This window comes from Ambystoma mexicanum, chromosome 3p, assembly GCF_040938575.1.
Source record: "Ambystoma mexicanum isolate Mex_15411 chromosome 3p, UKY_AmexF1_1, whole genome shotgun sequence".
NCBI classification, from domain to species: domain Eukaryota; kingdom Metazoa; phylum Chordata; class Amphibia; order Caudata; family Ambystomatidae; genus Ambystoma; species Ambystoma mexicanum.
The window spans coordinates 637,397,533-637,677,827 of NC_090925.1; the positions used below are offsets into that span (position 1 = coordinate 637,397,533).

General features: G+C 46.0%; 1 protein-coding gene and 1 long non-coding RNA gene across 3 annotated transcripts; one reads left to right on the forward strand and one right to left on the reverse strand.

Moving 5' to 3' along the window:
* Positions 1-1,118: 1,118 nt before the first annotated feature.
* Positions 1,119-242,821, forward strand: PCYOX1L (prenylcysteine oxidase 1 like). Of its 2 annotated transcripts, none has more exons than XM_069651394.1 (6): positions 1,119-1,536; positions 62,138-62,344; positions 63,768-63,942; positions 91,495-91,706; positions 93,937-94,077; positions 239,900-242,821. In XM_069651394.1, exons 1-6 carry the CDS (start codon positions 1,422-1,424, stop codon positions 240,553-240,555), a joined length of 1,506 nt encoding a protein of 501 aa, XP_069507495.1. In that variant the 5' UTR covers positions 1,119-1,421; the 3' UTR covers positions 240,556-242,821. The 2 variants fall into 2 exon arrangements, with proteins under 2 accessions (XP_069507495.1, XP_069507494.1); XM_069651393.1 differs by having other exon boundaries at positions 1,124-1,536; positions 239,897-242,821.
* On the reverse strand, positions 91,872-116,276 carry LOC138580677 (uncharacterized). The gene is made up of 3 exons (XR_011304320.1): positions 116,224-116,276; positions 93,910-94,101; positions 91,872-92,813 (listed from the first exon to the last, which is right to left on the reverse strand). It is a non-coding gene; the product is annotated as an uncharacterized lncRNA (long non-coding RNA).
* Positions 242,822-280,295: the final 37,474 nt, after the last annotated feature.

The following is a 280,295-nucleotide window of genomic DNA, read 5'->3' on the forward strand; positions in this document are numbered from 1 at the left end:
ATGTGCTGCGTGGATTTGCTTCAGCTGATTTATGAGCACGTGAGAGGAAAAGAGAAAATTATTATTCTTTTTTTTTTCAGGTGGGTGCCCCCACCGTGGTTTCCAAAAATGACACCCTTGCTAGGGGCTTTGTGTGCTGGGTGGCGGGGTCGGGCGTGCCGTTCTACTCGCTTCCTCGTCGCCAGTGTTATGTCCCTGATTCCCGTCCGATGCGTCGGCGGGGAATCAGGAAGGTGGGCACAGGCTGCAGGGACGCGCTGTGCAGCTCCAACAGGAGCAATAAGGACACGGACGCTCGTGCGTTGATGTCCTGCCCCGAAACTGCTCCCGCTGAGCGGGGTCGGGGCTTTTATTGTAAACGCCTTGCGTCACGGCGTAGCGGGACACAAGGCGGATGTAACAGCGATGTGTGTAAGGGAAGGGTTGTATACGAATTGTTCGTTTTACAACTGCTCGAATGACAATTGACCTTTTCACAATTGACCGAATTGTGAAGGTCAATTGTATCATATATGTGGGGGGAAACCCCCCACCCAACGCCAAACCCCCCAAAACCCATATATATATACATATATATATTTCCAAACCGATATATATATATATTCGGTCAATTGTGAAAAGGTCAATTGTGACCCTGTGACCCTTTAAATTCGGTCAATTGTTCATTCGAACAATTGTAAACGAACAATATGGGTAATACCTAAGGGAAGCACCACAACGGGTGAGTGAGTTGATTATAGGGCGGGTGACACATGCCAAAATACCTATGAGATGGGAGGTATGCACAAGCAAAGGGTGCTCAAGTGGCCCAGGACTCTGCCATTTATGCTGGTTTTTCTTTGCATAATGGAACTTGTAGCCTCGTGGTTTCCCCATTATAAATCGAGGAATAAAAGTGGCATAATGTAAAGAGAAGACAAAAAGATGGACTTCCATCTCAAGGATGTCAAATTGTTGCCATGCATGCAGCGTGGTGGGAAAGCAGAGCACAAGGTTTGGAAATAAGTGAGGTGGGAGTACAGCAGACCGGCGCTGCACTGCTACTGTGTGCGTCCAGTTTGACGCCACACACCATCCACAGATTCCACACAAAATGATATTATAGTAATTTCCTTCCGCATTTTCGTTGGAAGGAAGAATAACCTTATTCGCGTCCTCTAAATACAGAGCATTTACGTGAAATGCAAAAGTAAAGGTAAACCGCTGCAGAAAATGTACGATGCGGCAGCCTGCATGAGAAGGGGAGGAGTAATCTGGAAGCAACAGAGGTGTGGCTTCGGAGCAGTTGCTGCACTGAGGGAGGAGGCTGGGGAGTCGAATTACGCGAGACCGTGGATGCGACGCCTGCTGGGCCTCAGCCTGACACCCAGTTCTGAGGCATTTTACTGCTGCTCCGCGAACCCCCTGTAGTGCCCCTCCTCATGGCTGTACCCGTGCCGATCAGATGCCGGACTTCTCTATCCCTCGTGGTTGTCTTGGCTGCCCTGCAAATCCAAAGCCTGGCGCAGGAGACACCTGCTCCGCCCCGGAAGATCGGTAATATTGATGACCTTGAAAACGTGCCATGGAGGATGGAGAGGCAATGTTTAGGCATGAGTGGGCTGGGAGATAGCAAGACGGGGATTTGAAACAATCCGGGATGGAGTTAAGTGTTTTATTATATTCTGGAGGGGGAGGTGAAATGATCGCCCACTGGTGGACGTGTGCCAGAGCTGCCAAGTAACCCTATCATGTGTCAGTAGTTGATCCACTCCTGGATATATGTATGCATTTTGGTACTTGTAGTTTGGCCCAGGACATAAACATGCAGAATTGCAAGTGTCAGAACGCAAAGTAAAACAGAACTACCTATGACATAGGGCTATGTCTGATTCTAGGGTCAGGAAGGCTCACTCCTCCCACCCCCCCCTTCCCAATTTCTATTGACTTTGCAGGGAGTTGCAATAGCAGAAAGTGACTTAGCATGCAGTGACACCCGTCCTTAGTTTATGGTTGGTTCTCTGGGAACTTACATTTGAAGGATTTAATAATAACAGGCAAATAACTTTGAATTACCACTTGCTGATTGCTTCCTGATAACCCTCAATACTGCTAGCCCCACTTGTGCCCATATCAACAATTGAAGGTTCTCCGCCTTCTACTACAGAGATGACCAAAGCCCTTTCTTGATTTTTCCGCCCTCCCATAATGGAGGGCACTTACCTACCTTTTTTCTGATATGCCACTCTGTCGAAGCTACCCGTACCATGGAGGAAGGAGGACATAAATTCTGTGAGGAGCAAGAGGAAGACCAGGAGTAATAACGTTTATCGAAAGTAATAGTGGAATCGAATCACCCCCGTTATCAGTCTTTCTCATCCCACTCCTTACAGCTAACGAATACCCGAAGTTCATGTGATTTGACTACCACAGTAACAGGGTCACACAGCCTGCACGCATGGTGATCTTTAATAAAACCAGGGAACATCATAGAGAAGAGGCCGCCAGAAATGCATGGGCAAATTCCCCTCCCCTAGATGCAACCACTAGTGGTGAATTAAGGTCAATATAGATGGCCAAATGGCTGCCTGACGATTCTCCAAGATGGACACGCCCCTTCCCTTTTCCACAATGCAGCCATTCCTCTGGTGGAAAGACCCGGAACCCTCAGTAATATATGCTAGGCTGATCAAATCCTTCAACCAGTGGCTATGGGTTAAGAAATAATCCTTTCTACCCAGCCCTACAGATAAGGGGTCTATCGGCCACTTTTACACGCTAAAAATATGCAAATAAATACTCCCAATATAAAAAAAGGGAAAAGGACACATATGAGAGCGTGCCCCTGCTTTCGCCAAAACAGGATGTGTTTGGATCATTAGCTCATGTTGTACCACCGGAAGAAACAACAATAATTATAGAAGAGGTCACTTGTATCTTTCACTATGCATGAATAACTTGGTGCATTTCTGTTTTACAGTTTAACATGTACTACTCCCATTGTGAACAGGACTCATGTTTTTACTCCCTAAAATTCATTTTACTCCCACAAACAAACAGTGGTTCCAGCCAGATATTCCAGCAGAATCGCCCTGTTCAAGTGATCTGAGGTGAGGGAGACTGTTGCAAAGAGACCTTTGGATGGGCTAATGAGAAGCATTTAAGAAGCTGAGCCATGACAGCTTGTAAGTCCCCCGACTCCACCCCCTTGCACCTGCCCCAGAGCTCCCTGTAAGCCTTGATAGCACCCCATTTGATGTAGAGAGAAGAGGTGGCCAGGCCCAAGTTGAATCCATCCTGTAATAACAGAGAAATGTCCTTGCTCTCGCATTTCAGGGGTAGAACGCGTTGACCACTCCACAGGACACAAACCACCTACAGTGGTGCTCCAAGGAGCAAAAAGTCCAGCTCTTATGGGAGGCTTGTAATGACATGTAGACTTCACCATTCAAGCCATGTCCCCTAAGCCCCACCCTTTTCGAAAGTCAGGCCACCCCTTGCCAATTTCTGCTCATCGGGCAGAGCTCAGGTGAGAGAACCGGGCGATGAGCCATCTGGAGAAACTGGGGAAGAGCAGTCGCGAATTACTTCAGATGGGGAAACACCTGGGCCCTTCTGCATCTGGCCCTTTAAATCGCTTTTGGAATCAAAGGGACTGGAGGAAAGGCATAGAGTAAATCCCTTAGCCATGGAAGAGAGAACATCTGTCCCAGAATCTCCTTCCATTCCGGTTTAAGACCAGGAGGGGCCAGGAGGGAGTCCTCCTAATGGGCACATGTGTTTATTCTGGGCAAACCTGAAGGTCGGGTGATGAGGTTGAAGGTCTCCGAAGACCACCTGCACTTCTTTGACGATAAAAGATGACTCAGCCTGTCCACTACTCTCAGGTGAACGGCCCTGAATAAGAGAAGATTGGTCTCTCCTCTCCTCCCCCATAATCCCATCTTCCAAGTGATACCAAGTCCCTGGACCTTGGGCTCCCCTTTGCCGGTTTACATTGACCACATCTGTCCTATTGTGTGCCTGAACCAAGACTACCTGGCACAGAAATGTCTGTTGAAAAATAACCTGCACCTCTCTGCAGTGGAATGACATACTAATCTTCTTTGAGATTAACAACCTTGGCAAGTCCCCCAACCTGAAGTGCTGGCATCTGTGGTCAGAATATGAGGCAGTGGGGGCTTGAAGGCACGGCCCTGTACGCTCACGCCAGAAAAAATACAACCGATTAAGGAAAAAAGGCCAATAGATTTCTTGCACGGATAACACGTTTTAACTGTACAAAAATATGAATGCAAGCAAAGAACTCTGCTGCTCAAGAACATTCTGGACGAATTATTACACACAGAGGCTTATAAGACATCACAGCGTCATCACTGTATAATACAAATCTGATTGGCTGGTTGGTGAGACCCTATACATGGGCCTGTTCCATAGTGGATGCCAGGTTGCGAATGGCTCCAGTCTCGTCCGTCTGTCTTCCACCATGTGGGGTCAGCTAGGCTCATCTCTTCAGGAACTAAAGGTCAGACTCTTCACATTTTGCTATCACAGAGTTACTATTGTAGAATAATAATACTACTACATCATTATGGCCTGCACCTGGGAAACTTGGGGACTGGCACAGGGGAGGAACACGATCATGCTAACCCACATATTCTTTGCTCAGTTCATATCGAACTCTCCGCACCCAAGGCTTCCACACTCGTTTTGAGCTATAATTTATTCCTCCCTGTACCTCGTATTACAAAGGGTGTATTTATGGGATAAGGTGAAATGGTTGTGTTTGCTTGGATCTTTTATGACCACTGGTTTCGTGGTTGGTGGTCTGAGGTCACCTACTATCGCAGAACTCATGGGTCTTGGACTGGGTCAGTTGTGGGTGCCATTACTCCTGGTGGGCTGGGTGGGGGTTGGAGGTCTGCTGGTGGGCTGGATGTGATGAATGTGCGCTACAAGGAGCCTGGTGCTGTCTCATGGCCTTGCCGGGCACATTCCTCTCTGGGATAATGAGTAATTTGAACAGTGTAGGAACAAAGGGAAGTTTCTATGGGAATTAGCAGTTTAGGTTTGTCTGCCCTCAGCGTTTGTTCCTGTTCAGGTTTCTCCGCCGGACCAACGTTTACTGCGTGTCCATGCAGGGCTGAATGTGTCTACCATAATTACAGATGGCTTCTCTTTACGTGCACTCACTAAGTCTATATATCTATAATTCATGCAATATTGTGTTTGTGCCGGGTTTCCTAGCACGGCCCTCTCCCCCCTGATACATTGCACGTCTCTCTATGGGACTCGCCTCATTCTAAAGCACCTACGGGGGTGGGAAAGGCTAATTTCCTTACCAACATTCCCACCTTTCGTTTCTTCTACAGTAACAAATTCCTCTGCATACTTGCATTCGTTTCCCCTCTCACTGCAGCTTCATATGGCAAGAGTTCCTTTATTGGCATCCATGCCCTACATACATCCCGCAGGCTTTCTCCCGCTTGTGCATACTCTTCGGGAGTTGACGTCATGTAGATGCATCGCCCATCCCCTGCTAAATCTACCCATACTTCCTTATAATTTTCAGTGTCTGGGGAGGAACAATGATTGTGTTGTATAGTCTATCTGCTTCATCACCGTAGGGTCTGGGGACCATGCAGGGGATACAGTGGTCAGTTTGTATTTGTATCTCCTTTGTACTATGAGGTACTTTTGAAATGCCAATTGAAACCATCATCATTGTGCTATCAGGCACTGCTTTGGCACAACATCGGAGTCCCAGTTGGCAGGTGAAGAAAAGAAGCAGGATGAACACGATGACAGGTACAAGCATCTTCACAGTGCTCCCAGCCTGTATGAGGCCCAGCTGAATGCCATTGTAAACCAGTCTTCTTCTTGGATGCCAGCTTCTTTTTTCATTTGGACCCCCAGGCCGTGTACTGCATCTATGACGTGTGACAATGACCCATTTCCTGCATCTTCAGAAGGCACGAACATGCAACATGAACTCCCGGTTTTCTTTTTGCACATGTCTCCTTCCATTGGCGTCAGAATATCCAGGATGTAATGGTTCCACCTTTATAACGTTGAACCCCTGCTCGGTGTCATTTAACAACTGGATCAGTTCCCAGCACGCGATCTGCAACCATTTGGCATCGGCTCATGCTTGTACGCCGGGTAGCAAGTGCGATGCAAGGAAACTTTCAGCTGAGCTAAACAACTTCTATTCTACGGGTATCTCTACAAGCAATGATGGTTAGACTTTTGATAGATATTACAATGTTCTCTTGTTTTCTGCGCAGTTTTTCGTATTGGTTCTTCACAGGGAGGATGCAAAATTCTGTTGGTGGCAGTGGGTTTTGTTCTTCGACTGCTGGGGACACTGCTGGTGTTCTGTCAGGCATTGAGCCCCCTTTCAGGTGTTCTTCTGGGACTACTAGTAGCGCTGAATGTAGTGTGACCAGTGAACAATAGCCCCTCTATGAAGGTGGGTGGTGCAAGTATGCATGTTGGCCACGCACCAAGTAGTAGTCCGTCAGTGCTGCGTGCCTCTCTTCAGGTCTGGAATTGGCAATGTTCTGTTGCTTCGCTCGTTGGAGTCGACAAAGAAAGTTTCTTTGCTGTGGAAGCAAAGTTCATAGTTCTCCTCTCGGTGCACTTTCACTGGCTTCTCCATTGCTGCAATCCATGTCAGTTTTGTGGCGTGCACTGTCCATATTGTGCACATGGTCTTCCCACGAATGCCACTGTTTTTTCTTCGATTCCCAGGAGGCCTTCAGCTCAGCAACTGAGTGTCATTTCCTGCCACTTGTTGTTTACACATTTTGCTCTGTCAAACACTAAATATGGCTGTTGTAAGCAATTGATGTTCGTCGGGTTGTTCTTGCATTTCAGGGCATCTGGATCGACCAGTTCTAGACGCACGATGTGTGCCTGGAAGGTGCCTTTTAGTCTACATAGCGCAAGATGAACCAGGCATTGTGCCTTTTATAATTGGGACTTCCTGTGGTACTAAAACCTTGGGTGCCTCTGATGCGTGCGGTATGAACGGGCATACATAGCAACTACTGTTGGTCGTTCGTCTTCCCACCGCACCCATATCTGAATACCAGCTGTTGAGTGTTTGAGATGACCAATATCTTTAACAGCATCCAGGCCTAGGCCATGGTATGCATCGTATTTGGGCCTAGGCGCTTGCCTTTTCATTCTATCATGGGGCAATATATACCTCATTGGTGGTATACTACTGCTAGCATTGGTACTACTGCTACTATTCGTGCTACAAAGGAGGTTTTTAATTGTGGGAAATAGTATTTTTAACATTTTGCTAATGCACACACTCATTCAGGCACTGGTGTTATTTGTATGGGACATATTGTACATATATTCAGTAGGTTTTATTGAGAGGTGTACTTTCATTTAGCCCCCCCCCTTTTAGATGGCTTGCCCAGATAAAGGATGAGCCCAATAACTTGCAATATAAACATAAGTATGGTGAACAGAATAGCAATAAAATGCAAGCCGCAATCATAGGAATATAATCTGGTAGAACTAATAACATTTCTATCACTATGCAATGAATCATTTGATGTTGAGCGTTACATTTTCTTTCTCCTATAATTGGGAACAGAAACAGGTGGGTGTGTGGGGGGGGGGGGTTAAAGCATAACGGAGCAGGAGGGTAGGGAGATAAAGATTGTTTTAATTTACAGAGCTCATGATTTTAGCAGCAATGCATGTTTGGTAGCTTGTACATGCACTAATATTGGCAGCATTAAGCTAAGTATAGTGAGGTAGATTGGTTGTTTGTTTTAGGATACTGGTGAGGAATTTGGCTGTACCTTGCGATTATCTGAGAGGTGTTTCCAATATTGAATCCCTTTCACCTTTACTGCGAGAGGGGTGGAAAACACCACTTCATAAGGCCTGTGGAACCTAGGGTTGTTCCACTTGCGCACAAAGCTCCTGACAAATATTGACTCCCCTCGCAACAATGGTCGGGTGGGCGTGGTTTCTTAGGCAGGTTGATCTGCAGTGTTGTGTGGACTGTCTGGGCGATGTGGTGCGATTATTGTTGCAAGGTGTTTCTGGAGGTTTGGTATGAACCAATCCTCCTGGATGTCAGCTGCAATGTGTTGTTTTGAACTGTGGGAGGGGTAGTGTAATTGCTCAAATGCTGTGTGTAATAGTTCATTTGGCATTACTGCTTTGTTGGGGCATTGCTGCCTCCATAGGAGATCAGTGGGCATCTGTATGCACCCTTGCTTGAGCCATCTGTCATTTTCTTCCTGTGGCGCTACATTGGAGTTCTATTATTTGGGCTATAGGCAGTGTTGTGTATGGGTCATTTTCTGGTCATGCTGGTGTGGGCACTGGGAGATATTCTACCACATTGGCCGCTGCATCCGCGGCTGCGCTTTCCAAAGAAAATTCGTCAAAATATTATTGGCATGGGCGGCGCATTTGACGTCAGGGCAGAAATCAAGGCATTTAGTAGCACTGCATGTTGCAAGGGACCATCTGCCTGTCGAATGCCCCTCCTTTTCCAGCATGAGAAACCAGTGTGTACTGTTGTGATGACGTATGCTGAGCCTGAGTAGATGGTCACATGACAGTCCTTTGATGCTCGAAGTGCTTCTATGAGTGCTATGAGCTCGGCTGCTTATGCTGAGTTGTGCATAGGTTGACTTTTCATTACTAATGTTTCATAGTCTTCTGCTTCTAAGCGCACCACTGCTGCCCCAGTATGTCTCTGTCCGGTATTCTGGTCAATTGACCCGTCAATGAAGAGCACCTCACCCTCCTCTAGTGGACTGTCTTTTGCTTTGGGGATTTCATCCTCTTGCCTCTGTCGTGTTGCTTCAAGTCATTGGGGGTCATTCCGAGTTTGGAGGCAGCCATGGTGCTGTTAGCACCATGGCTGCCTCCAAACTCTGGTCCGGGTCCGGGTCCGTGGTGTCGGAATGGGGACTTACCGGGACATTCCGACCTATGCGGACCCGGTAAGTCCCCATTTCAAAAACCATTCCTCAATAGGGCTCAATGGGAATAGGGAAGGAGCTAATAACGGGCCCGCAAATAATTAGCTCCATGGTCCCTTAACCGGCCCCGCTAAGGCCGGCTGGTAAAACCAGCCGGCCCTAGTGGGACCCACTAAGGGACGTCGTAATAGGGTGGTAGGGGGTTAACGGCACCGGCATCCTTACCGGTGCCGTTAACCCCCTACCGCCAGGGTTGGAATGCCCCCCATTGTCTGTGCACGCTTCCGTTAGGGACGTGGCTGGATTTACTGTTTTGTATCGCACTACGTGGATTTTCACACTCAAGGTGATTAATCTTGTATGCCGATGCTCTCTGGGTAGTCAGGGTGGACTTCCATCTTTCTAAGATCGCTCCACGTACAGTGTTACTGAGCACCCCATCACAATTGTGGTACTTTTCTCGATGGCAAAGGCAGCTGCATCGAGAGCTTGTTCGCATGCAAGCTGTCCTTGCATCACTGAATCTAGTGTACCACTGTAGTAGGCCAGTGGATTATGGCCCATTGTGCTCTTCTGTGTCAGCACCGCAGTCATAATTGTGCCATTTGAGTGTGAAAATATGTAAAATTCCTACGTGCAGTCTGGATTGGCTAGAATTGGGGCTGGGAAAATCACTTCTTTTAAGTCATTGAAATTTTGTACCATGTCTGCTGTCTATTCTAGATTATGGCTGCCTTTCTGTGCTTCCTTGAGGCCTCGAAGGAGCGGCTTCGTGTACGCTGGATAGCCCAGAATCCATGCCCTGCAGTAGTTGCACAACCCCAGTAACTTCTGCATGTCTTTTACTGTAACTGGCTTGGCCTTGTCAACTTTGTACTCCTTGCGTGCTAACAGTTGCAGCAGGGTGATGTAATCCTTGAGACACTACTGCTCACTGTCAATGCATACTAGCAAGTCGACCACGTATTGGATGACCGTGCTGGGCACATGGATGTTACCTAAGTCTTTGTGCAATACCCTGTTGAATAAGCTAGGGCTTTCGCAATACCCCTGAGGCAAATGAGTGTGCTCATGTGCTTTCCGCCATGTGCAAGTGCTGTGAGGTACTGTGAGTTTGGGTGCAACGGTATTGAGAAGAAGTGTGTCGCTTCTTTGGGGAGGCTGCACAAAATGGAGGAAGGGTTCAGAACTAGAGGAAATTCTTTTTGTACTACGTCATTAATGGGCGGAGATCCTGGATCATTCCCCAATTGCCCCTGTTGCCTTTTTGACAGGGTATGACTGTGTTGCAGGGCGGAGCAAAGGGCACTATTATCCTCTGGTGCAGTAAGACCTGTATTGATTGATTGATTGATTTATTTATAGAGCACTTTACACCAAAGCGCTGAATGTGCCCTTTATCCCTTCTTCTGCCTACCTTGATAGTGGGTATTGTTTTTCTATTGTTAGTACTGCATCTTTAGTTTAGTGTTATCTGTACTGGGTCACTTCTTTTAGTAGTCCCACATCGTGCGGGTTGGTTGTCCATAATTGTGTCGGCACATGCTCTAAGTCACCCTGGAAGAAGGGAGGCGGTGCGACAATGGCCATTAGGGGGCTTTGCCCTTTCCTATACTGCACCATGATATTGCAGGGGATGCAGATCTCAAGTATTATTTCCCCGTCATTATCCTTGTCTTCAAAAAGTTCTGCATCTGTTAATTCCTTGAGGGGTACAGTGGGATTAATCACAATACAGTGCGCCTTTGGCACCCTGGGTGTCTGTACCAAGGACACCAATTCTTTTGGCAGATATCAACAACCCCTGCAGATCTAGAGACAGTATGGTGCCTGCTACTATGGGGACACTACAGGGTGGAAAATGAAATTGGTTGGCCCTCTCCAACAGGCTTTAGTAATTTGCGGCACTGCTTGCATGAGCACTGTTATGCCATAAATGAACATGTCTGGGATAAAGGGAATGCCTCGCACCACTATGTCACATGCCATGGCGTGTATTACGAGCATCACCCTCACTGAACACATGATTGGCGTGGCGCATACAATGCTGTTGTCAACTTGCCAAGCAGATGCCTTCCGAGGAAGTTGACAGGAGAGCTCTCGGAATACAGTGCGTACTACCTTCCCTCCCACCTTTACATCTACATGTTATGTATATGGAACCGTTTAAATAGCCCCAGAGAATCCCTGCGTGTCAAGAGTTTTGCCAGATGGCAGGAAGTCGCCTTCACTAATGCATGATTTCTCAGCGCCTGAATCTGCCATAAAGATTAATGGTTTGCTTCCTATCGCTGCCCCACCAAGGGTTCCTCTTCTGGGCCGAGGGCCATTGGCAGGACTGGACATGCAAATGCTCTCTGTGGGCTGTCCAAGTCAGGATATGTGCCTGTCCCCGGGAATGAGAAATGGTTTACCCCCACTACTGTAGCGCCTTGGAACGGGGCCACGGTACTGCTGGGCGCGCCGCCAAAGGTTTTTGCATTCCCTGCCTGCTGGATGTTATTGTGAGGTGGATAGTGTTGCATCGTCTGTTGGGGGTGTCAGTGGGGTAGGGGTGGGCCTGGGATCTGCAGAGGCAACTGAGTGTAAGCTTGGTGTATCTCATATTGAATTGAGGTAATTCAGAGAGTTGGCCCCTGGGGGCCTCCTTGGGGTGGAGTGCCATATTTCTGTTGGCTGTAACTATATCCCATTCTTTGCCTGCTCTTGCACTCTCTTGAGAAATTCCCCCACTTCCCACATTTCCAGAATTGCCCCATTCCTCCTTCTCTGGGTCCCATTCCTCCAAGCCCTCCTCCCCTAGATCCTCTCAACCCACCTCATCCTCGCTGTTGTCCTCCTTGCCACTGCGGGCCAGAGAATTGCAGGTTTCCGACACACTGTCTTTGTCCTCCTTTGGTCCTCACTGCTGCTATTCTGACATTTGGAAGATAGGTGTGTAACCCACCTCTTCTATCTGTGTGGGCGTCGGTCCCAGGACCACTACAGCTACTTTAGCTCATTTGTTTTTCACCAGTTTTGCTTCCTCTGACTGTCACCTCTGAAGCGTTTCCTTCTCGCACTCTTTTATCTTTCTACAATGGTGCACTTCTTTGGGCAGGCCTTGTTTTAGTATAAAATAGAAAAAGGGTATTGACTGGTCCCAGGCGTTACCCGTTTCTGCCCTCCATATCCCTTGGACCTTAAGAATCAATTGCGCAGTGTCCTCATCATCACACATGGCGCACTGGATAATGGACTGTAAACTGCTGTGTCCGGGAAAGCTTGCTGCATCGCCTCCCACACTTTTGCTCTAATCTTATTGAAGGATGCTCCATCATAAGCATTGTTGCTCAGGGTTATTCCTGGGTACCCTGCCTTCACCCACACTTCAGCAGCCTGATCACCGACAGCGGCCACCAGTAAAGTTTTCATATCTCCTAAGTGTATATCCATTTTCCTGTGTCCGCCGTAATATTAGGTTGTCCTTGTCCAAATGTGCCCACAGTACTTAGTTCCGGCCTCCCTGTGCCCTTGTCTATCAGGGGCATTTGCATTTTCAGTCTGCTCCTTCCGCCCTTTGTCACACTTACCTTTTTCCTTGCTACTGCCATCCGGCAAAACCTCTCTTTCCGCCTGCCGTCCCATAAGCTCTCCACTCTGGGGGTGTGCTGAGGCGCTTGCTCTGCCTCCCCATCCACATCGTCCTCAACCTCATCGAACGTACTCCACTCATCTTCATCTCCCCTCCGGGAATCTACATTTTCGTAACCCAGACTATCCGTGTGACTGTCATGCTCTACGTGTTCGGTTCTTATGCGCGCATTGTCTATCCTGAATAAAACATCTCCTGATTTCAACTCATCCACCCCCTGCTGCACTGGTGTGTCTGCAAGAACTGTTTTGGTTACGTCACATGCCACCGGTAGTCTGGCTAGATCTGTGCACCTCGATGCTAGTGCCATTTCTAGGTCCTTTGGATTGACGTCTGCGTGCGCTGCGACATTTGGAGGGGAGGCAAATGGGGGGGTGGGGCTGTCGCTAGTGTCGATGGAACTGGTTGATACATATGTTGCGTTGGTGTACGCCTCTGCGGGATAGGGTGCTAAAGGATATATTCCCTTGTGTGCTGTTCATCCCTTCCCATCTTCGATTGGGCCTGCGCCTTTGCTATTGTTGCGCGCCCCCCCGCGCTCCTCTATATCATCGAACATTTCCAGAGGTTCAATATTTCCCTTCTGTTTTATAACTGTTTCCCTTTGTACTTTGCTGTCAGAAAAATGGACATATGTTCTAGCATACTCTTGTCAAAGGCGCCCTACTCTGGCCATGAGCGGGGTATTCCCGCTCCCCTAGTCTCGGTCACCCCACTGGTTTTGATACTTCTTGATCCTGTCGCAGTACAACGGCAAAGCCTTACACATGTACTCTGTGGGCCCTTCTCCCCCCATGGTCGCGTCTTCCATGTGTTTGCTATTACGCCTGTGCTAACGCACCACACAGTTATACAGATATTGACAAAAACACAATTCAATGATTTCCCCCCTCTTGTCAACATAAAAAGAAATGTCTCCCCCCCCCACCTGCTTCTCCCTTCGGTCTCCTCACTCAGGCGAACCACACTCTGTGCACACAAACGCAACCCACACAAAGGAGCCTCCTGGGCCCCCTCCCCACACAATGAAATACACAAATAAAACAAATTATAATAAGCTAAAATAACAATCACTACTATGCCCGAGCTCTCTACTTATATGGAGCACCTATGTATTTCCTCTTTTTTCTTCGTTAAACAGTGGTTGTGTTGCCACTCCCCGCCCATCCCCTCTCACTCGGGGAGGCTCCCTATCGTTCTGTTTTCTCTTCCTTATTCTTCTCCTTAAAAATGTACTTAAAACCAAAAAACAACACAAACCTCAGACATGCCACACTCTGAAGTTCAACCTCTGCGTGTTCACAATGTTCACACTTCCCCATACATCCTTACCCTACTTGTTACCCCCTGCAAGGCTATACTCACATGCGTGTGTTCACCCAAACTCCTCCGTTCACGGGGTTCCCACAACACCACCCTGCACCTCTCCTTGGGCTGCACCCCACTCCAAGAGCAGACAGGATTCTGCAAATACGGCTCCTGTCTGGGAAGTACGTGTTTTTTGGGGCTGGCCGCTGTAGGTGGCTGCCGCCCTTCCTGAGAGGCTGCCTGGTCACCTTCGCAGGTATGGGGGTGCTGGGATCACATCAGGGTCACCAATTAAAGGCATGCCCCTGTACGCTTGCGCCAGAAAAAATACAACCCACTAGGGGAAAATGGCCTAGAGATTTCTTGCAAGGATAACAAGTTTTAATCATACAAAAATAAGAATGCAAGCAAATAACTCTGCTGCTCGAGAATGTTCTGGCCGAATAAGTACAAGCAGAGGCTTATAAGGCATCACGTCGTCATCACTGTATAGTAAAAGGCCACGTAGCTGGTTTGGTGAGATCCTATAGATGGGCCTGCTCCATAGCGGTTGCCAGGCTTCGATTGGCTCCTATGTCGTCCGTCTGTCTTCCACCACGTGGGGTCAGCTGGACTCATCTCTCCAGGGACTGAAGGTCAGGCTCTTCACATGTTGCTATCACAGAGTTACTATTGTAGAATAATACTACTACATTATTATGGCCTGCACCTGGAAAACCTGGGGACTGGCACAGGGGGAGGAACACCATCACGCTGACTCACACATTCTTTGCTCCGTTCATAACGCACTCTCCGCACCCAAGTCTTCCACCCTCGTTTTGTGCTATAATTTATTCCTACCTGTACCTCGTATTACAAAGGGTGTATTTATGGGACAAGGAGAAATTGTCTTGTTTTCTTGGATCTTTTATGACCACTGGTTTTAAGGTTGGTGGTCTGAGGTCACCTACTATCGCGGAATTCAGGGGTCTTAGACTGGGTCAGTTGTGGGTACATTACTCCTGGTGGGCTGCGTGGGGTTTGGAGGTCTGCTGGTGGCCTGTCTGTGATGAATGCACGCCGCAAGGATCCTGGTGCTATATCATGGCCTTGCAGCGTGTATTCCTCTCTGGGATAGTGAGTAATTGCAACAGTTGAGGAACAAAGTGAAGTTTCTATGGGAATTAGCAGCGCAGGTTCGTCTTCCCTCAGCGTTTGGGCCTGTTCAGGTTTCTCTGCCGGGCCTACCTTTACCGCGCGGCCATCTAGGACTGAATATGTCTACCGTAACTACAAAATGACATCTCTTTATATGCGTGCACTAAGTCTATATATCTATAATTCATGCAATACTGTGTTTCTGCCGGGTTTCTTAACATGGCACTCCCCGCCCCCCACTGTACATCGCACGTCTCTCTATGGGACTCTCCTCATTCCAAATCGCCTGGGGGTGGGGGGGAAGCACTAATTTACTTCCCAACAGGCTCCACTGTGAAACCTCATAGCATGCTCTCTGGAACCAGCCACTGTTGTAATAGGGTCTTGAACTCAACCAAGATTCTTTTCTCGCAGTCCTGGGAACAGGGACGCCACTTCGATGCACGTTCACCATCAATGGTGAGAGGTGGAGGTGGACCCATGAAGTGATGAACACTGTAGCCACCATAATGCACAGGAACCATAGACACGTTTTGGCTGAGGTGTTGGGGACTGACACAGGTTGAGTAAAGCCCTCTGCAGTGTGGCTGCACTTTCATCTGTCAGCTGAGCATCACATCTGTCTGTAGAAGACAGCGCCTATGAACTGTAACCTCTAGTCGGCAATAGATGGGACTTTGCTAGATTCAACAGAAGACAGTAGTCAAGAAGAAGACTGCAAGTCTCAGTGACATATTCTGCCACCTGATCCCAGGATGATCCATGAATCAATCAATCATTCCAGTATGTCTAGAGCCATGGCCCCACCTTGTGCAATAGACCCACTAAAGGAGTTAAGGTCTTGGTGAATACTTGAGGCGCCAAACTCAGGCCCAAGGGACAGACCACAAATTGGAAGTGCTCTCTGCCAACTGCAGATCGCAGGAACAGATGATGTGAGGGGTGGATTGGAATGTGGAGATAAGCGTCCTTTGTGTTTAGGTATGCTAGCCAGTCCACTTTCGGGATGAGTGGGATTGCTCTCCTCCACAAAGGTATTGACCTCCTTCAGGGTGATGAACAGCCTGGAACCCCATGAGCTCTTGGGGATGAGAAGCAGGACTCAGTAGCACCCACCCCACCTATCCAGTGGTTGTGCATCTGGAAAAGGGCATCCTTTTGACAGTCTTCTGTTCGTCCTGCAGTCCTCTTCTTTTCACGTCATCTAGGGGAATAGGATTGATTTGAGTGTCCGTACTTAGATGAGTTTTTGCAAACTCTATGCGATAAACTTTCTTGATCATTAAATGTACCCCTGGGTCTGACAAATCCCACTGATGGCACAACTGAGACAACCTTGCCTCTCCAACAAGGTAGTCTTCCAGTCAGGACTTCTTACTCCTTGTGTGGGTGGAACCGGTCTTGCTCTTGGACGGGGTGGTCTGCGTCTACCCTTAGATGGGGCAGCCTTGTTACGATGTGGACCAGTAGCGAGGTTTGCTGCTGTTTTCTGGATGAGACTTTTGGGGATCAGAGCAAGATTTTCATCTAAGAATGTCCATGTGCTTGTCTTTTTTGTGTGCTTTTTCCACCTTTCCTCAAAATAGTCCCCAAACAGCTTGACCCCAAGGAATGGTAGATTTAAAGCCTCTGACATTTGGGCATTGCCCATCTTCCAATCATAAACATGAATCTGTCACCTGCAGTCCCTCAAAGGTTAGATCTGAAAGGAAATCTTCTTGCAAATGCATTGACTTAATCAGCCTGGAGCAATCTTCCCCAGTATCCATCAAATGATATAATTGTTGCAAATCTTCAAGAAGGTGTTGGGCAGAGGCTGGACCCGCACCAGGGCAGTGGGGGGCCAGCAGCCATACCCTCACCAGCTATGGGAGACCCCAACATCTCCCATATAGCCCACAGAAATGCAACAGAGACCCCAGCAGGCAGCCACATGTTCCAAACTGCGTTTATTTCTGGGCAGCAAAAAAAGAAAAAAAAACACGCAGAGCATCGTGCACATCGAGAGTTCAGGCGCCGTCTCCCCCCGGGGCTGGCTTGCAAGCCAGCTTTGTAATCACACTGCAGGCTGACCTCACAGAACTGGATCAGCTCCCAGAAACCTATCTCCACCTGCTATTGGCTGCTAAGTGATAGGTTACCTATGTAGCCCTTATAGAGAGCCTGACAATTGGATGTTAGCCTTTTGCATCAGTGGGTTGGTTTAGCTGTGCCAGCCCCCCATTACCTAATTCTAACTTGTTGCATTATGACTTTGTTCCCATAACTTTTTAGCTGAAGCAAGCAGTTCGCACATGAGCTCTGAGTGCTGATTGGCTGGGCTGAGCCATTCTTGTTACAATTATGTTTCAAATGTTGTGCGAGTCTTTGCGAAAATGTCTTTCTTTCCCAGAAAGAAAAGAAATAAACACACTGGGTTGCTGTGGCTTACTTGCATTTGTGGAGAATTAAAAATGTTTGTCTGCAGAAAGCAATCTTATCTTGAATGCGCGACCTTGGCTACTCGTGGGTTTTGCGAGGAGCATTGCTGAAGGCTTCTGCAGCCAGTGTTCAGTGAGAGAAATTAACTTGGCTGTAATTTTCCTGAAACATGGCTTTACACTGTGCAATTAGACCATGTTAATTCATATAGGCATTTGCAAGCCTTTAAACAGGGATTTTTGTGTTTGTAGATTCTGATATTGCAGCATTGATTCTAATGTAGCATGGAAGTTGCACTGTTGGTGAAGTGGGTGTGTTTCAGCATATTTGTCACCCATGGGTGCGCTGGGGCCTGGTTCAAATGATAAGTGCGCTCCTTGTTCTTCCTGCTGTTCTTCTGTATATGCGCCTGGGGTGAAGGGGCATGGGTTTGATCTCGATTTTCCCTCTTCAGTCCCCCCTCTGGTCGACTTTGTCGACCACACCACCAAGCAACATTCACCTCCTTCCGGTCTTCATATCTTTGTCAATTCCTTGAAGTGTCCATAATTTTTTTGCATTGTTGTTGATGAACAGTACATATAGGAGTGTTCTCCTTCTGTGTTACACCACACTCACTTCCCTTCGTACTTCCTCTGATCACAGGGAGTGGCCACCTTTATTACTGCTGGAACCATGTCGCACACCGCTATCTTCTCCCTTAGTCCAGCTCTTCCTTTCACCATGTCTCTTATTTGCATTCCGATGTCTTCTTCTGTTGTTCTCTTACATCTTGCAATGTATCTCTATCTTGCACAATGATGCTGTGCTCGGTACTAGTCCTTCCGTTATCACCTTCAATCAACCAGGCAGTCATGATGTCATCCATTACCATGCAAGCACTAGCTAGTTCTTTGCTTTCTCTTTTCAGATGCATTTTTTGCTGATCATTCTTTAGTATGCTGGTACTTCACCCAATCATTCTTCTGTCTCGCTCGAGAAGTAATTCCCCCCTCTTTTTACTGCTCTGTCTGTTTCTCTTCTTCCGTTGTTTTCCATCTTGGTGAATGTGTCATTCTTCACCTCTTCCTTGGTCATCACCAACAAGGGCATGCTGATGTGCACCAATGAACAGTCTCCTCCCCAATTCAGTGGTAGTTTCTCTTGATCTTTGGATGCATGTGCTCAATAGTAGTCCATAAGCAGTGATGTTCCTGCTCTCATCACGCAACTTCTCTCAGCCTTCTTGCATCCAGCATGATTGTCCACTTCTTGTCACTGTTGTGCTGGTAACATAAGGCTGGTACCTTAACAGTATACGTCCTTCTTCATTCTCCACCCAAGTGACCATCTTCGCTCTTTTGTCTCACTCCGTTAGGCACTTATCATATTTTTGTCTCTTTTATTTTATTTTTTCTTCTCTCCTTTTGTTTTTCTTTCTTCTTTTATTATTTATTTATTTATTTTTTCTTTTGTGTTTTTTTCTCTTGCAGCTTGCTCACTGGTGCATTTGCTCGTTGTTTCTTCTCTCTCTGGTCACTTTCCACATACAGTTGTTCTCCAATTAGCTGCTTTATGTAATCATCTTCCACAGGGGATTACCCCCCTTTTTCTTTTTTAAATGTATTATTTAATTTTTTTTTTTATCAATCTCAATGTTGCTGTCTTCCCTTGCAATCTTCTTCGCACCTTGGGATACATGGGCGTCGTGCTCTGCTGTAGTAATTTCTGTTGTAATCAATTCTCTTCCGGCATATGTTAAAGAACAGTCAGGACAGCTCTCTCCAGTGGTGTCCCTACCAATTTTGTACATGTGTGCATGTTGTTGGTCACTTCTGCTATGTGTGTTATGTGTATGTTTTACTCCCTTTGTGTCTGCCCTTAACTCTCCTTACTTTAGCAGCAGCCTTTCCTCACCCACTGACACCGTAACTCTTCCTGCTTAGGTTAGGGAATGTTAGCAGGGGATACTGCGGTAATGCTCACTATTACAAATAATTTTCAAATTACCACCCCCATTATTTCGTTCATCATTAATAGTCCCATTGTGAAGGTAAAAGTCCTTATTTGCTTGCCCATAACCACTTATGTTGCTGGGTCCTTGCAGCTGATGAGATGATAAAGTTGCCCGCCTGAAAATCGCAAGAAAGGCGTTAATACGTTAGTACTTGTTAGTAACCTCAAGCTCCGTGAACTAAACAATCACTAAGGGCAAAAATCAAACCTCCCCCTGGACATTTTGTTTTTTCAAAATTTCTTAATATGGGTAGGGAAAATCTTGGGCTGTTTGTTCAATGGAAGCAAGGAAATATACTTCAGGGAAACATGCTCTAATGGGTCTGAGGTTCCTGATATGGTGGGCAATTGAGTGGGGAATGCTTCACGATGTTTTAATCAGTAGGCCTCACAGTTTCTAATGGAAGATAACATTAAGGAAATTTCCGACACATTTCTAACAGCATACATACGCAACAACCTGCATGTGCGGGGAAAAGAGAAGGAACAAAACAGTGTTACAGCTGTAGGTGCACAAAATGTAATATGAAACTCAATTAAACTTTGGACATGCGTGTGTCAGTCCCTATTCTAGTTGCTAGTGTGCATTGGACCATAGGATGGTCATGTTTCCCTAACTCGGGAGTGTTCGTGCTATTTTGCAGTTCATGAAAATCTCTTGCGTTGGCCCTGTTGATCGTTGCTCCCTCGTTGCCAGGGTGGCCACCGCTTTGTAGGGCTTGACTCCTCACACATCTAACAAAGTCTGTCAGGAGGGGAAAATGCCCCACTGTAGTCCGTAGCCATTGGGTGTTAGTTGTCAGTTGTCTTCAGGCCTGCCCTGGGTTCTTTATGTCTGGCGAGAAATGAAATGGAAGCGCTTGAGACCTGAGAATTTACATATTCTTCAATTTCTTGACCTAACCTCTCTGCACTACTCTCACACTATTCAGTGTCCTAGTGGGAGGAGCCAATGGTACACCTATGCACCATCCTGTCACCACCTGGTGGCGTTCAATGGCGGTCTGACTGTAAATTGTTACACAATTCGAAATGTACCCAGAAAATGGGTAGGCACTTAATTTATGTGAAGATACTCATTACACACTTGGATCATATATACGCAATTTAGGTGCTAGTGTACAAATGGGCCTTTGGAGCTTTATATTTACTGTGCTTTTGTTGTAAGCTATTTATAGTGCGAGCCTTTGTCCCGTGGGGCATCAGGCACTGACAAGCTAAACAGGGAAACATCAGGGTGGTAAATTTGTCATATAGGGTGGCTGTGTTTCTAAATTAAGTGGACCATGTTACTTAGTTAAGATAATCGCAGGGTTTTTAAATCTTTTTTTCTATGGCTCCTCTCTCAACTTCTCAGGGCGTGTCTCACAGTGAACTGCAGGCACTTTAAGCTGGTACTAATGAAATTCGCTACCTGTCCCTCCCCCCTCTTTCTATTTATTTATTTATTTATTTATTTATTTCCTCTTTTCTTTCAAACCCAACCCTCACAATTTACTCCCATTCTCTCTATCCCACCCCATGTCCACTTTTTAAACCCTACCTACTCTGTTAATTACTCATTTAGTCTAGTATTTTATTACTCCACTACTGTAATTACTGTTACATTTAAACAATATATTTCTCCCCCCAATATCTGCTCTCAAATTTTAATACAACCATTATTCTCCAGTTCGTGCAGCAATGACCTCTTTCCCTATGTGTGTTGGCTAATGCATTTGTGACAGTGCTGTGTTCAAAAGCGCTAGTGGCATTACTACTTGCACTGTGTCATTTAGTCACCAAATTGAGTCTGTTGGGAACATTGATCATCCACCCTTTACCTCTATTTCTCTCCTCCCGTGGTGAACTGTCAATGAAATGTACACCCCCCTCAAGTGCACCTTCCTCCACCTTGTGTGTCTCATTTAATTGTTCTGTGTTATTCGTGTATTCATGAGCCCAGTCTCCTCGCTGAAAGATGTGTGCTCAAAATGTAGCTAAATGTACTCTCTTGTGATGCGCTATCATTATGCACCCCTCTCTGTACCGTGCACCCCCATTATTCTTAAACAATCTTCCTTACTTTCAACATGTGTATGCCTGGTGTTTAACAAGTTATGGATTTCTCTGTTAATAAGGTGGTCATATCCACATCGCTCATGATGTCACAAATGTCTCTTCCCTAATGCATGGCCTGGTCGCCCCACTGTCACCCAGAAAAGAAAATGTTTTGATACCTATCACCATCCCTATGCAATTGTCCTCTGCATTATTGAGTGTGCGTGAGTGTGTGTGTCGGCGTGCGTCTCGCCCGCTCTGTCGGGGAGGTGGAGCATGAGTGTGTGTGGCAGAGTGAGTCAAATCAAGTTTGTCTTGGGCTGTCCTATTAGCGGTATAATGTCAATCTATGTCCTTTGAAAGGTTTGTTTTCCATCAGGAAGACCCCTCCCAGTCATGTAACCGGTACCATTGCTATTGTGTCAGTGTTCTGTATGGGTGCTGGCTGCTGTGCAGTGCCCCTGTGTTGTGATTCTTGTCAGTCCTGGGGTAGTGGTGCTGTCATTTGTTGTGTCTGTACATGTAGTGGTGACAGTGCCTGCGTTGGTGCTTGTGGTGTCTGCTGAAATTATCCCGTCCTGCCCCATGTATCCTCCCCACATGGGCGGTGCATATTGTGGTGGTTGTTGACACTGCTATTGTGATTCTTGTGCGTGTGTATTGAGGCTGTTTTTAACTGCCCCTCCCATTGCATACATTAATAATTTATTTTGTGCCTATTTGTCCTCATCTGCCTTTCTCTGCCCCTGCCGTTTTATTTATTTATTAACCGTCTTCTCTTGCCACAATCTACAATGCACACAGTCAATGTCTAACGCGCTATCCTTCCTTCCTCCCTTCCATAACCCCATGCATGCTGTACCACCCCTTACTGATCCTCTATCATGTTTGGCTGTGCTGTCTCGTTCAGTCCTTCTCTCCTCCTCCAATCCCTTTCTTCCCTTTCCAGTTCCCCCTCTCTGTTGCTATTGTTACTCCTTGCACCTCCCCCGTTATCTTCCCTTTAAATTTAATTCCTCTGTACCTGTGCCTTCAAGCTGCTTCCATGCACTGCAGCCCTCCCTTGCTCACTCCTGTGCTGCTAGTGGGTTGTTCTGCACCTTCCTGTTTGTTCGCTTTAGTGTATTGTGATTGTGTGTGTGTGGTGTTTAAATATCCTTCTGCTGTTTTCAGTTCTCTCATGCAATGCATTCCTTGCTTACCATCTGTGTCATCAAATATTACACTCCCGGAGGTTCAGATGGGTGAGTCCCCTCTTCCCTCTGAGCATCAGCTGACCCCTCGCATCTTCCCTTTCCTTCGTGCACACAGTTCAACTGTAGCCATGTGCTTTTAAAGCTATTCCCGTGTAAGTGCTGTGTATGTGTGTCCTTAGCGATTGCTGCACGCTTCTGGAGAAGCCGCCTATGAGCAGCCATGGTCTTTTTTAATTTACCTTCAGTACTTTTGAATCTTTGCACACTATGTTTTATTGACTTATTTCGGCATGGAAGCTGTGTGTTACACAACAGGTGAAGGGGAGTCATTTCTGTATGGTGTGATACATTTTACCTCTATTCAATTTGAAAATTTCGATAGTCCGCTGTTCAGGGAGCAAAAGTTAAAAGATAATTGAACATTTTTCAACTTCTGTGAGCCTTCTTGGCTCCGCACCTTAGCCAGTGCACTCCACGTGCAGCCCATCTTCACCAACCCATTGCCTTCTACGGCACACCCCCACAATCTTGCGCATGTGTCTTCCACACACCGCCTCTGGGTCACCTATTCTCCAAATCCAAAACCACACCACTATCTCCTCACCATCAAAACTCTGTGTCCTATGCATCAATCTGAAGGTGACGTCACCAAACTAAAAACACAGTGCAAATGAACAGACAAATGTGCATACACAGAACAATAACCCATTTCTCCCAACCCCACAAAAATCCCAAAATAAAACCCCACAATCCTCACAGCTGTCTTCCTGTCTCAACTGGAACAAGGTAAACCACAATAAAAACTCTTATAATTGGACTGCACACTCTGCGTCGCCTCACGTGTGATACGCTCCTCACCAGGGGACCTTAACCAGCCAACTGTCTTCCGCACTCGGGAACAATCTAGCTACCTCCTGCGGGGAAACATCATCCACTCACTGAACTAAAACGCTCATTTAGCAGGGAACCTCATCTACTCATTGATCTACAACGTCAATTCATAGGAAATCCACACCCCTGTACATGAAATCGCCATCCGGACCAACGAGAGCGGCACTCCTTTCTATATGTGGGGAGTCACTACCCCACCCAATATCCTCATAAACACAAGAAGGGACCACTGCCACCGCTCCAGTCCCAACTACAATTCACGTGCCGATCACCACCAATGCGCCGAATTTTGCGACAATGTACAATCACCCACCACCCAATTTACAATGCCTCCCCCTGTTTCTACCCAAACAAAAGAACTTAAAATATCTGCAACATACTGATCAACAATACATCATGATACTTGAAACATTTGCCACAATCACACCCTCCCCTCAAAGCCCATGTTGCTGGTTAACTTACATTTCCTATGCTGCACTGGCACTTGCGCTGCTGCTGGACACCCCCTCAAGGCGCTTCACCGGACCCCTTCTCCTGCAGGGCTCTCACCTGCCCTCAAGCGGGGTATTTCCAAGTGGCCCCCGATGCCTTTAGCCGGTTACGCGTTTTCCGGTGGTCTTCAGGTGCAGGCGAGGGTCCCACAGCTTCCTTTAGTCGGGGGCAGGGAGTGCAGTTCAACGCAGGGCTTGCGCAGGCAGTGCTCATTCACCCATGTTACAATGAGCAATGAGCCTCACAGAGGGCACCAACTTGTTGGGGAGAAGCTGGACCCCCACCAGGGCAGTGGGGGGCCAGCAGCCATACCCTCACCAGCTATGGGAGACCCCAACACCTCCCATATGGCCCACAGAAATGCAACAGAGACCCCAGCAGGCAGCCAAATGTTCCAAACTGCGTTTATTTCTGGGCAGCAAAAAAAGAAAAAAAAACACGCAGAGCATCGTGCACATCGAGGGTTCAGGCGCCGTCTCCCCCGGGGCTGGCTTCAAAGCCAGCTTTGTAATCACACTGCAGGCTGACCTCACAGAATTGGATCAGCTCCCAGAAACCTATCTCCTCCTGCTATTGGCTGCTAAGTGATAGGTTACCTATGTAGCCCTTATGGAGAGCCTGACAATTGGATGTTAGCCTTTTGCGTCAGTGGGTTGGTTTAGCTGTGCCAGCCCCCCATTACCTAATTCTAACTTGTTGCATTATGACTTTGTTCCCATAACTTTTTAGCTGAAGCAAGCAGTTCGCACCTGAGCTCTGAGTGCTGATTGGCTGGGCTGAGCCATTCTTGTTACAATTATGTTTCAAATGTTGTGCAAGTCTTTGCGAAAATGTCTTTCTTTCCCAGAAAGAAAAGAAAAAAACACACTGGGTTGCTGTGGCTTACTCGCATTTGTGGAGAATTAAAAATGTTTGTTTGCAGAAAGCAATCTTATCTTGAATGCGCGACCTTGGCTACTCGTGGGTTTTGCGAGGAGCATTGCTGAAGGCTTCTGCAGCCAGTGTTCAGTGAGAGAAATTAACTTGGCTGTAATTTTCCTGAAACATGGCTTTACACTGCAATTAGACCATGTTAATTCATATAGGCATTTGCAAGCCTTTAAACAGGGATTTTTGTGTTTGTAGATTCTGATATTGCAGCATTGATTCTAATGTAGCATGGAAGTTGCACTGTTGGTGAAGTGGGTGTGTTTCAGCATATTTGTCACCCATGGGTGCGCTGGGGCCTGGTTCAAATGATAAGTGCACTCCTTGTTCTTCCTGCTGTTCTTCTGTATATGCGCCTGGGGTGAGGGGGCATGGGTTTGATCTCGATTTTCCCTCTTCAAAGGGATGTTGTTGTTTAAGATACATAGGTGCAGTATCCCATGGGCAGATGGGCACCCTGAAAATTATTTTTAAGGACAGCACCCACTGTTCGATCAATTGGTTCTCTCACAACCTCTTGCTTAGCGGCCATCAAGGGTGCTCATGTGAGGCTGCACAAAAGGAATCTACTTCTGTGGTAACAGGAAAATGTAATCTGGTTCCAGAGGATAAACTATATGTGAATCGAGGAACTGCCGTTTTTTCAGTTAACAGGTCAGATGAATTTGGATTTTTGTTCTTCACATTTCATGTAAGCGGCCCAATGGGCCAGGGCCATCACTACTGCATTGCGATGCTGAGTTTCTTCATGGTTTTGGGGGATTTTTCTGACTCTGAAGAGGAGGAAGATGAAGAAGACAAAGATGGGTGTCTCTTATGTTTTTCTGTCCCTTCTTCTGGCTGCTCTTTACTCTCTGGGGATTCCTTTGACGAAATATTTAGCTGATTTGCTGTTATCTCCTCCCTCTATCTCCTCTTTACAGGTGGGGACTGAAGAGAAGGGGGAATAAAGAAGATTTAGCCTTTGCCTTGTCCATTACCTCCTTGCTAGCAGGCACAGACTACATGAATGATATGTATGGAACTCATGGTGGCAACACTAAGGACAGACACAAGTGATCAAAGTTAAAGGGTGTTTATTGAAATCTATAATGGGTTACATAAACACCTAATCTAAACCTAAATCTAAGATGGGAGCAAGCTACGACCATCAAATAATAATAAGGCAGTCCCAGTGGTGTCTTTTCAAATAAAAAGGGCCTATACTAAAAATAAAACGATTGCCAATCCTTGCTGCTAAATACAAAAAGAGTGTCAGATAATGTTCACCAGAGAAGAAAGAAGTGTTCACAAAATGAAAAGGCAGGATGGTATGGCTGGGTCTCCCTTCCCCACGTTTTAAGCATGGAAAAAGGCGGGACTTCTGTGCACAGCACACACCTGGGTCTTGTCAGCGCAAGGTTCACAATTCCAGTTCAACGATATCAAAACCTTCAGAGGCTAAGTCTCTTTCCTGATAGTCTCTTGCCTTAAAAGGCCTCCTGATTCACGACAACAAACAAACAAAAGTTCTCTCAGTGATCTTGCACCTTGGACGATTGCTCTTCGCTCCAGGATCTCCCACCGTCTGGCTCTAATCCTCCTTGCAGTTTGGGCCTCCCTCCGTTGGTTTCACTACGGCCTTTCTTCAACACAGTTCATGTATTGCTCATTTTCATCAGAAAGCAGGGTTTTCCTTCTCCTAGCTTTGTTTCGGCATCCTTCTGTCGGTTTCACACTTGTCTTATTCCACAGTTCACAATCTTCTAGGAAAACGGGGTCCCCTTGCCCTAGCTTTCCTCCAGCAACCTCAGAGACTTTCGATTGTACAAGGGATTTGATGTAACCCTTGTAGAACCACTCTGACTCCTCTCCCCAACTCTTCCTAGGGCCTTCTGGTTTCAAAACTGGTCCCGGTCAGAGTCTTTTGAATGAGCGCCCAGGTGGCGCTGGACCCCTCTGTACCTGGTCCTCAACTGGGCTTTATTTAAAGTTCAAAATACACATACAAGTTCTTTCTATTTCAAATTCCTTGCATTCAAAATGTTGCTACTTGCAACCTTGGGCTCAACATAGTTCGGTTTGCAATCAGCTTTCTCCAACTCACCGGCTGTGCTGAACCCATTGGCTTGTCTGATCTCTGGAGTCAAGGATAGTACCACGGTAGCCAGCTTGCCTCTCCTCCTGCGTTATCAATGCAGGAGTCCCCCGTGTACCGTTGACATCTGCTGCCCTGCATGGCAGCTGTAACTCCCGGTTTTATGATGTCTTTTTCGGAGGCTTTGTGGATCTTGAGTTGAAAAGGGCAAGGGTAATCCCACCCTTCATCGTCCTTCCAGGTCTCGCGCCTTTCTCCTCAGTTTGAACTGCCGGTTTGATGTTGCTGTCTCCTCGTGCGTTCGGCCATGCTCGAAGTGTGCTTTCATGCTCCACCTTTTATCCCTGTGTGGGAGGTAAAGGGCTGTCAGGTGTGTGTGATTATTGTCAATTGCCTGTTTGTTGGGACATGCCAGGTAAACGGCTCTGGTGTTAGTCTATTGTCTGTTAACATGTAAGAAAGTGTTCATGTGGGAAAAGGGGGCCGGGGATGAAGGCAAGTCCCTTTTAACGCACACTCCAGAATAAAGACAATCCGCTAGGGAAATAGGCCAGGAGATAGCGTTGCAAGAATAACAAGGTTTAATTGGACAGAATACAAATATCAGCGAAGGATTCTGCTGCTCGAAAGCACTCTGACTTGTCCTGCAACAAACAAGGGCTTAAAAACCCCACGATCGTCATTACATACAGAACTAAGGGTGCCACTGATTGGCGGCACCTTGCAAATGAGCCTGCTCTATAGGGGATGCCAGGCTGCAATTGGCTAGTTCTTTCCCATCGGTCTGAATCCATGTGGGTCAGCTGTGCTTATCCTCGCGTTGAAGGTCGGGACACACATTATTACATCGTTGCATTCCTTTGGAAGATACTGCACATTCACAAACACTGGAGGAACGAGGGGGAAGTGGACTTCCTTTGGAATGGTCTCTGTGGATTCATTCTGTCGTACGGTAATTGGGTGTAGTGAGCAGAGACCATGAACATCGCAAGCCTGCAACTGATTCCTTTTAGTTCTAATACAAAATAGTCATGTGCTATGGGTTTTCTAGTGCAGCGCATCTACTTCTAGGCACTGTAGTGCCTCTACATGTTGCCTCATAGTGCGGATTGCTCCCCCCCTTATATGCTACATCATCTCAAATGGTGTTAGCCTTACCTGAAAGTTCATAGGGGGTTGGGATAGGCTCATTTCCATCCCAAAATTCTCCCGCACCATATTTACGCTCATTTACTCGCCTTCTGCTTCGTCCCATGCTGATGTTCCCTTTATTGGCATCCACGCCCTGCACACATGTCTTCAACTTTCCCCTCGCTGCACATACTGTTCAGGTGTGCAGGTCATGTATATGCACCCCCCATCACCTGCCACATCCACCCATACCTCTTTGTAATTTTCGGGATCAGGGGGAGGTACAGTGGTTGTGTGGTACCATTTATCATCTACATCGCCAATAGGGATTGGGACCATGTGGTGAACAGGGCGGTCATTTTGCTCAGTTTGGATCTTCACTTCTTTTGTATCACAAGGTACTTTTATTATTTCCAATAATCACCATCATCATTGCACTATTAGGCACAGCTTTGGTACAACACCAGAGACCCAATTTGCACGTGCAAAGGACCACCAGGATAACCATGAAGATAGGGACCAACATCTTCACCAATGTCCCAAGCCACGATGGGACCCAGCTGAAGGCCAGGGTAAACCAGTCCTCTTCTTGGACCCCAGCTTCTTTCTTCATTTTCACCCCTAGTTTGTGTACAGCAGCAATGACGTGTGACAATGTCCCGTTTTCAGCGTCTTCAGAAGGTACGAATGTGCAACATGAACTCCTGAGCTTTTTGCAAACACTGCCCTCCATGGCCACCAGGAGGTCCAACATGTACCTATTCTGCATCGTCATGTGTCTTAGGTCCCTCGGTTGCACCTTGATGATGTTGAACCCTTCTTCAGTATCATTTAACAGCTGGTTTGCTCCCATCAAACTGTCTGGAGCCATTTGTCATTGGCCCGTGTCTGGATGCTGAGTACTAAGGATGCAAAAAAAACTCTACTGAATTGTAGAGCTTATATTATTCAGGAATTTGTACAAGCAGCTCAGACGAGTTGTTGGAAATGTAATTCGATGTTCTTTTTCTTCTGCGTAGTTGGTCATAGGGCTCCTTTTCAGGAAGCATGCAAAGGTTTGGTGGTGGCTCTGTGCGTCCAGCTTCTAAGGTGGGGGGGACGGTGGGAGCTTTGAGCAAGAGTTCCCGCTTTAGGTGCTCTTCTGGTACGATCAGCATGGCGGAGTGCAGCGTTGCTAGCAAACAGTAGCCCCTCCATGAAGGCGGGAGGTGCAAGTATGCTTGCTGGCCGCAGATCCAGTAATAGTCCATCAGTGCAGCTGTGCCTTTTTTGTGGTTGTGGCACTATGATGGATCGGTTGCATTGGCATTAGTAGTTGGAACATTCTACTATTGCATATTGTGGTTTGAGAGTTGCTACCATTCAAATGCTATCATTATACACTGTTTCATTAGTTGGCATTGTGTGGAATTCAAATACTGTTAATGGTGTATTCTCATTCATCCTTTCATTTGTGTCAGGGAAGCGGGTGGGGCTGGGCAGTTTCAGCCATTGTGGAATGCATAAGGGTAGAACTGGGGACATGGCATGGCATTTCAGTTATATTTGAAAGAAATACAGTAACATTTGTGGGTATTTCCGTTCCATTAAAGGCATCCTGTAACGTTCAAGGGTGTACTCCTGTTCCAGTCCCTTTAGACCCCTCTGTCCCTTCTTTTTAGATGACCAGCCAAGATAAAAGATGTCCCCCAATAAATCCCTAATGCAAACATGTGTATTGTGAACACAATTACTGTAAAATGTAGGCCACAGTCATAGCCGTAGGCCCTAGTAATACTATATCGACTACTATCTACATTTGAAGGCTCCCTCAGTGGTGCCATCTCCATCATCATCATCGCACCTGTGGAATTTGGAGAAAAACAGGGAGTGTAGGAGAGAGAGAGTGAGAGAGAGAGAGAGAGAAGTTTTAGTTTACGTAGCTTGTGCTCAAACAGCAATGAATGTACCGCAACTATTTTCACATGCACAAATATGGTCAGTGTAGAGCTACGGTTTTGAGGTAGTGTTGTTTTCTGTCTGGGCCGTTGGTGTGGTGCCCTACGAACATCACAGAGGTGTATCCAATATCTCAGCCACTTCACCTTTACTGCAAGGGGGTGGAAAATACCACTTCATAGGGCTCATAGAACATAGGGGCGTTCCATTTTTGGACAAAACCTCTGACATAGACCCACTCCCCAGGCAACAATGGCTGGGCAGGAGTGGAGTCTGTCAGTGGGGTAGTCATAGTCTCCTTGTCCTCCGTGTGGGGCGGCGCCATTTGTTTTGCGATGCATCTGATCGCACGTGTGAGTTGGGTTAGGTACTGTTTGAATTCTTATCCCAGAATTGTAGTTGTGCTATGGGCACCTGATGCTCTTCGTACTGGTGACAGGGGTGTTTGCATGCTTCGGCCAGTCACTGTTTCATGGAGGGGACAAGTGGTGGTCCTTACTGGGCTGTGTGTTATGTTATGTTACTTGGCATTTATATAGCGCTCTATATATCATTGGTATGATCTCAAAGCGCTGGTAGATTTAACTCCCTCGGGAGCCGCAGTTCTGGTTAGTAGAGCGAGATAGTGTTGTAGAGTGCGTGGGTGCACCAGTTATGTGTGCAGCTGATGTAATTGCCGGATGGTAGCTGCATCCTAGCGTTAAGTGTGGTGTTGAAGATATCAGTTTGATGTGTGCAGTCTGGTGAGTGGACACCCAGGCTGGGCTTGGCTGCGTTAGGCCTGAAGGACGCTTATGTGAGCAACTAAGCCAGAATGTTATGGGATAGCTGCGTTTTATTAGGGTGATGAGGTGTTCATGGGGCAGTGTTCGTATGTGAACAGCTAGGCCGAATTTATCAGGGGTATAGCTGTGTTCTAGTTGTGTGATGGTGTATAGTAGAGAATAGGTGTAGTGATGTGATATGATATTATGGTTCATCTTTAAAGCGCCCAAGACCAGGCACTTGAAAAGGAGGTCAAGTAACACAGCGACACACGGACACACAGTGACAGGGGGCTGGGCTTGCAGCGACAGGAGGGGGGCATACGGATATATAGCAATAACATGGGGAACAAGAAAGCAGGGTTCACAGTGACACAAATGTGTGAGCAAATGAAACAGGGCCCGGGGCAGGCAGTACACACAATTCTTTTTCAGGGTGTTGTATAATTTGGAAAGTCTGCTCTTAAGGAGACCGTTGGTTCTTGCCACCATCCTATTTGCTTGTGGATGGTAAATGGAGCACATAAGATGTTTAATTGCCAACAGGGTAGTTATCTCTTTGAAGAGTTCATTGAAAAAATGTGTCTTGTCTCTTAGGACGTCACACACTCCCCATCGGGGGAAAAGTTCTCTGACAAGGAATTTTGCAGCACACTTGGATCTGGGTGGGCACATGGACCGGCCTCAACCCACCTCGAGAATGTACACACCACCACAATCAAGTATTTCCCCCCCTTTACACCGCTCCCCCATGTCTGCGTAGTCAATGTGCAGCTCACGGAATGCACCAATGGGGCGGGGCAGGGTCCCCCTTTGTGTCCTTAGTGTCTTTCCTGTACTGAACACCTGACACGTTGTACATTGGACCACCATTGTTGCTAGGTGCTCCTGTAAGTTTGGGATGAACTAGTCTTCCTGAAGGTCTGCTGCAATGTGTTGTTTAGAGCTATGGGATGGCAAGTGCAATTGCTCAAAGGCCATGTACAGCAATTCCACGGGCCTTGCTACCTTTCCTGTGGCCAGCTATCTCCACTAGAGATCTGTGGGAGATTGCATGCACCCATGTTTGAGCCATAGGTCCTGTTCTTCTGGGGGTGCCATGTGCTGCAGTTCGATGATTTGTGCTATAGCGAGAGCTGTGTATGCATCTTTGTGTGGCTTCGTGTTTGCTGTGGTCACAACCTATTCTGCTGATATTGGTACTGAGAGGTACGCTGCCTCCTTCACTGTGGTGTCGGCGGCTGCGTTTCCCAGTGATATTTCATCTGGATTGTGGGTATGTGCTGCGCATATGACGATCGCCATCACAGAGGGCTCTGCGAGGATGTGATATCAGTGTATTAGGCAGGGCAGCATGCTGTACTCGTGTGCCATCTGCTCTTCTGAACCCTTTCCTTCTCCAGTGCGACAGACCTGCATGTACCATGGTGGTGACATAAGCAGAGTCTGATTAGATGGTAACCCAACACCCCTTTGAAGCCTCCAGGGCGTCAATGAGCACTACCAGTTCAGCTCTTGTGCAGAATAATGCCTGGGTAATCTTTTCATGACCAGTGTTTTGTATTCTCCCTCTTCTTGGCGCACCATGGCCGTCCCAACATGTTTTTCACCTCTGTCCTGGTCAGTGGATGCTGACCCATCAATGATAAGTACTTCTCCTTCGTCTAATGGGCTGTCTTTAGCTTTTTGGATATCTTCGCCTTCCCCTTCATAGGAGGCGCAATCATGCTGCTATATGTCCTCAGCCGTGCATGGCTCAGTAAGCAACTTGGCAGGATTTACTGTTTTGCACCGTGCTACATGGATATGAGGGCTGGATAGTATTGTTTCATATTCTGATGCTCTTTGTGTAGTGAGTGTGGCCTTGGAGCAATCTAGTATCGCAAAGATTGAGTACTCAATGTATACCGTTACTGAGCACCCCATGACAATCGTGGAACCTTTTTCAATGGCAAAGGCTGCGGCAGTGAGGGCTTCTTCGCAAGCGAACTGCCCCAGCATGACAGAATCGAGCGTGCCGCTGTAATACACTAGTGGTTTGTGGCTCATCATACTTTATTGTGTGACCACTTCTGTCATGAGTGTGCCGTTTCAGTGGGAGAAAATGTAGAATTCCTGTGTGTTATCGGGGTGGCTAGGACAGGAGCTGTTGAAATCACCTCTTTTAAATCATGAAAACTGGTTATCATTTCTGCTGTCCACTCGATTGTGTTTCCCTCTTTCTGGGCCTCTTTGAGGCCCTCTAGGAGCGGTCTGGCATGTGTTGCGTATTCTAAGATTGATGCTCTACAATAGTTGCATAATCCTAAGAAATTGTGCATGTCTTTCACCGTGATTGGCTTGGGAGTGGCACGCACTGTAGCTGCCGTGTCAGGGATGATCCTCGTACCATCCTTGGAGATGAGTTGCCCTAAGTATAGCACTTCCAGTAAACAGTACTGGAGGTTTGTTTGATCCACTTTGTACCCTTTTCTTGCTAGCAACTGTAGTAGTGCAATGGAATCCCTTTGACATCTCTGTTCGCTGTCGCTGCAGACCAGTAGGTCATCTATGTATTGAATGATCGTGGTCAGTACTTGGATGATACACATTTGGTATACACATTTCGAGGAGTATTTCTCCATCATTATTACCATCCTCAAAAAGGATTTTGTCTGTCGCTTCTCGTAGGGGTACATTTGGATCGATGCACAACATAGTGTGCCATTGGCACGTGTGGGGGTCAGTTCCTAGCACTACAATCCTTTTAGCAGACACAAGTAACCCTTCCAAATCTAATGACAAGATTGTGCCGGCAACCACTTTGGGGAGTGCCACAGGTTGAAACATGAAGTCTGCGGGTACTCTCCACTCCTTTCTGCTAATCTGTGGGACAGTTCGGGCAAGTACTTTGATGCCATAAACAAACATGTCTGGGTTTATAGGGATGCCCCTCACTATCGCCTTGCTGGCCACAGCATGTATTACCAGCATCACTCAGAGGGGGCACATGCCAGGGGTGGCGCTGACAATCCCCCTGTCTGTGAAGGATATTTTCAGGTTTAATTTGGTAAGTAGATCCCTACCAACCAGGTTGGCAGGAGAGCTCTTGGAGTAAAAGAGGGGTGCTCATACAACCTTCCCTCCCACCTGGATGTCTGTAAGGAACCGTTAAAACAAACCTGCTCCCGAGTCCACCATAAAGATGAATTGTTTATTTCCTATCTCTGCCCCCACCAGTGGTTCCTCTTCTGGATGTAAGGTCATCGACAGTACTGGACATTCAAGTGCTCTCGGTGGGCTGTCCTAGTGTGGGTATGTGTCTGTCCCAGGGAAGGAGAAATGATTCCCCCCTACCACCATTGCTCCCTGATCTGGAGCCGATGCTCCGTTTGGCACAGTTGCAGATGGGTGTCTGCTTTCCACGGCGTGTTGGCTGGGGCGGGCCTCGTGTGGCAGCCCAGTCTGTTGCTGGGGTGGTGGGTGGTAAGTGCTCGGGATTTGGGCAGGCAATTGCGTATATGCCTGGTGAATCACATTTGGGATTAAGGACATTCCCTGAACAGGCCCTTGTGGGCTACCTGGGTGAGGGTACCTATAGGGTTGTTGATTGTAGTTGGAATTCCCTCCCTGTCTGCTGCAACATTCTCTCAAAGTGTCCCCACCTCCCACATGACCAGCACCCTTGGTCCTTGTCCACCAAATCCCCCTCCTCTTTGCCCTAGGGACCCATCATGTCCTCGCTGTTGCCCAAAGCGTTGGTTTCCTCCCCACTATCCTTGTCCATTGTCTGCCCACACTGCTGCCATTCTTGCTTGTGTTGCGATGGAGGCACACCCTTCTTCTCTTGTCTGTTCTTGGGGCGGCACTGCCGATACTGCTGCTACCTTCAGTAGTTTATTTTGAACTCGTTTCGCTTCCTCTGCCTGCTGCTTCTGGACAGTCTTTCTCATGCTCTTTGATCCTCCTACAATGGTGCACTATGATACTTTGAATCTCGGGCCATCCCTTGGCTTCCACCCCAGCTATCTTATTGAGTGCCTTCTGCACTTCCTTAGGTAGTCCTCTTTTCACAATAAAATAAAACAAGGACATTGATTGATCCCAGGTGTTGCCTGTTTCTGCCGTTTTCCATCCCATAGGCTTTCTCCTCTTGGTGTAGTCAGTGGTGCTTGCTTGTCCTGCCCCTCCCTCTGTATCTTCTTCTGTGTCATCGAATTCACTCCAATAGTCCTCGTCCCCTCTTCAGGACCATACATTCTCATACCCCAGACTGTCTGCTTCTCCATCCCGCTCTACATGGACAGTACGTATGGGTGTACTATCTATTCTTAACAGGAAGTCACATGACTTCATTCATCCCCAGGCGGTTGTGGGGGCGCTCCTGCGGGCAACATGCGGCCAACCGTGTTGCTTCACAGGGTGCTCTTAACCTTGCCAATTCTGTGCGTGTGGAGGCCAATGCTACCTCGAGGTCTCTTGCACTTAGTTAGCCCTGTATGGGTCGACACCTCAGGGGGTGCGACATACGGTGGGGCCGAACTTGGGGCAGCCACTATCGTACCCCCTGACAGATATGTTGGGTTAGAGTATCCCTCTGACGGCCGTGTGGCGAGTGAATATATCCCCTTTGTTGTCTCCCCACTTTTCCCAATCTCCTCTGTACTCATTTTCTTACTATTGTCAGGTGACGCCCCATCCCCTTCTGGGACCTCTGTTTCTTCGAACATTCTCCAGAGGGCTAATATTTCCCTCCTATTCTGTAATGGTCTCCCATTATACCTTGCAGTCTAGTAAGTGGACACATGGTCCAAGGCGCATCTGTCAAAAGACCCACACTCTGGCCAGGAGTGGGGCATTCCTTCTCCTTTAGTCTCAGTCACCCATTGATTGTGGTACTTTTTGATTTTCACACAGTACAGGGGCAGGTCTTTGCATATATGGTCTAGGGGTGTGTCCGTCCCCATGGCTATGTCCGGTCAGTATGGTGTGTCGGGGTTATGCTTGTAAAGCTGTACCACAATTAAACCAGGCATATGTTACATTCAATATCACTTAAAACATATGCACTATAATTGTGTCTCTTACTACCAGTCAATACTGTCAAAACATTCATAAAAAGAAAACCTCAATTCACTTTTCACCCTCCTCTGTTCCCCACTAGAGTGTTTTCATTCCCTCCTTACACGCTCCCCTGATACGCTCACACCCGTCACACACATGCCTGCTGGGCCTCCTCCGTACACATAAAACATACTCTTAACAAAATAAACTAAAATAACAAGCTAAAACAACAACCACTGCTCTTCCCGAGCTCTCTAATTGTATAGAGCCCCTATATTTCTCCTTGTATTTATCTCTCGCACTGGTCGGGACAGAGGCTCCCGTATTACTTTTTCCTTATCCTTAATATTCCTTAAAAAATAAATGAGCAAAAATTGACATAAAAACTTCCACAATCAACAAATCAAAATACCCTCTTACTCCCATTCACCGCGTGTTCATCCGTTTCATACTGCTCTACATCCCTAACCATACTTTGTTATCCCTTGCAGGCTATACTCACGTGTTCACGTTCTTCTGAAGGCCTCCATTCATGGGGAATCCACAACAGGCCTGGGCCTCTCCCTGGGGCCGTACCCCGCTTCAACGAGCAGCCAGGAATTCTGCAAAGATGGCACAGGCAAGGGCCACTCGGTGTACGCGTTTTGGGACTGGTCACCATAGGTGGGCCCTGCTCTTCCGGAGAGGCCACCAAGATACCCCTGCAACTACGGGGCGATGGAATCACGTCGTAAGGGCCAGCAAATGAAGGCAAGTCCTTTTTTGCGCACACTCCAGAATAAAGACAACTCGCTAGGGAAATAGGCCAGGAGATAGCGTTGCTTGGATAACAAGGTTTATTTGTACAGAATACAAATATCAACAAAGGACTCTGCTGCTCGAGAGCGCTCTGACTCGTCCGGCTACAAACAAGGGCTTAAAACCCCACGATTGTCATCTGATTGGAGGCACCCTACACATGAGCCTGTGCTATAGTGGATGCCAGGCTGTAATTGGCGAGTTCTTTCCCATTGGTCTGGATCCACGTGGGCCAGCTGGGCTCATCCTTGCAGTGAAGGACGGGGCACACATTATTACATTGTTGCATTCTAAACTAAACATTCTAATCCTGGTTATTATATCTTTGTGGCAGGCACCTGGGCGGCACGGGAAATGTTACCAGGGGGAAGGGAGGATAAAATATAGTCATGCTGACCCACGCATTCAGGGCATCGTTGATGCCACAGTTCCCACACTCAAGGTCTCCACCCATGGTTTTGATGTTTAATTTATCCCTCCCTGTACCTCGTGTTACAAGAGATGTTTTCATTCTTGGAAGAATACAGCCATGCATGCTTAGATCTAATGCAGACACTTGATTTGTGTCGGGCCAGGGGTATCATGTGCACATTGGGGGATACAAAGGTGGGGTGGTTAGGTCATTAGTGTGGGGCTGGCTCCCGATTGGCTGGGTGGGGGTTAGAGGACTAATGGCAGTTTAGTGGAGATGAATTGGCGCAGTGCGGAGCCTGGTGTTGTCTCATTCTCTTGCAGGGCCCATTCCTTTGGAAGTTACAAAATATTTGCAACACTGGAGGAATCAATCTGGGAGTCCTCTTTCAACCCAGAATCAGCTGGTTTGGGCCTGAAGAACACCAGCCTCAAATGAGGCCTATTTTCTGCCACCCGTGACCCGGTTGCGTTAGTCTCCTGCTGCCCCTTACTCAGCACAAGCACACTACAGAGCATGCGCTGTAGTAACCTCAACAACACATTTGCTAGTTAACCAGCAGCTGACTAGCGGACCTTTCACCTCTTCTTGTCAAGTTCCGTTACTGCCAGATCTCTTTTATTTTTATCTGCTCACCCGTGCTATGGTTACAAAACACCCTGCCCGGGTCTCCCGGTTCTCTTTTGGCTCCTCAATCTTGCTGCGCAATGATTGCTGAGTGGGGGAGAACCACAACATCAAGCGCACAGTTCTGGCTCTCTTTCGGTTTGGAAGCACTTCTGCCCTATTTCTGGGGAGTGTGGGAGCCAAACAATCACGCGCACAGTTTGATCGGCCAGCTTTCCGAAAGACAAAGCCTGGTGCTCTCTAGCTCATTCAGCCCTAGCTAACACAACCCACAACCTCAAAGACAAAACCATTCTCAAAAAAGCTCTGCTCCCTACCACCGAAGTGGACCTCCCGTTCCTCAAAGCCATCCTTACTCCCATGACCCCCCTGTTCCACTTTTCCTCTGCCTCCCCAGCCACAGTACTCACCACCATCCCTCGACTCAAAGCGTTCAATTTCTCAGGTATCATCCGCCCTGCCCACTTCATCGATGTGTGCGACCCCTCGCTACCACTATTTCTAAATTCATCAAACCATCCGTCGACACCCACGCAGTATCTAACTCTATTAAAGAAGCTTGTGTCACTCCTCTCCTAAAAAAACCTTTCTTGAACCCCCTCCTCCCCACCAACTACTGTCCAATCACGACAGTGCCATTCCTTCTGAAAACTCTTGACCTCACCGCCTATTCCCAACTACAAACTCATCTTGAAGCCCACAATCTACTTGGCACTCGCCAATCTGGCTTTAAGTCTAGACTCCGCACTGAATCGGCCCTACTTGACCTTACAATCCAGCTAGATCAAATTTGTGAAACAGGGGACCTTGTTATCCTCCTCCCACTGGACCTTTCAGCGGCCTTCAATCTCGTCTATCACGATATCCATGTCACCACCTCACCACCACCTTCAACCTCTCCACCGAACCGGCTAACTGGATCAAATCCTTCTTGAGTGAACAATCATCCAGAGTCTTCACTGTGAGCGAAGCAGTTGACCCCATCCCCATCCCCTATGGGGTACCACAAGGATCCTGTCTCTCGCCTACACTGTACAATATGTACACCAAACCTCTCCTTGACCACCTGGACAGTCTAAATATCCCATACACAAACTTTGCCGATGATACGCAGGTCCTCTGAAACTCACCAGCAACCATGAATTGGACTCTGCAAATATCAACTGGATATGCAGCGCCATTCAGGCCTGGATGGCTAACCACCATCTATGCCTGAATGATGACAAAATGCAGTTCCTCATTGCAGGTTCCCCGCACCATAAACACCTGGACCCTGCATTCGCTTCTTTCTGTATTGATGAAATAGCACTCCCGTATTGACTCGCATCAAAACTCTGTGAGTCTTTCTTGACTCTGAGCTAAACACAAACAAACATGTCAAGGCTGTTGCTGCATCCGCTGCCTAATACAACAAGCTCATATCCTCTCCAGGAAATTCCTTACCCACAACAACTGCCTCACCTTGGCCAGAGCCATCCTTTGCAACAAATTAGACTATTGCAATGCTATCCTTGCAGGAACCTCCACCAAAAACATAAATAAACTACAGCTGATCCAAAACAATGCCCTCTGGGCAGTGTGTGGTTTGAAATGTTCCGCTAGTAAGACGCAAAGCACTGGTTACCAATCAAGGTGTGCATTGATTTCAAAATCCTTTCCATCACTCATCGCTGTCTCCACAACACTGCCCCTATACCTCGCCCAATGCATCGCTAAGACACCCAACCCCCGCATCCTGCGATTTTCATCCTCCACCTCTCTAACCACCTCGAGATTGTTCATGAAAACGAGCCGGAGGTACAAATTTCACTGTCATTGCTCCCACTCTCTGGAACTCGCTCCCCCCTGCACCCAAGATGAACCCTCGTATCTGATCTGATCTGCAAAAAAACTAAAAAGTGCACTGTTCAACAAATACACCTATCTACTTTTACTATGTACTGCCTATAATGAAAATGCTCTGTGATCGCAGTGTAACTCTGCTGCCACAACAAATACTCTCCTGTATGTGACTACAATATAACCTCACTGTCACACTGATTGTACTGTAATGTAACCACCCTTAACACAGTGATACATCTGGGTCTGGGCGCTATCAACAAATAAAATAAATAAATAGTTCCGGCTCTTTTCACTTGGCAGTGCTTTTGCCCTATTGCTGGAGTGTGGGAGCCAAAACCTCAAGCACACAGTTCCCGCTCTCTTTATGCTTGGCAGCGCTACTGCCCTACTTCTGGAGTGTGGGAGCCAAAACATCAAGCACACAGTTCTGGTTCTCTTTCAGATTGGCAGCACTTCTGCCCTATTGCTTGGGACTGTCAGAATCGTAAGAAGCCTGCAGTTCTCTCGGTCTTCCCCTGCCGCCTCCTCCGCAGGGATGCCGTCGAGATCCTCACATCCCACTCGGCTCGTCAGCCTTTGGTCGTTCCGTTCCATTACCATTACCACCTCTCTCAAGCAGCCACATTACACATCACATGACATATATGCCTCATTCTCCCCCTGATGGATTAGCTTAGCCCAACTCCCGCAATGGGAAAATGAAAGGGGACCAGTAGTCACTCTTTAAAAAATGTAAAAGGCACCCTTTTGCATTGCATTGAGGGGGAAGTGAACCCTCAGATAACCCGGCCTGCCCCCTTGTTTTGTTATTTCTTTGTTTTACTTACTGTGACTTCCCTGAACATGCCAACCTGTGTCCACTAGCCCTCTCCTCGGCTGGCCCTGGGCCAGGCAGGTTGCACTGGCACGGCAGCAGCAGGCTGCTCCCCCTCCCTCCTCGAATAGGCCTCGTTGAAGGGCACATGCTTTCCTTTGGCCAGCCAGAGAGAGAGACTCGGTCCCATCCACAGTCTGCTCCTGACCCGAGTCCTGCCTCGTGCTGGTGTGTGACTAGTGGCCGCACACAGACCCAGGCTCACCCAGCAGCAGACACCATGCAGCCCCGGACCAGCGCATCCACCCGCAGATCCCCTCTGCCTCCCCCAAAGCAAACTTGATCCGGACAACATTAGCCAAGAGTTGAGGGAGAGGCACAAGCTCAGCCTCTCTCTTGTCAGCTCAAACGAGACTAGAACAATTTGTTGCAAATGCAATTAGGGGCACTATCAGCACGGCCTAGCTATTTTGATGCATTCATCAAAGCAAAGGTAACACTTAGGTGTTAGCTTTCATTGATGAATGCATCTGCTGTGCGAGCTGGCTGCTGGCGGGATGCACCCCGCAGGTAAGGAACGTAACTGACGTTACTTAAAGTAACGGTTACTGTGTACCCAAAATAATATTGTAAACCTGAAAACCAGCCCCAGAGTTGCTATGAAACCGGCCCCAGGGCTTCCAAGTCATTCGGCCTGTGGCTGAACGGCTGATAGCCCAGTCCACCCCCGCTCACGGTCTAATGTCAGACCATTCGCAGCTTTTTTTCCATTATGTATGATTTATTGTTTAAATTTGTACTAGATGTGTCCTAATTCTTCTTTATTAGCATTCTCAAATACTGAAATGTGATGTTGCGTTTTCATATTTGTAAGGCACCAATTGCCTGGGAGTCAAAAGTAGGTCCTGGTAGCTGTTGGTTTCGAGGTAACCAGGCTCTCCTGGGATAGAAGCAGAAACGAAACCTCTCCCAGCTCCCCATAATTGCGAACCCTGCAGTGACAATTCCCAGGTATAATGGAAGATGAGGCCAATAACCATGAATTTCCTGAAGAAGATGCATAACCAGACATGGGTGAAGGCAGCAATGATGCATGGGAGGCTGTGGCATAGCCATGCATTGTGTCGTAACAAGGCCTGGGTGGATTTAGTGGAAGTAACAGGCTTTGTGGAGTCGGTGGCAATAATCCGGCATGGGGCTGTGGGGCAACAAATACACATTGGGGAAGGTGGGAGCCACGACTAGGCATGTGAAGGTGGAGTTAGAAACCAAACATTTGGAAGGTGTGTATTTTAACATGCATAGTATAATGATCTGCGGGGTAATATCCAGGCACGTGGGAGATTAGGGCAAGGGAGCATGAAAAAAACCCATTAAGAACAAGAGCCAACCAGGGAATATACTGATGTGCGGGGCAACCGCCTATGTGGGTCAATAACCAGGCATGGAGAAAGGGGGCAATACACAGGCATATGGATGGGGAGGACAATAACATGGCATAAAGGAGGTGGGAATAAATACAGGAACATGGGGCTAATGAGTGGAAGCCTGGGCAGGAAGGTGGGCCTAACAGTCTGGTTATAGTGACATGATGGGCAAACGATTGGTATGGAAGGGCTTGAAGGCAGTAACCCTACGCAGAAAGATCAAGGGAGTTATCAGACCAAGGGGGTAGTAACCGTGAATATTGAGCTGAGGCAAAACATTGTTAGTTTGGGCATTAACCAGGTATGAAGGGAGGAGGATACTATACATATTCATTTGAAATGAGACTTGGAGACGGGGGGGGGGCGTGGAGGGGCAGAAGAGGTAATAGGAGTAGGTAGGGACAATAAATAAGGTGATCAATAAGCTGATTTCCCACACCAGCACTCTTTAACCTGTATCACACATATAGCTATTGCATGCCAGGAAAGCTATGCCAAAAATACTGTTGTGTGGAAAAATAGTTCTCATACATTTTCTTTTTTAAAAATTAAATAGATAAATATACAAAGGTGTAAAATAAATGTACTGGAAAATCTTCAAAGTGTCCATGAAAAATTTTAGGCTTGCACACTACTAAAGGCCATGCAGTGATTTTATGTAAACCATTAAGCCAATCTGAAATGCCCATCTACATGATAAAAAATGTTGCCAATATAACAAAATCGACAGAACTGTGGTTCTAGGAAATATAGTTCTGTAACAAAGGTTTTCCAAACACGTCCAAAAATAAGGCCATGTGAGGACCCTTTTTGGAACTTTTAATTTGTTTAAAGAAATTCTGATGAAGCCCGAAATAAATTTGGTAAAACCATTCCAAGTGGGAACACCAGGATCTCATAATGCAGACCTGTTGGATGAGACTCTGCTGAAATGGCGCACATTACTTTAATTCCCTTGTTATGCTAGCTGTTGGGGTAGAAATGGGCTGCATCATTTGTAGTTGATAGACTAAGCAGGCACGTTTGTAGGTTTCCTTGAATTGAGTTAGCTCTGTTCAGTGACTTGGCACAGACGGTGGTAGTGCAGTAACCAGGCATGAGATAATACCTAGGTATTAGGAAGTGGTCAGTAACCTGGCAAGGAGCGCGGGTGAGGACGATAGCTGTGTTTTTTGGGTAAGTGAGGATAGTAACAAGTTCTGGTGGGTAATAACATGATACGGGAGATATGAGGAAATAGTCTGGCAGGGATGACGTGGCGCAGTAACCCGGGATGACGCAGTTACCAAGACATAAGTGAATGAGCAATAGCATTGATTGGGTAGGGTAAGATGAGGACGATTTAGGAGGTGGGGAAACAACCAGACATCTAGTGGTGTAAGGCAAATAAAGGGTGAGGTGCGTACTTGGTAGTAGCCGAGAACTAAGAGGGTGCTGTAGAGTTTATTAATGCATTTGATAAATCACAGACCTGGTCCAAAAGCATATGAAATGCCACACGATATCTTAATGACAATAAACATCATCAAACAATAGTTCATGGGTAAGACCATTGCAGAACACACCCAGTGAGAATTATTTGGGGAACATTTTTAGTAGTCCCTTTCGCAGTGAAAAAACAGAAGGTGGCCACCACAATCTTGAATTTAGCTGGCAAGTGTGTTGGCTGATGTAAGAAAATAACCTTTTAAGGCTAGGCAGCCTACTTTAAATTGAATCCTTTCCTCAAGACGGAGACAGTGCTAGCTGGACAAAAGGTGTGATATATGGTTGCATTTCTTGGCACCCACCTCCTGACTGTTTGCAGCAGGAAGTGCAGACTTCAATTGTCGAACGGTGCATTTGGAAATGCCCATAAACATGGTGTTGTCCCAAAGCCGCAGTGTCTGTACACTGGCACAGAAGAGTCCAGTGGCAAATGGGGGTGATAGCTACCGGACCAAAGAAGTTTGCTATTGGGCTAAGTGACCTTCCTTGGCCATGTGCTCCTTTTAAAGGACGGCTATTTGTCCAGCAAAAATTGAAGGGAACAGCAATGTACGAATGTGTGTACGATGCCACCGTTGTGGCTTGTATGGATAGCCAGAACTGACTCGGACTACCATGTCAGCCTAAGGGAAACTGCAAAGTCACGACTTCTTCATTTCTTTTCCAGATCAAATTTCAAATGTGCATCCTGCATCTGGGAGTCAATAACAGAGAGTCCCCCCAACCCCATACAGTGCAGACCAAGTACGCATTTTAAATTCTGCCCTTCACAGGAAATCAATGAGGTATTCGAAGAATGGGGGGGGGTGAAGGTGGGGAGTATGAGCTAACCTGGGAGCATTGGTAACAATCCTCACTATGGTGTTCTGTAGCACCTGAAGTGGATGAATTCTGGATTCTGATACCTGCGTTGAGGGGGTTGCAGTAGTCTAATCTGGATCCCACTGTGGCTCTGATCAAGTAAGCACAATAACCTTGCGAACGATCTGGCCTAATTTCCCTAAGCAGTATCAAATAATTAGTGTTTTTTAAAATTAGGGTTAAGCGAAGGCATCATAGAAAGGGAGCAATCTACGGTAATATTCTGCCAAAGTAAAGACAGGATAGATTTGAAAGGATTTCAAGAGAGCAGATGGAGCGTCAACAAGTGAAATTTCAGTGTTGCTTTGATTCAACCCCAACCAATTTTGAGCCATCCATTGTTCAACCCATTCAAAGATGGATTGTATTTGAGTATGATTGTAGTGGAGGACATAATCTGTGCATCATCAGCCAGTTCTGAAATACTGCACCTAGGTTTGCTAGCAGGAAATGGAGAAGTTCTTCTATATGTTGAAAAGGATTGGCGAGATACATGACCCCTGCAGGACTCCATATTCAACAAGTTCAGGGTTCGAAAACGTCTGTCCCCACTTTTGTGTGTGATGTAGGATTACTAAAAACACACAAAAACTAAAATCATGGCGTTTTACCCAAAGAGAAAAATAAATAAAAAATGGCACAATAATATATTTAACATCAAGAAAGTCACCAGCTACCTTTATTTAGGTATTAAAATAGGTGAGTGATTACCTGGCAACACCATATTACCATGTTAATAAGTAAATGCGAACCACTCATGCACGTTTTAAATAAACAGATGCAACAATGCGGTGGCTACAGTTTACAGCCACTGACTTAATGTTACAACGCTAAGATCACTTTGGTGGTGTTATATTGTAGTGAAGTCTGGGCCCACCGTAATTGGAATAAGATAACACTAATAGGAGGGAAATACTTAAAAGAAACGATTTGAGTTGCTGATGTCTACACTGTTGGAATTGATCAGGGCCGAACTCCGAGTTAGAACTTTAGATATACAGTACTGCAAACAATTCACCTGTCTTGCATACAATGAAGATTACCCCTGCTAATACAGCAGGGAGTCTTGATTCTATTAAAGACAAGGAGGTGAGCATTATGCTTCAACTTCTTATTTATTCTTGTCTCCAGCAGTTTCAACAAATCAAACATTTCCAACTTTCCAAAGGAAATTTCTTTATTTTTTTTAAACTACGTTTCCTTAAATCAACTCGTTTCTGTAGTCCATTTCGACTCCCTGCACTTGTCCATATTCCTTGCTGTTCCTTCCTTCCTCCTCTTCTTTGAATGCTTTGAACAGCACTCCAACATTGTAACTGAACTCTCAACTTGTAGAACTATGGGGTCTTGTCCCTCATCTCTAGACTGCTCTGCCCTTTCTCCATATACGCTTGACTGGTCCTGTCGATCTCTCATCCTGTGCTCTTGCTAGCCTGGCTCAATTGCTCTTCTGGTCATCTATCAAGATACAAAGATTACATTAGGGAGGCGGATACCCTACCCTATTCCCATTGGAATCAATGGTTAATACACATTACCAAACATTTTACCTCTCCTGTGTATCTTGGGCGGGAAAGTAGTGCTCGCCTCCTTGTCTTAAATAGAATCAAGACTCACTGTGCTATTAGCAGGGGTAATCTTTATTATATGTCAAGACCAGAGACAAGCATTATGCTTGTTCAAAGCTTCACATTACAGTCACTGCCACTGACTGTAAAGGCTTGAAATAAAACGTTCTAAATGTATTATCGCTGGCCCAATTGGCCGCTTGCAGGATATCATGCGGCTTCGCTCCTTGAGCTAGCTCTTTCGAGGCCATTACTCCCCTCACAGAATTACCTCCAAACATAGACATGTTTATTTCTGCCAACTGCATCACCTCACATACCCATCTCGCTATGGTAGCTGTTGTGACTGCTTTATGCGGTTTCCTATGCGCTATTAGCAATTGCGTTGTTCCTACTGGTCGCATTTCCGCTGTCCTATTCTCATACTCTCTTATGCATGCCACTACGCACCACTTGGGGTGGTCGTGCAAGTAGGGATAAGCTATCGACGAGGAACAAGTCTTTGTCCTGCTTACCAGCGTGAAGGTAACTCCTTTGGGTCCATTTTTCTTCCTGTTCATGTCTAACGCTTTAATGTCTGCCACTCTTCTGCATGATATCAGGCATAATAACAGGGCTAGCTTCCCCGATCACTGCTTCAAGGATAGGTACTTGTTTGCTGGCCAACTGGGGAGAAGTTTCAGAACTACCGTCACGTCCCATGAGTTGTCGTACCGCAGCTGTGGTGGTCTCCTGAACCGGACTCCTTTAAGAAATCTTATGACTGCTGTGTTTCTCCCATGGGAATACCCTCAATTAGCAGGTGTCCCGCTGATATGGCGAACCTGTACAACCACTATTGTTTTATATTCCTTCCCGTCTTGCAGTAGTTCTGCTAGGAAGTTCAAGATCACTACTACAGAGGCAGAAATGGGATGAAAATGTCTCCGTTTGCACCATCGTGACCATCTACTCCAGGCTGCGTTGTAGCTCTGTCGCGTGGATGGCGCCCATGATTCTGCAATGTGCCGTACAGCTTGCGCTGAAATGCCTCGGAGGGCCCAACAGCTCTGGCTATCTTGCACGCCATCAGCGGGAGAGTCCCTTTCACTCTCAGAGGATGATTTGACCCAACTGGGTCTGTGTGTAGATGTTCTCCTGGAGAGAGGATCCTCGGTGGTCTGTCAATAGTTCATCAGTGTCGGGAACCATACCTCTGACTTACTGCATGCAGCATTGTCACATTCCCACTAACTGTTATTCATTGATATACACAACTAGCACATGTTCTGCCCACCTGGGTCATCAGGTTCATGAATAATAATGAGCCTGCCCAGGATGAAGAGACTGTGCTAAATTCACACTGTTGTTGCTTGTTGTGTGACAACTACAGAATGACATTTAAAATAATAAATTTGACAAAAAAACATCATAATCAGACTGAGACTGAGAAAATAAGCGCCATGCTCAATAATAAGTGCCAGGGCTGAGCCCCGGCAAACACCCCCACAAACTGAGTATTAGACAATCACCAGGAAAGGAAATGGGTCTCGGAGAAGAGGTGGGGCAGGTGAGGGAGTGTAGTTAATTTTTTCATTTCTGGAGGCACAGAAGAGCCAACCAGTGATGTACAGCAAGACAACAGATATGTGGGCTGGTATTTCTTGAGTGAAAAAGGGAAAGCAGATGATGATGTGGGTGTCATTAGCAAATAGATGATAGGACAATATGATGGGCGAGGAGATCATTTGCCCAAGGAAGAAGGTGTAAAATGTGAGGACAGACCCTGAGTGACTCTTGTTGATGGGGAGTTGAGCAGTGAAAATGTCAGAACTTCACAACATGGATGAACGTTGGTTCAACAGATAGGAAGCAATCCAGTTAAGTGTTGATTCCTGAATGTCCAAGTCTGAGAGGGTGAGGAGTCATCAAACATAGCAAAAGCTGGTAATCTAGGAGTGTGAGAATAAGTATAGTCTAGGGTTGTGGTCGGAGGTGAGGATGGTGGAGATTGGCATCACGCTTCATTTAAGGTCTACTTCGAAAACCAGATTAGAAGGAGCTGCCACAGTCATTGGTAAATGGTTATCCTGTTGAGTACGACACGTTTTAAGGTTTTGCAGAAGGGAGGAAAATGAGAGACAGGCAAAAGGTTTTTGTGGTGGTCTGGTCCACGAAGGATTTTTTCAGAATGCGAAGGACAGGTAATAGCAAATGTAGCAGGTTGGGGGTTCCCAGTAGTGTGAGAGGTGAGGAGGGAGCGGTAAGAGGAGGTAATGTGTGCAAGGTTTTACAAAGGGCTCAACAGAATCAAAGGATGAGTTGGCTGCTCTGGGCATAGGAGCCAGCACAACAGGAGAGATTGGGGAGAGTGGGTGGAGAAGAGATGCAGATGATGCAGGGCAGGTTGCTGAGAAGCAAGAGGGAGGGTAAGACTAGTCAAGATGTCGGTGAAAGTGGAGATTTTGGAAAATGTTAAGTGAGAAACCGCTGGCAGAAAGAGAAGGAGATTGAATGTGGGAATGGGATAAGCATGACTTGAACGCAAAAGGAGAGGCTGTAGGTGTAGGAGCACAGAGACAAGGTTTGTATTGTAGTGGGACTTGGAGGAAGGAGGATGTTCGGCAAAGGTAAAGTGTTAGAGGCAGTCATCATTGAGAGGGGGTGATGGTGAAGTCCATGGAAGTGAGATTGAGAATAGGAAGATTTCTAACGAATTGCGGGTGTGCAGAATATGCCCCAATCAGAAAATCTGGTTTGTGGGGAAATTTCCCACACTTTTGGGAAACATTTCTTGATCATCAACCATTGGATTAGAGAGCTCGATGTGCACACACGTGGCATGAGGAAAAATCACACTTCTCTTGTGTATTCCTTTAAGCTTTTATTTAGATGTAGTTCAGCAATGAACATATCAACAACACATAAACTATAGGTTGCAGCATAAAGATAGTAATGAGCAATACATTGTGCTATAACCATAAATCTGTCGAGATAGGAGTCACAAATATCCGCAAGAGGGTCCATTCCATTGACGTTTTGGCCATCACCAGCAGGGGTTATTGGACCTCGGGATACGTGTTGCACCAGGCCATTGGAATCTTGTAATGCAACACCTTTTAACTTTCCATGTGTCAAATTATACACCAGTTCAGAGCAGAGTGCATTGCAAAGGGCAGGTGACTTGAAAGCAACCAGAGCACATCTTTTGATTTTAATCTGAATGGATGACATTGCAAGTATGAAGGAGCCATTTGTTGTCTGAGATTTGTGTAATGAGCCTGTCAGAAACCAGCAGCACACCGTGAGAAAAGGAATAATTTCTTCCGGTTTAACGTCTGCTGTGTTTTGTGTCTGTAGATACTCATGGAAATGTGCATTATGCATGTATATTACTTCGCCTAGCGTTTTAGGATCTTACTAATATTAAGTTCCAATCGGGATGTTGCCTTTGTATCAAACAAATTATACTTTTTTCAGTGAATGCATGCTTGCATTGCACACAAGTATTTTTTGGCGTTCCCGTGTTGCATGCATTTATCATTGAGATGCATTAATGTGGTGTGCTCATAGGCATTCATGTGTGGGAGAACGTTTTGCACAAATGTCATATATTCTTTGAAGCCATACATCTTTGCTACACAACTGTTTTGTTTCTAATGTGTTATATTCGTTTTCAACATTAGTCATGTTTTGGTTGACTTTCAATCTTTACACTCTTGGGGAGGCAAAGCATTTTTAGTCTTACAATTAAATGTACACTTTGTTTTTATAATAAGTGTTTAAAATACTGCTACCCCAAAACCTTATCTGCGGCATGCACGAGTAAGAAATGTCGACTTTAAACATCCATTCAAGCTTAACTTGGAGTCATTGTGGTTAATGGTACTATAAAATGGATAGCGGCAGCAAAGCCCCCGGTCAAGGATTGGTGATTATCATTGTACCAATCACGAGTTTCAGATCCTCTTTCAAATCTTCAAGACTACAATTAAAACATACGAAATATGACTCTCCCGCCAGTTCAAGCCCTGTTACAAAACAAACAAAAATTAAATGGTTCCATTTGCAACTAAAATAGAAACTTAGAAAAACATGCCCCTACAGTGGTAATCCAGAAGGGTATTTAACTGTTTTATGTAGCACTTCATGCAGGGTTCCTTCAAATTCTGAGCACTGTGATTATCATTATTATTTGTATTACCTCAGTTAATAGTTTAATGACCTCCTGAAGAATGCAAGGCTAACTTTGCCCAGCCAACATTTGATCATGAGATTAGATCTAGATTTTAGCATTGAGTCCTTACTTTTCTGTATTATCGTATTACAGACCCCTCCCTCTTAGCCTCCTTTGCTTTACCATCCGATTTGGGCACTTTTCATAGACGTTGAAATTACCCCAACCTCTGTCATTTTTTCCTTCACTCCCTTGTAAGATGGCCGCCGGGTTTCACTCACTCACGGCATCCTTTTAAGGATACACGAACATAGTAGTAGGATTACCCTGGGGTTCCCTTGACAACCTACCTGCATCGCGCTGTTTCTGGATACTCCTTGTAGATCCTCGTAGGCGAGATACCTGCCTGCCGCACACTCCCCCGCACTTGGTAAGTTATGTTGCATACAGACGAACAGCCTCTTGCTGCTCGTGCTCCGATTTTTCTCCGGCTGCCGTTGATACAACCCGATCGTATTTTTTACATTGATCGTACTTTTGTGTTGTATTTACTTTATCTGCAGTGCGGTTTGCTGTGATTTGCTCCCGAGTACACTCCTACGGGCTTACCAAGGTAGGATTCCTCTGGGCACTTGTAGATTATCTTGTTCACCCGACTGTGATCAGAGTACGCTGCTCTCCGCGGAGTCACTCTTTCCCGTATTGTCGTCCGCTTAGCATGCAAGTATAACACCGGTTTTACTCTTCTCCCCTCTATGCACAGTTACATAGTGGTATGGTACTTCCAATATGCCTTATTCGGGTGGCCCTGCACCTTGTGGACGTTGACACTGCCTCCATTGTTGTTCAACATGTCTCGCCCATCCACTGCCTGTTTGCATGTGTTCCCCCCCCTTTTTTGGTATGCGGGACTCACCTGTTACGGTTCCTCTTTCCCACGATGAGACGCTTTGTCGCGTAGACACTTGATGTCCTCTTTCCCATCTTCGCTGTTGTATTGTGTGTACCACTAGGCTTCTTTATAGCTCAATTACTGGCTATAGACTATTTTCTTTTCCTTTATTGGGCCCTGATGTTCACCACCCTAGACCTACTAATACTAGTAGAGAGCCCCCACAGGCACCTTATCAGGTATTTATCTCCCTTGATAGGTTGCCCAGTTCATTCATTTTTTGAACCTTCCAAAGTATCTAACTATTGAATTGCTAATCTTTGATGTCTGTTGTTTTTATCTTTTGCAGGTGCTAGGATACTGTAGTGGTACTGTTTACCACCCCAATTGTCAAATAGGCTATACTGTAATTTATTCCCTCCTGATGAATGTTCCACACTTTGTTTTAGAGGAACAGAAACATGTCGAGACATATCTCTGAACTTTAAATAGAGAGTTACATTTATGACACATTTACCCATATTTGGGTGGGTACCTTACTATCTAGGTTGATAGGTACCCTCAGTGGTCGTATTTTTGCTACAACATTACTTGTAACTGGCCATTGGAGCCTGCTATGTATTCCCTATTGTTGTTTTCTACATGGGAAGTAACAATTTCTGTATTACGGACCTATCTATTTAATTGGATGTTTTAAATCTGACGGACTGTTTATTATTAAAAGTTGATACTGACCTTTTTAACCTTTTTTGGTCCCTCCTAATGTTTTACTAAGAGTGTTTATACCATACACCTCTAGTACCTGCTTCACAACTTTGTCTCCCTGTACCCCTATCAGTATCGTCCCGGATATAGACAAAGTATACACTGCTAATTGTGATTAGACAGTTGTATACCGGGTTTCCTTTCCTTGTAAGTAACTACCTTTTACAACAGTGCGTGCAAGACAAACCGGCACCTGGACAACTGATTAGACACGGCTTCTGCTTGACTTAAGGACTTAGTGAGAGGGAAAAACAATGTATTTCTGCACAATTCGACATTCCTGTCTGTGTTAGCATTTCAGATTTCAAGGAGTGGCCTCGCACCGTGTGCAGATCTAAAGCATAGCATATATTTGCAAAGCGTTAACAGAGAAAAATGAAAATGGCCGGCATTTCACAAAATGGACTCCCTTTGGTTACATTCATGTTTCACGGATTGCAATGTTTGTCACATGATGCGATTTGCCTCTGGCCAACATATTATACGTATCATTCGGCTATGGGATTACTTTTCTGGTCTAACACAGATACACTGCTATTGCTAATCCTGTGTTCTGAGCATCCACTTCTTGGGCAGTGTGGAGAGTGCAGAGTTGGTTGCTGTGCAGCCACTGTCTTATTTCAGGGTTTGGTGAACAGCCCTCAGCAGTGATGATCCATATTTGAATGCTAATGTGTTGTCTGCTGTGCCACAGCTTTAGTGGAGACAAATCAGGTTGATAAATTGCAGCAATATGTTCTCGAGCAATTGTGAGTACTGTGACAAATCCATGTGTCCCTTCTCTCCAAGGGGGAGCCTCCCCACCCCGTGAGACTAGGGAGGGGAGCCTGCTCTGCAAAACAACCACTCTAGGGGTCGAGGCAAGTGGGACCCTTTAGGGACAAGGACTCCCATTCCTGTGAGGAACTCCCTAAACTGTTCCCCTTAATGGCATACATAGGACTATTAGAAATAAAGAACAGTATGAAATACAGAGATTTGCCTGATGACAAAGCCACAATATCTCATCATGAACAAAAAAGAGAGTCTGTCTCTTTAAGGAGAATCCTCCACTTCACTGAGACGAGTAGATTGGAAGAGGAGGATATCCCGAGGAGTGGCAAAGTGGAGAGAGAGCGTAAGCAGAGGACTGCCTTGATAGCGTGGCAGGTGAGTGAGGTGGAGCCAAGGAGAGCCACAGAGCCCACGACTTTTGGAAGTGGTATGAATGTGACAGTGAAACGCTGTAGACCCAGTGTTCACACAGACTGGTAAGCCAAGGAGATGGGAATCCAAGCCTGGTGGTGGCATGACCACAGCAGCCTCTTGGTGGGCACTCTGCCCATCCAACAATGACAAACACACCAAACAGCAAGTCGTCTGGTTATCCACACCCATACCTGGTCTCAGAAAAGGAGAAGACGAGGAGCGAGACGCTGGCGGAGTTCAAGAGACGGTGAACCGGAGCCAAAGAGGAGAGCCGAGTGAGTGCCGGTCCCGGGGATGTTTCCCTACCAACCCAGAGGTAACCGGGAGAATGGGATAAATACAATGCCGCTGGGGAATCATTATCCATCCGGAAAAACTCTGGAATAGTAAGACGATAAACTGGAATTGTAAAAATGTGATAAAGAGACCCTTAAGCATTGAATAAAAATACCCTTATAAAAGGAGAAAATATCCCATAGAGCAAGAATTGCAGAGTGGAGAATATCAGAAAGTGAATCCTAGGAGTATAAAGTGAAGGACAGTAAAGCCCATGAAGGAGAAATGTTGAGTAAGCCACATCAGGAGAGGGAGAACATTTAAAGGATAAGACAGATGGCAAAAAGCTATCAGCGAAGTGGTGGCCAAGTGATACAGTGCAGTCTGCAGTCACAAGGCTCTTACCTTTGGATTTGGAAACATTCAAACTCTGTTAATCTCAGCATGAAGGTGGCAAGCGGCGGAAACAATTGTGCACTAACTGTTGGTGCACTGCATCTTTAAAAAATCATGCACTCTGTGAGGGCATGACGGGCTCCACCCCCCTGCATCAACGTGACAACCACTTTTGCTTTAAACAACCGCAGGAGAGCGAAGCGGTAGCGAAGTGGTGGCCAAGTGATACAGTGCAGTCTGCAGTCCCCAGACAAGCAGAGCAAGCAGCTGTCTGATTTTTTGATTGTGAACAACTGCGGCAGCATATGCATGTATGATAACGTGAACAACTGCGGCAGCATATTCAAGCATGATAACAAGTACAAATCAAATTGTACAAACGTACCACTTGAATTAGATAAAAGTGCTGATTGATGCTATTGGGGACTGCGGGGTATAAACCCTTTGACACATATTAGCCCGGGACTCGCTGGTAACCAGTTAATCACTTATTAATAACAGGAGTAATGGAACAATTAGAGCCGTTGAGCCCAGGTCAATTGACCATCAGGTATTGGTACGCGAGGATCTCCTAACACCCAAAAAAATGGAAATACCACTTCTAAAGAAGGACACTGAAAGCGAAAGGAATTGTAGCCCATTTGAAGTTTCAGTGCTGATTGGACAACGCACTTCCTATGTGATGAACGTGATGTCTGTTAAGGACCTGCCGGTGTCAGGAAATCAGGGGCGTCCGCTCTGGTCTTGGAGGTTGTTCCACCAGAGGAAAGAGTGCTGAGTCTTGAATCTTCAGAGCTTAGCAATGGGAGGGCAGCAATGGCTTCTCCTTCACTGAAAGGAACTGTACATCAGTAGTTACAGATGTGGAGAAAGATGAAGAAACAACACAGATAACGACACCTGCTCAAATCTTTACATTTGGCCAGCGAGGACGACCTTTTCCTCCTCAAAATAATTAATTGTGGCAACCTTCCCTGAAGAAAGTGTGGCAGCCAAGTGGGCTATTAACAGCCCCACCCTGAAAGCAGAAGTTCATTTTTATAAAAGAACGGACTTGCAGAGAGACAATAGTGGTGAAATTGTTTCACCAAATACTTCCGGAATACCGACTCCTAAAAGGCCAACCACTTCTGATTCCACCCTGAATACAGTGCAGGTTCAAGCGGCTACACTTATAACTCACTCGGTACCACCAGAAGAGAACACATCCCAACCAACAAGTAACACTCCTCTAAATTTGAAGCCTATGAAAGAACTGGATGCAGTAATGGGAGTTCTAGCCCCTCGAGACATCATCGAGACATCTTCCATCTTTCCTCGGCTTTAAAGGCCTGGGAAAATTATTTGCACCCCTCAAGAAAGCAGCTACGACCCTCAAATATGAATATGGGAACCCAGAACGAGAGAAAAAAAAAGAAAAGACATTAAGGACACTAGTTCTGAATTAATAAGCGCTGGGGGAAAGCTGGATAAGAGCCTCAGGAAGTCCACTGGCAATGAGACTGGGAAGGGGGACGCCATATCGGATGAGGATCTTCTACTGGACATGGTGGCGGCTCAAGTGGAAGCCTCGCCGGATAATGTCTTGCCCTCAAATACAAGTGGAAATTGCTCTGAGGCTAAGGCCACTAATAGCCCTCGGGCATCTTCAGGAATTGATGCAAGTACAATGGCGGCCCTCACAATTTCAATGTCAGCATTCGTTGAACTTTACAAATCCCTTAACAATACACTAAAGGACCAGACAACAGTCCTTGCTATGCTACACACAAACATTATCTTCATGGAAGGATTTGTGACGGCCCTACAATCACATTTGGATAAGAATACCTCTCAGATAACTGACGTTTTGCACGCAATAATAAATCCAAACCTTACGGAATGGGACAAACGTTGCAAGGAACGTGAAAATAGTAGTAGCAAACTGGATATATTTCACACAGAAGAAGTACCAAGAGACAACAAATTCATAAATGAAAAGATAATTCAGCCGGACTATTCCTGGGTGCTCACCAATTTCTCCTACAGAGGGTGTTGTACATCAAAGATGAATTGATGCTAAATAGGGCCAATGTCTTGAACCTCCTGCATTCCATTCCCTCCCTAAAATCAATAAAATCAGATGAAATCTTACTGATCGAGTTTTCTGGCGAACATCGCCTGGACAAAGTAGTAATCAACCTTTCTTCAGACAAACTAAACAATTAGCTGATAAAGGAGGCCAAGAGATTACTACAGATGGGCTTCTCGTTGACCATTCAAATAAATGCCTCGGAGCAAGTGGCACAAAGGTATGTACCAGATAACCCCAGAAAACACATTCACACGCTTAATATAAAGTCATCCAGTAGTAATAAGTGATCGACAAAATCTGCCCTATATACAAGGGGACGAGGACCCCAGTATAACGATTAAAGGCTTTAACCAAAAGAAACTATGGGGCACCCAGAAATGGAGACTCGAAGAAGAAGATTGGAGTTGGATTGCGGGGGTTTTGGCAACCACACCTCATAAGCAATAACGCCAAAAGCTTAAGGATGTGCCATCTGCCCCATGCTTGACCTTGGGCAGCTGGAATACCAGAGAGTATCAGCATTTATTTAGGAAAGGGGACATTGAATTTGACCAGTATGACATTGTGTTCCTACAAGAAACATGGCTGATGGAAGCACCATTCTTGAACGGGTTTTCATTGTACCTCAATCCAGCATATAAGGGTCCTAAAGGTAGACCAATGGCTTGCCTACTTACAGCAATAAAACATATATCAGAGTCTTGAAAGTAGTAAAAATCATGCACCCTCCCCACTGATCCAGGCACTGTTGTTCCAATTAAACAACGCTGAGGGTAATCCGTTGCAAACTGTTAGGACTTTAAATTTTTATTGGAATCCGGCCTCGAACATTGCACAAAAGTTTGAACAACAAGTGTTACAGCCTATTGATGATACCATGGATCACTGGGAGAACCTGGAATGTATAGCGTGTGCAGATCTTAACTTACAATGTTTTGACACTGTGCGGGAATTACTAACTACCCTCGCTTTGCATGCCACCCCAAAAGTAACTGAAGGCTTAAGGTGGAGAGAAGAACTTGCGGCACGCAATATACAACTGATGAACTACATGGGGATTTTCTGCCAGCGTCAACCTGGAACAGGGGTAAGGAGGAAAAGATCCTGGCGTACATCTTTGCCTCAGGAAGACTATTTGACAGTCTAGAGTCATGGTCGTGAACTACAGAGAGCGACCATAATATCCTTAAAGTGACTCTTCCGCACTGGTCACACCTTAGTTTCTCCAAATTGTATCAGAAGATCAAAATAAATCCTGGAGGTACTAAGCTAAGAATAGTCCCAGCAAATATAAGTAGCATGACTCAAGCGCTGAGGGAAAAATTTGTTGTTAAATTGCTCCAAAAGGAAGTGAGAGAATTGGCGAAAATGAATCGAATAAATGCAAGGTTGAAAATAAAGAAACTTAAACAGGAATTCAAAATTGGGTTAAATCGCACACTTTACTATTGCGACAACAAGACTCAGAATTATTTTTAAAGATGATTGCAGCCAAGAATTCTGTGGAAATATGGAAGACATTTAATTTTTTGAGTCGTCCGCAGGAATCATCTTGATAACGCAGTAGCGGCAGAAGATTGGTCAGTTCATTTCAGAGGTTTATATAAAAGTTCTGGTAACCCTAAAACACTGAAAACATTGAACGCCCCAGACCATTGGGCCTTCAGTACTGACACAGAGGAAATCCTATCCTTGATCCATCAGGCCAGCAATTCAAGGGCTGCAGGTCCTGATGGAGTAATCAACCAAATGATGAAAAACAACCCAGAAAAGTGGGCGATGTTTATTGGGGAGTTATTCTCACACACAAAAGCCACAAAGAGGATCCCCAAGACATGGACCCACTCAATTATAGTGCCAATTTTTAAGAAGGGCGATAGGTTTGACCGAAATAACTACAGACCTATCGCCCTATTGGACGTAATGGGACAGCTTTTCGCAGCGGTTGTCCTGAAAGAACTAATGTACTGGAGCATGGCCTGTAAACATCACAACATCTGGCAATCAGGATTTGTCAGAGGTATAGGCACGGCCCTTAATCTGATTTTGATCAATTTCTTAAAAACTAGGGCAAAGTCAAAGGGAAAAAGTCAAATCTTCCTTGCATCAATCGACCGCGCCCAAGCGTTTGATCTAGTAGATAGAGGCAAACTATGGAGGAAAATGATTAGCTGGAAATGTTCATACAACATCTTGGAACCCATTCAGGCACTACACAGGGGAACATCTTTTTATGTTAGATTGGATGCCAAGGGAAATCAGACAGAACCAATTAACACTCAGAACGGATTAAAGCAGGGCTGCAGGCCCCCTGCGATATTTAATATTTATCTCTGATGTTGGCACGGCATTTGCAGACATAAGGTGTTTCCCACCAAGGTTGATGGGCGAGGTCATAAATCGTCTCCTCTATGCAGATGACCTTATACTCATGGACCAGACCCAGATAGGGTTACGACGACAACTAACTGCTCTGGAAGGTTACATTGAGACTAACGCTTTAAAAATGAATGTAAAAAAGTCAAGGGTCCTGACACTTGGACGAAGGAAAGGTGGGTGGAAAATCTCCGGTATACCTGGTATATGAAAGGGAAAACATTCTTGAGGTTGCCTCACTGAAATATTTGGGAGTGGACATAGGTAATAGCGAGATGGACATTCATTACGACAGTACACTGCGGAACAGAGTAAAAACCCTGGCAGCACAGGCAAGTCCGATCTCAGCAAAATATTGTAAGCTCACCCTAAAGCCAGTAGTCGACTTCTACACTAAAAAGGTGACCCTGATCCTGACCTATGGAGTGGAGGCAATGTTGGCCTTATCCTGTAATTTATGGCCAACTTTGGAAGGCCTCCTTTTGAGAAGGGTACTGGCCCTCCCATAAGCAATCCCAGTTCAGGCGATTTCGAGTTGAACTGGGGTTAAACTCACTCTACATCGTTGCCGTCTGGAAATCCCTGGCATTTTTCAGCAAGTGCTCGACAGCTCAAGGAGAAGGAGGGCCTGATGGTCTTGAGAAGAGCCTTGGAGGAAAAGTCAGAGCCTCTTTTAGACCTCTGGAAGGACATCTGCATCTCGCATCTGACAAGTGTCAACTCCACCTTGGACGATCTCATCAAAAATCCAAACGTAGTCAAGAAAAGGTTGCTGGACTTAGATTGGATTTCGTCAATGGAGGCAAAAGACGGTTGCAAAATGTATGGTAGGGCGATACCAGAAACCAGGGCTAGGGTACTCTCTCTCTTTACCTGTTGAAATTACCGGACCATCGAGCTCGCCGCCAGTTGATACGATTTCAATTGAACTTGTACCCGACAAGGAAAATCTTAGAAATGAGAAATTCAAGAGGGGAGAGAAATTTCTCATGTGGACTCTGTAACTTGGAAAGGGAAACACTCCATCATTTGGTCCTCAGTTGTCCGGCACTTAAGGACTCGAGAACACAATTTTTTGGAAAATTTGTGGTGGACCTACGTACACTAGATTTGGAAGACTGGTGGTCACTACTGATTTCAGGAGAAAAAGTGTCTTTGACTTTGGCTCTTTTGGCATTTTTGCACATTATTTTTGAATAATGCCTAAAGGATGCCAGTGCTAGAGTGTAAGCTTGACCCACTAATTAGTAAAATCAGTGAATCAAGGACAGAGCTATGAAGTTATTGAGCCTGTGGGGTTCATATAGTTACACCGCAAACGATGGGCGACGTTTGACCTCATCCCTAAATGGACTTGGAAAAGGGTGGAGGGTAAATCAGTGAAATGTATGAACAATTCTCAATTTTATTTTTCTTAATTTTCCTTTTTTTTCTTTTATACTCCAATTTTGTGGTCTTTCAACTTTTTTAGAACGTTTGTATTATTGTTCTATTGTTTGTCAAATGTCATCTGTATGATGAATGTAAACATAAAAAGTAAAGGTTTGACTTCAAACCATATACTTAATAAAAACTTTATTTTAAAACATCAGTTGAACATTGTACACAGAGAAGAAAATAAGCCCAAAAACCTACTGAAAGAGTTGCAAGAACTAATACAGAAGGTGACGAAAGGCTTTTTAAAAATAGCCTACTAAAAGAACTTTGGAGTGAAGAAGAAACCCTTTGAGAAGAAACAGTCAGGAAAAGGGAGTCATTCTCCTTACTTTAGTTAGTTAGAATAGTGGTCGGGCCAGGTAGAACTCGTTTTTCGACAGCAGACTATTTTGTTTTGGAGACTTTCTGACGAGCACCATAGTTATTTATATAGACTGGGAATACCCTCATGGCAATAGTGAAAGATGGGCACTATTCTTATCATTCAGTGGAAATGTCAGCACTGTGTCCGTGTCCTCCTTCATTCAGTGGAAATGTCAGCACTGTGTCCGTGTCCTCCTTCTGACCTTCCACAGTACCCATCTACGTTATGTTTGTTTTAAGTAGATCTGTCCGAACACCTTTTCACAGAACCCTCCCATGCTCTGACTCTGCATCATACCTCCCACTGCATACCCTTGTACATTGACTTAATTCTGGAACACCACAGGTCTACATGTGCTTTTATTTTGCTTTTTTGAATGTTGAGTAAATCCTGGATTATCTACATGCTGGAGATGCAGGCAGGGGAGGAGGGGAAGATACATAAACATCACATTGGGCTATGAAGTGAGACCTCTACACACACGCATTGCACAAGTCACAGGAGCAGTGGTAGTTGGTAAAAGGGAAGGCAAGGTCGGTGCGTGTAAGCCTGAATCATTTAGGGTGGTTTGGAGGATGGGGGGGGGGAAGCAAAGTATCGGAAATCCTGGATTTAAAAAAAAGCCATACCATTTCCAATCCTTTCATTTGAAAACTCCAATAGAGGCTAGGTAAAAGGAATATTTTGTAATGCATTTTAATTTTGGAAAACCTAGACGGACAGCCTCAACAGTAAATGCCAGCATTGGTACATTAAAAGTGTTTTTTATGCTGGCTGTACTCGGTATATATCAGAACGGCACTGTAGAAATACATTAACATGCTGGACGTGCCCTTTATATGGCCATATTCCCACTGTAAAATCTGTACATGCTGCCTGTTTCCCATATCTGCTGGCCTTACCCTTAACGTACATTTTCAATGCAGGCTGTGGCCAATATATGCCAGTGTTGCCCTGTGTAACATTTTCATGGTGATGGTGTCATCACTAATGCCTTTCACCCTCGTGACCTTGCCTCGGGAGCAACATGGATAGTGAGATCAGCCACAAGCCTCCCTCCCCTGCCAAATACACACATCTTTCAATCAACTTGAACAGATTCCATAAAACATCACACACACACACGTACTTCATGAATGCATTCACCCTCATTTAAACTCACTCTCTACAAGCAGTCACTCCCACAAACCTCATGCAATCACATCCACACATTTCTGATTTTAACACTGATCAAAGGTGGCTTGCATGTCACCTCTCCTGTTTCTTCAAATCTGGTGGCAGCATTCAGGCAGGCACCTCCAAGTGCCTAGTTTCACCCTTCCCTTTCATGGTTCTGAAATCAAGCCGGTGGTGGGGTTAGAATTCTGCACCCCACCCAGGCATGAGACAAGGAGGGAGCGGGATGTGAAGATGTCTTCCTTGTGTTCATCAGAAGTAGCTTTCAGCAACCATTTAGCTCAATGAAAGCTGAGATATCCCCATCAGTGGTGTTCAGGTCTCCCAAATGCTCACAGCAGAGCTTGCATCAGTTATCATGGTCTGAGCGGCTGAAGTCCTGATGTGAAAGAAACCCTGTGTAGGGTGCCAGGAACACCAGCATCTAAGTGTTTAAAGATTATTTCAAATGCAAAAATGTACTTTTGCAAATGTTATTTAAATTATGGAGCAAATGTCTTTCACAAGCTCTATGATGCAAATGGGTGTAGTGTTTGTGGAAACTAAAGGGTCCTCAAGTGGTGAGGTGGACTCTAGCCACTCCACTATATACCAGTAACCCCTTCACAGGAGCATTATTTGGTACCACTACGCAGTGATGCGTGACTGAGTTTATTTGTATAGCAGATCTATGCAACTGGGCCATTCATAGGCCTTTATGCAGGTTTTCGGGATTTGTGGTTGGTGACAGGTGCTGCTGAGTTGATGGTGTAAGGCAGCATTGGGAGGCATCTCTGGCTGCCTTTGCGCATCTGATGTGTGACTTCGATGTTTCTGTAGGACTATGGTAGGTCCCTTCTCTAGGCATTTCAAGGACTGCAAACCTCAGTGCTGGCCCCAGAGTGCTGATGTCTCCTTGCATTCAAGGAGACATCGAAATATGCTAACAGAATCAGTGCACCTTAGTAGGTTCACTGATTCTGTTGGCATATTCTGTTGACCGTTGAAGGGAGATTGCGCTCTTTGGTGGACAGCTGGTGTATCGGAGACTCCTGCCCTTCTAGAACAGACCTGCACTTCTTGTATCACAATAAAGCCATTTCCATTTTGTTTCCTGGCCAAAAGAGGTTTTGGCCTACAGAAATAGGCAGAGAACTTTACAAAGAAAGACCCACATTCCTTGCCAGGAGACCGCAGAATGGTCGATAATGCACAGTGGTCAGTTTTTGTGTTGTTTCGGGATATGTTGAATCTGTAATATACCCGTTTCTTCTTTTTCCAGCTGTGGTTGGGGCCGGCATTGGTGGCTCAGCTGTGGCACACTTCCTCCAGCAGCAGTTCGGGCCTCAAGTGCAGATTGATGTGTACGAGAAGGGCAGCGTTGGTGGACGACTGGCCACCGTCACAGTGAACAGCCAGCAGTACGAGTGTGGCAGTTCCTCGATTCACTCACTAAACCTGCACATGCAGGACTTTGTCAAACTACTGGGTGAGTCGTCAATGTGTGGTCTCTCTGATGCTGGTATTCTCTAGCTGAGGGGAGTTGCAAGACGTGAGGCTCATGTCTGGATAGGAACAGATAAGGACACTGTGCCTGTGTCGGACACAGTGACAACATGACTGTAGCAGAGGAGTGTAAGACCGTTTCTCTTGTGATTTTAAATGCATCGTGGTGGGGCAGTGATGGTGCAGGACTAGAGAAGGATGGAAAACTAGGGCAGACATATGGCATGGATAGAGGTGGGTGGAGGATGAGACCTTTTGGCCATGGGTTGCGTCATGATGAGGCCCAGGGCCGGATGAGACCCTGAGTAAGGACAGCTGCAGGACTAGGAGATGGTTGGTACATGTGGTAGCGGCAGGGGGCAGGGCTAATAGAAGCTAAGAGCACATACTGGAGCTTGAGAGGTAAGCCTGGTGAGAAAATATGACCACTTATATAGCATGTACAGTTTAGTAAACAACCTCTTGGCACCAGGCTTTGGGTAGGCTTACAGTGGGAACCTGCAACAGGAATAGGGAGAGTCAGGATACGGGGCAAGCTTAATGCACGTTAAGAGGTAGAGGTAGAAGCGTGGGAAGAAGAGGAGGAGGAGGGCAAGCAACCTTACAGATAGAACTAGGCAAATACTCCCCAAAAGTAAAAATAGGGAGTAAAAGGCTCCCAAAAAAAATAGGAAAAAAAATCTAGAACCTTGTTCCCCCCCTGATCCTCCCACCCCCCCCCACAGCTCCATGGATATGTTTGGACCAGTATTGCACATAGTACCATATAGTACCACAGGGAGAAACTCCCATTAGTACTGCCTGATCAGAACGTGTATCTTTTAATGTGCATAACTAGCTGCAAATAAATTATTATTACAAAAAAGTTTTTGTTTTCCAGTTAAAACATATTTTTACCCGCTTATAAAATACTCCAATTGGGAATTGGACTTACATTTTTACTCCCTAAAAAAAATATCATTTTAATCCCAACTTTATCTGGAACACTGAGGTCAAGTGTACAAAAAAGGGTGGACGTGTTAGGAGAAGTCCAAGCCCGGGCTGTCCAGGGATAGTAACCGGGGAGCTGCAGGAGTGCATAGGTAGAGAATGGCATGAACATGTGTCATTATAATGCAGGGATATAAGGAGCTGATTACATGGGGCATAACATGGCAGATTAAGAGCCTGGTGCCGAAAAATGTATGAAGACAAGTCAACATGGGAGGGAAGTTACAACGGTTGCATGCTTTTCTCTGTCCTTTTTTCTGTCTGAGTTCATCCTGTGAGTAGACGTCTCCTACACTCAGTCTTTGTTATGTGAGTGAAACAGTTCTTTGCATTTTTATTGCGTTTATTGGAGGATGGAGGTGGAATCTTTCACGTGCACCAGGGATTTTTCAGAATCTGTTTTTCTCTCACACCAGGCCTAAAGCATCGACGGGAGATCACCGGAAAGAGCGCCATCTTTAACGGGGAGCAGTTGATTTTGGAGGAGACGGACTGGTACTTGCTCAACCTCTTTCGTCTCTGGTGGCACTACGGCATCAGCTTGCTGCGGCTGCAGATGTGGGTAGAGGAGGTGATGGAGAAGTTTATGAGGTATGGGTCCCAGACTTGCAGTCATGATTTAAGGGCACGCCTTTCATAGCTCATCAATATCTCGGTATTATCAGTTTCCCTTACACGCTGGACAGAACTCACACTGTTCTCATGTAAAATCATGATACTGTGAGTTGATTTTAAAAGAGGAAATTGACACACCGGCAAGCAGTACTGTTTGTGTGTGTGTGTGTGTGTCGAGCTGCACAATCAAATATAAACCTTTCCAGCGGTGCGTAATACTAAACGAATTTTAAGTTAACAGAACATCTTGCATGCTGTTGATAGCATGTTAAATTTCCTCTGAGAAAAATTATAGATCAGTGTATACATTTATTGCATCTTATAGTATAATGAAAAGAAATAATGGAATGTCCAAACTGATGAAGTGAGAGACAATTGAGTTCAAGCACGTATGTGGTAAGGGGGTGAATGCAGTATTTGCAAATTTATGATAAACCAGCATAGCCAATTGGGCTCAAAGTGCTAGCTCAGCTGTGACCAACATCAATCCGTCCTCTCTTCATTACTTCCTTTTCACAGGTCGGAGCCTCGAAATGAGGACTTTAGCACATCCGATCAGGCAATATGACAACCATCAAGTAAAATGTAGATGCCTGTATGCTTCTTCTGAAAGGCCACAGAGCACTTTCAAGCGTGGACGTGTTCCAACAGGGGCGCTTCTTTGTCTTTTATGCTAAATGACTATCTTTAGACCGCCCCCTGCGTAGTGTTACCTTTACTCGTGTTGTAATCCTTTTTTTAATTCTTTTTTTTATTATTTAAAAAAAAAACAAGAAAAACAAGACAGCACGTTCGATGTCATCGGCATAGATACAGTGCAAAAACATAATATTACAGCATATCACTTCTCCGGAGTCCGATTGTACAAGCAAGGGCCTCTGCCTCGTAGCCGGATGTATACTAATTGCCCTTTTCACAATTGACCTCTGGAGAATGGACCTCGGGAGAATTGACCTAATTTAAAAGGTCAATTAGGGCATATATGTGGGGGGGAACCCCCCAGTAACCCGCTACCCAATCCCCTTATATTATTTATAATCCAAAACCAACCCAATACATATATAAAATAACTAATATAATATAAAGGTCAATTGTGCAGAAGGTCAATTAGGACCACTATAATTAGGTAAATTAGGACAAAAGTTCAATTGTAAAACGTCAATTTGGGTAATACCTCGTAGCCATGTACTGTTTATATGGGTCCCATATATCCCTGGGCCTCGCACTCGCACGTGCCATAAGTCTGTACTCCGCTTCCATTTCAAAACAGTATGCCATATCCTTCAACTAAGGGTCCTTTGTATGAGCAGCCCTCCTCCCCCACACCATATACACCCGTCTTTTAGCCAGGACAGCAATAACGCGGCCAGGTGTCTCGCATGTCCAGGAACATCTTTTGTGTACCCTAGCAGCGCCACTGGCGGGTCGGGTTCCATCCGTTCCCCCATGATGTCCCCCAAAGTCTGAAATACCTCGACCCAGAAAGCCATGATGGGTGGGCATTGCCACGCCATGTGTAGGAAGGCAGCTGGGGCATAAGAACACCTTGCACAGCTATCAGGGTTATGGGGAAAAATGTACTGAGAGCTTGTGGTGGTAATAAGTCTGATGTAGATACTTAAAGGGCAATAGCAACATGTCTCGTCTGTTTACAACGCTAGCGCAAAACATCATCAGGTATCTGGTTTCCCAGTTTGTCCTCCCAGCTCAGATTTGCCGTTTCCGACCATCCCACTCGGTTCTCAATAATTCGGGTCAATACATCAGACACCAACCTCCCTGCTCCCTCCGCCCCTATGGCAAAGTGAAGTAGAGGTGCAGGCTCGACCGGTCTAGGAAAGGTGGTAAACAGCCCTATCAAAGTGTGTTTACAATATAATAAAATATCCAATGGTGAAGTGCCCTCCAGCCCCTTAAACTCCTCCAGTGTGATGAAATGCTCGTGGGGAAACAAATCTTGGAATATACTCAAGCCCAAACTCTGCATACAACGCGTGTAAGTGAGTTCGCTGGTAAGCGTGACCCTCGGCACATGTTTAATGGGTTGGAGTGTAGAGTACAGGGTTGCCATTCCCATTTTTGGGCCCAGCCTACGCCATGCCCTATATGTGCAGTGCACTATATTGTGCATTACGTTATTTTTGGGAGGTTTTGTAAGTACCAATGCCCTCAAAAGCGATGGCGCAACCAGTGCCCTTTCAATGTGGGCATGAGGTCTGTCTGGAATAGAATCGTACCAGGAGGACAAATAGTGTGCTTGAGCACTTAAGTGGTAGGATTCAAAGTCTGAAAGTGCCAGCCCCCCTCTGTCCAGTGGCACAAACAGTTTTACCCAGCTCACTCAGGGATGTTCACATTCCCATATAAACGTGGTGATCATAGTTTAGGTGCTTTAAGAAAGGAACCTAGGACAAACAAGGGCATATTTAAGAAAATATACAAAAACCTTGGTAGCAGAACCATCTTGACTAATGAAATCCTACCATATAGAGAGAGGGGGAGCATAAATCCATCGGTCTACTGCAGGTTTTGCTTGTTCTAAAGCCCTACCATAGTTCCTCTTTTAAAGCACATCAGGTGCGCAAGCTAGTTCTATCCCCAAATAGCGGGTAAAAGACCTAGGCCACTGAAACCCTAACCCATCTGGAAAGGCCGTCGTCTGATCAGTGAGCGTAAAGAGAACAGACTTTCCAGGGTTGATCTTAAGGCCTGAGATGCTTCCAAACATCTGAGCATCAGCCATGATGGGATTCAAATTCTCTAACGGGTCGTTTATATACAGCACCGTGTTGTCTGCATGTAATGATACAACCAATTTGTGTGAGAATAGCTTAATTTGCCGATCAATGTGCCTTTCCCGTATCAGTTCAGCCAATGTCTCAATCGCTAAGGCAAAAAGTAGAGTGGGCAGCAGGCATCCCTGTCTCGTGCCCCTGCCTAACAGGATCGGATTGGATAGTCGCCCACTGACTCAGAGCCGGGCCATGGGCGAGATATATAGCAGAGATACCATTGACACAAACCTTCCTCCACAGCCACAGCACAGTTAAAAGGAATGGCCACTCCACAGAATTAAAGGCTTTTTCTGCGTCATAAGGCAGCAACCACTGGGATGGAGAGGTCCACAGCAGACATCAGGCCGAAGATTCGCCTCAGCCTCTAAGATGTTGATCTCCCTGGCACAAATTCCTGCTTTATCAACTTTCACACATTTAATCATCAACTGTGATATTCTGATGGCCAAAACCTTAGCTAGGATCTTATTATCCACGTTGATGAGTGATATCGTCGGTAGGATGAACACTCTGAGGGGTCCTTCCTACTCTTAAGCAGCACCGTCACAACTGCCTCTCTCATAGAATCCTGAAGCGTCCCTTCCTAGAAGGCACAATGATATACCTTGAGGAGACAAGGAGCCAAAGTAGCAGAATACGCTTTATAAAAGTCAACAGTAAGTCCACCCGGCCCAGGGGCCTTCCCGGATGGGAGCTCCTTGATCACCTGCTGTACTTCCTCTAAAGTAATAGGGTTGATTAACTATTCCCTCTCTTCCTGGATAAACCAGTACACGGCCACTTGATTCAAAAAGTAACACCTGCGAGGTTTCCAACTGTGATGAATATAAATTAGAATAAAATTCTCCTAGGGTATGAATAATTTCGTCATCAATGCATCTCACCACTCTGCCGGTATCTTTTATGGCGGTTATATGTGTTTTGGGATTTTCTACTCTTGCCACCCAGACCAGGTTGTTGACCCTCCCCATACTGCCAAACCATTATCTCACAGTCCCTGATCCAATTTGCACCCCTCGTTGTTACCAGTACATAGTCAATATGGGATGCTGAATGGAATGTGAACCCTTTTTTGCCTGTGTCTAACCCTCAAGATGTCAGTTAGTTCATCTAGTGCTCATAGTTGCAGTAATAGTTTTGTGGTTCTAGGAACCGCTCTGTGCACCTCACTATTCTATCTTACTCTGGCTCTAACACAGCACACTATTATATTATCAGTTTATTTTAAGAGTTGGTGTTCTATCCATTCCAGTGTGTCAGTCATATTCTTTTTTGAGCCATAATAATTGACCAATGTCATGTCGCAGTTCTGGATAACCCCAGTCACGTCAGAGCTCTGCTTGTTGCTTCTCCCACCATTTCTATGAACCGGAAGCCCAGGGACCTATGAACTAAGGTACATAACCCCCTAGAGTAAGCTGAGTATGAGTTGGAGTACCAGTGACATGACCAAGTTTTAGCAAAGTTGGATTCATTGGCTGGTTTCAACATGCTGGTATGTACCCCAACCCCAAACCCGAACAACCCAACATATCAAGCGCACTCGCCATGGAGGGCGCATGGGCCACAGCCGACTCACGTACAGATCATACTTTGTCATCAGCCACAAGGTTACTTATTAGTGGACGCAGCTATGTGTCGAGCACCAGCCGAAACCAGTTCTGCTGTTGTCTTGATTGGGTGAAATGGTGGGCTCTCTCCCATGACGGGTGACCCACTAGGCAATGAATCCAGAAACTCCCCAGCTTCTTCGGGTGTGTAGAAAAACAGTGCCCTCTCCTTGTGTTCCACCTGGAATTTCACCAGAAAAAGGATGATGTACGTTATTCCTTTGTCACGTAGGCATTTTTTCACCTCCAGATATGTTCTTCTAGAGGCTTGGACTTTATTAGAGAAATCCGGCAAGATTCTTATCGGTTCACCTTTGTAGGATAAGTGACCTATTTCACGGGAGCGTCTGAGCGCAAGATCTCGATCTCAGTAGTTCAATAGGCGTGCGATTATTGGCCTAGCTTGTGTTCAAGGAACAGGTTGTCTTCCTGTAATGAGGTGTGCACACTCCACAATAAAAGCCACGGAGAAGCCCTCTGAGCCCAGCACCTCCCGTAGAATGGATTCGACCAATTGTTCCATTGAACCTCCCTCATTTGACTCTGGAATCCCTACTATTCTCAGATTGTTATGCCTCAACCTGAATTCCAGGTCCTCCTGCTTATCTGCCAGTTCCTTCAGAGCCTTCTTTACTTGAATCATGTCGCTAATCACCTTCGTGGTCTCGTCTTCTACCACTGATATCCTTGTTTCTTCTTCATCAAGAAGGACAACATGCTTGTCTAGCCTGACCTTCATATGATCCACCTTGCACATCGACGTGCCTAGTTTATTGTCCAGCGATTTTATCCCCGTTTGCATGAACATGTCCCTTATATCATTCATCACATTTGGAGTCACGTCAAGCTATTTCACTGGATGTTCAGGGGGCAGCCTCTCCGCTGTTTTCCCCTTTCTACTTGTCGCAGAAGTCTCAAAGGGAAGCTTGTTCTGCTGTTTCTCTGTTTTCCGCATGATGATTCTGGGGTGTGCAATTTCAGAGGAGGAGAGGATTGGCGTCCGCCACAGGCTGATCAAACTATCCTAACAAGTTCCTGCCGGGCCTGACTGCAATGCCGTACAGTTTCGGTTTAGTCCGCTTTAAAAGCAGAGTATGCCGCCCACCCCTTATTAGTAGAGAGCCGGGATGCCAATTGAGTGTAAATTGCAGATTTGGTGTAGAACTACCACACTGACCTGAAGCCCTCTATCTCAGTTTGTTGATGTACTCCTTCCCCTTCCAGCAAGCTCCCACAGTCAGGCTGGCTGTCCCATACAGGCCTCTGATGCGAGTTCGGGTAGTGCCCCTTCTTGTCATAGGCGGCTACCGGGAGGTCCCGCAGGCAAACAAGTGTTCTCCCCAGTAAGCAATGCTTGTAGTTTTCTCCTCACCTCGCCTCTCCGTTGCTGCACACCCCACAGCCAGCTGTCTCAATCTGTACCTTCGCCACAGTCCCTCCATCAGTATCACGCTTCCGCTGTACCTATGCACCCTGGAGATCAGTAATCTATGTTCTCAGTAGTCTCTCTCTTGTAGGGGGTGCTCTCCCCACCGGCCTTACTCTCACCACAGGGAGCGCAGGCCGCGGATCCCCGCCAGTTCTTCTTCTCCTCCAATGGTATGTTCTCCATGCCTTGGCTCCTGCAGTCCGGTGCTGCCCTGACCGCCGCTCCCACGTCTGGGTCGCGCAGTGACACTAGGGTCAGGCGATTGAGGAGGTTTTGGATCTTCCTGCACATGGCTGCCGTCTGTCCCCAGCGGCAGTAGAACAGTGCTGCTCTTACCCTCAGGCCAGTCCCCTCAGCCTCCTGCTGTTTGTGGGGGTGTGACTATCGGGATTGCACTGAAGGCCGGTTTCGGCTCTACCATGCGCTCCGGTCCCAGTCCGTGCTTGCTCCGCAACTGCCGAGCTCAGCAGTTCACTGCTTCCTGCCCGGCAGGCACTCCAACAAAGCATTGCCAAGGCCTTTGCCACATTGCCCCTGCGATCACTCGTGGGTCTTGGCCTCCTCTTTGTCGCTTTTAAGCTGGGGAACACTCCGCTTGTTCCCTTAAACATCCCCTGCCAAGTAGTTTCACCAAATCTCTGTCTCGTAGCCGATGACCCGAGAAATATGCCAGATGTATGTGGGTCTTAGTGGGGCTCACCTAGAGTGGCATACTTGGCTTGGCTCTCGAGCGCCCTCCCTCGTGTTGTAATCTTAAACAGGATTGCCAAATACCTTGAGGTGAACAAGCTCTGTGACTTGCATGCTTAGTCCCAAATTCAGCTTCTATACTCCTCACTTCATGTTAACAGCACCGACCCATATCTCTAACTTTGAAGCCAATGTTCAACACTCCAAACTGTCAACTATCCTGCAGCTTTCAACATTGTCGACCACACCTCCCTTCTCCAAATATTCACTATCCTCAGCTTTCAGGATGCCGTACTTGCTTTGGATAACCTGTTATCTCTAACAGAGAACACTCTGTGTTGTCAACCTCTAACACCTCTTATTGACCCCATCTCTCTGTACGAATTAACCTAGTGCTTGTTGTCCGGCCCACTAACTCTTAACCCTCTATACACCCTCTTTTACTAAACTCATTGGCTACTTTTGTTTCTCCTGCCATCTGTTTGCTGATGATAACCAAATGTTCTTTTAATTTCCTACTTTTACCTCTGACCTCTGCTCACTGTGGTTCTGCTATTCCACACTGGATGGCTCCTTGCTGCCTAGGGCTCAACTTTTCTAACACTGAAGCCAGTAGCCCTTGCACACCTTGCATCACATGCCTTCTGCACCTCTCTCTTTTTCATGGGTCTCCTAGTGCCATCTCGAAGGCCCGTAATCTTGGTGGTATTCTTTGCCAGCATTCTCAATCAACACTAATTCCTAACTTCCACTGCTACTGCCGCAAGACTTAACATAACCTCCTTAACTGACGACTTCTAACCTACCACAAAAAATGTTAATCTCAGCCCTCGTACTCCACTGCCTTGACTACCACTCAAACTGACTTCATAGCTTCCCTCTCGGCTCCTTTTAAGCTCCCTTAAAATAAATCAAAACTTTGCTACTTGCACACCATACAATCTCCCCCATTCCTCTCCTATTTCTGTTGACCAATTTAGCGCTGGCTGCCTCCTATGTGCAACAACGTCAATCCCTTCCCAAACCTCTTCTTGTTTTTAAATGCACCCATGCTCTGGCCCCTATCAGTCCTGCTGAATCTATCACCCACTACTCCCCTACTCGCACCCATTGCGCTAGCGCTCTTCTCAATCACTCTCCTCTCTGCCTCTCATGTACTGTGTCTCTCTTATAGTCTTTTTTTCTTCCTTGCTTCCCTTCACTGGAGTGTCCGTCTTCCAGCTATAGAAAATACCATTAGTAGCACAGCTTCAAATTTGCCATTAATCACCATCTCTTCTCCTGTGAAAGCACCAGTACTCCTATTCACATACTCCTTCCTCAATGAGCTCCTCCTCTCTCTCACTGTAATCTAATATAGGTATATCTATTGCTTGAGCCCACTTCCAAATTTGTCCAGTTTTCCCACATAAATGCTGCCATTCCACTCCTGGCCCTATCTGGGAAGCGGGCATGAGCAGACCAGTCAAGGTCCCAATTGGGCCTTAGAGTTTTTTTTTATCAGCAATCCAAAAGCTTGCAGAGGGAAGCTCTGAGACCCTAAGCCAGCGGCACACAAGATACGATCTTCCAGTTCAAGGGCCTCAGTAATGGTGAGCACTCGCTCCACATTTGAGCCTGAGCCCCAAACCTGATTTGGCCAGTTTGCCTGCAATCTTTTGGCCACTCAACACGAAATCCGATCTGGTAAGCGGCAGGGGTGTTGCCAGGTCTGGAAAAGATCCGGGGCTATGCTAATGTGGGGACTAGCAGATTCAGGGCTAGCTATAGTCTTTTGGTTGTAGCCCCTGAGCTTTTATCCGGGGCTACAACCAAAAGACCCGGGGCTATAGCCCCCTCAGTCCCCCCCTAGCAACGCCTCTGGTAAGCGGACATCGGCAGGCCAGCAAAGGCCTTGATTGGGCCTTACAATGATGTGACTACATTTAACCATTCTAGCTAGACATTTAACCATTCTAGCTAGATGGCCACATACCTGGTATCCATAGTTAAAGGTCCACTTATCTAAGGGTATGATGTGCTAGATCCTGTTTTGGTTGAACAATTGCTATTTAGGATGTGAATAGTGGTTCTTTTTATCGGCCATCCTTGATTTTTGGTCTGCATCTTAATTAGTTCTTTGTACGTTAATTTCTGTATATCTGGTCCTAAACCTACATCTTCATTGCTTTGTACTTAAAACTCTGCATATTGGTTCCCTTAGGCCCTGTGTTCTTTACTGGTAAACTGCAATCTGCATCTTCACTGGCTCTACCTCATAGTTTTTAATTTGCTTACTCCCTTCTGTGACAGGGTCAGGGTCTTGACCGTGTCTGGGGGAGCATGGGCTCCTCCCAACCTGGGGTAAGGGGCCTACCTGGTCTTATGCCTGCACCAGTCCTACCCCAGAGCTAGAGTTGCAATGGCACGACTCCTTGAACCTCTTAACTCTACCCTGTTGATTGATATTGGTGCTTCATCTTGGACCTGAAGATGGATTTGCTGATCCCCAAGCAGTGATGTAGAATGTCGGCGAGCAGGCAAGAATGGCGATTGTCAAGAATGTTAAGGGCATGATCGATCACCTTGATGATAATTTCCATGCTGCGCCTCGGCCCGAAGTCAGATTTGTAGGACTGAAGGAGGTTGTTGGCGTGCATGTGTTGGAGGAGTTGCTTGGATACTGCTTTCTTAAGGATCTTACCTAAGAAGGGAGAATGAGCGATTTGGTGGTAGTTGCTGAGATTGTCTGGGGCGGGGTCCAGTTTTGGTTTGAGGGTCGAGCGGAAGGTGCCTAAAATGAGGGAGCTATTGATAATTTCCAGGTAAGGGAGGAGTGCTTCCGTTGTGAGGGCCTTGAATACAGAGGCAGGGAGGAGGTTGCTTGCATACAATGGATCAGTCAGGTCTTCTATGGTGAGTGTCTTGAAATTTGTCCAGGTAGTGGTGGTTATGCGAGATTGTATGTGTGGTATGCTGTCAGTTGTACCATTGGTGTCTATGTGCTGGTGGATCATGCTTATCTTATTGACGAAAGCGTAGATGGCAGTGGATCTTTCCATGGAGTCTTGCATGGGTGGGGTTTGGGAGAAGGTTAATGCAATGCTTGATGGCTTTGAAAATGGCTCTGCTTTCGTTGTTGGCATTGCCTGTGTATCTATGATGTTCTGGAAGTAGTTTGCCTTGGCAGTGGCGATCAGTCGTCTACATGTAGCTCATGGTTCCTTGAGCAGGGAGGTCAGATATACTGCTGTATTTTCGCTAAGCTTTTTCTTGTTTTCTGATGGTTCTTTTGTTGTGGTTGAGTTCTTGAGTGTACCAGGGTGCAGACCTTTTAGGCTTAAGGATGCTGATGTTGGCTGCACGAGTGGTTTAGAGTTCTTGAAGCGAGTCACACTACTGGTTTATCTGTGGTACATCAGCCCATGTGAAGTGGAGGCTGGTGAAGTTTTCCTTGAGAGTTTCCACTGGGAAGTTTTTGAATGATCTGAAGGCCTGTTTGCTGGGTCTGCTTGACTCGTGTGATGTGACTAATATCAAAGGGAAATGCCAGATGGTGCAAGATTGGCGTGCTGTGACGGATGGTGGGCAGGACAGTGCTGATGAGGCAATGATGCAATCGAGAATATGACCTTGCTGTGCTTTGGGCCTGTCCTGTGCTGTGTGAGGTTCATAATGTCAAGAAGGTAGTCATGGTCCCCTTTTATGGACTTGGTTGCTGCATTGCCAGGGATGTTGAAGTTGCAGAGGAAGATATTGTTGGTGTCCATGAGACATGGTGGTGACCAAGTCCGTAAAGGCTCATGTGTTGGGCTTGGGTGGTCTGTAGACAGAGGTCGAAATTAAGATGTGAAAAGCAGAAGTCAAAAGCAGCTCCTGGGTATCCATTATTAGCCAGTGATCAGGAGTTACCAATGTGGAACCAGGAGCTTTTCCATAGCATTCTGCAAATCTTACTTCCACATAAGATGCCAACATATCACTCTATCCATTATTTATGAACCCTTATGCTTTAAATGTCATATTGATTTGCCCACATCCATTCGAAACAAAGATTAGAATTAGATTGAATTTGCAGGGAGCAATGCCGAATGAGGTAGATACTTTTTAAAGGCCTCTGACCGGGCTTGGTATTGGCTCTCTGGCTGTTCCTCTGACATGGGCGAGTCTTTAACAAAAGCAGCCTTTGTTACACCACATTACTAAATAATTGACCTACTTAGGGTTTCATCTGAGATCCAAGCCTACTAAGGAAGCCATAATGACTGATTTAGTGGAGAAGGCAAAAAGCTTTGGATCACAAATCAAACAGATTCATTATTGATATGGTAGTTTCTCAAATCAACCACTTATTGATTTTTATAAAGGGGAATTTGTCCCCTCCATCATGTATGAGATTGAAATAAATGATGTGTAGAATGCATTAATTTCAACAAGATTGAGGGAATATTATGGAGAAAGGTACTAAAACTCACAAATTGTGTGCCCGCCACAGTCATCAGATACAAACTGGGGCTGACATCACTAAAAGGCTTGTTCCACTGGAAAGTACTACAATTTTATATGAACTTTTTAACTTCACCAAGCAACTCCTTCACAAAGATTTTGTATTTTTAACAAATATAAAAACAAATTCACCTATGAATAGTTTCAAACTTAAAGTTGAAAATATTTTAAGCTTGAATGCAATATCTATAGGACTTCTAATTGAAAATCCGCAGTGGGTGAAAAATAGGCTTTTTTTTTTTAGAAAGATTAATGTAGAAAGGTTGTCAGACCCATATGGTCTGCACCACCACTCAATTAACTATTAGTCCGTATTTCTCCAGTTTGGGGTCTGGCATTGATTCACATGGTCATGAATATTCCCCGTCGTCAGGCTTTCGTTTCTGAACTGTATTTCTCCTAATAACCAATCACTGGTCTCTGGGTTATACTTCCCCCAGCCAATGACTGCCCTCTACCTAAGCACCTCCTCTGGCAGCCATCTTCAGATTTTTCCCGCACGTTCAAGTGTTGGGAGTCCTTGTGCTATAGCTCTCGAGCTTTTACTGCGTTTTACGATTTTTCAAAGAGTTAAACCTCAAGTTTTCGGTCAATCGAGCCTCAAGCTCCACCGTTTCTATTTCCGATCAACGGGGACCCGTTTCAGAATTTTCTATGCCCCTCAAGGGCAAAGTTTTAATCGAGTCCCGCTTCTTGGAGGATGCCATAAGATCCTTTGAGGTCTACCCCGCGTGGACATGGCCCAGGAAAAAGGGAGCACGACACCCGGATCCAAGCTGTTCAGGAGCTGCCCTGGATGCGGATTGCAGAATGTCTTCAAGGAGGACGAGCATTCTAGATGCCTCTACTGCCTTCACAAAGACAAAACGCACATGGAGAAGGACTGTGCGTTTTGCAAGAACATGTCGGCACGCACCGTGAAGGATCGACGGATCTGCCTCACCAACTGGCTGGTGGGGAAGATCCCAGCAGCAGGTGAGATTAAGAAGAGGTCCGAGCGGTCTTCTAAGACCTTTTAGGGCGCCCTGGCGACGGGGGCCCAACAAAAGGCAAAGCACTGCGAGTCCGCAGGCACCGGGAGCGCTGAACGGTCCGGCTCCTCGGCTGCCAGGCAGGGCACACTTTCACCGACGCCATGAACCACGAGCCAACGCTGTGGCTCGGGGTAAAGGAAGTCAGAGAACCCGGGTAAGCTTCGGGAGAAGCCCCGGTCGATCCCGACGGAGACAGCCAAGGGGGAGCGAGGCAGCGAACCTCCCCCCAAGGTGAAGGCCTCAAGAGCGTCCAACGTCGTCAAGGCTCACCCGGCTAAGGCCTCTATCGAGGGAGTTGTGGTGACCCTGGCGAAGCCTGGGGAGGCTACCCCAGTGGTGGTGACCTTGGGGCCCAGAGTTTCCCTGCCACTGCGGAGGGAATCCTCTTTTCAGCCCATTGATAAGACCCCCCTGGCTGAAGTCATGAACATCCTGGACAAGAGGTCTGAGGAAGTCTGGTCCCACGAGAGGGATCCCGATAAAGCAGACGAAGAAAGCGACTGTGACGCCGACGAGGTTCCCGTGGAGGTGGAGGATTCCACTACCTAACCGTTGCGCCCGTCGTAGGCGGTGCCTGGGCCACAGGACAGCTCAGGAGCAATCTTGATGGCTATCCAGGCCTTGTGCACAGAGATAAGGACAACATTGTCCTTACCCCCAACGGATGACCCAGCGGAGCCTGGACCGTCGGGAAGCCCTCCAAGCAAGCGGAGGAGAACTCATCCCCCACCGCCCTTCCAGCCTACGCGGCCCTCAAGGCCTTCATCCCCTTCCACGGATCCGAGGGATGACATGGGATCAGAGACGGCTATGACGGATGACGACGGTGGTGATGACCGGATGGGCCTTTCATCACCACCCCCCCCGGACTTCCCCGCCCGACGAAATTGGCTCCTTCCACGCCATGATCGCCAGGGCATCCGAGCTCTGCCCAGTGGCACAGAAGGAAGGTTTCCTCTATCAACAGCGTGAGGCCAAGTGGAAGACTGTCCTCTCAGTCCCGTTGCTTGATGACATCTGGGACAAGGGGCTGGAGCTCCTGAAGAACCCGTCCACGACCCCTGCCAAGAGAGACCGGTACGAGAAGAAGTACTGGGTCCCGGATTCTGCCCCCATGTGCCTTAGGGCGCAGCCGAAACCGGATTCGGTCGTCTCGGCGGCGGCCAAGAAGAAAGCGGCAGGGGCGACGGCTTCAACTTCAACCCCCCACCGGACGGGGAAGGGAAGAAATTGGCTGCCATGGGGCGACGGGTCATCTCGTCGGCGACGACGATTAAAGCGGCCAACGCCCTCGCGATTGTGGCCCGCTACGACACGGAGCTGTGGGTAAGATCGCTCCTCTGCTGGACTTCCTTCCAGACGACAAGAGGGCTGAGGCCCTGGAGATACTGCAGGAAGGCGAGGCGGCGTCAGACCACGCCATAACAGTGGCCACGGACATTGCTGACATCGGCTTCCGCCAGATGGGCAACGGTGTTTGCCTTCGCCAGCGTGGTTGGCTCAAGGCAACCGATTTCCCCCACAACTTGCAAACCAGAGTTTTGGACATGCCTTTCGACGGAAACAACCTGTTTGGCAAGATGGTGGGCGAGTCACTTCAGGCCATCAAGGCCGACACGGAAACGGCACGGACCTTGGGAGTTTTGCAACAACGACGGCCACCCTTTCGGAACACCGGAGGCAAGCAAGGTACCTCCAAAGGATTCGGCAGCAGCTCCTCGACGTACCGCCAGGTGGCCCGCTCCTCTTCGCAGGAGGCCTACAGAGGGCGCGGCAAGTCAGGAGGATCTCATCGTCGTCTTCAAGGAGCCCAAGGCAGCAAGGCCACTACCAAGCAGGACTGAACCGGCCGTAGCGTCGGGCCCCAACGTGAGCACCCCGGTGGGAGGCTGGCTGGCAAAGTTCGTCAGCGTGTGGGAGTCCATCTCCACCGACCGATGGGTGCTGGATACCCTGGCCCGCGGGCACACTCTTGAGTTTCTAAAAAAGTGCCCCCGCATTCCTCCTGTGGCCAGGAAGGAAAACCACGTCCCTCAACTGCTGCTGGAAGTAAGGGCGCTGCTGAAGAAAGGAGCCATTGAGCTCGTCCCAAAGAGGCTCCGGGGCTCCGGAGTGTACTCACGATACTTCCTCGTAAGGAAGAAGACCGGCGGCTGGTGACCCATCCTGGACCTTCGTCACTTAAACAAGTACATCAAGTCCCAAAAGTTCTGGATGGTCACTCTCCCGCATGTGCTGGGACAGCTGAAGGAGGACGACTTCCACATCCCCATTCTAAAAGGACATTGAAAGTTCCTCAGATTCGTAGTCCGAGGACGGCACTACCAGTTCAAGGCCCTCCCCTTCGGATTGAAATCGGCGCCCAGGGTATTGACCAAGTGCCTAGCACCAGTAGCGGCGCGGCTGCACCTGCAGGGGATCCACGTCTACCCCTACCTGGACGATTGGCTCATTCGAGCAAGGACAAGAGAACTCGCCGTCGGACACACAGCAAAGACCGTCCAGCTCCTCACGGATCTGGGATTTTCCATCAACTACGCGAAATCCCACTTGGTTCCGTCACAAGTTGCACTGTTTCTGGGAGCTAGGCTCGACACAGTGGCGCGATTGGCCTCTCCGTTGGAGGAAAGGACAAAGGCCATCCTGGGCAAGGTACAAAACTGTCGGCCATGGACGTGGCCAGGGTGAGGTCCATCAAGTCCCTTCTCGGCATGATGTCCTCGTGCATCCACCTCGTGCGCCTGTGCAGGCTGCGTATGCATCCACTGCAAGAGCTCCTCAATGCCCGTTTGGATGCAAGCGGCGGGCAGCTTTGAAGACAGGATCTCGCTCAACGAGACCTTCCGCCAAGCCATCCAGTGGTGGGGCACCCACACGCATCTTGCGGCAGGGATGGACTTCCAGACCCGCGCACACCAGGAGACGGTGACGACAGATGCCTCCTTGGAGGGATGGGGAGCGCACACCAGAGATCTCCACGCAAGAGGCCTTTGGCTCCCGGAGGAGAAGTCGCTACACATCAAGGTCCTGGAGCTCCGAGCCGTGTCCTGGGCCCTCAAGTCGTTCCTTCCATCCCTCAAGGGCAAGGTGGTGAGGATCTTCACCAACAACACCACCACGATGTTCTACATCCGGAAGCAGGGAGGCACCAGATCCCCAGCCCTATCCAAGGAGGGCCAGGATCTGTGGCATTGGGCCGTCGCCTAAGGTATGTTTCTGGTACCCTTCCACCTGGCAGGAATAAAGAACACCATCGCCGACTCACTCAGCAGGGAGCTATGCTCGTGCCACGAGTGGGAACTGTGGCAGGATCAAGTGGATCTGCTATTCCAACGATGGGGCAATCCCCAGATCGACTTAATCGTGACGGTGACGAACGTCAAGTGCCGGAGGTTCGCCAGTAGGTTTCCCCAGCCGGGGAGCATGGGCGATGCCTTCTCATTCCCCTGGGACGGCCTGTTCCTCTATGCGTTCCCGCCGTTGCTGCTGCGACTCATCAACCAACTCAGATGGTCCTGGTGCAGGATGATCCTCGTCGCACCGGCGTGGCAAAGACAGATATGGTTCCCAGACCTTCTGGACATGTCAGCGTCCCCCCCAGTCAAACTGCCGACGGACGCAGTTCTCCTCTCTAGACAAGGAGGCGCCATCCTCCACCACGACCCGGGATCGCTGAACTTGCAGGTCTGGCTCCTGCAGCACTAGAGTTTGGAGGGTACGATATCCTGGAGGACTGCAAGGAGGTGCTTGCAAAGGCAAGGGCTTCCTCAACTCTCAAGTGCTATGGACACAAATGGAAGAGGTTCTCTGTCTGGTGCCGTGCACAGAAGATTAACCCTCTGCGGATTACGGCCCCTCAAGTGCTACCGCACTTGCTATCGCTGGCCAAGGCGGGGCTGGCCCATGCCTCCATCAAGAGCCATCTGGCGTCTATCTCCTGCTACACGAGAACTCTGGGGCGCTCATCCCTGTGGTCTCATCACCTGGTGAAGGAGTTCATGAAGGGACTGTTCTGATCCTTCCCGCCGGTGAAAGCTCCGGCCCTGGCGTGGGAACTCAACGTTGTGCTGTCCATGCTCATCGGCCCGCCTTTCGAGCCTCTGCATTCGGCACCGTTGAAGTTCCTGTCCTGGAAGACAGCGTTTCTTGTGGCCATCACCTCTGCACGACGAGTGGGAGAGATCCAGGTCCTCTCTTATAAGCCCCCATACCTGACTTTCCACGAGACGAGGGTGGTGCTGAGGACGTACCCCTCCTTCATGCCCAAGGTGCCGTCGGACTTCCACCTCAATGAGACCTTGGTGTTGCCTGTTTTCTTCCCGTCGCCTTCGTCACCGGCCGAGAGGACTTTGCACACACTGGATATAACTAGAGCGCTGAAGTTCTACGTGGACCGCACGAAGAGTTTTCGGAAGACATCACAGCTATTTGTGAACTTTGGACCTGTGAACCAAGGGAAGGCCCTCTCAAAGGCTTCCATTTCCAGATGGCTCTCCGGCTGCATCATGCACTGTCACCGCTTGGCAAACCGACCATTGCCCGGCCGCCCGCGAGCCCATTCGACCAGAGCGATCCCTGCTACCACAGCGTTCCTATCTGGTGTGCTCCTGCTGGACATCTGCAGGGCTGCTACGTGGAGGTCAACGCACACCTTCACGAGATTCTACTGCATCGACCGGGATTCCAGGGAGGAGTCCAGAGTCGGCCAGGCAGTGGGCCTGGTGAGGAGTTAAGAGGTGCTTAATGTTGACTGATGAAATGCTTAATGTTGAGCCTTGCCACCTCCCGTGGTTGTGCATGTGTGTACTGCTATGTATTCTTGTATTCATGAGCATGTGAATCCATGCCAGCCCCATGCTGGAGAAGGAACAAGTTACTTACCTGTAACTGTTGTTCTCCAGCGTGGGTCTGGCATGAATTCACATGCGAACCCTCCCTCCTACCCCTCTGCGGCTCTTCACTTGGTCCTACTGCCACTTTACGTGCTACCAAATCTGAAGAGGGCTGCCAGAGGAGGGGCTTAGGCAGAGGGCAGTCATTGGCTGGGGGCAGTATGAGCCAGAGACCAGTGATTGGTTATTATGAGAAAGACAGTTCAGAAACGAAACTGAAACTGAAACTGATTTTTTCTTTACCGAGGATTCCCAGCCTGACGACGGGGAATATTCATGAGCATGTGAATCCATGCCAGACCCAAGCTGGAGAACAACAGTTACAGGTAAGTAACTTGTTCCATATGAGACGTTGCTATGCTAAGGAAACTGGCACACAACCTGGTGCTATATCTAAGATCAAAATGAAAAGCATAACCTCAATGCAAGCACTCATTTTAAAAGTATACTTTAATCTTGGATTAGAATAAATACATCCACAAGATAATCTGCTCTGTGAAGTGACAAAACCACACTTCTTCATAAAACGTACGCCGACATATAAGGTAGGCCAGTCGTACTGCCGACCGCATGGCCATGAGTTTCACCCAATCACCAAATCATGGGCTTTGTCAAGGCAATTGAAACTATAAATACTGACTCCTTAGTTCCTGATTGCAATCCAATTGCTCATAATGCAGATAAAATTGTAAGTAGGAGAAATTGGAAAAAAGAGATTTTGTTTTATATAAAGTTAAAACACATGAGGAGTGAAAAATACAATTAGAGACCCTTAATCTATGCTGTTGTTGACGCCAACTAATATAAATGCATAGCTGATAAATCATATGCATATATAATTTTGTAATTTGAAAGTGTTGATACTATTCCCTTGAAAATACATCTCAGCTTTAGGCACTACAGGCTATTTTCCGATCCTTAAAGTCTACAATAGTATGCAAAACCATATTCTGGCGTTTCACCCGAGAATCAGACAAAAAATCCACTACCATGATTATTGCACAGTACAGTCACTACACCACTAAGTTTCATCTCTAATAATCAAAGGTTAATAGACAAATGTATTTATATCATACTCACTTCTGACTTGTTATTCAATTTAAACCCTAAATTCTTCCAGTAACTTTGAATGGTCCTTCCAAATCCCTACAAGTAAGCAAGGTACCATTAGACCTCTATAACAATTACCATAGTCCAGAACTTGAAAAATTCCTAGTCTGTCAAAAAGTTAGATTATATTGTTTATCTCAAACCTTTCAAAAATGTGCTGACCATATATGTGTGGTTAGCGGACAATCCTTCTGGCAAAGATTAGTAGCTGGCAATTAACTCCCTAGGGCAATTGCCTTAATCAGATTTTCACATTCTATTGATCTTATTACACTAAAATAAGGATGAGTCCCATTGTGAAGTTTTCATATACTCATGCACATACATGTGTAAATATTTGGGCTTTTAATGAACCTTTTAACACATTTATAAATATCAGCTAATGTGATATCATACAAAAAAGGTAGCAGGTGCCCCGCTCTAGAAAGAACATGGCATGGCATGATAACCTTTTCAGTGGATTTTACCCGCTTTGAGAGTCCTCAGCCATCACATTTTGCTCACTGTACTTTTCACAAAGGAGGAATACCCATTTGCATATCAGACTTTGCCCCGCCCAGAAGGGCAGTCCAGCACCGAAATGCCAGGAAAACATCCTTTGAACAAGAGTACCAACAGCAATCCCAGACACGTGTTTCAGCCTTGTTGGGCCTCATCAGTGAGGTGAAGCTGTGCCTCTCTGAGCACAGTGAGCAAGGGGTCCACGTCTGGGTTCCCCCAGGTAACTCAGGGTGACCAACCCCAAGTTCCTTACAAAAATAGTATCTTTGTAAACTATAAAAAAAAAAAATGTCAATTCAACCCTAACTCCCTAGCAACTTTCCTAGCTGAAGTGGGTACCGCCCTTGTCTCCTTTTCCTCCTCTGGCCCATTCCTGCCTCCACAAACCAGAAATGTAGCGCCACCTACCGAACCTGGCTAAAGACCACACCCCTCTCTTCTCATCGCCAACACGGTTGAAATTCACACCATAATCGCTCTGTACCCTACCCTCCCTGTGCTCCCTCCTTGCCCAGCTTCTTTAGATGCCCCTTCCCCTACGTGTTCGAAACCCTCTATGTTCTCACTTAGGCTCCACCTCCTGTAGCTAGAAGTGCTCCCTCCACCTACCTGCATATTATGCCTCCTCCATGCCCTTCTTTCTCCCTACCATACTGTACCTTATAATCTTCTTATATCCAGTTCTGCATTATGTGTCTATCCAGTCACTAATCTCTATGTATTTCCTTCCACTATCTCACTCTCCATATATTTCATAGCTCCTGATTTGCTTTTGCCCTGCTGACAGTTTTTTTTTTTTTTACTTTGTGCTTGTTTCTGTTCGAAACACATGTATCCTCAAACAATAAATGCTAATATTAATTCAATTTGTTGGTGATTTCTACGTTTAACCCCTCTGCGACTGGATTTCCACCTTCCTATGTTTTACTTGCTCTTCTTGAAAAGTGTTGTGCAACAAATTGCTCCAGCTGGATAACCCTGAATCTGAAATGACTGAGGGAGAAAAAAACAATTATTTTGAAATTCGTTTTTTCCTCACGCGGCAATTTCAGATAGCCTGCTCCCACCCATCCCTTTACTTTCCGTTCGTCAGCACACTTCGCTGTGTGCCGCCCACTCTCTTTGACCCTGCAACACCTGTTCCCTTCACTTCCGTGATCGGGAATCGGTGCAGCAGGGTCCTTTTTTTTTAAAAAAAAAAAAAAAAACGTTATTTTTCATTAGCGGGGGACACCCCCGCAACCCTCGAAGCCATTACAGTGAATAAGGGTAAGAGGGACACCCCCGCAACCCCCTCTCCCCTGGTTCACTGTAATGGCACTGAATGGGGGACTTAATCGCAATTTTCAACTATACATAATTTTCGGATAGCTAAAATTCGATAAAATCTCCCATTGTTTTTCATTTTACGATTTAATGTTTGTAAGATGTGCTGCCCTTTCTCTGGAAAATTACAACTACCTATCTTCTGTGGCATTGTTGAGGGTTGGGCCCGCCACACCACTTCCTTGTAAAAGGGAGTCTGGTTTTCAGGATGTACATAAGCCTGAGAAAGATGGATAATCAATGAATATTTGGATGTTTTTTAGTCATTTTAAAAATCTCGGCTCGCAGCAAAAGGAAAAAACGTTTATGAACTATCTCTCCAGCTCCTTTAAAAAAAATAAGATAAAATCATTAGCCATAAAATTGCACGGCTTGAATGAATGTTATTTTTTACAGGCATCAAGGGAAAAGGAAACCTGATAATGTATTACGTGTGTAGATCGGCTTACATCCGTGCAGCCAGTCTGGATATATTTATTTCCTTACTGTGGCATGTGCTTTTTCTTTTTACTGGCAAAGCCAACAGGAATTTGTTTTAACATGGCAATACTGGCATATATTGGTACAGCTGCATGGGCATGTATGGACACAGCCAGAATTACCATCTTTTTGTTCTGGCATAAATTGTGAGCAAAAGGCATCATAAGAATGCTCCTTTGCAATGTTGGTGACTGGTCTTCTATTGATTTTTTTCATGCATTTCCTGTCAAAACTATGTGACTTTTGACACAGAAAGTGTGCTCTAAAATGCACAATTTTAACCCATTATTTAATTTTTTTCTCTCTAATGGAGAATCCTCCAAACTCTACGCTCGGTTGTCCTTGCAAATATTCATAGGAAACCTTCATGCCCGTCCAATAAATAAAAAAATCACCAGCCTCCACTGGTCATGACGACAAATATGAGGAGAGAGGATTGAGGAGGATGCTACTATAGGTGGACGGTTGTTAGGATGTGCAGTGTTTCCAATGTTTACCTGTTAAACGGGAAAGACATACAACATCCTCCGTGCAGATGTTGTATGTCTTTCCCGTTTAACAGGAAACGCTCGAGGCTTTCACATATCCAGTAGTTTAAAGGTAAAGAACCTTTTATTTGCAAGTTGATGACATAAGACGACCCCCAGCAGGAGGAGTACAATCTTCCCACTAAGGCCCTGCTTCTTCACTGGCTCTCCCTGGAACCCTGCTACATAAGATGCAGTTCTATGTTCTATAGTATCTAAGTGACAATAGACATAGTGAAGGAAATATTATACACTCATGGTTTAACAGGTAAACATTGGAAACACTGCACATCCTAACACCTCTCCTCCTTAAACATAACAAGTAACTGTGTGGGTGAGGACCCACTAAAATTGAAACCTGTAAAACACATATTGAACAACTGAAATTGAAACCTGTAAAATAAATATTATACACTCATGGTTTAACAGGTAAACATTGGAAACACTGCACATCCTAACAACGGTGCTGCTGCGCAGGAGCATAGGATATTGTAGAACAATGCCTTTCCCAATGTCCTTCAGAATTTGTTGACCACACCTTTGGTGAGTACCTACTTGTATTATCCATTACAGACGAGGAGCAGGGATTACTTCAGACTGACAGTGATCCCAGACACCTGCAGATGTTTTGTGTGAACTCTGCATTCAGCTCACTGCTTTCTGTAGTTCCCCTCTCACCCTTTTCCCAGTGTTGCCCGTGATTCAAGGTTAAATGGTCTCTAGACACAGATGGGACTGGCTGCCATCTGTAACAGGCTACCACGTTTCCCCCAAAGGAAAAGCATGATGGCCTTTCAGTAGTTCCTCTGTAAGCCATGGGAGTGTGTGTACTGGTGATAGACTCCACATTGCCTTCAGTGGGAGTATGGTCTTATACCAGAGGCTCTGTTAGCTAAGTTCTTTCCCTGGCACAAACGTATTGAATTGATCTGAAGACTGGTTACATTTCAGACACTGAATCCAATCTCTTAACGTTAACATTTTATATATATATATATATATATATATTTATTTTATTCGGCATTTTTCCAATATACTTCAAGACCATACAAAAACATGGTGATAAACTTCAAGTTAACCCAATGTTGAACTCCAACCCCCCGACCTACCTCCCTCTTTCCCCCGCTCCCCAATGTTCAGGCAGGAAGCAATAGGCAGTCTTAAAAGCAAACTAAAACCAATCATTTGGCATTAGTACCAGGAAAGCATTGCAGCGCATCACTTATAGGCCTCGAGGAACGGGGCCCACTCCATTTCCCTGCTGGGCGAAATGTCATGCAGGAGACCACTTATGTTTTCCATCTCATGAAGGTCTTTGGCTTTTCGGGCCCAGCTCGCCTCAGTCGGGAGGGCAGCTGACTTCCACGTTATTGTGAGGCATGCCCTGGCCGCCAACAGCAAGAAGTGCGTCATGTGTGGCACCCTCTTCCAGTGGTCGTCTTGTTGCTGTAGGCTGAATAGGTGTGTACAAGAAGGGGGGTTGTCCTGACTGGAGAAGTCTAAGCTGGCTGCAGTTTATTCATTGCAGTGTAAGTTTAAAGACAATCAGCTATCTAAGGGTGTCACAATTTATATAATTACCAAAGATAGCAGTACATGAAAAGAACGGTAATAAACCACATGTGCTAAATAATTAGTTTGTAAGGGAACAGCTTTTATTAAGTGGCTGTCCTTATTTCTTTAAACATTTTGTGAAAGAATTGTAGGTATCATACATCAGGGTGCACATATTTCACCCAACTCACACAACAAAATACAAACTGGTATCGGTGCAAAGCATGAAACAAAAAGTAAAGTCAGTAAATACAGGCACGTGCTGTGTGTTAACATTGATCCAAAACAAGATAATAGTATAAAGGCATCATGTTGCCACTAATACATTCTGTTTTGCTGTTTTTCTAATTGTAGAATGATTCTACCCAACAGATTTATAACAGGTTTACCCAATGCAACATGTAACTGGTGTAACCTCAATAATCCTCAAAAGATATAAAGACCTTGGATGGGTCTATCATAGCCAGGCTAAAGGGTGACCAAAAAGTAGTTGATCTGAATAGGACCAGTCTCGGGTCCAGGTCTCGCGGGATCCCTTCAATCTTTCTGATCCACGCCAGGACCCCTTTCCAAAATGCTTGTGTCTTTGGGCAGGCCCACAACATGTGCCAGTAATCTGCCTGTGCACCACAGTCTCTCCAGCACATGGGGCTCGTCTGGCCAAACATTTTTGAAAGTCTTATGGGGTCGAATTGCCAACTATGCAACAGTTTTATCCGATGGAGTTTGTACTGGGCATCGATGTTTTGTGCGCTGATCTGCACATTTTGGACCATATGGCGTCCGTCATGATTGGGCCCATGTCCTTCTGCCACCTTTTTCGGAGACCTTCTTTGCTCCCTCTCATGTCGAGGAGTGGGACATATAATTTTGAGATGAGACCTTTCTTGTGGGTAGATTTGCTCAGGATTTTTTCCAATGGGGTGAGGTCTCTCATGATCTTCTCTCTCCATTTCACTGACGTCAAGGTCCCCTTCAGCTGCAGGAATTTGAACACATCTATAGTTCCTATTTGCATGCCCGATTCCAAGTCCTGCAGTGGTATGCACCCCGTTGGCTTTATTAGCTGACCCACTCTTTCAAGCCCTGCCTCGTACCATCCCTGGAACCGAGAGGGTTCACTGATACCATCCCGGATCGGCGGGCCCAAATACAACTCATGGGGGATGGCCAGGTCATAATCCCCTTCATCTCACCCTTACTCCACCAAAGTCTCAGGAGGGATCCCATAGCAAAATGCTTAATGACACTGTTTGGGAAGGATTTCCTTGGGGCCTATAGCCAGTCTCCATGCGAGACAGGCCTCATTCTATAGTTTTCAATAGCAACCCATTCTTTTTGCTTGTCTCCTTGCAAGTGCTGGACTATGGCCCTAAACTGGGCCGCTCTGTAGTAGGCATACATGTCCGGTAGCCCCGTCCTACCATTTTCCTTTGGTTGCGTCTGCATGGCGTATTGTATCCTCTGCTTTTTACCCTGCCACAAGAATTTAAGGATAGGTTCCAGGGTGGCAACAGTAAAGACAGACACAAGTGATCACAGTTCAAGGGTGTTTGTTGAACTTTACATGGGTGGGATAACCCCTAATCTAAGCCTAAATCTAAGATGGGAGCAAGCTATGACCATCAAATAATAATAAGGCAGTCCTAGTGGCGTATTGTCAAATACAAAGGGCCTATACTAAAAAAGAAACTATTGCCAATCCTTACCTCTAAGTTACAAAAAGAGTGTGGGATAATGTTTACCAGAAAAGAAAGCAGTGTTCACAAAAATGATATGTCAGGATGGTATGGCTGGGGTCTCTTTCCCATGTTTTTACCATGGGATAAGGCGGGACATCTGAGCACAACACACTCCTGGGCCTCGCAGGCATGAGGTTCACAATTCCATTTGACGATACCAGGACCTTCAGGGGCCAGGTCTCTTTTCTACAAAGTCTCTTGCCTTAGAAGGCCTGATGGACCAAAACGACAAACAAACAAAAAGTTCCTTTAGTGATCTTGCACCTCGGGCGATTGCTCTTCGCCCCTTGTATCTCCCTCCGCCGGGCTCGGATCCTTCTTGCAACGTGGGCCTCCCTCCGTCAGGTTCACAGCGGCCTTACACTTTTAATATCAACACACTGTTCTCGGGTGCATCATGCTTCACCCTAATTCGCAGACATCCCTCAGCCGGGTCCATTTTTGCCAATTTCACAGTTCCCTTTGTTTTCTTGGCTTTTCCCTTGGCTTCCCTTCGTCGGGTTCACAGAGCCACTTTAACACAATGTTCATGAGTTTTGAACACAGTTCATGATTTGCTTCACCTCTTCAGAAAGCGTGGTTTCTGTTTCCCTGGGTTTCTCTTGGCATCCCTCTGTGGGTTCACACTAGCCTGAATTCACACTTTGACAACCTTTTCTGGAAAGCAGGGTTTTCCTTCCCCTAGCTTTTCTTTGGCATCCCTCCTTCGAGTTCACACTTGCCTTAGGTCACAATGTTCACTATTTTATCAGAAAGTGAGAGGGGTACCCTTCCCCTAGCTTTTTTCCGCCAACAGGTCAGAGACTTTCGATTGTACAAGGGAATTTGCCGTGACCCTTGTAGGACTACTCTGACATCTCACGCCACCCTCTCCTAGGGCCTTCTGGTTCTTGTAGTTTCAACAAAAAACAAGAGGCCAGCCAGAGTCCTTTGAATGAGCACTCCTCTGGCGCCTGACCACTCGGCAGCTGGCCCTTCTCTGGCCTTTCCTAAAAGTTCGAACATACACAAGTTCGTTGTTCGCAAGTTCCTTGCGTACATATAATGTTGTCACTTGCAACCTTGGGCTCAACACAGTTCTGTTTGCTATCCGCTTTCTCCGACTCACCGGCTGTGCTGAACCCATTGGCTTGTCTTGCTTCGGGAGTCAAGGACGGTACAGCGGTAGCCAGCGTGCCTCACCGCCTGTGCTATCAATGTGTGAGGGCCCTGTGTATCGTTGACACTTGTCACACCACACGTCAGCTGAACTCCCCGGTCTTGTGATTCCCTTTTCGGAAGCTTTGTGGGATTGAGTTAAAAAGGACAAGGGCAATTCCTTCGTCGTCATCCTTTCAGGTCTTGCCGCCTTTCTCCTCCGCTTGAACTCCAGAATAGCTGCTTCCTCGTGTGTTTGGCCTTGCTCGTAGTGTGCTCTCGTGCTCTGCATTTTATCCCTGTGGGGAAGGTAAAGGGCCGTCAGGTGTGCGTGGTTACTGTCAATTGCCTGACTCTGCCAGACCCTTGTATTGTGACATGTCAGGTAAAACGCTCTGGTGTTAGTCCATTGTCTTTCTCTGTGTAAGAAAGTGTTTGTGTCTCGGAAAAGATGGGGGTGGTGGTAGAGCTTCTAAATATCCTACGGGGTAGGATGAGGAAAAGGTGTTATATGGAATCATAGCCCTCGTACTAGGGGTGTTGATAAACTCAGACAGAATGGTGAGTTTGCCAGGGTTTGTGAAACTAACGGGAATGACCGGGAAAATGATTGTGAAATGAACAGGGAGGATAGTGGGAACAATAGTGTTTTGTCAAAGCAGACTGGGAGTTCAGAAAATAAGGAGAGGGACAGGAATAGGAATAACTAGGAGTGTTCGGTTAGGAAACAGGAAAACAGGGATTCTGGGAGATGGGGTTTCCGAGTGCAACAGGGTTTGGCTCCTAGGGGATTTACCAGATGTGGAGGGGTCGTTGTATAAGGTAGATTCTTTGGGTGGAGGGGAGGTAGATGTAATACAGCCTACAAAAGCCTCAGAGACCTTGTCCTCCTCTCTTTCTTCCATGGTATAATTCCACATCTCACCTGGGGTATTCCCCCAAGCATAACCCCGGGGTTCCCCTACCCAGGTGATCCTCCCTCGCTCGTCCGTTACCTGGGTTGTGATCTAAGAGCGTGAACACTTCCCTGGCCACCTGAATAAGAGATTCTCGAGGTCTGCTTGGGAGAATACCCTCAGATTTCTCACAAAGCCAACTCTTTGCTTCTCTTTTGGAAGGCTCGTTTTCCTTGTGCTCTAAATTCATGAATGTCGGACATAGGCCTCTTTGTCTTCACTGTTCGAGCTCCAGTTCTTTCCTTAGTCGTAGTCTGCTACAGATTACATGTTTTTTCTTCCCTAATACAAGCATTTGTTTAAAGGAAGCTTTTTGTTTACCTTGTAACGGTTTTTAGAACAAAGGTATGGACTGTCCAGGAAAGTAGTTATGGCTGGTGGTATCCAGTGATTTAATCGCTGGAAATAAACATTGAGGGGGAAACGATATAACTTTCCCCACATATTCTTGGACTAGTTTGTTTATATAATTGCACCAGTCCTAAAATAGGTTGGGAAGGGTGTTTAGTTGCTTACAAAATATATTGATTCCCCCTCAATATTTATTTCCAGCGAAGAAATCACATATAACCCTGTTTATTCTCCTCATAGAGCATGTGGTTTGAACCAGATAACCAAATATTCATACTTGGAGGCCATTTTGGTCATCCTTCTATGGAGTGTCTCTTGTTCACCTTCTGGAGATTTCTCCTCCAGACCTGTGCACAGTACACAAGATATGCCTTCCTGATCAGGACCCAATAATCTAGCATTCAGATTTGATCACTTCCTAGTTTGATGCATAGTTGAAGGGATTATCAGGAGAGCTATCACAGACCAATTTGGAATGGGGGCTCATCCCTTAAGACTGGGAGGAGTGAGGTATATTTGGTGCCAATGGGCCGATCTTCTGTTGAAATAGCTGCCATGTAGAAACACTCCATGCAGCTTCAGCACACATTGTTGTGGCCTGATTTGCATGATTTTTAAAGGGGAATGACAATTGCAAATTCCAATGTCCTCCTAAAACATTTAGTAACACTGCTCGTGTAGTGGTTCTAGACACCATATTTGGTTATTTTGAGCCTGAAAGCAAAATTGTCTTGTGTATACATATGGATTCTGCTCTTTCAAGCGTTCCTTTTACTTCTCTGGGTGTGGGAATAAGATGCAAAAATGAACATGAATACTCTAGGTCTGACAGTTGTATTCACTATTCAAGAACCGTGCCTAGCGATCTTAAGCCTTCCCCTCTCTCCAAATTGCCTCCTTCGTTTATAGGATCTACAAGTACCAGGCCTACGGCTACGCCTTCTCCACCGTGGATGAGCTCCTGCGGTCCCTGGGCGGCGAGAACTTCATCAGCATGATGCAGCGTTCAGTCTCTGAGTCCCTGCTGGAGCTGGGCGTCACTCAGCGATTCATCGATGACGTCATTGCAGCACTCCTCAGGACAGGTTATGGGCAGCCCGTGTCCATCCCTGCCTTCGCAGGTGAGTACCTGTTGTTGGGGATAGTACACAAATGCCCAATGTAGGTGGCATCCAATATTATCCACCAACTTGTTTCAAACTAGAACAGAGTGTAGCCAAGTTGAACAGGTTGATTACTCCAGCACGGGGCAGGAGAACATATTTTGGAGACCAGCAAATAAGGGCACGTTAAAAAAAAATAATAATAATGTTTTTTTTAAAAAAACATTCTGAATGTACCAGTTCCATAGCTCAGCAGGTGGTTAATCATCTACTACAGAGATATGTTTGTCACTCACAAGTTGCTCGTTTGGAAGCTGTCACGCCCATGCAGACTTTCACCGGTTTGAGATTGATAAAATAAGTGCCATTACTTTCAGGAATTATACTGCCTGCTTTTTAAGTGCTAATAGACGACTACAGTTATGATACACTCTGTATAAATTGGTCAGGTGCAGTAAGCATAGCTGGGGTGGTGGTGGATGTAAAACTGTAGTTGAATTAAATAAGGTCTGTGCAGGCAGGCCAGTTACAGGGAAACCAGGAATAAAACAGAACTCCATGCTGTGAAACTATCTTTTTGTCATTACTTTGTTCCTCTCCCTTTCCTTTTTCGAATCCCAATGTACATGGGTTCCTTGATTGGGGGAGTGGTGGTGCCATTTTTCACAAACCTAGTTGATTATTAAGGAAACAGATGCAAAAGCAAAGGATTGGTGCTGCCATGTCTGGGACAATAAAGTGTAGTTCTGCCGCTCAGGCCATGGGTGCCTGTAGTCTGAATGCAAGATGCCTATAGGCGGAAGAGAGTGTGCGCGTATTGCATGGCCTCCCATCCGGCACAGACTGTGCACAACACTCACATGGCAAGTGATAGCTTTGTGATATATGTTTTGAACAGTCAGCACCAATTTATTAGCCAATTGAATTTTTTGAAGGCATAACCCACACGTTTCTGAAAGGTCAATTCTGAAGTTTATTTAACAGGCAACAACCCAGTAGCACGAGCCTTTGAAAATCCTATGTGTGAAGACCGACACATGTTTCGATGGAAGGTCTCATTTGAAGCCTGTTGCGTTTTATCCAGGTCTCCAGCAATTGGTGTAACTCAAGAAAGTGTAGAATATTCTGTAATAGATCAAAAGAAAAAAAAATAAAGTAAAAAAAGCATCATAAGTGAGGTGTGCATCATCTTATGTACAGACCAGCACATTCAAATATCGAATTAACGGTGTAAAGCCAGACTTTGCTTTTAACTATTAATGGGTTCCTTGTGAGCAGCACTTTCTTTACGTCATAACCTCAAAAAACAGTGTCCTGCTTTCAGAATTGTTATTTATGTTGAGTTTTGTACAAGTTTCTGAAATGAGAAAAACAACTTTGTCTCCTAACCATCCATCTCAGCATACTTTTAATAATCTGGAAAATTGTTCAAAGTATTCTGAAAACGATCTGTTGAGAATAGAACTTCCCCCATACTTTCTTTGAATTTGGCCAGATATCGATCATATACACTTAGTTTCCTTTATTAATTTGAGATACACAAGAATTAATTATATTACTCAAATTGACAGAAGCAGAGCAAAGTTGCCCTTATTGTTATATAGCTGATGATGGCTAAATACAAATGTGAATTTAAAAATACACAAATGTTCATAGACTGCTGTACTTTTTATTTGCACTCATCATGTAATAAATTTACAAAAGTCCATGGTGCCTCCTATAAAGACGGATGACAGTATTATGATTTATACAACGTCAGTTGTACATACAGTCTATGAACACTTGTGTAGTTATTAATGTGTATTGTTCTTCTTATTTTCAACATCAAACAGTTTCTGAAGTCTTTTCCTTAACTTGCACTTCTCCCAAGGAACATGTATGCTCTCAAATGAAAATGTTTTATCTGCAAAGAAGTAAATGCCTAATACCACTTTGAGCCATTCATGCCTTTTCACTATGCTTTCTGGGGCTTGTCACATTGTTGTCCTATATGCAAATACAGGCCTACAAGTCCCAGCATGCAAAGTTACAAACCAAGACTGGCTCAAGGTGTGACGTGTAACACGGGTACGCTTGGCAGGTATGGATTGCAAAAGTCGCAAGTGACATTCTCCTACTTGCGAACCCTGTCTGCAGCAAATTATTTGTGGTGGAAAAAAAGAAAATATTCTACACACACTTACTGGCCCCCCTTGTCTGTGGCAGTTTATGAAATACTTACTCCGCCTTATGGGCTTGCTTTCCGTAGGAGCCATATCGCTTGCCGCAGCCCAAGGCAATCGGTGGGCTGTTGAAGGAGGGAACACACTGGTGTGTTCAGAGCTTCTGAAGCAGACCAAGGCCAACGTCATCCAAGCACAGGTGACGGAAATCGAGCTGCACAGCACTGGTATGTAATTGTGGTCTTGACAACCTGCAGGCAAAGGCAAGTGTATCTTAGAACTAGGGAAATGTATGTGAGCAAAAAGAGGCAATGGACATGAGAGTGACGCATCACGCCCCAATGATGTTGCTTGTGTGATGGTTGGCAAAAGGACTGAAATGTATTGTTGGCATGGAAGAGAGGTAGAGGGGATTCCAGAGGATGGATTGGGGTTCTGAGCTAATGTATTTTTATTTATATTGATTATATTAACATCTCAAGCAGAGATCATGTACAATTCTTGCTACAAAGCTCGACTAAGAGCATCGAAAGAGCGGCAGGGGTAAAACAAAACAGAGGGAGACACAGCCATTACAATGTATGTTATTATTATCCATTGGTGTCCCAGGATTGATCACAAACTCATCTGTATTTATGAAATCAGCCATAAGGGTAGTGTCTTGGTAATACACACTACACATGGAACTCTAACTGTTTATAAGAAAATATACACATCCGATTTCTTTATTCTCTTTTACGAAATATGTCAGTTTTTATTTTCTTCTCTATGCAATTTGCCATAAAATCACATAACATTTAACAATACAAGTTTCAATTTTTTGTTGCAAATGGGATTAGTAAATGTGCTTCTTGTGAATCATACAGTACATTGAAATCTTTTCAAGCTTGTGGACACGTTCTTGAACAGGTAGTGTGATATTTTTCAATGCTCGACTTCAACAATTCAAAAGTGAGGTATGTTCATTTGTTTTTTTCCTTTGATTTTTCAAAACCACTCTCACTTTTTTAGTCTTTTTGTTGTAATGTCATATCTTCCAACTTCCCTTGAGATACGTTATTTCTCTATATCTCTCATGGATAGGATAAAAACAATGTTGACACCAGAGCGTTTCGGCCCTTTATAACAAGATTCGCTCATCCACTGTGGTCTCTTAGTAATTGGTATCTAGACCTTCATCAGGACAAGTGTTGATTGTGTGTGTGTCTTGATCAAATCTCTCAAACCCCTGGGCTACTTCAACAGGTCTATACAAAATATTGAAAAGTAGAAATCGGAAGGAGATTCACCCTGGTGAATTTAACCTCACCATATTAGTATTCACAAGCTTTACACTAATATTCTTTTCTCATACGGAGAGTACGCCGTTTTCTTTGTTACCGCAATATTTATTTATTTTTAGTTACAGTTTCTATAGAAACATAAATATTTTTGTGTCATTTCATATTACACCAAACTCTCATTGATGCATATTGTATTCAACATTACCTTCCTTTACATTCAGCATAATGCAGCAGCCATCTCAATGTCAGGGCATCAGTGTCGCTCTATTGTCTGCGTGATACAAATATAGATATATTATTGTGACCTATATTGCTTACTAGTTACATGTTTTGGAACACATTATATCTAGTTAATTCCTATTTAAAGAAAACGGGCCAGTATTGGCCATTATTTGTTACAACATGGCAGACCCAGTATGCTTATTATTCCATGCGTTACTTCTTTTGTGTGGCATCCATGAGGAACTGCGTTTATACCTCCAGTGGATCTCCACTTCGGTTTGCTTTTATTTCTAATATTTCATTTTGTGACAGCCACGACGTGTAATAACTATAATTCCTTCAGTATAACACACCAGTTTATTCAGCTGCTTGCTGCTGTAAGCAGCTTCGATCTAAACAAGTGCATATCACTAGCATCCATCCATTGGAGAGGGTGGCTTACATATTTTTGGACTGGTCATGCCGAGCACGATGCGTCTTTCGACTGCCACTGTCCGTGGCTTCCATTCAAAAGAGTGAAACTCGATGGTAACCATCGGACCTGTTGCTGATGTTGTTGCATTCTTTGTTTATGCCGAGCGCAATTCATGCTTCAGCGCTTACAGTAATCTAGTGTCAATGCCCCTGCTGAGTGTCTAATTCCGCACATATGAGCTTATCCTTACCTTACGGTGAACGGTCACTCAGCCCGGCTGTTGCGATCACGGTCGTCCATCGTGTGATTTCTGTTTGGGGTGGTTGCCAGGTAACCGAGCTAAATAGCCTCGCTTGCATGTCTCCATCTTAGTTTCTACACTGAGCGCCATCTTTGAAAGGGTTGAATTCAATCTATTCACCCTTGTTCCCCAGAACGTTTGTATATTCATTTCTAAAAATGTTGTAAAATGATCTACATTTTCAATGTTTTTGGAACACTGGATGTTTATGGCCCAATGCCTTTTATAAAACATTGAACGCCACACTTATGTGCTCAAACTATCAAATCAAGTTTATTTCTAGGTCTTGTTTTTGTGCCAAAACCCTCACATTGTGTTGTAATCCTTGTGTTTTTGTACACAAGGCACGGCTTGCTCGAAAGTGTCTTAAGGCTCTCTTTGGAGCCATGAAAAATGAATTGATTTTTCAATGCGACCCTGCCAGTGCATGAAAAAACAGAGTCAAACATTACTTTTAGATATGGCTGTCTCCTTTTGTGTTAGGGGCCATTTTCTGTGTTCTTCTCTGCTGGGACTTTCTCCATTAAAAAAACAAACCCCATTCATTGCTTGTGTTTGAACCGTTTTTTACACTGTTCGGTTTCTGGATCCATTTCTGTTCTAGTCTCCACAGTGCCAGATCTCTATCCCCGCCACATATGTTTGGTTTCACATAATAATGGTTTCAGTTTGTATAATAAACCAAAACATCAGTGTGGCTGTGGTTTTTGTGGCAGAAGTGTTCTACCATTGGTTTGTCAGGAATTGTGTTTTAATGCACGATCTGTGCTCACAGATGCGCTGTCTATCTTCTCTTTTAGTCTTACCAACATACAGCAGGCCACATGGGCAGCTGATCGCATATACAGCCGATATTGTCTTGTAGTTAGAAAATTAATTCAGGTTCCAAGAGATGTCATATAGTTTCATGTTTTTTATGTTTTTCGTTATCCCACATACAGAGCAGTTTCCACAACTAAAATTGCCAGACACTGTGGGCAACCCCCTTAAGCTGGTTAGGGTAGAAGTCTGTTGGTGGTTTGTAAGTTATGTGGGTGTACCAGCATTTGTTTCAGGTTTAAAAAGAAATGTGTTAATGCAAAATGTGGCTTATTGGGCTGGAAAATCAGCCAGTTGAATTGTTGATTTTGAGCACCACCTTTCTTAGTGCATCACTTATGGGACTGTATGTTGTAACGCAAGTAATCCTTTCCTCAGCCACTTTCCGTTTTTTTGGGAGACAGATTTCCTTGTCAGTATTCCTTGCTAATTTTGTGCATTTTTTATTATTTTACGGGGGTATCCTCTCTGTTTTAGCCTACATGCTAGGTCATCTGCATGTTCCTTAAACTGGTCTATGTTGGAACAATTTCTCCTGATCTGAAGAAATTGACCATACGAAAGGTTATTCTTCAGGTTTTTAGAGTGATCGCCTCTGAAATGAAGCAGGGTGTACTTATCCGTAGGTTTAAGGTATATTGTGGTGACAAGATTGCCATTAGTTTCTTTGCTGATGGTTACGTCCAGAAAGACTGAACTCATGTCCCATGTCATGGTGAACTTTATCTATGGATCACAGGTGTTTAACCATATACTAAAAAGTTCAAGATCTGCTGCGGTACCTTTCCATATCAACAAGACTTCGTCAATGTATCTATGCCAATTTTTGATTTTACTTTGATAAGGAATATGATTGCACTGTATGTGTTTCAATTCAAAATTGTCCATGTACAAATTAGCAATGTCTGGCACGAAAGTTGCGCTCATGCTGGTTCTGTGAATTTGTTGAAACAACTTGCCCTCAAAGAGAAAAAAGTTCCCTGTGAGTGCAATACGGATACATTCTAATATGAAATCCGTGGCACTCTACCTTCCTCGTTCAGTCTTTTTTCTAGTTATAATCTCATTACTTCAATGCTTGCGAGTTGGGGAATACTTGTATATAAAGCCTCCACTGCAAGACTTACCAAAATGTCTTATTTCTCTATGTTTATACTAGTCAGGATATTGACAATATTTGTGGTGTCATGTATATATGAGCTCATCTTTGCCACAAATGGCCTTAAAAAGAAATCTGCATATTTCGACAGTGGTTCCAAAACTGAGCCTATGGAGGACATTATAGGCCTTTCAGGTGGGTTGACATTGTTCTTATGCGTCTTAGGCAAAATATATAAAGCTGTCGTTGTCGGATGTGATTGATTTAGGAACCGTTTCTCTTCTTCACTTATCCACCCTTCTCTACATGCATGTGATGTGAGGCTGGAGATCTCTTGCTGAAGTCTGCCAGTGGAATCCATGTCTAATGATTTCTAATGCCCTCGGTTTCCCAAAAGTTTCATAGCCTCTTTGTAGTCTGTTTTCGCCCATAGGACAATCCCTCCCCCTTGTCAGCCGATTTTATCAAGGAATCATGATGGTTATCTAGGGTTTTGATTGTTTGCCTTTCCTGTGTTGTGAGGTTGTCTCTGGTATGATTTTTACTTTTCAACAAACTCTTAACATCACTTGTTCTCAAAAGTTTGTATTTCTGTTCATATTCCAGACGGGGTGGCATAAAGGAGGAGAGAGTTGGGGGTTTAATCCTGTGGTGTTATCCTCATCTCTCTCTGTGTATTCTACCCTCTTATCTCAGAAAATATATTTCAACTTCAGTACTCTGAAAAAACTTTGCAGTACCATTTTTGGAAATCATCTGCCGTTGCTGTCGGTACAAAACGTAGCCCTTTATTGAGGACCTTCACCTCTTCCTCTGTTAGTATGTATGTTGTTAAGTTGAAAATGGGTGCTACCTGTCCGGTTCCGGTCTCTTGCTCCACTGTCTGGTGCGGATTATACTGAACTTGAAGGAAAGGAAAGTTAATGTTGAATACAGACTTCTCTGAAAAGTATGTTAATTGAATATGCATCAATGAGAGTTTGGTGTAATATATGAAATGACAGAAAAAGATTTATGTTTCCAAAGAAACTGTAACTGAAAATAAATAAATATTGCAGCAACAAAGAAAAGGTTGTACTCTCCTTATGAGAAAATAAGGTTAGTGTAAAGCGTGTGAATACTAATATGGTGAGGTTAAATCCACCAAGGTGAATCTTCTTCTGATTTCTACTTTTCAGTATTTTGTATAGACCTGTTGAAGTAGCCCATGGGTTTGAGTGATTTGATCAAGACACACACACAATCAACTTTGTCCTGATGAAGGTCTAGATACTAATTATTAAGAGAGCACGATGGAGGAGCGGATCTTGTCATAAAGGGCCGAAATGCTCTGGTGTCGATATTGTTTTTATGCAATCCATGTTTTGTCATTTCAAAAAGTACAGAGATATATAGAAAAAATGTATCTCGAGGGAAGTTGGAAGATATGACATTACAAAAAAAGACACGTTAAGGGGTTAACGGCGCCGTAAACGGCGCCGACCCTTAACGCCTGATTACAAGGTCCGTTAGCGCCATGGTGATATTAACGCCTGCTTTTTGCAGGCGTTAAAATCCATGGCGCTAATTACGCCACCGTAATTTACAGTGGCGTAATTAGCGCCTTCCCCACTCCCATTATGACCTATGGGGCAAAAATGGGAATGGGGAAGGGTAAAATGGGAAATGGGGATTTACCGCCCCACTCACCTTGGAATGGGGCGGTAAATCCGCCATCCACCATGGTGTAAACATAGTTTACACCATGGTGGCAAGGGTCCGACCCAGGCGGTAACTTACCGCCTGGGTCGTAATGAGGCCCAAAGAGTGAGTGGTTTTGAAAAAAATCAAAGGAAAAAACAAATGAACATACCTCACTTTTGAATTGTTAAAGTCAAGTATTGAAATATATCACACTCCCTGTTCAAGCACGTGTCCATAAGCTTGACAAAATTTAAATGTACTGTGTGATGCACATGAAGCACATTTACCAACCCGATTTGCACAAAAAAGGGTTACTTGTATTGGTAAATGTTATGGGATTTTATGACAAATTGCGTATAGAGGAAAAGAGAAATGTATATATTCCAGAAAAAGAATACAAAATCGGATTTGTATATTTTCTTATAACCAGTTTGAGTCCCATGTTTAGTGATTGAGGTTCTAAGAGCTACAAGGTTCACGGTGTAGCCAATTTGAATTCAGAACAAAAAAAGAGAAGGGGGTAGTCTATGTTGGTTGTTGTGTTTTGGTATGATTGATCCGATCCCAGTTCAACTCACAACCCCTTTCAACAAAAAATAAAGGGATAGACCTGTTGTTTAACTTGGCAATGCACAGACACAAATGCACAGAGCACATGTTTGCCACTGTGTGGCTATTGAATGACTTTGAAGTCAAGATGAAGGTCAATCTGATGCAGGTTTTCCATTGAGATAGATTGTCCCAATGCTTCTTAAAAGAGGCACTGTATCCCCAACAGATCATAGCCTCTGATCAGCACTTGGAGCTGGTGCAAAGACCGCAACATATTGATTGCGCTGGATAGACTGGATGCTCTGAGTTCGGTCTGTGGTAATAGATCACAGTGGTTGCATGGTATAGACCAGAATAACCTTCTCAGTATAAGCAGAAAAGGATTGCCTTTGATAGGGGATGCTGCTATGGAACAACTCAAAATCAAGAGAGCAAGCCTGAGGAATACTCTGATCCATAGTAGAAAGCCTCTCAGATTCAAACTTCCTTAGGTTTGGCTTTTCTGTTTCCTGGTACCAACTTTTAATATTTGCTGTCTTTTGCTTTTACCAGGGGAACATTACATATTTGGCAAATCAGGAGGCCTATAGTGCTCTGCTACCACCAGGCAAAGCAAAGATTAGGATCTGAATGGGATCCATGATCATCAGAATCCAATTCTGTGACTGGCGCAAGGGGCTGTGTCCAGCTCTTGGTTTCCATAGATGTCCCAAAAGACTAGAGCTTCAGGGTGGATTACAAGTACATTTGGTGTTCAATAACTGGTCGGGGGTAGGTGTTGAAAATGTTTGCCTGTTGGTTCACGTATAGAGTGCAGAGAGATGCAGGTCATTCAGGTGTTCATAGATTTGACTCTTGTATTGCTTAATGGTGCGGCATTATAACCGGGAAGCCTAGAATCCCTCCACAATTTATCAGCATATTTTGTGATAACTTTAATTAGAGCCAATCGCGGGCTCAGGACCACAAGTACAATTTGGGAAGACTTACCATCTTCAACACTGCCAGTGTTATGAACTGGCCAGTTTAAACTTTCTAGTACTAAGCAAAAGCCTTTTGTTTCGAATATAACATCTGAAGAAAGAGCTACACTAATAACAGCTTGGTGGCCAGCAGGTCTTGGTGGTTGTCAAAAACATTGTTAATAAATGGGAGCATATATACTTGCTCCTTTCTCACAAATTATTTCAATAATCAAAACCTGGATTCTCACCCATGGCTCTGCCACCATAGCAGCCCTTCACACCGACTTTGCCTCTTTCTCTAACTCCCCTTGTGGTGGTGTTGGTCTCCTGATTAGCATGGATACCCTATGGGCAGTCCTTCCTCTCTCTGATTCCACTGTGTCCTCCTTTCCACCCATGGGTGGCTCCTAACCTCTTCTGACCTTGACCTCTTACTCAAAACACTCCAAGCTGATGTCCTAGCCATCATAATGTGCAACCTCAAGTGTTCCATTATGATTAAGGCCCAACAACTGCTACTTGGCTACACTCTCCCGGATAACTTACTAGTCAGCATACATAGTCTTTCAACCACCACCGAAGGCATCTCTCTCAATCTCCTATTCCTATCTTCCACCCTAGTCTCGCCTCCTACCGTAATTGACCCATCTTCTTCTGACAACTCTTTCCTTTCACCGTCTCTATTCCTCCCCGAATCTCTGCTCACCCTCCCGCTTCCATCACCAAGCATAAATTCATGCCTGATTCCATGATACCTCAACCAAGTCAACCTCTCTCCAGTCCATCCTCAACCTGTTCATTCTATTGAAGGCACCTTTATCGAATTCAGCTCTGCACTGTCTAACCCCTTTAATGAACACTACTCTTCCCACTCCTTCCGCTCCTCCTGTATCCGGATCATGGATCTCCCCAGCCATCCTGCTGCTCAAAAGGACTATGCATTGCTTCTTATGCTGTTGGCACAAAGACCGACATCACTGCCCGCCCTGTATTGTCACTGCTGCAGTGACTCCGTACTGACCTGACCACAGTTCTTGACATAACTAAATCCTCCTGTTGCACTACCTTGTTTCCTCTCCCCACTTGCACCCTTTCAAACTATCATTGACTATAATTGACCCCCAGGCCAAGCTTCCCCATGCAGGGTCGGACTGGGGCATAAAACTGTCTTGGGCACAAATGAAAAAGTGGCTCACAGTTGCAAATGGCAGTTCATTCATTTTGTGGCAGACTGTTTGAGTAGTACCCATGGGGGAGGTTTTTGATAAAATGTGATGCAAATATTTATTCAGTAACACTGGCCAAACTTACTAGCCACATGGTGAAGTAAATGATCAAACTGGCACACATGGGCCAAAAAAGTCCCCCCCTTTAACCAAAAAAACTGCCCCACAGTAGCATTTTGTGTTTTTCGTTCAGGCATTGCCCTATTACCCTATAGGCTAGTCCAAGTTTGTCCCCACCTCACCTCCAAGAACTACATAATTTTCTCCTTTTGTTTCCTGCGATGACTTTGGTATTTTTGTCACTTTAGTGCAGAAGAGACAGATACCTTGCCCAACCTCCTATCACTCCCATGCCCCTGTCTCCTCCCATCTTCCCCACACTTTCCTGTATAGCTCGCTTGTCTCCCACTACCCCCCACTGAGCATCTACTCAACCTTCTCTCTGCCAACCCATCATGCACTTCAATTCACACCTTTCCTCCACAAATGAAGGAACTTGCTCCTGCTACCTCTCTGCTTTATTTAACCTATCTCTTTCAACTGAAGTCTTCCCAGCCTGTTACTTAACATCCAAAGTCACGCCTCTTCTAAAGAAAACAGCTTTCTGACCCAACAACGCTTCATTCTACAGACATGTCTCTCTGTTTCCCTGTCACGCTAAAATGCTCAAGATTGTTGTTGTCAACTGCACAGCCAACTATCTCCAGGTACACTCGCTCGCTGACCCACTCCATTTTGGATACCAGTCCACATGCTCCGGCAAGTCTTTGCTCATCTACATCACCACTTCTCTTAACACTGTCCACCACTCATCCTCTCCTGAATTCCCATTCTTTGTGACCTTTGACACTGTGGATCACCCTCTCCCACACCTTCCCCCCTGCTCCCTCCCCTAGCCTCTTTGCCTTCTTTTTTTCAGTGACACTGTACTCCACTAGGTTTCCTAATATCTCTGATAGATTTTGCTCCCTTCATGCCTGTTAAGCCACACATCTTTTAAAGGTTCCTTAGCTACTTGCAATTCTTAGACTATGCCAGACACTTCTTAGACCGTGCCCCAAATATTGTTTCACAACTTGTTTGGGCAGAACTACAATTTTTTATCACCCTTAAGGCACTGACTAATCAGCGCACAACTACAGATCTTTGACTTGGTTTAAGACAAGCCAGGATCCAGACTTCTTATTTTCAAAAGTAGATCTTTCTGAGGGGCGCTGTGGATGTATGTGCCAAAGTCACCTATGTGCATGCATTCCTGATCTGGTTTTGGGTGTCTGTCTGAGCTGGTAACATCACATTACATATTGGGTATATTTGTTAAACATACTCTTAGCCATAGGGGGTATCTTGGCTCTGGAATCGGATGTTACATTTTTGCTGTTACTCAACTTAACGATACTCCTTTTACTGACCTCAGATGGTTGAAGGGCTGAATGAACCTGTCTGAATTCAAACCTATGACTACAAGATCAAACACAGCTCCTAGCAGTGGATGCGTTAGCCCTCTGAGCCAGAGGTACTGACTGGATTTGTGACTTGTCTGGTGGGTGACCCTCTAGGTGTAGTGTCCCTCTTGGCCCATGGAGGGTAATACTGTCCTGCTGCTAGAGACTGGATAGATGACTATGCCCTTTGGTTTGGGCAACTCACTCAAAGCAACATCTGTATGTTTAGTGCTAGCTCTCCTGATGAAACCTTCCCTTCATCCTCTGCTAGTGAGGAGACGACCAGTAGGTGGCATGTGTTATAAATACTTCTCACAGCAACAAAGTGCAGATGTAACCCTGTGCTTGCACATGATGTGTTTTTAGCCTCTGCTCAGTGTTGGGTTCTGTGCTTCGGATTCTTGGTGGACACTAGCCTCCGAAACTGAAGCTTGCAACATCAAACACTTTGGGGACCTTGGTTAACAGACCACCCTACAGGGGGAATGATGAAGGCTACAACCCAAAGCAAAGGACCATTGTTTTTTGTTTTTCATTGTATGTCGAAAGTCTTTGTTCCGGAGAACCGTGGATGATACATATTTTGGGCCTAATTCACAGAAGCGTTTTATAATGGCAGAATCCCATTGGAAAATGCTCTGTGAATCAGGCACTTAGTTTGGACTATTAGGTAGCACTTAAGCGGCACCTATAAGCCAAAACTATTACATCGGCGTACAGTTAGGAAGGAGATGCCACCTGAGGAGGGACACACAGCTTGTGGTTGTTGTTTGGTTATATACCCACTGTGACGAATTGAGGGAATTTGTCTCTTTTCCCCAAGAGGGAGGCCCCCCCCCACCCCTCCCGGGGGAGGCTAGGGAGGTAAGCCCGCTTCGCAACACCATCCCTAGGGGTTGAGGCAAGTGGATCCTCCCTCGGAGACACTTCCCCCTTTGGGGACAAGGTCTCCCGTTCCTGTGAGGAACTTCCTGATGGCCCCCAATTGATGGCTTATATGGATTTATACAATACAACAACCTGTTATCAAACTCAGTAAGATAACGTGACGTTATATTTTGAACAACAAGGAATGAAAGATATTCCTTTTGAATTCAAGTCTGCAAAGGACTGCAACGAGGATGCTAAAAAGTTATGCAAGACCAACAAGGGCGAGAAAGAAGGCTGAGGGAAGGCTGAGAGAAGAAGCAGGGAAAAGACTGAGAGCAGAGAGAAGGCTGAGAGCAGAGAGAATACCGAGAGCAGATAAAAGGCGGAGATCACAGAGATGGCTAAGGGCTGAGAGAGGAGACCGAAAGTCAAGAGAGCACAAAGACCCCAGAGATGCCATAAAATCTCCCTGTGCGTAACAGAGCTGATGAAGGTGGAGCTCTGAGAGAACGCAGGGCCAACGTTCCTGTGTGGAACCAGCAATGCCTACCAACCGGTGTGCTAGAGTGGAAAAAAGCCAAGCAAGGAGGAGGAGAAAGAGTGGTGGTGGCGTGATTACGGAATCAGAGTGGTGGGCAGTCTGCCTGTACAACAACGCTGAGACCAATGAGGGGAGTAAGCAGCTCCCAGTCTGAGTCACGATCCCTGTGACGTCTCAAAGACAAGAACGGCACATCTAGGAAAGAGCAGCCATAGAGAGCAAGCCACAGAGCATCGACTAGAAGGAAAGACAATCCAAGGGCCTGCAGGTTCCGCTGACGTTGCCCCGGAACTCAGGATAAACAAGGAATGGGAATACTGGCAAGACAAGCAAGACTATTATAAGTTAAGCGAATCTCGTCCCAGTACTAATGGGAAAACTATTGGAAATAATCCAACGAAACAGAGCTGTTTGAGTGAGATAGAAACATGAAAACCATAGCATGGGAAATAAATAAGTGGAGGCTTATCACTTTGGGGAAAAAGGCAAGGCCCACCCATATCTCGAAGATAAGAAAGAGAGTACAAGAAAGAGAGACTTTTTGGGAGACCAAACCTGTGAAGCCAGGAAGCCCAAAGTCGTATATGAAACGACACCCTAGGAATAGGGGAATTGTAATTGGAACTTGAACTACTAAAAAAGAGAGGAGAAGAGTGTAACAGAGAATCAGGAACCCTACAAGAGGCAGAAAAGAAATCTAAATAGACTTAAGCTGACAAGGAAGAATAAGGACCAAGGTAGTATGAGTCTCCTAAGAGAATTATTTGCATATGGTCTACGGAAAGGAGTAAGAGAAGTGAGAAGAAACTTCTGACAAAACACACGTACCAGGAGAAGGGAGTCATCCTCCTGACCTTAGTTATAATAGTGATAGGGTCAGATAGCATAGATTGGGACAGAGGACGGATTTCTTTTTGGATGTTCTTCCTGACTGACGAGCACCTTCATGCTGAATGACAAGCACCTTAGAAAGAAAGGCATGGACACCCCATAGTCATAGGGAGAGATTGGGCTTCATCATGAGTCCGGCGGTTGCCGTGCCGGTAAATTCAGGCATGGTTGTCACCGGAGTTATGAATTTACCGGCACCCGACAATGGGGATTTACCGGGGCATTCCAGCCCCGACGGACCCGGTAAATCCTCATTGCCGGGTGCCGGTAGTTATTACTCCCCGTTTCCATTGAGTCCCATCCGTCGAGGTCTGCTTGTGTGTGCCGGGCTGCCCGCCAGGTCAGACCTGGTGGGCGGAAAGGCAGCCGCGAGCAGAACTCGTAGTTTTCCGGTCCTGTAACAACAGTGCCGGTAGCTTACCCGCACCGTTGTTACCGGACTGGCATACTTGTAGTGAGGCCCATAGGCCTTATTTCACTTTAAATAAACTTCACACTAAGAGCATGCCTTTACTGTGCCTGTGTCCTTTTTCTGATCCTCCACACCACCTATTGGCTGCCCAGGGTCATGCTAATCCGAATGGCCATTCTTCTTTTTTTATTTTTTTTTATTGTGTTTAATTGTATTACCAATTTAAATTCTGTCCAGATTTTCTTGCGTTTTTCACTGTTTCCCATTGTGGATATCGTGCAGTTTTCTGTTTGCTTGGACTACCAATGAAATTTTCTTTTATAGATTAATTTCCTCCAGCTTCAGTTTTTCCAAAAGATTCGCTGTAGCCACTGTCAAAGATGTGGAATTGCCACACATTAGCATATTCCACCAAGTTTCTTCATTTGTGGTTAGGTGCCGAGCTCTGTGTGGATTGAGATAGATTTGCAGGTTTTCCGTTCCTGAGCAATGAAGGAGGAGATGGCGTAGTGTTTCGGTTTCCATCTTCTTACAATAGCGACAGTTTTTGGTAGTTGACTGTTTTCTACGAAAGAGAATCTCATTGGTTTTCAATAAGTTTAACCTTGCTCTTAAAAAGGTTGTTCTCTGTCGTTTATCTGGAAACTTTTTTAGATAGTTTCTGACTTCGTCTATTTTATGCGTGTTCGTTGTATGGTGTGTGGAGACTGTGAGATCTTCTGCCTTGTCTAGAGTCTCAATCCAATCTTGTATTTTAAGTTTTTTCTTTATTCTTCCCGGGATCCGTTCTATGTCCCATTCTGAACATCCGATTTTGTCCGCTTGTTCCAGTAGTCTACTGTACCAGCTTGTTATCGTTGTTTTTTTTTCACTCTTCAACTCTTGAAGTATGATGTCCAGGATTTTTGGTCGTGGGTTCCTTATGATTTTGCCCAGGAATAATAGGCTGTTTCTCGTGACCACAGATTCCAATGTTTGTAAACTCAGTTCGCGTTGAATGATTGCAATGGGAGTGGAGTTTGGAAGTCGTAGTACTCTGCGCCAAAATATACCTTCAAGTTTAGCCCACAGTGTCTTCGGCATATGTGGCATGGCTTCGGCTCCGTAGGTCAGAGTTGGACAGACCTTTGCTCTATAAAAGTTTATGAGTGGAAGAATTGAGAATTTCCCGAATTTCCTATCCAAAGACACTGCCTGTGCTGCTAATGTTTTGTTTTGGAAAACAGATGTACTTGCATCGTTTTATCAATTTTACTGGACGAGAGTTTCACCCCTAGGTAAGTACAGCTTTTGACTATTTCTAGTTTCTTCAAATTTGCGAACCATTGCGATCTTGTGTTCGGTCTCCTTGGTTTTTCTAAGACCAAACTTTTTGTTTTTGATGTATTAAGCTCCAGGTCATTTTTCTTCAGATAGGCTGTGAGAGTGTCTATTTGTCTCTGGAGAGTAATTGCTGTTGAATCTATTAGTAGAATGTCATCTGAAAACAGCAATCCTGTCACTTTTGAGTGTCGTTTTCGGAATCTGCTATGTCGGCCATATAGGCCTTATACAGCGCCGGCGCCAGAGGACAGCCTTGTTTCACACCTCTGGCCATTTTTATGCTTTCAGACATCACGCCTGCTTCGTTGAGCCGGATTTTGATGGACGTTTCGCTATGTAGGGCTTTCACTGGATCAAGAATGGATGGTGGACATTTTTGTTTCTCCAGTTTTCTCCACAGTTTTTCCCTATTTACGCGGTCAAAAGCTTGGACCAGATCAATTGAGGCAATGAATATTGATGGTTGCCCCTCAAACACTTTTGATTTTAGGATTCTAATCAGCATAATGTTGACTGACGTTCCCAAATTCTTTTCGAACCCTGATTGGAAGGGGTCCGTTGTTTTTGCCTCTTTCTGCCATATCTGGAGTTCGTCCAACAGCAGTGATCCGAAAAGTTTGCCGAGAACATCTAATAGTGCGATCGGCCTATAATTTCGCGGGTCGTCCCTCGGGCCCTTCTTATAAATTGGGACGATGTTTGCTGTCTTCCACATATCAGGGATGGATCTCGAAATCCTTGATCTTCTGAAGATTTCTGATATTATTTGAGCCCAAATTTCTGCATCCTGTTTCAAGGGGGCGTTGGAGATGCCATCTGGACCTGGGGGACGGGATTTGTTCAGATTCTTGATCTTTATCAGAATATTCTCCTCTGAGCATACTATCCATTTGGAGTGGTCTTGAGTGGTTGATGTTGTTTCCCCTGGGGTAGGATCTTTGTATAAGTCAGTGTAGTGCTGACTCCATTTTTCTTCTGGGACACTGTTTATGGTTCTTATGTCCGTGGGTGCGATTTAGTGCTTTATGATTGTCCAGAACTCTCGTGAGTTTTTTTTTCACACTGCTCTTAGCATGTTCTCTGCATCCACTTGATATAGTTTCCATCGTATCGATTGTATCCACGATTTGTACAGTCTTTTGTTTTTGGTTGCCGAATGTATATTTATTTGTGTTGGATTTGTTCGTGCAAGCCGAGTAGCCTTTCTTAGGTTTGATTTCTTTATCCTCAGTTCTTCGTTATGAGTATGTAAGTGAGTTTTGTCATAAGTTCTATTGCGTCAAGGATGTAGGTAAGGAATCAAAAGAGGACGGTAATCCAGTTTTTCTTTCAAAGTGTTTTGGTTTTTTTGTCTGTTGTAAGCTGCCGTGATACAGACTATGCCTTCTGTCGTAATTTTCAATCGGTTTCCTTGTTGGTTTATTTCCAGATTTTTCGGCATTATTACTGGCGTCTTTTTTTTTGCTGGCCACTTTGCAGTTAGTAAATTGTGATCACTGGCCGTGGTCTTCACTACCTTGAAACTTTTGGTTAGGAGATATAGCTCTTTTGAGGCAAAGATGTAATCAATTGTGCTTCTTCTGCCAGCACTTTCCCATGTTGGAATTCTGGATTTGGCTGATTGGATGGAATTTAAGTTGTACAGATCCCGGGATTCCATCAGTTTTGCCCATGCTGTACCTCTCGCTATTGATTGTGCACTACCCATGTTATGAGGAGTTGTTTCCATCTCGAGTGCAGGACAGGTGGCATTTAAGTCACCGCATATCAAGATGTGATCCATGTCATACATTTCTGTTGCGTCTGTTAGAATTTTTCCACGTTATTTAGGAATCCCTTGGTCTTTGTTATCAGTGGATTCCAGTAGATGTTTAATAATAGTCCTGCCTGGAGTTTTTTTGCCTAGAGTCCTCTTTCTTCCATTCTAGCAAAGTTGCCTGAATTGCCAGAGATGATATCAGGTTGTGGACTATACTGAGAGATCCGCCAGTTCTTACGGCTGTCAGCAGGCCTGAAGTAGGACGTCCTCTATCTCCTTTTTGGGCCGGTGCGAGTACTACTGCAAAGCCGTCCAGGCTCGGCGGAACTAGTAACCAGGTCTCTTGCAAACTTATTAGGTTGAATAGGCCAATATTCACCTCTCCTGGTTGCGTCAGGTGAATGTGGCCTCTTGTGTTCCAAGAGCCAAGGATGATGTTTTGCTCTGGTTCTTGGGCTGCGTGTTGCTCCTTTAACGTCTCTCCTTCTAGGTTGTCAGAGGGACGATTTGGTTGCTATTTCCTAACATATCTTGTCAAGGCCGAAGGAATCCATGCCCATTTGTTAGGGTTCTTTTCTGCCTCTTTCGTCTGATTCTGCGTCAAGGTGTTTACACGAATGGTACGTTTTTCTTTTTCTCTGGTGATCTCGGAAAGAAAAGGACCTTTAGGCTTTCTCAGAGATGTTCTTTGTGATTTCTTGTCGTTGTGTATCCAGCTATCTTGGGAGAAGAGCTTTTCTCTGGTCTTTACTCTTTCCTTGTCACTTTTCATCTTTGAATCACTTTGATACAATAATTCTCGTGATTTCCGACGTTCATCTTCTTCTTTTCGGTCATCTATCTCCGATATTGAATTGAATTTCCTCTTTGTTCTAGTTAGTCTTTCAGTTACTGGTGTTATCTGTGTGGTTTTCCTTATTTCTTTTCCGTTTGTTTCATAATTACGTTTTTCTCTTGTTTTGTGTGACTCATCTCTTCTGTACCCTTTCCTCTGCTGTAGTTTCTCTTAAGGTATATCCTCTTTTGGCTAGGTCTCCTGCCACTGATAACAGGAGTTTTTTCACTGTTTGAGATGTAATATGCAGGAAGATACTATCTGTCCGAGCTTTGTGTGCGAACTCTACTATGTTTAAGTCCCTACTTCTAATTTGGTCTTCTTTATGAACTTTTTGTAGAAGTCACATGGTTGCTCTTCTGTTTAGTAAGATCTTTTCTCCCTTTTTGTCACTTTTTTCTAATTTCAAGGTGCGTGATGAGTTACTCTTGTGAATAAAAATTGCTGATGTCCGAGTGGGGTTTGGCTGTATGGAATAGTCCGAGTGTCTTCTGTTTGATCTGGTTCTTCTTTCTGAGTGTCTGTCACTTGGACTAGTTTTTTCTCTTCTTTGGTTATTATTTCACTTATCTGCTATGTCTGACTTTTTTCTATATGGAGATGTTTCTGGTTTGTTTTGTCGTGCTCTTTGGTTATGTTGATGATATTGTTTGTGACGGGTTCCACTATTCGGTGTGTTATCAAGCCTTTCGCCCTCATGTTTTTCCTTTGAACTCTGTGCGGGGCGGTCTTTGGGGCTTTCATGTTTGGTTTTATTTATCTTTATGTTAGCCAATCGAAACAACGTTTTCCTTTCTGGAGTTATCCGACTTCTTCTGTAGTTTAAATCGTCTATTTTATTTTTCTCTTTTTCTGGCGCCTTTGTTTGTTTCTGCTTGTATTTGTCCCCGTGCTCTGTTCTTGAGGAGTTATCCTCCGCAAAGGACACCTTTCTTTTCTTTCCACTCGGTCGAGGTATTTCCGACTCTGAGTTTTCAATCGAATATGTACTTAGGTCCGATAAGTCAAGGGAGCTCTCCTCCACAAGTTTATGTGTTGCTTTCGTCTTTGTCTCTTGTAATTCACTTTCTACGATTTTAATTTTTTGGTCTATCCCAGATATCCACTTAGACATGAACAAGTTTGCATTTTTTTCCATACGTTGTTTATCCTGTGCAGTCGATCCCTTTGTGCTCAATTGTTCTTTCTGAGTTGAGCTATTTCTTGCAATCTTTTTTCTCTGAAGTTGGTGATTATTCTCGGGTTGGACCCTCGTCGACTGGTTTTCTTTTTGATCCTCTTTTAAGCCTTTTTTAGTTTCACCTAGGTTCGTATCTATTTTATCTTTAATTGATGACGTTCTCCAGTTAATTTTTGCTGTGGTTGCTATTTGTTCATCTTCGTGTCTGGTTTCCTTGCACTTAATCTGTTCGGTTTGAGAACTATTGGATACTGATTTTTTTTTAAACTGGAACACCTCCATTTTATCCGTCATAGTACCTTTTTCCTTTGTGGATGCCTTCCATGCCTCTAAAGCTGTTATATACCCTTCCAAGTGGGTTTGTTTCATATTGCAAGCTGCTAATAGTGAAGTATGGTCTTTTAATGTTTTGTTTATTGTTTCATATAATTTCCCGAAAGGTGCCAGTGCGATGGTCACAGCTGACATGACGGGTAGTATGTCCACGTTTTTAACAGGGGAGTTTTTTTCTTTTTTCTTTGGGGATTCACTTTCTATTTTTGCTTTGTGTGGCGTGGAGAACAATAGTCGTAAAGCATCCGTCGAGACATCTGGCTTTTTATGTTGCGGTGACTGTTTCCAACCCAGGTTGTTCTCTCTGTGTTTTAGCATTTTTTTATAGTTCAATATTGCCTCTGCCATTTTTATTTCTTCTTGGTTCCATTGGTAGCTTGCTTTAGGTTGTGCCAAAATGTCTCTTTTTTTTCCCTCCTTCTCGGCTTTACTTTCGTTGAGTGAAGTCTCGCTATTATTTTTCCCTAATATATATGGTTTTTGATTTGCGTTGTCTATTGCCTTTGTTGTTTCTTTGTTTTTTGTTTTTTCCCCCCATCTGGTCAGAGTTTAGTTTACTTTCTTGTTGTTTTCCTTTGTTCTCTCCTGATATTACTGTTTTCAATATTGAATTATTCTTACCATACTCCTAGCACTGAGATCTGTTTTCTGTGATTTCGTTGTCTTTACCAGTTTTGGTTATTTCTGACTTTTGGCGTGAGGAAGGTTGGCTTGGGTGCCAGCGTGTTTGCGGTTGTAGGCCTCCCCCCTCAAAAGTCTTTTCTGGCTTTGGTGAAATTTTTAGGTTTCTTTGAGGGGATGGTGGGATTCCTGCCAGAGTTTCTAAGTCGGAAAGTTCAAAACGATTCACTGTGGGAGTCTTCCCTAGTTTTTCAAAAAATCTTCCAATCGGGTTGTTAGATGGGAGTGTCGATTTACCTGTTTTTTTCGTTTGTAGTTTTGGTGGTGCTCTGTTATTGGGGGTCGATGAATCAGTTGGGTTGTTTTTTTTAATTCCTTGTCTTTTTGGTTGTTGATCCAGTATAGATTCAGTTACTTTATATCCAGGCATTGTTTGTCCTCCTTCTTCATTTTTTTGGTCCTCAAATAGGTGTTTTAATTCTGTTTGGTGAGGCTCCTCTTCTTGGTTTTCTGATTGTGAGTAGGTGTGTATTTTAGCCCAATTGTGTTCTCTCAGAATGTTTAATTCCTCTATTTCTCCCATTTCCTGGTCATCCGAGTATGATAGGGTAATGTTCTGACAACTAGTGTCTTTAAACTCTGTTTGGCTTCATTCCGGGCTGGGTAAGTCAGATCGCACTGTCACTGGATGAGAATCACTTTTGCATTTTTGTGTGTCGTTAAGAGCAAGCCTCTTGTTTATTTTTGTCAAATTTTTGTCCGGGAGCTTTATTGAGCCCTTTATAGAACTTTGTATGTAGTCTTTTTCATTGGTTTTCTCCGTGTCCTTTTTCGCTTTCGTTGTGCCATCGTGGGACGGCTCCTTAGCCTGCACGGCGTCAGGCCCGCGGGCTCCGTTCCCCAAGAGCTCCGCGCTCAGCCCAGAAACCACTCGTGCAGGGTCCGCCCCTCTTCCTCTCGCCTCCTCCATCTCCCTACAGAGATCGCTCGTTCGGTCGCAGCCGGCCCTTCCAACCGAGCCTGGCCCCTCAGGAGCAGGAGGCAGCAGAGCCGGCCTCGATCTCTCCAGGAGATCCCCTCCCCCCTCGTCGCCGGCCCCACTCCGCGGAAACCGAGGCGGGGCATACCCATCTAGGGATACACACCCTCCCAGGCTCTGCGGTCGCACACAGCCGACGGACTCAGGCTCCGGGTCCATTTCCTCTCTACAAGGTGAGTCGTGCTGGTGGGGGGATATAAGGGGGGGTATTGGAGGAGAGAGTGTGCCCTTTCCCGGGTTCGGGGTCTCTGTTGCTTTATTTGTTGGTTTCTTTCGTGCTTCACTCAACAGTGGTACTTTTATAGTTTGTACGCCGCTCCTTAGCACGCGGCCCATGTCTTCATAGTCGTTTGGCTGAGGCTTACTGGCCCCCGTAGCGTCCTCCATTATGCCGAAATCACCGGCACTTTAGGTGTTTTTTTTTGTTTTTTTTGTTTTTTTTAGACAGTGAATCAGTTGTGACGAGTTAAGGTCGGTAGGATAGTGCACAGTGCGCCAGCAGCCAGACTGCCAGACTGCACCTCCTCGCAGCTCTCCGCGGCCGCTCCGCGGCCAAAATGGGTTTTTAAACCCTGTGTAGCAATGGACACTGTAGACAGACTTCTGCAATGAGACAAGAAAAAAGTTCAGAGTTGACTGCCAGACTGCACCTCCTCGCAGCTCTCCGCGGCCAAAATGGGTTTTTAAACCCTGTGTAGCAATGGACACTGTAGACAGACTTCTCGAATCAGTAGATCCTGCTCCCATTCTCACCAACTACTTGCCTTTTCCGCCTAGAATACATCCCCCTGCGATCTCTTTGAGCTTCCTCTATGAAGTAGTAAAATCGAGCTTTAGCCTGCCAGTGTTTTTTTAGCAGTCTGCTTGTTTATTTAAGCAGTCTTTTGAGAGTAAATGGCTTAATGGCAGCTGCAAATGGCTACTAGTGTAATAAGAAAGTCTTAAATCGAGTGGCTAGATGTAAACTTGGTTACATCTGTTCCTGGCACTGATGTCCTGTTAAAAACAAGCAATGGCAAAGCCAACAGTTTTGGCTTCATATATTAGATATCCATTTGCCAGGTACTGAAATCATATGCCCAGGTACCCCTACCATTTTTCAGTTGTTGCGACCTTGTGGCCAGGTGGTACATTTATATCAGTGCCTAGCTCATATCTACACAAAAGCAAAAACTGTTGGCTTGGCCAATGCTTGTTATTTATCTTCAGCTGCTATGGTTACAGGTTCAGCTGTAAAGGAATCACTCAGGCAATCAGATAAAGCCCCCTTCAACTGGGACCAGTCTTTCTCCTGTCCGGAGTATACATGCCTGTGCTACTTACACTTAAAATCAGGGATGGCGTCGGAGCATTTCAACCTTTTCAAATGAAAGGTGCCTCGAGCCTCCGGGGGCACCCCCAGCAACTGCTCCCATATTGCCAGTCTGTAGTCTAATAACACTGCAATATATTCATTTATATAATACGTTCTGAGGCTTACAGTGTGCGCTTCGCAGCGCTCGCCTGACAGTCTGCGTTTGCTGGAGCCGATCTGGCCGTCTCTTCCATTGGGGAAAACAGAAGTGTTATCACCTCGTTGCCTTTCAACAGTGGTTTCTCCATGTCAGCCACTTGGTTTCAAAGAAGGGTACATCGCTATTCAGTGGGCATTGTGTTTCAGCTCTCTGCTGGCTTGCCATTTCATGATAATTGGCGGCTATTAACTTTATCTGTATTTCCATTATAATATATACCCCACCACCTCCAACCGGTGCCTCAGACTGCTTTCCGCTCTAAGCAAGGGGGTGGAGGGGCAACCATCATGTTGAAATGGGCCCCCCATCATGTTGAAATGGGCCCCCACGCGCCCTCAGCTTGGCCTGCTTGAAACTGATAGAGGAAGCTCTCGCATCCCAAAGGGACGGAATGCGTGGCAGTCACGGGAGTCCTACAGGTCTGATTCTGAATTCGCGATCCGTGCTCAAGACCTGTGCTTGTGAAGCTTGTAGCAGCTACCATGGCACATGCTTGCAGGCCCTGCGAGTACCAACGTTTTAGGTCCGTGGATTTATGCTAAATTCAATTGTCATAACCCGTGACATGACCTGTCAGGGGGCACATGAAGCTTGATGGAACAAGCTTGTAGTCTAGGGTGACCAGACGTCCCGGTATTTGGTGCTCTGTGCCCCTTTCTCAAGAAGATGTTCCCATTGGAAACCGCAGCGCTCCTGTTTACTTTTAGTAGGTCTTCATAGCTGGCATGCAGGAATGCACAATGTAGTACAGTAGAAATGCTGCATTTTACAATCGTGTTAGTTTGTGATAAATTAATTATTTGTGTTTATCTGAACAGTAACGCTAAGCCCCCTTCTCCTCCAAACGCTACTGAAGTGTAGCTCCCTGACAGCCACCTTCAAGAGTTAGTCCTACTTTTATGTTACTTTGTTACTTGACCTGTACCGTTTTTTTTAACTTTTTAAATCTAGTCACCCCATTGTAGTCACTCTAAAATCCCGATATGCTTAAACAGAGAACGCACACAAAGACCTCCACTACTCTGCCGAAAAAAAAAAATCTGACCTGGACGAACATTCTATTCCGCAAAACAGGAAGAGATGGTGGATCCTATAGTGGGTCATGTGCCGACTGGTGGGGGAGAGACTACACGTGTACAAAATACCTTGCTTCCTTTGATATTTCGTTTTAAAACCACACCGTGACGCTGTTCGCACATTTAAAAAACCGAGAAGCAATTGTGAAGACTAAAATCAGTTTTTTGGGTCTCTGCATTTCCATGTTATGTTGCTATGCTTTTATGCAACGTTATATTACCAGGCACGTCCGTGGATTGGGGTATTCTGACCCTCCTGGGATTAGACACTTTAGTCGTCTGGACGAATCGTGTCTGTTATGAGTGGCTGCCCCTTTAAGGCAAACCACACCTGGGGGAGACCACATAGGCAAAGTGACCTGGTGAGGAGGAGCGGGGTGCCAGAGAGGCACTTCCGAGTTGTATTAGAAATAAAGAGGTTGTGCCTTTAACCGCTGGTGTCCGTGTGTAATTTGGAGCTGTCCATCCCCCTGTTGTATGCTGTCCTGCCTCCCATGGTAGCTTGTGGGAGGCAGTGTTCGGCAATCTTCGGAGTCACGCCCACTTGATGGCTACAGCCATACATGCAGCCCGAAATGAAAAGCTAATGTCATAGCCCGCCCTCCTACATTTCTGTTCCTGGGATTGGCCAGTGATCTGCGTAGCTCCACCCCTGTCCTTGAGTGCCCGTGTCCATCATTTAAGCAGTTCTCATATTTCCTTCTTTTGTAGCGGCCGCAGTGTTGCCATGTCCGCTTATTATATTATAAGTGACTTTGGGCTTGTTTTTGCCCAAAGTCGCTTATAATATTAGCAGGTTGCTTGTCGCGGTTTTTGTCCGCGTTTTTCCTTAATTGTGTGCTTATTGTTCCGCTTGTTTGCCAGTCTGTCTGATTCGGCCCCATTTACAAAAAAGAAAAATGAATATGAAAGGCGAACATGCCGTCTTGCCGTAAGCTGTTATGCACACGCTGTGAGGCTCGGGCTGATTGCCTTCCTGATGTGAAGCCCCATGCAGCGTCCTGGAGGGGGCTGTCTGCAGCCCCTTAACGACCTGCAAGTACTCCTTTCTTTTGCATTGATGGGCTCTTTCAATATGAGAGACCCTTTGAAGACGCATTACCTAGCCAAGAGGTAAACACGGGGTATTTACAGCAACATGTAGTTTAGTCATGATGGAAACAAGCCTAGACAATGACAATAGTTTAGGGTTTTGTGTAGGCATGGGAAAGGCCCTTGGTAGGCACTGCTGTCTTTAGTTGTATGAACGGCACCAGGTGCAAAATGGTGCAAGTACCAGGTCATCTAATGGCAGTGCCTGGCAAATGCCTGATAAGTTTGCAAAAGCCAAAAACTGTTAACATGACTTCACTGAAGGGCACACACAGTGCTTTTAACTTGATTGGCTGAACGCAGACCAGGTTAAGACATTTCTATTACACCAAGTAGCATTTACAGCTCAAATTAATTCAGCATTGAGTGCAAAGTTTAATGTTAAGGCTTGATTAAAGAGAGCTCAAAGAGTTCCCATGAGAAGGTGTTTTGGGCGGGTAGGGGCAAGAACAGGGTTGGGGATTAGCATGGCAATGAACAGTCAATGGGTGGGCTGTGATTTACTAGAGGAGTAAGTCATGAGGGAGCCAATGACCAGAGGGGTGATGGACTATATGAACCAAGGACCAGATGACAGCAATCAACCAGGTTTCCCAATACCAGAAGGACGACAGTGGGGGGGCCATGTCACGCTTGTCGCCATGAGCTAGTCCTGGATTTTCCCTTTGCATACTGGTCCTTGTAGGCCCATACTTATAATGGGAAGAAATAAAATACCAGTCCTAGCATTTAATAGGAAATGCCTGGACTGGCTCAGTGTCATGAAGGACATGGGGCTACTTGGCAGGTACCTGCAATGGAGCCAAGGACCAGAGGTGAGCGACGAATCAAGGACCAGAGCAGCCAAGGATCCAAAAAGCCAATAATGTTGCTTTTATAAGTCGCACACATACAAAAAATTAAAATAGACACCAATTGTTAGAAAATAACAATTTTAATAAATGCTTTTTGTTAACATATGTTTGAGCTCTCTGTATGTATTCTTTGCGTTATATAGTTATTTTTCAACTTCTGAGACCTTTCCACCTTATTTTAGAGGTGCGCTTGTTTTTGCAGCTTATTTGGTTGGGAGTCAGCTTGTTTTGGGCTTGTTTTAAAGGAACATTCAGCTTATTTTTTCCTTCTGACCTGGCAACACTGAGCGGGCGTGGAGAGAGGAAGGGGAGACTGGGGAAGAGGGGGTTTGAAGAAATTAAGTCGCATGGAGTAGAACCGAGCTCTACACTGCGGGGCTGTGGTGGGAATACAGGAGCTCGAGGCACACACAGGACTGAGCAGGAACAAAGGAGGGACCCTTCTGCACCGACACAACGAAAGCACAGTATTTGAAAGGCTACCGAGGATTACAAAAGCCCTGTACAGTGGTTTAATTGCTGGGATCAAAAAATAATAAAAATCACATAAATGAAAAACATTTTGACTTTTCTGTTTAATGACACCAGCGTAACATTGTTTACTCCCCCATGTACGTAGACACATCAACACGGAAGAATGCCATATTAAGAGAGCGCTAATCACCATATTGCTGAAACGAAGCACCTGAATGCTTTATGGAAATGCTTAACTCAAGGTGGTCTGTTTAGGGGGCTTCGTGCATGGACAACATTGTGTGATGAATGTCAACTTAACTATTTCATAACTTGTGTGTTTTATCACTGTTCTATAGCCAAAACATTAATGTAAAGAAATATTATACCAAGCAAAAGGAGTGTTTAGCGAACAATGGTTTCACACCTGCCTGCATCAGGCGTGCCTGTAAATAAGTGAACACAAGGTAGGCTGCAGTCTTGTGGCAGGATGGATGCCATACTCCCACTTGTCATGAATCCTCCTTGCATGTTAATTCCACTCTCTTTATCACGGAGAATGGTCATCATGGTTTCCACAGTTATGTTGCCTGTTTGAAAACCATTATAACGCACTTCAGCAGGGCAGTTTCTAATCCATTTGGTGCCCAGAGCGAAACACTAGGAATACACCCCCCCACATCCCATCCCGTGCCCCAGCCCCACCGCACCCCACGCGCCAGCCCCACCGCACCCCGCGCCCCCACCCCACCGCACCCCGCGCCCCAGCCCCACCGCACCCCGCGCACCAGCCCCACTGCATCGCACCCCACCCCACTCCCAAACTACACCATTAAGGGACTCCTACGCAAAGTGAAACAGTCCGTTACACAAGGAATGAATTGCCATTTGCAACAGTGGGCCACTTTTTCATTGGTGCCCAAGACAATTGTATGCTCTAGTCCCACTTAGGCTGCAGATAATGAGGACTGGGCACACCAAGAGAACATGAATATGGCACAGGATGCAGTATATGCAACCATCAAAGAACACAAGATGCTGAAGGGGGTTTGGAGGCAACCTAAGCCAAAAGGGCAATGACAAGGAGACACCCGAACACAATAAACAATCACTTTAAAATTCTTTCAATGGGAATCAAGTGTATGCTTTGATACAGTAAAGTCTGACTGTTGACTTGTTATAAGGAGACATGGAACCGGATTATTTATTTATTCATGCAATGTTTGTCGGGTACCTATTTATTTATGCAATGTTTGTCGGATACAGGTATCCGACAAACATTGCATAAATAAATAATCTGTGTCCATGTACCCGACAAACATTGCATAAATAAATAAATGAACCGGGTCATGGCTTAAAGAATACTTACTCAGCAACACTGATCAAAACTATTATCAGCATAATGAAGTAACTCATCACCAGTGCCATGGAAGTGGTTTAAAGTGGAATTGATATCAAGTTTGGAAAAGAAGCAGCATGAAAGAAATAGCGCTGCTTCAAACTATTATTTCGGGAGAGGCAAAGCTGCCTACAGTGCACGCCCATGCCCCACACTACCTCCCCTCCCAACACAATTTCAGCACGAAACCATTCAGTGACTAATGGCCCACCATTAGCAGTTTCCTGCCTGCATTGTGATGGGAGGGGCTGGTTTTGGCTGCAGGGGGACCTGAAGTGTTTTAATTGTTGTGCTTATGCCCCCACCCCAAGTGGCGCAAAAGTGGTCAGAGGAAGCCTCTGACTTCTGTAATGTTACGTAGTACTTGTGACATTACAGTCAGAAGGGGCAGCGCCAGTACCTGACCCACAGAACTTTCCCCACGGCAATGCGCTGCCCCACAAACTGGGGAATTTTATCCCCTTTATTTTTCCATTTGTGCTTTGGTTTCCAACAAACCTTGCACACGAACATGAATATTTAAAAGTATCCTATGCACAATTAGACAAACAATACAGGCCATAAATATAAACCATCTCCCCAGATAATACAAAATCATACACAAATATAAACTAGTCAAGTCACACAGCATTCTTGTTGCAGCTCAATTAAGCCTACACATTTCACAATATCAGAACAATGAAGTATCTGTTAAGTAGAAAAGCAAAATTCTATAACTTTTTTCCCAAACCTTTTATTCAAACAAGAATGCGAGACATACATAGACAGTAAAATATGGCTGAATGCATAATGCACAACATTCCCGGGTCGAACAAGCCATCCCACCACCGAGGCGCTAATGCGAAAATGCATAACCCTGTTAAAATAACAAAGTACCACACCAAGGACATCACATCAGGGAATAGTTTGAAAGTAGAGACGGTTTAAAAGTTAGGTAGGGAAAATTCTGGTAATAGTCAACAAATGGGAGCCAGAAATCTAGATGCCAAGGCAGCGCATTGTTTTACACATGCTGTAACTTTTTCGTCAACCAAGATGTCCCATACCTCCATCCACCATTGTGCCAATACTGGCCCCATAGGAGCCTTCCACGATCGTGCTATTGATATTTTAGTTGCTAAAAATTGGTGTGTCGCCGATTGTGCTCTGCAACCCGATTTAGGGTACACATCTTCCACTGAGCAACGCGATAGGCCAACTAGTGGAGCCAGGGGTAAGTCCACTGCAGTTCTCTCCTTAATGTAAGACAGTACAGCAACCCAAAAAGTGTGGATCACATGACAGGACCACCACATATGAAAGTAGCTTCCCGAGGCCGCACCCCCTCCAGCAAGCCGAATTCAAAGCAGCATTCATTTTATGTAAAGTTAGCAGAGGCCGGTACCATCTGTAGCAAAGTTTATGCATACATTCTCTATTGGTTACACATCTAGAGGAGGCGTGGTTTCTAGCCCAGATCTCTTCCCATAAATCCTCGACAGCAGGTCCCATATCCGCTTTCCAAATGGCAATGTAGGAGGATCTGACGGTTAGTAAGTTGCCTCCCAAAAGTTTATAAAAGCATGAGATTCTACCCCCATCTATGCCATACTGTTGGGTACATTCCAATACTCTCACCTTCGCGGGTCACCTGGCTCCTCACAGTTGTGAAATCCAGTGCCGAATATGACCATATCTAAATCGTTCGCCTTCGGTTAGTGAGAATTGAGCCTTACATTCGGACACGAGAGAGGAGAGCCCTCCTGGTACAGCTGATGCAAGCTATGCAGTCCCCCATTATGCCAATTTGAAAAACTATTCCCTAAGAATCCTGGGGAGAATTCTGCATTACCAAAGACTGGATAGCACGGTCTGAAACCCGATTCACCCACTTCTTCATAAAAGCCACGTGCCAGTAATACAGCAAGATTTTTGTCGAGCTCAAGTGTGTGTCAGATCGGGGAGTTTAGTATTGTCGATAAAGGGTAAGAAAGATAACCGGCAGGAGGAGTTGGCTTTCTCAAGAGCTACCCAACTGGGAGGGGACCTCCAAGCCAAAATGTGCGTAACCCGAGCAGCCACATAATACCTGAGGAGGTCCAGAGCCGCCATTGCTCCCCTCGGGGCATAGCTTAAAACCTCAGCTTTTGGAACTCTAGGCTTTTTGCCCGCCCAGATAAATTGTAGGACGCTACGCTGCAGCATACGTACTTCAAGGTTGGGTATCTTAACTAGCAAGGCTTGACAAAGATACAAGAATCTGGGTAAAAGATTCATTTTTACTGCAGCGATTCGTCCCATCAGTGATATTTCCTGCTTACTCCAACGTTTAAGATCTTCGGCAAGATCCTTAAGCAACCCTGGGAAGTTGACCCAATATACATCCTGCGGGGAAACAGGAATCCTCACCCCCAGGTACTCAATAGTGTCAGATGCCCACCGAATTCAACAGGTGGATCCCGCAGTGGCAATGACTTTCTTGGGCAATTGCACACTTATGGCAAGGATTTCTAGTAATTGACAGAGAAGCCAGTTCAAATCATCTTAATTCAGACATGACAGCCTCAATGGAGGTTGGTATATTAGTTAACATGAGCAGGACATCATCGGCATAAAGAGGCATTTTGTGTTGTACCCAAGCTACCTCAGTCCCTGTGATCTCCGAGTTGTCTCTGATCCTTTGCGCAAATGGCTCCATTACAAGAGCAAAAATCAAAGGAGACAGTGGACAACCCTGCTTAGTTCCATGAGCGATAGGGACAGGGGCAATTAACCCTTATTCGAGTAAAAGGTCAATGGTAGTTAGCCAATGGGCCAAATCCAAAAGCAAGCAGAACCTCACAAAGGTAGGGCCAGTGCACTCTGTCGAATGCTTTAGTAGCATCCAGTGTGAGTACTCCCAGGGCAAGACTATCACCTCCTGGCTAGGTCAAGGATATCCAAGACTCATCTGATGTTGTCTTGTGTGCTTCGCTTTGGAATAAACCCAGCCTGATCCGGATTTATCAGTTGGGGTAGAACCGTCCCCAACCTCGAGGCCAACACCTTAGAGTACATCTTGGCATCCAGGTTCAAAGAAATTGGCCTGTACGGGTGACAATCCTGTGTGGGATTCCCCAGCTTAAGTATTAAAATTGTAGTTTACTCCATCGAAGGAGTAACCCTCCCTAAATTCCGGGAACAAGTTGAATAAGTTAGTCAAAGGTTTGAGTAGTTGTGGTTGAAAAATCGTATAAACGATGCTGAGAAACCATCCGGACTAGGGGTCCTGTGTTTAAGAGAAACCATTGCTATTGCCACCTCTTCCGTGGTTACAGGAGTGTCTAAGGTCTCCTGACCAGTAGACTAGAGCCTGATTTGGTAGTCTGGCGTAAGTCGCAGAGATGGGGGGGCGGGCCTGCTGCAGATTCTGTGGGTAAATATCATTCAGAAACCTTCCTTTTCGCCGATTCCCTGTACTGAATATTTATGTCTGAGTCTACCAGCACTGCTGTAGTATTTGTTGTATGTATGGCCTTCAATTTATGAACCAGAAATGTATTCACCATATTACCCATGGAATAATAAGATTGCTTAGCACGAATAATCGATTTGGCCGTATGTCCTGCTAAGTGTGCTTCTAGTTTATTTCGCGCTACCCGTAGGCCCTTCATGGCCATGACAGAATTGAAATGCTTATGAAGCATTTCTGAAGCGCGCATCTCCCCCTAAAGTGCCTACCTTAGGGTTCTATTCCTATAAGTGCAAGCAGTCGTGTGAGCAATCAGTTCCCATCTAATCACTGCCTTCATCGGGTCGCATACCGTGGCAGTCGGAACGGTATCAGTGCTATTTTCCCTAAAGAAATCAGTTATTGCCTTAGTTATGGAGTCCTTTGAACACCAAATCTGAGAGGGCCGGGTCGTGCAGCTTCCATGGGGGCCTGCTAACGGGGGACAACCTATCAACTGAAAGTGTACACTCAACTGCTGCATGATCTGAGAGTACATGGATAGCAATGAGTACCTCTGATACAAACGGAATCAGAAGGAACAAGTTACTTACCTGTAACTATTGTTCTCCAGAATGGGTCTGGCATGGATTCACATGCTCATGAATATTCCCCGTCGTCAGGCCGGGAATCAAAAAGAAAAAACAGTTTCACTTTCACATACAAACTGTCTTTCTCCGATAAACCAATCACTGAGCTCTGGGTCATACTGCCCCCAGCCAATGACTGCCCCTCTCCCTAAGCCCCTCCTCTGGCAGCCATCTTCAGATTTAATAGCCCATAAAGTGGCAGTATGACCAAGAAGAGCCACAGAGGGGCAGGAGGGAGGGTTTGCATGTGAATCCATGCCAGACCCATGCTGGAGAACAATAGTTGCAAGTAAGCAACTTGTTCCTTCTCCAGCATGGGGTCTGGCATGGATTCACATGCTCATGAATAAAGAATACATAGCAGTACAACATTACACAACCACAGGAGGTGGCAAGGCTCAACAGAAGCAAATACTCTTCCCTCCGGAACAGTCTCGCCTTCAAGCGAACAGGTTGCGTAGCACTGCTTGGCCAACCCTGGACTCCTCTCTGGAATCCCTGTGGACGCAGTAGAATCTCGTAAAGGTGTGCGTGGACCTCCACGTAGCAGCCCTGCAGATGTCCAGCAGGGGCACACCAGACAGGAACGCCGTCGTCGCAGCGATCGCTCTGGTAGAATGGGCTCTCGGACGGCCGGGCAGCGGTTGGTTTGACAACCAGTGACAGTGTGTGATGCAGCCGGAGAGACACCTGGAGATGGAAGCCTTGGACAAGGCCTTCCCATGGTTCACGGGACCAAAGTTCATGAATGGTTGAGATGTCTTCCGGAAACACTTTGTGCGTGCCACATAGAACTTCAGCGCACAAGCCACATCCAGCCAGTGCAAAGTCCTTTTAGCCGGCGACAAAGGTTTTGGAAAAAACACAGGCAACACCAAAGGCTTGTTGAGGTGGAATTCCGACAGAACCTTTGGCATGAAGGAGGGGTGCATCCGCAGCACCACCGTTGTGTTGTGAAAAGTCAGCTAAGGCTGTTCGCAGGCAAGGACCTGGATCTCACCTACCCTCCTGGCAGAGGTGATGGCCACGAGAAAAGCTGTCTTCCACGAAAGGAACTTGAGAGGGGCCTGATGCATATGCTTGAAGGGAGCCCCCATGATCCTCGTCAGCACCATGTTGAGTTCACACGCCGGGGTAGGGGCCTTCTCCGGTGGTAATGATCGAAACAGTCATTTGAGGAACTCCTTGACTAGACGGTGGGACCAAAGAGAAGACCGTCCTGGAGACCTGGTGTAGCGGGAGATAGCCGCCAGAAGCACCTTGATAGAGGCGTGCGTCTGCCCTGCCTTGACCAAGTACAAGTACGGAAGAATCTGCGGAGCTGAGATATTCAGAGGGTTGGTCTTCTGCGTCCGGCACCACGTTGCAAAATGTTTGCACTTGTGCCCTTAGCAATGAAGAGTGGACGATGTTCTGGCCCTGGTAAGGACCTCCCTGCAGTCCGCCGGCAGCTCATACACTCCAAACCCTAAGGCTGCAGGAGCCAAGCCTTCAGGTTCAGCGATCCTGTGTCGTGATATAGGATTGTGCTTCCTTCTCTGGCGAGCAGATCCAAACCACCGGCAGCTTGACCGGGGGTAACACTGACAGGCTGAGAAGATCCGGGTACCAAATCTGACTCGGCCACGCCGGGGCGATGAGGATCATCTTGCATCGCCACCGTTTGAGTTGATTGATGACTCGCAGCAGGAGAGGCAACGGGGAAGGGGAATTCCGGCAGAACAGGCCTTCCCACAGAAAGGAAAAGGCGTCCCCCATGCTCCTCGGCTGGTGGAACCTTCTGGCGAATCTCTGGCATTTGGAATTCATCGCTGTCGCAAACAGATCAATCTGGGGTCTGCCTCATTTGAGGAAGAGGCTGTTCACTTGATCATGTCGAAGTTCCCACTCGTGGCAAGAGCGGAGCTCCCTGCTGAGGGAGTCGGTGATGGTGTTCTTGACTCCAGCCAGGTGAAAAGGAATGAGGAACATCTCTTGGCTGACGGCCCAGTGCCACAAGTCCTGCGCCTCTCTGGAGAGCGCCGGGTATCTGGTACCTCCTTGCTTCCTGATGTAGAACATCGTGGTGGTATTGTGCGTGAAGACCCTCACCACCTTGCCCTTGAGTGACAGAAGGAACGACTAGAGGACCCAGAACACTGCCCGCAGCTCCAGGACATTGATGTGGAGAGCCCTCTCCTATGGTAGCCACAGGCCTCTGGCGTGGAGACGTCCGGTGTGGGCTTCCCAGCCCTCCAGGGACGCATCTGTGGTGACTGTCTCTTGGTATGGGGGGGCTCTGGAAATCCGTGCCCCCGGCAATGCTGGAGCGCACGCCCACCACCTTATCGCTCGACGGAACTCCTCGTCGAGAATAATCTTGTCTGCAAAGCTTCCAGACACCTGGATCCACCAAGCGTCCAGGAATTCCTGAAGGGGTCCTATCCGCAACCTGCTGAGCCGGATCAGGTTAACGGTGCTGGTAGAGCTGCCGGCGCCGTTAACCCTCTACCGCCTCATTACGAGGTCTGCTCGTGAGTCCCTCTAAGGACGTCTGGTAAAACCAGTCGTCCTTAGTGGGACCCGCTAGCAGACTAGGATGCTTACAACAGGCCCGTAATTAACGGGCCCGTGGTTAGCATACTCCCTATTCCCATTGAGCCCTATGGGGGCTCAAATGGGAATGGGGATGTACCGGGTCCGGGTTCCTGGAATGGGGGAATACCGGGCCCTCCAAGGTCGGAATGGCCTGGTATTTCCCCATTCCAGGAACCCGGATCCGGTACCCGGTATGGCGGGAGCCATGCCGCTAAAAGCGGCATGGCTACCTGCATACTCGTAATGAGGCCCATGTCTTAATCCAGTTAATCATATGAGATTGAAATACACCAGTTAAGGTCTAGGAGAGTTCTAACAAAACAGATAGGTCTTCACGGCCTTCTGGAATGACGGAAAGGTTTTAATCTCACAGATTTCTCTGGGTAGTTTATTCCATGCTCTTGGACCGTAGACGCCGAATCTGCGGTCCCATTTGCTCATATACCTGGTGTGGTGTATATGAAGCAGATTTTGATCTGCTGAGTGCAGTTGTCGGGTAGGAACATGTCTCCTGATTTTATCTGATAGATATCTTGTTCCTGTCTTGTTAACACATCTATAAACCAAGCAGAGTACCTTAAACTCAATTATCTCTTTTACTGCCAGCCAATGTAGGGCTCTTCTTAAGTTAGAGGTTGGAGCTGATTTTTTACCTATATGCCAGCCTAACCACTGCATTTTGGGCCACCTGCAGTCTTCGCAACTGATAGGCTGGTATACCCGACAGCAATACATTTCCATAGTCTAACCTCGAGTTAACCAGAGTGCCAATGACTACCGCTCTGTCCTCATTCGCAATGAATGGTAGGATATGTTTCAATAGGCGTAGTGAGTGGAAAGCTGCTTGTACCTTCGCACTAGCTCCACTTCCCATGTTATCCTTCCAGACACAGCCTACATTTTTTATTTTCTTGGAGAAATTCAGCTGTGTCCCCATAGGGAGTTTAAATGCTCCCTCTGCAGATTGTGCTTTGAAGCGAATAGAGTCACTTCTGTTTTGCTGGCATTCAGCAGTAGCTGGATCGCACACATCCAAGCCTGTATTTCTTGTAGGCATCGGTCAACTATTTTGTACGTCTCCTCTAGATTCTGTATCCTCAAGAACACCTGCGTATGAGTGAAACTGTATGCCGTGCTTCCTCAGAATGTTCATGAGTAGTTTAACATATAAATTAAAAAGCAGTGGGGAGAGGGATGTCATGAACCATCAGACATGCCCCTTCTGGACCTCCTGGTCCTTGACGCGTCGGGGCTTACACTCTGTACTACTTCCAACATGGCCGTACACACAGAACGCTACCTACCAGTCTTTACATCCAAGGCAGCATGTTCTATAAAATGGCCATGCCCCCGCGGCCCGCATGTCTCAACGCTACTGTTGCTGTGGCTAGACGTGTGCTCCGAAGTTTGCCTTGCGGAATTCTGTAGTTTCCTGATTCCTGGACCCTCCGCTTTCCCTTCTATCCTCCCTCCTCCTATTTAGCCTTCTTCCCGGATTCCGTGCACCCGCCTCCGAGTGCACTTTTCCTTTCCTGGTCTTCCTGGAGTTTCCTCATTTTTTCCCGGACGTTAAAGCTGAAAGAACACTGGAAGCCGAAGACGGCAGAGCAGGCTTGTACAAGACCCGATCCGTACGGAAGAAAACTCCTCTGGATTCCATCAAGCAGCGAAAGCAGGTGAGAAAGGGGGAAACCTGTGACAAGGGACGAACCCTGTGGGACTCCACAGCTTTGTAATCCTGAATCTAACAAGAAATCTCCAAATCCTACTCTGTTCTCTTCTAGAGAGAAAAGATTCAAACCATTGAAGAGCTTGTTTCACTACTCCACCCACTTCTCTCAGACGTTTCAGCAGGGTCCCATGGACAACCGTATCAAAGACGGTGGACAGGTCCAACATGACCAACAGGGACACGCCCCCCTGATCCGCCGTCTCCAATAGATAGTCCCAGACCGTCAGCAACGCCATCTCCATCCCAAAACCTGGTCGGAAGCCAGATTGCAGTGGATTGCAGATTCTCCTGATCCAGATGTTCCTGCAGCTGAGCTGTCACAATGTTTTCCAGAATTTTCGATGGCCATGACAATCCTGCCATTGGCCTGTAATTCTGGAAATTCTTAGGGTCCAAATTAGTTTTTTTAGCAGTGGCGTGACCACAGATTTCTTCAGAATCATCGGTACTACCCCTGATGTAAGAGATTTGTTGACACATGTTGTGATAAATGGGGTAATATCTGGAGCTATTCGTTTAGCTACTGAAGATGGAATAACAAAGAGTACATCATTAGTAGCCTTCAACACAGAGAGCAAGGTGCAGACCATTTCCTCAGATACTTCCGTAAACACAAATAGCTTCTGATCCGCCCCAGTGTCTTCATCATGAGATATGCATTCTGGGCTAATCTCCTCTGTTACTTCCAAATCCTCTTGGGGATGTTATGGTTTAATTTCCATAATCTTTCCTTGTATTAGCTCTCTTTTATTTATAAAGTAATTATTAAAAGCATCTGCCTGTGCTTGTGATGATTCAGGTGCTGCTGACGCACACCCAGGATTTGCTAACTGGGAAATAGCAGCGTACAATTCCCGTGGCCTGTTCATGACTTTGTCAATTTTCCCCGTTATAAATTTAGCTTTGGCATCAAAAATGGCTTTTCCATATTCTTTTCGGGCGCTCTTGACCTTTTCTAAAATGCTCTCTGTACGATGTTTTCTCCATTTTTTTCTGTAAAGATCTCACCTGTACCCTTTTCTTGGCCAAATCTGGCGAAAACCAGGGGTTACATGGCTTTGTTTTGTTGGAGAGGGGCCTGTTCATTACAAAGCATAGCCATGATTTCCATGCCTTTATTGAAGAACTCCTCACATGGAAGAGCCTCTTCAATCTGTGCCAAAGCATGTTTCAGAGTTTCCCCTGAGATTTTCAATAAATCTTTCAGCTTGCGGAACTCCCCCATCCAATTTTCTGTGTGCACTTCCAGAGTTTTCTTATGCATTCTCAGTTCAAATACTATGGCATAGTGGTCTGTCCATGATATTGCGATTGTCTCAACATAACAAATTATCTTCCCTCGATATAGCAGGACATCAAGACAATGGTCCTGGTAATGTGAGGGGGATGACGCTAGAAGTTCCAAAGCATGGGCTTCCAGGGCCTCCCTTAATCCTCTCCCATCCCCAGATGTCACCTCCTCAGCCCATATATTGAAGTCCACCAAACATAACAGCTCGTCATGCTTATTCCCCGTGTCTGCCACAAATAATTCTCATTTCTCCAGGAAAGCCTGTGCTGGGCCAGGAGGTCGATACCCAAAGAGAATTTTTATAGTTTTATTTGGAGAACACTGAATACAAGCATGCCTCATCTGACTTGATGGTCCGCACCGTGGCAGTCTTCAGTGTCAACAGCCATTGCACCTTGCCCAGCATGGCCACTATCCTCTCTTCCAAGGGGGCGGTCAGGCAGGAGACCAAGTTGAGCCTGGCCCCCAGAAATAGCACGTTCTGCGATAGTATCAAGCAGGATTTTGGATAGTTGACGGAGAACCCCAGATCTGTCAGCAGCTGGACGGTCCTCTCCGTGTGTTGAACTGCTACTTCCCTGGACTTGGCGTGGATGAGTCAGTCATCAAGGTACGTGTACACATGTATCCCTTGTAGGCGCAGATAGGCCGCCACTGGTGCCATGCACTTTTGTGAACACCCTGGGTGCCGAATTCAGTCTGAAGGGAAGGGCCTTGAACTGGTAGTGCCTTCCCTGTACTACGAAGCACAGGACCTTCCGATGCTTCTCGTGAATGGGGATGTGGAAGTATGCATCCTCCAGATCCAGCGACGACAAGAAGTCCTCTTCCTCCAGTTGGCCAAGCACGTGCTGCAACATGACCATCATGAATTTTTGGGACTTGAGGTATTTGTTAAGGCGCCGCAAGTCTAGAATGGGCCTCCAGCCCCCAGTCTTCTTCACCAAGAAGTATCTGCAGTAGACTGCGGAGCCCGCAGTCACATCGGAACCAGCTCTATAGCCCCCTTTTTTAATATGGCCCGTACTTCCCGCAGGAGCGGAGGGATGTGCTGCTCCTGCCGGGCCACCAGTGGTATCCGCGGACACTTCTGCTGGAACTCTAGAGAGTGTCCGTGGGTGGGAGCGTCCAGCACCCAACGGTCGGTGGAGATCTTTTCCCACTCGCTGGACCAAGTCAGCCCCTTTTGCCTTCGAGAGGGCGGCCGTCACCAGCTCGATCCTCAAGGATGACTTAGTCTGGACAACCTGGGCCTTCAGGGGCAGGTCGGACACCTTTCCTTGCGCCTTGGTCTTCTCCGGCTTTTCCCGCAGCTTCCCTGGGTTAACCGATTTCCTCTTCGGGGAGGAGCTGGAGCGATGACTGGCGATGGAGGCAGATGGCGAAGATGAACGTGCGCTGCGTATCGTCGGACCCACTTGTGCGGAAACCCAGACGGAAACAAACTTGCGGTACTTGGCCTTGTCTTGGGCCCCCGCGGATCGAGCACCCTCAAAGGACTTAGAAGCCAGCTCTTTGGACCGGCCGGTCCTGGGTAAGGCATGCCCCTGCTTGCCGCACAGGGTAGAGGCCTTGGAAAGCCATGCCACCAACCTACTGTGACTGTCCCTGATGGTTTGCTTGGAGAACCCAAGGCAGATTTCACAATATGCTTCGCTGTGCTCCGGATGGAGACAGTAGAGGCACTGAGAGTGTTTGTCCTCCACAAACAAGTTCCTCAATCCGCAGCTGGAGCAGAGCTTGAAGAGGGAGCCTCCCTCTTTCTTTCCTCCGACATGGTCTGGAGTGCGATGTAGGCCCAATGGCGTTCTGGAATCTTCCATGAAACTCTTTCATGAAATTCTTGCCCTTAAGGGGCGTTGAAAGACGCCGACAAACGGATCCCTGCTTGCCGGTCAAAGGAACGAAAGAACACACAGGCTCTATTTGACAAAAATAGAAACTTTTTATCGAAAAAGCGCAAAAACGTAGAAAAGATCTCTGAGCACAACACGAGGACTCCCAACACTTGAACGTGCAGTAAAAATGTGAAGATGGCTGCCAGTGGAGGGGCTTAGGGAGAGGGCAGTCATTGGCTGGGGACAGTATGACCCAGAGCTCAGTGTTTGGTGTATAGAAGAAAGACAATTTGTAAGTGCAAGTCAAACAGTTTATTCTTTTACCGAGGATTCCCGGCCTGACAACGGGGAATATTCACGAGCATGTGAATCCATGCTGGAGAAAGGGAGATATGAGCCAGAGATTGATCCTTGAGAAAGTCCTATACGCGTGTAAAATGTGTGTTGTCAAGTTCTCCCTTGTGCAATAGCCTCCACAAGTAAAGCAGATTCATTTCCCTCAGAACTTTAATTAAAGACTGGGCCAGTTTAAAGTCTGTAGCAGAGGGTGGGTGTGATTAATCATGGGGTCAGGTACTACATTATAATCCCCCTACCCCCACCACCAAGATCACTTGTCCATCTGCAAAAGCAGTCCTTTCCGACAGAAAGTCCACCAGGAATCCACCCTGCTTCTCACTGGCGGAATAAAGAGATATGACAGTAAACAGATGACTGCCTAACAAGCCCTTGACCCCTATAAACCGACCCCCCCCGGGTCATTCTTCTCTCCCAACTCAACAAAGATCCCTGTTCCACCTTTATCAGTACTGAAATAGGCAAGATATTGTTTAGCAAAGTGTCTATTGCGCAGTCTACGAAAATCAGTGTGACATAGGTGCGTCTCCTGTAACAAGGCTATAGAACATTCCTTTTCCCTCAATCTCTGCAACACAGATTTAAGGGGGAGTTCAATCCGTGCACATTAAGAGCAAGTTCTTTAACTCTGGCCCAACGGGGAGTCCGCTAACACGACCTCAGTGCTAAGTGGAAATAAGAGATAAGCTTAAACTAAGCAGGTGTCACACTCTACAAGTAGCAAACTGATCATGACTCTTACCATCCCGCATCCAATTTTACCTCAACATTTACGAGAACCCTTCCAAAAAAGCCCATCCCACACCCACCAACAAGAAAGACTCGTATAAAAATAAAAACGGTTCAGAAAAGGAGCTATTATCACAGACCGGGGCTATTGCCTGCTGTCGCCAGACCAAAACACAGTCACAAATCAATAGAGAGAATATTCATGCCATCGCCAAGTCCATCCGCTCACAGAGTCTAGATCGTCTAAACAGTTAAAGTGAGGAGAACCATCTTGAGGAAACTTTTGGAGAACCATCTCCGGTTCCGGAAGCACCTCAAGACCTTCCTCTTTGCTTCTGCCTTTGCCCCCCCTCTACCCTGCTGATTCTACTCTCCCTCGGCACCATGCACCTGGCCACCCTCTTTCCTCCGGGCCCAGGTACCTGCTCCTCTTGCCACCCGCATGCACTGCCTCCGAGCCACCCCTTGCACTGGGGTCTGTATCTGTACGCATACAGCCCCTACCCCTTTGTTTTGTTCTTCCTGCACTTATCAGACCTACCCAGCCTGCTGCCTTAAACCCAGCACTGCCACTTGCTGGCTGCACTCCTTCTGTTTGTTGCCTTTTTATTTATTAATTTATTTATTATTATTTATGTTTTTTTCCTCCTTGCTCCGCACTCTCCTTTTGATCCCCCTTCCATGCACTTCTCCCTCTTCCCCTCTACCATGCACTTGCTCGTTCTCAATGTCACTGGGCCTAGTAAGATCGTTGTTTTTGTTTCTCCACTGTTCCCCTTGCCTTGCCGCGCTCTGAAACACTTGTGTATGAGCGCGATAGAAATAAAATATCAATTTCAATTTCAACGAGAACCTATAGAGATAAGTAAAAAAAAAAAAGCATCCAGAACTACTTCACCTGCGTGGGGCCAATCACCTTCATTTTACTCCCGAGTGGCCCCCAGGGTTTCGCGCCTTACCAGCTCTTGACCACAATCCCCTCTGTGGCTTAGGGACCCAACCTCATGAGGGCCAGATGACCATGATGACAGTAAATCCTAAGCATCCTGATGTGATGTTATTGACCAATGTTTCCCCTCCAAAGTGAAGAATAGAGCAGTGGAGAAGCCCCATCTGAAATGAATACCATCCTCCCTGAGCCACACAGTAAGTGGACAAAGCATCCTGCGCCTCTGGATTGTGAAAGTCGCCAGATCCTGGGATATCTGAAGGTCGGCACCCCGAAAAGTGAAGGCTGGTCTGCACGTGCTGCTTCCATGATGCGCTGCTTAAACGTGAGGAAATTGACTCTACTGAGAACATCAGGTGGCTGGCTTGATCCATCCCAGAGAGACCCTCAAAGACTATGGGTATGGTTCAGTTCCACCTTGGCATCCTCAGACAGTCAGAGAGGAGACCGGAAGAGGGTGCAGACCTAATTCAGCAAATATGAGTCACTTACAGATCTAGGTATGCTGCGTAGCCTGACATTGTTACGTCGTGAATGATTGTTGATGTCCTCCTGCTTGTGTTCCAGGGCCTCACACCTCGGAAGGCATTGGGAAGCATCGCAAGACTCCAAGGTTTGCTCAGAAAGAGTCCTCAATGTCCCTAATACACTGTTCTGCCTCCGTCACGCGTTTGTCAATTGTCACAACTTTAGAGGAGAGCTCGGTAACACTGTTTTGGAGTGCCCGCTTCAGTTCCCTCAGCAGGTTAGCCAGATCCGGTTTGGTAGCTGGTAGAGCCATGTCCTCACCCCTCTCCTGGGGACACTGCACCAGCAGGACAGCGTTGTCAATCTTCTTAGGTCCTTCACAGGCATGTACCAAGCACGCAATATCACCATCTGTAGGGGTATTTCCCCTCTTTGCCATCACAGCCTCCAGGTAACAAATCCAGGGACCGCAGGTAGCCCCAGCACCAATAAAGAAAGATCAGGCAGTATGTGATCTGTGCACAGTGACTGAGGGCTCTTAACTACAATGCTCGTGAAGAGAGATAAGGCAGCATGTAATCCATGCACAGGGACTCCAACAGATACCACTATCACCCATGTAGTAAGAGTCACCGCACACTCAGGCACCACACACCTAGGACCAACCAAAGCCCTCAAGGAGATGCTCCGTATGCATCAAGCAATGAGTCAGGCATCTGGCAAGTGCTCGCTGGAAGCCTCCAACTGCCAGAGCACTCACCAACTGGGCAGAAAGCATGTAATTCAAGGCAGCTCCCAAAGGAAGAGCGGAGAAAGATGCAGAGAAAAAACAACAGGTACCCCAAAGGAAAAGCTCGGGTCAGACAGCTTAGTGCAAGTTACAGTCCCACACCCACGCATCTCTACCCTGGAGAAGAGGGTCAGCTGCTCAGTTTATGGCGAGCAAGGGTTGCAGGCGCCATGTTGGAGTTGGTGCGGTCCCCGCTCCGCTGATTCCAGGATTCCCAACCCTGTCCAGCGAGGGCTGCGGGTGCCGAAACTCGGTCCCTGCATGCCTCGAGGCTTCACCTAGCCAGAGTGAGGATTTCTAGGCTCTGGTGACACTTATGACGGCGCCATTAACACTGAAGGCCCGGCGATGTCCGGAGACTGTTAAGGAGGCATCCCTGTGTGGGCCTCCTAAACCACACCCCCCTCGATAACTTTTAAACATGTTTCACAATGGATATTTAAATGATTGTAAATTTGTACCAAAACGCATCTTTTTTATTTTGGATAGAATCTTATTATTGGTTCACGGTCTGCTACAGAAATAGAGAATTTCACCTTTGGCTCTTACCCACCTTTAAAGGCAGCAAAGATCAAAAGAAAAAAACCTCTCCAAACATCAACCATGCCACCCAATGTTGCTAATCCATAAAGTGACTAAACCAGTTTCACATTTTAGAAAGAAATCAACACAGAAATTCTCACCACATTAAACAACTATTCCAAGGTCAAAAAGAACTGAATATGAGGTAGAAGGGATTAAGGAAAAAGAGTTATGATGGAAAAAAAAGGCAAGGCACTTAAACCTTTCCTGGAAGAAGAGGAACAACAAAAAGAACAGGAACATAAACATATCCGTACAACCATACCCCCCACTTGCTCAAGTTAGTGTCTGTGCTACACTTCATAGCCACGGGCACATACCAACACACTGTGGGTGAACTGCATGGGATATTGCACCCCTGTTTTTCGCGTGTCCTGTTTCAGGTTGGAGACCACATCATCCTACTCAGGACTGTTGACCAGGTCAATGCCACTAAAATTGCCTTCCATGCCCTTGCAGACATGACTGGACCTCTCTTCTGCCTTTGACATGGTCAACCATACCATCCTGCTCAACTGTCTCCGTGATCACTGATCAGGCCCTGGCTTGGCTGACCTCTCTCCTCTCCGATCGACACTCCCAGGTCTAACTAGGATCCTTGCTCTCCTCTATCTCTACCTGTGGTGTTCCCCAGGGATCTAACCTCTCTCCCTGGCTGTTCAATTAGGTGGTCGGTCAAAAGGCCGAAAAAAAAATCTCGAATAACAAAAATCTCGAAAAAAAGGCTGAAAAAAAAAATATCGAATTTTTTTTTTTTTATATATGTATTTTTTGGGTCAGGTAAGTAAAAAAAGGGTTAAAATAAAAAAAATAGAAAAAAAGGGGGGTTGGGGGAACCCCCCCATTTCGAAAAAAAAACGTCATAAAAAAAAATTCGATATTTTTTTTTTCGGCCTTTTTTTTCGAGATTTTTTTTTCGAGATTTCGAACTTCTGTATTATAACTATAAACCGTTCAATTAATACCTGGCACTTCTTGCCCACCGCATTGCTGCTCTCTGCCCGAACTTTCAGTGCTATGTGGATGACACTCATTTCAGGCTCCCTTCTGCCACCTCTTCTCCCTTTCTCATCTCTGACTGTCTGTCCGCTATCCAGGTGTGGTGCGTCGCCAACGACATCTGCCTTAATGCCAGTAAGACGGAGATTCTCCTCATCGGCACACCTGCTCCCTCCTTTACTGTCGCTCTCTGGCCAGCCTCTCTTGGCCCTCTTTCTGCTCCCACCTGTGAGGCTAAAAACCTCGGGGTCATCTTCGACTCCCCACTCTCCTTCTCTCCTGACATCTCTGACATCTCTAAGAAGTCACACTACCAGCTGCACCTCCTCAGAGGTATTCTTCCTTTCCTCTCCTTCCTCCAGAAGTTCACTGTCTCTAGAGCTCTGGTTCTCTCTAGGCTGCACTACTGCCTCTTTCTTAATCTGCCTGCTTCTACTCTGCGCCCTCTGCAACTCATCCAGAACAGGACTGCAAGACTTGTCTTTGGCCTCAAGCCCAGGGATCGTATCTCTCCAGGACTGAAATCTCTGCAATGGCTCCCAGTGGCTGCGAGGATTAAGTTGAAAACCCTCTGCATTGTCCACAAGGCATTCTGAGGCTTGGGGCCTCAATATCTTCAACTCTCTCTTCCTAAATATCTTCCTTGTCGAGCTCTTCGCTCACCCGCCTCGAACTCCCTCAGGGTCAGTCGCTTCTCCAAGCAACGAGTTTGTGGTAAATCTCTTTCTTCGGCTGGGGCCTCCCTCTGGACCAGCCTCCCTGAAACTTGAGGAGAACGATCTCCGGTTCCGGAAGGACCTCAAGACCTTCCTCTTTGATTCTTTTCTCCCCCTTTCCCCTGCTGAACTCCTAACTGAAACTGCATTGGTCACCTGGCTACCCTATGATCACGGGCCCAGGTACCCTCCCCCGCCAGTTGCACACCTGCACTGCCTCCCTGGCAACAGCTGCACTTGGGTGGCTGTTTCTGTATCCCTACAGTCCCCTACAAGCTCTTGACACTTGATGTCTGCACTTACCCCTGCACTTGCCACAAGCTGGCTGCACTTTTACCTTTTTTTAAAATTTAATTTATTTTTTACTGTTGATCCTATGTATTGCACAGCCACCTCCTCCCCTGCACTTTTCCCTGTCCCCCCTCCCCTGCACTTGTGCGATCTCAATGTCACCTGGCCTAGTAAGACCATTGTCTTTGTTTTCCCTTTGTTTCCCCTCCCTTGCCTCATCGCGCCTTGAAACACTTGTGTATAGGCGCGTTACAAATCCCATATTATATCATAGGTGTATTGGACGGAACACATGTGGAGCTGGTGGCCAGGCATGCTGTGGAGGCAGCCTACCGGAACAGAAAACTATCAGTCACTGAACATGCAGATGGTGTGTGATGCCCGCCACCTCATCACCCACTGCTGTGCCAGATGTCCTGGTTCAACCCATGACTCCACGGTGCTGCGCAACTCCACGCTGCCTGGGTACATGGCACGTCACAGTGGACTGTGTAACTGGATTCTGGGTGAATGTAACTACAAGGGCATGTGCACTGTTGAATTATGGGCACGTATAACACCGATCAGCAGTGGCTGTGCGCAGTGTATGCATTCCTTTATTTGTTGTTCAAATATTCTGCGCTCATGTAATTAGCAAAACACCCTGAAAGCGCACAGAGGGCAGACAGGGTGGGTAAAGGGGAAGGTAGACCATGAATTAGAGCAAGGATCAATAATTGCTACAATAGTACAACAAGTAATGATAAAAAAAGGTAAGGGGAGACAAACCTACTATTGATAGTGAGTGCATTGAACGTGCAAGTGTAGAGGGGGAAATCAAGGTGCAACACAGTAATAGCATGCGTGAGTGCAAGGGCTTGACAGGTGTGTCTCAATTGAAGAAAATGATCCAGTGCATGCGTAACAACATCCATTCCGTACACCAATACGAAAATCACTACATGTACCAGAATGCACCCAACCAAAGTGACAAAAAGAAGCACAAACACAGTCAAGAAAACCCACACCACCTGATGCAAAGACAGAGAATAGATATGCTCCCACCCACATACCACCATTGGCCTGCACGCAAAAAATACCCAGGTCCCCTGCCTGTTCGAAGTGCACAATCACATATGCTTCGGATTGGAATTTTAAATGATTCACAGTACATATCTATGATTTAGTGCCACGGACATAATAGTATTATTGCATTGTAACACAATAATAACACATACATCAGTTCCCTTTGTGTGAGTTGTACTGAAAGGGTCAGAGGTCATGTTGGCTGCTGCAAAATGGGCCAATTCATGGTCTCCTGTCATGTGAGCCTAGGATGGAAATAGAGTTCAGCTTGGAGTCCTAGAACAACGATAGTGAGAGCCTGCACTCCCATATATTCCCACAGACAAGGATACTTTGCAAGGCCAATTTCTAAAACAATCTTCATGGCAGAAGCCATGGTTGATGAGAGATGCTGGGCTAATTGGGTGGGGAGGTAATGTCCAGTCCACCTCCTGGCACCTGGGTTTGAGTTTACGTGCTGATAAGTGAACCGAATGTTTCAGACATGGCACGAGCGTGCCAACCAATTGTAGAGGGCCATATAGTGAAGGGCATTGTAGTTTGAAGACCAATGATAAACTGTGTACTTTACAAGTTTTAAGAGGTAGGTATACATTTTCCACCTGACAGCGGGCAGCAAATCCCAATCCTAGTCCCTATGCAATGTATACTTAGTTGTTCCCCTTAAGCCTATCACAGCCTTTGATAGGTTTCCTATTATTTGCCATGCAGTATGACATCACGTCTGACGTATTCTTTGCATATAAGGATGTTTTTATGAGAAAATCGTCAAGAGCCTGAGCGAACGTCCGTTGATGTCCGTTGTAACCTCCCTGTTTTGGATAATTGTTAATAAAACAGTACCTTTGCCATCTTCCCGAGTTGGTTCCATTATTTGGATTAGCATGCACGTTACTAAAGAGCCATATGCTCACGTGGTAGCGGTGCGGATGGTTGAAAAAGATCCAAACTAGTTTGTCTCCAGAGTTTCGGACGACCCGGCATCGTCCGCCATTAGCCGGAAGATCACAGGGTTTCCTGTGGGGAGCGGCGGATAGAATTAAATTTGCAATAGGTGTGTTTGGGCCATAATATCTTGCACCCCCACTATCAAAAGGTATCCGGGCATCCAGGGAGGGGTTAGATGGTGCCTCTACATTGGTTGGGACCAGATTAAACATAAAACAGGATGACCACTTGCGTCAGTGTGAGTTAACCCCAGCGAGGTAGGGGATGCGAATTACCATAGGTGCATTCAGGCCATGATATCTTGCACCACCCACAATCAAAATGTATGGGGGTGTTCCGGGAGGGGCTAGGTGATGCCTCTACATTGGGTAGGACCAGAGTAAACACAAAACAGGATGGCCACTTGTGTCAGTGTAAATTAACCACAGGAAGGCAGGGGATGCGAATTACCATAGGTGTGCTCAGACCATGATATCTTGAACCCCCACAATCAAAAGACATGTGGATGTCCAGGGATGGGTTCGATGGTGCATCTACATTGGTTGGGACCAGATTAAACATAAAACAGGATGACCACTTGCGTCAGTGTGAGTTAACCCCAGGGAGGTAGGGGATGCAAACTACCATAAGTGCATTCAGGCCATGATATCTTGCACCCCCCACAATCAAAAGGTATGGGGGTGTCCAGGGAGGGGCTAGGTGATGCCTCTACATTGGTTAGGACCAGAGTAAACATAAAACAGGATGACCACTTGCACTAGTGTGAGTTAACCCCAGGGAGGTAGGGGATGCGAATTACCATAGGTGTGTTCAGGCCATGATATCTTGCACCCCCCACAATCAAAAGGCATGGGAGTCTCCAGGGAGGGGTTAGATGGTGCATCTACATTGGTTGGGACCAGATTAAACATAAAACAGGATGACCACTTGCGTTAGTGTGAGATAACCCCAGCGAGGTAGGGGATGCGAATTACCATAGGTGCATTCAGGCCATGATATCTTGCACCCCCCACAGTGAAAAGGTATGGGGGTGTTCCGGGAGGGGTTAGATGGTGCATCTACATTGGTTAGGACCAGAGTAAACACAAATCAGGATGGCCACTTGTGTCAGTGTAAATTAACCACAGGAAGGCAGGGGATGCGAATTACCATAGGTGTGCTCAGACCATGATATCTTGCACCCCCACAATCAAAAGACATGTGGATGTCCAGGGATGGGTTAGATGGTGCATCTACATTGCTTGGGACCAGATTAATCATACAGCAGGATGACCACGTGCGCTAGTGTGAGTTAACCCCAGGGAGGTAGGGGATGCGAATTACCATAGGTGTGTTCAGGCCATGATATCTTGCACCCCCCACAATCAAAAGGCATGGGGGTCTCCAGGAAGGGGTTAGATGGTGCATCTACATTGATTGGGACCAGAGTAAACATAAAACAGGATGACCACTTGCACTAGTGTGAATAGCCCCAAGAGAAATAGGGGATGCAAATTACCACAGGTGCATTCAGGCCATGATATCTTGCACCCCCCACAATCAAAAGGCATGGGGGTCTCCAGGAAGGGGTTAGATGGTGCATCTACATTGATTGGGACCAGAGTAAACATAAAACAGGATGACCACTTGCACTAGTGTGAATAGCCCCAAGAGAAATAGGGGATGCAAATTACCACAGGTGCATTCAGGCCATGATATTTTGCACCCCCCACAATCAAAAGGCATGGGGGTCTCCAGGGAGGGGTTAGATGGTGCATCTACATTGATTGGGACCAGATTAAACATAAAACAGGATGACCACGTGCGCTAGTGTGAGTTAACCCCAGGGAGGTAGGGGATGCAAACTACCATAGGTGCATTCTGGCCATGCCATCTTGCACCCCCACAATCGAAAGGTATGGGGGTGTTCCGGGAGGGGTTAGGGGACGCCTCTACATTGGTTAGGACCAGAGTAAACATAAACCAGGATGACCACTTGCGCTAGTGTCAATAGCCCCAAGAGAAATAGGGGATTCGAATTACCATAGGTGTGTTCAGGCCATGATATCTTGCACCCCCCACAATCAAAAGGCATGGGGGTCTCCAGGGAGGGGTTAGATGGTGCATCTACATTGATTGGGACCAGATTAAACATGAAACAGGATGACCACATGCGCTAGTGTGAGTTTACCCAGGGAGGTAGGGGATGCGAACTACCATAGTTGTGTTCAGGCCATGACATCTTGCACCCCCCACAATCAAAAGGTATGGGGGTGTCCAGGGAGGGGTTAGATGGTGCATCTACATTGATTGGGACCAGATTAAACATAAAACAGGATGACCACTTGCACTAGTGTGAATAGCCCCAAGAGAAATAGGGGATGCAAATTACCATAGGTGCACTCAGGCCATGATATCTTGCACCCCCCACAGTCAAAAGGTATGGGGGTGTTCCGGAAGGGGCTAGGGGGACGCCTCTATATTGGTTAGGACTAGAGTAAACATAAACCAGGATGACCACTTGCGCTAGTGTCAATAGCCCCAAGAGAAATAGGGGATGCAAATTACCATAGGTGCATTCAGGCCATGATATCTTGCACACCCCACAATCAAAAGGCATAGGGGTCTCCAGGGAGGGGCTAGGAGACACCTCTATATTGGTTAGGACCAGATTAATCATACAGCAGGATGACCACGTGCGCTAGTGTGAGTTTAACCCCAGGGAGGTAGGGGATGCGAATTACCATAGGTGTGTTCAGGCCATGATATCTTGCGCCCCCCACAATCAAAAGGCATGGGGGTCTCCAGGAAGGGGTTAGATGGTGCATCTACATTGATTGGGACCAGAGTAAACATAAAACAGGATGACCACTTGCACTAGTGTGAATAGCCCCAAGAGAAATAGGGGATGCAAATTACCACAGGTGCATTCAGGCCATGATATTTTGCACCCCCCACAATCAAAAGGCATGGGGGTCTCCAGGGAGGGGTTAGATGGTGCATCTACATTGATTGGGACCAGATTAAACATAAAACAGGATGACCACGTGCGCTAGTGTGAGTTAACCCCAGGGAGGTAGGGGATGCAAACTACCATAGGTGCATTCTGGCCATGCCATCTTGCACCCCCACAATCAAAAGGTATGGGGGTGTCCAGGGAGGGGCCAGGTGATGCATCTACATTGATTGGGACCAGATTAAACATACAGCCGGATGACCCCGTGCGCTAGTGTAAGTTAACCCCAGGGAGGTAGGGTATGCGAACTACCATAGGTGCATTCAGGCCATGACATCTTGCACCCCCCACAATCAAAAGGTATGGGGGTGTCCAGGGAGGGGTTAGATGGTGCATCTACATTGATTGGGACCAGATTAAATATAAAACAGGATGACCACTTGCGCTAGTGTCAATAGCCCCAAGAGAAATAAGGGATGCAAATTACCATAGGTGCATCCAGGCCATGATATCTTGCACCCCCCACAATCAAAAGGTATGGGGGTGTTCCGGGAGGGGGTAGATGGTGCCTCTACATTTGTTGGGACCAGATTAAACATAAAACAGGATGACCACTTGCGCTAGTGTGAATAGCCCCAAGAGAAATAGGGGATGCAAATTACCATAGGTGCATTCAGGCCATGATATCTTGCACCCCCCACAATCAAAAGGCATGGTGGTCTCCAGGGAGGGGTTCGATGGTGCATCTACATTGGTTGGGACCAGATTAAACATAAAACAGGATGACCACTTGCGTCAGTGTGAGTTAACCCCAGGGAGGTAGGGGATGCAAACTACCATAGGTGCATTCAGGCCATGATATCTTGCACCCCCCACAATCGAAAGGTATGTGGGTGTTCCGGGAGGGCTTAGGGGACGCCTCTACATTGGTTAGGACCAGAGTAAACATAAAACAGGATGACCACTTGCACTAGTGTGAATAGCCCCAAGAGAAATAGGGGATGCAAATTACCATAGGTGCACTCAGGCCATGATATCTTGCACCCCCCACAATCAAAAGGTATGGGGGTGTTCCGGGAGGGGGTAGATGGTGCCTCTACATTTGTTGGGACCAGATTAAACATAAAACAGGATGACCACTTGCGCTAGTGTGAATAGCCCCAAGAGAAATAGGGGATGCAAATTACCATAGGTGCATTCAGGCCATGATATCTTGCACCCCCCACAATCAAAATGCATGGTGGTCTCCAGGGAGGGGTTAGATGGTGCATCTACATTGGTTGGGACCAGATTAAACATAAAACAGGATGACCACTTGCATCAGTGTGAGTTAACCCCAGGGAGGTAGGGGATGCAAACTACCATAGGTGCATTCAGGCCATGATATCTTGCACCCCCACAATCGAAAGGTATGGGGGTGTTCCGGGAGGGGTTAGGGGACGCCACTACATTGGTTAGGACCAGAGTAAACATAAACCAGGATGACCACTTGCGCTAGTGTCAATAGCCCCAAGAGAAATAGGGGATGCAAATTACCATAGGTGTGTTCAGGCCATGATATCTTGCACCACCCACAATCAAAAGGCATGGGGGTCTCCAGGGAGGGGTTAGATGGTGCATCTACATTGATTGGGACCAGATTAAACATAAAACAGGATGACCACATGCGCTAGTGTGAGTTTACCCCAGGGAGGTAGGGGATGCGAACTACCATAGGTGTGTTCAGGCCATGACATCTTGCACCCCCCACAATCAAAAGGTATGGGGGTGTCCAGGGAGGGGTTAGATGGTGCATCTACATTTATTTGGGACCAGATTAAACATAAAACAGGATGACCACTTGCACTAGTGTGAATAGCCCCAAGAGAAATAGGGCATGCAAATTACCATAGGTGCACTCAGGCCATGATATCTTGCACCCCCCCAATCAAAAGGTATGGGGGTGTTCCGGGAGGGGCTAGGGGGACGCCTCTATATTGGTTAGGACTAGAGTAAACATAAACCAGGATGACCACTTGCGCTAGTGTCAATAGCCCCAAGAGAAATAGGGGATGCAAATTACCATAGGTGCATTCAGGCCATGATATCTTGCACCCCCCACAATCAAAAGGCATAGGGGTCTCCAGGGAGGGGCTAGGAGACACCTCTATATTGGTTAGGACCAGATTAATCATACAGCAGGATGACCACGTGCGCTAGTGTGAGTTAACCCCAGGGAGGTAGGGGATGCGAATTACCATAGGTGTGTTAAGGCCATGATATCTTGCACCCCCCACAATCAAAAGGCATGGGGGTCTCCAGGAAGGGGTTAGAAGGTGCATCTACATTGATTGGGACCAGAGTAAACATAAAACAGGATGACCACTTGCACTAGTGTGAATAGCCCCAAGAGAAATAGGGGGTGCAAATTACCATAGGTGCATTCAGGCCATGATATCTTGCACCCCCCACAATCAAAAGGCATGGGGGTGTCCAGGGAAGGGCTAGGTGATGCCTCTACATTGATTGGGACCAGATTAAACATACAGCCGGATGACCCCGTGCGCTAGTGTGAGTTAACCCCAGGGAGGTAGGGGATGCGAACTACCATAGGTGCATTCAGGCCATGACATCTTGCACCCCCCACAATCAAAAGGTATGGGGGTGTCCGGGGAGGGGTTAGATGGTGCATCTACATTGATTGGGACCAGATTAAACATAAAACAGGATGACCACTTGCACTAGTGTGAATAGCCCCAAGAGAAATAGGGGATGCAAATTACCATAGGTGCATTCAGGCCATGATATCTTGCACCCCCCACAATCAAAAGGTATGGGGGTGTTTCGGGAGGGGCTAGGGGGACGCCTATATATTGGTTAGGACCAGAGTAAACATAAAACAGGATGACCACTTGCGCTAGTGTGAATTACCCCAAGAGAAAAAGGGGATGCAAATTACCATAGGTGCATTCAGGCCATGATATCTTGCACCCCCCACAATCAAAAGGTATGGGGGTGTTCCAGGAGGGGGTAGATGGTGCCTCTACATTTGTTGGGACCAGATTAAACATAAAACAGGATGACCACTTGCGCTAATGTGAATAGCCCCAAGAGAAATAGGGGATGCAAATTACCATAGGTGCATTCAGGCCATGATATCTTGCACCCCCCACAATCAAAAGGCATGGTGGTCTCCAGGGAGGGGTTAGATGGTGCATCTACATTGGTTGGGACCAGATTAAACATAAAACAGGATGACCACTTGCGTCAGTGTGAGTTAACCCCAGGGAGGTAGGGGATGCAAACTACCATAGGTGCATTCAGGCCATGATATCTTAAACCCCCCACAATCAAAAGGCATAGGGGTCTCCAGGGAGGGGCTAGGGGACGCCTCTATATTGGTTAGGACCAGATTAAACATACAGCAGGATGACCACGTGCGCTAGTGTGAGTTAACCCCAGGGAGGTAGGGGATGCAAACTACCATAGGTGTGTTCAGGCCATGATATCTTGCACCCCCCACAATCGAAAGGTATGGGGGTGTTCTGGGAGGGGTTAGGGGACGCCTCTACATTGGTTAGGACCAGAGTAAACATAAACCAGGATGACCACTTGCGCTAGTGTCAATAGCCCCAAGAGAAATAGGGGATGCAAATTACCATAGGTGCATTCAGGCCATGATATCTTGCACCCCCCACAATCAAAAGGCATAGGGGTCTCCAGGGAGGGGCTAGGGGACGCCTCTATATTGGTTAGGACCAGATTAAACATACAGCAGGATGACCACGTGCGCTAGTGTGAGTTAACCCCAGGGAGGTAGGGGATGCGAACTACCATAGGTGTGTTCAGGCCATGATATCTTGCACCCCCCACAATCGAAAGGTATGGGGGTGTTCCGGGAGGGGATAGATGGTGCCTCTACTTCGTTTGGGAATAGATTAAACATAAAACAGGATGACCACTTTTGTTAGTGTGAGCTAACCCCAGGGAGGCAGGGGATGCAAAATGACCATAAGTGCATTCAGGCCATGATATCTTGCACCCCCACAATCAAAGGGTATGGAGGTATCCAGGGAAGGGCTAGGTGGTGCATCTACATCATTTGGGACCAGAGTAAACATAAAACAGGATGTGTGTTACAGGTTTTGTGAATTACCATAGTTGCGTTCAGGCCATGATATCATGCACCCCAACAATGAAAAGGTATGGGGGTGTCAAGGGAGGAGGTAGGTGGTGCCGATACATTGGTAGGGACCAGATTAAACGTTAAACAGGATGACGACTTGTGTCATTGTGAGTTAACCCCAAGGAGACAGGGGATGCGAATTACCATAATACATGTAGGGGGGCTGATGGTGTCTCTCCTAGCATATATATGAGGTGAAAATGGGGTTGAAATAAAAAAGTCAACATTTTGGGGGTCATAGTAATTGGGGCACAGTAATCAGATAGATCCGTCTTGGAAGCAGACACAGAATTGATAGTTGTAGCTGTAAGGGGAAGGGGATCTTTCGGTTGGAAATGCCCCATTGTAGTGTGTGATGGCTGAATGCATGAATGCCGAAGAAAAGCACTGCCGAGGAAAAAAGGAAAGGAATTACAAAGACTCTCATTAGTCTGCATTTCATCCCCATACAAACAGCCCAAACTTTAGGTAGGGGGCTTGAGCCTCATTAACCCAGTGGTGTTGTATCCATGACATAGCGCAGCCCATACTAGTCACTTGCAGCAGTGTGTGATAATGTGCACAGTTTACCAAGCCGGGGGTGAACAGGGAGCTTAACACCAATTACGTAAAATACTGTTGACTTCCCTTCCCAATAACACATGCTGAAGGGAGACCCTACCGTGCACCCCCCTGCATTATGACAGAGTTGTGTGACTGAGCCCAGCCTCCCCCTTTATCCTTAAGAGAGGCTCCTGCAGTGATTCCTCGTGCTTTGATGTTGGAATCAAATATAGAAAGGTTAATTATGCCATAAAACATGTTTAAGTGCCCCATCAACTGTAACAGTACAACCTTTCTTATGATTATACCATTTAAAATAATAACATGTGCGCAAATGTACAACTGAGCGAATGCTAGGCTCCCAGACTTTGCACAGTATTAAAAAAAAAAACAACAACATGGGAAGCCGTATATTATACCATACTGTATGATATTCGGCTTCCCATGACAGAGTGAAGGCCTTGAAACAACGCCCACCTGGTAGCTCTGGCCAATCCCTCAATAGAGATGTTGGAGGGCGGGCTGTAGGCGGGCTATGACATTAGCTTTTCATTTCGGGCTGCATGTATGGCTGTAGCCATCAAGTGGGCGTGACTCCGAAGATTGCCGAACACTGCCTCCCACAATCTATCATGGCCCGCAGGATAGCATACAACACCCCAACAGTTTGGCGACGAAGGTTTCTACTGCCAGCGGTCCTCCCTGCTCCAGCGACGGAGATCCCTCCGTGTGTCCTCTACCTTCGCTAGTGATCCCACTAGCCTGCGGATCCCCGCTCCACCCTGCAGTCATCAACTTCGCACGTGCAGTCCCGCCGTGTACAACGCCGCGTGTGCGGCCCTGTTCATCAAGAAAAGAAAAAAAAAAAGATACGGCGCCTGAAGAAAGTGAAGCGCCAGAGACACACGCAAAGCCCCAGAGACGCCTCAATTCAAAAAAGAGGTGCCTGGCAGCAAGAGGGACAAAGTAAAGAAAAAAAAAAAGATATTTTTTTCTATCTTACTACTCTTCATCCTCTGGCAGCCTTCTTCCTCGTCGCAGTACTTTGCTCTCTAACCATCACAGTACTGTGCTCACAGGTGTTTTGTCCCAGCGCAGGACCACCCAAGAAACACACTCTTGACCACCTGCTCCCACACGGGGCACCAGGGACTACTACGAGCCATTTCAGCCTGCCGGGGAGTCGTCTAAGGAGCATACAGCCTACAAGTAACGTCGACTCCAATCATCATGAGCACCACCCCAGATCATGCATCGTCCAGCTCGCAACCACCGCCAGCTGCCTCAAGGTCCTTCGTCACGGCGTGGCGCATGCCGCCTCCCTTCTCCATGACGCCTCAAGCAGATAAAGGTGCAAGGTGGGTGGAATGGTTGGAGGACTTTACTAACTTTATAGAGGCAGCAGGGGAAGAAACCTCCACACGACTGCGTAGTATGTTCATCAACACGGCGGGTACAGAGATAAAAACGCTTATCAAAACCATACCACCAACGGAAATTACTGACTTTAACAGCCTCATTACGGCCCTGAACAAACGCCTTGTCATCGCCCCCAATAGAGACTATGAGAGATATGTCTTTAACCAGTGCACACAGCACATTGAAGAAACGGTGGATGAGTTCATCACGAGACTTCGAGTCAAGGGGGCGCACTGTCTGTTTGATGAGTTCTCATTAGATGAAGCAATCCGACTCAGGGTAATCGAGGGCTGCGTGTCAGCCACACTACAGAAACAGCTCCTGAAGAAACCTGTCACCATTGAACAAGTAAGTGAAGTGGCGCGCATACTTGAGAGAGTGGAAAAGCAAGCCACTCACATGGCCACCAACAACACCACAAAACATGACAAGGGTGACGTGATAGCAGCAATACAAGCTGGCAACCTCAAAAGCTACGACAGAAGCGTCACAGCGGCCCCTCGCATTCAAAGACAATGCTACAGATGTGGGATGGCATTCCCGCATGCAGGATCCTGCCCTGCGCTCTCCCTAAAATTTGGCAACTGTGGCAGAGAAGGCCATTTTCAGTCTGTCTGCAGGGAAGGAAAACCATTCCCCACTCCGAGAATGGGTACAAGCCTAGAAACCAGACCAACCCAAAGAACATTCCTCAGCCAGTCATATCAGCCACGACCTTACCAGCAAGGGCCACGGAGATACGTAAGGGTGGTGGAGGAGATATACCTGGACGAAGACAGCCAAGAGTATCTGACACAAGGACAAACCGTGCAATTGATGGACGAGTATGATGGACCAACACCATCACTAGAAGCATATGGAGATTTCGACTATGGTAACACATATGACCTACATGCCCAGGATGAATTTGTCAATCTGATCATGGATGAAAAGGAAGCCCAAGAAGCACCCAGGATCCTGATGGACATTTGCAATCAACAGTTCTGTTTTCTGATTGACTCAGGTGCAACAGTGAACATTATGGGAGAAACAGAGTTTCAAATAATTCGCAATAAGCTGATACTAAGCCCATCAACCTCAATGATATACCCATGGAGAGCGGATGCCCCTCTACATTGCATAGGGTCATTCAAAAGGAGACTCACGTTTGCCGGCAAGGCGACCAACACCGCCATCCATGTTATAAAAAGTCCCACCAAATGTCGGTGTTTACTAAGCTACGGGACGGCATCACACCTGGGCCTAATCAACATACCTGTCTGAGCTGGAGACGTCATTGAGTCTTCGGAGGCACAAGTCAGCAAGCAGGAACAGATACACAACATAGTTGCTCATGACAACCTGGCCATCACGAAAGATGACATCATCAAAGAATTCCCACAACTGTGCCAGGGACTGGGTAAGGTTAAAGGGCCCGCCGATCAAGTTGCACATAGACCCAGCAATTACACCAGTCCTACAACACCCGCGCAGGGTAGGGTTGCATTTACAGGAGGCAGTGTCGAAAGAGCTAGACCAACTACTGCGAAATGACACCATTGAGCTGGCCACAGGCCCTACACCTTGGGTTTCTCCCCTCGTAATTGCCCCAAAAGAGGGTGGTCGCCTAAGACTATGCGTGGACATGAGGGTGGCCAACACGGCCATGCAGCGAGAGCGGCACCCCGGACCAAAAATCGAGGACATGATTGTCCAGCTAAACAAATCTGTCCTTTTCTCAAAATTGGATTTGAATCAGGGGTATCACCAAATAGTGCTCCACCGGACTCACGACCCATAACCACTTTCGCATCGCACGACGGACTGTTCCGCTATAAGCGGCTAAATTTTGGGATCTCGTCGGCAGCTGAAATATTTCATGAAACAATCCGACAGGTTATACGTCCCGTAAAAGGGACTCTCAATTACAGCGACGACATCTTAGTTTTTGGAAAGTCGTGCAGGGAACATGATGTTGCACTTCGTGAAGCATGTCGGGCAGTACAAGAGGCCGGGCTAACACTCAATATCGAGAAATGTCGATTCAGCAAGGCCAAGCTCAAGTTCTTTGGCCACATTTTCTCGGCAGATGGGATGACCCCTGATCCCGACAAAGTATCAACCATCTTTCAGCTGGACAGACCCACCCAAGTCGCTGACATCAGGTCATTTCTGGGAATGGCCGGGTATTGTGCTCAGTACATTCCACATTTCGCGTCCATCACTGAACCTCTCAGGCGCCTGCTCCAAAAGGAGGTCGCATTTGTCTGGTCTGAGGAGTGCCAAGCAGCTTTTGACAACATAAAACAGTCCCTGACTGAGGCGAGGAAATTGGCATACTTTGACCCTGAATGGCACACCGAGATACTGGTGCACGTCAGCCCAGTGGGACTAGGCGCCATTCTGGCGCAAACCAGCAGACAAGACATGCTTCCGAGGCACATAGTCGCCTATGCCAGCAGGGCCCTGGCCCCACCAGAGTCTGCCTACTCTCAGGCAGAGAAAGAGAGCCTGGCAGCTGTCTGGGCGTGCAAGCATTTCCATAATTTCGTCATTGGTAAGAAGTTCACCTTGATCACGGACCATCAAGCCTTGCTATCACTTTTTGGCAACCCACGCACGAAAATGCCACCCAGAATCGAGAGGTGGGGAATCCGTCTGCAAGAATATGACTGACATTGTTCACCGGCCTGGGGGTGAGAACAACCCAGCAGACTACCTATCCAGACACCCGGTTGGTAGCCCCACACCTCGACAGGGTAACACGGAATATATCAGCTACGTCACTGCCAACACGTTACCGCCTGCCATATCCATTGAGACAATTGCCGTGGCGTCGGCTGCAGACCCATCCATGGCCCTGGCAATCAGCTTGACAGAGAATGACAAGTGGAAGGACTTCCGGAGAGCGGTACAAAGACACCCAGGTGCATGCCGCGATGAGATCGAGAGACCGGCGAGAATGCACTCCGAATTGGCGGTCCAAGACAAGGCCATTCTGATACGGGGTTGCAAAATTGTCATACCCTCCACTCTGCGCTCGGAGGTCATCAAAACCGCCCATGAGGGACACCGTGGAGTGGAAAACACGAAAAGACAGTTAAGATGCAATGTCTGGTTCCCATTCATGGACGATATGGTCGACCTGTGGGTCAAGAACTGCGCGGCATGCCAGTGTACAGCAAAACCTGAGCCGCCAGTACCGCTCAGAATTACCACAATCCCAGATCATCCATGGGAGAGAGTAGCAGTCGATTTCTATGGACCACGGGAAGAAGGAGATTATCTACTATTGTTTATTGATGAACACTCCAGGTTCCCCATAGTGAAACGAGTAAAATCGACAGCTTTTGCTCATGTCGCTGCAACATTTGATGAAGTCTTCAGCGAGTGGGGGATACCAGACACGCTAAAATCAGATCCATTATTTTCCTAATTTGAAGTTTTGAGATTAGGTTGTTTCCAACCGCTCCCAATCTCATGACAAATGCAGAACTTTACTGGAAGGTACAAGTTTGAACAGGAAATTGGTGTTGACATGGAGAAAGCAGAACTAGAATTCTTGGAAGCGGTTTAATTTTATTGTTGTTTTGCAAAGCGCCATTTCCCAGCTAACCGTGTGCACACGAGATCATGTGCTGGTAATGTGTTCCCCACAAAATGGGTTAAATTTTGAAGCAAAGGAGACACATTTGGATGTGTTTATTTTTATGAGTAGGACATCTTTCTAGCCTAGGTTGCAGCCTGCCAGTTTTATTCAAACTGCATTTGACATGTGTCTTGGTTACAAACATGGACTAGTTCCTTCACCTGATTCCTCATCTAATATATCTATCTCACAGGCAGGGCTGGCCTTAAGGGCAGCAGCGCCCTCCTGGGCGAATTGGTGCCCCTTCACCCCCTGTGCGCCGCTGGTTACCAGGGGGTGGGGCGGGCCAGGATGGGCCACTATTTTTTTTTTTTTAACCTCCTTGCTCCGGCGAGGAGGCAATGATATGAATGGGGCGCGTCAGCACCCTATTGTCATTAAATGCGCCCGCTGCTGCAAATGCATTTAATCACAATGAGGCGCCTGCCACGCCTTCTGCCACAGCGCCAGCTCTGGGGAGCCCTTGAAAGACTCCGCCGAGCTGGTGTGGTATGGGGCTAACGGCGCCTTTTGTCATTAAAGGCGACCGCGGCGGCGGACACATTTAACAGCAAAATGCTGCCTGCTGCGCCTTCTCCCACAACGCCAGCTCGGGGGAGCTCTTGAAAGACTCCCAGAGCTGGCGTGATGGGGGCTATTGGCGCCCTGGGGGTGTGGCGCTCCGGGCGGTTGCCTGGCTGTCCCCCCCCTTAAGGCCGGCTCTGCTCCCAGGGCAGCTGATCTTCAGAAACTTTTCCACCAATAGGGGGCATAGCATTGCTCAGCGTGATGCCTCTACACACCCGCACCGGACATGACGTTGGGCCAGTATGTTTGCCTTTGGGGTAATTTGTATACCCACAATATCTTGCTGTTGTGGCTCAGAACTGGAGATGAACTTCCAGCGAAGGCTACTAGGTGGCCTTGTGGAATGTGACTTGGCTAAAATGGACTTTCCTATATTATAGTGCGGTGGTCGCCACCCTATGGTTAAAGTGAGTCGGACTCCCATAGGATCCCCTCAAAATTCTATCATTAATAACTTTTGTTTCGGGTAATAGATTTGACTGAAATTTTGAAAATGATCCTTTTCCCCCCAGCTGCAAAGTTTCATAAAGATTTGTTACAAAATAAAAAAGTTATTAAGAAGACAACTTTTTCTCCAAAAGTGCGGCCTACTACCCATTCGTTTTCCCATAGACAGACGAGGTCAATTTTTGCCAAAGCACACAGCCCAAACTGCTGGACGGATTTGGACCAGGTCCAAAACAACTTGGGCACAAAGCATTGATTCGCGATCCATGCTTGGTTTGGGGTTATTTCGTGCAGTAGTTATTTCAATATTTGTTGGAGAAGGTGGTGCCTCCTTCTCAAAAATAAGTGGCTATATCTCAGGGATTTACCTAAACCTGGGTGTATTTTAAAAATGAAACTGTGGTTATCTCTCAATGCGAGAGAAAACCGCGGCTATAGCTGAAGATATGGGAAAATGAAACACAGGAAAAAAGCCATTTGCAGATCAAAAAACATGCAAATGCCACCAGGCTAGTGGTGGGGGGGGGGGAGAATAGAGGGCACCAAGTGAAATTTGGGAGTGGAGGGGGTCTAGGGACAGAATTTGCAACACAAAGCTTTCTGTAGCCTCGGCTATAGCCTCGAATAGCCGACATCTCACGCCAAACTGCGTCACAGGAACAGTGTTTGTTGCTAGGGGAAAGGGAGAGGGCAGGGGAGGTGAGGAGGCCTTCTGGGTTGTGGGGGGAGCTGGCCCAGATGAAGGGAGCACTTAGTGAGGATCTGGGGGGGGGGCAGGAAAGCATTTTTCGTGCCAGTTTTTATGGTATTTGTGGCTATATTGGGGACTACAAAGAACTACGGATAGCTGCGGGTAAGAGTAGTACTGTGCCTGCGGTTACAGTTTAAAAGATATTTTGACAGCTATAGTGATGTGGGGCCTAAATAATTACTAGCTATGACCAAAGGCCATGGCCAGTGAAACAATTGCTATCCAGGTCTCCCATCCATGTGGTAACCAGGACAGACCCCACTTAGCTTCAAAATGAGGAAGGGGCCAGCCTTCTCAGGCCATGTTGCCTGATAAATGAGCCACAGTTACAAGACCACTTAGAGAAACGGGCCAGCCCTTTCCTTGCTTTGAAGTTAAGTAGGCCCTGTCCCGCTTTGAAGCTAAGCAGGGTCAGTCAGTCCTGGTTACTGCATGTATGGGCTACCGCATGGGCATCCAAATTATTATTTTTTTTAAACCGTGCTTTTGTCTGTCCTTGCACTCAGAGTCAATGTTTTGCCTTTTGCTGAATTGCATTCTGATATTTGTAGTCTCCCAGTCAATAAAACAATACATAGTTTTACAGCAACGGTGGGTTTCCCATCCCTGCAGTAACTGGGCCGAACCCTGCTTAGCTTCAAAGCGAGGAAGGGGTCACCCCCCTAAGGCCATGTTGCCTAATAAATGAGCCCACCTTACAAGACCACTTAGAGAAACATGGCCGAAGGGGGCTGGAGCCTTCCTCCCTTTGAAACTAAGCAGGGTCGGTCCCGGTTACTGCCTGGATGGGAGACAGTACACAGTCCCGAATGCAGTGTGTTTTCTTAGTTTTAAATATCTCATAACACACGCATCCACATTATTTTTTTTTTTAACCGTGCTACTGCCAGTCCTTGAATGTCCTTGACGAAAGTCTTGAGTATTTGACCACACTGTGGCAAGAGAGTTTGCAATATTGGACACTAGTGCAGTTATTTTACCCTAATTGTGGCTGCTTGTCAGAGCACCAGTAAAAGGCACATGGGTGGATCGTGTACGTTTTCTTCAGAGGGCGCACGCAACCCCTAGGGTTTTTTTGAGGTTGTCAAGCTTGCTCAAGTATTTGGCTACCAAGATTTTACTCATGGTGTCATTTTCTCAATGCAGACGCCTGACAAGACCACAAGTACTTGTTTCGTATTGGGATTTTGTTTACCACAGAAAATTTCACAACAGATTGCTGGGTTTAAAAGGTGAGCACCTTTTATACTTTGCCAGCATATGCATTGGAACATTTCCTCTCAGGTTATTTTTCTGGTGTTCATTACTTTTTTTAAAAGTCCAATGATATGTGGTCTTGTGCACTTTCTTCTAAGGGGAAGGTCAAATTAACTATATTTGTATATTTCATTTTAAATAAGATATATGTTCACTGACTGTACATATATTCATGGGTGCCAGCTTTTGATTTTCGCTATGAGTGCAGAAAGTACCTGGGTATATGTTATTCTTGCAGCCTGTCATTTTGTTTCTTGTTTCCGTGCTGCTTAAATGTGGTTAGTTGGGGTTGTGCGATGTATCGCAACAGTCGCCACTGTCATGATTCCTGCCCCCCATGTCCCCAGCTATCCAAGATGTCAGGCTAGAGCCAGGCCACGATCACCTACATGGCCCTCAAGGGCCTCTCCATCCCTCCAAAGACCCACTTGAAGTCAGACTTGGCGCTTGTGGCACCAGACTCACTCTCTCCCATAGGATAACATTGGGGATTGGACTTGTAGTGCATTGATGATGAATGCCCCCACATATTTCGGTTCCCAGAACTGCATGTGCAGTCTAGTCTTTCGGGTGTGGTTCAGCCCAGAGACACCTGGGATACCCAGAGACTATTTAAGCCACGTCCAGGTTGAGAAACATGCTTTGCGTTTTCTGCACCTGCAGCGTGACACTCACCGTGTTCGGATCGGTCTCCAGTAGGCCTGCACCTTTCTTCTGCGCTCAGCTCCTGCAAGAACAAGAACACCGTTAGGAACAGCCTTACCTTGCGGCGCTTCTGCCCATCATTCACCGCTCCTTCTGTTCTGCGGGCATCTTCGGCAGTGTCATTCCCATCCCGGCACGCTGCTTCCTAAGGAAAAGGGAAAAGAACAGAAAAAAGGCATTAGTAAGCATTCAGCAAATCTTCGCTTATTTTTAAAGACTGTACAAGCTTCAAACGCTTACCTGAATCCCAGCCGCTCTGGGGGAACTCTGTCTCCGGAACTTCTCATCCAACTGCAAGAGGGAAAAGACACTCCAGGTTAACGTGGAAACATTTAGAGGCGCCGCATACCGCGCTTACCGCATTTCTTCTTCATAACCGGCATCCACGCTGAAAACGTTGCGGCACCTAAAAGACACAGAAAAAGAACTCAGTTCAATACAAATACGAAAGGGTCGCATCGCGCATCTCGCTCTCACTCACCTTCAGCGCTACTCATCTCAGCAGCACGTCGCCATCCCCGGACGCCGGCCATCATCTAAGGAAGGAAAGGAACGAAGTTAGAGAACTGTTCAAAAGACTCATTATACTTACCTGTCGGACTCTTGCCAGTGAAGAAACTAGGCAGCAACGAGCCCGCATCTATCAACGCATCCCTGCGCTGAAAGCAGGACGGAGAGCACACTTTCCAAAAACAAGGTGAGCTGTGGATCAAAGGGAAGGGTTGGACCCCGGGGAAGAAGGGGTCCAAGCACACAGCGACAACAGGGAGTTAAACTCTACCACTCCTGTGTTTCAAGCCCATTCTCCAGTCGCGTACACTCCAGGGAAGGGTTCAAGGTCGTAAGAGGTCAGAACAGGCTGAGTGATGTCCCCGTGGATACCAGGTGAGCGTTACAGCCACAAGACCGGACATAAAACAAGGGTCTTGGAGCACGATGCTTAACTAAAGTATGAGTTCTCGAAGCCTGCAATCATTTATACTGAACAATACCACTGTCAAAATAGGATAAAATCAGTTTGTGATTGATGAACGTCTTTGAGCGATAAGTTGCAAGTTTTTTCAAATATAGAGCGGCCCTACCCAGTGGTTTGGTAGTGCTAGGCAGTGCCCACCAGCCATCGCCAAAGGACATGCCTGGCTTGTGGTTTGGAAGCGTTCTAAAAATCTATGGAATATCAAAACCCTTGTAGTTCAAGGAAAAAAACTTTAGTTGCAGGGACGTTAATTTAACGCAACAAAACACCTGAAATTCCGCTAAAGCCACTTTAACTTCGCGTCCCTGTTGACAGCTTTTGATTTTTGCTATGGGGGCAAAAGTACCTGGGCACATGTTATTTTTACAGCTGGTCATTCTTTTCCCTTTTACGTGCAACTTAAATGTGGTTAGTTGGGGTTGTGCGATGTATGACGCAAGTCACCAAGAGACCGGCCATAAAACAAGGGGCTTGTAGCACACTGCTTAATCAAAGTGTGTAATGCTCGGCAAATAATTTTATCGCACAGGGCAGCAACTAAAAACATTGGCAGTTCACAAAGCCTGCAATCTTTTATACATAATAAAAAGAAAATTTATATTTTTACAGCTACAGTGACTTTAAGGGTGAGAAATCACTGGTGAGTGAACATATATCTTAAAGTGAAATATACAAATGTAGGTCAATAGACCTACTCTTTAGACGAAAGTGCGAAAGTGCGCAAAATAGCATTGGACTTTTAATAAAAGTGATGAACACCAGAAAAATAACCTGAGAGAGGAAATGTTCCAATAAATATTATGGCAAAGCATAAAAGAGGTTCACCTTTTAAACCCAGCAATCTGTTGTGAAATATTCCCTGGAAAACGAACTCCCAATATGAAACAGGTGGTTGTGGTCTTGTGAGTAAGTGTCTGCACTAGGAACAGGATAACCTGAGTAAAATCCTGGTAGCCAAATACTTGCGCAAGCTTGCCAAACACAGAAAAACAAGGGTTACGTCTGACCCTCTGTAATAAAGTTAAGCTGTCTACCCACATGTGTCCTTTACTGGTGCCATGAAAAGCAGCCACAAATAGGGGAAAATAACTACATCAGTGTCCAGGATTGCAAACTCTATTGCCACATTGTGGGCAAATACTCATGATTTACTTTCCCGCTCATTATTTCCCCTCCTCACCCACATGCCTAGCTTTAAAAAAATACTCTGCTTTATAAAGCTAAATTGAAAAGTACACATACCATAATGTCACCCAAATATATAAATCCTTATAGAACTATATTAGGCAAAAAGTGTACGATTGTGCCACTATTCCCCCCCCCCATCTTGACTGTGGGATTACAACTACCAGAATGCAATTCAGCAAAAGGAATAAAATGGTCTCTGAGTACAAAACTTTCAAGGTCTGATAGTAGCACGGTTTAAAAAGAAATAATGCGGATGCAGTGTGCTATGAGATATTTGAAAGTAAGAAAACACATGGCATTCAGTACTGTGGACTCTCCCATTCATGCAGTAACTGGGACTGACCCTGCTTAGTTTCAAAGTGAGGAAGGATCCAGCACCCTTAGGCCATGTTTCTCTAAGTGGCCTTGTAACATGGGCTATTTTTTTAGGCAGCATTGCCTTAGGTGGGTGGCCCCTTCCTCGCTTTGAAGCTAAGAAGGGTTCATCTCAGGTACTGCCGGGATGGGAATCCCACTGTTGCTGTAAACATATCTATTTTTTGTATTATTGACAGGGAGGCTACAACTATCAGAATGCAAATCAGTAAAAGGCAAAACATTGTCTCTGAGTGCAAACATTTGTAAGGACTGAAAGTAGCACGGTTTAAAAAAATAAAATAATTTGGATGCCCATTTGGTTGCCCTCCCATCCATGCAGTAGCCGGGATTGACCCTGCGTAACTTCAAAACAAGGAAAGGGCTGGCACGTTTCTCTAAGTGTTCTTGTAACTTTAACGCATTTATCGGGCAGCTTGGTCTGTGGGGGCTGGCCAGTTCCTCACTTTGAAGCTAAGCAGGGTCTGTCCTGGTTACTGCATGGATGGGAGACCTGGATGGCAATCGTGCAACTGGCCTGGCCAGTGATTTTTCACCCCCAAAGTCACTATAGCTGTAAAAATATCTTTTGGAAAAAAAAAAAGAAAACTGACCACGGGTACTGAACTACACATTCCCTCGACTATCCGTAGTCCTCTATAGCTGCGAATATCATCAAAACGGCCAGAAGAAAATGCTCCCCAGGCCCTCACCAAGTGCCCCCCTCATCTGTGCAAGCTCCCCCCACCCCCAGATGTCCGCCTCACCTCCCCTTCCCTCTCACTTTCCCCCACAACACACACTGTTTCTGTGATGCAGTTTGCTTTGAGATGTTCGGCTATTTGAGGCTATAGCCGAGGCTACAGTAAGCTTTGTGTTGCAAACTCAGTCCCTAGACCCCCTCCAACTCCCAAATTTCACTTGGTACCCTATGGGAATCTGACTCACCTTAACTATAGGGCGGCTATTATATTTAGGTGCCACGTCCTGCCCCGCGATCTCAGTTAATTTTTTCCATGCACTCTGCTCTCTATTAGGAACACTGCTCTTTGAATTCTTAGAATCTTCACTTCTCGTTAAAGCTGTTCTTTTGAGGAACTGCCAAATCCAATAAGTCCCCAGGATTCAAGCACTGTGTCGACTGCGGGTGACAGATGTCCATTTGGTCCTGTACCCCATCTGTCTTTACTGTATAAAGACCACAACATGCAGGATTGCGCGCCATGTAAATCGATGAACCCGAACGCGCTTCGAGAAGGTGATACGTAGCTGTTTACTGTTCTCCATAAGGAAAAAGTTGACTATCAGGTTTGAGGTCGCTGGGTGCAGAGCGCGACACTCAGGAATGGTCCCCTGCCTGACACGACATGAAAAAGAAGCAGCACTGCAAAAGATCAGGATCTCCAGACGGTTCAAAGCATCAATCTTCATCATCGAAGAGGAGCCATCACTCCTGGGAGGCCTCAGAGGAACCGGCTCACCAGTTACCTTCCCTTGCTGCAGAGCAATGAGAGGCGTTCAGACGGAAGATGCTTGACATCTCCGCCATGGTGCCAGTGGCTTTGACCTCGCCGCCAGTGGCCTCGGCCTCTGTGCCCCTGGGTTCGACACAGGCGCTGTTGGCTTTGGCCAAGCCGATGGATGCCTCTGCACTTGTACGACCTGTCCTGGCAGGGACTATGTGGCTAGATGTGACAATGACCAGTCAAAGGTTCACTCCTTTCCATCTTCGGACGTCCGTCTTCTGACTTTGATCCCCCCTCAAACAGGGCCACTGGTGCTGACCGACAACACCTGTTTCGCAAGGGATTTTGCACCGCTCCCCAGAGGAGCATACATGTGCCATTTGGAGGTCATTTATGATGAGGAAGGGGATCCCATCCCGTTCAGACTAAAAACTCTCCATCCAAGGGAGGTCACAGACTTTCTGGAGGAGTTTTATGGGGAATAGTGGGAACTAGCAGATGTTACAACCAACTTGCAAGAGATAAGTGGCCTGAACACCTCGCCTTAGGTCAACATGCTCCCTACTGCTACCACGGGCAATCCGCAGGCCACGTTTCAGTGAATGATGCCAAAGTGGTAGACACCTTGGGGTTATCTGCCCCTTCTTGCCCAAAGATTCAGTGTGAGCAAACTAACATCTTGGACGACGGCCAAAGAAGGAGATGCTATTGCCTTTCAATCATGCAGTTGAGGGGCAGTTCTTGATCTCTGGGCCAAGCCGGAATTAGTTATTACTCTTGACCGTGACCTAGGAAAGAAGCACAGGCCAGCATCTTCAGACCCAATGTTCCTCTTTGCACACCCATCACTGGAAAGTTTGGTAGTTAAGGTCACTAGAGCGAATCTTAAGACCACCTCTGTCCTTGCCCCCAGACAATGAGAACAAGACGTTTGATGCATGGGGATGAAAGATTTTCGGCTCTTTGAGCCTAGGGTCTAGTGTGTGAATGCCTCTTGTGCCCTGGCCAAATTCTCCTCTGGACTTTGGTTCATCATGACTGAAGCTGCAGAGCACATCTCTGAGGGGGAAGATTCCTGATGGATTTGAAGCTCTGATTAGAGACGGCAAGGAATTCTCCAGACAGATAATTTAGTGAGGTCTGGATATCGTGGACTGTGTGGTGAGAACAATGGTTACGTGGTCTTGCACAGGTTCTCTTGGTTCAGGACATTCAAGAGAAGCTTGTGGACATGCCATTTAATGGTATGAACCTGTTCGGCACGAAGGCCAGCGAGTCCTTGCATACAGTTTCAGGCTTTGAATCCTACTGCAAAGTCACTGGGCATGGCAGTCCAGCAACAGCAGATGGGGGGCTGACGGGGGAGGTTGCCCTTTTGCCTTCTATGTCCAAAGGGGCAGAGGCCGTACCTACAGGGGCACGCCCAGAGGAGGTTCCTCCATCTCCACTGTGCCCTCTGCAGCCTATGGCGCAAAACCTCTCTGAAGTTGACTTCTGCCACCAGTCGCTGGTACAGGGCAGGATATCCCTGTTTGGAAAGGAATGGATGAATACCATTTCTGAGACCTAGGCCTTACACCTGTAGGATCTTTCCTCCCATTTTCTATTTGCACTCTAGACCTCCCGCTAGGCTACCAATCCTTGACTCTGAAAGCCCCCTTACCTGAGCAGATCTGTCAGTTTCTGGCAAAAGGGGCCATAGAACTTGTACCATCCTTGGTACAAGGCAGAGATTGGTATTCAACATATTTTCTGGTGCCGAAAAAGGACGGAGGTACAAAATCCATCCTGGATCTACAGCTTCTGACCTTGTTCTTGCTCAATGACAAGTTGAAGTTAGTCACAATACTGTGTCCAAATACTGTAGTCCCTGGACCTGCATGACTGGCTGTTTTCCCTGGATCTCCCTGATGCTTACTTCCATGTGGCTGTCCACAGTAAGTACCTGAGATTCAAAGTGGGGAATAGCCACTACCAATTCAAGGTCCAACCTTCGTGCTTTCTTCGCACCCAGGGTTTTCACCAAGCTGCGAGCAATGGTGGTGGTTTGGCTCAGAAGCAAAGGCATTCACGTACCCTAGCTGGATGATGGACTCGTCCAAGGCCCACTTCTCAGATCTAGCCTTGTCACACCTGTAGCAGGAATGTAGCCTATTACATAGCTGGGGCTTCTCCCTGAACATCAAGAAGTCTTGGGTTTTGCCGTCCCAGTCCCTCCGATTTATCAGGGTGGTCTTATACACTCACTTGGCCTGGGGTTTCTCATCAGAGGACAGAGTGGCGAACATCTACAAGATGGTCAAAGGGTATCAGCATTGGCTTTTTTGTGCTTGCTGAGCCTTATGGCCTTCTGCGTGCAGAGGCCTGGCTACACATGAGGTCAGTGGCTTCTGAGTTCTCAATGGTCTCGGTTTCTGGGGAAAAACCTCAGACCTTCTCCAGGTCTAGGTGAGTGTGTCTGGAGACTTGTAATCGTGGTCTATTGGGGACAATCTTCTGGGAGGGTAGTTTTGTTGACCTTGGTCCCAAGTGACTTTGGTCATAGATGTGTGCCTGAAAGACTGGGGAGTACACCTCCCAAGACCTTACCGTCAGCGGCTAATGGTCTCCATCATAGTGCAGAGAGCACATCAGTTAGCTTGAGTTGAGAGCGATCAGGCTGGCATTGGTCGCTTTTGTGCCCTTGAGGGTAGAAATGCAACAACACTGCTGGTCTTGATGGACAGCACTGTAGCCATGTATTACATCAACACACTGGTGGTGTGGGCTCCTTGCCTCTATGCAGAGCAACAAAGAAATTGTGGTTCTGGGCTTTGGAAAACAGCTTGTCTTTGACTGCGGCACATCTGGCCTACAAGGAGAACATACTGAGTCTTTGAGCAGACAGTCCTTGACCTCCTACGAGTGGGGGCTCTGTCAATAAGTTCTGGAGGAGATTTACTCCCATTGGGTACTCCACCGGTGGATCTCTTTGTTTCCAGTGCAAACAGGAAGTGCAAGAGGTTCTGCTCCAGGGAATTCCCTCGTCGGGGAGCTATGGGGGGGATGCCTTGACAGTTGAGTGGGAATTTGATCTGCTCTATTCGGTCCTGCTGATCCTCGTCATACCGCTGGTTCTCAGGAGACAACGCCTGTTCGGGTCCAAGATGCTCTTGATCGCTCTGGATTGGGTCCGGAGAACGTGGTCCTGGAGTTGCCAGACATGGCCATCTGCACTGCCTGGCGCCTATCGCAGAGGACGGAATTCCTTTCCTGCGCCTGAACCTTTATGCCTGGCTGCTGAAAGGTTGAGGTTTAAGGAGTGCGATTTGTTGGAGGACGTTGTGGACATGCTCCTCTCTGCCTGAAGACCAGACATAAAATCCATCTATACCTGCAGGTGGCATACTTTTTTGGCTTGGTCCGGGACAGCAATCTGGACCCTTTTACTTACTCCATATCCTCTCTTTAAAATGTTCTACTGTCCTTGTACTGCACAGGCCTGTAGATAGGTACGGCTAAGGCATATCTTGCGGCCATTTTGGTCTTCAAGAGGGCCTGGGGCAGGCTCCTTCAAGATCCCCACAGTTATGCACTTGCTGAGTGGTCTTTCAATTAAGTTTCCTCCAAACCAGTTTGTTGTTTCCGTTGTGGGATTTAAATTTAGTGTTGACATTTCTTAGGGCCACCATTTGAGCCCCTTCATTCCTGTTCCTTCAGGTTGCTCACCCTTAAGGTGGTTTTACTGGTTTCCATCACTTCCTCTAGACAGGTGAATGAGCTCCAGGCGTTATAAGTTAAACCGCCTTACTGGGTGACTTTGAGAGTTATGATATGGCATTTATTACGTGCCTATACACAAGTGTTTGAATGCACGACGAGGCAAGGGCGGAGAAACCGAGGGAAGACAGAGACAATGATCCTACTAGGCCAGGTGACACTCTGATTGCGCAAGTTCAGGGGAGGTGGGTAGGGGACAAGTGCAAGGGGGATAGGGGAGGGTGCAGTGCATTACATAGATAAATAGTAAAATAGGTAAGGCAATAATATTTTAAACAATCAAACAATAAATAAAAGTGTCGCCATCTGGTGGCCAGTGCAAGGGTAAGTGCAGACATCAGGTGTCAAGTGCAGGTAGGGGCTGTAGGGATACAGAAACAGTCCCTGAGTGCCAGGGATCCCAGTGGGGCAGTGCAGGTGTGCAACTGGCGAGCAGGGGACCTGGGCCCGAGATCAGAGGGTAGCCAGGTAATGAGTGCAAGTTCAGATTCAGTCAACAGATCAGCAGGGGAGAGGAGGAGAGAAAGCAAAAGCAAAGAGGAAGGTCTTGAGGTGCTTCCGGAACCGGAGATGGTTCTCCTCAAGTTTCAGAGAGGTGGGGACGCTGTTCCAGAGGGAGGCCCCAGCAGAAGAGAGAGATCTACCACCAACTCGCTCCTTGGAGAAGCGACTAACCCTGAGGGAGTAGGAGGCGTATGATTGAAGAGCTTGAGAAGGAAGTTATTTAGGAAGAAAGGGTTGAAGGTATTGAGGTCCCAGGCCCCAGAATCCTTGTGGACAATGCAGAGGGTTTTGAACGTAATCCTCTCAGCCACTGGGAGCCAGTGCAGAGATTTCAGTGCTGGAGAGATACGATCCGTGGTCTTGAGGCCAAGGACAAGTCTTGCAGTATCTGTTTTGGCAAAGTTGCAGAGGGCAGAGAGTAGAGGCAGGCAGATTTAGAAAGAGGCTGTTGCAGTAGTCCAGCCTAGAGAGAACCAGAGCTCTGGAGACAGTGAGCATCTGTGGGAAGGAGCAGAAGGGAAGAATACCTCTGAGGAGGTGCAGCTGGCAGTGTGTCTTCGTAGATACGTCAGAGATGTGAGGAGAGAAGGAAAGTGTGGAGTCGAAGATGACCCCACGGTTTTCAGCCTCACAGGTGAGAGCAGGAAGAGAGCCAAGAGAGGCCGGCCAGAGAGTGACAGGAAAGGGGGGGAGCAGGTGTGCTGATGAGGAGAATCTCGGTCTTACTGGCATTAAGACAGAGATCGTTGGCGGCAAGCTACTCCTGGATGGCGGACAGACAGACAGTCAGAGATGGGAGAAGAGGTGGCAGAAAGGAGCCTGAAAATGAGTTGTGTCATCCGCATAGCACTGAAAGTTGGGGCAGAGAGCGGCAATGCGGCGGGCAAGAAGTGCCAGGTCTTGGTTGAACAGCCAGGGAGAGAGGTTAGACCCCTGGGGAACACCACAGGTAGAGATAGAGATAGAGATAGAAGAGAGGAAGGACCCAGTTTGGACCTGGGAGGGTCGATTGGAGAGGAAGGTCAGCCAGGCCAGGGCCTGATTGGTGATAACCAGGTTATCACGGAGGCAGTTGAGGAGGATGGCATGGTTGACCGTGTCAAAGGCAGAGGAGAGATCAAGTAAGATGAGGACACGGGGTGTTGGAATCGAGGTTAGAGAGCAGGTCTTCACTGATGTTCAGGAGAGCAGTTTCCGTGCTTCTGAAGCTCTGAAGCCAAACTGATGGTCATGGAGACAACCAACAGATTCAATGTGAAGATTAAGCTGGGAGATGGCCAGCTTTTCCAGGAGTTTGCCCAGGAAAGGAGTGACGGAGATTGGGTGATAGTTAGCCGGGCAGGAAGAGTCGGCAGAGGGTTTCTTAAGAAGGGGGTGCACAAGGAAGTGGTTCAGGGGGGAGGGAAAGACTCTGGTGGCCAAGGAGTGGTTGCAGAAATCAGCCAGAGCAGGAGCCAGGGTGTCAATGTGGTCCTTGATGGTTTTGGAGGAACAGGGGTGAACCTGTTTTGACAAGACTTTCATAGATCGGACTTGTCTTGAAACCTCGTCTGAGGAGAACAGGGGAAGGCAGAGAAGAAGGGAGGAGAGGTGGCCGAAGAAGGGCCTGAGGAAGTGCCAGGGGTGGAGGGTGAAGGGGGAGAGGAAGAGAGAGAGAACAGGATGCCCTGAGTTTTAGATATGAAATGAGAAGCCAGGGCCGTGCAGAGGGCCTGGGAGGGGACAGGAGAGGTAGAGACTGCAGCAGGATTGGCCAGCTCCTTGCAGATTTTAAAGAGTTCATCCGAGTTGTTAGCTGACGCCGAGATGCAGGCTTGGATGAGGGGTCTCTTCTTGGTGCGGACAGAGAGCCAGTATTGCCTTAGGAGCAGTCGGCAGGAGAGTTTGTTAGAGGATTTACCGGAAGCACGCCTTATCCTCTCAGCCACCCTGCACTTGCTTTTAAGGGTGAACGCAAGTTAGATCCTTCTTTCTTCTGAAAGTGGACTTTCATATTCCATTTTTTCCCCCTCCACTTCTTCCTTCCAAGAAGAAGGAACGTCTCTATCGGGTGGACCCTGTTCGGGCCCTCGGCTACTACATCTCCCGGGCCACAGAGGCTAGGAAAGATGACCAGGTTTTCATTGGTTAAACTGGTGCTTGTGCTGGCAGAGCTGTGACTCAACCAACCCTGTCGGGGTGAATCATTATCTGCATCTTGGAATGCTATGATCTGACTGTAACGTAAGTGCCTTATGGTCTCAGTGCACACTCCACCAGAGGGTTAGCTGCCACTTCTGCTCTGCAACACGTAGTCCCTTTTCTGGGCAGCGACGTGGGCTTCTCTGCACACAGTTGCAAAACATTACTGCTTGTATTCGTTGCCTGGTTAGAGCTTTAGGTGGTGTCCTTACTATCTTACCTCCGTTAAGTCATTGTACTGCTTTGGGAGTCTATCACAGAGGAGGAATCAGTGGGAGGAAAGGAGTTCATTAGAAGAACAAATTACTTACCTCTCGCTAATATTTTTTGGGGATGGATGTTCCTGCCACAGATTTCTCATTGCACTACCTTAAGCCCTTATGGCAGATAGCTAGTTTAACTGTGTTCTGCTGTCCCTCGGCTCCTGAGGTGTTAGGGGAAAAAGCCTGAGGTTGCAGAGCAGAGCGCTTGGATTAATGGTGTCAGTTTCACCGCCAGATGACTGCAGTACTTTTTCTTCTCCTTGAGTGCAGCCTTTAATTCCGAATTTCACAAACGGGTCACTCATGTTACCACTGTCTCGGAGCTCCTTGTTGCATTCACGAAGTAAATGATTGAAGTGGCATTTGTGAGGTTGGCACCATGGAAGGAGACACAAACAACAGATTCAATATGTAACAATGGGCTTTTATTAATGAAAAGGTAAGGATGATGTAAAGCCTAATTTGCCCTATGCTAAGGTGGGACTTCCCTTTCTAAAGAAACTAAGGATAATCTGTGTCAGTAAGTTCAACTGAAAAGTCTGGCTGTGTCCAAAACCTATGCTTGCCCTCACAACTAAGACAAAACAATGTGTAGGGATGTCAACCATAACTAAATAGTGTTCCAAATGTAAAGTTCTGAGCTATTTCCAACTCGGGCTTAGTCTTCTGCTTCTTTTCCCCAAATGTCAACAAGTACTGCACAAGGTTCAGGTTAGCTTCTTTTGGATTTAAAGTTATAAAGTTCCACACCTTTGTAAATGTCAGGATGCCGTTCCCCAAGTTCAATATCAAAAGATGTTACAAGAAGAAGTATCTTGAAGCTTTATCTTTAAACTGAGTTTCAACAATTCTTGCCAGCTCAGGGTCCCTTCTCCAAGTCTCATATGCACCAATGGTAGTTTTCCTTTTGACACAATAGCAGGTTTCCTTGGTAGAATATAGGGGTTCTCTGGTCTTGGCACACTTGTTAGACCGCACGGTGCACCCATTATAGGTCACGTAACCAGGAACCTTGAATTCTCTTCCAGCAGTTCAATATTCAACATATAGGAGTTTGCTGTTTCATTTCGTTTGTATTCAACATTAGCAGATTGCTTATTTTGATTCAGTTCATTATTCAATGTTAGCAGTTTGCTTATTTTCATTCATAACAATCTTTCTTGGAGACTTTGATCATACTTCCTCTCTCGTGTGGCTCCCCTTTTGTTAAAAGCTGTTCTGCTCACAATTCGCTGCCTCACGTAGCTCCCAGTTTTGTAAAAGATTTTATTTCTTTGTACAGAGTCTGACAAGAACGTATCACCTGATACGCGACCACTCTGTTACTTAGTATTCCTTAACTACCCATTTCATCAGTATTCTTTGTTTAGCATGTTTCAGGGATCGTAAACATGTATTTAGTCACTCACAATTATTCTGCTACATTGTATTCACTTGTGCCTTTCATTTACTGGGTTTCCCATTATGTGAAACTCACCGGTTGTGTTTTTGCCGTTCAGCTGTATTCTATTGAACTGTCTTTTTCCTCCAAGGTCAGGACCTCACCAGCTGCCCCTCAAACACTCTTGGGCTCCCTTTGCAGCCCAGGGGAACAAGCATTTCTTCCTAATCACTTCATAAAGGATCAGCACACCTCCTGGCTCTCTTCTCTGGACTTCTCCGGCTCCCTGGAGACATGGCTCCCTTGCCACGCTTCCTCTCGCTGCCTCCTCTGCAGACTCTCTGTGTCTCAGTCTCGTTCTCCACCAGCTGGTCCTGGGCAGCTCTGGTGTCTCAGTTGCTCTCCCAACTCGCTCGCCTTCCTTCCTGTTACTGCTCTTTTCATATTCTCCTGAGACCCTGATTGGTTGCAGGTGGGCATACTTAGTTTCAGTTGCCTGAACCTATTAGTTGGACATGTCTGTTCAGTATACTGGTGTGCCTCTTTAGTCATCTTCTTCGTCCCAGTACCAAAGTGGTGAGAGTAAGTGGTGTTCATTTCTCTGTTGTTTCATCCTTGTCTCAGTACTGCCAGGTACCCCAAGAGGGGAAAAAAGGGGAACTGATCTACCATAACCCATAAAGGTCGGGAGAGGGTTGAACTGGTTGTCACTAGGATAAGGGGGATACCATGTCTTGCCTAAAGGTACCCTACTACCCAATCCCCAAGGACCCTCCACCCAGGTGGTTCTCCCTCGCTTGCCACCCACAGGGTCAGAATCCAAAAGCAATGACCTTTCCCTGGCCACTGGCGTAGAGGATCCAAGGGGAGTAGGAGTTAGAATACCCTCAGGTTTCTCAAACATACTTACGTGAATTTTTATGTGTACAAGTTTCTGCTGACTGAACCATCTCGCTACCAATATTTATAATTCAGGTGGAACTTTGATCTCAAACAGTGACGTGCGCTGACAGTTTTTTTCAACTTTATTTCAATTATTTAAAATACTGGATTTATTGGTCTGTGACTTACTACAATGCTTAATCTTCTGTTATATGCGTGATTTGAGACAATAGTCAACGGGTGTTTAATGCTGAATTATCTCTGATCCGTCACCTGGAGCCCTTCACTAGCATTCTTGCCAAAGCTCTTTATAGCTTTTAAGGAGTCCTTAATGCAATAAGCAGAATGCGTTGATTAACGTTGCCAGTTTCAATGTTGAGCTGGCAGCAATGCTTTGAAAATTCTCCCAGCAGTTGCGCAATGCTTCAATTCTCTATCACTTGTGCGATTTATAAGAATAGCTGAATACATACTGACAACCCCTACGAAACGCAATGGGTTGAGCCTGCCACTTAATTCGTTTTTTGATATCTCCACTGTGCCCTCTTCTGCAATGGATGTCTGCGGTATCATACTGCTGTCTGTTCATCACAAGACTTGCAATGTTACAGCATGGTGAACGACCGTCCAGGGTAAAACAAACTTAACCAGAGCGCACCGGTTCCAGCAAAAATATGGCGCATAGAAGAAAAGGAAAAATAACCTCCTTGGAACTGTCTGCTGCATACGCCCCGAGTCTAAACATTGACAGAATTCACATGCAAGAATAATTGTGACCACAGAACAGGAGTCAATATACTGTGTGGTGTATAAGTGGAGAAATCTATATTCCTCATCTAAACCACAGAGATGGAATAGAATTAAAAACGCTCAGTTGCAAATGATAGGAACTGTCCAAATATTGCATCACTAAGGAAATATCTGTGATTACTCCTTTGCACACCATGAAAACTTAAAAGTATCAGTTGCACAAGGCTTGGTTTGTGAAGGTACTTGTGAATTAGCCTATGTTTCAACTTTCACAAGCGTCCTGAAGACGGGTTTAAAGACGCATCAAAACTAGATTGATTCTGAATGTTTTTTTCTTTACACCTAGAAACACTAACCAGTGTAGACACCCTACAGAGAAAACCAGCATATGGAGATAAATGTTTAACATATCTCACTTCACAATTAGTAATTGATACAACTGGACACTAACGACCTGTGTTGCAAAAGTAGGATAGCTTTTTGTGAAAATATCTCCGTTTGACTCCATCACAAGATGTTGACATGTTCCTTCTCTGACAAAGCTCCTGATTTATTTTTATTTGCGATATTCCAATTTCTGCTGTCTGTGGCTGTACCGTATGGTGAATGCTGATTATCCTCCCATAGCTTTAACTTGGTCAGTGTTGTAGCTGAATAGAATGTGGAATGTTTGGTGGGTAGAAATTGGGAAGGAATGGAATGGAGAGGAGTCAGTTATGATATGGCAATAAAGGAGTTCAGACATGCAGGCGGACTTCTGTCATTATTTGATGAAGATATAATAATTAAATTGGTGTCCATGAGGCACACAACAATTGGCGACGAGGTAGTGATTGACCCACTGAAACACTGATGAGCTATAGAGATCGTCAAGAGAAAGCAGCCTGTGAAACTATTTGAAAAAATACAGTGGAATTGGCTAATGAGAAGACAGAAATAAAGATAAAGGAAACAGAAGCCAAAAGAAGGAAAGAGTAAGAACAGAGGAGCAACACTGCATGGAATTGCCTGGTATGACTTTCTAATATGGCATACATGAATACATGTAGGAGAACATTACCAACGGGCTGGTGTGCAGGAAAGGCATTTTTTTTAAAAAAAAGAGACAAGGGAGAAACTGGAACTGTGATATGCACGGGTGTGCGAGGTCTAAGACTGTTGGCGGTGTCAGAGTCACTGGCTGGGGCTCTATGAAGCAAAACTAAAGGAAGGCATTGAAAGGAAAGTGATGTGGTGCGAGTGCAACCAAATGAAGGAATTTGAGCAAAGAATAAAATGCTGCCATCTCATGAGTGATTGCACGAAGAGTGTCAAATAAGGAACATAAGATCGAGACACTAACTAAATGAAACAAACCTTGAAATGAACTAAAATGTGTCATGAGTGTAAAATGGAAACTATATAAGTTCAATTAAATCAAAGTGTGGAATAAAGAGCACAGTGGTGAGGCATAGACTGCAACAACAACACAAGTGCCCACACTGGGAAATTGTTTTCCATACTGGCTGCAGAACGGAAAATATAACACAAAATTAAGGTGGCAAAGAAAGATACCAGTGAACAACCCACACCACGGCAGGTGAATCTGGGAATCCGGATGAAAGTGAACAAGTGGAATGCTACAAGTATGAGCTAGTGGCAGAAGGTCTGCTATCTCCCTGTATATAATCACAATTGTGCTGCTGTAGGACCTTGAACAGTACACTCCATAGGTGAACCAGCAAGGGATTGGAATTTAAAAAAAAGTGTTTTTAAAGTGGTGTTAAATTGTAAGGTGCCTCATTTGCACTCACACACGGGTGCATAGAGCAACCCTATAATGTAACACTATTCAGAAAGAGATCATCATTTCATTCATGGTTATCCTGGTGCGAGAGCAACAAAACAAGATAGAACTGGACAAATGAAAGTTGCACAGATGAAATAATATTGACCAATAAAGGAAATAACATTATGCAATCAAGCAACAAAGGCAACTACTGCTGATGAAAGAAAGAGCGAAGCAACTGGGCCAGAAGTGAGTAACCATGTTCCTGAATATCACAAGTGGGAATACAAGATCAGTCCAGAATGAGGGGATTCTGGTGAACTATCTACATTTCCCGGACCCATTTAGAGTTGGGACACAGGAAAGTCAAAGCAACGATGGCAAGAATGGATGGAGGAGTTCGAGGGCTTCTTGAGAGCAGCAGGGAATCGGGATGCCTCAAACAAAATTGACATATTTGTTAATTTGGTAGGAAAGGAGGTGAGAAATGTGGTAATGAGCATTCCGGCTCAGGAAAGAACAACATATAAACAATTGGTCGCTGCAATTGGTGAACATTTGGTTGTCTCTCCCAATCAGGACTATGAGCGATATGCATTTAATCAGTGCACACAGAATCCACATGAAACAATTGACCAATTTGTATTACGATTAAAGAGAAGGGCAGAATATTGTGAATTCGCAAGCTTTAGCGATGATGAGGCGATTAGGCTGATAATCATTGAAGGGTGTACGTCATCACAACTTCGAAGACATCTTCTAAGAGTGCCTCTCTCATTAAAGGAAGTCCTGAAGTTGGCACAAGTGTATGAAAGAACTGAAAGGCAGGTAGCCAAGATGGAAAACAGAAGTGAGTTAAATACCATTAACGGTATCAGAGATAACAGACAGAGGCAATCTCGATGTTCAAACCTGTTCACCCGGCAAAGTGCATGGTATGGCACAGACAGGTGTCAGCTGGAGAAGAAGTGCTATAGATGTGGATTGGATTTTCCACACAGAGGTAGATGTCCAGCTTTTGGTCGGATATGCATGAGATGTGGGCAAAGGAATAATTTCTGGATCATGTGCAAAGAAGAGACCCAAGTATCGGCATCTTGGAGATCTAGCACACAATTGCTACCAAGGAGGAGGTGTGGCATGGTGAGATTTCCTGATAAGGAGAGCATACAACCTAGTGCAAATGGATATGTAAAAATGTGTCAGTCCCAGCTGAGATGTGCCAAAGCAGTAACATAAAACCAAAGGAAAGATCTGGACACGAAGCATTTTGGAAATGGGGGCTGAGGGAACATGGACATGGTCATGGAAGAAAGAAGACTGCAGGCCAATGTGGATTGGATGAATCGCAAGAGGTGAATGGAAGAAGATGAGATGTCAGTGAATGAAGGTGCATTTATACTGAGTAGGCAAAAACAACAAAGGAAGGTGGGATCCAGTCTTGACCCAGATTCAGTAACAGTCATGACTGTCAAAAGGCCCATAGCAACTGCTTTGAGAGAGAATGGTGTAGTAACAGGGAAGATAGAAGATGATTCACTCTTTCATGCAATGTTCCAGGATGAGTTGGAAGAAGAAACAGGGAGAAATGGGGAACCTGTTAGGCTTATGTCACAGGATGTCTCAAATGGAGAACTGTATGGGGAAAGGAGGAGTGAAGGACCTGTTAGTCTCCTGTCCCTTAAAGACTCTGGACATTCGCCTCCTTATTTGACCGGCAGTGGGTGCCCTCAAAGGACTATACGTAAGCCTGTATGTCTCATTGAACAAATGTAGCGGTGACCCTGTCAGTCTGACGGTGAGAGTGAACTTCTATGATAAGCAAGGGGGAGGCGTTGTAGCTGAATCTTGGATGGCTGAATCTTCTATGATAAGCAAGGGGGAGGTGTTGTAGCTGAATAGAATGTGGAATGTTTGGTGGGTAGAACTTGGGAAGGAATGGAATGGAGAGGAGTCAGTTATGATATGAGAAAAAAAGGAGTTCAGACATGCAGGCTGACTCCTGTCATTATTTGATGAAGATATAATAATTAAAGTGGTGTCCATGAGGCACACAACAGTCAGTCTCATTTTACTTTTAACCTGGTCTAGGCACGCTCATTAAAAGAGGTTTGGCTGTGGATAAAGCTTATGTTTTACTGTTTAAGCTTCATTTGTCATTGTCACAATAACGTATGAACATCACCCGTATTGTGCCTTTCATCTGGTACACATTTAACTGCTATATTTGTGACGCAATTGCATGGCACAGATTTAATTAAATATATTTTGACGGCCTCCTGCAAACTGCTGGTGAGCGTACCTCTGAATTCTGAGCTAATTTATTTTGGCATTTCTACACCATTTCTTACTTTTTAACCGAATATGGATGCACCTGGTCCTTCCCAGCTGGAACTTAACTTCAATAAAATGGTGAATACTCTGGATTAACATTCCCTGGCTTTTCAAGACTACTTTCAAACCTTTAAAAATGATATCAAGGGATTGTCCGGAAGACTTGAGGAAGTTGAGGAACGTGTTTCTTCGGCAGAGGACAGGCTTGAGTGCATGGAGCAAATGCAGGTGTGACTACACCAACTGGAGGAAAAGTACTCAGAGTTGGAATATCGCAATAGGAGGAATAATATTGGAATATATTGAATTCCAGAGGAGGAAGGTGACGACCCAATTACATTTTTAGAGAGCTGGTTTCCCAAAATTGTCGACATCTTTCTCCACTACTCTTGAGTTGCAGAGGGCTCATCAAATCAAGCCGCGATACACATAATATAATCAGGCTCCAAGACCTTTCATTACATGCCTCCTGCAACACCAACAAGTTAGACAGATCCTACTTGAGGCTAAAAAAAGCTGCCTCAATGTTTTTGTTGCTGGTAATACAATCTGCTTTGCTCCTGATTTTTCCAGAGAGACCTAAACAAAATGGAAGAAGTTGCATGACATCCGCCTGTTGCTTACAAAAATGGGCATTAGGTATGGATTATTAGAACCTGCCAAAATGATTATTAATATTCCTAATGGCCCTACAAAAGAATGTTTGCATCCCGATACTCTTATTTTCTTTCTTTTGCATTGAACTTGACGCTAACCACATGGATGTCTCCGTTCCTTCGTTTGTCATCTGAGGATTCGGTATCCTTAAATCCTCACCCATCTCAGTATTTTCAATGACAAGCCAAATCTAATAAACACCAAGCCTTTCATAGATGCTTGGACAGCCCTTCCTCTTCTGAAAACAAGCTGGTGTTAGACAAATCTAGAGACTGATGAGAGTTAAATCTTGCTTGCAAAATTAAATTTTCTGAAACTCCCTAGAATCATCTAGTTGAACCAAATATCTTTAACTGCCATAAAGCTCCTTACTCTTGCATTATATTATTGTATGAGGTATATGTATTTTACGATCTCTTACATTTTTTTTACCCAGAACTGCCTGTCCACTGTACTGGAGGGTGGAGCGACCTCTGAACGGGCCCATGAGATTCAGAGCTCGCCCTCTGGCACCTTAAATCCAGATAACTGCACCTTGAGGAGGATGGGGTTCAGGATTATCTTACTCCAACACCAATCAATAAGGACAAGTCAATGGTTTGGCAAAGGGAAGTCCGTTTAATAAAAAGTACAAAAAACAGGGAAACAAATGGAAATCATCAGAACTGCGATCGCCTGTCACGCTTCAACTTCCAAATTCTTCATGCAAACAGTAACTTTTATAGCAAATTCTCGTCATCATTGACGTGTAAAACTCAAAAGTTTGACATGCAATTCTATTGGTCGGGAAAGGTAACTTAAGTATAGGTACTATATCTGTATATGGTAACAGAGCGTGAGGATTGGATAACTCTTATCAGGTGGCCGTCTACGCCCATCCCTCTACATCACTCGTGATAGACGTCACTAAAGGTACAACATCTCATTGGTTCTACTAGCTATAGGAACCTAGATTATTTGGTCCATTGTGATTGGGTGGGTTACACCCCTAGGCATAAATCTTCATTTTTTTTGGTTCTTCTATATCCAATTCTTCGTCTTCTGGGTTTGTACATGATGGTGTGAATGTGTGTTTCTTTGGAGTCCATATTTTTATCACTCCTTTCAGGCTTCCTGCTGTTTTTACATGTTCGTCTTTGTTCCAGGTCATAAGCTGACATTGTCCATTTGGGCTGCAATAGATCGATTTTCCTTCATAATGTCTACGTCTTCTGTGATACACAAATTTTGTTCCTTCTGGTGCAAATTCGCTGACCTTCATGAAGTTTCTTATTTCTTCATCAGTCAGGTCTGTGGGCTGCCCTCCTGGTTTGACATCGATCATGATCTTCCTCCCAATGGCTTTCTTCGCAGTTTTCTGGCACTGTGTGATGACTATCTTGATGACACAAAATCCTAGTAGTATCATCAATAGCAGGGCTCCCAGAAACTTGAATATGTCTGCCATCCATTGTGGGACCCATGAGAAAAGTGTTCCAAACCAGCTGTCGTCATCAACTTCATCTGGTTCTGTAGGTTTGTCAGCATACTGATGGCTTCTGTTAAGGCTCTGTTTTCTTCGTCATGGGAAGGTATAAATGTGCAACATAATTCTCCGATTTTTGCGCAAACAGCTCCACCCATCGCAGTGATCATGTCAAGTACAAATCTGTTCTGGAGGGTCATTAATCAAATTGCTCTTTGTTCTTCTTTAATCGCGTTGAATCCTTTTATGGTAGTGTTGATGGTCGGCAATAACTCCCATCTGGTTATATGCAACCATTTCGTATTTGCTCCAACCTGGAATCTTGGCATGAGGATTGTTGTGAACACTGATGAGAGGTGTGACTAAACAGCCTGTGTTCGTATGGGACTGCATGAAATGCTTCTTCTTATTTGGCAGAAAAGTAATTCTCTCTCTTTCTTCGGGATACCAGTTCCACAGATCTCCTTTTCCTCAGGTGAGCATCTGCTTTCGGGAAACTATCAATATTCAGGTCACTCTTCGGGATCAATAGTGCAGGAATGTGGACGTTCCCTATTGTGCATATGCCTCCCCAGTTTTTCGGCAGTCTTATGTATGCTTTGGATCCACACACCCAGTAATGATCCATAATTACTGTAGTTCCGTGAGTTATTCATGGAGCTTCAAAGATTCGTCTGCAGTTTTGATTCTCCCCCATTTTTCTTGTGCCATTGTTCCTGAAGCACAATTTCGGGCTTTCCAGTGGCATTATCTGCAAGGGTCCTCCACTGTCTTCGACCCAGGTCAGTAATCTTGTGAGTTTCGGCCATAAAGGTCTGCACAACCTCTGTGAGTTCTCTATTGCTTCCTTATATGCTCCATAGACCATCCATGATCAGCAGATCACCACTCCTTCTTCCCATCCGTTTGGTGAAAGCACTGTTCCCCAAATCTGCATTTGGCCTCTGTTCTTCCAGTTTTTCGCCTCTTCTGGAGTTTTTCCTTGGACATTAAACTTTGGGTTCACTTCCCATCTGATTGCTGTTCCTTTAACTCCAGGCTTCTCGTACCTGATCACATGATTCCTTGTATGGGCTCTGTTTCTCGTCTTAATGTCCTGTATATAATCATCTTCATCGGGGTGATTTGTCTCGGTTGCCCATATCAATGAGGCATCCCTTCCCATGAACTGTCCTCTGGTGTTGCACATTGCTACGTGTGAAAGACAGTGTGCTGTCGGGACGTCAATTTCTACAGCCACGAAGATCTTGAATTTCCCCATGCTGTATGGTAGAAGTGCACAAACGAAGCATTCTTCTTCTGATTTCCTTCTTCCAACTTCTTTCATGTGCTGGTACCAAATGTTGTTTCCTAGATGTGCTGTGCTGTCTAGGTAGTCGTTCAGTTCACTGTTATCTTCATGTAGGCTTCTCTTGATTCTTAGTGTCTTCCTGTAGTTGGCAATGACAATATCTCTAAACGCGTCTGTGCGGCTTTTCCTGGGGGATTCTCAGGCTTTCTGGTCGATGGTCAGGTTTCCTTCTCTGCATCAATGTGGTAGGTAGAGGTTTTGTAATTCTCTCCTTCTCATCTTGCATCCTTTTCCTTCCCTCTATAAGTGTCTTTATTAGCCACCAGCCTGTCTCCGGCCCTGTGTATGGCTGCATCATGGGCCTGGTACTTGTTCCTTGTGTTTGAACTTGTGTGATAGTTAGTACAGTCTCTGCGGGTTTATTTTCCAGTTCCTCATGTAGCTTCTTCGCTCTAGCTATGAATGGGAATAAATGATTTATCAACATTTGTGTTCTTGCAGTGAATTCTCTCGTAGCTGCTCCTGTCTTCTCGAGGGCTTTTGCTATGTCTGCATTAGTCGGTCTTCCATTTGATTCCTTTCGGTCTCTCTCCTTGTTTTCTGGGGCTGATTGTTCGGTAGGCAGTCTCGTGCTCTCTGCTGCCTTTGCTTGAGGTTCTGCAGCCATTGACAAATGCCCTAGTTCGTGTGCATTCGGTGTATGGGTGTGTGAAGTAGTTAGTGCTATGTTTTCATTCATTCCGTGCTGACCCTGTATTCAGCTTTTCTCTTCATTTGTTACCTCGCGTGTGTGTGTGTATTACTGCTAATTACATTCAATTTTAGTTCATTTACCTTACCATCAGATTTATTTGGGACTGGAATGACTATATAGGGTCTGGGTGCCTTTGTGGACTCATGTGTACATCATCAGGTGGATGCACTGCAATTGGTCCGTTTCGTGCACCAAAAACGAATGCAGTTCTGATTGTTAATGACAGAAAGACAATGTTAATCACCATGCATATACATATAATCGCGCAGTATGAAAGGTGGCAGCATTTCCTTCCAGGGAAGCGGGGGCGCCCCTCTGCTGGCGGGATGACCAGGTTACTTTCCTGGGCCTCCATTTCAATCATCACAAAATGTCAATGGTTATTCTTTTCCCCCAATTCACTTGTTCTCGAACAGTTTGTATCGTAAAGTGTCTGGTGCTTCACAAGTGTCCTCCCTCTTGCGGGTGACGATTGTCTCTTGATACAGAATTCAGTATCCCTGCTAGACTATGAAAAATAGGTTAGACTAATACTTAGATAAGTCACTTTTACTATATATATTCAAAATAGGTAAGTTCCCAGTCCACCCCCCGAATCTGCTTCAGTCCTGAGGACATGCTGGAACCTGTTTAATGTGAAAAAATAGAAAACATGGAAAATCAAAAATCAAAAAATCAAAAAAATAACAGGTGAAGTTCTTATCTCCGCTCCCTTGATCTGTTCCATGGCGGAAAGATGAAGTGTGTTGAGATGAAGTCTCCTGGATCTCTCCCACGGTGGATGGTTTCACTGGAATCTCCCAAGAAGTCGATGGACATTAGTGTTTTTAATCTGAGCTATAATGGCATGCAAGAGCATGTTTAGCTGAGTACTCTTCACTGGATCTCCGAGAAATGTGAGTACGTCAACCCACTAGTTCTGGAGAGTTCTCAATGAGGTGAAAGAAGACATGGTATGCATATCTGCTGTCTTCTGGTGACAATGACATTCATCCTGTCTTGCTGGGTTCAGGATTATAGGCCCTTCTTTTGACATGCACAGTCCTTGCACTTTCCTGCTGCATGAATTGTGACCAAGAAGTTCAGTTTGACCCACAGTTGGTTCAAATGTTCAGTGTTCGTTGGATCTCTGATGAATGTAAGAGTGTCTGTGGTTCTCCTGATAAGAGCTGGGCACTCTTCGATTATGCAAAAGAAAAGTGTATAAGTGAGTTAATCTATAATTGCCTGTGGTGGAAGCATGTGTGTCCTTTTCACTGTATTCTGGCAATGCAATGAAGGCTTCCACGATGACAGTGAGCAGTTGCCAAATTACTTTCCTGTTGGCAGGATCTTGGATGAAGTCTGTGACACTGGTGACTCTCCCTACAAGTGATGGATACGTCTCTAGCACTAATTGGAAACAGGACAGCACCTCTTGTGATATTTCTGTTAGGTGACACCATAAGTGCTGCACAACAAAGTCTTGATATTTGATGATTCAGAATGCTGTGTTTAGTTCTTAAGGTAAAAGTCCTCAATCTCAGTCTATTAGAGTCTTTCTTTTCTCAACAACGCTTTAGTGTGATTTGACCTACAAGTTTGTGTCAACATACGTGTTGTGGCTTAGATGCGCAATTGTCTTCTTCACCCTACAACTGAGATGCATAGAGTGTCGTTATGTCCTTATCCCCTTTTTGCTTAGAGGAACTGTCCAGTTTAAGCCACAACTTGCAAAAGAGTTCTTTGTCTTGTCTTTGCTGCTCATGCGTCCTTCTTCCTCGTCATGGATCTTGTCTGCACGTGCTGAGGTTCTTCCACGTTGTCTGTATTTTCTTCACGGTGGGGTGCAGCTTGAGGGCTTTCTCAGATGCAGGGCTTAATGTCATTGAGAAAAATCCATGCTCTCCTGCCCTTCAATTTTACTGCTGTTGGAGTGCAGTCTTCTACGATGAAAGGACCATTGAATCTCGGCTCGTCTCACCTTTTCCTCGTGTGGTTCTTTATTAGGACTGCATCTCCAGGGAAAACAAGTGGAATACAAAGAACTTGAGCTGGGTCTGTTGCAGTGTCTTCTGCAATGCTTTGTGCTGTGCTGCACCCTTTTCGTCGTCGCTGCAATTGGTCTGAAATTACAGTAAGGCTGGATGTCATGCAGTTCAGGTATTCTTGTAACTCGGTTCCCAGGATCTCTTGGGTTGGCTGGGCATCACATCTAGCTCTATTTCGTGGGGTAAGTGGGGGTATTCATTCTCCTTCCTGTGACTATCTTGTGCGGCGTAAGATGATGGTCGGAGCCTGGTTGGTTCCGAAGAGCATACAATGCCAGTGGAAGGCAGTGCAACCATCCCCTCTTTAGAGAAAGCTTCACCTTGGCTATCATTTCCTTTAACAAGCCGTTGAGCCTCTCGCAAATACCATTACCTTCTGGATGATACGCCAACGAGAACTTGTGCTTTATACCAAGCAACAAGCTGATCTGCTCAAAAACTGTGTTAACAAAATGAGCCCCGTTGTCTGACCTCATCACCTCTCACACCCCCCATCTAGGGAACACTTCACTCACCAGGAATTTGGCCGCACAGGTAGAGTCTGGGTGTGTACATGGTCCTGCTTCTATTCTTCTAGAGAATGGACACACCACTACAATTAAGTTCCTGTACCGGTTACACACTTGAATCATGTCGACGTAGTCGATATGTAAGTGCTGAAAAGACCCATTTGGCCGGGTGATCACTCCTCTCACTACCTTTAATGTGTGCCCAGCGGTGAATTGCTGGCAGATTATGCAGTTCACCATAAAGAATGCAACATTCTCTGCTAAATTCGGTATAAACCAGTCTTCCGCAAGCGTTGCTGCTAAGTTTTCCTTTGTCACATGTATAGGGTAATGTAATTGCTCCAATGCTATTTTTAGTAGGGCTACAGGCATGACTGGTTTACTAGTGCTGTCATGCCACCACAATCCGTCAGAGGGGTTTAAAGAACACCCTCAATGTTTCCAAAGGTTCTTTTCATCTTGAGGTGCCTCCCCTTGAAGTTCCATTAGTTGCGTCTGCCCCATATTACTATAGGCTTCTTGTGTGGTTCGTGCTACCATCATCCTTTCATGGGTGCATGCCACTTCCACTTCCATGATTGTCTCATTTTTGGATGCCATACACTTGGCTTCCGTGTCTGCTGCGTGATTTCAGCGCGACACAAAATCTGTCCCGTGAGTATGGGCAGTGCATTACACGACCGCTATGCCCAATGGCAACTGTAGTGCCTTAATCAGCCTGTCCAATAAGGCTGCGTGCTGCACTGGCGTGCCGTCCGCTCTGAGGTAGCCCCTCCTTTTCCAACGCGCTAGGCCTGCGTGCCCTGTGGATGTCACATAGGCAGAGTCACTGTACACCGTTCCTTCCTGGTCTGATTGATTCTCCATGGCAAGTATCAATGCCAATAACTCTGAAGCCTGTGCTGAGTAATGAGATCGTATTTGTGCACTGACGAGTACTCGAAATTCTCTGTTTGCCATGTGTTTCATCACAGCAACGCCTGTGTATCTGTGTCGGTCTTCTTGGTCGATTCTCAAAGAACCGTCAATGAAAACGATCTCTCCTCCTGCTAGGGCATTTCCTTTCACCCTGGGGATTTCATCATAGAATTCCTGATAGTTTGCACAGTCATGTATCGGTTCTCCTTCAGTGACTGGCTCGGCTATGAACGTAGCTGGGTTTACTGTTTTACATCAAACTATTTTGATATAATATATAGATATAATCACCTCATAGGCAGAAGCTCTTTGAGATGTCAGTGTACCCTTTGGTTTCTCTAAGATGGCAAATAATGAGTGCTCGATGTATACCGTCATGGAACATCCCTTTACAATGGTTGTCGCTTTCTCTATGGCGAACGCTGCAGCAGCTACGCTTTGTTCTCATGGGAACTGGCCTCTCATCACTGGGTCCAGATTCCCACTGTAATAAGCCAGGGGCTTGTACCCCAACAAGGTTCTCTGATCGAGCACTGCCGTCATAACGCTGCCATCTGTGTGCGAGAACAGGTAGAATTCCTCTGCATAATTAGGAATTCCGAGAACTGGAGCCATACAAATCGCTTTCTTGAGTTCTGTAAACCGCTTTTCCATTGTCTCAGTCCATTCAATCTTTTCCTGTGTCACCCGGGCCTTCTTTAGGGCCTGGAGCAAGGGCTTCGTATATGAGCTGTAATCGAAGACCCATGCTCTAACATAATTACACAGGCCTAAAAAGCTCTGCATTTGCTTTACCGTGAGTGGCTTAGCTCCAGCCCTTTCTGGGGTTACCTTTTTCCCATCATGCAAAATTAACTGGCCTATGTACAGCACTTCCTGTTGACAATATTGTAGTTTTTCCTTGTCAACCTTATAGCCTTTCTCTGCCAGTATAGTCAGTAGTTGAACCAAATCGCGCCTGCATTGTTCTGCTGTTGTGCTGCAGATTAGAATGTCATCCACATACTGCAAGACAACGCTTTCTACTGCAATATTGCTCAGGTCTATCTGGAGGACTCTGTTAAAGATGGACGGGGACTCACAGTACCCTTGTAGCAACCTCGTGCTTTTGAGACGCATTTGTCTGAGTGTGAACAATGTCAGATCTTGTGAATTGTCGTGCAACAGGATTGAGAAAAAGGCATTTTTCAAGTCAATCACCCTGAAATACTTTGCCTCGACTGGTATATTACATAAAATTGTAGATGGATTAGGGACTAGAGGGAACTCGGTTTCAACAGTATCGTTTAATGCTCTTAAATCTTGGATTAGATGCCAAGACCCTTCCTTTGATTTCTTGACAGTATAAATCACTATATTACATGGTGACTTTGACATCACTAGGATGCCATGTTCCATCATGGCGGAAATGGTCTACGCGTTCCCTTCATCCGCCTCCCTGGACATGGGATATTGTCTTGCTCTTGGTAAAATTGCTCCTGGTTTCAGCTCAATTTTCACTTCTCCAGGAACTTGGGCCATGTCATCATCAAAGTATTCAGGACCTACCAGTGCCAACATCATTCTCTGAGGCACTTCTCTTCTAATCATTTTTACCTAAAATATGAGACTCACTTCTACCCTTGTCTCTTTTGAGTCAGGCTGTTCTTCAAACAGATCATCATCGGTGACGTCAGTCACTCGATACCCTTCTTCAATGGCGATAATCGCACACCATTGTCTGTCTTCATCATCGTAGCCTTTAACTAATGCTATCCTACCTCGCACTGCTGCAGCATGTATCATCAAGGGAAATACTTGTCCCTCCTCTTCATGCATTGGTATTCTCGGCCTGTATAGAAATTCGTCAGGGGTTCTCCTGACCTTGTCTGCAAGGCCTGGTAATCCTGCCATAAGTACACGTATGCCATATGCGAAAACCTCAGGTTCCAGCGGTATAGCTCTCATGGCTCTGTGCCCTGAATAGGCTCTGATCATATCTCACACGTTTGAATAATGCATTCCCAGAGTAGAGCATACTATGCCCTCCTCTGTAAACGAGATGGTCATATTCAACTTTGTCATTAAATCTCGACCCAGCATGTTTACTGGGGTCTGACGTGAATACAACAAAGGTACATTCATTTCGCATTCCCCTATGGAGACTGGGAGCGCGTCTGTAAAGGGAACTCGATTGTGAGCTCCTGTAAAACTCTGAGTATCTATAGCCTCGCCGGACAAGGAAAACTTGCCTTCTCGTATGCACACGTGTGTTACCCCGTGCCAACTAAGAAGGAATATTCTTTACCCCGTATGGCGACATGTGTCACCCGGGGTTCTCTATTAGGGTCTGGTGTCACTGATAGGATAGAGCACATCAGGGTTCCCAGTGAGCTGTCCTAGTTCATATATAAGTTTGGTCCACTGTACACTTGTGGATTCTCTCCATTTCCAGGGTTGCCTCCCCTTCCGGAGTTTGTGCCCTTAGACATTTGCGGTGGTGCCTGTTGGAATTGCCCTTGCGGCAAGTTCCCCATGCTCGGGGGTTGAACCCCCTGCTGTGCACCCTGCTGCATGCCTGGTGCTTGCTGCTGGTGCTTGCTGCTGCACTGTGTGATTCTGTGCACCTCCCTCTTGGGAGATTGCAGGCGGATTCACCGTGCCTGCTCCCATTCCTTGGCTATTTTGCCATGCGCCTAGGCTTCTACATGAACGTGCCAGATGCCCCGTCATTCCACACAGCCAGCACACCATTTGCATGTTTTGAAAACCTCCTTGATTCCCTTGGAAACCTCCATGATTACTCTGCCATCCTCTTCCTCTAAATCCCCTATCCTCGGGTACAATCCTACGTTTTCCTGGTTATTCTGCTGTGGGTTAGTCACCTGTTGTACGTTCTGTTCAGCTGGGCTAGTCATCATGGCTCCTTCCAGAGCATACTTTGATCATTTCTTTTGCACCAGCTTCGCTTCCTCACCTTTCCGCGTTGCCTCCTTTTTCCAATTCTTTTCTTGCAACAATCTACAGTAATGTGCAATAGTTAGCTGTATTTCAGCCCAAGGTTTGGCCTCTCTCCTACCAATTTCTTGAGTTGTTTCTGTACTGGTTCAGGCAATCCTTGGCATAAAATGTGGTAAAACACAGGTATGGATTTTGTCCAAGATTCATGCGTTTCGAGCACCCACGCGTCTTGAAATTCTGGATATAAATTAACAGATCTTGTGACTCCTTCATTTTTCGAGTCATTATAGCTCCCATATCGGAAGTGTCTGGGTAAAGCACTCGTAGCGCTTTCCATACTGCTGCTCTACAATTGTTGAATGGTGCTCCATCGTGAGCAGTGTTAATTATGGTAACACCAGGGTACCCAGCCCGTGCCCATACATCGTCTGCTCTCTCACCGAGTATGGCAATCAGGAGACGTTTAATGTCCCCTATAGCTAACGTGACACCCCCTGTCATCTTTTCTAACTCGTGTATCCACTTCCCGGCTCCTGGTGTCAGCATTGGAAGCTTATTCTTCAGGTTTTCTCGATCCATGTGTGGCCATGGAATATATTGCGGTCTTGCTTTCCCCTTTTCTAGCAGCGGAAATTGGAATGCACAGCCTTCTTTCTCCTTCCCCATAGTTCTTTTGTCTATCGCTGGGGTAACATTCCCACATCGCCGTCTGCCTGGCAATGTCCTTAATCTGTCTACATAGGCGGGTGTTGACACTCCCCTCTGACCATGGGGTGTTCCTTCATGCCGGTCAGGCTTCGCGGCAGACTCGGATCTCCTAGGTGCAGATTCGCTAGCGTCTGACCATCGTACCCCTTTGTCCCTTGGGAGCCGGTTTTCGCACCATCTCCCTTCTTCATTTGTCTCGCGCTCCATTTTCTCTCCGGAGTCGGACATTGATTGTTCCCAATTCATGCAACTCCTTGTGTCATCATCATTTTTACTGATTTCCAGTCTGTCCAGGGACAGTCTCCTGCTCCCACTACTTCGGGTGACATCCTCAGTGTCATACAGCTAAGTGCTTTCCAAGCGCGTCTTCCCTTTCCCCTTGGGATACTCGTTCCAACCCCATTTCATCATATATTTTATCGCTCATTTCCCCGATGCTTCTGGTGTCGAAGCCATCCTCAATATTCATCCCGCTATTGGCTGGTACTGAATCGTACGCAGGGAAAAATTCTTCAATCGTCTTCCCATTCTACAACAGGATTGGGTTTTTTAACTTCCCGCTCCAGATATTCGAGATTGCGTGCCCTCTGTCTACTCTTACGTTCAATATCATCATCAAATTCTTAGCGCTTTCTCTCCTCTTCTTTGTCTTCATCTTCTTCCCTTCTCCTTTAATTTCTACTTTCATTTGCCTTTCCAACTTCCTCATCTTCTCGTCTATTTATTCTTCTTTCATGTACTCTTTGCTCTTCTTCCAACCTTTGCAGGTTCTGCCTGTACTTGTCATAGGCTGCGGTCTGCTTACGACTGAGTGACTTTCCTTGCTCTTCGCGATATAGCTGTTCTCGCCTTAGCCTATCTTTCCTCTTTATTCTTTCGTCCCTTACTTCCTTTTCCTTCTCTTTCTCCCTTCTCTGTGCCTCATCAGACCTCTCTCTCGGTCTCATATCATCACTTCCTTTACCATCGAGTTTCAACAATATCTGTCCTCCCATCAATTCGCCTTTAGTGAAAGCTATCTCATCAGTTCTGTCTTCACTTCCTTCCCATTTCGATCCCTCTCTCTCTTTATCGAGAGGTGCACTTGTCTGTGCCTGATCCTTCCTTTCATCATTGTGTCTCTCCTTGTCCCTCTGGACTGCGGAGGTAATATTTTTATCCTGATCCTTCCCTTTATTTTTGTCACTACTGTATGTAGGTGACTCATATGCAGGGTTGCTGTACCCGGTAGCTGCCTTGAGCTCCCTTAATGGGTAGAGTCCCTCTGACTTCCCTCGGTTTCTGTTTCAGGCGGGGCAGGTGGCGCGGTAGGCGTCTCACCCCCCTCCGTGCATACATTTAATATCCAGTCTGGCGGTGGCTCTTCATCCTTCGACTGTTCGAACATTTTTCAAAGTTCTAGAACAGCGAGGCGTTTCTCTAGTTTCTTGCCTGTATATGTGGCATGCAAATAAGTCGTCATATGTTGCAAGACGGCTTTAGATAAGGACCCGTTCTGTGGCCACGGCATGCACATCTTGTGGGCGGTACCCTTAACCCACTCTGTACTGTATTTCTTAAGCTTAGGTGCATGTTTAGGCAATTGTTTACATAAGTGTGCTAGCGGAGTAATATCTTCCATGTTTAAATCTGTTCTAGCAATACTTTCATGCAACTTCACCACATCCAACAATATGAGCGAGCACCAAATATAGCAAGCTCCAATCCAATCTTTTCCTGCCAAATTTTATATCACCAATTTACTTCAAAAATATCAATTCATGTGCGATTCCCTCTCAAGTATAGAATTGTGTAAAAACGCTATTTGATTTCAACCAGTATAAGACAAAATTTCATGTGACATACAACACAACAGGTATAACAGACATTTGACGGACTAAACAGACACCAGCTGGACACAAATATCTCTGCCTTCTAATTAATACCCCGACATGGGGTCTAAACAAACTCCTTTGACGAGATCTTTAAACGTGGATGTAGCCTAATCTTTCCCTATTATGTGGGACTACGAGTTCACGTTTCTTCTGACCGCTATATTAAAGCGCAGGAATAAGGCGTATCCTTTACCTCGGGTGTCCTCCCCGGTATCCTCTCTCTTTATCTCGGGTGTCCTCCCCAATATCCTATCTCTTTATCTCGGGTGTCCTCCCCGGTATCCTCTCTCTTTATTCAGTTATTCTCGAGTCATTATCCCCCTATATATACAGTCTTTTCTACTTCTGACTATTTTGTTTTCTCCACCTCCCTTCGTTTCCCTTGCTTGTTCTTTTGCTTAAGGACATTTGCCAAAGCATCAATTTTCATTTCACTCACTGCTCGCATCGTTCCTCTGTGTGTCTTTGGGATCACCGCCTTCGTTACCGCCTTCTTTTGGTCTTTCGTCTGATTCACTGCCCGTAGGAATGGAAGGGTTTATGTTTTTAAAACGGGTGCCTTCAACCCACTGCAGTTTTTTGGACAGTATCACGCTATCATTGTCCACAGGAAGCTTCACAGTCTACTTGGCCAAAATGGCGAAGAACTTGTGATATTGCCGAAGACCTAGAGTTACTTTGTCGATGGTCAATAGGTGTCTTATCAATAATCAAAATTCAATAGTTGATGGTCAAAACCATCCTCTCCGCTACCAAATGTTGTACTGGAGGGCAGAGCGACCTCTGAACGGGCCCATGAGATTCAGAGCTCACCCTGCGGCACCTTAATTCGAGAAAGTTGCACCTTGAGGAGGATGGGGTGCAGGATTCTCTTACTCTAACACCAATCAATAAGAACAAGTCTATGGTTTGGCAAAGGGAAGTCTGTTTAATGACTAGTACAAAAAACGGGGAAACAAATGGAAATCATCAGAGCTGCAATCGCCTGTCTCGCTTCAACTTCCAAATTCTTCATGCAAACAGTAACTTTTATAGCGAATTCTCGTCATCATTGACATGTAAATCTCAGAAGTTTGACTTGTAATTCTACTGGTCGGGAAAGGTAACTTAAGTATAGGTACTATATCTGTATATGGTAACAGAGCGCGAGGATTGGATAACTCTTATCGGATGTGCGTCTACGCCCATCCCTCCACATCACTCGCGATAGACGTCACTAAAGGTACGACGTCTCATTGGTTCTACTAGCTATAGGACCCTATATTATTTGGTCCATTGTGATTGGGTGGGTTACACCCCTAGGCATAAATCTTCATTTTAAATGGCAGCATGCAGAATGGTCGCCCAGGTGCGGGATGGCCCAAGATTCACCCTGCATCCGATCCATCAATCACTACCCTTAGGCCCATGTGTCAATTAGTCGGCTGAGGATGGCCTCGAAACTGTAGATTCTTATCGGGGAAAGTTATGGCATCCTCCGGTTTTGGGTGACATCAGACATTGGTACCTCTTCTCGCTTGGCTGGTCACGTGTCAGTACACTGCAAAGCTGCTTCATTTTCCATCTATTTGCGTATTTGATTCTTTGTTCGGCCTCGCCACCTGCCTGGGCCTCCTTATCTCGACCTTCACAGGGCAGGCTTCTATGCTCTTAGGTTTCAATTCTTCGGAGTTGCTGCTCTCCTCCCTTCCTTGGGTTGACCTCGAATTCCTAGCCATGAGCTGCTTCTTGTTAAGTTTCGATTCCGCTCTCTCATCCGACTTTGTGCTGGTACATGAATCCTGGCCTGTTATGCCACTACCATCCTGGGCGTAATTTTGCTTTCATGAAATGGAGTCGCACTTGTATAATGTGCTTCTTGAGGTAGACATATAGTTGTATATAGTTGGCGCTTGCTGCTCTATTCTTCTACTAAGCATTGCAAGCTGTACTGTTCCCTAGCTTCTTGAGTTACAAGCCTATTTACAGGCGTTAACTGGTTGCATGTTTTCATCTTGCTCTATGGTTATGTTTCTTTATATTTTCACATCGTCTCTTCTTCTATGTCTATGATATCTTTATCCATAGTGTTTTCGTCTTAGAGTGTTATCCTTTTGGTTGTTGTTCGTTCATCTGTACGTCTGTCCGGGCCCTCGTAACATCACCATTCACCTTCCATTAAGGCCCTTTGGATCTCTTCAGGGACAGTTTGTAGGTACTCTTCATTTCGTGTCAGCTGTTGGTATGGTTGTCTCAATGGGTACCTTGCAGCCCATGGTTGTCTGGTTATTGGTGCTTCAATAGGTATACAAGTCCTTCTGATGGGAACTCGACAGAGCCCCACCGTGGCTCTCTGTTGGTTCATTTGCTCCTTGTACGTCACGTATCTTGGCGAGTATGCTTCTGGTATCTCGAACTGAGTGGCTGGAGTGCAGGCCATATTTTGGACCTCCTCTACATCACCATTGTGGTAATTTCTTCTTATTAGTGTTAGGTTAGTGCCCATATTTCTATTTCCTTATTATGCATTTTTCTTTACTGTTCTTTTTTTAATTTGTGTTTTCCCCTGCCCTTGTGTACTTTGTATTGTGTCTTGATAATAAACTTCTTCATTTACTTCTTGGAATTTAATATGTATGAGGCACATATTACAATTTATACTTTTTGTAGGTCGTTTCCTCTCTTGCAGTTTTGCTCTTTGCTAATAAGGTCTGGCCTACATTTTCTATATTTGCTCAAATGCATTTGAAAATATGCACATGGAATGTGAAGACTATTGACCATCCCATCAAAAGACAAAAGATCATTACTCATTTAGCCAAGGTAAAGGTTGATAGTGCTTGTATTCAGGAGACACACTTGAATTCCATTCAGGAAAACAATAAGTTAGCTAAACAGTGGGTTGATCGAGTTTGTTTTCCCCTGCTACTAGCAATAAAAGGGGGTGGTGATACTTATTTCTAAAAAACTGAAATGTCAAATATTAACTGAAGAAAAGGATATGGATGGCAGGTTGATTTTGATTGATTTGCTGATCAAGGATAACCCTGTATCACTTTTAACACAAAGTAAGTTTCCTAATATATTCCAAAAGTGGACAACTGATATTACCAAAGATGTTTGAGCACCTCACATTAAAGTAGTCCAGAAATCATTAGATTTGGTACGTTGTGAACGTAACAAGCAAATAATGTTTCTCTCAGTCCCCTATTTGCAGGAGAAGTCACAAGCAAGTGTAGCAATATTTCATTCTCCATCTCACAAAGATGGTATTGAATGTCCACAGTCTTATTTCTAGATCGGGGACATCAAGAGTTTCCAAACAATTTGCTCTAATTTATAGGTAGGTATACCTTCATTTTCTAGATGGAAAAACAAATTGAATACTTCTGCAATTGACTTCTTGTGGGGAAGAGAAGTCCAAATAATTTTAATTTGATTTTTTTGTTCCAAGATGTAAATGATTTTTATAACATCCCCTCACAAAGCTTTTATTTTTCTTTCTTAAAATTCTTATTTCTAAAATTCCATATGTCTTCCCTCGAAAGGGAATCCATACTCCTATAATATTCAATTATTTCAAGAAAGTCTAAGCATACCTTCCTATAATGATCCAGGAATGGGTCAGAGGAGTGTCCCATTATTTCCCTGAGGCATCTTAGAAGAGTTTTTTTCATCAGCCATCCACTTCTTAATAAAAAGTCCTAGTTTTCTAAGCTGGAGGAGGGTCTCCAAATGTACCAAGATTCTAAGTGACTTTTAAAACTGCTCATTCAACTAGCAATCTGGTGGATCAGAGCGTTCGAAGATGTTCCTTTAAAAGGAGCGCCGCCACACTGCGCTCAGTTATTTGCCAACAATTGTACTTACAACTAGCATCTGCCTCAGACCACAAACATTTGTCTGGTCAATTCGTTCCTCCTTTTTGTTTCTTTTCTTTTCTTTAGTTTCTTTGCATTCTTCTCTTTTTGTTTCTTTTCTTTTCTTGCTCTTTTTTTTATAAACAACAATAAATCAAGATAAAGATATGCAAACAACTGTGATAAGGTCCAACAATGAAAGTGATCTGTACACACTGTAATAGCCTAGATACACTTTGTTTTAAAAGATCTAACAAATGTATAGATCAGTTCTTGTTGGTATATTGTTGCCCATTATCAAAGTAACAAAGTGACTCCAAACCAAGTGTTCATTTATGCTTGTGCTTCCTGTTAGTAAATATGTTCTGAATAGACACCAAACACCGGTGGTCTTTGCTGTCTGTGTTAAAGTTTGAATGTAGGTTTCCTCTGCGTGTTGCCAAAGGGACACTTCTTTTAACCAATCCTCTGCATTCGGGCTGCTCCCCTTCCCCATACTTTAACTACAGATATATGAGCATTCACCAACTTCAGCACAGTTATTTGCGTGCATGCACAGCAACCTCTTTATTATATCCCAATAAGCATATTAAGGGGGTGCGCTTTTATTTCCTCCCTGATAATTTGACTAATACTGTCCGAACCCCCCAACCAGAATTGTTGACTTGACCTACATGACTAGGTTAGGTGAGACAAATCTGCTCAATCCCCCTTGCAGTTCTGAGAAACCTGAAGGTGTCTCCCTGCCTAAACCTCAGGATCTGTCATCCAGGTGGACAGGACACGGCCGTCGCTATTGGATCCAGTTCCTGGGGGTGGACCAGTGAGGGAGGATCACCTGAATGAGGGGTCCTCGGGGAGTGGCACACCGACGGGTGAGACGCGGTATCCCCCTTCCTTTAACACCTTTTTCCCATTCTCTCATGAGGGACATTCCAAACCACTGCCCCCCGACCCCCTTTTCTACCGCGAACACCTTCGCAAAACGCAACGGACAACGGATTCACACTAGAGCTGTGTACCTGACATATCCCAATACCAGGGTAAGACAAAGTCAGGCAGTTGACTCCACTCACACACACCTGATGGCCCTTTCCCTTCCCCACAGGGATAAAAGGTGGAGCCTACGAGCACAGTACGAGCAAGACGGATACGACCGGCAGCACGAGGAGACGGCTAATAGAAGGCGGCAGTTCAAGAGAAGGAAGAAGGCAGTGGAAGGCGAGAGTGTGGCAAGGAGGGAGGCAACCTTGCCCTTTTCACCCGAGGACCGTAGAAACTTTGTGGAGAAGAATCTGAGACTGCGTACAATAGAGCAAGTGTCCTGCTGCGTCAACGGTACACAGGGCAAGCCTATGTTGATAAGGCAGAGCAGAGGAGGCTCCTGTGCTTGTGGTACCGGCCTTGACTCCAGGGAAGCCAAAAGCCAAGCGGTTCATCACAGCCGTTGAGTCAAGGAGAGAATCGATAAGCAATGGGATGTGTTGAGTGAGGATCGCAAAGTGGCAAGTTTTGAACCAAGGCTAACAAACTTTAAAGAAACTGATTAAAGTGTGAGGGGGAGACCAGCTGCAGAGGGAAAGCTGCACCAAGTGGGTTCTAACTCTGGAGGCTCTGGTCGAGCCTCATATTGAGAAACTACAGAAACTATAGGCTGCCAAAGGAATGCAAAGTGGTCATACGTTAGGGTCGATTAAAAGCCCCGTACATTTGAAAGACTTTGATTTGTGAATTGGCATGAAAGTAAGGGAAGTGAATCTCGAAACCTTTGAACTGTATGAAAGTGAACATCAAAAGTAAAGAGGGGTCATCCCAGAAGAGGGGAACACATGGGCGAGCCACTCTCACTCTGCTTGAGAATCATAGTAAATCCAGTGAAGGAAGACTAAGAATCGAGAGGGGGCGGAGCCCGCCGGAGGGGCATCTGAGGGTGAAAAGGTGTCAGCCGAGAGCAGAAGTTAAAAGAGACAGCAAGAGTGAACCCAGACAAGGGAAGTACACTGGACTGTTTTGACAGACATTAAGAAGGTATAGAAGGGTCTCAGCCTGGATATGAGAGATCCGGGGTGAAGCTAATACTCACAACTCCGGCAGTCGAGAGAGGTCTGCGCCCGAAGGAGGGAGATCCAAGGCTGAAGTCGTCACCCAAGGACTGGCAGTCGAGAGAGGTCCGAGCCCGAGCGAGGGAGATCCAAGGAGTGAAGCTATAACCCAAAAGTCTAAGGAGAAAAGAATAACAGAGGTAAAGAAATATGAGTGAGTGAGTGAGGGAGGGTCAGCCTAGGAGAGGGGGACATAGGGGTGAAGTCATCACCCACTTGGAACTTTGAAATACAATTGAGAAGGGTCTGCTGAGAAGAGGGGGAAACAGGGGTGAACCCACTCAATGAATATTGGAAACCAACGTTCATTTGTTAAAGGAACTTTTGTTTTGTTGGTTATCTGAACACCTCAGGCTCGAAGGCATGAGACTTACAGAGGAAACAAGACTTGAACATTGATGGTCCCAAGACTGTCTGCCTTGGAATGGTCGTCTCATGCTAGAGAAGCCTAATACTGTCTGCATTCGAATCTTCATCTAGTGCTACAGAAGCCCGAGACTGTACTGTGCTCCACCAGCTCCCATCCTACCCTGTGCTAAAACCTGAAGAAGGGAGACCCAATACCACTGCATCCTGACATATTATATGAGAACACTTCTTTCTTTTCTTGAGAACCATCCCACACCTTTTTTGTATATAGTGTAAAGTTTGGCAGTAGGTTTCTGAGAATAGGCCCTTTTATTTTGACACAACGCCACTTGGAATGCCTTATTTTTCATTTGATGGTCGACATTTGTCCCCATCTTAGATATAGGTCTACATTAGGTGTTTTTCCAACCAGCAAACCATTTTTTCATTGTTCAATAAACCCCCTTGAACTGTGATCATTTTTGTCTGTCTTACTTGTGTCACTGTGAGTTTCTCTCACGGTGGTCACAAGAGTGCAGGATCTTTGGCTAGAAACAATGCAGTCTAGCAGGTGAGAAAGGAATGAATAAATTTAACACTTGCATTAATTGGAATTTTCTGTTTTGTAAACATACTTATGATGAATTGGCTTAAAATCACATGCTGTGCATATAGTCTGACATCTAGTGGAAATCGCGGAGTATTACATCTTTTCTTTCGAAGATTGTAAGGGGACGTCGACATGGGCGTGACTGTAACACTATCCCTAACGTCTCGTGTGGTGTACGCAAAATCCCTCACGTGTCGAGGTCCCTCAAATTGTTTTTTTTCTGCCAACCTAGTTGGTCGCCTATTCGGAACTCGAAAGTTTTATATTGCTAAGTTGCCCCCACGGCCTACAGTCGTCTAGTCTCCCGACGGACCTTCTTAACGACTGATGACTCCTTTGTGGGTTTCCTGCCACCTACGCATCTACAACTGCTCATTGACTGTTCAAATGCTCGACGGCCTCGGCCCTCTGGTCAGGCCCTTAAAGTAGGGAGAGTGGGGCCCTGGGTTTATTCCTCTCTGAGAATGTATTTCTTTTACCCCTCTCTTTCTCTCCTTGGTCTGGCTGCCGCTACCCTCTGCTATGGAGAGGAATCCATTTAAATTCTGCCTGTCTTGTAACAGGAAGTTTCCTTGGAAGGACACCCATCGCCGATGCAATCGGTGTCTTCCTCACGTCCACCCATTCCTCTTCTGTAATGTCCCGGTTGAGTGAGCATTCCCACATTCTCTTGGCTTCTTCTGCCCTATCGGACGTGTCCCGGTTCGGTTTAGCATATATGTTTGAGACCAATTTGCCCTTTCCGTGAGCCTTTATTACAACTTGCAAAAGTTCCAGTGAGTTTAGCTGCACAGGGAAAGAAGGCAAGAGGCCTTTTAATGTGTTGCACATTCTTAAATATAGGAAAATCTCCAACCAGGACTTACCTCCCCTTTTCTTAAAAATGTCTAATGATATGAATTTCTCATCAATGAAAAAGTAAGCCAAGACACTTATTCCCAGCTTTTGCATGGTGCATAGATTTAGTTTTTCTGATGAAACGTTGAGACCTGCCACATTCATCTCTAGTAGGAATGTGGCGAATAGGCAATCGCATCATGACTTTGCAATTCTTTTCCATGCATGACATGTGCAAGCTACTACATTGAGTTAATGTTTACCCCTGCCAAGTCCTTACAGAACCACAGATCTAAGATGTCCCTGGGCAGCAATTGTCCTTTCCACCTGAACATGCGGTCTATCTAGGGTGCATGAAAAATGTTGTACCTTAGCATTCCAAACCCGGCAAGGCTAACCCTCTCATAGCCATGGAACTATTAATGTATACCAAATTATACTTGCATGTTTTCCTGCTAGTGAGAATACTCTTTAAAGTAGAAAAACAAACGTGGGTGGTATCAATGACACATTAATAAGAGATCTAAAACTCTGGGGAGCACTAAAATCTTAACCAAAGATATGCTCCCTATTAGGGAGAGAGAAAGATCACACCAACACAAAGCTTGCAAACTTTTCTATTGATACCCCAAAGTTTTCACTGAATAAAATGTGTGGGTCGTTAGCAAATTTCCACCCCTGATAGCAAGTCTTTTCCATTTCCATGTGAACCCCAGCCCGTCATCAAAATTTCTCAGTACATTTTAGTCAGGGGGAAAATATTGATTTATTAATGTTGATCTACAGAGCTGAATAAGCCCCAAACTCAGGACAATAGCTCATGTATCAGCACTGCATGCTTCACCTTCATACCTTGTGATGTTAAGAATCCCCCTTATACCCACAATTTCCCAAAGTTAGTTGCAACCCCATGGGCGTATGCCGAGTCAGTATAAATTGTTACACACATCCCTTCACTTTTTCTTACTGCTTGTATCAAGGTGTGTAGCTCAGCTGCTTGCGTCTAATTCTCTAGTACCTTCCCCATATCGACTATGTTGTTCCAGTTGTTACTGCAAATCCCGCCACTTTCTCCCCTGTATCCAGCTTGTAGCAGGATCTGTCACAAAACAAGATCCCATCACCATCCTCTAAGGGCTGATTCTGCAAAACTAGTCTCCCCCTAGTTTCCTCTTCTGTTCTTATCACACAGTCATGCCTTGGGCCATCACCCTTGGTTGGAATGGGAAACAATGACGCTGGGTTAAGCATATTACATCCTTCAATTTTTACATTACTGCTAAATAGATACATTTCATACTGGGTTAGTCTGGCAGCTGTGAAATGCTGTGTCTGCATTCTATTCAATAATACATCCACAGCACGAGGCACTCATACAATCACTTCATTTCCTAATATAATGGTAGTGCTCTGTTTCAATGCTAGTGCTGCTGCTGCTCTCATAGAAGGGGGTAGTCCCCTTGCTACTTCGTCAAATCCTGTGGAAAAATAAGCGCATGGTCTTTGCTTCCCACCCTGTTCTTGCGTTAATACTGATACCGAACAGCCATCTATTTCATCAACAAATAGATAAAATACGTTGTCATAATTGGGCGTACCCAGGACTGGAACGTTACATAAGGCGCTCTTCAACGCCATGTACCCCTCTTCCATCTCTTTGTTCCATTCTAAGGATACGCAGTTTTTCTCACCCTTCAATGTTTTTAACAAGGGCTTAGCGATTACTGAGAACTCTGGTATCCAGTGCCTACAATATGACAAAATTCCCAACACCTTTCGTAATTCCTTAAATGTTCTGGGAATCGGCATAGCCTGAATCAACGCTACTCGGTCTGTTGACAATGACCGCCCTTCCTTTGACAAAACATAGCCCAAATAGTCAACTTGTCGCGGTACATATTTCATTTTTGCTAAACACACTTTGTGATTGTTTTGCCAGGTGAACCAGTACCATAACAGTCACTTCTCTGCAACCTTCCTCTGTATTGGCACTTATTAATATATCTACGTACTGGACCAAGGATATCCCAGTTGGTAGCATACGTTCGTCCAATTGGGCTTTCAGTACCTGGCTAAAGATGGCTGGACTTTCTGTATATCCCTGTGGGACCCTGGTGAAGCGATATTGTCTCTGGGCCAGTGTAAAGCTAAACAAATACCGGGATGTTGGTGCAATAGGTAGACTGAAAAATGAGTTCTTCAAATCAATCACGCTAAACCATTCGGCTGTACTGGGAATCGAGGTCAGAATACTAGCAATACTTGGTACGACTGGAAAGCGTGGTTCCACTATTTTGTTAATTTCTCTCAAATCAATAATAAAACAGTAGGACACGGCCTCATCGCCCTTTTCATGGACTGGAAGCACTGGGGAGTTACAATGGCTATCGTCGCATTCTTCCACAACACCAATATCAATTCAATCTCTAACATTCCTAATAAGCTCAGCCTCCCCTTCCACTGAAATCTTGTACTGTTTCACACGCGGGAGCCTTACCCCATCCTTCAATTTTATTACAATTGAATCAACCGCTAGGGTCCATACATCATTACTGTCAGTATCCCACAATTGTTCTGGGCACATCCTAATATCACTCGTTAAATCCATAATAGACATCCGCACTCCTCCCGGTGAGCAATAGATGGTGGCATTAAGTGCTTTAAGTGAATCAATGCTGAGCAAAGTTTCGGGATATTTTTCTGTCAACCATCTACCGTGCCACGTCACACCCTCAATCTCTGCTTCCATTTCTTCACTTACCGGCGTAACTATGGGTTCCCCGCCAAATCCTGCTTACGTCTTATTTGTTCCCGAAAGTGGCACAGAGGAGACGGCTTTGGTATCAACGGAGCTGTGCATAACCCTCGTATCTACCAAACATTTTATGGCGGGTTGTGGACCTATTCGTAAGGATACTTCTGATGTTTGTTAATCTGCTTAGAATCACATGCTGTGCATAGGTCCGACATCCAGTGGTCACTGCGGAGTATTGCATTTTGTTTTTCGTAGTCGAAAAGGGGACGTCGACAAGGCGTGCCTGTAACACTATCCCTATAGTGACGTGCGTTGTACCCATAATCCCTCACGCGTCGAGGTCCCTCAGATTGTTTTTTTCCGCCCAGCTTATGGTCGCCTTACGCGGAGCTCCTAGAGAGACATTGCAAAACACTTACTACGGACCTCGGTCCTTAATTTATACTTATTGTTAAAGATCCCTCCCCTCGACGTTAGCTGTGAAGCTGTTTCTCCGCCGAGCAAGTTTTCGACGGAGGGGAAGAGACGGAGGAGATCCTTCGGCGCTGCCGAACACGTGGCCAGGCCTCGCCGGCCAACATGCAGTAGGGAGAGTGGGGGTTCGAACTTTTATCTTCTCGTCGAGAATGTCTTTCTTTCTCCCCTATCTTTCCCTTGGGGTTGTTATCACCAGTTTTTATTGCCTCAGCTATGGAGAGGACACCTTTTAAGTTTTGCCCACGCTGTAGGGGCAAATACACTTGGAAGGACAAACACAAGCTCTGTAATCGTTGCTTGCCCCTCGATCATAAAGAAGACAGCTGCGCGGCCTGTAAGCTCTTGAAACCAAGAACTCTTAAAGAACGGAAAGTTAAGAGGTGGGCGGACTACGCTATGTCGAAGTCAGTTTCCTCACCTGCCGCCGCTGTTACAGAAAGTGACGAGGAGGGTGATAACTCGACGTCCGTTACGTAAGTCATTAACCCCCAGAAGGAGCGCTCGCGCTCCTCGACGTCCGCCCCCGGCCCCGACGGGCTCGGATCACGCCCTGCTTATGGGGATGAACACCCCGGCGACAAGGACGCACATAGACCCCATAGGCCTAAACACACAACCCACGGCTCTTCTTCGTCGAGGACGAAGGATCCATCAGCGCCGAAGGGGACGCAGGGCACTCCGGCGTCTACCTCAGACCGTAAGGGTCTCAAGCCCCACTCGCAAACGCAGCCGCGACCAGCGATTGGGCTTTCATCTAACACGGGCGCTACCTCAAAAACATCCGACGTAACGCTCCATAGAGCGGCCGTCGAGAAACAACGCGTAACGCAGGCAACGTCGACTCCAGAACCCTCTACTGACGAACTCGTTGTCGAGAGCCTGGCGAGAATTGTTTCCGAAGACAAACGTAAGCGGACGACGAAACAGACGTCGAATACCGCACCAAAAGATATAGAAACGCCGAAAAAGCACAAGAGTAGCCAGGAACTGCCCCCTTCATCTAAGGGCACTTCTGAACTACCGCAGGGCTTTTCTGAGGGCGACGGAAACCTTTCGTCGACGTTGTGGGAGCGTTCTAAGCGTTTGGAAGGTGAAAACACTGATTTGCCCCCTATAGACTATTCAGGGGTTCCCCATGAGACCCTTGAAAGACTCCATTCTTGTATGGAAAAAATGGAAAGGTTTTTGGGTAGCCAAAACCCACCCACACCCAAAAGACCAAGAGAATGGACCCAAAATGACCCTAGGGTCAAGATTCCTAGGCTGTTTCCCCCTTCTACAGAAGCATATGACCTCACTGAAGAGGAGCAATACCTCCAGGAAGATGAGGAGTGTTTGGGTGGAGAGGAAGAACAGGAGGAAGAGGGGTTTGAAGAAGACCCTTACACTAGTGCAGGAGCTTTTGAAGAAGATACAGCTACCTCACAGCCCTGGCAATCCCCATCAGTGCAGCCTTGGCAATCCCCATCAGTGCACTCAGACCCTGATGTCTTTCACCCTTCTCCTCCCAAGGACTCACCTATTGGAAACACCTCCCCCATAGATGACCAACCTTCACTTAATGCACTATTGCGCAAGGCAGCAGCGCATTTTGAAATAGACACAGGGGAGACTCTTCCGGACATAGACTTTGTAGAAAAAGTTATTAGCATGTCCACTCCTAGACGGAATTGCGAAAGTTAGCATGTCCACTCCTAGACGGAACTGTGAAAGTTAGCATGTCCACTCTAGAACTGTGAAAGTTAGCATGTCCACTCCTAGACGGAATTGTGAAAGTTAGCATGTCCACTCCTAGACGGAACTATGAAAGTTAGCATGTCCACTCTAGAACTGTGAAAGTTAGCATGCCCACTCCTAGACGGAATTGGGAAAGTTAGCATGCCCACTCCTAGACGGAACTGTGAAAGTTAGCATGTCCACTCTTAGATGGAATTGTGAAAGTTAGCATGTGAAAGTTACATTTAGAAAGTGTGCCCTACAGCCTCTCTGTCAAGCTTAGAAATGTGCCCAATAGTCTCTCTGAAAAATTGAACTTAGAAATGTAGCCCAGTAGACGCTCTGTGAAAATTTGCATTTAGAAGTGTACCCAATAGCCTCCGCGAATGTTACACTTAGAAGTGTGCCTAATAGCCTCGCTGATAAACTGAATTTAGAAATGTTCCCAATAGCCTCTGTATGGAAAATTGTACTTAGAAGTTCGCCCGGTAGCCTCTCTGGGAAAGTGATTCTAGAAGTTTGCACATTGAAAGAGCATATAATCATTCTTACCACACCCCACGCTTACTCTCTCCTTTACATCACCACTCAACTAGAACACAGAGATACTATGACACCATTCGGTATAACTGTTCCCATACGAACATCCACAGCTTACTCCACATCATTCTATGTAAACACTGCTGGTCTCACACCCCCAGCCAGGCGTTTTCCTCAGGCCTAACGCAGCCACATCCGTTCCGGATAAATCCTGCCAGAACGCACACATTCTCCTGATCTCTCAACCACCACACCTACCAATAAGAATCAGCTATTACATGTGTACCGCACGAGCTGCACACATATCCGGTGCACACACGCACCTTTTGACTCTCCCTACTCTCTCTACTGATCTGAACTTCGGTTCCCAAGGGCGTTCAACCTACCAGCGCCTTCAGACCATACCAATGGTATATAAGGCGCTATATAAGTGCAAAATAACAATAACAATAACTATGATGCATTGGTCTTAATTTTTTCTACAGGTCTTTCACAAATAGCATTGTATTGTCTGCATATAGTGATAGTAATACCCTATGTGTATATAACTGTATCCCCCTATGGATATGCTTTTCCCAAAGTGGGGCTGCTAGTGGTTTAGTGCCGATGGCAAAAAGCATGGGTGAAAGGGGGCAACCCGGCTTCATTCCCAGGCCTAGTATAAACTCATCTGAAAGGTGCCCATTGATATATAATCTTACAGTCGGAGATGGGTATAATAAAGTTATCATGGAGAATATATTGGCTCCAACCCCCATTTTTCAAAGCACTGATAACAAAAATGACCATTCATTGAACCAAATGCCTTCTCCGTATCCAATAAACCTGCAGCCACTGATGGGTCAGATCAGAGGGGATGTATACCAAAGAAGTGTTTGGGTATGACATTGCCCTGCTATTTGCCAGTATTCGTGCAAATATTTTCTTGTCTAAGTTGGTCAGTGACTTCGGGTGGTACTAGGAGCGATCCTGATGATCTTGGCTGAGTTTCAACAGAAGGGTTACAATAGACTCCCTTGTTGAAGTTGGTATACCTTCAACTGGTATGGGAGCGAAGACTGTCTTAAATTCCTTTCAGAATTATGCTGTTAACCCGTCAGACCCTGGGGCTTGTCCACCTTTCAATTCCGTGATTGCCTGATATATTTCTTCAATAGAAACTGGGGATTCTAATGCCCCCTTTCTCAGCCAATAAAGCCCAATGTTTTTCAAATATTGTTCTTTCTGTTTCAAATATACAATCTGCATAGGAGAATACGATTTAGTATAACGTCTTGTGAAGATATACAGAATGCCTGAGTTTTGGAGCTATTTCCCTATTTTCATTCTTGATAGCTTGTATATGGGCAAAGTATATATCCAGCTCGGCAATCCTCGCCAAAAGCCTACCCAGCCTTTCCCCATCTCCATACTGTCTAGCATGATATTACACACTCAGGTTCCTCCCTTCTCTGCTTGCAGTGTCATGAATCATTGGTTTGGTTGTATGGATCTCCCACAGAACTTCCCCTCACCCTGATCCTGAAATTCTTTCTCCAGTTCTTTTAATCTCTTTTCACATTTACCCTAATGTCCTAAAGAATTCTCTTTTCTTCCGATATGAGGTTTCCCTAATGTAACATGTAAATGCTTCCTACAATATCGTTGAGGAACCAACTGAGGCTTTAATGGTCTCCAAAACAATATAAAACCTCAGTCTGAATATCAAACTGAAAGAGAGCATTTGCCAAAGCCCCGGGTCTAAATCGTCAACCCCTACCTAGTCTGAGATTCATTGGGATTTGCAACTGAATTTGCACTGGGGAATGGTCAGATAGCAAGCATGGGTGTTTAGTGCACTGTTCAACCCATCCCATCCCCTTAGCACAGAGCAGAAAGAAGTCTATAAGCACCGTAACATTGTGGGGTTATCAGCAATAAGTCCACTCCTTTGCTTTGGGGTGCAGTATTCTCCAGACGTCAATCAGTTCAAACATGTCACATATTTGTAATATCTTTCGGGCAGACCTAGAGAGGACCTTAGAAACCATATATGACCTGTATAGGTTTTCATTTTCAATACTATATTAAAATCACCCAGTAGAACCTCGAGAAACTCTTATTCAGGTGGCCAACAAAGGGCTGATCCACTCAGATCCCATCTCTAGAGGTGAAAGAGCGAGAAAGGCTCACCGAGATGGGGAAGCCCAGGGTGGTACTCAAGGGAATAACCCAAGGGAGACGCAGTATTGTACGGAGAAGAGGGTGAGATCCTTGAAACATTCATAGGATGTATTTCATCTGCCTCCCTTCCTCCCGTCAGATCTCTCCTGTCCCTACCTGACGTCCCCTCCATATCTGGTAAATACCCTGGGAGCATGAACTCCCTTAGACTCGAAAACCACATCTCCGAGAAACCCTGCTTTCCCGCTTTCTACCCAAATACTCCCAAACATTCTTCTTCCCATCCCCCTGATTATTATTTTCCGCACTCCCAACCTGCTCAAATAAAACACTACCGTTCCCACAAACCCCTCTGTTCATTTCACAATTGTAGGTATTCCCATTTGTCTCACAAGCCCTTCTACTTATTTCAAAACCCCTCTAATAAGAAAGTTTGGATTCCATATAACACTGTGTCCCCATCCTACCCTTTAGAACAATCTGACACTCTAACCCCCCCTTTCTGATCTGAGTACCTTTTTGCCACACAAACGATAACGGACCCATAGCGCTGTTTACCTGACATATCCGAACACAAAGGTCAGGCAAAGTCAGGCAATTGATCAAAATCACACACACCTGATGGCTCTTTCCCTCCCCCACAGGGATAAAAGGTGGAGCAAGAGAGCACAGTGCAAGCAAGGCAACCACACAATGAAACAGCTATCCAGACCCGGCAGTTCAAGAGGAGGAGAAAGGCGGCAAACATCGAGAGGCTGACGAGGAGAGACACAACCTTGCCCTTTTCGACATAACCCAGCGAAACTCTGTTGAAGGAATCATAAGACCGAGGACAATAGCCCAAGTGTGTTGCAGCAGATGTCAACGGTACATGCAGTGTATCGACACTGATAAGCCGGAACGAGGGAAACTCCTGCTAACGTGGTACCAGCCTTGACTCCAGCTACAAGGAAAGCCAAGCGGTTTATCACAGCCATTGAGTCGAAGGGAGAGCCATTAAGAACCGGGCTGTGGTGAATGAAAGTCACAAAGTGGCAAAGTGAGAGAAGTCAAAGAACTGCAAAATTGTAAAGGGGAGATCAGCTGCAGAAGGGGACCGGCACTACGTGGGTACTGCTCCGAGAAACTCTGGTCGATCCCCATCTGGGTAAAACTACAGATACCAGAAGGCCACAGCTGAGCTGCCGAGATAGGTCAAAGTGGTCATACAGGAGGTCAAGCAAAATCCCTTTACAGTCGAAAGCCTTTGACCTAAGAACTATAACAAAAGCAGGGGAAGTGACTACTGTAAACATTGAAAGTAAATATGAATGTGAAGTTGGCAAGAGGGAAGTGAAGGAAAAGCCGTAGTGAACCTGGCGGAGGGAGGCTGAAAGCAAAGAGGGGTCTGCGCCCAGAAGAGGGGGACCCAGGTGTGAATCAATCACCCAAGAAATACATAGAACAGAACTGGGTGTTTGTTTTTTTTTTGTTGGTAAACCTATCAGGCCCCCAGGATCAGGAAACGACAACCTCCGAAGGCCTTGATATTGATAGGAACTATCTTAGGATCCAAGCACGGAAGAGGGAGGTCCATGGAGTGAAAAGCTATCACCCAACACCACGAGGGAGAGGCGTAAGCGCCCAGAAGAGGGGGACCCAGGGGTGAAGCATCCTCACCCTAAGGAAAACCAGGAAACAGACTCTCATTTTGTTGAAGGAACTTGAGTTTTGTTATTGAATTCGTCCAGCCCTCGAAGGCAAGAGACTTTCAAGAGAAACGTGACTTGGCCATCGACTGTCCTGATAGCTGCAAGTGGATCTATCGACTGCTGGGAAATCTCAAGTGTGTGCTGTGCCTCAAGGTCCCATTTTACCCCGGGCTCATGTGCCATATCTTGTTACAGTGAAAAAATAAAAAAGGAAGCGATTCACTGTTTGGTATTCCAGTCACAGAGTGGATGCCCTTAACTTCCAGCCACAACAGAACCTGGCATACATGCTCTCCTTGGCTTGCAATGGCCTTTCTCACTCTTCAGTCGAGGTTTACTTGACTGCCATTTCCAGCTTCACACACACACACACATCAATGGTGCCTTTGTTATAGGCACATAGGCTTGTGAAAAAATGTATGAAAGTACTCTTTTGGACTTTTCTCCCTGTACGCAAACCTGCCCCTTCTGGGGAACTGAATATTGTCCTGGCAGGTTGTGGGGGCTTGGGGGTATTCAAGCCAATGGACAAGGCACCGTCACGTTTTTCTCATGCAACACAGCATTTCGGGTGCTGTTCACCTTGTCCAGGAGAGTGGGCGAGATTCCGCTGATCTCAAAACTGCTTTACCCAATTTTCCTCAAAAACAAGGTTCTCCTTCGAACCAATTCTACATTCATGCCCAATATGCTGTCCCCTTTTTACCTCCAATGAGCCCTTGTTCCTGAGAGTTTTTTCGCCACTCTCCTAGTACACCTGCTGACTGCTCTCTCCACTCCTGTGATTATGTGAAGTGACTAAGCCCTTTTGGAAATAGTCACCGTTGTTCATTGCTTTTGGGCTTGCTGCTATGGGAAAGGGCCTTTCTAATGCTTACATTTCCAGATGGCTATTGCTTGTATCTTTCTGCCATCAACTCGCCAACTGCCCGCTCCCAGGCACGTTTTACGAGGACAGTGAACTTCTTCAGTGGCTACATGGAGGTCTACTCCGACCTACACTATGTTCTGCTGCACCAAGAGTAATTCTGTGTAGGAGCCAGGGTTGGACAAGCTGTCCTTCATAACCTGAGCCTAAGTGAACCTTCATCTTCACAGCTCACATGTGGGTGTACATTTGTGCAGTTTGTACTGCTTTACAATCTATTCCAACACCATGTGATTCTATGGAAGTTCCGCTGCTGGAGAAGGAATAAGTTACTTGGCTGTAACTCATGTTCTCCAGCACTGGTGTCTTTCATAGAGTCACATCCCCCCTCCTCTGCATTTGGCTCATCTTTGCACTTGCATGTGTGCTATACAAATCTGAAGATGGCCTGCAGGCAGTGGTCGAAGTGAGCGGGAGCGGTCGGGAGCGGTGCTCCTCTACTTTTTTTAATTACCTTTTACAGCTCCTATACTTTTATTTTAAAAAGAAACCATTCCTGATGCGTTTAGTTTTAAAATAAAAGTGTAGGATGAAGTTGAAACTTGCCCTTTCAGAGCACTGCACTGAACGTTCCCTCAAACAGCAGGTGCAAGTGTTTGGTGCTGTGTATTGTGCGTGGAAGGGGACGTGATGAAGTGATTTCTGGGGAGTGGGTGCAGGCCAGCAGGGAACATAGTTCCACTACTTCTTTTCGTACACTTCGACCACTGCCTGCAGGGGTGGAGCTAGGTGAGGCACTGCCTATTGGCTGAAGGGTAAATGGCCCAAAACATCACTGAGAGAACACTACATTGAATGCAAGTTGTTTAATGTTCCGCTAACATCTTAATATTACAGAGGATTACCCGCCTGACAACGGGGAATATTCTAAAAGCATGTGAATCTATGAAAGATACCAATACTGGAGTAGAGGAGTTACAGGTAAGTAACGTACGCCTTACTTTGCACGATCGTAATTGTAGGCTTCCATTTTGGATGGGGAAAATAAAGCTCAACATGTTATTATAACAGTTTATATACTCTCAGGTTGGTTTGTTATACACGTTGCACACGTTTAAAGTCCTCGCTATAAAACAGAGTTTGACGTCAGCCCTGTGCTTTGCCAGGCATGGCTCCACCCTTAGCTTCACCCCCAGGTCTCTAGCCACTTACGTCGTCTTCCCTCCTCCTGCCACCTCCAGGAGGTAGATTCCCAGAGTAATTGTTTACCATTTCCGGCACTGCTTCGACTGACCACTGTGCTGGAAGCATTCTAATCTGGACGGTAGCAGAGTGCCAGATGGTAGAGGTTCCATGTAGAAGTCCACGCTTGAGATGCAAACATTATAGAATCATTCAACGGAACTGATATGCTCTTTAGGCAAGTTGTAAAAAATGATACAAACATTTAATAAAATGAAACTTGTTCGTCTTCCCTTTTTCAGTACAAGTTTTAGAGGTGCAAATTGTATTGCAAGTCTTGATGGCCAGCTCTCCCTGGAGGTGCAGTTAAGTGCTGCCCCCTCTGCTTGCATCTTTCAATTGAAAAACATTCCTACCCCCTGGCAGCATCAGGACTTCCTGTCGTAGCATTTCAGGACCCTCTATGTAGTGAGTAGAGTTACTCATCATCAAGACCCTCCCTTTGTGTCAGTAATGTTTCAAGAATCCGGGTGATGAGCTCATAGGATAAATTCTCACTGCTGTCCTGCAACAAGCCTCCAATACGGAGGTTCGAATGCCTTAAGAGCTGAGTCAACCTTTCATTCAATTGCTTAATAACTGCTATTGTTACAGTGCTTAGAAGCTGGAGAAAGCTTGCATGAAATGCTGGTTGCAACCTTGATGATATGATTCTGCCCCAAAAGGTTGCCCTCGAACGTGCTGTGTGAATATGGCATCCATCCACCAATCTACGCTCAGGCATTGTGCTACACGCTTTAGTCTGAGCATGTTGACATGCCATTGGAACCTTTCTTATTTTTCAGTTGGCATGGGCCTCGAACCTCAGGGGGCCCTTCGAGCAGGTGCCCCTGTGCTCATATTCTTATGACAAAGCAAAATACTTATTTAATTCAGGACATTAAAAGTAAGTTTTGCAACACGCACATTACAGGCTGCCTTTCCTGACACACTAAGGCTGCTGTCTCCCTCAGGCTTTGCAATTTCCAGCAGCGTTCCTATCACCGCTTTTCCTTGTTTCTCCAGTTTAGAGTATATTCACATCTTCCTGACCACGCACAATTAATAGCTCTTTAGTGGGTGTTTCAACTCCCAGTTTGCTACTGGTCATATAACCTGTTTTCCTTTATTCGTCCATTATAATCTATGCGCCCAAAGGGTGCTTCAGACTGTTATTACGAGCTGTAGGCAAGGGGCTTCCAAACATCAAGATGAAATGGCCCCCATCGTATTTAGCTGGGTCTGAGACCGTCTATGGCATCTCCTGCTGTTCTCCGTTTGTGCCGCACAGCACCAACCCCTGTCCCACAGTCTGAGACTGCTAGAAAAGCCGGGATTGTATTTCGGCGACCTATCCTCGATTCGTCACTTGTGCAGCGCCTTATGAGAGATGGCTTTCCGGCTGGCAGAGTGCTCTCTGAAAAGTAGATGGTGCTCTGTTCTTTTTAGCTGCAATATCATGATCCTGCCAATAGATGGCGGAAATACCTCACGTATAGACCTTTAGCTCTTGCTGTAAGTTGTTTTAATTGATTTTTTTTAAATGTTTGTGCATTGGGACAAAAAAAATGCATTACTCGTGGTTTTCCCCAGAAATTCACACTGTAATGTCAACGGGTACTTTATTTTCTGTCACGCGGAATGAAAACGCTATGTTTTTTCTGACTCATACCTCCAATTTGCAGGGTGTGCCTCATCGCCTATATTTTGTACAGCCAATCGAGAATGACTGATTCTGCAAGGTGTGATAAAAACATCGGGGTCTTTTCTGCGGTAACTCTGGTGTAGTAGCACTGCTTCTTGCCCCTCTCTCCACGCACCCCCATTGCGTCCAACGGTCCTATCCCTCAATTTTATCAGTGTAGAATTAGGGTGACCAGATTTTCAAACCCTAAAACGGGGAAAGACCAAAGGGTAATCTTTTTTTAAAAAAATAAAACAACTGTTTGTTAGGAGGAGCGCATTTAAAACAGGTTTTTGTTCATGATAGACGGCAGCAGACACAGCAGTGAGTGGTAATGTGATCAGTAGAGTAGACCATTGTCTTTGAAAAGTCTCCTTTATAACACTGGAGAGATCATTTCATCCCACCGTGCCTTCTCTATAAAGAATTGGAGCCCTTGGAAGTGATTCGGCTTGCGCCCTGCAAAAGTCTCACTCGTGGTTTAAGAAGCTCCAGTGTTGCCTCATATATAATGATACTCATCGGGGACCATTCCTAGTTCGCAGGCCAAAGTTATTTGCTTCTTGAATCATTAAAGGCAACTGCGTGAAAACCATGGATATCTTGTGAATGGAAAGTGAAAAACAATCACACTATTAAGTGGTACCTTTTGTTTTATGTGTCTGGACATTTATAAAGAAGGCATTTGTTCTCTGCCATTCGTCTTTATTGATTAGTGGTGCTCGTTTTGCTTTTCTTCCTCTTCCTTGCCGGCTAACCCAGATTGGGAGATGTCGCGAAAGAGTTGCGTTCCACTGATGGGGCGGAACAGGGTGTGTGGGTGGGACTGTCACGTGATGGCGCTGGGCGAGATCTCGGCCCTGAATCATCTAGTGAGGTGGCGAGCCCCCAGAGGGGTACGCGGTGGGGCTCAGGGGAGCTATGCATAGGAAGGCTTTTCCACGGCACCCCACACGCAGAATGGTCTTTAAGTGCTTGAATGAAGGTGCATCGTTCTTTCTAAATCACAGCTGGACAGTGGCGTCGCCAGGAATCAAATTTAGGAGGGGTACTGAGGGGGCCAAAGACATACGTAGGGGGGGGCAGACAAAAGTGGGGGGGCGCCTATGAAAGATTTGTGACGTCACAATCACTCCTGCGGGGAGGCTTTTGTGCACACCAACTACTCATACCCCAATGCACCTCCCCTCCCATCAGAATACAGCTCGAACCCATTCAGTGACTAAGGGCCCATCATGAGCAGTTTCATGGCTACATTCTGATGGGAGGGGCTGCAAGCTGCTCTTCACACTATGGAGGTCTCTGTGCAGAAGGTGCAGGAACGCCTGAGAACTGAAGTGGCTCGTGCTCATGTTCATACCCATGCCAGAATACATACCAAGATCACTGCTAGCTTTGAGACAAAAGGAGAGTATTTGCTGTGTGATCTGCAGACATTTGCCATAGTGAATGTCACAAATAACACCACCAACAGAGAAGACGACCACTGCTCACCTTAGGAAGGGCGAGCAGGATTTCAGAGGGGGGCACGGGCCCCACAGTCCCCCTCCTAGGAGCGCCACTGCAGCTGGACCAGCCTTATTTTATATTGTGTGTACTTATAATGCGCCTATACACAATGTGTATCCCTTCAATCATGGCTGATTAGAGATTATCAGCCATGAAGGATGAAAGGCTGGTCCAGCTGTGATTCAGAATTTACCTACAGATCTGTGACGGGCGCACTGTACACAGGTTTTGTTGTTTAACATTGGTTGCCAGTATACCTCTATTTAATATTCTAATGCATGTATACCCATTTCAGTGGCATCCCTTGATTTTGATTCAATTTCCTGTAATATCACATTCGTGACGGCCCTCGAGTATGAAAGACGGAAGTTCCTTCCAGTGACGTCATTTCTTGCTCAGATTAGCCCCTCCCATCTTCCCCAGCTCATATACTGCCACACACAGACTCGCACATTTTAGGATTGGCCCAACCAAAATGCAAAGCAGCCTGCGGTCTTAACTCCTGTGTTGGACTGCCTGATTTCCGGGGCTCCCTGGCCTGCCCAGGAAGCCTGTCAGCATTCAGGTAGTTCCTGAAACCTCTGTGGATTAAGACACATGAGTGAGCCTGGGAGAAGCTCCTTTACTCTCAAGATGAATGATTGGGAAAATCGATCAATTCATTTTGAGTAGATGGGGTGTGGGTTAGGAAATTAAAGCTGTTTCCAGGACTGGACTAGCGATGTAGCATCGCTGTGATCACAAGGGACACGGAGGTGCGTGTGTTATGGTCAGCTGACCAATGCTAATGTGAGCGCCCCGAGCGCGCGAATAAAGCAGTTTCTAGTTAATCTCCATGGTGTGTGGTTGTGCCATTGTGTTGGCCGTGCTGCGAACAGTGCGCTCCTTACGCCTAAGGCCAAGACATTACAAGCCCATTGTTGAGATTCAGAGTTCCTCAGCTCTACATGCCTAGCCACTTCCTGCCAGCTGCTGGCAACCTGCATCGCCCCACCCATCAACGAGTACTTATAATGTGGTCAAACAGTTCTCCCTTCTTCTCATTCTACTTCTCTCTTCTGCTCAAAAACACATGGGAAAGAGAAAGAGTGCTACCTCTTCCTAAGATGGGGGCCTCGATTAATGGTCTCCAGTGGCCATGTTTGTGTTGCCTGGTGGGGGCGGGAGGGGGGTAATAGGCAAGCTACACCCAGCAAGAGTACCAACCATTGGCACTAGCATGGCTCAACACCATCCACAGTTGAGTGAAGGCGGCTCTGATGTGAGGCCAGCAGCGACTTCAGCTCCGAGGGAGATTGGCCAGATCTAGGAAACGGAGTACAACCTGGACGACGTAACCCATTGGTACCAGTGTTCTGCCTGGCAGCAAGATTGGTATGGCAGCTATGGCGACCTCCGTGCTTGAAGAAATCAGCTGCTGCAGCAGGTTACCACGCCTATCCTTGCACAGTAATACACTATTCTCTGCATTTCCCACCAGGTCGGTGCTGTATCCACACCATGCCCTCCTTTTTTCCGGTGTCTAGGTCATTTTGACACGTCGACTTTTCTTTCTCTTCAGTAGTATGTTGCGTGGTCTATCTTGCTGGAAGATGACGAGACTTTTTCAGGGAACACAAAGGCTTTTTCTGGGGTTGTGCCCACCTGGTCTCTTTTTGGCGACAGTCAGTTCCAGACAATGAATTTGCAGGAGGCCCTAACAGGATGTTTACTCGGAATTAAATCGACAGTAAAATGACATCATGTTTTTGGCCAGTATAATTGCATATCCCCCAGAGCCACCATGTCAAATTACCTATGACTTATATTTAGTTATAAATCAACTGGCGCCAGGCCCTGGTGGTACCCAATTATGCATAATGTGGGTCAGGGGTGTCCACGCTTAAACAGGGTAGTCCCTGGCTGTTGGAACTTGCTGCAGGAATGCATGTTACTGTGTAAATAACATGTTGCCAACTACAGGGCAGCTGCCGTGGGTGCCAGTAAACTATCTCCACAGAGGGACATATTTGCAATGTATTTTTTTGTAACATTATGAAAGTGAGGTTTGATTAGTAGATCTCAATTTCAGAGATAGAATTACCGGCATCATTTTGCATAAAAAATAAAAACTCAGGCTATTCCGCCCTTGCAGATGGCATTCTGTCACAGTTGCCACATATAGGGACTCTTCATTGGCTACTGGTTTGGGATCCGATGAATATCAAAGTACTCTGTGCCTATACACCAACTCACTCTCCCAGATCTTCTGATGCCAGCCTGCTGCATAAACCCTTTGGCCTAAAGAGGAAAAATGGATGTCCATTTTTGGACCTGTTACCTTCAACTTGGCACACCCTTCCCCCATGCTATTAGACATCTCTGACCACCCATCTTTCTGTAGGGCACAACAAAAACTGCCTGTAATAAAGTAATTGTATATTCCTGCATTGCCTGCCTAACTGTATATTTCCTAGTGTGTAAATAATGTAAACTGTATTCTCATGTATCCACGTAAGAAATTGTATAGCCCTGTATTGCCTTACTGTATTTTGCCTTTGTGTAACTAAGAAACTGCATATCCTTGTAATGCGGCCAGATATCTCTGGGTTTGGAGCGCACTATAAATAAATAAACAAACAAATACTGTCCTTATTAAATTCCTTATTTGTTAGCTATGGTTTCAGGAACCAAGACGTTTTTGGCTGAAGTGTCGCCCACACACCCAACCTGACCCTCATTTCCAACACTGCTTCTGGCTGCAGTAGTGGCAGATTTCAGACAGCCCATGCCCTGCCGAAGGTGCAAAAAACGGAGCGGCTCCCCCGTTCAACAGGCACCTGATCAGGACACATCAGGGATGGAATGCATGCTTCCAATGTCAGTGGGGCCCACCGAACTGGTTTGTTGACACAAGGCTGTTGATCACCAAGGGGTCTCCATTTGCCACCTACGTGTCCTTGAGTTGAGTGATATGGTTGGCTTTGCAGGGCTTCCTATCGGTTCTCTTGCGGAAGTCGGTGCTCATTCAAAGACAATGCGACCAGCGGGTATTTCTTTCAGATGTGGGGACAGCAAGGCTATTGGCGCTGTTGAGGCACCTCGAGGGCTGTGCCTGTGATCCATACGGCACAGCATCTTTTCATTGATTCAGAACAAGCAGGTATATAAGTGGGGCTTCAACCTGAGATTCCACAGGATTTGACATGTGGGAGAGCCCCTCATTTATTTTTTTATTTAAAGTGCCTTTGGTTAACAAAAAACCTTAAGCACAGTTTAATATTACATTCACAAACAACAATTCCAGAATAAATAATACATTATAACATACTGTATGCCGTAGATTAAGATAAAAAAACACAATAACAAATTTAATATACAAGATTCATAAAATCAATGTACTCGCTAATGTGTAAAGTGCATGGTGAACACGGCGCAAAGTGCCGGACGCGGTTCTAAAAGTTATGTCTAAATTGATATTAGAACTGCTAAAACTAGGTAATAGTGCCTTAAAAAAGAATACAAATCATTACCATTAGTCCAAAGGCCCTGCACTCATCTTTACTGCCTCTTTCGATACATAAAACCCTGCCCCTGTAATAACCAATGAAGTAGCTCCACACAAAGTGCTCCAAAATTGATCTATCAACAAAAGTGTGGTAAGCCTTCAGATATTGTTCATTTAAACAGGGGCATTGAGTTGGTATATAGTGGTTAGTCTAACACGCCATGGCACAACCTACAGAGTCTAGTTTCATAAGGTATGCCAAACCAGCTACCAGTGTATTCATAAGTGGGCAGGATGTTAGGCGGAGGTAGGAGATGAACTGCCTCATTTTTTCATCACAGATTTTAAGTAGATTGGAACAATATTAAAGCTTTGCTGACTATATTCCAATATCTCCTTTTATTGCTTAGCTTATGAATGTTATCTGACCGGTCCCATGCCCAGGTCTTCTTATTGAGTTGATTTAAGAAATCCGGCATCTCCAGTATCTTATCCACTGGAAAGTCGATATTACAAAAAAGCCGAAGGGCAGACTCCGTCAGTGCCGATTTAAAAAAAAAAAAAAAGATGATGGTGTTCTGTAACTAATTTAGATGCAATAAGTCCCAATAAGGTAATACTATCTGGTGTAAACATTGATAATGATGGATATAGTTTGCACCGTTTTATGAGCCAGTTGGATCAAAGCAAATAAAGACCTAGTTCGCACCCAGGTGCCTCCACCGGTGTTGCACCTGGTAAACTCAAAACCGATCTTAGAATGTTCCCTTCAAGCTTGTCCAACCAGCACACATACGGTTCTGAAAGGAGTTTGAGCCCATAGGTCAGCCCTGTGATGATGCTAGTGCAGTAGATTTGTATAAGGCCTTCCAAATTGATTCCGCCTGAGATAGCAACAAAACGCTTTATTAGCAACCACTTCCTGAGAATATGGGATGAGCTGTACTCACCATAGTAGGAATACGTCGGTGAAGCCCGGAAAGGGAAGCCCTTCGCTAGTACTTGTAACTGATGCCCCGGGGCATTACCAGACCAGTAATGCCCACCCTTCTCGGTATCTATTGCTTAATTAATATTACCAAGCTGTGTAGGACATATGGGGGGAGATGATGACTGGGGGTCTGCATCATTCGGACAGTGGCCAGTGTAAATATGTTTCCTAGCAGTAAGGGGGAGGTTTGATTCTGTGGTCAAATGTTTTGCCAAGCAGCAAGAATTTAAGATCGCTTTTAAAATGTAATTAATTGCGCTAAAAATTAAATTGGTTTCTTATGTTGCCATTCATGCCGGACTCAACTCTCTAAGTGCAATACTGGGACTGCGTTCCAAACCTATCCTTCTTTGTACATTCTTGTTTAAAAGACCAGAGCTTTTCCCCTGAGCTATCCTTTCTAGTGGGAGACTAGATTAAGGCATGGCTTTTCTCTTTGCCCCCAATCCCAATGGTCAAGCCAACCGGAGATCGAGATAAGCAATGACTCTGATTTGCGCTCATATATACAAGACAGGTTTGCTCTCCAGATGTTTTACACCTACTGTTGAAAACCCATTTCAGACTACCTTTGAGACCAGGTGTTCTGCCGAGGAGTGAAGGCAGACGATCCTGCGCCCCAGCATACCCTGCATCTCTCTAAAGGGCTTGGAATTTTAAAATGAACACTCAAGCTCACCGCATGAGCGTATGGGGATCCGAAAAGAAGATGGTGGTGGAAATATACCAAAATGTCGCCTCCAGAATTCTGACTGTCACATTTTTTCCAACATATATACATATTCAGTGTAAAAACTTTGTTAAAGGGACGTTATGGTTAAGTTGCGCTACTAAAAACCTATGAAATTCAGTGAAAAAACTTTGTTAAAGGGATGTTATGGTTCCAAGTAAAACCGAAAAACCCCTGAAATGCGCCAGTAATGGTAAGCTAAGCAACCATAACTCGCGCCACCACTGTGCACTGCTAAGACTAACACCCACGACATCAAAGATGACATCACAAATGTCATTGAAGACATCACTGATGACATCACATATGAATTTACTTTTCATGAAATGTCTGTATAATGGATTCTTAATATAATGTTGAGAAAAAAGTGTCAAGGACCATTGGAATAAAGATCATGAGCTAATTAGTGCATTAAGCAATGCATTGATATAAATAGCATTCTATTATGAAGTTCTATCCAGTATACTAAGCTACTCATGGACAAACCTAGGCATTGTGCGCAGCATACACGAGGAAGGTATAATATTCATAATGTTGATATGTTGAATAATGAAATTTTCTTATTAGAGTTTTATGTACTGTGAAATATGTAATAAGTAGCTAATAAAACCCACGTATTACATAATTGCATTATTACAGACAAAACACAAAGACACAATAATGCATACAAATATGTGTTTATATAGGGAAAGTGAAGCAAGCAAAAAAAGCAGAAGTAGTAGCAGAAACAATTCATAACCTAACTGATTATCTTTATGCTAATAAATGATTGCTGTGTTGCAAAGCTGCTATTTATCCTATGTATATGTATCACATGATGTGACTGGACCCTAAGGAAAGTTGTGTGAGTACAATGTATACAAATATGAACATATACAGGGAAAGTATAGTATAGTAATACAAAAACAGAACTATCAGAAAGTGCTGATAACTCTGATTATTTTAATGCACAGAAAGGATTGCTGTCTTTCAAATTTGTGCCTTCCCCTATGTATATGTTTCATATGATATGAGTGGATCCTAAGAGAATTACTGTAAGAACATACTTGAAGGATAAGTCTACAAATATAGTACGTTTACAATGTTTAGTTCCTGACTGTTACTGAAGGAAACCATGTGGCCTAGATGTGTCAGTAAAGGAAAAAAGAGGGAGACAGGCATGTGATGTCATCAGTGATGTCATCAATGACATTTGTGATGTCATCTTTGATGTTGTGAGTGTTAGTCTTAGCAGTGCACGGCGGTGGCGCGAGTTATGGTTGCTTAGCTTACAATAACTGGCGAATTTCAGGGGTTTTTCGGTTTTACTTGGAACCATAACATCCCTTTAACAAAGTTTTTTCACTGAATTTCATAGGTTTTTATTAGCGCAACCTAACCATAACGTCCCTTTAACAAAGTTTTTTCACTGAATTTCATAGGTTTTTAGTACCGCAACTTAACAATAATAACTCTGACTTTATGTACAAGTAATATAGAACATACTGAACGCCGTCTACTGAATTTGATGTCCGCGAACTCTTTTAATGTCCGCGGACATGTGCAGCCAACAGCACCACTACCCAAAAAGTCTGGGGGGTATGTTTAATTGTTATATCATAACATATGAACATTTTACAAATTCACAAACCAGCACACATACACAATTTATGTAGTAATAAGTAAGAATTGTAATCCATATATATAACACACTAACCATTCATTTAAATTCAATATGTTCTAAAATGGAATATACCAAAAGAAGAAAGATAGGCTTCCAACATGATTACCTCACAGAAACTCCACAACTAAGAGCAACAGCAGATCTACAGACCACTCAGAACACACCTTACCTGAAATAGTAAGTGCACTGCATTTCACTCATATATTTGTAATCTTTCTGTATTAGATACAAAAAAAAATGATATGGTTTTTTTGTCACAGAAATGTCTAGTTCTCTGGAGTGGCTAGAGGAGCATTTCCCACGTGAGGAAATGTCAGAAGATAGTGAACCTAATGGTAGACACTTTACTATATAAACCAATTAATAAATATTATTTTATATACATTTAACATATATATATTTTTTTGTACAGAACATACAAAAATTGAAAATACTAAAGAAAAAGCAGTGTTGGATAAGACTCTTCAGCACATAGAAGAAAAAATGGACTTACTCTTGGCAAATTTTAATAATTTAAAAAACATTTTGGAGGATCACTTCAAACAAACAACTACATACCATTGTCCCACATGTACCTGTCCCCTTCACCATATCCCACTCAATTATCCCCAAACCCTCTCCATGAACCAAAACGTTTTGATGAGACTTCCATCCCTTCTTCACCTCATATAAATCATATTGAAACCCCCAATTCTCCTGTTTTTGTTTCAGTTTCTGCCTCACCTTCTCTGTCATAAATGTAACATACATGTAAAATAAAGTAAAATTATTATATTGTGTCCTAATTCATTTCTTGTTTTTTTTTTTTAAAAAGCAGTTAAGGTGTCCGCGGACAGTGCAGGTGTCTGGAATGTCCGTGAAGAAACAAAAATAGAGGTGTCCTAAGAACATTATATCTGTCCGTACTGTCCGCTAGGAAGTTGAAACTGTTCTAAGAACACACGCGGTGTCCTGAAATGTTCGTAAAGAAACAAAATGGGGGTGTCCTGAGGATGCTATGCTTGTCCGTATTGTTCGCAGATAAGTTGAAACTGTTCTAAGAACACAGGCTGTGTCCTAAAATGTTCGTAAATAAACGAAATGGGGGTGTCCTGAGGATGCTATGCCTGTCCGTACTGTTCATAGGCAGGTTGAAACTGTTCTAAGAACACATCAAGTGTCCCAGGATGTTCGTAAATAAACAAAATGGGGGTGTCCTGAGGACGCTATGCCTGTCTGTATTGTTCGCAAGCAAGATGAAACTGTTCTAAGAATACTGGCTGTGTCCTAAAATGTTCGTAAATAAATGAAATGGGGGTGTCCTGAGGACACTATGCCTGTCTGTACTGTTCGTAGGCAGGTTGAAACTGTTCTAAGAACACATCAAGTGTCCCGGGATGTTTGTAAATAAACAAAATGGGGTGTCCTGAGGATGCTATGACTGTCCGTATTGTTCGCAGGCAAGTTGAAACTATTCTAAGAACACAGGCTGTGTCCTAAAATGTTCGTAAATAAACAAAATGGGGGTGTCCTGAGGACGCTATGCCTGTCCGTACTGTTCGTAGGCAGGTTGAAACTGTTCTAAGAACACATCACGTGTCCCGGGATGTTCGTAAATAAACAAAATGGGGGTATCCTGAGGACGCTATGCCTGTCCGTATTGTTCGCAGGCAAGTTGAAACTGTTCTAAGAACAAACGCCTGTCCGTAACTGTTCATTTCACTTGTGATGCACTTTTAATCACTTCAGGACCCGAACAGTGTCCGTAGAACACCAACGCGCATGCGCAAAACAGTTTCAGTGCATTTGGTGTCCTACGGACACCTGCTCCCTTCGCGAACATGTTCGCAAACCTTTCATGTGACCGCGCCCACGATCAGCGTATGTTCTGATTGCGAACACTGTTCGTGTCTCTGAACAATTTAAAGCTACCTAGTAATCCTGAGTTTCTACATACTTTTTGTGTCTTTTTGAACCCTTTATTCTGTGCGATCTGTCCGCGGACAGCGTGCATTACCATGAACCGTGCACAAGCACCCCTATAAAAGACCACACCCTAGAGCTCAGTCTCATTGTGTTTCTGGCTATCCTACAGAGCACAGCACATTTTGCTGCCGATTTGCAGATTTTCAACTCCAAGCTGATGGCTTCCATGGCTCCACTCATGCCACCTGGTGCTGCATCTGCATCTTCCTCAGCACCACCCCCCCTCCACCACCACCCTCCCAAGGGCCTGAAGAGGGGAACAGGAGTGAGGATGCACATGAGGATGAAGAGGATGACGAGAATGAGGTAGTGGAAGTCCCTACTACCAGCACTCGGCGTGAGTCTTGGGTGTGCCGGTTATTTATCATTCGTGGTAATGGTCCTAAGGCGCGTGCGAATCAAGTCACATGCAACGAGTGCAAAATGGTACTCAGTCGCGGGAGGCATGGTTCATACAGCTTTGGGACAACTACCATGAAGCAACACCTAAAGTCATTCCACTCTGGGGCCATTCGCAAGGTTGTACCTTGCGATGAGCATAGCGGGTTGACTTCCTCTACTTCATCCTCCGTTTCCGATCCTGTCACCACAAGGAACACTCCTGTGGGACAGCGTATTCCTCAAGCTGCCTCACAGCCATACGCAATACTGATGACCCTTACCTTTCATGGGTCACAGTTGTGTGTATGTACTGTGATGCAGTACTGTGCAGGGGGGAGAGATTTTGTAGTGCTTTTGAGACGATCATCTCAGAGCACGAGAAGGTCTGCTCACTACCCAAGTAAAACCCACTCTACATCTTCCTCTCTCAGCTCGCCCTTTCTTATCCCCGTGGTTGGTGTCCCCCCTTACCCTCCTTTCCCCTCCTCTCCTAGTGCGTCTTGTATAAAAACCAAAAAAATATAAAACAACAAAAATCAAAAAATCAAGATATTTTCACCATCGCTTCATTGCTATGCTATACTTTATTTGTAATAAAACTGCTCCTCCCCTTGGAGAAGTGCAACACCTCTTTTGTAGAAAAGAATACCAAGCCAGAGGAGCACCACATATCCACATGCTTTTATGGATTAAAGATGCTCCTAACTTTGGTCAAGACAGTGACGCCACTGTTTTACAGTTTATTGAAAAATATGTCACTTGTGAAATTCCAGCAGAAGCAACAAATAGTGATCTTCATGCACAAATTTTACAATTTCAAAGACACAAATGTGGCAAATATTGTCATCGCAAATACAAAAGCAAAGGGAAATACTACACCAAATGCCGCTTTGGTTTCCCTAGACCTGGTTACAAAAACAGGTCAAGTGAACAACTTCATGTCTTCAGTTAGACATAGGGCCTCATTACACGGACGGCGGTAAGGGTTAACGGTCACCGTTAATGGCAACAGTGACCGTTAACCCTTACCACCGTACTACGAGGTCCCTTTGCGGGTTGGAGGATTTAACGCCTGCTTCTTGCAGGCGTTAAAATCCAACCCGCTAAGGGACGTCGGAGCTAATTATGGCACCGCAAAATTGCGGTGGCGTAATTAGCGCCTTCCCTATTTCCATAGATCCCTATGGGGCAGAAATGGGAATGGGGAAGGGCAATGGCAGAAAGGGGATTTACCGCGCCTCCAACCTTGGAATGGGGCGGTAAATCCCCTTTCCGCCAAGTTGGTGCCGGTATTTTACCGGCATGAGCCATGGCGCTAATAGCGCCATGGCTCACTGCCTACCGTGTAATGAGGCCCATAGTGTTAAAGGTAAATCACCTAAAAATACATATTACATAAAAAGAACAGAAGAAGAAAAATATATCAATGATTACAATGCAATCATTGCCCATTTATGGAATGCAAACATAGATGTGCAGTACATTGCAGACAATTCCACTGCAGGTGCACAATATGTTACAGCATACTTAACCAAAGCAGAAAAAACAGAGCTCCAAGACCTCTGGAATGACCGGTCATCAGACAAAACACTGTCTCAGAAATTATACAGCTTGGGCATAAAAATGCTCTCCCATAGAGAATGTGGCTCCTATGAAGCAGCAGATTGTTTAACTGGTACTGCTTTGTATGGAATATCTGAAAATATAGTATGGCTAAGTCTTGGTCCTGCTAAATCTAGAAAAAGAGTTCTAAAATCATACGAAGATATAGAAACAATAGCCAAACATGATCCCAACAGCCAAGACATTTTAAAAAACAATTTACTGGACACATACTACCCAAACAGAAGTACCACTTTGGAAACCATGTGTCTATACCACATAGCCCAAAACTTCACATACAAAAATAATATAAAACCCGATGGAAAAAAAAGGTAAATACAAAGTGACAAATTGTGAAGGCAGCTTAGTAAAACTCACCAAACCAAATTTAATGAATCGTATCAAATTGTCTTTAAAGACTCCTCAACATAAAGAACTATATTACATGTCCCTGCTACAACTCTTTAAACCATGGAGAAAAGAAGAAGAAATACTAGATAACTATGACTCCTGTGAAGACGTTTTCAAAGCAAATGAAAGCACTATAACTGATGTAAACTTTACACAGTACAAAACAAAGTTGCACAATGAACAGCAACACGAAGAAGAACTCCAGGCCCAACTAGATAAGGACACTCCTGACAGTAGTCAACCTTCTGTAACAGGAAGCCAAGAACCACTGGGAGAGCCACTAATAACAAATGAGGCAGAATTAGCTATGACAGAAGTAGAAAACACCATGTGTCAGTATGAAGATAAAGAAGACTTAACTATACTACAATCAAAACTAAACAATGAGCAACGTAGCATTTTTGAAGAAGTAACAAAAGAAATTGCACATGGTGTACAACATGAAAACAAAGAAGGCACCTGCCAAAATTACAAACCTATATTACTGTACCTCAGTGGTGAAGCTGGTTCTGGCAAACATTCTTAATCAAAAATCATCAGTAAATTCCTTCAACAATTGACAAACAACAAACTGTCAGCTGTTGTCACTGCCTCCACAGGTTTAGCTGCCTACAACATAGGCAGTGTCACTTTGCACCGATTACTACTCCTGCCAGTAGAACACCAAAACAAATTAGACTATTACAAACTTTCTACAGAAGCTGCAATGGAACTACGCAGAGTATTAAAACAAATGAAAATGCTACTAATAGATGAAGTGAGCATGGTCTCCAACCTAATGTTGGCCTTGATTCACCTCAGATTACAAAAAGTACTCAAAACAAACTACGAAGAGCTCTTTGGAGGAAAACACATTATTGTTTTCGGAGATCTTCTACAATTGACACCAGTGAAAGGTGAGCCTATTTTTAAAACCCTAGGTCACAAACTCTGCCATAAAACTGTTGGCAGCATTGGAAATGTCAACCTTTGGCAACATTTCCAATACAAAGAATTAACAGAAAACATGCAGCAATCTGCAGATCTCACTTATGCCAACATTTTAAAAAGTATTAGAGTTGGTATATTATCTCAAGAAGCACAAGCAATATTGAAAACCCGGCACATTCATGCACTTTATGGTGATAATACATGTGCTATGGATGTTATGGAACAATTAGCCCACGAAAATGTCAATTGTATGGCCTTAATGCCAACTCTTGCAAGCTGCTTCAAATTCAATGAAACAATGTTAAAAAAAGAAATGCAATCAATAATTGAAATTAGCGCCACAGACAAACTAGACATACATGGTATGACACTACCCATGTATGAGCAAGCCACAATGAGATTAAATAGTTTAGAAAATTCAATCTCCAACACAGCCGGATTGGAAAAAATATTAAAATTATCCTTAAATTGCAGAGTAATGCTTAAATGTAACCTTGACGTGGATCAAGGACTAGTTAATGGAGCACTGGGTATAGTTGTTGGCTTTCAAACATACCCACGTGACAACAACATTCAGTTTGTCAATATTCTCTTTGACAAACTTTCAGAAGTGAAAAGGATAGGACGCTCAACAGCTCGATTCCTCCTCTTCAAAGACATGTCTGTACACAGAGAACAATTTTCTCTAACTCTTGCATACTCAGCCACCATTCATAAATCACAAGGTCTTACCCTAGACAAAGCATTGGTAGACATTGGTAACACAGTCTTTAAAGAAGGCATGAGCTACGTAGAACTATCATGCTTACGTACACTTGACAGTCTATTTCTAATGAACTTTGATGCAAGTAAAATAAACGCTGATATTCCTTGCATTTCAGAATACAATAGACTTTGTTCACTATACACCCCCCATCTAAAAACATATCCTATTCCACAAAAAGTAAAATGTTTTAAAAGAAAACTAAATCAAACAGAAATGCAACGGGATGTCAGTGCAAATCCTCGAAAGAGACTAAAAGAAATAAATACTTCATCAAGTACCACAATCAAAAAAGAACCTATTAGGGAAAGTAAACCAGGTACTTCTTCAAAGAAGGAAGACAAACTCCAAAAAAACACTCAGATACAGAACTACCTGGTCCATTTAAACTTTCAAATGTAATTGGTGTAAGTTGCTACGCAAATGTAGCAATGAATATTCTATTTCAATTACCACCAATAGTTGACTTACTTACACAGTACAGACCAATTGTGTTTGCAAATATTAGAACTTCATAGAAACGCAACAAACAATCCTGATAACACGTATAGTGTTTATGGAATAAGACAACAATTGGACTACGGTGCTGGAATGGTGAAATTCACTATAAACTCACAGGAAGATCCATAAGAATTTCTAATGTACTTACTACAAGTACTGGAAAACAAAAACATACCTATAAATGAAATCTTCCAGATTTCATACATGTGGAAACATGCATGCACTCTGTGCAACAATGTGACACAAGAACAAATCCCCAATGAGCGCTTTGTGTATGTATCAATACCTAATTGTGAATCCGTTCCATTTCAGCAACTTGTACAAAATGTAAACCATGGTAGATTATGTACTACCTGCAATTCGGATAATCGCTCCACCTTACTAATACAAACTCATAGTAAGTACGTAATACTAATGCTTCTCCATTACAATGCTGATGGTGCCAAAAACATCTGCAAGCTGACTGGATTCACACATGGTCAAGTATCACTTGGTAAAAAAACCTTCACAACAATAGGTATAATCTACCACACAGGAGTCACAACCAATGCAGGTCACTATACTGCATATATAAAAAAAAATGTGGATGGTTCGAATGTAATGATACTACCATTACTCTAAATAAGAGATTACCTGCAAATCTTACAAACGCTTATTTAATGTTCTTAAAACCAAAATCTATTAACTAAACTGTATTTAAACATTAACTAAACTTCTATTAAAAAACTATAAACTGTTACAATATGCCAACAGCTATATAACTGCCCCAAGATTCTACAACAACTAAACAGATAAATGAATACCACTAAATTATATCAAACAATAAACAGTTAGAAAACGCCAACTGGTGTCTAACTACCCCAAGATTTTCAATAACCAAACAGATAAATCAATACCACTACATTATAACAAAACATAGACAGTTAGAATACGCCAACTGGTATCTAACTACCCCAAAATGTTACAATATCCAATCAGATAAATCAATACCACTATATTATAACAAAAAATAGACCGTTAGAATATGTCAACAGGTATCTAACTGCTCCAAAAATCTGCAACAAGCCAATATATAGAGCATTAGCCAGAAGTGAACACCAAAAACAAACAAACAAATAGACTGTAGCATAACAAAAAAAGGTTTGTTTTTTTTAGCCAACATGGATTTTTTTTCTCCCACAGACCCAATGATTTTAGCAACAAACACTGAAACTGAGCAAATTGCACAGTACACTGGTTTGTAATCTACTAAATATGAGGGTAAAAAAAATGTTGATTATTCAATGTTATAAATTGTTACAAAATACCAATACTAACATGATCTTTTCTTTTATCACAGAAATAAACAAGAAATACATGTACTCCAGTTACTAAACCAAACAGTAAGTATATTATATTAAGTACAACCATCACAGCAAATCACACCCATAGTGACTTATAACTTTGCTGCTTATAAATTTGATCTTGTCCATGCTCCCAGGACTCTATGCCCTGGCCACAACCACCGCAGCATATCACATCCATAGAGTCAAACATTTTAACTATGCCATATTGACACTTTTAATGTCCGCGGACATGATGAGTGTTCTTAGAACAGTTTCAACTTGCCTACGAACAGTACGGACAGGCATAGCGTCCTCAGGACACCCCCATTTTGTTTATTTACGAACATCCCAGGACACATAATGTGTTCTAAGAACACTTTCATCTTGCCAGCGAACTATACGGACAGCGTTCTCGGGACACCCCCATTTCATCCATTGACGAACATTTCAAGACACTGCATGTGTTCTTAGAACAGTTTCAACTTGCCTGCGAACAGTACGTACAGGCATACCGTCCGCAGGACACCCCCATTTTGTTTATTGACGAACATCCCAGGACACATGATGTGTTCTTAGAACAGATTCAACTTGCCTGCGAACAAAACAGACAGGCTTACTGTCCTCAGAACACACCCATTTCGTTTATTTACAAACATCCCAGGACACTTCATGTGTTCTTAGAACAATTTGAACTTGCTTGCGAACAAAACAGACAGGCTTACTGTCCTCAGAACACACCCATTTCGTTTATTTAGAACATTTGAGAACATCTGCGTTGTCCGCGGACAAAGCGAACACAACAGGGGGGTCTACCACCTAAATAAATACAACATTTAACCCATCTCTTACTCTCTCACCCTCCCCAAACACTTTTACACACCAACACACTCTACTAAATAGTCTTTTTTCCACCAAGTTTCACTGCGCTGTCCGCGAATCCAAGATGGCGGGCGTTCCCGAAAATCTGACGCGCTTCACGCTCTTCACCGTCCAATCAGCAAACACGTTGAATGTCCGCAGACATGGCGCAAGCCGGTTGACCAATCAGGACACTGTCTGCGGAGTGAACAGGCAAATGTGTCCGCGGACCGAACATAGATATCACTAATTTTTTGTGACCTACTTTTTGGTCATTTTTTAATAAACTACTGGACGGATTGTCACCAAATTTGCAAAAGTACGCTTTCGGGACCAAGCCGCTGCTCCTGGTCCAAATTTGGTGAAAATCCGTCCAGCGGTTTGGGCTGTAGGCGTGAGCAACGTTTTTTCCCCATTCAGTCTATGGGTAAAAAAGAAGTTTTGGGATCCCCCTATAACTTTGCCCCCCCTGGACCAAACCTCACCAAACTTTGCAAAAAAATTAAGAGTGACCTACAAACTTTGGTGAGGATTCGTCCAGGGGGAGCGAAGTTATAAGCTACCCAAAAAGGGCTCTTCCTATGGAAACAGCAACTTAACCATAACTATATATATATATATATATATATATATATATATATATATATATATGGGAGAGGGCTATGGGATATAATACAAGTATGGTGGGGGGCTGGTTCTCCCCCCCGCATGTGTATGTGGTGTAAAGGGGTTGGGGGAAAAAGTCAGAATTTACGGCCGTCAGACTCTTGGGGGTGGGGGGGTCGCAGTAATCACATAGTTCCAATTGTGGCTATCGCACAGCGCAGACACATTTCTTCCCAGCATGGAGGAGGTTTTTAAATTTGGCACCTATAACCGCTGTAATCCAGTGCCTTGTCAGGAAGAAGCTTTGCCACCTAACCTTTTGTATTTGGCAAATGGAAACCTTCAGTATCCCTCCATCAGTATGCATTTGTGAGCTATTGCGGGATACCAAATACTATACTAATCACATACATGTTATTTAAATAAGTATATCTGTAATTCATTTTTTTAGGGAGTTGAAAAAATATTATTTCCCCAGATGGAGCTCCACCTTGGAGGCGCAGTGTAGTTGCGGCCAGTGTGAGTTTATGCATAGGAGTAAGCTCATGTGCCCAGGGGTGTTGCTAGGTGTGGAAAAGATCCAGGGCTACACGAATGGTGGGACTAGCGGCACTTGGGTCTAGCTAGCATTTTGGTTGTAGCACCTGAGCTTCTATCTGGGGCTACAACCAAAAGATCCAGGGCTATAGCGCCCCCAGCCCACCCCTAGCAACACCTCTGCAAAAAGAATTTTTCCTCTGCCAGGATGGTGAGCGAAATCCAGGCTCTGAAGGCAGAGACCTTTATGGCCATCTTTAGGGCTATGTGGTGTCAAGAACTCCCAATTCTTTTCTTCTTGTGGTTGTCTATTTTGCATATCACGCACTTGAATATTGTTTTTTCAAAGTACTTCTAAACTATACAACTCGGTGTGAGTACTTCCTTTCCAAATTCGATCTGAAAGGGGAACAGGAATGTATTTTGAGATGATAAACTACTTTAAGCATGTCTGCCGACAGCTGGTTTCTTACAGCCCAGGCAGTATAGAGCATGGTTAAAGAAGGTGGTGTCTGGATGGCTAATTGCATTTCCTATGCTATGGGAGAGGGAGTCCGGCCCTTCAGATGGCCTCAGACCCCACAGTGTTATGACCACTGTGGAATCCACCCTAGGATCCTGAACCCAAGGAGGATCCTTTGCTGGAGAAGGACAAGTACCCTCATAGCTCTTTTTTCTAGTTGAAGGCTTAGCTTGTGCATGTAACTGAATTGGAGAGATCAACGACTCACTGGTTGATGAGCAGTTGGGACATTGCAAGCTCTACCGGATGTAGAAAATCATTGAAGTAACCACGCCTTTTAGTGGGGGAGTTAAAGCATGCCACCTTCTGTCCCGATTGGAACTTAAACATTTTTTTTTAAAAAATAGATGAATTCAAATGGATAACCTTTTTGGAGGTCCAGCTTGGCAACCAGAGACTCTTAGATTATGAATCTGGTCAGGATACCTATAGCAGAGATCTACAGTTACAGGTAAGTACTTTTATCCAATGTGTTTCCATCACAATTTTGGCTGGACCCACTTCCTGTCCAGTAGACCCCTCTTCACAGAATTATATTGGCAGAAAACTTTTAGTTCTTTTCGCCCAACATTAATAAATACAAATGTCTATTTTTGTGTGCCTAGAAACATGACATTCAGCTGGCAATAAGTCTAAAAGAAGATAAGGGTGAAGGTCCAGTTTTCTATGTAGGACTCGATACACAAAAAGCCACATGTTTCTAAATGCTGCTGTTTTGGAACATATGGAAACTGAGACGCCGGGATTAGCAGTGATTTGCCCAATTTTGATTTTGGTATCAGAGATTTCTGGGGTGGGGAGGGAGGTGAAGGGGGCTGAGGGATTTTGAAGAAATCCTGCTAGAGAAGGTGGGGCTGGGGGCAAAGTAATGTTATTTTTCGCTTTTTGTGGGCTGCCTAAAATCGCTGAAAATAATTGGTTTTATTGTTAGACGACCTACAAAAAGCAAAAATATGACATAGAACCTTAGAATGACCGGCTTGCTTCTGGAAAGGAGCGCGGCCCTTCAAGGCCCAAGAGTGGATTTAGGAAGGCCATCGCACCCCAGCTCCACTTGAGTCAAGACCAGTGACTGCGCCCCGCTAAGACATTTTTCGTGTTCCAAAGTAGGGCATTCTGTCATTTAAGTTTCGATTTGCGGTAATTCTACCCATTCATGTCACTGAATTCTTTCGCTGCTTTACTTCATGTATATTGTTGTCGTTGGATGTCGAACCCCGGGCTATAAATCCCCTGGAGATCTAAACCTGCCCCCATCCAACGTGCGCTATTGGGGCTCATTCCTTGAGTGCCTTTGGAGGTCCACCCAAAAGGAAAACCGTCTGCCATATGAGCAGTAATCATCAAACTACAGCATAAACAAAATAGAAAAATGAAGAAAAAAACATGAGATATACCCAAATGACAGTCATTTTTGGGGTTGCTGACTTGCTGGACATTACGATATTGGAGAAGGACTATTGAGTGTAGTTACTTTGGTTGTCCTAGAGACCTTAGGGTTGTTAAAGACTGACAGCCTGTGCAGATTTTATCATAGTTATAGTTCCTGACGATATTATTTTCGAGTAAAAGTGTAGCGCTAATTATAATTGTGACATGAATTTCTCTGAGCAAAGTTGGTATTCATGTTAGCCTTAGGCGGGCACAATACTGGCTCCAAGAGAATGAGTAATGGTTGGGATGATTGGAAGAAATTTGTTGTTTGAGTCTTCTGTAGCACGACTTCTGTCATTTCCACGGCCTCCTTGTGCTTTAGGACCTTTAAAGGAATAGTACGCTCAAAAATATTATTGTCCCAACAGATGGGCAATAATGAAAAACATGCATTAAATATCATTTAAATGAAAGTTCCTATGTAAAGTTTTGAGCAAACAAGGCTCAACGGGTTTACATGTGAGCATCCATTTTGCCATTTCAGGCAGCCTCCTCCGCTCATGTTAAGCTCTGCCCTGGCGGCACTAAACAAGCAGCAAAAGCCCCCTACTGGGAGCTTTTGCTTACTGCAGCCAGAGCAGAGCTATACATGAGCTTGGGAGGCTACCTTTCATTTTACGTTTTAGGTGCTCCCGAAGCCCCGGCAAGCACAGAAAACGTAAAATGAAAGGCAGAAAGCCAAAGGTGCAGCATTTATAAATACAACGTTGTTGTATTTGTGATTTCCATGGTTGGAAAACCACAACAATCACAAATACAACAACGTTGTATTTCTGACTGCGGCGGCTTTCGCTTTGAATCTCCTGGTCTCCCCCGGGTTCTTGGGCTCCGGGAAACATAGAAAGAAAACCACAGAATTTTTAAATACAACAACGTTGTGTTTAGGTTTGCTGTGGCTTCAGCTTTGAGTCTCCTGGGCTCCCACGACCCGGGGGAGCCAAGGAGACTCAAAAACTCCTACGCTATCCCTCTCATTGCAATAAACAATAATAAAGTTTGGGTTCTGATCGTGACCCAGGAGAATGACTCCCTTCTTCTGGATGCAAAGTATCTCCGAGATGCCAAGTCTTCTCAAAGTAAAAGTTCCAAGCTTTTTGTAACAAACCGTTCTTCAGGATCCTCGTGGGACTAGGAAAATGACGCCCTTCTCCTAGCTGGTTCCCCAATGTTCCTTATAGTTTTCAACAAAATGTGTAGTTCCTTCAAGGAAGTCTCAACACATTTCATTTTCTTTATACTCGTTATCCTGCCCACACTCGGATGACAAAGATGCGTGCTGAGTCCCTCTCGACTCTCCAGCACCAAACACTTGTGGAACTGCTCAGGGAATTGTGCTTCAAAGTGATTCACTACTTCATCTGCTTCTTCCTGATTTAAAGTCTCGAGTCTTAGCAGCCCCCTCTCGGACTTGTACTTGTTCCCGTTACCTTCTCCCAGGGAACTCTTCACTGACTTAGCCAAGGGTCACGGGTCTACTCTCTCTGCTTCAACTTCTTCTTTCACGCTACTTCTGCATCTTGCTTTTCTCCGCTACAAATTACTGTTGGCGGTCTTGACACTGTTGTTGGACCACTCGGTCAATCCATGACAGGTCAGGCCACCACCACAGTCTCTTGTACTCTGCACATACGCCTATGCGACACTGCTGTAGGATACGATAGGTGGTCTCGGCACCATTGTCAGACCGATTGTCCACCTAGAGGTCACGCCACCCACTTTCCGTCTCTGCAGGTCTACTGCGCCGGTTCCCAACTGACTCGCAAGACTCGCATCACGCTGTTCATCTCTTTAACTTTAGAGACGTGCCTTGCTGCAGTCTCTCGAAAGCCTGCGTTGGCCATTACGGGGTCGATGCGGCCTCCTCGCTCGCCGGGTTCTCCTTCTGGATGTACAGCAGCTTCAGCATACCAGTACTGCACGGGCCATTGCTGGACAGGTCAGAAGAGGACGCAGAACCCAGTCCTTTGCTGTTCATTTTAAATAGCAGGGATGGCCCCAACGTAACATTTGTCCAATTGACAGCAGCTAATCGAGCAGCTCTTCTTTGTCCCAGCACATATTATATAAAAGTGATTTGATATTTTATAATGACACATAGTTTTGGATGTGAGCTTATGTGTAGAGGATTCCGGTATTAACATTATCCTGCAGGGTTGGGGTTTAAAGGAGCTCTGTCTCCCTGTCTCGTCCTTATCCCCAGGAGGGGAGTTCCTCTCCATGTGGTCATCCTGCATGGTACCACCTCTACGGGGACTGTTGGTTACCGACCTCACCTCCCTAGCCTTACGGAAAGGGGCTCCCCTTTGCGGAGAAGTGACGCTATCTGGAGGATTGTCACATTAGGTGCAGAAGGATCTCAGTGTTGAAGTGGGCAGATCTTTAGCAACTGGGATCTCTGCACACACACTGCTACAGACCTGTTTGGTGAGGGCACTTAATTGCTAATATGTCTTGTATTTATTTTTATTTATAAAGCGCTTACCCCTAAGCACTGTAGAATAAGATAAGCAGTACAATAACCAGCGAAAATGGTAAAAATCAACAAATCACAGTAGGCCAGAAATCAAAATAAGATGAGTTTTCAAGTGAGAGTGTAACTGCGGAATAGAGGGTAAAGAATGGACAGAAAGTGGAAGAGAGTTCCAATTCTTGGGGCAAAAAGTGAGAAAGCGCGGAAACGGACTGTGCAGATGGTGGTCGGGACAAGGAGATAAGAAAGAGAGATTCAGAAAAAAGGGATGGAGGAGGGTAAACAGAGGTGAGTGAGGACAGATAGGGTGGAGCAAGGCCGTAAAGACATTTCAATAGAAGACAAAGGTCCTCATTACGACCCGTGCGGAATGGGTTAACGGGTTCCGCTAATGGATGCGGACCCGTTAACACCATTCCGCACGATTACGAGGTCCCCTTGCGGGACCCGGTAAGGACGCCTGGCAAAACCAGGCGTCATTACCGGGTCCTGCGAGGGGACCAGGGAGCTAACAAAGGGCCAGTCGTAATCGGCCCGTTGTTAGCTCCCTCACCCATTCCCATTGAGCCCTATTGGGGCTCAAATGGGAATGGGGAAGGTCCGGGCCGGGTTCCCTTAGGGAGGAATTACCGGGCCATCTGAACTCGGAATGGCCCGGTAATTCCCCATTCAGGGAACCCAGTAAAGGAGCCCGGTTTGGCGGCAGACGTGGAGCTAATTGCTCCATGGCTACTGCCAAACTCGTAATGAGGACCAAAGAAAATGGGAAGGAAGGCGGGATTCAAAGGCCGAAACATATCTGTGGATGCTCTTGGTCTTGTGCAGAAGGGATGTGACCAAGCCTGATTTGCATATGGTCTTTTCCCTTCTTTATTGGCTTGGCAGTCTGAAAAAACAATGGTCTGGAGGGTTGCCCTGAGTAATGCCAGTGGTTATGATTAATTGAAAAGCTTCCAGCCATCACCTTTTGATTTTACCCAGGGATTCAAAGGAGAGCCAGGGCAACGAGTGGAGAGCACAGAAATAGTGTGCCGGGGAGGGAAAGAGAGGGCAGTACGAACAGAGAAGTGCTATATAGAGCAAAGTGGATCTACACGAAAAGTGAAGGGAGGAGCCGGAAAAGGCGACTGAATACGAGTGGAGACACCGGGATCTTAGCAGCGGTAATAGAGAGGACGGGTCTGGTTTTACGGTTATCGAAGAGTCTTGGGTGGGAGATGCCCACTCCTTAATGGAAAGTAAAACATTCCCCCACAGGGACAAAGTGAATTCAGATCTTCAGAAGCACAAGTATTGGATTCTTTATTGAATAGATCAATGCCTGTTGATCTGATTTGGCTCGCTACATGCAGCAATTGTGAATGTCTGTCTTATGCTATTTTCACTTAAAAAATGAAATCATATGCACAGTGATTTCGTTTTATTAGTCAACATACCGTTAAGGGGATTAAAGGACTATCCGGTAACTGCTTTAGTTCTTAGCGGTCTGTGCCCATTCTCCTATAAACTCCCAGGTAAAGACAATGGTGCTTGTTTGTCTCACCCAATAGTAGGAATAGTAGGAATAGTACAATTGCCCCTTTTAAAGGGATGGCCTCCGCAGGTTTCGTGCTCAAGACTTGCTGGGACCACACTAGGAAAGAAACTGATGGGGGCTGCTTTTTTGATGCCTCTGAACAGTCTGACTTGGGGAACATAATCTTCGGCCCTTGAGGCACTTTGAGTAGTGCACATTGAAAACTGAAACACTTCTAGGCGCTTAGCTGAATTTGGGATTGTGTTTCGTGCACATGACATGTGCGGTGTTCAGAAATCTTGAAGAAAACTGAATGGCCCACGTGGTTGTATCCAATGCTCTCACCAACTGTCCAAAACTTGTGTTTGCATTAGAAAAGCAATTTGTCTACCTTCCTGTTATCTCATTGGCACCCAACTTGCATCACAAAGTTTCACTGAAGCAATTGAAGTTTTCTGTTTCCAAAAATAGTCCACTTTTTGTACTCACTAGCTCCACAGGACTCGTGTCTTGAAAACTGGAAGCAATACTCCACATGGACTCTCCAGAACTGGGCATGAGGTAAGGCTTCCGCAGCGAGAGCAACTGCTTCAGATATACTCTCCAGAACTGGGCACGATGTAAGGCTTCCACAGCGAGAGCGACTGCTCCAACTGGGCTCCCCAGAACTGGGAAATGGGTAAGGCTTCTACAGCGAGAGCGACCGGGGCATGAGGTAAGGCTTCTGCATCGAGGGTGACTGCTCCAGATGGGCTCTCCAGAACTAGGCATGAGGTAAGGCGTCCGCAGCAAGAGCGACTGCTATAGATGGGCTCTCCAGAACTGTGCATGATGTACGACTTCCACAGCGAGAGCGACTGCTTCAGATGCACTCTCCAGAACTGGGCATGAGGTAACGCTTCCGCATTGATAGCAACTGCTCCAGATGCGCTCTCCAGAACAAAGTATGAAGTAAGGCTTCCACAGCAAGAGCGACTGCTATAGATGGGCTCTCCAGAACTGGGCATGATGTAAGGCTTCCAGAGCAAGAGCGACTGCTCCATTTGGGCTCTCCGGAACGGGGCATGATGTAAGGCTTCCACAGCGAGAGCGACTGCTCCATATGGGCTCTCCAGAACTGAGCATGAGGTAAGGCTTCTGCAGCGAGAGTGACTGCTATAGAGGGCCTCTCCAGAACTGGGCATGAGGTAAGGCTTTTGCAGCGAGAGCGAATGCTCCAGATGGTCTCTCCAGTACTGGGCATAATGTAAGGCTTCCACAGCGAGAGCGACTGCTGCAGATGTGACTTCCAAATCATGCACAATATTCCAAATGTCGCCTGCAGAATGCTATGCAGTACTCCTAACAGCCCAGATATGCCGCTCCAAGACTAGACAATGTTTTATGTCAGACTTTACTGTTGCGTTGCACAGTAGTAACAAAAAACCTCTTTAGGTACCGGCTATAGCTCTCCTTATGCACCCCGAAATTCCTTTTGCTCCCACTAAATTCCATGTCATATTATTTGGCCTTATTTGAAGTAATCCAGTATGAACCCTAGGTTCTGCTTCTTTTCGGCATTATCAATTAGGTGGTTCCATTAGTGCTGCCTATAAGCGGAAACTATTGGCATTGCAAGTGAAGATATGATAGAGATGGCATGTGAGGAGAGGACACACAGCCTGTGTCTGTTGGTGGCTTTTTACCCACCCAGTGACCGTCCATACCCTTGCCCTCCCATTGGCCATTCCCCATAGTGACCTTTGCTGCTACTGTCCCGGAACTGGGCTCGCTGTCCCAGCGACCCGGGAGCATTCTTCATTTAGAAACCTTGCCAGGGTTTTGAGGAGAGGGTCCGTAGACCGCCCGGTGAGCACACACACACTGGGTTTATGTTCCCAGTCCTTGAGGGTGCAGTGTACAAATATTCACATGTCTGAGGCCTCTGAATTTGAAGTGGCTACGCAGCGGTGTGTGGCGCCATCTGCTGGTAGAAATGAGCAAGATCTCCAGTCTACATGTAGTGTACATAAGAGATGGATTTCAAATCAATACTCGTTTACCGTCCATAGAGCTGGGAGAGCCAGGGAACTCTGGGGTGGGGCCAAGACTGGTGGGCCTGCCTGGCTCTAGGGGCCAATGTGGGGCGGGTCAAAGCTGCGTGGCGGCCGGGTGGGGTGGATGTGGAGTGTGCCCTAATAGCGTCACTGTGTTAAAGTTAATCTTAAAAATTGTGCCCTAATAGCGTCACTGTGTTAAAGTTGAACTTAGAAAGCGTACCCTAATTAGCGTCTCTGTGTCAATGTTAAATCTAGAAGATATTCCCAACATCAATGTCTGTGCCCTAATAGCGTCATTATCTTAAAGTTGAATCTAGAAAGTGTACCTAATAGCGTCACTGTGTTAAAGTTGAACTTAGAAAGTGTGCCCTATTAGCGTCACTGTGTTAAAGCTGAACTTAAAAATTGCACCCTTGTAGCATCTCTGTGTTAATGTTGAACCTCAACGGTATTCCCAACATCGAATGTGTGCCACCAGCATCACTATGTTAAAGTTCAACCTAGAAGTATCTCCTATTAGAGTCACTGTATTAGAGTTGAATTAAGATAGTATCACCAATAACATTGTATGTACCCTAATAGCGTCACTGTGTTAAAAGTTACATTTAGTAGGTAGATTGTGCCTAATTGCATACACTTCACTGATTACCACAATATCACACTACTACGCTTACTCTCTCCTATACACCACCATTCAACTAGAACACAGCAGTACTATGACACCTTCGGTAAAGCTGTTCTCATACTAACATGACCTATCAAACCACCCATCATCCTAATTAAACACAGCTAGCTAGCACACACCGGCTAGCTTAGGCGTCTCCTCAGGCCTAACGCAGCCATAACTCAGTCTGGTTGTCAACCCTCCAGACTGAACACATTCAACTGATCTCCTCAGCACCACACCTACCGCTAAGAAGCAGCTATCATGCAACAACGGCTGCGCACATACCTGGTGCGCCCACGCACTTTATGACTCCCTCTCTCTCTCAACTGACTTGAACTGTGGCTCCCGAGGGCGTTCAACCTACCAGCGCCTTGAGATCATATCATGTCAATGGTACATAAGGCACTATACAAATGCAAAATAACATAACATAACAAGGGTGGAGTAGGTTCTTTGCGACAGGGAAAGACGATTGTGGCACTGGAAGAGAGTGGGGCAGAGAACAAGGGGATGGTGGTGCTTTTGCGGGGGGGGGAGTGGGCAGTGTACAGCGCTGCTATTTTGGATATGGTGAGGAAGGGGGGCTGGAAAGAGTGGATTGGGTCACTTGAGGGGGGGGGGGACAGCATAGGTATTACTTTAGAATGGTGAGGGGAAGGGTGGGGAATATGAGAGATGGCCAGGGGAACAAGCACAAAGGGGCAAGGCAGGTGCTTAACCTTACTTTTAAAGTCGCCACCAGCCGCTACATCGTTGTACTGCTCCTGCCCGTTCCAGCCAATCGAGTGGCCGGGGCGGAACAGGAAGTCATCTGGCCCGAACAGGAAGTCAGGAGCATTTGAAAATACATTTTCACGGGTTTCGGGGCAGCAATTGGGGTTCGCATTCAGACCCTGCTCTTGGCAGGATCTGACATGAGAGCAGGGTCAGGCCAGAGCCGAATTTAGGTCTTGGCAGGATCTGACATGAGAGCAGGGTCAGGCCAGAGCCGAATTTAGGTCTGGGGCGGCCTGGCCCCCACCAAGCTGACCCTGCGCTTGTGTCCAATCAAAAGAATATGTTTAATTGTTCTAAACCGAGTAAATGTTAAAACAGTTTGGTGATTTAATTGCCACAATTCAATCGGAGATAACAGCCACACCTCTCAATTAATAGCCATATTCCATTACCGATTCTGTTGTAATGGAACCTTTCACTGTTTTTCCTACGTCCAAGGTTCCACGTGCCAGTTTAGTTCGATGGTTTGGGGCTGAGAGCTGCAGGGTGCTGGGGGTCGTCAGCTAATGAACTAGTGCTTAACTCCCCTTATGTACTCTTCTAGCATGCCCGTGAACTTGCAGGTAGCGATGCGCATACGCAAAGGCGGTGATGTAGGCATCAGTCGACTCACCCACTCCTTGAGCCTTTGAAAAGTACCTTTCTAATACCACATTTGGCCTCTTTCCGAAACGCCCTTTAGGTTTTTTGAGTGCTGTCTCGTATGCGCTTACAACAGTTTATCCATCGCCAGCCCCGGGAACGCATACGTCTTCTCCAGGCAGGTGTCTAAACACATGTAGCCCTTCTGTCCCCAAACAGTTTAGTAATGCAGCTTCATTTTCATCATCAGAGTACTTGGCACCTCCTGCCCCCCCAGGTACACCTTAAAAGCGGCAATCCAGAGATTGCATGATGTGGGAGGTTCCCCTGGGCTAGGCATGAATGAAGGTTGAGGACGGGCATTGCTCTGCTGCATTATGGCATTGACAGCAGCAGGACCCCTGCTGGAGTGGGTGTTCCCTTAAATAAGGTTCAATTTGCACCAACAGTCAATTTGCTCTACAGGTCCTTGGGTGCCCTTTCTGTATTTGGGGTGTAGTTCCCTTCACTTGGGCGGGGGTTTTCTGCTGCCTATTCCCAGATCAGATTGCACTACACTTCATTTGTTTCTCTGCCAATCCCTATTGAGGTGCAGAGCCACGTATCTTCCACTCCGTCTCCCTTGTCGTTGCTGGATTGCTTATCCAGCTTCTTTGGTTGTCTTGGCAACCGCGGTGTGTGGGCCAAGTACATATGGCCTTTCCTCTAGCCTTTTCTGAGCATTGATAACGGCACAAGCACAGGGATTCCTTCTTCCTCCTTTTTTTTTCTTTTTGTTTTTTAGGTTTTTGAGTTGTGGGAAGACCCGTGGGGCGTTGCAAGAAGGGACAGGTTAGTCCCTCCATTTAGCTTGAGGTCTAAGGGTACATTTGGCACACAAAGGTCATTTGGGAAGGTCATTAACTAAGAGAAGGTTGCGGGATTCGTACTGGTGGCCGGGAATGGATGAGGAGGTTGAAGGGGTTGTGAAAGATTGCACAGCGTGCGCTGTAAGTGATAAAATTAAGGTACTCGGACTGCAGCCTGTGTATCCTGTGGACATATGGGTGCCATGGATGTGTCGTGGTTTTAGTTGATTATACCTCACGTTGGGTGGAAGCCCCCGCTTTGGAAACGGTCACTCATGGGAAGATTGTGTCTTTTTTGGGCAAAGTTTTTGACAGGGAAGGAGTGCCGGCACTATTGTTACTGATAACGGGGTGCAGTTTGAGTCGAGTTGTATACAGGATTTCCTGAGGAAGTTAGGAATGAGGCACCACAAGGCTGCTTTATATAAGCCATCCGCTAATGGTTTAATGGAGAGCATGAACCATTTTGTCAAGGGAGCTATTCAGTTGTCGGTGGCCAATGGTTTGATCTGGACCGAGCTGTTATCGGAGGCGTTGTCAGCATATGGGCATACTCCATCCGTTATTACAGGATATTCCCGTTTTGAACTTATGAGGGGGTAGGAAACCTGGTTCCAAGTTGAGAATTGCAGCGTTAGGTGGAGCTGTCTGCACCAATGTGGATATGGTTGATGTTTTGGAAAGGGTGCGCCTGTGACAGGAGAGCGTAAGAAAGGAGCAATTGGGTAGGATGCCCCTTGATCTGTTAGTGGGTGATCGTGTTCGGGTGAAAAATGGGGGCCTGTGTAAACATTGTTCCCCGTGTTGTAGTAAAGGGGGTACAGTGTATGTGGTACTGGTGACGGGTCGAGGTAGAGTAAAAGGAGGAATGTGGTACTTAAATGGGGTGCTGATTCTGGTCCAGTGGTTGCAGCTGAGGAATGTGTATGGGGACCTGGGGAAGGTGACGTCCCGTTTACCACAGGTATCAATATGGAGAGGAGAGAGGATGTTGGGTTGAGTGGAGGAGGAGTTGTGAATGGGCTGAAGGAGGGATTCTGGTTGGGTCTGAAGAAGGGGTTCCGGTTTCCACCCCGGTTCTGCAGGCCTATGAGTGTCAGTCTGATGAGTGTTTTGTTTCGGGTCACCTTATGAGAATTAGGCTTCCATCCATTAAGTTCAAGGACTATGTGCAGTGGGTGGGGGTCTAGGAAGGGAGGTACCATTTCCCAAAAGTAATGGTGTCCGAGAGTTGGTTCAGGGGTTGTGAGTTTGCATGTCCCTTATTGGGTGCTTGCGATTACGTTAGGAAGCGCCAGTGGGGCTTCCGGTGGGCTGGTAGACGTGGCCAACCTTATATTCTATTCATTGTTTACTGAGTAGGTTCTACTATGTGTGCTGTTCATTTTGCTGTGCGTTTGCAGTTCATAGTGCACATTCGTTGCTGTGTTTATATGTTTTCTTTTTCTACTGTTATTCTGTTTTCTATGGAAGGGAGAAGTGTTGTAATGGAAACTTGGATTGTTTACTTACGTCCAAGGTTTCCCGTTCCAATTCAGTTAGATGGTTTGGGGGTGAGAACTGCAGGACGCTGGGGTTGTCAGATAATAAACTAGTTCTTACCTCTACTTACGTACCGGCCCTCCTTTCGGATTGCTTCACAGAGACTATTGGTAAAGTGACTTTATCTCCTGGTCCGGAATATCAATCGGAGCAAAAGCTCCTTTGGGTCTGTCATGCTCGCGATCGCAGCTGCATCGCCACATTTAATATCCAGGAGGATGTTTCAAATCCCCACACCCTCTTTCCTGCAACGGAGGGGTCGAACTGGCAGCCACTGTCAAGTTAGAGTCCAGCTTTTATGTTGTCGATTTGTACCGGGTTTTATGACGGTTGGTCAAGTGGCACAGCGAGTAGAGCGCTTGCTTTGACATGTGTGCGGAGCCTGCTAATGCAGGTTCGGATCCCGGCAGGGCCAAACGCAGCCTTTCATCCTTCCGAGGTCGAGAAATGAGCACCACACACCGTGGGTAATAATAAGCAGCCCTCCTGAGGGTTCGTAGAGCTATATAAATGCCAAATTATTATTATTATTTTGATAATCTGGTCACTACTCCATTCCTACTGGCTACCTGCCCAAAACAACACGCGGTGGATCTTTTTAAGCAAGCTCTATTTTTTAGGGAATGTTATTTCAAAGTAGTAGTTTTCTGAAAGGTAACGACTTAATTGTAGCTGTAAAGCAACTCTTCAATTAATACAAATATTTAACCAAGATTGCCTTTAGCCACTTAATTTATAAGCGATTTCTGTCATTGCATCTGTTCTTGCACTTAATTCCTGTTAAAAACGAGCATTGGCAAAGCCAACAGTTTTGGCTCTTATAGACATTAGGCATGGTCATAAACTGCCCAGGTACTAACACCATTTGCCAGTGCTGTCTTCTTATGGCCAGGCAGAATGTGGAATCTGACACGGATGATGCTGGAGGCTCCCGAGCATAGGTTGCTTAGCCTTTATTTACAGGATTACTTCTTAGATTTCCTTCTTAACCATTAGAACACATGTAAGGAAAGAAGACCCCCACCGACCACCTCTCCCAACCTGGCTCACCCCCAACTGATGCACACAGAGACCATTGATGGTAACTAGCAGGGCGGGCAAACGGGACACAGGGCATCTTCCTTTCTTACAACAAACAAATACAAAGGCAGACAGAACATAACTCAGAACCATCATGGCAGAGCCTTGGAAATGTGTATACCATGCTTCGACAAATTGCCAATGTTTGTTATACCGCTGTCATGTTTTATCAATCCTCAAGGTTAATGTGATCCTATTGATACAACGGTGCCACCTTGTTATGGATGATGATATTAATAATGTCTTTGGGAGGAGGCTACCAAGTGTGTTTTCTCTTGATTCTGGTATTGGGCACATTTCCACAGTGGTATCTGTTTGGGGTGTGATGGAAGGCAAGCAAATGTTATTTCAAGGACACAAACGGTGTGGGTGTGGTTGAGTGGTTTCTAGTAGTCCAAGAGCCACGCTAGCATTGGTCGGAACCTGTGAGTTACAGTTTGGCTGAAAGACAACTAATCGAGCACGCTGCTTCATTTTGTAACTTTGTCTTTTCCAGAAGGCAAGACTCTGTACCAGGTGAAGCACCAAGCCAATGATGAACATGCCTCCGATTTCTATGACATGGTGATCATCGCCACACCGTTACACCAAGAGAAGGGCAACATCACCTTCCGGAACTTTGATCCAGCAGTCGGCGAAGGCCCTGGCTCCTACCACCACATTGTATCCTCAGTCATCCACGGCTACCTTAATGCCTCCTACTTTGGTTTCCCTGATCCCAAGCTCTTCCCCTTCGCCAGCATTCTCGCCACTGACAACCCTGGCCTCTTCTTTAACAGTCTGGACAACATCTGCCCTGTTAATGTGTCAGCCGGCTTCCGCCGGAAGCAGCCACAAGAGGCAGCTGTCTGGAAGGTGCTGTCGCAGCAACCGCTGGACAAGCAGCAGCTCAAGACCCTCTTCCGCTCGTACTATTCTGTGCAAACCACAGAGTGGCTGGCGTATCCTCAGTATGGCTCATCCAACACAGTGCCCCCAATTGTCCTGCATGACAATCTCTTCTACCTAAGCAGCATTGAGTGGGCTGCCAGCTCTGTGGAAATGAGTGCCGTGGCTGCCAAGAATGTGGCATTGCTGGCTTACAACCGTTGGTTCCAGCACCTGGACAAGATAGACCAGAAGGACCTGATGCAGAAAGTGAAGACTGAGCTCTGACCTGGGGGTGGAGGGGCAAGTGACGCGACTACTGGTAGGGACCAGAGGCTGAGCTGTTAAGATGAACTGAGTCCTATCCTTATTTATTACCCGTGGATGCCTTATTCTCCACTAGGATTCAGCCAAGACAATGAGGAACATTTGTGCTATTTGGCACTGGGAGAGACCAGACACACTACAGGGTAAACTTACTGTTTTTTTAGGTAGACTCTAGCCCCCCAATATGTTGTTACTGGTGGAGGTTGACCGAATGCTTGCGCTCTGTGGAACACTTTTCTTTTCTTTTTTTTTTATTCTTTGGGCGAGAAGTTTACAAAATTAATAATCTTTAGACATCAAGTTAATACTGTGTAGCACCCTTAAGGCCGGGCTATGATCATTTTGAACACAAATGCTTCTACTTGTAATCGGAATACTCTGATTTTGGGTTTCATGATTCACAGCAGGAAGCTGCTGACATCAATGGTCTGGCTTCTGCTTTGAAAATGGTGTGCATGTACCTGTTGAGGACCCACCTGGTGGGCTGGGGTGCCGTCTTTCAGAGCTTTTCTATTTTGAATTGCCCTACCTTACGTCCCGCTTAGCCATCTTGAACTGGAAGATGGTCAGTAGCGCCCCATGAAGGCAAACGCTTCATCTTCATGCATCTACATCCTGTTTTAGGGTAGAGCAGGGGGTTCTGTCCAGGGCTTTAAAAGGTCTGAGGTGCCCCAGGGCCCGGCTAAATATAGATTTAAATGTCCCCTCTACCCTGGGCCCACTCCCACAGGCCATGGTCATATTCACCTCTCCTCTGATAATGCTGCCTTCTAGTCCCGCAATACAAAAAAGCACCCAGCTACTATTTGGGGAATGAAAGACCACTGAACGTTATTACCACCTATTCCCAAATCCAGAAAGATTTTAAATCGTATTTTATAATTACTTTAATACTATATGTAATAACTAATGCATCAAAATACATTTATGTTCAAATCCACCAGTCAGAGGCACAAACAGGCACTTTGTACTCCATTTCATGCATTGGTATATTCTGGAAAATGTGACTTATATTCGTGTGCCTTAATCCACTTACTTTGTGAAGAGTCATTTTTCAAATGATTCTAAAAAGGATTTGCACAGTAACAAGGCCCTGCAGGTTTAGGTCTTCTTCATGCACCCTCCCTATTTTCCGTCCATCGTGATCCAGCAAGGTTTTGTTGGGTGGACGTGTAACTCCAACATGTTTCGGTCCTCCAACTATTCCGGGACCTTCTTTCTTCATGAGCATGGCATAAATGCATCAGAGCACTGAACAATCAACCTATACAACATAAAAAAAATCATAAACATACAAAATTAAAAATAGCATAAAACGAGATAACTAAAAACCCAAAAAATGTAAGCTAAACTAAAGCACAGCTCAACCACCAATAGCTTACGGAATAGTTTGAATTTACAGGTAAATTGGAGGGGAGAGAGTTTCAGCATGAGACCCCGGCTCCAGAAAAAGACGTCTTCATTGAAGAGTAGCAGACAGATCCCCCAACTGTGAAGCCCTTTAGATCCCCCCCAAAATGACTAGTTAATCTACCAAGTAGCTGGTAGATTGTATGAACAACTTTGCAAGGCAAGCCAATTTAAAAGAAATCCTGGCGTCCAAAGGAAATCCGTCAAGACTTCAAAATGGAGGAAATTCGGCTGAACTGTCTTGCACCAGCATTCAACCGGAGCAGCAGCATGAACACCGCTCTCAAGGGGACAAGTAGACTGTGAGAGAAAAGTAAAGATTGAACTAAGACACGAAAATGAGTGGTGGGCAAATCAAAATGTCTTGGGAGCAGCCATTTTCTTTTATGATCTGAGTACACACCCGAGACGGTTGTTTGCATCTCAGCCTGACTCTTCTGTTGGCAACTGATTCAGGGAACGTCTGAGCTTATTGAAAATGTAGACTGCACCCCAATTCCTTACTATTTAACACATAGAAGATATAAGCCCTTGTATAAGGACATTTTATATAGACCCATACACACCCCTTCTGATAGTCCATTCTAGTATGGGGTGTAAATACACTTTGTTTGCATCATGTCATAGCGCCCTCGTCTGTTGAGTTTAAGGACTTCTATTATTTCTCACCTTGGCGCACAATGCTGAGAGAAATCGTCTAGTATTTCTCTAGGGGGACTGAAATCTCACTTCAGTTTCTGAGAGTTAATATCCAGCCATGTTATTGGTTTATATAAGACTTGAAAAATCGATAATAAAATGGATTAATTACAGTGAATTTTGTTTATAAAATAAAAAAAAATGTCATGTTGAATGTAGGTTTAAGGACATACCTGGATTATAAAGGTAAAGGGGTTGCTTGGGTTAGGACAGGGAAAGGGTGTATGGGTGGCGGGGAGCGTAAGGGATTTGTTTCCTAAATTACTTTTTAAAAAAATCGAAGAAAAGTGACGTTTTGTAAAATGATTTATGGCCGACCCGGCAGAATATGCATTATTATTTGCCATATTACTCCCACATAATCCACTGGATGATAATCTATGAAATACGATTAACACTATTTAGTTTACAATTCAACTGCAAAAGGGAATATAAATAAATTGGTCATAGGATGTTGGCTGTGACAGTAGGGTGACATTTATGGGCGTTGTAAAATGCTTACAAAAGTGAAATCATTGTCTTAGAAACCATGTTTTTTTCTGCAGGATTTATTTATAAAGGTATTTTTTTGGTCGATGGCAAGAAATATAACCCTTCTGGGATATTGCCACCCCATGCTGCCTTCTAATTAACCCCTTTCGCTCTCCCATTCTGTTTGGGAAACTAGATGGAAAAAGAGGATACATAGTGTGTGTATAACGTTTGTTGAATTGTGCTGCTGTGACTGCTGTCCAAGCCCTGGGACTTGTGCATGCCGCTGTTTGTTGTCTAGCCTGGTATGCTTGGCCATTTCCTTGTCTGGATGGTTGCACTTGTGGCGCCTTGTCTCCGTGCACTGAACCCTGTCAGCGTGTGTGTAATCCTATGCTCCTCCATATAATGAAACGTCCTTCCTTGCTTCCCAATCCCAATCTAGGGGACGAGGAATCGCTTCCATGTGATAATGTAGCCTGGAAAAAGTCGCCAGGTATGCAACTTTTTTTGCCTGACCCCTAAAATACTTCCCCAAATATTCTAGGAGGGGTATATTTTTATATCATTAATTCTAACCCTAGAATATTTGGGGAAAGTGTTTGATTTTACTGAAGGTGCATTGTTTAAGTGTCACCCCCGGCAGCAATTTTCTAGGTGACTTTATCACTGAACACTGAGGAATCCTATATTAGCTCAGCGGCTGAATGAATACATGTTCAGATCCCTGCAGGGGGTGGCATCTTGAAGCTGGATTCAACTAGCCTGTGTATGAAGCATTTCGTTTATTTTTATTGTTTGAATGCACTTAGGTTACAACTCTTCACTCTGTCACCAGATGTGCTTAAGCCTGTGGGGCGTATTCCCTAAACCAATGTGCTTGTCTACTCCTTCAGCTAAAAAGAAGCTGAGCCATATAGACAGGGTGTGCGTGTGCCCTACACACATGAAGGCCAAACAAAACCAATGATGGCCCCCGCATTGAACACTTCTCGACATGTGCTGCGGAAGGAAACCATTAGCGAACCCCCCATGAAAATGCCCTATGCCACGGAGATTACTTTTCCCACTAAAATAGTCCTAGAATCTCATTGAGCTGATCATTAAACCAGGAAGCCCCTTTATTTGATAGCCAGGAGTGCATGTCTTCATTGCCACTAGTATCATGGAGCGCAGCTTCATATGCACTTAATGTACTCCTCACAGGGTGAGTGGAGTGCATTGCTTGTATTAACCGTAAATAACTCTCAATGTTTGCAGATGATCACCGGTGCATACGGAGCCAAGCTTCTCCTAGGTAGTACAGTGCCATTCTATGGACTCATTGAGAGCATTTTGGTGGCTCTCCATCTTGACAATAGTCTCTTGTTGCGTTTTTAGTACGAGTTTTTGTTTTCAGATTGTGGAGTCCGTAGATCACTAGTGTGCCACTCACTGTAAATCTTCTGCTGGATTTGTGTGTTGCATGTAATAAGACACTTGCAGAGCAGTCATTCCTTGCTTATTGATGTAACCTTAATGTTCAATGTTGTGCAGGATTTTGCCTTCTTTATAATTTTCCCCAATTATCATGATCCCCATCAACGGATGATTAGTAAGATCATGTGGTTGCTGCTGTAATTAGGGTGGGTCCTTTGCATCTGAGAGTGATGCAGGCCAATATCTACCTCGGTATTACTAGCTCTTTGCCTGCATTTGCTACACATGCTGCTTATGGCCCACATTGCTGGTGACCTGTTACTGTGGGAAGATTCCAAAGTGCTCTCAATGTCTGTTGTTCGGGGACCCTTAAGCACTGGGTATTGGAGCTCCTGCTGCAAGGGTACGCAAAAAGGGGACACCAGATTGGATAGGCTCCAGTGTAGCACGATCTTCTTTATCTTGAATGACTTATTAGCAGTGATAGAAGTGTACCAAGAACAACTCCACCCCCGGGGGACAGAACTGAAACTCCAGCGGGGGATGGAGTGGGAAGGAAAGGAGCAACGTGCAACATATTTTTCAAAGGTTGTAGTCTTGCTGGTTGACAGCCAACATAGTTGAAACAGATTTCAGTTTAGCTGTAACTGATATACAGTGGTAAAGTGGAAAAGTGTGCTTTAACGTCACAAAGAACAGTTCCGGAAAGGTAAAAATGGTTGCAAAAGATAGTGGAGCTTTTAACAGTAAAACATGTGAGTAGTGGAACACCGCTCCTGACCATTCCTGCTCAGCTCAACCACTGCTTATTAGTAAATGTAGCGTCACATATCAATGCATTCAATGTACATTTAGTGAAGCACCCCTTAAATAAACACTTACTGTTGCTTTGTGAATCCATTTTTTGCTTTCTTGATCTTTTTGCATGGGTAACTTCTCGTGGGAAATCCCAGCAAAGTCGATGAATGAAATGGATAGAAAGTTGAGGGGTTTCAATGGATGCAGGTTTATTAAGAGTGGTCAACGAGAGTGGGCCATCATAGGAAAACTGAAGAAAAAAACAAGATGGCTTCTCTTTTGGTTCTTACAAGAAAGTCTCTGGGTTTTGTAAACTTCAGTTCAATTGGCCCATCAATCATCAACATTGAAGACTTTCTTATTGGTTTGAAGGCAGCGCAGCGTCGGCCGGCCGCAAGGAAAAGGTACGTTTTTCTTTCAGTATTGCACAATAAAACCATTAGCACCCGTGCAGTGACAATTACTAATGGCAATATGCCACTCGGTGGCTGGCCCCACCGCCATCTCGGTGCATATCGCCTTAATGCATGTTACTTGAGTGTATTCATTTTTCCCCAAAATGAAAAACGTTCCTTTTTATTTGTACAAGTCCATGTGCTAATAAACTTGTAGACCTCGGGAGGGGTCATTAACTCTTGGAAAATACCCTTTCCTGTCTTGTGACCTCTGGTTCGCCTTTGCAATATCATGGGGCTGGTTTTTGTCCTGTGATAATGTCCATCCCTCAGTCTATAAGGTTCAACTACAACTCTGAAATAATTTCAATCTTTTAAGAAGAAAAAACGTGTTTTCAGCACATGAAAGAATTCCTTTCAAATTAATATTTTAAAAAGTGGCAGATTGCTTTGTCTTTAACAAGAGACATCCTATATGAGAGAAGACAATTATTTTATGGTAAAAAAACTGTACAGCACCACATTCTATTATACATGACAGGTGTTATTTCAGAAGTGTCAGTTGTTATAAAAAATGGTATTGTTTTTTTAAAAAATATATGAAATGTGACAGACATTATTTTAGAAAGCAGCATTTTATTTTATTTTGAGTTCACAAATTAGGATATCTTAACAAGAGAACAATGATTATTTGTAATGATTAAAGTTGTCAAACAAGAGAGTTGTGATGAGTCCTTGGATCTCGTCCCTTCTCCCATGGGAGAGGATCCCTCCCATGGGGCCAGAGGGGTGCGGCCACAGTTTAATAGTTCCCCTGGGGGTGGTGCACCATGGGAGGATCACATGGGTGGGGAAATCCCTTATGGGACGAGGGGCGATAATACAGGTAGCACGCAATATGTGAATACACCATTATCCACTCCTTTACCCTCTTACCCTATCCAGGGCAACCCAGTCCTTCCCTCCTCTATGTATTACTGTTAGGTAGAAAATACCAATTCCTTCCCTTACACTGAGATGAGGGAGAACACCGACAACCCAAGGGAATACGGTCACTGGGAAACGGAGACGAAGAAGAGGCACAGAGGTATACGGAATACCACGCAAGTCCAAAGAGCACAGTCTAGTCAATTTGGACAATCTGAAATACAACAGAGTATAAGAACAAATGAATGGCGTAGAGCCCTCCCTGGAGGAGCCGCGAGAGCAAGCGGAGACCCGACAGAAGGAAAAACGCTGACCAAGATGCTAAGGCGGTGGCAAGCAGAAGCGGAGCGGGTCTCGAGCGGAAGGACCGCACCTCAAACCTGTGAAGAGAAACTCCTGGTGTCGAAGCAGACTGGAGAACACAAGAGAGGAAATGTGTTCTCCAGATGAATATTTTGACTGCAGAGCCGCTGCAGACCGCAGAACGACCACGAAGGTTGGGGAAGCCCCACGTCAGACCGCAAGTGCCAGGAAGACCAGAGACCATCGCAGACTGGAAAAAGGGTACACTGGTTGTCAGGGAGGTGCAGGGGCCCCAAGAAGTTGGTGGAGAACCCGGAAGACAGGATCTGGGACCCTGATGGTGTCAAGAGAACTTTAACATTTCCAAAATCGCCCTATGATATTTGGCAGGGGAGTATAAAACAGAATAGAAGTCAAAAAGGTGAGTCTGGGACTCACACCCATATGAGGATTGAATCATTGGATACCTTCATAGTCACAGTACCTGGCAGGTTAGTGAACCAGGTTGGCTGTGAGAGAAGCTGTAACCAGGGGAAAGGAATCATCCCCGATGGTGTTTGTGAACATTTTACCAAGAGAAGGGAGACACTCACTGGGCACTTTGAAGAAGCTGAAGAGAAATCAGGGGAAGGGCGTCATCCCCCTAGTGTTTGGGAACATTTTGTAAAGCCAAGAGAAGGGAGACATTTCCTTCACCTTGTGAGGACCCGGCAACCTTTTTGGCACAAGGTTGCACATCCTTTTGGAAGTTTGTCTTTGCTTCATTTGAACTTTGTTTTACAGGCTGGATAGGAACTTTTAAAACCCACATCCAGCAGAAGAAAGACATTCTTTTGGGCCAAAGAAGATCACCTTGCACCTTGGTTTAAGTTCCTAGTGTAAGGGATGGAAATAGGTTGGACTTTGTTTTCTTTGGACATCCTGACAAGACTGCTTAGATTATTCTTTGAGGAAGGGTAGCCGCTATTATTATTAGGGATAGTTAGGTTTTCCGCAATCCTCATTTACTTAATACAAGTTTATAGCAATAAACATGCCACCATTGTGTCGATTTCCTACTCCTAAACCCTTACAGAGCACATACCGTTTTGACAAATGAGTACAGAATTAGCCCAGTTATAAAATAGTGATTTCACTAAAGTGGGTGCTATGACAAAGTCACAGGGCCATTCTCGTATTCTGCCTACTGTCTTCCTGAGAGTAAGACTGACAGGACCCTGATGTGCACCCCAAACCGACCAATTAAACATCCTAAGTGCTATCTGGTGCAAGGAGAAGAATTAATGCACAAGAGGGGAGAATGCCTTGACAGACCAACCGTACAGGATTCTTCCCAAACTCCTCACCAGGATTTCTATAAATCAGACACGGGATAGTGGGCAGACCACCTTTGAACTATTACTTAACTAAACAACTGGCTGGCAACTACCAGGTCCAAGAGAAAGGACATTCTGGACTTCACATTTAGATCTCCAAAACCCGGAGCAAATTCTGTAATGTCTAACAAGGATTCAGATGAAGAACACTCTGGGAAAGCACTAGTGGGAAAGCACTAGTCTATTCAGAGAGACCCCTTAGAAAACAGGAAGATGTTCAGTTGCAAGGGAGTTTGATTTGTGGATAGATGAGGCTTTAATGGGTTTTCAACTAATCCTGAGGTTGTGGAAGAATAGGAAGAAGCCTGTGGTGGAGGATTGGGCTGTTGAAATTCAATTGGTGTCTAATTATAAGAAGGTATCATTAAAGAATAAGAATCGTCTAGATGTTTATCTTTTGTTGTGGAGTGAATTTAATGATCTGTATGGTTAGGGGATTTGTGTTTTTTTTTCTTTTTTCCCTTTTTCCTTTCTTCCTCTTTCTTTCTTCTCCTTTCTTCTTCCGTCTTTTTTCCATTTTTCTCTGCTCTCTGTAGCTCTCCTTTTATTGTCTTGTGTTGATGTATTGTGTTGTCTTGTTTTTTATTATATATGGGTTGGGAAGTATGGAGAGTATTATTAGATTGCGGGTTTGTTGTGGAATAAGTTAAGAGTCAGTTGAATTCATACTGAATATTCTAATATCTTGATATTGAATGATGTATGTAGTGTAATATATGATGTGTCTCTACATTTCATTCATATTTATGATGCATCTGTTGTAAACTGGATAAATAAATATAATAAACTTTGGAGAAAAAAATAATAAACAGGTGTGAATCCTTGAAGGGGAGAGCCTAACTCATTCCAACTCCTCCCTGCCCCCAGGCAACAGTGACTGTAAAGGAGAATGCTTTTCCATCTTGCTTGCAGCCACAGTATTTAAGGAGAGAAACATGTTTCCTTCACCCCCTTCACAAATGAAAAAAGATTTTCACAGGTGGCAAACTTACTAGAGGTTTTCCTTTGCCTGGTGATTGCATTTGAAACACCAGAAACCCCAAAATGATGTTCCTTGTGAGGCAGCCAGAAGCCAAGGGAGGAACAGAGCTGCAGACCAACACCAGCTTCTACACTGAAGGAAGAGTGATGAAATAAAAAATGATGTCAAGCCTTTTAATGACTTCCCTTCCCCCTGGCTTAGACTGGGAAACAAATTATTAATTTGAAAGTTTGTTTCCGCCAGTGGGTGGATGGCGAGGTCTTTAAAATGGAGGCCAGGAATCAGTGTCTCTGAGCTAAGCGCTGAGCTATGCCCTGAGAAGAGGGGTTTGTTGAAAACCTGGAGATCACCCGAGAAAGGTAACCCCTTGAGCCCAGAAGAGGGGTGTACTCCAGTGAAAAAGAGATGAACCCCTGGAAACCAACAAGAGGAGTGAGCACGGGTGAGGAAGGGATGAGCCCCTGGAACCTCAGAGGAATGGTGCAGTGCAGTGCGGGGGATGTTCCTCATGAGCCCAGAAGAAGGGTGTGTTCCAGGGAGAAAGAGGAGACTCCTTTAAACCAAAAAGGGGGGCGTGCTCCAGTGAGTGCTAGAACTTCTCTTTGAGACCAGAAGGAAGAGATACCTAGAGACCCCTGCCTTAAGAGGTGGGTAAAAGGTAGAAGAAGTGCGTATTATCTCCTGAAGAGGGGGTTATGCAACAGAAGAGGTGAATCCATTTGAACCCCAGAAGAGAGGGGCGTGCCCTGTGAGCCCAGAAGAGGGAAGCTACAGTGAAGAGAGGGAGAGATTGACTGTTATTCGCGGTAGAGTTGATTTGTAACAGAGAGGGAGTACACTTGGTCTTGGAAGAGATGAGTACATAACAGAGGAGGAAACCTAAGTGAAGGGGGGGACATGAGGGAGGACACCCCACAATATCACAGAGAGGCCATGTGGGACCCAGAAGAAGGTAGGAGGACTGGGAGCTAATGCAATGTAAGCAGGAAACCTTGCTTTCTGGTACTTTCTGTAGTCCTTTTTGTTTGTTGTCCTTTTGTATATAATCCTGATTTCAAGGACTACATTTCTCAAGGACATTTATGTTGTAGGTACCCTGAACCAATTTCCATGTAATAGTTTCATGTTTTATTGTTACTTAATAAATCTCTTTAACAATATTCCGGTGTCAGTGGTTAAGTCTTCACCTGGTCATGTGAGAAGATGTGATAATGAACACATAGTAGATTTATGTCAGATTGTGTGTGCGTAGAGGAGGAGGATGCTCTACAGTGTTGTCCTTTCAAATGTACATGAATACTAGTTTTTATATTCTTTTTGAAACTCACGACAAAAGCGGGCAGCATGCCCTTTGGGTGTGCTGTCTGGAATGCATTATCTGCGAGATCACACCCATTTTGTTAATTCATTCCATATCTCTTCCCTCAATTTCCCTTCACTCTGCTGGAATATAGGCCATGACTTGCCTGAAATAAAATGTGTTCATTTTGTCAGATATCACTCAATTCACTGACGATATTTTAAAAAACGCTGGAATGCAATGCTTCAAGATCAAATCCAGTGAGGTCCCACTAGCCTTCAGTAGGCACACTAGCTCTTATTATGTGTGACTGAAGGCACACCGTACCTCAATATTGCCATGGGAACACTAGCTCTCAACAGGCAGTAATGAGATCACACACTAGTTTGCATTAGATTAAATGTGCAGTTAGTGGCAAATTCAGGGTTCATGGGTGGTCTGCTGCTGCAAAACCCTTCTCAGCTAATGCTTACAATCAGTAAGGCCATGATGTCAAAGGTGACTTGCTTTCTAGCATAGACTGCAGCCCAGGACTGGGAGTGGCATTGCAGAGCAAGCGGTGTTCGAGGGCATCTAGTTCACTCGGAAGTGTGAGGCATCAGGAATGAGACACGGACACAGAGAGTTCATAGTTTTGGCTATCGACTTTTATTTCAAACAAAAAGAGGGTTGGAAAATGCCTCGCTATCCCTATAAGAGGTTTTTTCCTACCTAAACCAAAAGCCAAGGATCTGTCTGATGTCAAGATGTTCAAAGCAAAATGTGTCCAAAATTATATTCTGGCCCTCACATTCTAAAAATAATTTCTGAGGTGAAAAGGGTAACATCTTGGCCTTGAAAATTGTACAAAAATGTTTGAGTTTAAAAAGGAAAGAGGTAATTCTAGTTCCCAATCGGATGTCTTTTACAGTTCCAGGGGATTGTTCCCTTCCCCAAGTTTTCCTCGTGTAGATGTCCATGATCCTAAGGGCAGGAGCCTTCCTTTGACTTCTCTGTTCAGCAAAAATTGTTTGTATGTTAAACAACTTGGATGTTAGTCTTAATTTCGTAGGATACCTGGGGCATTCCCATGCCAGGTTTCTTCTCCTCTTAAATGTCATTTCCACACAGTCTTTGACTATACTGGATATATCCTCATCTCAGGACTTCCTCGTGTGATCTACTTTACACACTTGCCAACTTGACTTGGCCTGTTATACTCTCCTGCCAGGGCTTTCTAATATGCTTTACTTGCCACACTTGAATCTACCTGGTATACTCTCCTGCCAGGGCTTTCTCATGTGCTTTACTTGACACACTCGCAAACTTTTTTTCTGCCAAAAAAACTTTTATTTAAGTTAACATGTTGTGAGTACAGAAACAAGCATATCAACAGGTACAATAAAATGTAACCAATTTCGGGATCTGTTTCCTGGCCACACCTGTTTGCTAGAGATCAATGCGGTATAGACCGGGGTTGAATGCATTCGAATCAGGTTGCCCCCACACCCTAGTACCAGCCACACCCTCCTTTTTTCAGGGGCAAGGCAGGATCACAGAGAGGAAAAATGTTGCAACATTGGGTGCCTGGCAGCCATTGCAGGGTATCTCTCAGCAAAGTCAATGATGGAGCCCACACCGAGACATTCTTTGGGTATCGCTCTTCACAAAGTGCCATGATTTTGTTCACCATCAAATGTCGCAGGCCCTAACCCACCACATTTGAACCACCGGGCCCTCAGTCGCCTTCCAGGTACGGGCGATGACTAACTTAGCTGCCAGCAGGAGGTGTCCAATTAAAGTGGCAATTGGACCAGTAAGGGGGAACACTCCACCATCGGTGTCCCCCAGAATCACCACGCGTGGGTCCATGGGGAGGGCCAACCCTGTGATCTATTTTATTTTAGAAAACACCTCCTTCCAGTATAGGCACACCTTGGGACACGACCTCACCATGTGGAAGAGAAAGCCCACTGCTTTGCAGCCCTGCCAACATGTAGCAGGGTAATCGCTGTCTATTTGATGCAACCTCTGCGGGGTGAGATACCATCTGTAGCAAATCTTATAGGAACATTCCCTGTCTGTGACACACCGGGAGGACTTGCGCATCCAACCCCATATTCTCAACCATTCCTCATCCTCGATGGTGCTCCCCAAATCATCTTCCCATTTAGTCATGTATGGCAAGCGTGTGACAGGATCTCCCGTATCCAAAAGCTTGTATAGCTTTGAGGTCTGCCCCGCGCCCCCATGATTCCCTCCTGTAGCGTCACCTTAAGAGCAGAGAGGGGCCGAACGGCCCCCTTCTTCGTGTGTGGGTCGGAGGCCTAGTGCCTCAGCTCCATGTATCTAAAGCATTTAGACTCTTGTAGGTTGAAAGTACGCTTGCATTCTTCGAATATCGTTGGCCTGTTATCTTCACAAAGCTGCCTTAGGCTTGCCAAGCCACCCTCCACCCATTTGCCAAAGCCTCCCTGCCCGCATCCCGGCTGGAAGCCCTGGTTATTCCACAAGGGTGTCTGGGGCCCCAAACCCCTAGATACTCCCCATCTACAGAAAGCCCACCCCATTTAGTAGAGCGTGCTTTTGGTTGTTTGCAAGCAAGGAGAAGTCCCATTCCACCCCCAGGTGTCTCACCTCCACATAAGGCAACCGAGATAGGCTGACTGCCGACTGGAACTGATCGATTAATTTCCACTTAGACGGTGAGGTGGGCCCGCCCCAGGTGAAAGCGTGCGCTGCAAGGTTATAGTGGAACACATCCGGGACCCCTAAGCCTCCCACACTCGCTGGCTTTAGCAAGACCCTTCTGGATATTCTAGCACATTTATTCCCCCAAATGAATCTGAAAATCTTCCCCTCAAGTGTATCCAGGACTCTCACTGCCAGAGCTGAACTCAGGTAAACCAAGTGTGGGATCAGATTCATTTTGACTGGTGCAGTGCGGCCAAACCAGGAAATCTCCTGCCCAAATCCCAGATCAGTTCCAAGAACCAAGGGGGAAATTTAGTTTGATATATCTTTGATGGCTTGCTCGGGATGCAAACCCCCAGGTTTGGGGTAGTGTCCAAGTCCATTTTATTGGGGCAAGAGCACCTATAGCCTCTTTCTCTTGTGGCAAGAGCTCCTATAGCCTCTTTCTCCTGGGGCCTAAGGGACATGTCCAGTCCATGCAACTTGCTATAATTCACATGAAAGACCGAGGCCTGGCCAAACTCGTCCAGTTCTTCCAATACCGCTGCCAGGGAGGAGGCAGAGTTGCTCAAGGTAAGCAGGATGTCTTCCGCATAAAGGAATACCTTATAATCTGTACCACCTACCCTCACACCCTTGACTGCCTTTTTAGTTCTAATGTGGTTGGCAAATGGTTCCATGCATAAGGCAAAAATCAACGGGGATAGCGGGTAGCCCTGCCTTGTGCCTCTGGTGATGGCCAGACTAGTCGGCAATGCCCTTTAAATCTGAGGTGTGTGGACTGATGTTGATAGGTCGCCATGACCCAGCAAATTAACCCATGCCCAAACCAAAAACTTTCCAGAACCCTCCTCACGTCCTGATCGCCTCCCCACCCCTAGCAAACCATATGTACGTCTCACATTGTCCTGTGCCCCCATTCCGTAGTGATCCCCATCTGGTCACCATCGATGAGCCGGGCAGAACCCCCATCATTCGACGGGCCAGTATTTTTGAGAAAAGCTTTGAGTCCACATTAGTGAGTGCAATATGGTGATATGAATCACAAAGGGATGGGTCCTTACCCGGTTTAGGGAGCAAGAAGGTCGTTGAGGCTCCCATAGACGGAGTAACCCTTTTGGAGATCCTGAAAGAGTTAAACAGCTTCACCAACCGGGAGACCAGAACACTGCAAAACTTCTTATAAAAAGGGGCGGTAAAGCCATCAGACCCTGGGGCATTATTTTTCAAAGACTTTATGGCCCATTCTACCTCCCCCGATGATATAGGCGCCTTAAGGGCCTCCCGATCTTCTAGAGAGAGGTGAGGTAAGTGTGCGTCCCTCAAGTAGTGGGCTTGGGCCTCCTCCGGTGGGAGATCCCCCTTAAATACTGTAGAAAAGTGTGTTTCAAAGATACCCATTTTGGCAGGCTCATCCCGCTGTAACACCCTTTGTTTAGCATGCAAGCCCTGGACCGAATTCCGGGTCTGGAGTTTGCATAGCTTGGCTACCAGCAGGCGGTTAGCCCGATTCCCCTTGGCATAGTAAAACTGACTAGTTTTCAGTATTGCTTAAGCTGTTCTGTCTGCCAGATGTACTTCCAGTTGCTTCCATGCCACTCTCAGGGCACGCATTGCTATGCAGGACCCCGATTTCTTGTGTTCCTGCTCAGCTTGGGAAACCGGCTTTTCTAGCCCCTTGGGCATTAACTTCCTCGCTCTGGTACATGCTGCTGTCCTACTAATGAGTTTGCTCCTTGCCATCGCTTTCATAGCATCCCACCCCAGGGCTTGCGAAGGGCCAGAGATTTTGTTTTCCTGAATGTAATTGGAGATTACTTCCCCAATCTCCCCGGCCAACATGGGGTCCCTGAGCACCGGATCGTACAAGTTCCAGAGGCGCCTCTCGGGTCTATCCAATATTGCTAGGGTCACCAGCATGGGGGCATGGTCGGATAACGAGCATATGCCTATTTATGCCTATTTACGCACCACAGACACTTGGGTATAGCACGCTGGGAATCATTACCAGGTCCAACCGCAAGAAGTCCCCGTAGACATGAAGTCCCTATCATCCTCGTGAACCATCCTCCATGTGTCCACTAAACCCGGGTGGGAGAGACTTATCTACCATGGGATTGGGAACCAAATTGAAATCCCCACACAGGAGGATCTGTCGCTCAGCAAATGGCAATATTTTGAGTAGAAAGCTGACCACAAATCTGTCATGGCCATCTTTGGGAGCGTACAGGGACACCAAGGTGAGCATGCGGTCCCAGAGCAGACCCTTAACACATAGATATCGCCCCTGTGGTTCTCGAAGAACCTTGACTCTCGTGATCGTGATTTGCCCGTCCACCAGAATGGCCACTCCCCACTTTTTCTCTCTTCGCGAGGCAAAATACTGGTGTGGGAAATCCCTGTTTTTCATGCGTCTTTCGTCTTGAGCAAGGAGGTGAGTCTCGTGCAGGAACACGATAGAGAGGGACATGTCCCTTAGCTTGCCTAGAACTGACTTTCTTTTCACCGGGGAGTTCAGGCCCTGAACATTCCACGTCCCCATCACCATTGTGTCTCCCTCCCCAGCGGCATTCGCTACATCAGCTGACATGGCACTACTGACTTAGGTTTCCACCCCTCCTTCCTGACTCTTGAACTGTACCCACAGCAACGCTCCCATGTGAATGTCTGAACATTTTGGAACACAAAACCCTCACCCCGCTCCAAACAAGCTCAAACATGAGAATCTTCCAAACATTTGAGTAATTTGTCAAGGGCCCGACTTGGAGGGCGGAGAAGAACCATCACTTACCAGGAACCCCACCTAGTCTCCCCTGCCCTTATGCCCCAGCTCACACATTCGTTTCAGTTGTGAAACCCTTTGCGCCCTACAGGCAGCCCAACAACCCCAGTGCCCAGGGATTCCATGAGATAACATGACCAAAGCCCAATGGGTCACCTCCAGCTTCAGGTCTTCCTGACCTGGCCCCTCAGACGCCTCCTTCTTCCCACCTTGCACCATTTTTGCGAGGATGTTGGCTCCGTATCCCAGATAGGCCCCCCCACCCAGGCCTCTCTGGATTCAACAGCCCCTCAGCCTCCGATAGGGAGAGCAGCAACCAACGCCTCCCCTGGTGGGTAAAATGGAGGGCAGTGGGAAATCCCCACCCGTGTGGAATTTCCTTTGTGTGCAGCCACTCAGACAATGGGTGCATCACTTTACGTTTCATCAGGGTTGTCGCTGCTAGGTCCTGGTACAGGGAGAGAGCCATCTTGCGGAAGGTAATGGTGGACATGGGTCTGGCTTTTGCCATTATGCACTCCTTAAATTGGGAGAAATGAACCCGGGACAGAACATCCACTGGCCTATCCTGGTTCGAGGTGTTGCGGGTTCTGGTGCGGTGTGCTCTGTCGAGTTCGATGTCCTGTTCTGCAGTCAGTTCGAGGATGGAGCGAAAAAGATCAGCCATAAAGGTTGGTAATTCCTCGTCCCGCACTGCTGCAGAGATGCCCTGGATGCAGATGTTGTTCCAGCGGGAGCGATTCTTCCCATCCTGCTGCTTGCCCTCCAAGGCTGTGCAGTGCACCTCTAGGGTCTCCAGTCGGTTGGAACATTCCCCCACCATATAGGATTGCTCACCGACTGTGTCCTCCACCTCCGATACCCTGTGTTCCACCTCAGCGACTCTCGTATCCAGTGCCAGGATTTTATGGGAAAGTTCCTCTGTACTTTTATGAATCTCCTTGTGGATTTTGGCCCGCAGATCCTGCAGATCAGATTTCATGGACATCTGCGTAAACATGGCCAGAAGAGGATCGGTGCTGTTTACCTGGGCTGTTACCACCTCTGTGCGTTTGTTCCTGTCAACCACCTGTAGCATTATGGAGATGTCCGTTTGCTGTTTTTCGAGACTTTAGCCACAGCAGTGGTCGTAGGGCTTTGGGTGGCAAGATTAACTAATTAATTCAACTCTCCACTCCCGGGGGAACCCTGGGCTGTCAGTAAGTAGGTGCTGATCCAGTAGGACCCGTAGGAAGCGGGCGCAGGGACGACCAGCTTGTTCCCAAAGTAAGGCTTCGAAGCAAGCAGCCATTCCACCAGGGCTGCCGGGGTGATTGCAATCGAGTCACAAGAAACACTTCAGCCAGTAAGGGTAACCTCCCCATAAAGATAGATTCTGGGACAATGAGGATATCCTCTGAGTTGGCTCACTATCCCCTCGCCTGTGGGCCCTACAGAGCGGATTTAATGCAGTGCCATAGACATTGTGATGCTGGGGGAGCTGCAGGGCCTTGTGTGCTTTATACCACAATTGGGCTGCCTATTAATCCATGGGTCAGGCCAGCTCCCAAGTGTGACTGTGCTGGGGAACCCGTGGGCTGTAGGTGCTGTAGATGCGCCTCCATGGTGTAAGGAGGCCTCACGCTCCTCCAGGCGCCCATCCGTCACGGGCCGCCATCATCCCTCACACAGCCGCATTCGCCACATTAGTCTCCCATTCTCTGCGAGAAGCCAGCTCCACCCGGCCAGTGCAAGGACAAGCCCGGAGGAGCTCCACCGCAGGAGCAGGCAGTGGGGGTGCTCGCACTCTCCCCACCCCACAGGCAGAGCAGCTCTTGCCGATCCACAGTCGCCCCAGCAGCGACTGACTCACTGCCTCCGAGGGGTCTCTGCTCCACTGTCCTCACACTCCCCGGGGCATGGGGCTCCTACTCACAGGCAAGTAACGCTGGGCTGATGGTGCGATGCTCCAGCAGCCCACCACGACACATGATTTGCGGCAAAAGCGACTCCAACAGGGATCAGTAGTCTGAGTCACCAGGCGGGCGCAGCTCTCCCCTCACGGTGCGGACCAGCATGGGGCTGCCATCTTTCAGCTGGCCACACAGCTCCCGCAAGTCGGCTCATAACAATGAATGCCACACCCCCAGGGCCGCAGACGTCAGCAGGATGTAGCTAAGGTCTGATGCATCATTCTGCCTTCCAAGTTAGGGGCTGAGTCACTGAAGTGGGCTGTGTTCCCCGTCATCGCCCTCTCGATGCCGGAGGCAATCAGGTGGCCATCTTCTCGATGGCGTGCCTAGTCACGCACCCCACCCCCACCAACCTGCAAACTTTAATCTGCATGGTATACTCTCCTGACCGGGCTGTCTCATGTGCTTCACTTGACACACTTGCAAACTTTAATCTTCCTGGTATAGTCTCCTGCCAAGGCTTTCTCATATGCTTTACTTAACACACTTGCAAACTTGACAATATCTTGTGTTCATTGCATTATTTCTCTTTTGGAAATATCGGGACTCACATTCTGCCTCATATGCTTCATTAATTCTTATTTGCCTTTGGTAGGGTTGCCAAAATGCCCAGGTGTGCCAGTTTGACTCTTGTGGACTCACCGCTTCTCTGTGGCGTGCTTCGGTTCTCCTGTGGTAATCATGCATCGGCTCTTCCGCATCGCATTCCTTCTCCCCAGGTTCGCCGACCTCGCTTTGTGACTTCTGCTTCCCACGTAGCTTCTGTTTGCCTGCTATGCACTCCTCAGTGTTGAAGTGGTGTGGATGCTGGTCCGTGGTCCCTGCGAACACCAGGAAGACTTCCCTTCTCTTCCTCTCATGGCATCCTTGCAGCAGACCGGCTCCTGTAGTCTTCTTTCCTTGGCCTTCTCTGTGAGCTGGTTGGCTCCAATATCTTCCCAGCAGCACAGTGGTCCCTCGGTCTGTACAGAGAGGACTAGCTTCTACCCACCAGCGTCTCCCTACCTGTCAGCTGGTTCATTGTTTTAAATGTCCTGGCACCAATTATGTGCTAGCAACCACCAGAGCGCCACTTGTGCTTCTGATCTTTATCGATCTTCATAACTCCACTCAGCTTTCTTGTCACAGTACTCTAACATTCATGGAAAGGGAAGTCAGTTCTAGCTGACTTTTAGACTGGGCATGGCAAGGTATTTTAAGAAGCTTTTGTGGGTGGGTGAATGGAGTTATGGCAATATGCCATTAAGGCATGGGGCAAGCAAGGGTTGTCCTTAAAAGGAAATGGGGATACAATGTCTTGTCCAATGATGTATTGTCACTCCCTTGAGGGTTGCCTCCCCCCATGTGATCCTCCCTCATATAGCTGCCCCCAGGGTCCCTCAGGCTCCCCCAGGGTCAGGATCACGTAGTAGCTGCCGTCCCTTGGCCACATGGGGAGGGGTCACTGCTGTAAAAGGAGTGATGACACCATCGGATTCATCACAAAAGCATTACTGTGTCTTTGTTTTTAGCATTCAGCAATTAGCTGAGGGGGACTGTGGAATGTTATGGTAATCGGAGGTGAGAGGTGCTCTTTAGTAGCTGAAAGCCAAAAACCCTATCAAACCTCTAGCTCTTCCAACTAAAAAAACAATTGAGCGGAATACCTACTGTGTAAAGACGTTTACTTCAAATGTCTTCCAGCTCTTTAGCCCTTGTCCAGGATTTCTGTTTCTTTTTTTAGTAGAACTGTCCCTTTTTATTTTTTTAAAACTTTTATTTATTCGCAGAAATCTCTCGGCGTACACGTTTAAATTTTACTTTCAATGTATACATGCAGACAGTTTACAAATGGTACATGATTAGTTACGGGGCATGAACGAGTTATGTATTGTTGAGTCATTTGCATTTTGTGAGACAAGGGTGTAGTCTCAGTGGACATAGTTCATGCAATCAAGAAGCATCATCCGAGTGATTGGAAAGGTAAGTGTGGAGTTCCGGCCATATATTTTTCAGACGGGAGCGGAGGGGCAGGGAGTTAACATACTCCTCCTCACAGGTTTTAGTCCAGGTAAGTGCATTTCGCCACATTTCAAACGTTGGGGGGAGGGGGGAAGGGTCGTTTCCAATGTTGGAGAATACATTTTTTTACCACCATACAACTCACATTCAGGAAAGTTAACATCTTCTGATTCCTGATACCCTCCCACAGCCCAAACAGGACCTCTATTGGAGACGGATCAATGGTGGTGTCTACCATTTCGGAGAGTGCTTGCAGTATCCCATTCCAAAAGTCTTGGAGTTTGTTACAGGTTAAAAACATGTGCAACCAGGGGGCGCATAGACAACCATGCTCTCTGCGTGAGCTCTGCTGCTACGGCCCCATAAAGTGGATTGAGCCCCCACCTGTGGACCCCCCCAGATGAAAATTGGGTGGCTGCAGTGGGAGTACCCCCCCCCCATGTGGAAGAAATCCTGGAAAAATCGGGTTGGGAAGCCCCTCGAAAATACCATCAGAAACTACGGCTCGCTGTACCCGGATAGGTGAAATTGAAACTACGCAGGCACACGTGCGCTGATGGACACTGATGGCTCCTCATGGATCGACACACTGCCACAGTTACAAGCAGTAAGGGAACTGAAAAAAAGCTCCTGCGACCAAGCGGATTGAGGAGGTGGGTGTCTCCTGCAGTGGGACACCCGATCCTTTGTTGTCCGGGACCTGCCCCTTGCACTGAAGGAACGCTACAGAGCTGGACCCAGCCACCCACTGCTTCGCTGAGGTGCGTGGTGCGAGACACAGGGTGGAACGAGCAGCAGGAGCGGCTAGAGGCCCCCCGCCCGAAGAGGACCAGAGGCGGAGGCCCGTGTGATGTACCCGGCACCCCCACGCACTTCCCTGCTCCTGCTGCAGCTTTGGTGATACGGATCACATCCCCTTGGAGCACGCGGCGAGTCTGGGGGACGAGGAGCCCACTGCAACACCAGGCAGTGAGTCAAACAATAAGAGAATTCCTTGCCATTAAACCCACACGGCTCTGTTGAGCTTGGTGTGTAACGACCCCGAACGCTCTTACACCATTTATTGGCGCGCTGCATATACAAGGGGAAACCTAGACTCGCCACGGCTGTTTAAGAAATGAATACCCACACAACGCCATCAAAGCGGGCAGAGAGCGGAGTGGGGGGCCAGTAAGAAGATATCTGCCTTATAATTTCAAACGAGGATCGAGCCCCTCAAAATACACGCAGATGTAAACTATGCTTCATTAAACAACAGCTGCACTCAATCCAATTGCATGAAGGGAGGGAAAATCTGTGAGCCCCGATAACGCTACACCCTGGAGCCCCACCAGACCCCAGCCAATCCCAACAACTGGAGACCCCCGCTGAATACCCCCTCACAGTGGGCGAATTGAAGCCAGCGCACATCAACCCCCACCCGGTGCGATCCTCTGGACAGAACTAGGAGAGGGCCCACCTCAGAGGCCAAAAACACCATCACCTCCCTTCCTCCCAAAATGGGCAACAAGCTGAAGACAATCAATCCCTGATACAAATACAATAGGAGTTGACTCGGCAAAGGCCCCAACATCGCAGCCTGCTCCTGGAATTATTCTGAAGACATCCTCCTATACGTTTGAAGCAACACAACCCCACAGTTCGACTCCTCTTTAACAAAGTGGCAAGGGGACCAACCCAACACACCATACAAAAGGTTAAAGAGGAAAGGGCTGCGAGGGAAAGCTGGACACTACGCCACACGCTAACGAGACATTACCGAACCACCTCTGTTGTGGTGCATTTATATACATAACGGAATACCCATCAATAGCAACACTATTGAATCTCAGAAGGGGATGAAATTAAGCGCTCAACCTCTCAGTGCCCAGGGAGACTGTGCTATGAAACCAAAGCCTCCATCAAACGTTTGGACCTACTCGTCTTCATTGTGACCACTACGCACCGCCAACGCAACCCCCCCAAGGCTACATGAGTGTGAGGCAAAAATTAGCCCCATTTGCTTACACCTCAACACCTACTTGGTCTGGCGACCCCAATATGGCAGCCACAGATATCACAGGAAACTAATCGGCAGCCACGAAAGGGGACATTGCTGCCCTTTTGGGGGAAATCAAGAATATGGGGCCAACATAGGAGGCGAAATACGTAAGATCACACAATGGCTAGATAACATGGAAGCATGGGCGTAGGACATGGGGAGAACAGGGGGGACAAATCCCCCCCACAATTTTAAGTGGGGGGGATGTAATGTCATTTATCCCCCCCAGAATATGTGTTTGGTGTGTTGTGCAGGGATCTGTTTTTGAAGTGGGGGAGGGGCTGCTTACTATGTAAGCTGCCCTCTCCCCTCCTGCCCCCCAAAGCATGAGGGCAATACCCTGGGAGCAGATGGGTAATCATCTGCCCCCAGGCAAAGGGGGCAAACAAAAAAACAAATATATGTTTTTAAATGTAATTTTGGGTGGGGTGGGTGCGGGTGGGACCACTAGGCACCAGGGATTTTTGCAAGGGGGTGGCCCTCTCGCCCCCACCCTAAGTGGATGGGGGCACCTTATGTAGCTCTCCCTGGGGGCAGATTTCTGCCCCAGGAAGGGATACATGAGATGCCCCCTATCCATTTGGGGTGGGGGGGGAATGCCACTGCAAATATTGGCAGAGCCACCCCTTCCAATCCTGGGGTAGTATGGTTTGCCCCCTCGGGGGCAGATGGCCACACACATGTGCCCATATGCCCCTAGGTAAGGGCAAAAAATAATATATATATTATAACTTGTTTTGGGTGGGAGCGGGGCGGGCCCACTAGACCAGCAAGATTTTTTGTGTTCGAAAGGAGAGGAGGCCCACCCCCCTAAGTGGATGGGGGCACCTTATGTAGCCTTCCCTGGGGGCTGATTTCTGCCGCTAGGAAGGGGTACATGAGATGCCCCCATCCATTTGGGGTGGGGAGGAGGCCACTGCAAATATTGGCAGAGCCACCCCCAAGCCTGGGGCAGTATGTTTTGCCCCTCCCCCAGGGGCAGATGGCCACACCCATGTGCCCATCTGCCCCTAGGAAAGGGGCAAAACAAAAATAAAACAAATTATAATTTGTTTTGGGTGGGTGTGGGGGGCCACTGAACCACCATGGATGTTTTTAGTTGAAAGGTGGGAGGCCCTCCCCCCTCCCACCCCAAATGGATGGGGGGAATCTCATGTAGCCCTCCCTGGGGGCTGATTGCTAGCACAATCTGTCCCTAGGAAAGAGGCAAAACAAAAACAAAACAAAAAAAATGATAACTTGTTCTGGGTGGGTGTGGGGGTCACTAAACCACCATGAATGTTTTTAGTGGAAAGGGGGGTGCCCACAGTGTCTTCTTTTCGGAAATGCATGGAGTTCTCTGTTTTCCTTGGTGGCTTCGACACCCTAGGCCCAAATCTGTAGGTTGTGCCCATGAGCAAAATCTGCTTTGCCGAAAGGCTTGGGGTTATCAGTGGGTTAGGCTTTTCCCTTTTCGCCGAGGTAGGTGGAACCACACATGTGAGGGACCGTTTTTGTCGGGACACCTGTGGGAATGCGGGACGGTAGGACATCTGTTGTTGGCGTCGTGTTTCGGTGGGTGGGCAGAGGGAAATGTCTCTGGAATTTGATGGAAAAAAAATCACAATTTTCAGACATTTCACTCTGGCCACCCACTGAAACACGCCGCCAACAACACATGTCCCATCATCGTGCGTTCCCACAGGTGTCCCGACGAAAACGGTAACTCACATGTGTGGGTGCACCTACCTGGGCGCAAAGGGAAAAGGCTAACCCACTGGTATGTGCATGAGTGAATTGTGCCATCCCGAGGAAGAAGTGTGAAAAACCCATAAGGGCACTGTGCCCTGCTCTTTCTGTGTGTGTCTTCCCCACATGGCGACAGATGCAGACTCATACATGGGTAAGTCTCAGGTGGCAAGCCTGTACCCTAGTTGATGTGGCAAATGATTTCAGACTTCTGAGGCTGATAACATTAGTAGCATTGAGTTACATGCCACCTGACAGGTATGTGTGACAAAGTTGCAAAGCAGAGCTGTTAGTGGGCTAAAGCAGGAGGCAATGTCTGCCCACCCTCAAAGGGTACGTACAACCAAAATTAACAGGCCCCTCCCCCCATCATGGCTGTAGGGGCCAGGCTCCAAATCAGGGCAAGAATGCACTCCAATCATCCATGCCCAAGAGTAGGGTACCACTTGTGCTCCAGGAACCCTGTTGAGCAACCTCTGTGCTTTCCGGGTGATACTAACATTATTTAAAGCCAGAAGTCTAAAAGGTAATCGCTTAATTGCAGCTGGAAATTAGCTTCTGGCGTGATCAAAATGTCTTAACCAAGTGTGACATCACCCCCTTCATTTATAAGCAATATGTGTTTTCTCACGTTTCCGCATCCACTGAATTACTGTTAGAAACAAAGGCAAGAGGTGTGTCTCTTGTGTAGGCATTAGGAAGGCAGTTCTCAGCCTCTGGCATAATATGCCCATGTTCTTCCAATATTGGCTAGCTGTTGCCCTCTTATGGCCAGGTAGACCAATCATGGCAGTGACTGGCAAATGCCTTTCCCCTGCAGACAGAAAAGTGGAAATAAGAGGCCAATTCAAGACACAGAACAAATAGAAGTTAAGACAGACTGCAGCTGCCATTGCTGTGTTATGGAGAATATGTTGAGTGTTCAAGCAAGGAGGTATGTATTAACCAAGCAAGTAGTGAGACAAGGGAGAGGCAAAGAAAGGCCAGAAGGGCTCTTTGAATAATGTAACAGGGCAGAGGACCCATGCTCTGCCATCCTAGTAAAATATGAGAGAACCAAATAGATCAGGCTTTGCAGCAAATGTTAAACCAGAAAGGAACAGATTCCAGCTCTGCATTCAGAATAACAAAGGCAAAGAAAGGCTAGGCTATGAAGCCAGCATGAGATGGAATCAGAAGGACCAGACTCATCGTGAGAGGCTGGCCCGGCCCTCGCAGGGCCCCTAGAGGGGCAGCCCACATAGCGGGCTGACCCTCTTTCCACCCCCCTGGGTCCACATACACCCCACCTACTAAGAATCCCCCAGGTCCGACACATCCGGCCGCGGACCTGGGGAGTGCTTATAAGGCAGTGGGCTTGCGATCGCTCATCCTCCTTGTTTGCTGTACCCCCTTTTACCCCTCCCGAGGACAATCAAAGCAGCAACATCTCACACCTGGTCTCTCTACTCCCATAACAGGGCTTACTCAGAGGTACAAACAAAATTTCCTCTTTCTTTGAAACCCCCATCCTTCCATTCCAAGAGACACACACGTCTCCTTGCCCCACACAAAAAAGTAGCAACTTGCAGTTGGTAGAAAAGGCTGCAACTCTTTATTTGGCAGGAGTCCACTTACAGGTGATCTGCCTCTTAACGAGCTGGCGTCCTAGCGGTCGCCCACTGGAAGTAATTGTTATTTCCTCTCTCTTACCATGAGCTCACAGTCAGATGAAAAATCCAGAAATGCAACATACAAAGACATGTTCTTTGCTGCTGCATCCTTTCAATTCTTCTGTTTTCTTTTCTTCTTTTCTCTTGTTTTATACAGTGATCTTTGAAATTTAATACGTGCTGCTATTTTAATTCTAATTTTGTGAAAAGTCCAGTTTTTTTTTACTAAAACACAATAAATAAATAAATAAATAAAGCAAAGTCCCCAAGATGTCACCTGTCCCCCCCCACAGATTTTCTGTGTCTCCTACGCCCCTGCATGGAAGAAAGGCTTGACAGAGTGGAGAACAACCAAGCGTCCATAGATACTCTTGAAGCACAGCTCGAGCAGAGGGTAACAGATTTGGAGCAGCAAGAGGACGACTTCAAGCTCAAGATGAACGATTTGGAAAACCGGGAAAGACGGAACAATCTGCGCATTTTTGGGATTCCGGATCGAGAAGGAGAAGCTGAAAGCGATTTTAGGAAAACACTTCACAACATCATTGCGGAAGATGCAATAGGTGAACCCAAAACAGAACGGATCCAGAGAGCTGGCGGCCCCGAGGGTGGACCAAGATCGGTCCTCGCCCGATTTCATCGCTTCCAAGACAAGGTCAGTGTGCTCGCAAAGCAGGAGGCATTGAGGCAATTACTCTAGGAGGTGCTCCAATATCAATATACCAAGACCTATCCTCCCTAACATTGGCTCTTAGGCGGATGTGCGGGCCTCTCACAAAATGGCTGAAGGAAAAGAACATTCGATACAGGTGGGGCTACCCCTTCTCCCTCTCCTTTGAATGGGAGGGAACCAAGACACGATTGAGATCAGAAAAAGAAATTAAGGCATGCATCTCTGAGCTAATTGGGCCATGGGAAGGAGAAAGCAATCGAGACGAGCCGAGGCTGGAAGACCGAGGGTGGTGCATTCAAGGACCCAGGATAAAGCAAGTGAAAGGCTTGAGAAAGTACCGGAGAGGCAATGTCTCCCTGTAGGGGGAAAACTGAACATTCTCGAACTTGGTAAGATGGAATCTATTCCACTGTATAGAATGTGACTTGATCAAGTGGCCACTTTAGGTACTATAGTATGGTCATGACATGAAAACTGGGGGGGGGGACACGAGAGGCTCAATTGAGATTTAGGTATCACATTAGGTCAAGGGGCATGAAGTAATGGCCCCCACAGGTGGTTCGATGCAGGACTGGTGCTATCAACCGGGCAAGATCGAATGCCACCAACTGTGAAAAGGAAGGGAGGGGGGAGGGAGAGAGAGCAGACAAAGGGATGAGGTCAAAGCAGCATCTTTATTGGTTCAAAATGCTCGATATAGTGTGAAATTTAATTGGCAAACAAATTACTGGTCATGGAACGTAATCTATTTCCCCACAAGAACAATAAATGGCATTGACTTCTGATGTAAGGGGAAGGGATTCCCTAAGGGTAGGAACACTCAATGTAAAAGGACTCAACTCACCAACTAAGAGATCACTGGTATCCAGAGAATTCTGTAGGGCCAAGATGGATGTTCTCCTACTACAGGAGACAAAATATGCCAAGGGGGAGGAGCGGCAAACCCTCGGGAAACGGAACCTCTAAGGAAAGGAGGCATGGGAATCATGATCGGAAAAGGTATAGAATTTGTGGTGGCCAAGACCTGGTCTGATGTAGAATGGCGTGCCCTATTGGTGACGGGAAGTATTGGAAAAGTGAATATTACGATCGCCACAATCTACTCCCCCAATACAGGAGAGGCTAGATTTCTGGCTAAAACGCTCCATAAAATATTGCTAGAAGCTTCAGGCCATATCATTCTAGGTGGGAACTTCAATCACTGGGCAGACCCAGCTATAGATTGGAAACCTGGCAATCCCAATACGAGAGGCCAGACTAGGGGTAACCGTACAGAATTTGCGGCGATGATGAACACATTGGAATGGGAGATGTGTGGAGGGACATGCATCCAAATGAGCGAGGCTACACCTTCTACACTAGCCCACACAACAAATTTACACGAATCGACTATATCTATCTATCCAAAGATCTCACTGACAACACACTAGTCCCAATTACATGGTCAGACCATGACATGGTATTAGCAGATATCCGGTGGGAGAATCTACCAATCGTGGGAGGAAAGTGGTGATGTAACGAGAGTCTCTGGAAGAGCCCTGTCTTCAAGACAGAAATGGAGACTGAGATTAATGAATATCTCAAATGAAATAATACTGGTGAGGTATCCAAGCAGGTAGTCTGGGAAGTGGGGAAAGCCACTTGGAGAGATATTTTAATACGGGAAGGGTCTTGCAAGATGTGGGAGAGAAAGATTATTGAATACAGACTCAGAACCGAAATCTGTCAGTTGGAGGGAGATATTATGAGGGATGAGGAGATTGATCCCAACAAAATCAATGAAGCAAAATTAAAATGGAGGAACTCAGACTGTTAGAACATGAGCAGATAGTGTGCAAGCTTCGACTCCTGAAACAGAAATGTTATGAGAAAGGAGACAAGGCTGACACATTACTAGCTACAAGACTTAAAGCACAAAGAGCTGAGCGAAAAGTATTAGAAATAATCGAGGACAATCCCAACCAAACCGACACTCCCCCTACCATCCCAAAATGCTTTGCCACCTTCTAACAAGATCCTATACACCTCGGAAATAAACCCTGACCAATCAGATACCGAGACTTACCTATCCGCTACTAATATGCCCAAGATATCAGGCCCGGACTCAGAGCTGCTAGAATCCCCTATGTCTGAACAAGAAGTCCAAGATACCATAAAGAGGCTAACATTGGTCAAATCTCCCGGGGAAGATGGCTACACAGCCAGATTTTATAAATCCTTCAGTGCACAACTAATGCCTTTCATGGCAGAGCTCTTTAACGAGATATTAGAGATGGGGAAAGCCCCAGACTCCTTCACCCGCACACTGATCACAGTAATTCCCAAAGACGGAAGAGACCCCAAAAAATGTGGATCATACCGCCCCATCTCCCTACTCAACCTAGACGCGAAAATCTACACAAGAGTTCTGGCCGATAGACTAGAGACGCTAATGCCCCAATTTATACATCCTGATCAGGTTGGATTCATACTGGGGAGACAGGGAGCGGACACAATGTGCAAGACCCTCCACCTTATACATACATCCCAGAATATGTCAAATGAACCAGTCGTCCTTTCAATCGACGCAGAGAAAGGGTAGAGTGGGGATTTTTGAGAGCAGTCCTACGTAAGGTGGGGATAGGCCCAAGGTTCAGAAAGAGAATACAGGCGGTGTACACGTCCCCCAAAGCATCCATATTTGTGAATGGTGAATACTCCAGATGGTTCGAAATAGAACGCGGCACCCAACAGCGATGCCCTCTCTCCGCAATTCTTTTTGCGCTTTCCCTAGAACCCCTCGCACAAACAATGAGGGCCGACCCCATGTTAGAAGGTATTCGGCTGGGAGAGATAGAATACAAGGTGGCCCTTTACGCTGAGGATATACTCCTACATTTAACCAACCCCATGGCTTCCATACCCCGTGCCCTCCATCTACTAGAAGACTATGGCCGACTCTCTGGGTTTAAGGAGAACAAAACTAAATCTACTCGATTTCCTCTACTGGGATTGATAGAGGCAAACGAAATCAGGTTTTCCCTACTGGGTCTCAAGATGGAACACTTTAAATTGAAATACTTGGGAATACAGATCACTAAAGACCTGGTTGATCTATATGAAGCCAACTTCCCCCCTCTCCTCCAACAGTTCCATGCCGATCTAAGTAAATGGAACAAGCTGACGATCCCTTGGTTAGGGCAACTTAATGCAATCAAAATGGTGTGCCTCCCCCGGTTCTTGTACCCTTTCAAATGCTACCCATCTAGATACCAGAAAATGTCTTCTTCGAGGCCAAGAAAGCCATAGTGAAATTCCTTTGGCAGGGGAAGAAGGCTAGGATTTCATATGACACCCTAACACTTCCCAAAGACCGAGGCGGAGTAGGGCTCCCTGATTTAAGAAAATATTATGAAGCGGCCCAACTACACATCCTAATCCCTCACCTACGCAACCACAAAGAACCTCAATGGATCCACATGGGCGATCACTATCTATCACAGGCCACGGTCTCGGAGTGGCTCTGGGCCCCCAAGAAAAAGCTTCATAATAGACTTAAAGACCACCCAATACTGAGCACCATATGGGGAATTTGGAGAAAAGGTACAGGAATGCATAAGATCTCCACATGGCCATCCCCACCTATGGCCCCTGGAAATCAACGAGCACACCCCTAACGTAGAGAGATTCCAAACATGGTATGAGGCTGGCATAGAGAGGGTGGGGCAACTACAGAAAAAGGACTCTTTTGTCACACTACCAGAACTCACTGAAGCCCTAGGAATAGGCCCAATGTCCACCTTTCAATATATACAGACAAAAGGCATCCTAACGAAACAAGCGTGGAAGAACAAGTTGAGACCTTACGCTATTAGATTATAGGACAGACATGAAGGGCCTGATATCAGCAATGTATAAAGAATTGGTTGAAGCAGGGAACGGGACCACCGAACTGCTGAGAGGTAGATGAGAGAGAGATCTAGGTAAACAGATAAGCCCAGATATGTGGGGAAGAATGTGTAAAGCAGCATCGCTAACATCCATATCAAACCAATACAAAGTACATGCTATCAAACTGTTACATAGATGGCAATACGACCCCCTCAGGCTTTCTAATATGTTCCAAACGGCCAACCCAAGATGCTGGCGGGAATGTTGGGAGATCGCCGACTATTGGCATATGTGGTGGGGTTGCTCCCGAATAAGACTATTCTGGGATGAGGTTCTGGGCTGGATTAAATATATAGACGGTATCCACAGAATTGCAGACCCCCATCTTATACTACATGGCCTTGAGAAAAGCAAAGATGAGTGGACCAGGATTAAAGGTCTGGTCCCCCAGTTATTGCTAGCATCCTGTGCCATACTTGTAACAAAATGGAAGTCCAGAACGGTTCCGAGCAAAAATGAATGGATTAATGTAGCCTCCAACATATGCACAATGGAAAGGATAACTGCATCTCTCCACGGAAGATCCTCACAATGCAAGGCTCTATGGATGGACTGGATGGAGGGAGGGTGGAGGGGAAGTCATGTTGAACCGTTGCAGCTCAAACGATGTATGAAAAAATAATAGTGTTGAAAAGCTCTGATCTTGTTCTGTAACCGTGAGCTGGTATTTTTCTATGTAATATGACTGGCAATGAACAAAATTCAATAAAACCAAATAAATAAAAAAAATTGCATATGGTCAGCCTCTACAGCGCAGCATCTTGGGCAAGTATGTGACTGGGTGCAATATAGCCTATTCAGGAACTTGTACTGTATGCAACGGAATCGGAAATTAAGGGAGACCTTGCGCATGTGGGTGCACATCTTTTTCCATATAATGTCAGAGCTGGCAAGGTCCAGCTCATTTGCCCAGTTGTCACGCAGTTTGGGTGGTTGGTATGGAATTTTCTCTTCTAATCCTTTGTATAAGGAGGAGACTACCCTGCGAGTCACGCTAGAGTTGGCAATGTAGTGTATGGCTGGCGTGTCGGGGGGTTCGTTAGGAAAGCAGGGCCACATAGCACAGAAGGAGGCGCAGAGCCTATAGTATTGTAGCATCTCAATTGCTAACCCTGTGTGCCCGGGTCACCATGTCTGGGGTGTGATGAATTTCCCTTCTGGGAAGAGATCAGCGAGTGCCATGTATCCCAACCCCTGCCAATATCGTGATAGTGCTGCATCATGCGTGGGCTCGAGACCCGGGTATCTCCAGATAGGAAGCGACTTTTAGTAGGGGCGTGACTCAGACAGCAGTGGTAGCATTCGGCCCCAAGCTAGCAGTGTAGCAGTGTAGCTGCCGTGGGGTCCAATGGGGAGTCGGCTCTATAAGCACGATGTTAATGTCACCCGCTGCCAGTTGTTCCAGTTTGACATGGGGTGTGTAACCATGGTCCGTATACCAAGAAGAAGCATATTGGGCCTGTGCCGCTACCCAGAACTGTGCCTTTTTATCGCGTCAATAACAAGCTGCATGCAGGTGTCAATGGCCAGCATAAAGGAGTTCACTTAAACTGTGCTTTTAGTTCTAAGACTAAAAACCACAGGCAAGTTTCTCAGCATCTTATGATGGACCATATCAGATGTGATATGACCAGCCTATGATGGCTTTTAGGTTTCCATCACGCGACATAAAGCTGTTCTTCTGCTTTGATTTTATTTAGAAAGTAGACAGCGAGAAACGTGGTTACCCTAGTAGTAATGCTGTTGTTGTGACTCTGGTCTATGGCAATGCTGGACTAGGGTAAAGTAAGCCAAAGTGCTTATAGAAATGCCCTGCTTTTGGATAAAAGCAAGGTGGGGGGAGCCAGGGAATTCATTGTGGGAGCTAAAAGAGCTGAGCCATGGGGTCTCCGTTCTAACGCTCCGAGTCAAACTGTGCCAATACGGTCCTCTTGTCTCCCCACCACTTACAAACCAAGAGGCATGCAATATATGCATGCACACTATCGCTATTATTTTATATAAAACAACATTAGTGAGACCATGATTAAGGAAGTTTTTAAATAGTGGACACTCAAAATTAAAGTCATTATAGTTACTCTAATTTTGGCAGATTAAATGATTTGCCCAGGATCAAACACTTTGGTATGGTGGCAAAGTCAGGATTTTAGCCCATTTTGCAATTTAGGCACTTTGCGTTCTGAGCATTTTCATTGGCTCCGGGCGCCTCGCAGGGTGCTAATGTTAATCCATGAACATGGAGGTAATAACAGAAACACAACACATTTTATGTTTCATTGCTTTTTCATATGTTAGAGATTTGAACTGTGCATGCTGTCTCTACCTCTACACTGCTGTTTGTGAGCCTGCTGAAGTCAGATTGTTTGGAACGAGGTCTGTACCAGAGATTGACTGCATTCCGAGATTTCTGATTGGCTGAGAGGAAGTCTATAATATTGGAATCATACCCGGCCACGGGGTGTACATTGCCGGTAATGACCCGCCAGCCCGAGCCTAGGCAGGCCGAAGCGAAACGAAGGCCTCAGTGATGACTACAGCAGTTACCGGCATGTGCGCCCCCCCAGCTTGGGCGTGATTGCCATTAGCACCCCAGGGTTTGTCCAGGGTGCAAATCGTTTTTTTTCTTCTTGGGAGATGGACTCCACGCTATTGTGCGAACCCAATCTTCTGATGGGGGTGGTGGGGGGAAGATGCCCGCCACCACTGGAAAAGGGATTTTGTCCCTTTTCCATTTCCGTGGCATGCCATTGGGGGGAGGAGGAATACGGTGGGGATGTGGGGAGGCAACAGCGAGATGCTCCCTGTTGCTTCCCCACAATCAATATTGCGCCACGCGGGGAAGGGCCTCGGGTAGTTGGAAAGAGCAGGAGGTACACACTGTATTCTCACCTGCTCTTCCAGCCATCTGATTGGCTGAGTGTCCTTCCCCGGGTGTGAATGAGTGGCCAAGCCATTACTACCCACGATTTGAAGAGATGAGTGTGAACGCTTTACCTCTTGTTGCTGCATCGTCTTGACTCTGGTCCATTTTCAGTGTTGATCACTTGGCCGTAACAAACATGGAAATCGGATTCAATGGGGAGCGTCAGAAGCAATGTTAAGTCTTAGTTTTCATTTTTCTTTCAAAAAAAGGCAATGGCTTCATTTAGCACATGCATGTTTCCTTTGTGGGTGCTAATGGGGTGTACGATGGGTCCAGGATGGGTACAGGGGCTATGGAAGCCGATGGTGGGGCATGCAGCTTTTTCTGGCTACTCTAAACATGCGTGTTGTATCTGTAGTTAACGCCCACATTTGAAGCAGCCTGATTGGTGGAGCACCTCCTCCACGGTGCTGTTGGATTCCATGTAATGATATATCTTTTTTCCGCCAAAGAGTCAACGTTGTTAATTTAGGTCATAGAAAGCACATCCAGGGTACGGTGCTCAGATTCACTGGTTGGCTCGAAAGGGGAGCAAGGTGACATAGCTTAGGAGGAGTGGAAGAGGGGGCGGCAAAGACTTTGGGGGTTTAGGGTTCTTGTGGCAGAGGCTTGTCTTGTGTGCAAACTAGCGTCTCTTGTCCTTCTTGCATTGCAAATGGGTGGAGAGGTTCATTGCTTCAGCGGTACCGTACTGCAGTTTCTGGGTCTCTGCTTCTGCACCTTCTCTTTTGTGCATGTTGTAGTTTTCCAGCCCTTGAAGGTCATTGCTTCATGTGTCATCTAGGCAGTCACAAATAAAAGGGTTGTCTAGGAGACATTTTGGCTTCAGGCCGTTGATGGCCTTTAAGTCAACGTGCTGTCTTGAATGTTTGGCAGGCTGGGAGCGGGAACAAGTGAAGTTCTCTTAAGGTTGAAGCGGTGGAGCTCCGCAAGACAAGGATGGAGCGTCGCTCTTGCAGCTAAAGAAGGGCTTGTACAGTGGAGGGGGAATTGGTGGCTGGCTGGTGTTGCTTGTACCAGCCTGCTTGAGGCTTGTTCATGAAGACTTTGATGGGCAAGTGACTTGCTGTCATTTCCTCAGAAGGAGGGAAGTCACCTGGGGCCATGTCTGAAAGCAATTCCTGGATCTGGAATTGCAGCGTGCCCAAGTTAGTAAGGAAACACCTGGTGTGGTCAGGTGTGCCTTATAGTTGGACCACAGCTATAAAGAATTGGGTGGTGTTACGGCACTTTCATAGTCCCTGGATGTTGTTGGCTGCCTATTTGTTGAGATAGAGCTGCGTGTCATCAGTGTATTGGCATTTTGAGATGTCATGGTGAGTGTATGGGCACATGTTCTATGCACACCGACACATATGTAGCGTTTCCAGCACTACTGTGAAAATAGAGAGCACTCCTCAGTTTACTTTTACTTGGTTGTGATTCACTTCGTTGTACTTACTTCGTGGGGAAGTAATTTATATATGTATAAGGGTGGGTTGAGAAGGGTAGTGGGGTGGGTGGTTCATGGGGCATGCCCCATTGTAAAAAAAAATGAATTATGAAAAAAAAGAAGTAAGAAAGTTCGAAGTAAATGCATTGTAGTGAACTACAACAAAGTAATTCACGTCGGGAAAACAAAGAAGAATAAGACAGACTGTAGGGGTGATCTTTCCACAAGACTGGACCAATATTGGGGGGATGGTACTGGTATCAAAAATAATCTTGCAGAGTATCAGTGGATTGGGACTAACAACCTATACCAAGATCCACCTTTCCTGGGCTATGATTTCTGCTGGAATGGCCCCAACAGCTCCAGGAGTAGTATTGATATAATATGATAGTTTATTTATATAGCGCCTATGCACAATGTGTTTCAAATCGTTTCAAGGCAAGGGAGGGAACAAGGGAAAATACAATGACATTCTTACAGGCCATGAACAGTAAGGATGTGAAATTAACTATCGTACTAGGGCTGACGACATTTCAGATAGTGCTGAGAGGAGTGGGGGAGGGAGGAGGTGACAGATGAGGTTGCTACCATACTAGGTCCAGGGACAATTCTGATAGAGTAAGTACATAGAAGAAAGTAATAGGAGGAGATGGGGAAAGGGAGAGGAGGAGAGAACAGAGTAAGCAGTCAACAACAGTGGAGAAGCAAGAGGGGAGAGTAAATACAATTGCAGAAGTCAGTAGTACCACATAATGTTGCAAGCCAGGATACAAGATGAAGATGGGAACAGCATGATTCAGGGCCACCATGAGTACAAGATGCAAAGGAAGTCCAGCATGAGAGTTCAGAAAGAGTGACCCACCGTGAATCAATGAAGTCCATAAAAGTCAAATACAGCATTGGCCACAAGACGGTGATGGTGAAACCAGAATGTATCAGGGACACACTCCTGCAGAAGTAGGCTGGAGGTGAAGGGGAATGGAAGAGGGAGCAGGGTAGAAAAATCAAGCAAAACAGGCATTGTCCCAATGGATAGTTCAGCAAGTAAAGCGCTCCCCTCAGCTATGGAGGCATCCTATACTTCACAAGTTCAAATCCTGGTATGGGCGACTCTGGAGCTTCATCATTCCAGGCTCTTTATATTTAGTAATAACACCTTTAATTAAAGATCTTACAAGGCAAAGAATTTGTCATCTAGCAACATCTGCAAAGAATATTATTATTGAGGAGAAATGGCAGTGGAAGATGCTCTGTGCCAGAAGTTTGTTGTACAGAGGCCCACTTAAACCTGTTCAAATGGTCGATGCAGTTGTGCAGCAGCTGTGTTAGGTGTACCTGCTCAATGAGGTCTGTGGATGTTGATATTTTGCACTGGGTTGTCTGCTCCATCATATGGTATGGGCAGCCAAACAGATGCCTTTCCCACAACGTTGCTGGGTCAGCAGTCCTGGTTTTTAAATGACTGCGATGTGTGTTCAGCAGCAGTGATGGGCATTGGTTGTTTTGTGCGTTAGGTGCAACCCTCCATTACAAGGTGCTCTGGTGTGCCTTAGTACCAGAGACCCACATACTGGCCTGAACATACATTTGAAACAGCTCTTCCGTTTCAAACATTGAACAATTTAGTTTGACCACCTTGGGGGGTATGAGGGGGTTCCATGTTTCTGCTTTCGTGTTATTGCTGTGTTGCAGCTGTCATACTGGTTAAGACTAAAAACAAGATTGTTTGCTATTATTGATTTGAAATATGTTGTCCAAAGCGAGTTAACATTTAAATTACATCTCCTTTTTAGCTTTTGCAAGTACATGGTGCTTTAGCACAACCTATTAATCCTAGCCTATCGGCACACGATTACAGATAGGCGGGAGATGGGACGTGAGGAAGGTCACCCAGCCTGTAGGTGTTATTTAGGTTTTTCCCCCATATGGCCTCGCTAAGCTATATGGCTGTTCTGACCCACTACCCGCCTAGAACACCCTCCTGGGATTCCTGGGCTCACTCTGTCGAGCACAAGCATGAAGTGATGGGCTCTTATGGAGCTTCTGCTGTTACCGCCAAACATTCGTCTGCAGGGTAATGGCTTATTTGCAATTGCAAACCATCTTCTGGTGTAATTAAGAAAGGGCTTACCCAAGAGTGCATTCAGCTGCTTGAATTTTAAGCAAGGTGTGTCCTCGCCTCTGTTCCCTTCAAGGAATTACTGTTAACTCCAGAATTGGCAAAGCTAACAGTTTGGGCTTTTTTATAGGCATTAGATGGAACATTTCCGGGCATTGCCATCATATGTGCAGGTGAGTACACTATTTGCCAGCTGTTGCTATCTCCTGCACGAGGGACACGCTTTCCTATAGGAGCCAATCGTTTCTAAGGCAAACATATGAAGTGCCATTTCATTTTTGTAGGAACAATTAACTTCCAATTAAAATCCAAGTTTGAAGACGTTTACTAGTTAATTTGTAGGACTATGGAAACAATGGGCAAGCTTCTGCAGCGAAATAAGCAATGTGAGTGAGCAGGGAACTTAGAATGTACTTGCAACAGCCATTTTTCTAGAAACAAAAATAAAAGTGAAAGAAATAGTGAATATTTAATGTATGACGTATCACTCATTATACCAATATGACAGGGATGCTCCCGGAAGTGTGTTTTCAATGTGGTTGGTCATGTGGTCCCCAGTGCTGTGCTGCAGCAAGATGATGAAATCTCCTTTGGGGAAGATGTGATGTCACCATCAGTCTGTAGTATAACATTACCCTCCGGCGCAGTAGATAATTTTGGCACTGGAAATACCCTACAAGGAATAGGTTGGGGCAAAGGAAAACCAGGAATTGCTTAGCCGCAACAGCCCAAACGATGCCCCCCTGAACCCAGTTGTAGGTTCCTGCACCTGCTCACCTTTTCCGCCCCCTGTCGATCTCTTTCTTCACTTCGCAACCCCCCCATTACATAACATGCAACCTTTTCCTTCCAAGGAGAACCTGGCGACATTAGCTTCAGTACTTATAAACACTCATTTAGATTAGTGCAACAGCCTGCTCAGCGGATGCGCTGTTTCGGCCATAGCTGCATTCAAGTTCACCCAGAATGGGTCAGTACGGGCTGTTGCAGGTCTTGCCAAACGTTCTCATGTCACTGCCGCTAGAAGGGGCTTACAATGGTTGCCAGTGACACATCGCATAACCCACAATATCTTAACACTAACACATAAATGTGTGGTGAATGCTGCCCCTGAATATCTCAAAGTGCGCATCTAGCCATATGCCCCAAGTGGCTCTCTGAGGTCGCAACATCATCATAGACTGATTCAACCAAGGTTCAAGATGGTGAGGGCAGGCGGGCGCAGTTTTGACGCCCAAGGTCCCTGTGCCTGGAATGCACTTCCACTTAGTATTAGATTGATTGACACTCTCTTAAAGTTCAAGAAGGCGCTGAAACTTTCCTTTCTAACATTCCACCTGATTAGTACCATCTCTCCCTGTGGTCGGCTTCCTCTGACTTCTGAGTGCCGTCCCTGTCCTTCTTATTGCTCTGTACTCTTTGGCAGGTTTGTTTGTCTTTTTTCTGTTGTTTGATCTCCCTGAGGCCCGTGAGCTTGTGGCGTGATGGAACAAAAATTCTAAATAAATAAATAAATAAATGTTTCCCTGGTGACCTGTCCTCTTCCTCACTTGCTTGCTTCCTGCCCCGGTGGTTGCCTTCTTCTCAATTATTCCCTCCCCCCCTTGGCTCGACCTCTTCTCCCCCCGTGGCTCGACCTCTTCCCCCCCCCCCGTGGCTCGACCTCTTCCCCAGGTGGCTTGACCTCTTAACCCCTTCTGATATTCCCCAGGACCCGTTGTCTTCTTACATGCTTTACATGCTTCCCTGGGTCTCTAGATCTCTCACCTGATCCTTGAGTTCCCTGTCTCCTGACCTCTTACTGCATCCCTTGGTTTCCCCTGCTTTCCCCCTCTCTCTTACCCCTTTCCTCATCGCCTTTGTTTCCGACCTCTATGCGCTTTACTACTTCTCCGAGCTTACGTGCCCTTTCGCAGTGTATGTGGTAAACTGCCCCTTCCCCAACCTAACTTATTTCCCTGCACACTTATACTTTGTTTGCTAACCACTTTCGTCTCCCACCCTAGTCACATCATTTCTTTTTGCACAACCCTTGAATCCCAGCCGCTCCATGTGACCCCTGGCTCTTCTAGTTGGGCCCCCTCCACTAACTTTGCTCACGGCATAGTCCCTTGCAGTTCCTGTCAGCACTTCCAGCCTGGATGCACCATGTACCTCCACGGTGACGACTCTTCTATAAATTAGACCATAAGACAAGTTAAACAGTGAAACATTGTAAACATTTTCACCGGCGTGGGCGAGCGGGTTGCGCTTTGCCCTCGTCTGCAGTGCATGGAGAAAGAGGGTGACTGCCTGCGGTTGCTGGGTTTAAAACCCATTTAGTGGGTTGGCCCACCCTCCTCACCTTCCCCTCTCTTGCCCCTTTCACACCATGGACCCCTCATCCCTGCCCACTTCCTCGTTACCTCGCACCCCGCTATCTGCCTCTGGTGCCACCAAATGCATTGGGGGTTGGGTTCTCCTGATGCCTGTTGTACGCCGCAGCCTAGGCACGGCCACCAACGCTTCCCGTTACTCAGCGCGTACCCTGGCATTCTTGTAACTTAGAATCGCATATGGCGCTGACAGCCAAAGCCAGCGCCACCCCTGCCATCCACTGACCCAGTGGAGTCAGAAGAAGACACGCAAGTTACCCTTCTGAGGTGAAAGTTCTCTCTGTAAGCAAGAACCGCTACTGTTGGAGCCAGTCTGTAGACGTAACGTGATGTGACTTGGTAGACTATCGGGATATGGCACGCTGGATCCAAAGGTCAGTATGTAAATAAGTGTATTACTCGTTCCAGTAAGGTCACTTTAAGCACATGCAGAGAAAACACAAAAACAAACCCACTCGCTGTCTACACCTCAACCAGAACTCTCGAACTGACATACTTCAGAACACTCATGCAGCACTGCACCAACGTTCCACACACAAGATTCCATCTATGCTTTCAAGTATCCCAAACACTAACATATATACCCAGGCAGGCAGGCAGGCAGGCTACATCTCTCCCTCCGTACACACACAAAACCAAAGAATCTCAAACAGCAAAACACAGGCAACCACACCATTACAAAATTACCCACACTCCCAAACAACTACAGAGATACCACATCCACTGCAGATATCACCCAACTGTCAATCATGCTAAGACATGCACACTATGCCCCCAAGATAACACGCCTGGCCAAAAATATCTCCTAGCGACACAGTGTACATGAAGGGAAATGCTCAAAATAACCTGGAACATTGTGCAGCCCACATCACCGAATCGTGCATGCACTTTGAAAGGTACATTAAACTGGCCACAAGTCATACAGTGTTAAACCATGACCAGCGCTTTTGAAACAAGAGACTTTATTCCTTTGCAGCACAGCACTGCATCTGGTGGACCTCAACATGCAGCCTGAGATATATGCCCACCAAGTCAACAATTCAATTGTCAGATAACCACAAAACAACTATGCCCTAACTGGTACACCAGAAATCTTGAAACACGTGCACATTCATGCACCCCAAACCACCAACCACAAAACATTCCAACATAATTACCTCCATGCACACCCAATGATTGTATCCCTTGGGACCAGAAGCTGCCCAAATCACAACGTTTGGAATGCATAAAATAAATGATCTAATAACGCCATTTCTGAAACTGGCCTGTCAAATCAGCGGATTACGGCACTCCAAAGAAAGGAACCCACCACCAACACATGACAACTTAAACCACATGGA

Excerpts from the sequence above, each read along its gene's own strand:
- PCYOX1L (XM_069651393.1), top strand. The coding sequence starts at position 1,422 with ATGGCTGTACCCGTGCCGATCAGATGCCGGACTTCTCTATCCCTCGTG. Across the intron at positions 62,345-63,767 it reads GGACTTTGTCAAACTACTGG|GCCTAAAGCATCGACGGGAG; the intron begins GTGAGTCGTCAA and ends CTCTCACACCAG. Across the intron at positions 63,943-91,494 it reads GTGATGGAGAAGTTTATGAG|GATCTACAAGTACCAGGCCT; the intron begins GTATGGGTCCCA and ends CTTCGTTTATAG.